The following is a 288,358-nucleotide window of genomic DNA, read 5'->3' on the forward strand; positions in this document are numbered from 1 at the left end:
GACATTCGACGTAAGAGGGGGAAGTCTCATGAAAGAAAATGAAGGCTGACATAAGTCAGGAAGAGCACAGTAGCGTTTAATGGAGTGGCTCAGGTAGGACAGCATTGCTCACCTGGCTTCTGAACACTGAGCAACATTGGTGGTTCCTGAGAGGGAGGGGAAGGCACGGAGAGTTTGGTGTGCAGCAGAAAAAGCAGAATGGACCTATGGCTTCACCACAGTGAGCTCCATGTGTCTCACCTCCAAACTGTTAGTTACCAGAAGAACTGAGCGACGCTCAGTGTCCAGAAGGCACCTCCTTGAGGAACATTCTGGAAAAGCAAAGGAACCATCTACTGCTTCTGAATAGGGAAATGGCTCCATAAATCCCACAGTATTAATCGTACCTTGGAAGTTGAACAGCTCAGTTCCCGAAAGTTTTGGCTCCCAAACGTCACAAACCCAGAAGTGCATGTTCCGGTTTGTGAACTATAATTGGAAGCCAAACATCCGGTGGGGCTTCCATTGCTTCCGATTGGCTGCTGGAGCTTCCTGCAGCCAATCAGAAGCCACGCTTTGGTTTTCAAACATTTTGTAAGTCGAACAGACTTCCGGAACAGATTCCGTTCGACGTCCAAAGTATGACTGTATTCTATATTTCTTTTTAACTAAGCTTTCTACTTCTCTTCAACAGCAGGCACTAAACAACTAGTCGTAGGAGAGCAACATGGGGAAATTCATATGCCATACCAAACAATAAATCCCCATTTATTACATATATATGACAGCCATAGCTTCTGCTGCCCTGGGCTGATTTGGAGGAAGGGATGGCATACAAATTCAGTGAAATTGTTTAAATAATAATAATTGCATTAATGTTTTTTTTTATTATTCTATACAGCAATTCTTACATTGCACGAAGGAGATGTACCATGCTGAGTTGCAAAAAGTGGACTTTGAGAAAAAACCAGAGGAATCTAGAAATGAGATTAACACTTGGGTTGAAAAGCAAACAAATGGTAAAGGAACAGAAGTTATGTCTCACTTATTTGGAAATGGATCAGCTAAGGAAAGGGATATGGGAGAAATCTGTTCACTTTACATTTTAATGTGAACTTACCTAATTCACACTTCGGATATAAACATGTGGACCAGAAATGCATCTAGCACTTGAAATCCACACATCTACAATTTTTTGACTGTAGTTTTCCATTCCAAAAAATGCATACGAAAAAGCATATATATCGAGGAAAGGTGGGCAAAAAAAAATGCAGGTTAGTGAAAATGACATACAAGAATGTGTTCTATTGAAGAACATTGCTTGCAAAAAAGGGTATGAGGCAAAATTCCATGCAAAAAATGCATACAAATGTTCATGCAGTCTTTTTTAAATAAATAAATAAATAAATCACAAGCTAAATGCTAAAATGGGGGGAAAGTAATTGAAGATTGAGAAACTGAATGACATTGAAAGATTTGTTTCCCAGAAGAACTGAGCAGCCCACAGAATTCTAAAATATACAAAAGTAATGAACCCTTTAATGGTGGATAAGCTTCATGTTTTAGATGTTACACACTAACACGGTTGAAATTTCATTGTCATTTTGACTATTAAATATTTTGCCTTGAATCTGTCTTTTAAAAAGGTAAAATCAAGGACCTGATGGCCAGTGGATCTATTGACGAAACAACTATCTTGGTCTTAGTGAGTGCTATATATTTTAAAGGAAACTGGAAGTCCCAATTTGATAAGAAACTCACCAAGGAAGCACCTTTCTGGATTAATGAGGTACAATATGTCGAAAAGCTGGTGGAGATGGGAACACCATTTATTATGGCCAGCTATCTGTCCAAAGCTGGGGTTGCGGCGCTCATCTTGCTTCATTGGCCGTGGAAGCCGGCCTACAGCTTCCGGGTCATGTGGCAAGCATGACTAAGCCGCTTCTGGCGAACCAGAGCAGCGCATGGAAATGCCGTTTACCTTCCCGCCAGAGCGGTACTTATTTATCTACTTGCACTTTGACGTGCTTTCGAACTGCTAGGTTGGCAGGTGCAGGGACCGAGCAACGGGAGCTCACCCCATCGCGGGGATTCGAACCACCGACCTCCTGATTGGAAAGTCCTAGGCTCTGTGGTTTAACCCACAGCACCACCCGCGTCCCCTATACACCTTTAGGAGCCAGGAAAAACATTCCTTTTTAACCAGGCCTTTGGTTGATCTGATTGACATCCCATGCCCTTTTAAAATGTGGCTCTTTTTGGGGGGGAGTATTATTGCTTCTATTTTTATTTTATATACTGTGATCTTTTTATGCGAACTGCCCTGAGACCTCTGGGCATAGGGCAGTATAAAATTCAATAAATAATAATAATAATCCTGCCTCATTGGTGGGCCAGCTCTGACTATTGCATTGTACGTTGGGGATACAGAATACATTTGTGTTTTATACCAGAGTGGTCCGATGTTCGAAGGTGCTAAACAAAAAAGGTACAACACTGGAAATTATTGCAACTATCCTACTATACTCAGTACTTCATATGGCTTATAGCCACCTCTTTTACACACACGAAAAATGACATTTTATGCTTAACTACTTGCTTTATTCACTACAGAACCAGAGCAAAAATGTGCCAACGATGAATATGGAAGGTGAATTCAATGTGGCCTATATACAAAATCCATCACTGCAAATACTTGAACTTCCCTATGATAAGAATGAAATGAGTATGTTCATTCTACTGCCAGACAAGAAAGGAGGTACACACCAGGTAATTTGCTTTGATTTCTGAAAAGGATCAAGGAATTGAAGTCAACTTTCAAAACTTTGTAGCGGGCATACATACATACATACATTGCTTTCAAAAAAACCTGATCAATGAGAATAAATTGTTCAACTGATTAGTCAACTGAAGTAATCTTGGAGAAATATAGAGATATATGAACTGTAGCTTTTGTCCTGTCAGTTGCCAATTCTGTTTTATTTTGTAATTTTAACAGACATAGAGCAGGGCAATCCAGTAGGCCTGCATTGTCAATGTCTGTTAATACTAGTGTATCTTTGGATGTGCCCAGGGACACAGGTGGTGCTGTGGTCTAAACCACTAAGCCTCCTGGGCTTGCAGATTATTAGGTCAGATGTCCTGTATACCTGAAGGAGCGTCTCCACCCCCATGAGATCCAGCGCCGAGGGCCTTCTGGCGGTTCCCTCATTGCGAGAAGTGAGGTTACAGGGAACTAGACAGAGGGCCTTCTCAGTAGTGGCACCCACCCTGTGGAACACCCTCTCTTCAGATGTGAAGGAAATAAGCAGCTATCCTATCTTTAAAAGACATCTGAAGGTTGCCCTGTTTAGGGAAGTTTTTAATATTTAATGCTGTATTGTTTTGAACACTTGACTGGGCGCCGCCCAGAGTGGCTGGGGAGACCCAGCCAGATGGGCAGAGTATAAATAATAAATTATTATTAGATTCGAATCCACATGGCGGGGTGAGCTCCCATTGCTTTGTCTCAGCTCCTGCCAACCTAGGAGTTTGAAAGCATACCAGTGCTGCAGTGGGAAGGTAAACAGTGTTTCTGTGCACTCTGGTTTCCATCACAGTGTCTCGTTGCGCCAGAAGCGCTTTAGTCCTGCTGGCCACATGACCTGGAAAGCTGTCTGGAGACAAACACCGGCTCCCTCGGCCTGAAAGCAGATACAAGCACTACACCCCATAGTCGAATTCAACTGGACTTAACAGTCCAGAAGTCCTTTACCCCTTTACCTTTACCATCTTTGTATGGGGCTGCAACAAGGGGGCTTATTAACAACCATATTCTTGATTACTCTGCAACTTCTGTCTGATAGGTGGGACAGAGGGACACCACACCCTTGGCACGAAGGAGGTTTGGACTGTTATGTTTATAGTGCAATTTCATAGAATCCCATTGTTCTCCTTGGGCCTTTATGCCCTGGGAAATGTGTATAGGATTAGTACACTTTTCAATGACCCAGAATGTGCCCATTGTGTCTTTTAAAACAGAAGTTAAATCAAGGACTCTAAAGCAGAGACAATGCATGCTGCTGAACTTAAGGATTCTCCTCATTTGTGAAAACATTTCCACCAATATTTTTTTAAAGAAACCACCATTTTCACAGACAAATTTAATGGTTTTCCAAAACATTTTTTGGGGGGAGGGTGTAAACAATATTGGAGCTTTTAGACATATTCTTTGCCTACGCTTTAATAAATAAACATTTGTCTTTCTCTTTTTCCCACGTCTTTTTCTGGGGGCAGATATTTAATTGGCATTGATTATTATTTTTACTTGACAGGTTGAAAAGGAACTCACCTATGCAAAATTTCAAGAATGGACCAGTTCGAAAAACATGAAAAAGCAAAAGATAGACATTTATGTGCCGAAGTTCAAGCTGGAAGAAACTTATGAGCTCAACAAACTTTTGGTAGCTTTAGGAATGACAGATGTGTTCACACGAGGAAAGGCTGATTTGTCCGGCATGTCAGGAAGCAAAAACCTGTTTGTGTCCAGGGCCATTCATAAATCTTATGTCGTGGTCAATGAAGAAGGCACAGAGGCAGCAGCTGCCACTGGGGTGGGCGTTTCTACCACAAGCATGCCAATGCAATTCATAGCTGATCACCCCTTCCTTTTCCTTATAAGAAACAACAAAACCCAGAGCATCCTATTTTTGGGCAGGTATTATTCACCTTAACAGGTGCTTAAATGATCACATGCATGCCCTTTGCATTTGTTGCAAGCCCAAGGTGTTAGAAGTGCCGAAACAAAAATCATATATTCTACTTTCTGTTTAGCTGATATTTCCGGGTTTTCATCTCCTAAAAAAAGTACAAATACCTAAGATGGACCTCTTTCAGCTTATGTAGGCAGACTCACTTTAATGTACAACATGGGGCGAGGGAGATAAGGAGGGAGCAGCCCTGCTTCAAAAAATAAAAATAAAACACATATCTAAAAACCAAAAGAGAAGAATCTCAAAGTGTCGAAGAAGGAAAAATGAAACCCAAAGCAACAATCTAAATAAAGTGAGCTATTCAAAATATTTGGTTTTGTTGTGGGATTCCGGGTCCTTAATGAGTAGTGAGGTGTACAGAAATCCAATGCTACCTACAGATTATTTTCAGTGCTGATTCTTTAATGGTTGCAGAAATGGTTTTCAATGGAAGCATACACCAAAAATATGCCAATTCCCTCTCAATGTTCCTCACTTTAAGATCTGGAGGGAAAGGGAAGGGGGATCACCTAGAACTTGGTGAGGAAATAAAGCCTGCTTAGTGTATATACTGGAGTTGGTGCTGGAGGAGACCCTTGAGAGTCCCATGAACTGCAAGAAGACCAAACCTATCCATTCTGAAGGAAATCAGCCCTGAGTGCTCACTGGGAGGACAGATCCTGAAGCTGAGACTCCAATACTTTGGCCACCTCATGAGAAGAGAAGACTCCCTGGAAAAGACCCTGATGTTGGGAAAGATTGAGGGCACAAGGAGAAGGGGACGGCAGAGGACGAGATGGTTGGACAGTGTTCTCGAAGCTACCAGCATGAGTTTGACCAAACTGCGGAGGCAGTGGAAGACAGGAGTGCCTGGCGTGCTCCGGTCCATGGGGTCACGAAGAGTTAGACACGACCAAACAACTAAACAACAACAACAAAAGTGTATATACAGTACTCTCTCCAGAAAGAGGACTGTTTGGCACATGTTGCCTGCCAATTCATTGATAAACAAGATGAAGGAGAACCAAGCCACTTCAAACTTGTTAGGCTTGGCCAGTCCAAAGCCCCAATTGCACTACACATTTTAAAGCAGTACCACTTTAAACAATCATGGCTTCCCCCAAAGGCTCCTGGGAACATTCTGAGACCCCTATTTGCCTCACAGAGCTACAAATCTCAAAGTTCCCTGGGAATTCTGCAAGCTTTGGAGAAGAGAAGGGGCAAATTCCTTGCCCAAAAATTAGTGTAACCTTTGTAGGGCAGGTGAATGTAGCAAAACGTCTGATGATAGCTTAAAGATAAGGCTGCAAAAAGGTCTTCTTTCTCCAAATAAAATAAAAATCTTGCTGTCGCCTCAGACAGTGGCTTGGCAGCTCACAGCATGCCTGGTAAGCAATGGGAGGGATAATAATCAGATTATTGGAGGGCAAACCTATGTCAAGATCTGCTGGGATGAGCAGTTTAGGATGCAGAGAATTTGCAGCTCAACTGCCTGGTTCCTGGCTGAGCTGGCATTAACTTCCTGACATGCCGCTGTAACTTGCTTATTCTGGCTGAACCAGAATTTAGATAGCTCAGCTGAAGCTGCCTGAACTAAGGCTGTGCAAGTCCCATAAAGGGGCATATTATTATTATTATTATTATTATTATTATTATTATTATTATTATTATTATTATTATTATTATTATTATTATTGTGGTACCTCGGGTTAAGTACTTAATTCATTCCGGAGGTCCGTTCTTAACCTGAAATTGTTCTTAACCTGAAGTACCACTTTAGCTAATGGGGCCTCCCGCTGCCACTGGGCTGCTGGAACACGATTTCTGTTCTCATCCTGAAGCAAAGTTCTTAACCTGAAGCACTATTTCTGGGTTAGCGGAGTCTGTAACCTGAAGCATATGTAACCTGAAGCGTATGTAACCTGAGGTACCACTGTATTATTATTATTAAATAGGGTGCCCCTGTTTTCAGTGGAGAAATATCGGATGGTATGGAACAGTAGTCCTGCTTTCAAATGGAGTTTGGATCTGGTGTAACTTTATGATGGCTTGATTTACAAACAACTTGCTTTATTGATTCTTGTGCATACTATTTCCCCCTTCACTGACTTCAGTGCCTTTTTGAGGTTTTGGAGAAGAGACTTTCCCAGTTCCACATAAAGGCAGCAGAGATGAAGCGTGTGACATTTTGCCCACAAAACATGTACTATATATACCGCTACAGTTGTACCTTGGGTCCCGAATGCCCTGCAACTCAGACGTTTTGGCTCCCGGACATCGCAAACCCGGAAGCTAGTGTTTACGAAACGTTCTTTTGGAGCCCAAAGGTCTGACAGGGCTTCCACGGCTTCTGATTGGCTGCAGGAGCTTCCTGCAGCCAATCAGAAGACACAATTTGGTTTTGGAACGTTTTGGAACGGAGTCCGTTCAACTTCCAAGGTATGACTGTACTTTCAACATGCTCACAAAAGGCACTCATTCCTTCCATCCAATCTGCAGGGTCATAAATAAAAGAATTAGCCAACTCCACCCCCCACCCCCCAGACACATCACATGGGAAACTCTTGCTCCAAATCTGACACGGATGTCGCAAACGTATTCCGCAACTGTCCTTGGACAGGCCCTGCCAGAAATAGTTGCATTGTTCCTTCCAGTTGGGAGTCAGTTACACCCAATCTTCTGCGAAGACCATCCCATAGGCTGGGTGGAATTTGTATTATTATTATTTAATAATATATCAAAATAAAGACAGGGGTTCCTTCCTCAGGGTTACAAGAACAGGAACAAAAGGGAAGGGCAGTGGAAAGGAAAAGTAGAAGAGGAATCCTCTGAATATTATGAGAGATAGACTAGTTGGAGCCAGATTGCTTTGAAGGGGAGATGGCCTTTCTGAAGCCACTAGTTCTCTGGCCAGTGATTGGGGCTGCGGCGTCCTTCCCCTCCCCTCAGCAGCCCCAGGACCAGTGAGAAACTGAACCAGATTTGTCTCTACAATGGAGAGAAAAGAATATGGTGGTCCTTAGGCTCTGTTCTGTATTTCTCTGTGTCCATATAGACTAGGAGCAGTCAGTTCCATGAAAAGTGCTTGGCAGAGACTGGATGGCCAGTCCTTTCAATGCAAATCATCATCATCATCATCATCCCACCCAGTACTGCTATGCAACAGTGCCTATGCAACTGAAGCCATGTTACCATTTTGTGGGGAAATATATTTGAAGGAAGAGTGTTCAATCAATTCTTCACATGAGAGTGCAGACATCATTTCCACAAATGCATTTGCGGCAAAATACTCAGATGTAAAACTCAAGTGAAACAGGCACAAGAACATAAAAAATATTTGCATCTTCCTCTGCAGTATGGGTGCAATCTTGGGCAGTATTTAACTAAATAATTGCAGAAGTGAAATGACCTTTGCTTGTGCACTGGGTTTACCACCCAGGACTGGGACTTCCGGGTTAGCGCGATCGGTCAATGGCGGATTCCCTCCGAGCTCCGGAGGGAATCGGCTCTACTGAGGACGGGTCCTGCCGCGGCGGCGACGCGGGGACCCTCAGAAACCACAGGCGCAGAAGCCTGTGGACTTGGTGACTCGGCGGGCACCATTTGCGCCCCCCCCGACCCACAAAGAAGCCTTTTTAAAGGCTTTGGAGAGGGTGCGGAGAGTGGCGCGGTGCTGTGAGTAGACCGCTACTTCAGTGGAGTGTAGCCGCGAGCCATAGCCGGAGAGTGCTGACTTTTTTTTTTTATAATAATTTTTATTGCATTTTTCCAGTTTCAGATAATACAGAAAGAAGAAAAAACAGAAAAGATAAAAAGAAAAAGAAAAAAATCAAACCATTCCGACAACTTATTTCATCTTCTATCGGACTTCCCCACATCTCCCGCATAATGCATTCTTATCAATAAATTTAATCAGCAAGTTGTAACCTTGTTTCGCGTGTTTCTTTGTACTTTCAATTAGAATTTGAGTTTAAATCCCTTATTTTCCAATTACTCTAAAAACATAACATATTATCACTTTTAACTATTTAAACATTGGTTCTTTCAAAGATGTTATCCAATTTCATATAAAATCCACTTTCATTACTGGGGCTAACCTTCTAAATCATGCGGCATATTATAGTTCATATAACTTATAATGTTTTTGTAGATAGTCTTTAAATTTTTCCCAGTCCTCCTCCATCGTCTCTTCTCCCAAGTCTCGGATCCTGGCAGTCATCTCGGCTAATTCCATGTAGTTCATCAGTTGCGTCTGCCAATCTTCCAGTGTGGGCAAATCTTGAGTCTTCCAATACTTAGCGATAAGAATTCTTGCTGCTGTAGTAGCATACATAAAAAACGTTCTGTCCTTCTTTGACACCTTTTGGCCGACAATGCCCAAGAGGAAGGCCTCCGGTTTCTTAGGAAAGGTGTACTTAAACACCTTTTTTAACTCATTGTAAATCATTTCCCAGAAGGCCTTCACTTTTGGACAAGTCCACCACAGGTGAAAGAATGTCCCTTCAGCCTCCTTGCATTTCCAACATTTATTATCAGACAAATGGTATATCTTAGCAAGCTTGACTGGGGTCATGTACCACCTGTATACCATTTTCATAATGTTTTCTTTCAGAGCATTACATGCAGTAAACTTCATACCGGTGGTCCATAACCTTTCCCAGTCCTCCGACATGATATTGTAACCAATGTCCTGAGCCCATTTTATCATGGCTGATTTGACTATCTCATCCTGAGTATGCCATTTAAGCAGCAAGTTATACATTCTCGATAATAACTTGGTCTTTGGTTCTAACAACTCTGTCTCAAGTTTCGATTTTTCCACCTGGAATCCTATTTTTTTGTCTAGCTTAAACACCTCGTTAATTTGGGCATAATGAAACCAATCTTGCACCTTACCCTTTAATTTTTCAAAGCTCTGCAACCTCCAATTACCTCCAATGTTTTCTAATATTTCCCAATATTTCGGCCAGCCGGCCTCCATATTAGGTTTTTTCCGAGCCTTGGCCTCTATTGGTGAGACCCACCTCGGAGTTTTACTTTCCAGTAAGTCTTTGTATTTTTTCCAGACCATAAATATTGCTTTTCTGACAATATGGTTTTTGAACATTCCATATGTTTTAGCCTTGTCATACCACAGGTACGCATGCCAACCTAACGAATTGTTAAAGCCTTCCAGATCTAGGACATCAGTGTTTTCTAGCAGAATCCAATCTTTCATCCAGCAGAAGGCAGCAGCTTCATAGTATAACCTTAAGTCTGGCAGGGCAAAACCCCCTCTCTCCTTTGCGTCAGTTAGTATTTTAAACTTTATTCGGGGCTTTTTGCCCTGCCAAACAAATTTCGATATATCCTTCTGCCACTTTCCAAAACATTCCACTCTGTCCACAACCTGCAAGGCTTGAAACAAAAACAACATTTTTGGCAAAACGTTCATTTTTATAGCTGCGATTCGGCCTAACAAGGATAGTTTCAGTCTTGACCAGATTTCTAGATCTTTTTTGACTTCTGTCCAACATTTCTCATAATTATCTTTAAATAAGTTCAAGTTCTTAGAGGACAGATTGACCCCCAGGTATTTCACTTTTTTAACAATGTTTAGTTCTGTTTCCTTCTGAAACTCCTCTGTTTCAGTAGCTGTCAAATTTTTCCCTAAAACCTTAGTTTTTTGTTTATTCAGCTTAAAACCCGCCACCCGACCAAATTTCTGAATCAATTCTAAAACTCTTTTTGTACTAGCTTCTGGCTCCTGTAATGTCAAAACCAAGTCATCTGCAAATGCTTTCAATTTATATTGTTTCGCTCCGACCCGTATTCCTTGTACCTGCCGATCTTTCCTAATCATATTCAGCAACACCTCCAGGACTGAAATAAATAATAAAGGGGAAAGGGGGCACCCCTGTCTTGTTCCTTTTTCAATGTAAAATTCTTCTGTCACCACATTGTTCACTATCAACTTAGCCTTTTGTTCTGAATAAATTGCATCTATTCCATTCTCAAACCCCCGTCCCACTCCCATCCCTTCCAAATTTTTCTTCATAAACTTCCAAGAAATATTATCAAAGGCCTTCTCTGCATCAATAAATATAAGCACTGCTTTGGTGTTAATATTTGTTTGCAACAGTTCCAAAATGTCAATAATATTCCTGGTATTGTCAAACAAATGCCTGCCTGGGAGAAAGCCTGCTTGGTCCTTATGAATCACTTCATTAAGTACTTTTTTAAATCTATTTGCCAAAATGTCTGCAAATATTTTATAATCCACATTTAGGAGTGAGATGGGACGGTAGTTCTTAAGTTGAGTCTTTTCAGTTTCCACTTTAGGTATCAATGTGATGAATGCTTCTTTCCACGTTTCTGGTGCCCTCCCTCCCCCCATGATCTGATTGCAAACCTCCATTAAAGGTTGTATCAGGTAGTCTTTTAACGTCCTATAATACTTGGAGGTAAGTCCATCAGGGCCTGGAGATTTGCCTAGCTGCATGTTCTGAATGGCATCCTCAATTTCCTGTTGTGTTATTTTGGAATTTAAGATTACTCTCTTCTCCTGAGATAGTTCTGGTAGGCCATTGTCTTTCAGAAATTGTTCTATCTCAATCGCTTCCTCAGACCCTTGGGTATATAGTTTTTTAAAGTATTTCTGGAAACACTTTCTAATTTCTCCCGGTTTCTGAATGTTTTTCCCTTCAACTTCTAAGTTGGTAACGTAGTTTAATTTTTGTCTCTTTTTCAACTGCCAAGCCAACAGTTTCCCACATTTATTCGCTGATTCAAAAGATCTTTGTTTCATTTGTTTAATTTTCCATTCCACTTCTTGGTTAATCAATTTCGTATATTGTGACTGGTGGAATTTAATTTCTCTTAAAATCTCCTTTGATTTTGGATTCAGTCTTAATTTTTCTCTCCATCTCTTATCCTCTCTAATATCTTATCTTTTTTCCCATTCCAAAATTTTTTCTTAATCGTATTCTGTTGTATCAGAAACCCTCTCATAACAGCTTTGCTGGCGTCCCAGACTATTCTTTTTTCCACCGAGGTGTTCAAGTTGATTTCAAAATAGTCCTTTAAAGCTTTTTGGGCCTTCTTTACAATCTCTTGATCTCTTAACAGGTTGTCATTCATTTTCCATCTAAAGGAATCGGCAGTAGTAAATCTCATTTCCATTTTCAAGGCGTTGTGGTCGGAGCAGGTCTTTGGGCAGATTTCCACTCTTATAGTCTTAGGTGCCAGCCCTCTGGTTGTCCAAATTTGGTCGATTCTTGTCCAGGACAGGTGAGCCTCAGAAAAGAAAGTTCCTTCTTTACCTAAGGGGTTTCTCGTCCTCCATAACTCAATCAAGTCCATATTGTCAGTTAGTTCGAAAAAAGTTTTTGGTAGTCTTCCGTCCTTGGTCAGATTCTGATTCTGTGACTTATCCATATAAGTAGAGACCACCCCATTCATGTCTCCCATCATAATGATGTTAGAATAGTCCAGATAGTCCAGCAAAGTCTCATGTAGCTTCTTGTAAAATTCTGATTTCCCCTCATTAGGTGCGTAGATTCCTAATATCAAAACTCTTTCCCCTTGGGTTTGTATTTCGATTGCCAGGATTCTTCCTTGTTCATCTTTAAACAAAAATTTTGGTAGTAAGTTCTCTTTTGCATAGATCACCACGCCTCTCTTTTTGACTCTGTCTGATGAGATAAATTCTTGGCCTAGTCTTTTGTTTATTAACACTTTCCTGTGAAGCCTAGTCACGTGAGTTTCTTGCAAACAGATTATATCCAAATGTTCTTTTTTCAGAATATGAAAAATCCTTTTGCGTTTTTCCGGGGAATTTGCGCCATTAATGTTCCAACTGTACAGCTGCAGAGACATCCTGTATCAATCTGTTGTTGCTCTTTATGGGGTGTCTTCTTTTTTATCCGAACCCGGAGGTGCTGGTTCTTTCCCAGATTCTGGTGGGGGCCAAGGAACTGCTGTACCCTTCTGCAGGTCTTCTCCGTGGTCGTGTAGGAACTTCTGGCTGTCCTCTTTCGTTCTAATTTTGACCTTCTTTTCTTTGTAGTTGAATGATAAACCTTGCGGGAACTCCCACCTATAAGGTATCCCGTTACTTCTCAAAAGTCCAGCTAGATCAGTGTAGTTAGCTCTGAGATCTAACAATTGTTTAGGAATATCCTTGTAGATTTGCGCTCTTCTGTCCTGGATCTCGAGTGCTTTGTTAAAGTGAAGGTCAAGTAGTTTGTCTCTCTCTTGTTTGGTCCTTAGGATGATCAAGCAGTCTCTGGGTCTGTCCTTCCTGGTAACTCTTCCCAGTCTAAATGCAGTTGTAATTTTGAAGTCTGTGTCTTCCTTTATACCCCAAAATTTAGAGAATTCTGTTGTCAAAAAGCCAGTCAGATCTTCTTTCTCAATCTCAGGGATAGAGCGTAATCTTAAATTATTTTCCCGATTTTTCAGTTCCACCATAGACAGATAGGCCTGTTGGTCACTAATATGTTTATGTAGTGGCCTTACCTCTCCTTTCAATTCGTCCACTTTCTGAACAGCTTGATCAGCTTTTTCGTTTGCAGCCTCGGCCAATTTCCGAATCTCAGATGTGGCGTCCTTTAAATTCCCAATTTCTTGTGAATGCTGAGCCACTTGTTCCGATAGTTTGGTAATTGAGGATGTGGCTAAGTCAATTTTAGCTGTTTGGTCATCAACCTTCTTATTTAAAATTGCAAATTGTTGTAGCATCCTCCAGCACCAAACTTCTAATGCCAATCGTAAAATTAATAACTTTTGTCTCACAAAGAGATAAATAGTCTCTCCACCTTAGTTATCCAATTCTTGCTTTAAATGTCTGTAGAAAGAGGGAGCGGACTTCCTTTTGGCACTCCCCCGATCGTGCCAAATTCACGAAAAAAGAGATTTTTAAATCCAAATTCCTTACTACTCACGGGTTGTTTCTTTTTTTTTTTAAATCCAAATTCCTTACTACTCACGGGTTGTTTCTTTTTTAGTCCAGATGTTCAAGGAAAAAAGTCAGCAAGGAGTTTGACAGCTGTCAAAGGAGCTGTCAAACGAGCTTTTAAAGTTAGAAAAATTTGTTATTTACTATCTCTGAGACTGGATGAGTTACATTTGATTTTAAGTTGTTGGAAACAAAGAAGAAATAAATAATTAAAGTTACTGACTGTTGGAGAAGGAATACTAAGTAACCAGAGTCCCTCTAGGGGGGATTCTGAGACATTACAATGGCTGCAGATAGAAAAATACAAGCAGAGTTAGAAAAAATGTTCTTTCTCGTGGGAATGCTACAAGACCAAAACACAGTTAAGGCTACAAAACTTATGACCTTGAATGCAAAAGTAAACAACCCTGCTGACTGTGTTAAGGACTTGACAAAAAACAACTCTGCAGCTGAACCAGAAGAGATACTTTCAGGACTAGAGGAGAGAGAAGAAGGAGCGGAAATATTGTTGGTGGAAAGTGCCAACCAAAAGCCTGCAATTGTGGAATATAAAGAAAATAAGCAAATTGTGGATTACAAAAAAACTGAAATTGAGTATGAAGTAGGGAGTGATCCCTTTATGGGGGGATCGGAAGAACCACGGATGGCAAATTTGTTCATGATGAAAGGGGAAGCCTTTGGGACATTTGGAACATTGGGACTTAAAAGAAGCAAGAATTATGATTGGGGCTCCCTTTTGGAATATGGAGGACTGGTTGGAAGAAATCTGGATCCTATTGGGGAAGAGCTCCTTCGAGACCCGATGACCAACACAAAGGACTACCAACAAAATCGACGGAGAGGGACTGATGGGGATTTGAAGGCCTCGGATGTGAGAAATCCAGGCTAAGAACTGATATTGTGGACATCTTTTGGGGATCGAAACCGGGAAAGAGGGAGGGTGAGAGCTTTTGAATCCAAAAGGAGGAGAATTTTTATGATATTTAATTTTAGTGTGTTTAGTAACTGATACTTAAAATTGGGAAATTTGTGAAAGGGAACTTGGGTCGACCTTAGAAAAGGAAGTTAAGATTATAATTGATGTATAAGTTAAAACTGGTTAATTATGAAGAACTAAGTAAAAAAAAGACTATAATAATATTTTGAAGATGAAAGTAAGAACTTGCTGGGCCAACTACTGGAATTAGGATGTATGAAGGGGTGGCGCAGGGAAGTCAGAGAATGTGGTTAAGAAAGTAAGGATTTGAAATTATGCATGTTTGTCTTTGTCTTTGTGTGTTTGTGATGTCAATGTAAAATGTGAAAACCCAATAAAAATTTTATTAAAAAAAGGGGGATTACCACCCAGGACTATCCCAAATATGCCACCCCCAAATCTGCTCCAGAGGGTTAAAGCAGGGGCCAGAACAGATTTGGTAGGCCCAGGTGAAAAGAGGGAGGAAAGTCCCACTGTGCAAGTGGAAGTTATTCCGCTCATACAAGGAGATAATTAGCAATAAGTTGAATGCAGCACTTGGTTTATGGGACGTTTTGAAAGGTTCATGTGTTTTTATGCCAATCAAGATTTTTTAAAAAAATCTTTTTTATTGATTTTCCAATAAAAAAACATCCAATTAATATATCCAATCACAATACTCCAATTAAAATAAAAAACTAAAATAAAAAGGACCAAATAATAGTCCAAATTATAATTATTAATTTTTCGGAGCTCCTCACGGTCTGGATCTCTGAAGCATCTCTTCACATCTCAGTCCTGCCTCTCCTCGTTGTTTCCACATTTTCCACATCTCGATTTTGACGCTTTATAATTCTCTGTCCCTGAGTCCACGATTCTCAATCTTCTGCCAATGAAGATTTCTTATTCCTTTCCTCTAACTCAGCAATGTCCAATAGGTCGACCGCGATCGACAGGTAGATCACCTGCATGATCCTTGTCAATCACGGTTGATCGCGGGCAAGTAACGTCCCCGCCCCCGTCCCATATAAACCTCAGAAACTCTGTCTACCCCCCCAAAAAAACTCTACAACTGTCCACTCCCCTCCCAAAAGAAGCTCAACAACTCTGGCCAACCCCCCCAAATGCCCACTCCTCCCCACTCCAATGATAATGGGTAGATCACGGCCAGTTAATTTATACTGGGAGTAGATCACAGTTTCTTAGGAGTTGGATGCGCCTGCCCTAACTGAACTGGAATTGAAGAACCTATTGACGGAGATGTTTCATTGCAGGCACAGAATAAAGATGCTAGCTGTCCCAATCCAAAAACCCATCCTAAACCATCACATTTAAAACCTTGTGACAACAGATGAGTCATTTGCCACACACCTCCTGGCTCTGAGCCTCAGCCACCTTGCCATAATGCCTAAGTTGTGAAACACTTGAGAAGTTTGATCTAGATCAATGTTACAGATATAGCGACTGACCCGAGGTCATCCAGTGAATTTCACTGCTGGGCAGGGATTTTAAATCTGGATTTGTGTATTTCCTTCCAACTTTTCACTGGATCTTATAGTAATACATTGCGTGAAATCATCTGAAAATCTTGCACGTTAGGAGCTGATGTAACTGAGCGCTTTGCCAATAAAGAATTAAAAATTCGGTCGCTTGGCCTTGTTGGTTTGCACATATTCGGGACACAGAGAAGTTAATAATGAGATTTTCAGCCAAGAGTCATGAGAATTAACCTCCTTCTTTTTGAATCCTTAGGATGTTCCCTGCTATGAGTGTGAGGAGCCTGAAGGAATCCACACGGCATTCAGCAAAATCCTTGCGACTCTTAATGAGCCCAGCAGCAACTATACCCTGAGCTTTGCCAACAAGCTCTATGGAAACAAGGACATTGCCTTCATCCAGGTAACTCTAATTTTGGCCCCTGTGGGTGCTCCACTGCACTGTGAGAACCAAGTGCACATTGCAACCTGCAACTGACTGTATTCTACATAAATGGGTTCTTCATCTACTGCCAACCTGTGATGCTATACCTCCTTCCCGGGCCACTAGAGGGAACTATTACAGTAATGATTACCTGTTGCATGAAGTACCGGTACTCCACAACTAAAATCCAGTGTTCGGAAACTAGGGAAGAACACCCAAATCCAAGGTAGTTAAGAAGTAGCAGTGGTTAAGAAGGAAGCCTATCAATAAAAATCTCTGCTGGCTTCCAGAAGGCTATCAGTAATAACATTTCTATTATGCAAAACCTTTGAGGTCATGAAGCTGTACTTCTAATACAGTGGTACCTCAGGTTATATATGCTTCAGGTTACATACGCTTCAGGTTACAGACTCCACTAACCAAGAAATAGTGCTTCAGGTTAAGAACTTTGCTTCAGGATGAGAACAGAAATCATGCTCCGGCAGCATGGCGGCAGCAGGAGGCCCCATTAGCTAAAGTGATGCTTCAGGTTAAGAACAGTTTCAGGTTAAGTACAGACCTCCGGAACAAATTAAGTACTTCACCTGAGGTACCACTGTAATCTCAAATCAGAGACGAACCTGGATGTTATAACCGATTTGTTATTCTTTTAAATTTACTGATACATGGATTCAGTTTTTCTAATTCTGTCTAGAAATTCATATTCTGTGCTCTGAAACTGTACCTGACTGAAGTGGATGGAGTTGATTTGCACAATGCCCCCGAGGAAGTGAGGAGACTCATCAACCTTTGGGTTGAAATCCGTACACATGGTAAGACCACACAATGTACTAACAAATTCTTCCTGACAACTTTTGTGAAAGGAAAGCTTCTACTTGTTGTTCCTCATTTGAGTGATCTAAAAATCAGCATCTAAATCTATTTTACTCTCCAAGAATAACCTAAGAAACCATTGTCGCCTCTGCTGTCCTCCAAACATTGTAAAAGGAAAACTGGTGCTCATGATATTTTATTTGCTTCTTAAAGCACCCCAAAGGACCACTCAGGGTATAATTAAGTACTTAATCTAATTAATCTACTCAAGCTGCTCCAGTTACCCTCCATAAATAGCTAGCATACATGTTGTACACTCCTTTTTATTTGAAGTGATACTATGGAATATAATATTTCAAAAACCTGGATATTTTTCTTAACCCTATTATATCCATTTCTTTGCTAGGTAAAATCAAGGATCTTCTCCCCAATGAAAGCTTTGATTGCTTTGCTCAGCTCCTGTTGGTGAATGCTCTCTACTTCAAAGGACAATGGGAAGTGAAATTTGACAAAGAGCTCACAGAAGAAGCCTCGTTTTACCCACATCATGCAGATGAGGTGAGTTGTAAATATATGTCTAGCTTCCTTGCTTCTGTTGTGCAGAGACAATGAGAGCAAGTCGGTGGGTAGCCTTGCAACTTCCAAACTGCCTGATTTTCATGGGAGTTCAGTTGCCCCAATAGCGTCTTGATGGAAGTCACTTGAAATACTTGATGCAAGGGAGCTTCCGGTTAGCACCAGCGACTAATGGCAGATTCCCTCCGAGCTCCGGAGGGAATCGGCTCTGCAGGATTGGGTCTTGCCGCTGCGGCGAAGCGGGGACCCTAAAAAATCACAGGTGGAGAAGCCTGTGAACGTGGTGACTCGGCGGGCACCATTTGCGCCCCCCGATCTGCGAAGGGGCCTTTTTAAAGGCTCCGGAACGGGGTCGGGGTGCGGCGCGGTGCTGAGAGTACTTCCTCTTCTTATGTGGAGTGAAGCCGCAAGCCATTGTTGGAGAGCGCTGACTTCTTCTTTTGAATAATCGGATTTCAAAGTAACAACCTGTGAGTAATCATGAAAATTTGGGCTCTAAAGGAAGAATTTCTTTGAATTAGGAACGGGGAAGGGTTAAACAGGAAGTCCCCCCCCTCTTTGTAAACATCATAAAGCAAAGGACCTGCTACCTAAGGTCGTAAGAATTTCTCTCTTCTTTCTTGTAAAAAGATTTTAATTTCACGGTCTGATATTACAAAATTTTCACTGGAGGATTAAGAACTGATTTTGAGAGCTGAAGTTCCATCCCCCCCGGACCCGGGATCGCCCCGAGAGAGAGCCTGATGATGAAGTATTGAAGAGCTTGACAGCTGTCAAGTCGGCTGTCAAGACGGAAAAAGGGAACTTTGTTACTGTTGTTTCTGCCGGTTACATTGGTTATAATTTGTTACAATTTGTTGACAATAAGGAAGGGCTGTTACAAAATAACTGGATTTCTGGACTCAAGCTGAAAAGAATATTAAGGAACTAAAATCCCCCTAGAGGGACTTGGCGATATTACAGAAATGGCTGGAGGAGGGAAAATCCAGGATGAATTGGATAGAGCATTTGTTCTCTTGGGAAAGTTACAAGGTCAATTTGATGTTATGGCTACAAATGTTTCAACTCTGGACTTAAATGTTTCAATTTTGGATTTAACAGTAAATAACATTCTTGGATTGGATAAGGATTGGAAACAAGGAGCCTATTTAACTGGACAAATAGAGAAATCCAAGAGTTTTGAGAATATGGATAAGGAGACATATGTTGTCCCTGAAGAAAAGGAAGGAGGAGCTGGTGTGCAGATGTTAAAAGAGAGTGTTACTTTGAGACCTGACATGATGACAATGGAGGAAAATAAAAATCTGATGTGGGAAGCTCGGCCTGAACTGGAGATTGAGAAATGGAGAGATCTTCTTATGTGGAGATCAGAAGACCAAAGGATTACAAATGTGATTAAGGTGGAGGTTAGAGCTTTGGGGACTTTTGGACTGGAAAGGAGCAAGAAACAAGAAATGGAACACCCCATAGGCTCTACCTTTAAGTATGGAGGCCTAGCTGGAAAAAGCATGGATCCTGTTGGGCCGGAGCTTCTCCAAGATTTGGTGTTTAATATCAAGGTCTATCAAAAAGACCGGCAGAGAGGAACTGAGAGACAATCAAGCGCCTCGGACGTGAGATCTCCAGGCTGATAGTAGATTAAGACTGATGGACATTTTTGGGGACTGAAACCGGGAAAGGGGGGGTGGAGTTTGGGATTCCAAAGGGTTCATAATTGCAATTTATTCTGATGCTTTTATTTTTTTTCTTATCATTGTTATGTAAATTGGGAAATCCATGGAAGGGAACCTTGGTCGACCTTAGAAAAATGGTTTAAGAATAAGAACTGATGTATAAGTTTGATGATTAAGTTTGGATAAGGTAAAACTGGATTTTTTTAAATGAACTAAACTAAATGAAAATAAGGTTATCAAAAATAAACTGAAGAAAGGGATGAGAAACACTGCAAAATTAATGAATTAGAATGATGACGGCTTAGAAGCTAGGTGGTTTATAGCAGTAATGTTTAAGTTAAAAGAAAGGTTAAAACTAAATGAAATTAAGGGAGAGGACTTGCTGAATAAATATTTTGAAATTGGAATACAGAAAGGGGAGGTAGGAGGAGGTCAGCGAAGCAAGGCATAAGAAAATAAGGGATTGAAATTATACTTGTTCTTTTTTTGTCTGTGTTTTGTTTGTTTTTCTTTTGTATATAATTTCTGAAACTTCAATAAATATCTATTAAAAAAAATATGTAATACTTGATGCAAGGAAGGCTCTGCAGCGCTGAACTGAACCCTTTTTAGATGATGGCTCTCACACAACTAGGCTTAGATGTCTTAAAGCCCCATGAGTAACAACAGAGTTTCACTTGGCCACTAACCACCAGTCTCATTATTTCAATTAAGGAAGAGGATAAGATATTTTAGCAGGATTGCTGCTGAAATCTTGGAAGAGAAAAATCTTCTCTCTTCATTCTGGGAGTTTGATGGAATCATGTAGCCTTGCAAAGAACTAGAAGGCTCACTACTTCTTGCATTTTAGAGGGGCGATCCTTACCATTATATTTCTTCCAGATTTATTCATTCAGGATAAACAGAATATATTGGGCCTCTCCCCTCAATCTTGCATATCTTCTTCTTCTTCTTCTTCTTTCTTTTTTTTTAAATATTTTATTAAATTTTCAAATACAAAGTTAGAAATATACACAGAAAAAAGGAGGTATATAAAAAAGAAAAAAAGAAAGAAAAAAAAGAAGAGAAAACCCAACCGTTCAAAACATTTTTTATATAACTAACTGGACTTCCTCACATCTCCCTAACCCTGCATTCTTTATAATAAAAATATCAGCAAATTATTACCTTATTTCATACCTTATTTTGTACTTTTTCAGATGTTGTACTTCTGGATTTAAAGTACTTTTTTATCAAATACTTATACCTTAAATTAAACATAATATTACTTTAAATTTCGACCTTTTCTTACTTATAGCTTGATTTCCTGTTTCACAAAATCTAATTGCTGGAGCTAAAGTTTCCGAATCGTGCAAATTCTTAACATTCATACAACTTATATTGTTTTTGTAAATAGTCCTTAAATTTTTCCCAGTCCTCTTCCATTGTTTCTTCTCCCAGATCTCGGATTCTGCCAGTCATTTCAGCCAGTTCCATATAGTCCATCAATTGCGTCTGCCACTCTTCCAGTTTGGGCAAATCCTGTGTCTTCCAGTATTTTGCGATGAGTATTCTTGCTGCTGTAGTCGCATACATAAAGAAGGTTCTGTCCCTCTTTAACACTTTCTGGCCGACAATGCCCAAGAGGAAGGCCTCTGGTTTCTTAACAAAGGTATATTTAAATACCTTTTTTAACTCGTTATAAATCATTTCCCAGAAGGCCTTCACTCTTGGACATGTCCACCAGAGGTGAAAGAATGTCCCTTCAGCCTCCTTACATTTCCAACATTTATTATCAGACAGGTGATATATTTTTGCCAGCTTGACTGGGGTCATGTGCCACCTATATATCATTTTCATAATATTTTCCTTCAGGGCATTACATGCCGTGAATTTCATTCCGGTGGTCCATAACCTTTCCCAGTCCTCAAACATGATGTTATACCCAATATCCTGAGCCCATTTTATCATGGCTGATTTGACTGTCTCATCCTGGGTGTTCCATTTAAGCAGCAAGTTATACATTCTCGAAAGTACCTTAGTTTTTGGTTCAAGCAGTTCTGTTCTGTCTCTAGTTTCGATTTTTCCACCTGGAATCCTATTTTTTTTATCCAGTTTAAAGACCTCTTGGATTTGAGCGTAATGCAACCAATCTCGCACCTTATTCTTTAATTTTTCTAAGCTCTGCAACCTCCAATTATCTCCAGTTTTTTTCTATTATCTCCCAATATTTCGGCCAGCCAGCCTCCATATTGAGTCCTTTTCGGGCCTTAGCCTCCATTGGTGATAACCATCTCAGGGTCTTGTTTTCTAATAAGTCTTTGTATTTTGTCCAGACAATAAATATTGCTTTTCTGACAATGTGGTTTTTGAACATTTTGTGAACCTTTACCTTGTCGTACCACAGATATGCATGCCATCCAAAAGCATTATTAAACCCTTCCAGATCTAGGACATCAGTGTTCTCTAGGAGTAGCCAATCCTTCATCCAGCAGAAAGCTGCAGCTTCATAATATAACCTTAAGTCCGGCAGGGCAAATCCCCCTCTTTCCTTTGCATCAGTTAGAATTTTAAATTTTATTCTGGGCTTTTTGCCCTGCCAGACAAACTTAGAGATATCTTTCTGCCACTTTCCAAAATATTCCACTCTGTCCACAATCTGTAGGGTTTGAAACAAAAACAACATCTTTGGCAATACATTCATTTTTATAACTGCAATTCGACCCAACAAGGAAAGTTTCAATCTTGACCAAGTTTCTAGATCCTTTTTGATTTCTAACCAACATTTTTCATAATTATCTTTAAATAAGTTCAAATTTTTAGCAGACAAATTAACCCCTAGGTATTTCACTTTTTAAACCACATTTAACTCTGTCTCTTTCTGAAACCCTTCTGCTTCTAAAGGTGTCAAATTTTTTCCCAAAACTTTAGTTTTTTGCTTGTTCAACTTAAATCCCGCCACCCGACCAAACTCATAAATCAATTCTAAAACTCTTTTCGTACTAGATTCTGGCTCCTGTAATGTTAAAACCAAGTCATCTGCAAAGGCTTTCAGTTTATATTGTTTCACTCCGACCTGTATTCCTTGCACCAACCGGTCCTCCCTAATCATGTTCAAAAGCACCTCCAGGACCGAAATAAATAAAAGGGGGGATAGGGGGCACCCTTGTCGTGTTCCTTTTTCAATTTTGAACTCTTCTGTCACCACATTGTTAACTATAAATTTAGCTTTTTGCTCTGAATAAATTGCCTCAATACCATTTTCAAACCCCGGTCCCACTCCCATCCCTTCCAAATTTTTCTTCGTAAACTTCCAAGAGATGTTGTCAAAGGCCTTCTCCGCATCTATAAAGATTAACACTGCTTTTGTATTAATATTAGTTTGCAAGAGTTCCAAAATGTCAATAATATTCCTAGTGTTATCAAACAAATGTCTACCTGGGAGAAAGCCTGTCTGGTCTTTATGAATTACTTCCTTTGGCACTTTTTAAAGTCTACTTGCCAAAATATCTGCAAAAATTTTGTAATCCACATTTAGGAGTGAGATGGGACGGTAGTTCTTAAATTGAGTCTTTTCAGATTCCAATTTGGGTATCAATGTGATGAAAGCTTCTTTCCACGATTCCAGCGCCTTCTTCCCCTCCATAATCTGATTGCAAACCTCCAATAATGGTTGTATCAAAAATTCTTTCAATGTCTTATAATACTTGGAGGTAAGTCCATCTGGTCCTGGAGATTTGCCTAGTTGCATGTTCTAGATGGCACCCTCAATTTCTTGTTGTGTTATTTTATAATTCAAGAATGTTCTCTTTTCCTGGGATAGTTTTGGTAATCCATTAATTTTTAAGAATTGATCTATCTCGGTCTCTTCCTGCGGCCCTTGCGTATAGAGTTTTTTGAAATATCTCTGGAAACACTTTCTAATTTCCTCGGGTTTCTGAATATTTCTCCCTTCAATTTCTAGGTTAGTAACCGTATTCAATTTTTGTCTCTTTTTCAACTGCCATGCTAGCAGTTTCCCACACTTGTTCGCTGATTCAAATGATCTTTGTTTCATCTGTTTAATTTTCCACTCAACTTCTTGATTTATCAATTTAGCATATTGTGCTTGGTAAAATTTAATTTCTCTCAGAACCTCCTGTGATTTTGGTTTTGATCTCAGTTTTTTCTCACCATCTCTTATCTTCTCTAGGATCTTATCCTTTTTTCCATTCCAAAGTCTTTTCTTTATCATGTTCTGTTGTATCAAAAACCCTCTCATGACTGCTTTACTTGCGTCCCAGATTGTTCTTTTTTCCACCGTAGTGTTCAAATTTATTTCAAAATAATCTTTTAAAGTTTTTTGGGCCTTCTTCACAATCTCCTGATCTCTTAGTAGGGTGTCATTCATTTTCCATCTGAAGGAGCCGATTGAAGTAAGTCTCATTTCCACTTTCATAGCGTTATGGTCGGAGCAAGTTTTTGGGCAGATTTCCACTTTTCTAGTCTTAGGTGCCAGCCCTCTAGTTATCCATATTTGGTTGATTCTTGTCCATGACAGATGGGCTTCAGAAAAGAAAGTTCCTTCTTTACCTAAGGGGTTCTTTGTCCTCCATATATCAATCAAGTCCATATTGTCAGTTAGTTCAAAAAAAGTTTTAGGTAGTCTGCCGTCTTTTGTTAAATTTTGATTTTGTGACTTGTCCATATTTGTAGAGACCACCCCATTCATATCTCCCATCATGATGATGTTAGTATAGTCCAGGTAATCCAGCATTGTCTCATGCAGCTTCCTATAAAATTCTGATTTCCCCTCATTCGGTGCATAGATTCCTAATATTAAAAACTTTTCTCCTTGAGCCTGTATTTCAATTGCCAAAATTCTTCCTTGCTCATCTTTAAATAAAAATTTTGGTGACAGGCTCTCCTTTGCATAAATCACCACTCCTCTTTTCTTGACTTTGTCCGATGAGATAAATTCTTGGCCTAATCTTTTATTAATTAACACTTTCCTATGGAGCCTAGTCACATGTGTTTCCTGCAAGCAAATAATGTCCAATTGTTCTTTTTTCAATATATGAAAAATTCTTCTTTTTTCCGGGGAATTCCCGCCATTAATGTTCCAGCTAAGAAGCTGCAGAGACATCCTGGATCAATCTGTTAGTCTTGTGGTGGCATCTCTTTCTTTTGATCCTCTGGTCCCGAGGGTACAGGTGTCGGTACAGGCGGAGGTGGTGGCCAAGATCCTACTGCTCCTTTCTGAAGGTCCTCTCCGTGGTCGTTCAAAAATTTTTGTTGATCTTCTGCTGTTTTAATTTTAACTTTCTTTCCTTTGAAGTTGAAGGATAGTCCTTGAGGAAACTCCCACCTAAAAGGGATTGAGTTGCCTCTCAGTAATCTTGATAATTCTGTATACGTAGCTCTAAGGTCCAAGAGTTGTTTCGGAATGTCCCTGTAAATTTCTACTTTGTTGCCTTGGATAACAATTGATTTTCCAAAATGAAGGCCCAATATGTTATCTCTCTCTTGCTTGGATCTCAAGATGATCAAACAGTCTCTGGATCTGTCCTTCCTCACCACTCTTCCCAATCTAAAAGCACTTACAATTTTAAAGTCCTTATCTTCTTCTATACCCCAGAACTTTGAAAATTCTGATGTCAAAAATCCAATCAAATCTCCCTGTTCAAGTTCTGGGATAGCTCTCAATCTAAGGTTATTTCCCCTATTTCTCAGTTCAACCATAGACAGGTAGGCCTGCTGTTCACTAATCTGTTTGTACAAAGGCTTTACCTCCACCTTTATTGCCTCGGCCTTCTGATTGGCTTCCAATGCTTTTTGATTAGCTTCCTCAGCCAGTTTACGATTTTCTACAGTTGCTTCCTGAAGATTCCCAATTGCTTGTGTATGTTGAGCAACTTGATCAGTCAGTTTACTAATAGTGGCTGTGGCTTGGTCAATTTTGGATGAATGCTCATCCGCCTTTTTGTTTAAAATTGCCAGTTGTTCCAAAATTTGGTTTAAAACTGTTTCAGAACCTCCTGCAGCCATATCCTCTGGTAATGTCTGCTCAGCTTCCCCTTCTTGTGTCCCTAGAACAGCTGGGACAGATGATCTACGTGGCTGCGAAGTCAAAGTTGTTTGTACCAATTGTTTAGCTTTAGTTTTAGCCAATCTTGCTTTGCCTGTGCCACTCATTCCAATCCTGACTACGTGCCAAGGTCAGACTATGTGCAGTCCCATGGGAAAGACAATTCCAGAGAGTAAACAGCAAGGCAACAAAGAGTCAAAACAAAATACAGTTCCCAGACAATTGTAAATCCAAAGTCCTCTAGGGGGAGTGCAACTGTACTTCAGAAGAAGGAAAGAGTTGTTCCACCATTAAAGTCCCAGCAGTTAAAAACAAATTCAAAGAGATCCTTCAAGTTCCTTTTGGCATGTAGAGCTTTTCCCCAAGTTAAAACAAAATCTCAAAAGAGGTGCAAGAAACAGTTTCCCTGTTTGTATCCAAACTGTAACGCTCGCATGTAGCACTTTCAATGTCAGATACAATTTCAGCAATTTGACAGTTCTTTTTTAGCCTAGCAGTCCGAGGCTTTGGGTTTCTTAATCATTTATAAATCCACAAGGGAGAGGGAAAGTTCGATCAAAATCCAATAAGGATAAAACAGAATTGTCTCTTTTAGTTTCTTAGAAACAAGTTCAGTTGTTACACGATAATCCAAACTTTTTACAGTCCTTTTTAAAGCGCTTCCCGCTTGTCAAAATCTTTGCTTTGATCTTAAGCATGATCGGGAGACGGACTTCCTGGTTACGTCTCCCGTTTTCAGCCGAATTTAATCACTTTAGTCCCAAAAATTTTAGAATCCCTACTCACGGGTTTGTAGTTTAGAGTCTCATGTTCCAAGAAGAAAGGTCAGCGCTCATCAGCAGCAGCTGCGCGGCTTCGCTTCCGCAGAAAGAGCAATGAACTCACAGCACCGCTCCCCCTTCCACGTTCCGGAGCCCCTTACGGGGTTCCTTCTTCGTTTCTGGGGGGGGGGCTTCTGGCGCCCGCCGAGTCCCACGGCCACAGGCTCACTCTGCCTGTGGTTTTTCTTGATGGGTCTCCGCTTTGCCGCAGCGGACGACCCTTTCCTGCGGAGCTCCTCTTCACAGCGTGAAGAGGACCGCCATTGCTGTTTCGCGCCGCCTCCGGAAGTCCTTGCATATCTTCTTCTTCCAAGGGGGCTTCTAAAAAAAAGATGTGCTTGACAGATGGTGCCCATTTTATCCATCTCTCCCTTTTTCAGCAAACCAGAGGCAGTCTCTTGGGGTGGAAATCTCACCTTTATAACTTGGATATTCAGAATCAGGGGAAGGAAGGAACCTCCTAAAGCAAAATAAGTTCCTTTGCTCTTTTTAAATATTTACTCCTTTTCTTTTCTTTACAGAAGGATTGTCATACCGTGTAGCTGATGCACAGGAAAGGTGTCTACAATGCAGGGACAATTGACCTATGCAATGTTCAAGTCCGGGTTCTTGAGATTCCGTACAAAAACAATGAAATGAGCTTGTTTGTATTGCTCCCAGTAGACTGCAGTGTGGAAGCTCTTCAGCAGGTAAATCATATTCCTGCTCCTATGCTGACAACAACAACAATTTATTATTTATACCCCGCTCATCTGGCTGGGTTTCCCCAGCCATTCTGGGTGGCTCCCAACAGAACATTAAAAACACGATAAAACACCAAACATTAAAAACTTCTCTAAACAGGGCTGCCTTCAGATGTCTTCTAAAAGTCAGATGGTTGCTTATTTCCTCAACATCTGATGGGAGGGCATTCTACAGGGTGGTGCCACTACCGAGAAGGCCCTCTGCCTGGTTCTCTGTAACCTCACTTCTCGCAGCGAGAGAACCACCAGAAGGCCCTCAGTGCTGGACCTCAGTGTTCGGGCGGAACTATGGGGGTGGAGACGCTCCTTCAGGTATACTGGGCTGAGGCCATTTAGGGCTTTAAAGGTCAGCACCAACACTTTGAATTGTGCTTGGAAGTGTACTGGGAGCCAATGTAGGTCTTTCAGGACCGGTGTTATATGGTCTCGGTGGCCACTAATATCCATGATGCTCTTCTCCATAACACTTATATGGATTTAATAATATTGTTGTGAAAGGACGTACTATTACCTACTTATCTATTGTGGTCACCATTGCTTTGATTCAACTTGGGACTGAAATGATATCACTGCCATTTCTGTGTTTGTTCCTCTAGCTGGAAGGTGGACTAAGCCATGAGCATCTTCTTGACTTATCCTGTGATCTGAAGCCCATAGAGGTGGAAGTGGCTCTTCCCAAGTTCAGCTCAGAGAAGAGAACTGAAATCGACCTGGTTGATCGAAAAAAGGGAGATTTCTCTGGAGCAACTACAACAGAGAACGTGGTTCTGACTCAGTTTATCCACAATGCTCTATTTGAGGTTGATGAGGAGGGTGGTGAAGAAGCAGAGGCAGTCCATTGCCCCAAGGATAGGCGTCCACGTCGGGAACCTGTGGAGATTCTGGCTAACCACCCTTTCCTCTTTTATGTCCTTCACAAACGCACCCAAAGCATACTTGTTTTTGGCAGATTTGCAAAACCACAATAAAGGAAGATTTCTGATTCGTGGAACAAAGTCAATGGAAAACAGATATAGGAAATGCTTTATAGGACTCTTTGCCTCATATTCTTTGGTCAGAGAAAACTTTTTTTGTGTGGTGGTGGGCCTATTTTCATGGTATGTTAATGGTTTTTTAAAGGATTGCTACCCTGCCTCTTTGCAATACCTTCTTCAGTCATTTTACATCTTTTTGAAGAATATCTTTCCACCTAGGACTCAGCAAGACTGCTAAAGAAAAAGTGATAAAAATGTCTTGTATGTGCGATATAGCATTGTGCCACCAGATGGAGTCCTGTGTTTCTCTACCTGTTTTCCCTTTTTTAAATTTACAACGCTTTAAACTGAAAGCCTTCTTCGGTGTTTCTAGATCCAGCCCTGACCTCTGAATATTGCCCTAGCTTTTGAGCAGATAACCAAGACTTCAGAGCAACCACCTAAACAGAAATGTCTATGTTCTGAAAGGAATTTTTTAAACAATGTGTTTGAATTTTTGCACAAAATACTCTAAGAGCTTATAATAATATAAAACATAAAAAATGTAAAAAGGAGAGAATATATATTCTTTCCTCCTTTCTCATATATATATATATATATATATATATATATATATATATATATATATGAATGAGAGAACCAGAATAAGTCCACTTGGTTGATAGTTGGTCTCCTGTGTAATCTGCAGTTTTAGTTCTGTTCAGTCTCCCCCATCCATCCAATAAAGCACTGTGATGAAAGAAACTGCACTTATTTGTACCTCAGTTCTTCTTTTTTGAATAGTGTGCAGAGATGGCACCTGGAGGCAGGAAAATGTCACCTTCATAATACATTTCAGCTTGAGCAACTGAAATAGATTTGTGTGGCTATCACTGAATTGGAAAGGCCAAAGTTGGCATGAGGCTTCTGTCCTCGGCTCACTTGCCTGGAAGTAAGATCTTTTGAACTCAATGGGACTTACTTCTGAGTAGACAATGTATAAAGGTAACTCTGGGACAACTCTGGGGTTGTGACGCTCATCTCGCTTTATTGGCCGAGGGAGCCGGCATACAGCTTCCGGGTCATGTGGCCAGCATGACTAAGCCGCTTCTGGCGAACCAGAGCAGCGCACGGAAACGCAGTTTACCTTCCCACCGGAGTGGTACCTATTTATCTACTTGCACTTTGAAGTGCTTTTGAAATGCTAGGTTGGCAGGAGCAGGGACCGAGCAATGGGAGCTCACCCCATCACGGGGATTCGAACTGCCGACCTTCTGATCGGCAAGCCCTAGGCTCTATGATTTAACCCACAGCGCCACCCGCGTCCCCTAGACAATGTATAGGATCACACAAATCGACATGGAACTGTAGCCTGGCTGCTTCACATGAAAACCTTTTCATATAGCTTTTGAGACATTCTCCAGCCATGTTTCAATAAACAAAGCGTTTAATAAAATTGTTCTGCAGTGTTCATTTGCAAGGGAGTTCATTGTAGAGTATGATTTCTTAAGTACCCCTAGCTCAGGGAACTTAAATGAGCTAAGTGCTCTAATGGTACTGAAGTAGACCAAGACGATTAAAGTGAGCTAAGTTGGCTAAGAGGACTGAAGTGGGCCAAGTGTTCTAAGGGGCAAAGGGGAGTTAAATGGGCTAAGGGGAATTAAGGGGACTGGAGTGGGCTAAGGAGACTTAGGGGGCTAACTGGGCTAAAGTGACTGAAGTGGCCTACTTCAGTCCCCTTAGCCAACTTAACCCAGTTATGTCCCCAGTTAGCCCACTTTTGACCACTTTAGCCAACTGAAACTTAGCCACTCACTTTTAGCATTAACTTTTTTTCAGATATTTTGCTTCCAATGGAGAGAGCCACCAAGGTGTTTTCTGTTCCAATAAGTTTTTATATTTTCCCCACACTGAGTAAATTGATTTTCTCACCAAGTGGTTTAAGAAACCTTTATGCACTTTTGTTTTTTCATACCATAGATATGCATGCCAAACAAATCTATTATCATGATCTTCCAAGTCTAAGATATCCACATGCTTTAAGACAATTCACTCCCAGAACCAGCAAAGACAGGACACCTCATAATATAATCTCAAATCTGGCACAGAGAAGCCACCTCTTTCCTTAGTCTCCGTTAACAATTTATATTTTATCCTCGGTTTCTTCCCCTGCATGATTTAATTTTGAATAAGGCATACCAAATTCCCCCTCCTTAATCCCGTGATACTGAGTCAATTTACAGAGTAACCTGCCCCTCTGACCTTATCAAACATTTTTTTGCCAGCATTGAAAATTCTGCAAGGGGATACTGTTGAGAAGGGCCTGGAACAGAGAGGAAAAAATCTAGGCAGGATCATTATTTTAAGAGTGGCAATTCAACCCAACCTGGAAAACTCAAAACATTTCCATTTCTTTCAGTCCTCCTTCATAGTCCTCAAAAGAGGAACAAAATTCCTCTTACAAAATGGGGTGCTTTCTTTAGTGCTGAAAGCTCCAAAGAATTGACAACTTCCACGTTTAAGTGTCACTCCTGGCAATTGTTTCAAGCTCTTTTAAGTTGCTTTTTCAAAGGAGGTGCCTCTCACCAGCTGTCACAAGAACAGGTTTCCCTTAGAGCCTCAAACCATGATTCATCGTAAACATGCAGAGTGCTTTGCAGTGCATCGCACCCTTCCCTGAGCTAAAAGCTGATGTGCAGCATGAACCCACAGCAAAAACATAAGCCAGCTCAAATTCTCCCTCATCCCTGCACTATTCAAAAGGATTAAATGTGAAGCAAACTGTTGGAAGCATCTGAAATCTTTCCAAATCTGGAATCTTGTTTAAAATCATTTTTATTGGTTTTAGACAAGAGGAATATCAAACAAGAAAGAGACCAATGAAAAAGCCATAAACAATATTAGGTTTTGTGTAAAATTACTGAGTGAGTAAACACACCGGAGGGAAAGGGAAGGGTGGTCACCTAGAACTTGGCGAGTAAATGAAGCCTCTTTAGTGTGTACATTCTCTCCAGAAAGAGGACTGTTTGGAACGTGTTGCCTGCCAGTTCATGGATAAACAAGATGAAGGAGAACCAAACCAAACTTGTTAGGCTTGGCCAGTCCATGGATCCATCTAAGGTTAAAACAGTACCATACAACTTTAAGCAGACTTGGTGTCCCCCAAAGACATCTGGGAATGTTACCCAGTGGGCATCACCAATGAGCAGTGATATTCTTCAGCTTGGGGAGAGGCAGTTGTTTGCTTAGATGGCTCCTATGTTTCCTCATGAAGTAATTCTGGCTTCTCTGACCTCAGTCTGTAAACATCCTGGCCCAACTAATTGAGCTTATTGTTCATTAACACTTCTGATATTGTGTCAGAGAGTAAATAAAGTGCTGGCACCATATTTCACCAGACAGTAGCCGTCTTGGAGCTGGTGCATTCCAGGTACTTTTTGGACTACACCTACACAGCCCCAGTCAGCAAAGCCATGCTTCTAGAGACTTCTGGTATTCACCACACGTTTGCCATGCTTTAGTGTGCGTCTCTGTGGTACACTTACTTGAGAGAAATTAGATTTAGGATGGGAGTGCTAAGGGGGCCAGGCCTTCACGGAGCCAAGATGGCGGCCTAGTTCCCAGTCTCATGGCCCTACAGCCAAAAACCCTCTTGTCCACTCATTCAACATTATACACAAATAAAATTATACAGACATCTGATCTGAGATCAGCAAACCCCTTCCCCGCCACCTCCCAGTTTGAATGATTGAATGGGGTTGGAGATTTTTTAAAAAATCATTTAAAAATTGTTATATGTACATTTTTTCATTACTTTTGTATAAGTTAAGTTTGTTTTTAAGGGGAGAGGGTCAAGGCTTCCTCAGGAGTGGACCCTAGCCAATATAATGGCTGGGACAGGCACCACTGGGGCAGAGACAATGGAACACTCAATCTCAGTGATCATGGGCAGGAGGAAGAGTTACACTAGGATCAGATTATGTTTTTACTCAGGAGTCAGGTTTAGTCACTATCTGAAGACTACCCTTGCCTCTGTGTCAGGTCTTGGCCAGGCAGATACAGGTATCAACAAGGGTGTCCCACATGACCTTAAGGTAGTGCTGTGCAAAGCCAGGTCAATGACTAGTAAGACCAACATCGTCCATGATTTGATAATGGATGAGGGAATTGACCTGGCAGAATGCCTTCTCAGTCTTATTTTCCAAACCTTCCTATTTTCATGAACCTTCTGGTCTGTTTCAACTTCTTCTGCAATTGATGTGCCAAGTAAGCTGAAATCTAAACCCAAGTTGCAACACGAGTAGATTATTAACTGCGGAAGGGTTTTCTGTTTTGTTTTGGAAATGCTTCTCAGATGGCCTTTTCGTGACAAGCTACACCTTCTGAAATTCTATTGAAGGTGCAGGAGGTCCTGCCCCACCTCTATTCCCAAATTGCAACACCAGTAGATCCAGGATTCCTCCGTCTGCTGCTCTAGACAATCTGGCTTGCTATTGCAGGTTCATTTGCAATTTCTGGCACCACGAACTCATTCTCCAGGAAGTTCCCAAACTGCACCTGTCCCAAATTGCACCTGTGCAATCAATTCTTTGATTGATTTCCAGCTTTAAATAGTGGTGCCTCGTAAGAAGGTGCATCAGCTCCATTGGAATCACTCCCACAGAGGAAAAGGTAAGCTTGGTACAGACTTCTCTCTCTTCTGTTAACTGAGGAAAGGTTTTCAATCTTAGGACATCCATATTTGCCTCTAAGGGACACAGGCTTGGGGTGGTGGTGGTACAATGCTAGATTTCCATGGAGAGGAACCAGATTCAAGAAATGTATTTTAAGAGCACTTATTCTGGTTACCTCTCCATACATACTTTATAAGTCAATTTTAAAAATTATCAACACATCACCCCAAAAAAGGTAGACATTGCTTTAGCACAGATATTTTATACATAGGCTCAGCTATTTGCTTATTTGTATGGGGGAAGGGGGCAACATATGAAGCTCCCAAACAAGCTAACTACCCATTGCTCCTTAAAAAGGATCTCTCTTTTGGCAAACAGGCATTTCAGAGCAATCCTATGCATTTCTGTTCAGAACAAATTCTTACTGAGTTCCCAGGTAAGTCTAATTAGGGTTGATTGCAGCCTTAGAGCTTAGACTTAGTTGGGGGAGTCGTTGAATTCAGTGGAGATATGTATAGGATTGCATCAGGGTTGAGGGTAGAACGGCAGCAGTGTCTTCTTTGTGGTGGTGACACTGTGTTCCCCGGGATGGGAATGAGGTGGGGTAATATGGCAGTGAGGTCAGGGGATCTCATTCACTTGCCCCTAAGCTCCAGGAAACCTATCTGAACTCTGTTTTCGCGGTGAAAAATAGAGCCTGCCGACCTGTTGTGATGAGATTTAAGGGGTTGTGATTAGAGGTTGTGATTAGTCCTTTCTAACCTCAGATTGTCAGTTAGCTGCCTCAACAGAATCTGATTCCTAGGCTGGATAGCAAACAGGCACTGAATACAATGGAGTGTAGGAGCCGGTCTGCCCCTTAGCCCAGGCATTCCCAAACATGGACCTCCATATATTTTGGGACTACAACTCCCATTATCCCTAGCTAACAGGACCAGTGGTCAGGGATGATGGGAATTGTAGTCCCAAAACATCTGGAGGGCTGAGTTTTGGGATGCCTGCCTTAGCCTATGCTATATGTATGCTTTTGTTGTTGTTTAGTCGTTTAGTCGTGTCCGACTCTTCATGACCCCATGGACCAGAGCGTGCCAGGCACTCCCGTCTTCCACTGCCTCCTGCAGTGGTCAAACTCATGTTTGTAGCTTCAAGAACACTGTCCAACCATCTCGTCCTCTGCCGTCCCCTTCTCCTTGTGCCCTCAATCTTTCCCAACATCAGGGTCTTTTCCAGGGAGTCTTCTCTTCTCATGAGGTGGCCAAAGTATTGGAGCCTCAGCTTCAGGATCTGTCCTTCCAGTGAGCACTCAGGGCTGATTTCCTTAAAAATGGATACGTTTGATCTTCTTGCAGTCCATGGGAATCTCAAGAGTCTCCTCCAGCACCATAATTCAAAAGGATCAATTATTCGGCGATCAGCCTTCTTTATGGTCCAGCTCTCACTTCCATACATCACTACTGGGAAAATCATAGCTTTAACTATACAGACCTTTGTTGGCAAAGAAATGTCTCTGCTTCTTAAGATGCTGTCTAGGTTTGTCATCGCTTTTCTCCCAAGTAGTGGGAGTCTTTTAATTTCGTGACTGCTGTCACCATCTGCAGTGTTCATGGAACCCAAGAAAGTAAAATCTCTTACCGCCTCCATTTCTTCCCCTTCTATTTGCCAGGAGGTGATGGCACCAGTGGCCATGGTCTTAGGTTTTTTTTTATCTTGAGCTTCAGACCATATTTTGCGCTCTCTTCTTTCACCCTCATTAAAAGGTTCTTTAATTCCTCCTCACTTTCTGCCATCAAGGTTGTGTCATCTGCATATCTGAGGCTGTTGATATTTCTTCCGGCAATCTTAATTCCAGTTTGGGATTCATCCAGCCCAGCCTTTCGCATGATGAATTCTGCATATAAGTTAAATAAACAGGGAGGCAATATACAGCCTTGCCGTACTCCTTTCCCAATTTTGAACCAATCAGTTGTTCCATTTCCAGTTCTAACTGAAGCTTCTTGTCCCACATAGAGATTTCATAATTTAAAACTGATAGCCCTAATCATCAGGTGTGGTCACAAAGCAATTACGGTAGTCATACCAACTGTTTCACAACTCACTGTTGGAGCTGCTGGGTGAAGATGGAGCCAGGCAGAAGGCAAACAATTGCTTTTGCTTCGTTATCAGTCTTAATAACCAACAGAGTTGGTTAAAAAGTCTTAATAACCAACAGAGAATCCACTGGATGGGGGGAGGACTTAAATAAATGTTCAATACATGGTAAAAACTTTAGCTAGAACTTTTGTTTGAAGGCTTTTACTTGTTAGTGATTTCAGTGGAACTTGGTTGATTTTCTTTTTTTTTTAACCTGTTATGTTTCCGTTTTCTAGTTTTTGCAGCTCTGTTTTAAGTAATGATGTCAGGGCTGCCTCAGGTCTCAGCTCACAAAAGACCAACGCCAGGTTCTTCTTATATACAAGGATGTTTATTGCAGTTCATTATTGGTTCCACAACCGAGGCGTGCAGCCCCGCGTCTCTTAGCCTAGACGTTTTAAGTCCCCTCTGAATCGGTCCCGCCCCTACACCAGCTTAAGAGGCTTGTGCTAGTCCACCTCTTCCTGTCTTTCCTTTTCCGCAGGGTCTTTCTGCCCCCCTGGGTCCCTTCCCTCCTGCTCTCTCCTGAAGCGGATTCCTCAGATGCCTGTCCCCCCCTCCTTCGTGCTTTGGGGCCAGGCTCCTCCTCCGGGCTCTCTCCATTTCCGCGCGCCTCCACATTTGAACTTGGCGCGCGTTCGCTACCCCTGACCTTCCTCTTGACACTTACACTACTCCCTGTACTACTCTCCGCCTCTTCCGGCAGGACGTTCTGCCCCGATCTCCTTCCCCTGTCTCCTTCCTGCTCTGCTCCGTGTGTCACACTGGGAACTCCACTCTCTTCACTTCGTTCCTGCTGGGAAGCCGGCCCCGATCTCCCACTCCCACTCGGGGTTTCCCTGCTGCTTCCCTGCCCCTGGCATGTCCCCCTTGTGAACCCCCTTGGCCTGACTAGGGGCGCCCCCTTCTGGGAATCCTCCGATTCACTTGAGAGACTCATGGAAGACCTCAAGTCATTGTCCTCCTCTTCCTCACAGTCCTGGGATTCTTCCCCATCGCTCTCCGTCTCCCCCCTCACCTGTGCCTCTGTCCCTGAACCCCTGACAAATGAGATGCTTTAGTACCTTGATTGTATTCTCTATCTTGTCAGTGCAGTTTGCCAGTCATTTGGGGTTCCTCCTCCAGTCAGCAGTGCCACCCAGAAAATCTTCTAGATCCTTCTTCACTGTTTAGCTCTTCTCTAAACACCTCACCCATTTGGGTCCTTCTTAGAGTATTTGTTGTCAGGTTAACACTACAGCTTATCTAACTTATGTAACTACTGGTCTAATAAAGTAAAATAAAACTATATACAGAGAATCATTCTATCTCGCCCTGCTCTTCAGCCATCTTGGCCAGAGCAACAGCCTGTACACCACACACAAACCTCCCCTCCAGAACCTGCCTTATAAAGAAGCCTGCTGTTAAGGGCAAAACTTTTTCAAGGAACATTTCAAGTCAGTGTTTAGAACCTACACTGACATCAAGATTGTATTCTCTATCTTGAGCTTTTTAGAAAGGTGGGGTGTAGGTGTTTTAAATAAAATTGAAGTAACGTGGTATTGAAGGCACAGTGGATACCTTTCCATGGAGATATTCATCCTTTACACAAAAATAAGCCCAATAAAAAGGGATTATAAACAAAGGAGTCCACCAGAAGAATTAACCTGATGATATTTGTCCCAGATATTACCATCAGCACCATGACTACCCTTGTGGATGCAATCAACAAATTTGCCTTTGATTTACACAAGAAGATTGACGGCTCTTCGGGGAACATCTTCTTCTCTCCCATGAGCATTGCAGCCGCTTTGGGCATGGTCTCTCTTGGAGCCAGAGGAGACACTGCTAAGCAGATGGAGAAGGTAGGAAACCGCCGCCCGCCCCCGCCCCCCGCTGTGTGTATGCCAAGTGTCATATTCACGGGTGGCGCTGTTAATAATCTAATCGTGTTGCAACTTGGGTTTAGATTTCAGCTTACTTGGCACATCAACTGCAGAAGAAGTTGAAACAGACCAGAAGGTTCATGAAAATAGGAAGGTTTGGAAAATAAGACTGAGAAGGCATTCTGCCAGGTCAATTCCCTCATCCATTATCAAATCATGGATGGTATTGGTCTTACTAGTCATTGACCTGGCTTTGCACAGCACTACCTTAAGGTCATGTGGGACACCCTTGTTGATAGCTGTATCCGCCTGGCCAAGACCTGACACAGAGGCAGGGGTAGTCTTCAGATAGTGACTAAACCTGACTCCTCAGTAAAAACATAATCTGATCCTAGTGTAACGTCCTCCTGCCCATGATCACTGAGAATGAGTGTTCCATTGTCTCTGCCCCAGTGGTGCCAGTCCCAGCCATTATATTGGCTAGGGTGCACTCCCGAGGAAGCCCTGACCCTCTCCCCTTAAAAACAAACTTAACTTATACAAAAGTAATGAAAAAATGTACATACAACAATTTTTAAATGATATTTTAAAAAATCTCCAACCCCATCAAATCATTCAAACTGGGAGGTGGCGGGGAAGGGGTTTGCTGATCAGGTTTGCTGATCTCAGATCAGATGTCTGTATCATTTTATTTGTGTATAATGTTGAATGAAGGGACACGGGTGGCGCTGTGGGTTAAACCACAGAGCCTAGCACTTGCCAATCAGAAGGTCGGCGGTTCAAATCCCCACGACGGGGTGAGCTCCCGTTGCTCGGTCCCTGCTCCTGCCAACCTAGCAGTTTGAAGGCACGTCAAAGTGCAAGTAGATAAATAGGTACCACTCAGGCGGGAAGGTAAATGGCATTTCCGTGTGCTGCTCTGGTTTGCCAGCAGCGGCTTAGTCATGCTAGCCACATGACCTGGAAGCTGTACGCCGGCTCCCTTGGCCAATAAAGCGAGATAAGCGCTGCAACCCCAGAGTCGGCCACGACTGGACCTAATGGTCAGGGGTCCCTTTACCTTTACTGTTTCAAAAGGCAGATAATACAATGGGTGGTAGCTGACTGAGTCCCGGTCAGAGGAGACCCATTTAAAGAAGTTAGGGGAAAGATGGCCACCCGATTCTCCTGAACCATGTGGAATCTTCCCCTGCTAGCCACTCTTCCTCCTTGATGGCTTCCATTAGATTCCTTTGTGATAAAAAGGAAATGTGTTAGTTTTGACTCTGAGAAAGAGTCTCCCCCCCCCCCAAAAAAAATATATATCTGAGGTGGGGTGAAGGACCAAATATTAGTTATATGATACCCATTGGCAGTTGTGGGAAGTGGTTTTCAGACCAAGTGCAGCATTCCCTTGTGGGAAACTTTCTGAGGGGTTGCATGCCAGTGCTGGGTGTGGCCAGAGACAAAAGTGGGCGGGGTCAGAGGGAAAAGGAGGCAGGGTGATAGATACGACTCTCTCCTCTGTGTTAGGATATTTCCGTTCCACCTTAAAAGAGGCATGATTGTTGTGTGTCACATGCCTGTTTACTCCCAGCACTGTTCTCACTGGGAACTTCCGTTTTGTATATAGCTTTTGTTCCGGCTGTTTTCCTGCACATGGAGGCAAGCAGTCATGTTTTTCCTTTGTTCTGATCTACGTTGGATAAAGCTGTAAATACGCTCTCCTGTCTGCATCCTTTTGTTGTGGAGACTGCTGAAAGGGTGTGCACGGGCCTTGGAATGTCTCTGAGGCTCGTGTTGCTAATTGACTGATGCTGTTCCACGGGAGACCGGTGATGGTCTGGAGATGACTTGAAGGCCTGCCTGATGCCTGGCAGCATCCCAGCACTCTTACCGTAGGCAATATTCCAGTCCCACAAAAGCCAGAGATTTCTACACAAGCACACACATTTCTCCATGATGCTAAGCAAGAGGTGGTATCACAGCTCAGGGACACGTGGTTCCCAACCCCTGTCCTAAACTCCAATAAGCCCCCTGCTCAAATGAAGTGTTTTCATTGTGCTGGAGGAGGATGAAAAGAAGATGGCAAAGTGACTTGGAGTAGATCTGTGGTTTCTCATTCCACATTTTGTGTTGCAGGTCCTTCACTTCAATGAGGTCACTGGATCTGGAAGCTCTCCAGGCTCGGCTGAAAAAGTACTGGCATATCATTTCTGTTTCACTAAGGGTTCTTTTTTTTTGGGGGGGGATAATATGGATCTAGGGACACGGGTGGAGCTGTGGGTTAAACCACAGAGCCTAGGACTTGCCGATCAGAAGGTCGGCGGTTCGAATCCCCGCGACGGGGGGAGCTCCCGTTGCTCGGTCCCTGCTCCTGCCAACCTAGCAGTTCGAAAGCACGTCAAAGTGCAAGTAGATAAATAGGTACTGCTCCGGTGGGAAGGTAAACAGTGTTTCCATTATGTGGGCTGGGACTTACCTTTCTCCCACCCCCAATATTTTATTCAAGTTGGCACCCCTGGGTACAGCTGTGAGGCTCAGCTTTCTTGGAAGTCAACCTGGTGTAATGTAGTGACTAAGAATTCAAGCTGCAAAGGCCTGGTCAAAATCTCACCTTAGCCAAGAACCATGGTTTAGCTCTTAGGTATGGTTCTTCCCAACTCCAGGCCCCATCCTCATCTGCAATGCAGAGATTATAACGCAGTTGAAAAGGCTTCAATTTGGATAACCAAAGTCATATATGAAAAGCAGTTGTGGTCAGCTACATGCTGTTCCTGTTCAACAGATAGCTACTATATACCGAGAGTTAGAGGGGGGAAGGGAAGGAAGCGAGGAGGTGGGTGCTGTGCACCCAATAGTCTCCCCTCCCCCTCCTACCTTCTGGTCAGCAGGCAGCGATTCAGGAGACATCTGAAGGCAGCCCTCTTTAGGGAAGCTTTTAATGTTTAATAGACTATTGTATTTTAATATTCTGTTGGAAGCCGCCCAGAGTGGCTGGGGAAACCCAGCCAGATGGGCGGGGTATAAATAAATTATTATTATTATTATTATTATTATTATTATTATTATTATTATTGTTGTTGTTGTTGTTGTTGTTGTTGTTGTTGTTGTTGTTGTTGTTGTTATTATTATTATTATTATTATTATTATTATTATTATTATTATTATTACTGGAACTCAGGGGTATACTGCCCTGCCCTGCTGACCCCTACTGAAGGAAAGCACTTTGAACATTATTCCCCAACAGAAATACACACACTTTCAAAGACTGCTCCAAGGCAGTCCTGGAGTTTCGGGAGCAATTCAGTTTGGTTCAGGATGCCTTGGAGGGGGGCACCTGCTTCCAATCAGAAGAGCCCCCAATTTCTCCATTATCTGCTCACTTTGACTCCGGATTTGGGATTGGTCCACATAATGGTTTGGAGGGCGTTGGGAGCCATATTTATGAGAACGACGATGTACTGTTAAACAGCCTTTGCTATTTAAAGGATACACAGTGTGACAGACCGGGAGGACCACACATCCAATTCAAAGCGCTTTTAGCAGCTATCAACCATCATGACAAAAATTTTGAACTGAGCATTGCCAATAGGCTTTATGGAGAAGAGAAATACACATTTCTACAGGTAAGGAAGAACACTTTCTATGCTCCTCCCTGTGTAGACACATTGCTGTTGGATGAGCAGCACAGACCACATGAAATTGATAGCAATGAGTCCATTTCCTTTTACTGATGCCTATTTAGTGTCTCTTTTCTTGACAGTGGAGGGTGTTTTAAATGGTACATGGGAGCAGCTGTAGGGCCTTTGAAGTTTGGTCTTTAGTCAGTCAGTCAGTTTTATTGCACATAGCCAATGTACACAGAATCATTCAACAATTAAAAGAAAATATACTGAATTGATACAAAAAACTTAACATTTATATTATCAGGACATTATCTACTCTAAACAGAGCTATAAAAGTACCTTAATATACAAATTAAGACATTAAACAATAAAATTTATAAGCTAAAATTATTATCACATGGCCACTAATATATTAAAAATGTTAATTAATACAATGTGCAATTATATTCAGAGTTTGATGATAAAGATAGAATATAGCTTGATGTAGATAGGGTCAAATAAATTCATCTCCTTTACAGTTGGCTACCTTGGCTATATAATTTGCCCTCATTTTCCTAGTGGCAGTTGCAAAGAGTGCTACACGCCAGCTCACATACTTATCTGTGTCTGCGAGGAGATATACAATCGTGTCAGAGGGGTTCTGGCCAGGGGACCTTGAAGTTTGGTCTTTAATGTTTTACGTTTTATTTTGTTTTTAATATTCTGTTGGGAGCCACTCAGAGTGGCTTGGACTACCCAGTCCGATGGACAGCATTTAAATAATAAAAATATTTGTTATTATTGATCTATAATAGGCTGTGCATTGTATCCAACAAAGCCAGTGCATGTGTAGAATGATTCACACTTGTGCAACAGAAGTATCTCTCCTCCCTTCTGCACCTCGGATCTCCTCTGGGGGTTAACCCAAGTTTCTGAAGTAGATCTGAAGCACTGTGGGGGAAACACAGCGGGGTGAGGAGACACAGGGGAAGTTATACAGTGGTACCTCGGGTTAAGTACTTAATTCGTTCCGGAGGTCCGTTCTTAACCTGAAACTGTTCTTAACCTGAAGCACCACTTTAGCTAATGGGGCCTCCTGCTGCTGCCACGCCGCCGGAGCCCGATTTCTGTTCTCATCCTGAAGCAAAGTTCTTAACCTGAAGCACTATTTCTGGGTTAGCGGAGTCTGTAACCTGAAGTGTATGTAACCTGAAGCATATGTAACACGAGGTACCACTGTATTGTACAAATGAAACTTGTTGAGCCCATGCTCAGCAAGTTTCTCCCCTTGGGAGAAAGGTGGGGTACAAATATATTAAATCAGCAAATGAGCTCAACTCCATCTTTGTCTGACATTTGACGTAAGAGGGGGAAGTCTCATGAAAGAAAATGAAGGCTGACATAAGTCAGGAAGAGCACAGTAGCGTTTAATGGAGTGGCTCAGGTAGGACAGCATTGCTCACCTGGCTTCTGAACACTGAGCAACATTGGTGGTTCCTGAGAGGGAGGGGAAGGCACAGATAGTTTGGTGTGCAGCAGAAAAAGCAGAATGGACCTATGGCTTCACCACAGTGAGCTCCATGTGTCTCACCTCCAAACTGTTAGTTACCAGAAGAACTGAGCGACGCTCAGTGTCCAGAAGGCACCTCCTTGAGGAACATTCTGGAAAAGCAAAGGAACCATCTACTGCTTCTGAATAGGGAAATGGCTCCATAAATCCCACAGTATTAATCGTACCTTGGAAGTTGAACAGCTCAGTTTCCAAAAGTTTTGGCTCCCAAACGTCACAAACCCAGAAGTGTGTGTTCCGGTTTGTGAACTATAATTGGAAGCCAAACATCCGGCGGGGCTTCCATTGCTTCCGATTGGCTGCAGGAGCTTCCTGCAGCCAATCAGAAGCCGCGCTTTGGTTTTCAAACATTTTGTAAGTCGAACAGACTTCCGGAACAGATTCCGTTCAACGTCCAAAGTATGACTGTATTCTATACAGTGGTGCCCCGCAAGACGAACGCCTCGCAAGACGGAAAACCCGCTAGACGAAAGGGTTTTCCGTTTTGGAGGCGCTTCGCAAAACGAATTGCCCTATGGGGTTGCTTCGCAAGACGAAAAAATCTTGCGCGTCCCCGCGGGTTTTTTTCGCTCCCCCCCTTTTCCTAAGCCGCCTATCAGCTGTTCCGCTGAAAAACCCGCTTAACAGCTGATCACGGAAAGCCGCTAGACCGCTGTAGCGCTAATCAATGGGCTTGCTTCGCAAGACGAAAAAATCGCTAGACGACGAGAATCGCGGAACGGATTCTTTTCGTCTTGCGAGGCACCACTGTATTTCTTTTTAACTAAGCTTTCTACTTCTCTTCAACAGCAGGCACTAAACAACTAGTAGTAGGAGAGCAACATGGGGAAATTCATATGCCATACCAAACAATAAATTCCCGTTTATTACATATATATGACAGCCATAGCTTCTGCTGCCCTGGGCTGATTCGGAGGAAGGGATGGTATACAAATTCAATGAAATTGTTTAAATAATAATAATTGCATTAATGTTTTTTTATTATTATTCTATACAGCAATTCTTACATTGCACGAAGGAGATGTACCATGCTGAGTTGCAAAAAGTGGACTTTGAGAAAAAACCAGAGGAATCTAGAAATGAGATTAACACTTGGGTTGAAAAGCAAACAAATGGTAAAGGAACAGAAGTTATGTCTCACTTATTTGGAAATGGATCAGCTAAGGAAAGGGATATGGGAGAAATCTGTTCACTTTACATTTTAATGTGAACTTACCTAATTCACACTTCGGATACAAACATGTGGACCAGAAATGTATCTAGCACTTGAAATCCACACATCTACAGTTTTTTGATTGTAGTTTTCCGTTCCAAAAAATGCATACGAAAAAGCATATATATCGAGGAAAGGTTGGCAAAAAAAAATGCAGGTTAGTGAAAATGACATACAAGAATGTGTTCTATTGTAGAAAATTGCTTGCAAAAAAAGGGTATGAGGCAAAATTCCATGCAAAAAATGCATACAAATGTTCATGCAGTCTTTTTTAAAAAAATAAATAAATCACAAGCTAAATGCTAAAATGGGGGGAAAGCAATTGAAGATGGAGAAACTGAATGACATTGAAAGATTTGTTTCCCAGAAGAACTGAGCAGCCCACAGAATTCTAAAATATACAAAAGTAATGAACCCTTTAATGGTGGATAAGCTTCATGTTTTAGATGTTACACACTAACACGGTTGAAAATTTCATTGTCATTTTGACTATTAAATATTTTGCCTTGAATCTGTCTTTTAAAAAGGTAAAATCAAGGACCTGATGGCCAGTGGATCTATTGACGAAACAACTATCTTGGTCTTAGCGAGTGCTATATATTTTAAAGGAAACTGGAAGTCCCAATTTGATAAGAAACTCACCAAGGAAGCACCTTTCTGGATTAATGAGGTACAATATGCCGAAAAGCTGGTGGAGATGGGAACACCATTTATTATGGCCAGCTATCTGTCCAAAGCTGGGGTTGCGGTGCTCATCTTGCTTCATTGGCCGTGGAAGCCGGCCTACAGCTTCCGGGTCATGTGGCAAGCATGACTAAGCCGCTTCTGGCGAACCAGAGCAGCGCATGGAAATGCCGTTTACCTTCCCGCCAGAGCGGTACTTATTTATCTACTTGCACTTTGAAGTGCTTTTTAACTGCTAGGTTGGCAGGTGCAGGGACCGAGCAACGGGAGCTCACCCCATCGTGGGGATTTGAACCGCCGACCTTCTGATCGGCAAGTCCTAGGCTCTGTGGTTTAACCCACAGCGCCACCCGCGTCCCCTATACACCTTTAGGCACCAGGAAAAACATTCCTTTTTAACCAGGCCTTTGGTTGATCTGATTGACATCCCATGCCCTTTTAAAATGTGGCTCTTTTTGGGGGGGAGTATTATTGCTTCTATTTTTATTTTATATACTGTGATCTTTTTATGCGAACTGCCCTGAGACCTCTGGGCATAGGGCAGTATAAAATTCAAAAAATAATAATAATAATAATCCTGCCTCATTGGTGGGCCAGCTCTGACTATTGCATTATATGTTGGGGATACAGAATACATTTGTGTTTTATACCAGGGTGGTCCGATGTTCGAAGGTGCTAAACCAAAAAGGTACAACACTGGAAATCATTGCAACTATCCTACTATACTCAGTACTTCATATGGCTTATAGCCACCTCTTTTACACACACGAAAAATGACATTTTATGCTTAACTACTTGCTTTATTCACTACAGAATCAGAGCAAAAATGTGCCAATGATGAATAAGGAAGGTGAATTCAATGTGGCCTATATACAAAATCCATCACTGCAAATACTTGAGCTTCCCTATGATAAGGATGAAATGAGTATGTTCATTCTACTGCCAGACAAGAAAGGAGGTATACACCAGGTAATTTGCTTTGATTTCTGAAAAGGATCAAGGAATTGAAGTCAACTTTCAAAACTTTGTAGCGGGCATACATACATACATACATTGCTTTAAAAAAAACCTGATCAATGAGAATAAATTGTTCAACTGATTAGTCAACTGAAGAAATCTTGGAGAAATATAGAGATATATGAACTGTAGCTTTTGTCCTGTCAGTTGCCAATTCTGCTTTATTTTGTAATTTTAACAGACATAGAGCAGGGCAATCCAGTAGGCCTGCATTGTCAATGTCTGTTAATACTAGTGTATCTTTGGATGTGCCCAGGGACACAGGTGGTGCTGTGGTCTAAACCACTAAGCCTCCTGGGCTTGCAGATTATCAGGTCAGATGTCCTGTATACCTGAAGGAGCGTCTCCACCCCCATGAGATCCAGCGCCGAGGGCCTTCTGGCGGTTCCCTCATTGCGAGAAGTGAGGTTACAGGGAACTAGACAGAGGGCCTTCTCAGTAGTGGCACCCACCCTGTGGAACACCCTCTCTTCAGATGTGAAGGAAATAAGCAGCTATCCTATCTTTAAAAGACATCTGAAGGCTGCCCTGTTTAGGGAAGTTTTTAATATTTAATGCTGTATTGTTTTGAACACTTGATTGGGGGCTGCCCAGAGTGGCTGGGGAGACCCAGCCAGATGGGCAGAGTATAAATAATAAATTATTATTAGATTCAAATCCACATGGCGGGGTGAGCTCCCGTTGCTTTGTCTCAGCTCCTGCCAACCTAGGAGTTTGAAAGCATACCAGTGCTGCAGCGGGAAGGTAAACAGTATTTCTGTGCACTCTGGTTTCCATCACAGTGTCTCGTTGCGCCAGAAGCGCTTTAGTCCTGCTGGCCACATGACCCGGAAAGCTGTCTGGAGACAAACACCGGCTCCCTCGGCCTGAAAGCAGATACGAGCACTACACCCCATAGTCGAATTCAACTGGACTTAACAGTCCAGAAGTCCTTTACCCCTTTACCTTTACCATCTTTGTATGGGGCTGCAACAAGGGGACTTATTAACAACCATATTCTTGATTACTCTGCAACTTCTGTCTGATAGGTGGGACAGAGGGACACCACACCCTTGGCACAAAGGAGGTTTGGACTGTTATGTTTATAGTGCAATTTCATAGAATCTCATTGTTCTCCTTGGGGCTGGGAAATATGCCCTGGGAAATGTGTATAGGATTAGTACACTTTTCAATGACCCAGAATGTGCCCATTGTGTCTTTTAAAACAGAAGTTAAATCAAGGACTCTAAAGCAGAGACAATGCATGCTGCTGAACTAAGGATTCTCCTCTCCTCATTTGTGAAAACATTTCCACCAGTATTTTTTTTAAAGAAACCACCATTTTCACAGACAAATTTAATGGTTTTCCAAAACATTTTTTGGGGGGAGGGTGTAAACAATATTGGAGCTTTTAGACATATTCTTTGCCTACGCTTTAATAAATAAACATTTGTCTTTCTCTTTTTCCCACGTCTTTTTCTGGGGGCAGATATTTAATTGGCATTGATTATTATTTTTACTTGACAGGTTGAAAAGGAACTCACCTATGCAAAATTTCAAGAATGGACCAGTTCGAAAAACATGAAAAAGCAAAAGATAGACATTTATGTGCCGAAGTTCAAGCTGGAAGAAACTTATGAGCTCAACAAACTTTTGGTAGCTTTAGGAATGACAGATGTGTTCACACGAGGAAAGGCTGATTTGTCCGGCATGTCAGGAAGCAAAAACCTGTTTGTGTGCAAGGCCATTCATAAATCTTATGTCATGGTCAATGAAGAAGGCACAGAGGCAGCAGCTGCCACTGGGGTGGGCGTTTTTACCACAAGCATGCCAATGCAATTCAGAGCTGATCACCCCTTCATTTTCTTTGTAAGAGACAAGAAAACTCAGAGCATCCTAATTTTGGGCGGGTATTATTCAGCTTAACAGGTGCTTAAATGATCACATGCATGCCCTTTGCATTTGTTGCAAGCCCAGGGTGTTAGAAGTGCCGAAACAAAAATCATATATTCTACTTTCTGTTTAGCTAATATTTCCGGGTTTTCATTTCCTAAAAAAAGTACAAATACCTAAGATGGACCTCTTTCAGCTTATGTAGGCAGACTCACTTTAATGTACAACATGGGGCTTTAAACAGAGGAAATGGGGAGAGGGAGATAAGGAGGGAGCAGCCCTGCTTCTAAAAATAAAACACATATCTAAAAACCAAAAGAGAAGAATCTCAAAGTGTCGAACAAGGAAAAACGAAACCCAAAGCAACAATCTAAATAAAGTGAGCTATTCAAAATATTTGGTTTTGCTGTGTGATTCCAGGTCCTTAATGAGTAGTGAGGTGTACAGAAATCCAATGCTACCTGCAGATTATTTTCAGTGCTGATTCTTTAATGTTTGCAGAAATGGTTTTCAGTGGAAGCATACACCAAAAATATGCCAATTCCCTCTCAATGTTCCTCACTTTAAGATCTGTCTCCCAGAGCCAATGCTTTCACACATCTATTTTCACACGACTTTTCAAATATAGTGAGGGACTGTAGCACACACTGAACCATAAGCCACTGTGAGGAAAAAGAAGTCATCTTGATCTTCTGAAGCCATGTAGGTTTTGATTCCTTTACTTGGATTATTGTTGCATGGTCAGGATTTTTCTTCTGTTAAATACGGAGGTCCTGGACCCTGCAGAGACCATTTGCTTCTCAGTCCTCATATTGCTGGTGTTTAAATGAATGCAGAAACCACAGGTGATCTCAAAAGGGAACCAAGAGGGAAGAGTGAGCTGTTTAGACTACTGTGCCCAGATTTCAAGTTCAGAAATGGATATTTTCTTGAGATTCTGTAGTGGAAAATATCCCTGAACTGAGTCCCAGTTCAACTGATGGGGTGGATTAATTGCTTGAGTTGGAATGCCTCATGAGTTGGTTTTTAAAGAGGCATGCCAAATTCCCCCTCCTTAATCCCGTGATACAAAGTCAATTTACAGTGTGACCTGCCCCACTGACAGTATCAAATATTTTTTGCCAGCATTGAAAATTATGCAAGGGGATACTCTTGAGAAGAGTCTGGAACAGAGAAGGGGAAATCTATGGATCTTTCAGTCCTCCTTCATAGTCCTCAAAAGAGGACCAAAATTCCTCTTACAAAGTTGGGAGGTTTCTTTAGGGCTGAAAGCTCCAAAGAATTTACAACTTCCAGGTTTAAGTGTCACTCCTGGCAATTGTTTCAAGCTCTTTTAAGTTGCTTTTTCAAAGGAGGTGCCTCTCACCAGCTGTCACAAGAACAGGTTTCCCTTAGAGCCTCAAACCATGATTCATCGTAAACATGCAAAGTGCTTTGCAGCACATTTCACCCTTCCCTGAGCTAAAAGCTGATGCAGCCCAAAAAAGTTTGGCTTGCGGGGCACTGTGCCGAGTGCTCCCTGAAATCTGAGGTCAACCCTGCTGTGCAGCATGACCCACAGTAAAGCATAAAGGTAAAGGTAAAGGGGCCCCTGACCATTAGGTCCAGTCGTGGCTGACTCTAGGGTTGCGGCGCTCATCTCGCTTTATTGGCCGAGGGAGCCGGCGTACAGCTTCCGGGTCATGTGGCCAGCATGACTAAGCTGCTTCTGGCGAACCAGAGCAGCGCATGAGCAGTACCTATTTATCTACTTGCACTTTGACGTGCTTTCGAACTTCTAGGTTGGCAGGAGCAGGGACTGAACAATGGGAGCTCACTCCATCGCGGGGATTCGAACCGCCGACCTTCTGATCACCAAGCCCTAGGCTCTGTGGTTTAACTCACAGTGCCACCCGTGTCCCTACAGTAAAGCATAAGCCAGCTCAAATTCTCCCCCATCCCTGGACAATTTGAAAGGATAAAATCTGAAACAAACAAAAGCATCTGAAATCTTTCCAAATGTGGAATCTTGTTTAAAATCGTTTTTATTGGTTTTAGACAAGAGGAATATCAAACAAGAAAGAGACCAATGAAAAAGCCATAAATAAATGATATCAGGTTTTGTGTAAAATTACTGAATGAGTGAACACACTGGAGGGAAAGGGAAGGGGGATCACCTAGAACTTGGTGAGGAAATAAAGCCTGCTTAGTGTATATACGGGAGTTGGTGCTGGAGGAGACTCTTGAGAGTCCCATGAACTGCAAGAAGACCAAACCTATCCATTCTGAAGGAAATCAGCCCTGAGTGCTCACTGGGAGGACAGATGCTGAAGCTGGTGCTCCAATACTTTGGCCAACTCATGAGAAGAGAAGACTCCCTGGAAAAGACCCTGATGTTGGGAAAGATTGAGGGCACAAGGAGAAGGGGACGGCAGAGGACGAGATGGTTGGACAGTGTTCTCGAAGCTACCAGCATGAGTTTGACTAAACTGTGGGAGGCAGTGGAAGACAGGAGTGCCTGGCGTGCTCTGGTCCATGGGGTCACGAAGAGTCAGACACGACCAAACGACTAAACAACAACAACAAAAGTGTATATACAGTACTCTCTCCAGAAAGAGGACTGTTTGGCACATGTTGCCTGCCAATTCATTGATAAACAAGATGAAGGAGAACCAAGCCACTTCAAGCTTGTTAGGCTTGGCCAGTCCAAAGCCCCAATTGCACTACACATTTTAAAGCAGTACCACTTTAAACAATCATGGCTTCCCCCAAAGGCTCCTGGGAACATTCTGAGACCCCTATTTGCCTCACAGAGCTACAAATCTCAAAGTTCCCTGGGAATTCTGCAAGCTTTGGAGAAGAGAAGGGGCAAATTCCTTGCCCCAAAATTAGTGTAACCTTTGTAGGGCAGGTGAATGTAGCAAAACGTCTGATGATAGCTTAAAGATAAGGCTGCAAAAAGGTCTTCTTTCCCCAAATAAAATAAAAATCTTGCTGTCGCCTCAGACAGTGGCTTGGCAGCTCACAGCATGCCTGGTAAGCAATGGGAGGGATAATAATCAGATTATGGGATAGCTCTGCAGCACCCTCTGGTGTCACATTTTATTTTTTATTTTTTTCAATTTTTAAAATTAATTTTCCACATTTATAACAAATATAACATATAAATGACACAAAACAAAACACATTACAACACTAAAAGAAAAAAGGAAGAAAAATAAAAACACTTGTTACTTCTAAAATCCAAATTAACTTTCATTGTTATCTGACTTCCTCAAATCTCCTCTAACTGAATTTCATTGTGACACCTTTGTAGCTGTTCTCCAAGATCATCTTTCTAATACAAGTAACTCCTTCAATTAACTGTCTTCATCTCTTTTCTTATTGGCTTAACTCCATACAGTGGTACCTCGGGTTATATACGTTTCAGGTTACAGACTCCGCTAACCCAGAAATATTACCTTGGGTTAAGAACTTTGCTTCAGGATGAGAACAGAAATCGTGATCTGGCGGCGCAGCGGCAGCGGGAGGCCCCATTAGCTGAAGTGGTGCTTCAGGTTAAGAACAGTTTCAGGCTAAGAACGGACCTCTGGAACGAATTAAGTACCGTATTTTTCGCCTTATAGGACGCACATTTTCCCCTCCAAAAATGAAGGGGAAATCTGTGTGCGTCCTGTGGGGCGAATACAGGCTTTCGCTGAAGCTTGGAGAGCGAGAGGGGTCGGTGCGCACTGACCCATCTCGCTCTCCAGGCTTCAGGAAGCTATCAGCAAGCCTGGGGAGCCCGTGAGAGTTCCCACAGGGCTCCCCACGCTGCGGATAGCAGCCTGCCGCCCTGAAGCAGAGCGCCCCTCGCGCCGGGCAGACATCCGCAGCGGCTCCATCAGCAAAGGCTTGGCTTTGCCTTCCCTCAGGTGGGATACCTGGAGGTCTCCGCCTACCCCAGTCAGCTGTCCAATCCCACCTGGGGGAAGCGTTGCCAAGGAGACCAGACCAGGTAGGGGAGGGATTACCTGCCCACACAATAGAGGGAGGATCTTACCTGGGAATCCTCACTTGGCTCCAGAGCTTCTCCCACCCTACCCACCCTCAGTTAATGTCTTATTTTGCAGGTTAACTTTTCTTCACAGGTTTTGCAGGTTAACTTTTCTTTACAGGTATGCGGGCACTGCTAGGTTAAGGTCACTGTTAAAGGGCCAGAAAGGAATTTCCCTGCATTGGCAGGTTTCACCTTTCCCGTAGCAAAACGTCACAACTTTGGCGGTATCAGGCCTTGGGCGGAATCCTTTAGTCCATCTTCCTCTTTGCGGCGGCGATACCAGGGTTCCCCGTTAAAGGGGTTTCTGAAGGGAGGCTTTGACCGTACGCCGAAAGGTCGTCATTGCTCTCCCCTGCGGTGGGGGCGTAACGGAGGCGGCTATCTCTGCTTGAACATATGTTCCCCAGAGCCGGCCCATCCCCCCCACACACACTGGATAACCCTGATGCTCCCTAGGTCCCCGGCTGGGGACTGGGGAGGGAGAACGCCCAATGCCTGAGCCAAGGTCTACCCACATTCGAAATTTAATAAAGTTGTGGCCAATTTAATCCCATAGCACGTTGTCATGAGTCGTTATTCCACATGACGGGGGGGGGGCGCTCAGGATCTGGGGACTCCACCTGTCCACGCAAGGGAAACTAGTATGCTTCCTCATGAGAGAGAGGCTGCTTATTTGACTGGTCACCTGGACTGAAGGAGGATTCCTGAACGGCAGCCAGGGAGTGACCATTGGAATGTTTCACCTTTTGAGTGCACTGGGAGGCTGGCACAGCACCTGGGAGGCGGGCGACGTTCCAACAATTTAAGTTATAATTAGAAAAATCTTAATACAGTGGTACCTCAGGTTACATACGCTTCAGGTTACATACGCTTCAGGTTACAGACTCCGCTAACCCAGAAATAGTGCTTCAGGTTAAGGACTTTGCTTCAGGATGAGAACAGAAATCATGCTCCAGCGGCACAGTGGCAGCAGGAGGTCCCATTAGCTAAAGTGATGCTTCAGGTTAAGAACAGTTTCAGGTTAAGAACGGACCTCCGGAACGAATTAAGTACTTAACCTGAGGTACCACTGTAATTATTCATAAAGGAAACAGTTTATAAGAAGTAAATAAGGAGGCCAGATACAGGATAAAGGAAGTTTTTTATTTCATTGTTTGTCTTGTTGTATGTTATGCTCACTGTATGTTATGTTCACGTTTAATGAGGGTGGATTGTGTATTGGGGTAGGTGGTGGGTTTATGTTATGTTGTAAATAAAATTCCAATAAAAATTATTTTAAAAAGAGAGAGAGAGAAAGAGGAACTTGCAGCCTCCATGAACCACATGGAACTTGAAGGAGTTTAAAAGGTTGTAGTTAGGTTTTCTTCACTTTCCTGTTGATTTGGCCCATCATCAGATTGAGAAACAGTGAAGAGTTCAAAAGTAGCAGGGGCAGCAAAAAGAGAAAAGGTTTGAGGCATATCAGCTGAGTTCTTGGTGGGTGATTGCTTCCTGCTGAAGTAGCGTCTCTTTGCATCCTATGTGATCTGCTGATGTATTTGTAAATAAAGCAATTTCACAAATTTCCACTGTTGCAACATCTATAAAAGCAGAACTCCCCCCCCCACTTATTTATTTTATTTATAAATTTATATACTGCCCTTCATTCAAGGGCCACTTGGTGGTTTACAGTTTAAAAACACAAAAAAATCATAACTTAATAATAAACAAAACAATAACCCACCCCCCTCACAGCACACAGTTTAAAAGGTTATAGATTGTTTAAATAGCCAAAGGCCTGGCAGAAGAGGAATGTTTTTGCCTGGTGCCTAAAGATATGTAATGAAGGTGCCAGGTGACTCTCACCTGGGAAAATGAGGAGCATTTGCAAATAATGATGATGATGATGATGACAGCAAACTAGGTCCATAGTGAAAACTGCATATTGACTGGTTCTCTCCATGCAAGCTCCCGACAGTTTTAAAAAAGAACGGATCAGTCACACACTCAGTGAATCAACTCTGAGAAATCAAAATTAAATCTTATTCACACAACATGTAGGTTTCTGAAGCAGCATAGGGGCAGCTCCCACGAAGCCACACCTACAGAAATATTTGCTCAGGATTAGGAATGAGGTTTTGGTACGTAAATCCTGCCTTTCTGTGTATGTATGAATCACAGAAAGCCGCTCAGAAAGGATATTAACAACATAGCGTGTGCATACTTTTAGTGCTGAGGTGTTCAAAGTGAAAGTCAACCGGGCTCTGTCATGTTTCTTAGAGATGAAAGGTGTGATATATATGGAATGGAATGTGTCTTTGATGCCTGCTTGTTACCTAGCAACAAGGGAACAAACACTCTTCACATGAAAATCTGATTCTAAGAACCATTGAAGCACATGTCAAATTACAGTATCATACCCAGATTTGAAACTCATAAAGATCGGGTTTGACTGATTGGCAGGTGTGTCAACTCTAGGTGGTTGAAGGTGCCTTGGGTCCCTCAGTATTTGATTTAAGGGGGCTGGACCCCCTCAATCTTTTTTTTAAAATAAATTTTTATTAGATTTTCCACAGTGATAACACAAACCACAAAGCAAAATGATACACAAAAACAGAAAAAGAAAAAGAAGAAAGAAGAAAGAAAAAAGGGGGGAAACAATAAACAGATAAACAATAACAACAAACTTAATTCTTCACAAATCCAACCTTTTAAACATCTTGGTTGACTTCCTCAAATCCCTCCCTTCGGAGTTTCCTTGTAATTAAAAGTAACAGCTTTCCAATATCATTATTAAACTAAAACAATTTCCAATTATAATCCATCTTATTCACTTTTCTTAACATTCTAAATCCCATTTATTTAATTATAACTTAATTTAATCCTCGGCCTATTTGTTTCTTTCAAGTAATTTCTAATTTTTTATATTACATACAATATTTATTCAAATAGTCCTTGAATTTCCTCCAGTCCTCTTGAAACTCCTCTTCTTTCTGGTCGCGGATTCTTCCAGTCAGGTCAGCTAGCTCCGAAAAGTCCATCATCTTCATCTGCCAATCTTCCACTGTTGGTAGTTCTTGTGTTTTCCAATTTTTAGCAAGTAATATTCGGGCGGCCGTTGTGGCATACAAAAATAATTTAACATCTTTCTGGACCCCCTCAATCTTGAGGCAGCCCAGAGTGAATCATGTACACGACGCCATGGGTGCTATGCATAACACACATCACAGGTCCTCCAGAGAGCTCCGCCTCCTCCATCCCATGCGCACCATGTGTGTGATATGCGATGGGCCCCCTCCATCTTGGGGGCAACTTGGCATCTCTGTTGAATGGATATTTGGGGGGCTTACCTCTGCAGGATTTATATCAGAAGTCAGGTAGGGTAGAGCTGCTAAGCTAGCTTCTCAGCAGGAGGTGATTTCTGTTTCCTGGGAGAGGGGAAGCAGGAAAGGGAGGTGGCAGGTGGCGAGGAGGCCAGCACAGAACAAACACACTGACAGAGACAGCCCAATGCTACAGCTGTACCAGCTTTGCCCCTCCCCTTCCCATGAAGATGCAGAGACTCACCTGTTGGGAGGTCAGGTGAGCGCCGCCATCCCATCAAACTGCCTGCTACTGACTAGCCTTCAAAACATGTCCCACTCAGTCCATGGATTTCTCTCTTTAGTATGTCTGATTTATTTTCAGTTTTCTTTTTTATGTGAGCATAAGATCATAAAGAAGGCTGATTGCCGAAGAATTGATGCTTTTGAATTACAGTGGTACCTCGGGTTAAGAACTTAATTCGTTCTGCAGGTCTGTTCTTAACCTGAAATGCTTCTTAACCTGAAGCACCACATTAGCTAATGGAGCCTCCTGTTGCCGCTGTGCTGCCGCTGCACAATTTCTATTCTCATCCTGAAGCAAAGTTCTTAACCCGAGGTACTATTTCTGGGTTAGCGGAGTCTGTAACCTGAAGCGTATGGAACCTGAAGTGTATGTAACCCGAGGTACCACTGTATGGTGCTAGAGGAGACTCTTGAGAGTCTCATGGACTGCAAGAAGATCAAGCCTATCCATTCTGAAGGAAATCAGCTCTGAGTGCTCACTGGAAGGACAGATCCTGAAGCTGAGGCTCCAATACTTTGGCCACCTCATGAGAAGAGAAGACTCCCTGGAAAAGACCCTGATGTTGGGAAAGGGGAGAAGGGGACGATAGAGGACGAGATGGTTGGACAGTGTTCTCTAAGCTACGAACATGAGTTTGACTAAACTGCGGGAGGCAGTGGAAGACAGGAGTGCCTGGCGTGCTCTGGTCCATGGGGTCACGAAGAGTCGGACATGACTGAATGACTAAACAACAATGACCTGTGAGAAATGTTCATATTTGTTGCATGTATCGACATATCCATGTGTATTTGAGGACTGCCATCTCAATATTTAATAGGTGACAAATTCAAGAGATTTTCCACATTTTACAGAGGGGAAAAACTGCTTTGAAACTCTTGCTCAAAGACCCGGTGATACATTGTGTATCAGCCCCACAGCATAGCAGCAGGAAAACACTGATATTGCTATGACAGTGATGTCATGCTTGCATTCTTTTTTTTTTTTAAGGTCACCGACTCTTGCCTAAGATGCTTCAATCATTCCATAGGATCACAGCCTTAGGGCAAATATATATTGCATCACACCTACTGAGGAAAGTTTCACTGGGAGTGGTGAGAAATCCTATATAATCAGCCTGACCTGCCCTTAGAGTTACACTTGGGTGAAGAGAGTGCCTGCTTTAACAGCTGGATTAAAACAAGGTATGTAAAACTACAATTCTCATCTTCTCTCTGTTTTTGCTGAGGTTTATGCATGTCTTAAGATCAATCTGTGTCAGAGACAGAGTTTACAATCGAATCTGGTGCATATTTATCCGGAAGTAAACCCCACAGAGTTCAAAGGGACTTACTCCCAAGTAAATATGCTTAAGATTGTGGCAGTTCAACAGGGAACTATCATAAAAACCACATCAAAATGTGCTCTATTAGAGATGAATATGACTTAGAACTCAGGACTAGATCTAATGAGATTACATTACAGCAGGGGAGAGTTAAGTGGTGTTAATATTAGGAGAAAGTTCTTGGTGGTAAGCGTGATTTGACAAGGGAACCAATGGCACAGAGGGAGGGTGAGCTTTCCCTCCATGAGCCTTTTTAATATTTGGTGGAAGCCGCCCAGAGTGGCTGGGGAAAGCCAGCCAGATGGGTGGAGTATAAATAAATTATTATTATTATTATTATTATTATTATTATTATTATTATTATTATTATTATTATTATTATTATTTAGAGGGTGTATGGTCCAGTTTCAGTCAGAAAAAGGCAGCAAGCCAAAGGTAACCTGCCTTTAGAAAGAAGAAGAAGAAGAAGAGTTTGGATTTGATATCCCGCCTTTCACTCCCCTTCAGGAGTCTCAAAGCGGCTAACATTCTCCTTTCCCTTCCTCCCCCACAACAAACACTCTGTGAGGTGAGTGGGGCTGAGAGACTTCAAAGAAGTGTGACTGGCCCAAGGTCACCCAGCAGCTGCATGTGGAGGAGCGGAGACGCGAACCCGGTTTCCCAGATTACGTGACTACCGCTCTTAACCACTACACCAAACTGGCTCTTCTCAAAGAGAAGAGAGAAAATATATTATACAATTGGGACCTTCAGCACAATGTACTCACTGGCTTCTCCAATCATGCCTTCCTCCATACTTTTCCTCCTTCTGCCTCTCACCTGGTTCTCCTCCCAGATAGTGAATATTCCATGCCCACTGAGCAATCTCAGTCCCCGTTGGGATGTTTTGGGATTCCTACACCTTTAGGGATTTCCACTAAATAAGCTTTGCACTTCTGCAAGCTGGGGTTTTCTGCCAAGCCTGCTAGTACTTATCTCTTGTGTGTGGGTGGTGTTTCATTTTGTTCTGGATAAGGTTTCATAGATACCTCAGAACTTTGGGATTATGAAGCCTCTGAGCCCAGAGTCCTGAAGAAATGAACACACAGAGAGATCTAGGTGCAAAGGCTTCCCCCACTCAGAGGTCCACACATGGATCATGGAATCATAAGAGTTGGAAGGCACCTAAGCATCATCTAATCCAACCCCCTGGATGTTGGGGTTCAAGGTGAGGGGGTCACATAGGAAAGTGTGGGAGTCAGTATTGCCAGTTTTGCCTACGCAAACTGGCAGCATCTCTCAAGGGTTTCAGGGCAGAAATCATATAATTGCAGAATTGGAAGGGGCCAGGAGACCATCTAGTCCAATCCCCTTCAATGCAGGAATATTTTGCCTACGTGGGACTCAAACCCACGACTCTGAGATTAAGAGTCTCATGCTTGACTGATGGAGCTATCAGAAGCTCTTCCCAGCCCTGCCTGGAGACTGTGGGGATTGAACCTGTGTCCTTCTCCATTCAAAGCAGATGCTGTACCACTGAGCCACACCCTAAACCTCATATAACCTCAGAAGCAGGGCCAACTGCACGTGGGCCTCCTTCATGCCATTAGCCTATAACATGGGCTATTCCCACAACCATCTTACAAGACGTAACCTGTGAAAGGTTGGGCAGAGTGCAATACAGTACATAGCTAGCTTAGTTGGGTGGAACTGAACTGTGAATGGCAAGACCTGTGGTTAGAAAACTAGAAGGAGCGTGAGAGGCAAGACCTGACAGGACAAGAACAAGATGCTTCAAATGGATAGATAAGCCATGAAACAAAGGAATCTGCCAAGCACTACGGATGGCAACACTTCTTCCAAAGCGGCCCAGCCCAAAGTTCTCCAGGGCAAATTCTGCTGAGAGCTTGGGACAACCTCTCTGGTGTGCCTGAGCTAAGCAGTGGCATAGCGTGGGTTGTCAGCACCCGGGGCAAGGCAAGTAATTTGCGCCCCCTAACCCGTGGATTTGCGCCCCCTAACCCTAACCCCCAGATGTTGCGCCCGGTGCGGCCGGCCCCTCCTGCACCCCCCACGCTACGCCACTGGAGCTAAGTGTTTGTCAATGAAAGAACAGTGGCAAGCTGCCTGGTGTTTACAAAAGTGCTAGGTTCATGAAGACATGTGTCCCAAGATGATTAAACCTAGGAAATGCTATCTTACATTAACAGGAAGTATGTGGTAAGCAATTCTTTGCTTGACATATTCATACAAAGAACAGGATACAGTTTCCTGTGGGCTGTGGTCAGAGGCGGATTTAGGGTAGCACGACTGGTTCGGTCAGACTGGGTGCAGTCTCAAGGGCACTGCAGCAGGTGCCACAATTATGATGCATAACGGAAGGCGAGAGGCAGGCAGGTGCTGGATTTTGGCATTGTACAGGGTGGCGCTGAAATTTGAGACCCCAAGGTCTGCCACTGCTGTGATTTCCTAACCCTGTGGCACAATTGCATACCCTGCCTCACAATCAGAGAAACACACATGGCGAGTAACCCCATCATTCTAGTCGTGATGGCCTTCTTTTGACCCCGCTGTCTAAGGCAGTCTGCATCTGTACACTAGTTGTGGGAATTGGAGGAGTGCTGTTGCACTCAGGTGCTGTCAGGAACGTAGCCCCACTAGAGCACAGCGGAAGAGTCAGCCTCAGAAATTGAGCTAAGCGAGCAAGGGGCAGAGGAGAGCTGTGTGTAAGAGTTTAGAGAGGACAGCCCAGCCCTCCTCATTCCCAGCGAAAAAGCTATTAGCTACCAAGGAGAGGAAGAGTTAGAAGTCGGCCCGAGTGTTGCCAAGCAACTAGCAGATAAGCCAGAGTCTGAGGCTGCGTCTTCTGGGAGTGAGGAGGAGACGGACCAGACATTCAGTCCCTGTACTAGGAGGCGGAAGAAGCTCAGTGAACGACGTAAGGGAAGAAGAAGAAAGGAGATATTTTGGCGTTCTTCCTGTGAGCCAGTGTGGTGTAGTGGTTAAGAGTGGTAGTTTCGTAATCTGATGAACCAGGTTCGCTTCCCTGCTCCTCCACATGCAGCTGCTGGGTGACCTTGGGCTAGTCACACTTCTTTGAATTCTCTCAGCCCCACTCACCTCACAGAGTGTTTGTTGTGGGGGAGGAAGGAAAAGGAGAATATTAGCAGCTTTGAGACTCCTTTGGGTAGTGATAAAGCGGGATGTCAAATCTAAACTCTTGTTGTTGTTGTTATTGGGAGAGAGATGGTGAGTCAGACTGAGCAACTACTGTTAATGAGAGCATCAAGGAGGCCGTGCTCTGAATGTCTGTTTTTCTTGTAAATAAACTTGCATAAAACTGATGGAGAGTCATTACTGCTTCTCAAGTTGCTTGCATGCCAGAAATCATTACAGGTGCTGCTTGTGGGCTTCCCATAGGCACCTGGCTGCCTACTGTGAGAAAAGGATGTGGGACTAAGCTGGCAGGCCCAGAGGAACTCTAGAAATATCACCACTGTCTGGAAAGCATGGTCCTACCCTGAAACCTGACTTGAATGAGGAAAGGGAAGGGCCATCATTGAAAGGAGAATGTGTACCCAGTTGTTCAGGTAGACAACTGAGAATAATAATGGCATGAGCTTCCATTTATTATGCAGGAAAAGAACTGTGCCCTGGGGTTTTAAAAGTTTTTGAAACACTGGTCCATCTCTTCTTGCAGAGAGAATATGAACTTTCTAGCCAATGTATATTTTTCTCACCAAGATGGAATATTGGTAGGGTCATGATAGGGTTGCCATATTTCAATCAGTGAAAATCCAGACAGATAAATTGTTGAGCTTTTTTTTTGGGGGGGGGAGTTGTTGAGCTTAATTTGTTTGCGTTTTTGAGCAAAGTTGTTGAGCTATTTTGGAGACTTTGCAAAAGAAGGCGTTTTAGACCTTTTTTTAAGGAAAAGTGGCAAAAACGACATTGCCGACATGGGTTGCCATACGTTAGGATTTTCCAGGACATTTCTGTGATTTCTGCCCGGACACTGCTTCCAAATGCAGTATTCCAGATATGTCTGGGAAATATCTGCATATCCAGGTAGGGTTAAAATTCTGGAGAGCCACTGCCAGCATAGAGTACATAATACTGTGCTAAAGGGGTTCTATATTCTTAGCACTTGCTTGTGTAAACAGTCCGTCACCAAGTCATGTGGCAACAGCCCTTGACAAAATGTGCAGAAATATCTGGCATGCATTGTTCAAGTTGCATCCACATATATGATGTAATTAAGAACTGAACAGACAAATGAACTATTTGCGACTCTCCTAAACCGAAAGCATGGTCTTTTTAATTTCTTAAGTCAGGATCAATGTGCCATAATGAAAGACTTTTGGCAGAAGAAAGACTTCAAACCACATTACTAGTATCTACTGCTACAAAACTAACGCAAGACAGGCAGGAAGACAGTTTCTGTGGTCCAAATGACTGATGGCTTTTTCCGGACTGCTTATCTTTCAGGCCAGTTGCCTGATCATCAAAAGCTTCCAGAATTTCTTCAGTAGGAAAGAGGCATGCACAACTGTCCCTGGTGAACATGCAAACAGTTTTAAAGCTTATTCTCTCTCTCTCTAACTAGGTTTAAATAGCAATGGAGGAACTGAGTACAGCCAATGGTGGTTTTGCCATTGATTTTTTCAAACACGTGTGCAAGGCTCAAAGCAACAAAAACATCCTATTCTCACCATGGAGCATCTCGTCTGTTATGGCCACACTGTACCTTGGGGCTAAAGGCCATACTGCAGAGCAGATAGCAGAGGTAAGCTTTGTGCTATTAATAACTTAAATCGGGGTTAGGGAACTGGGTGTGGCCAACGAGCTAGAGTCTTATCTCTGTAGATAAGTTTGGGTCAAGTTTGACAGTGGGTGAGATTATCTCCACCTGTCGTCCACTTGATCTCACAATGACATCAGGTGACCCATTGTGCAATGAATGGATAAGAACCAAGTCCTACCCACCCCTCTAAAAAAGATGAGCACCTCCATTAAGCAAAGGCCTGGGTAAACAGAAAAATCTTAGCCCAGTGCCTAAAAACTGACAGAAATGGCGCCAGGTAGATCTCCCATTTCATAGATGGGGGGCCACCACTGAAAAGACCTGTTCTCATGTGGTCACCTTCCGCACTTTTCTCATGCGGAGTGCACATATTAAGACTGTGGGAAATGGGCATGTTCATATGGGGTGAAGTGGTATATATGAATTACACACAAGAGAAAGAGCTGCTCAACCTTGCTCCTGGTCCCCGGGGTGTAATGTCATTTTCTCTATGCACTCTTAAGAGCAGAGGCCTAACTCATTCTACTTGCATAGTTTCTGGAGCATGTAAATCCTACCAGCAGTGTTGGATCCCGCTGTGCCTGGAATTGCATTGTCCTGCTTTGCACAGATTGCTAAGCCGTAGTTAACATTTGAGGCTGGGGAGAAATTAGATTCAGTTTGCTTGTATAGGCCAATGTATCCATTTCAACTTTCCAGAGCAATGCGAGAGCCAATATGAGAACACAATGATCCTTTGAAATTTGCACTCATCTGAATTTTGTGGTCAACTAATTAAACTATAGGGTTTACAGAAATGCACATTCTAGCTTAAGGTCTGCTTTAAAATGCATATATTAGTGAAAACAATACAGAAAAATACTTTATATTAAGAAAATTGCTTTACAAAAATGTGTATATTCGGCAAAATTGCATACAAGAATGGGTATAATGGAAGAAATTCACACAAAATTCTGGGAAATTTTCAGGCGAACCCTTTGTTTAAAAATGCAAACCAATACTGTGGTACCTCGGGTTAAGTACTTAATTCATTCTGGAGGTCCGTTCTTAACCTGAAACTGTTCTTAACCTGAAGCACCACTTTAGCTAATGGAGCCTCCTGCTGCCGCCGCGCCGCCAGAGCATGATTTCTGTTCTCACCCTGAAGCAAAGTTCTTAACCTGAAGCACTATTTCTGGGTTAGCGGAGTCTGTAACCTGAAGCATATGTAACCTGAAGCGTATGTAACCCAAGGTAGCACTGTACAGAAATGTGAACAGCTTAATTTGGAAAAAGGAGACAATTGGAGATAGATAAAGCTGAGATATCTTTAGCTTTTGGGAGGGTTCACTATGGTGAACATCAACTAACGTTTATAAATCAACTTACATACCACGGTTAATGAGTGAAATTGTAAGTGCATGACTTTATACGCCTCACGTAACAACTTCTTATTGCTTATGTTTTTCTTTGGGTTTGTTTTGAATTGCAGGTGCTTCACTTTAACAAATCTGGGAGAAGTGAGGCTGCCCATGCTATGAGACGCCCACGCGTGTACTCCAAAATGGAGGAGCTGTTGAATAACCCCTGCATCGCTATTCGGAAGGTAATTTTTGGAAAAACCAAAGTTCATCTCAGACGAATGTATGCAGGCCAGGTTTTTTGTTTTTTGTTTTAAACAGACTTTGGTGTTAACTTCTTTTCCAGCCTACTTTGTCCTTGGCGATTTGGAAAGAATGTCCGAGTAGATACAGTTTTAGCTTTCAAAAAACCCCAACACTTTAAACCATCAAGTATGTGGACAAGCACAGAGAGAATAGTTATCACTGTTACGTGACAGAGCAACCATGACACGTCTCCCCTCCCTTTAAAAATACCATGCAATGTACATTCATTGGCAATTGAGTAACATGCAGCTTGAATATATGGATGCTTACTGGCAAGCAAGATTGTAAGAAATTACTCCCAGCTAAGTGTGCATAGGGAAGCAGCCATAGTCTCTTTTAACAACACTGCTTTGTTACTTGACAGAAATCTGGATGTCTTAGAGTCAACAGAAATATAAGCTGCAATAAAAGAACAGTGGAACTTAAGCATATATTCCCATTTACATCCATTGCAATGAATATGACTTGGGCATTCTTAAGTCTCTCCGGATGTATCTTGTCATGGAGAAACCTAGATATGGGTATCTGGGTATGTTTTTCTGGGATATATTCCAAGGGAAATAACTGGCGCAGACCACACCCCAGTTCCACGTGGAAACTTAAAAGGGTATTAACCTCCCCAGACAAACTTTGGAGCACTGTTTGCTTCATCTTGTAGCTAACAAGGAAAAGTTTAAGAGCCTTCACACAAGTGGAGCTGTTTGCATGTTAACACCCTATTCCAGCAGTGGTTCCTTATTGCATCTGTTGTGGAGACAGGAGAATCTATCAATTTTGGTTTCTAATTTTTTCCAATTTTTGATAAAGTTCTCCACATTTCTGCATCTGCTTGGGATTTTCATGAGTCCGCCTCATCGGCATCCTCCTAACATACATCTTTTTAGATGCAGTTTTGCCTCTCACATACTTTTTTTGCAGGCAATTTCCCCTCACTCAATGCATCTGATATTATTTTTTACTAATATCTGCATTTTAGGCAAATTTACCGCTGCTGTGAACACTTCTTTGGTTGGAGAAGTGAATCACAAAATCCAGAGAATTGTGAATTTCAAATTCTGACCACGGGAAAAGAAGGGGAAAGGGGAAAGGAGACAAGATGTGTTGACAATGCGGGTTAACATAAATGTGTGGCCTAAGGGGGATAAATGAGAGGTAATGCGGGGACACACAAACTGCAGTAAGAGTTAATGGCTGAATGTGGGATTAATCAATGTTGCAATTCTCTGTTTAAGCCCTCTCCTAAAACATCAAGCAACATACATTCAAGATTCCTGGAACTTAGTCAAGAAATCAACAAACCTACAAAGCATTTTCTGCTTCGAAGCGTCAACCAGCTATATGCAGACAAATTGGTGCCTTTCCAAAGAGTGAGTGGAGCCTGTAGATGTGACTCTGGGATCAGAGTTGAGAATTTAATAAAAACGTGGAATAACTGCCTATTGCAACAATAGGAGTGTATTCAAAATTTTAATTTGCTTCTGTGTGTGTAGGATGATCTTAGTATCCTGTAAACTTTGGTTTCACCCTCGTTGGCATGACTGCAATGCCTTAAGAGTATTTTTTTACCTTTAAGGAATTCATATTGTCAATGAAGAAATACTATAATGCAGAGCCACAAACAGTAAACTTTCAAGAAGCTGCGGAAGAAGCCAGAAAAGAGATCAATTCTTGGGTTGAACACCAGACAGAAGGTGAGCTCAAAATGGCTTCTCCTCGAAATTGGGAACTGCTAAATATGTGTTATGATGAAATTCAGATTGGAAGGTGTCGAGGAAGTCTTCTAGCGATGTAAATATACCAGGGAATAAGAAGGGGGGGAATCTTATTTTATCTTTTGCATTTTTATTGTTGTTAAGTTTTTATGTTGTGTTAAATGTAATGTTCTTTTCTGTGTTTATGTTTGTGTATTATAAGAGAAAACCAATAATTTTTTGGGGAAAAACAAAAACAAAATGGTTGCTCTGCTATAGGCCTGGGCGATATATTGATATATCACCCAGGACCGGTATGTGGGTGCAGACTGTGATGACAACTTCACTCAGCAGTATATTGTTGGTGAAACCATAACTGCTCTTGAGTCCCTCTGTCTCCAGTGCCCAGTGTGCTGAGGGACAAAGAAACTAGCTGGGAGCTGGAGGGACTCAAGAGCAGTGCCGGTTTCACCAGCAATATACCGCTGGTAAAACAGCCATTGCACTCTGCCCCAGCAGAGGGAGGATCAAGCTGAATCGGTGATGTGCCAGTACAGCTTCTTTCTTCCTCTGCTTCTTTAAGCTGCTTGGCTGAGGAGCGTGCAGCTGCCCTTGCCTCAGCCGAGCAGTTTTACAGAGCACTATTTCTGGGTTAGCGGAGTCTGTAACCTGAAGCGTATGTAACCCGAGGTACCACTGTAAAAAGGTAAAGGGACCCCTGGCCATTAGGTCCAGTCGTGACCGACTCTGGGGTTGCGGCGCTCATCTTGCTTTATTGGCCGAGGGAGCTGGTGTACAGCTTCCAGGTCATGTGGCCAGCATGACTAAGCTGCTTCTAGCGAACCAGAGCAGCACACGGAAACGCCGTTTACCTTCCCACTGGAGCGGTACCTATTTATCTACTTGCACTTTGACGTGCTTTCAAACTGCTAGGTTGGCAAAAACACACATATTAGTGAAATAGAAAATGCATTCTTGTAATGGGAAATGTTGTGCAAAAATGTGTATATTTAGCAAAACATTAGAAAGATAGGTTGGGGCAAGTCCACAGAAAGTTTTAAGGTAAAGTCACATTTCTTGTTATCTAAAGAAAACCCTACACTTTTTCAGATGTGTGCAGCTGACAAAACATATGATGACTTCTTTCTCTCTCCTATTTCTTCTCCCAAACAAGGTAAAATACAGAATCTGTTGAATGAGGGGTCTATCGATTCACTTACCCAGCTGATCTTGGTAAATGCACTGTACTTCAGAGGAAACTGGGCAAAGCCATTTAAGAAACAAGACACAACACAGCAGCCCTTCAGACTTAACAAGGTAAATAATTTCATACTGCTGAATAAAAAAAGGCAATAAGGCACTTCAAGCTACTATAGTCCATTGCCATGCCTATGATGGTATCATGTACCTTGTTCTGCACTGTGAAGTAATGTAAGGGAGAGAGATCTCTTCTCCAAATAGCATATATAAAATGCATTTCCCCCCAGTTCCCCCATGAAGTTTAAGGCTCATGGACATGAAAGCATATTTGTCATATTGCAGCAAACAAGTAAGCCGGTGAAGATGATGTTCCAGCACGGTAACTTCAATTGGAACTACATAAAAGAAGTGAAGACTCAGATTCTTGAGCTCCAATATGTCAACAATGACCTCAGCATGTTTATACTCCTCCCTGATGACATCACTGATGACACCACTGGCCTGGAAATGGTAAAGAAAAGTAGTACTATTTAGAATTTTTTTATTTTTTTTAATTCCAGTTATTCACTGTGTGTGTAGACAGTGCTTCTTTTGGCATATTTTGTAGGGAAATGACTGAATTGCTTAGGATATAGAAAGATATGGATTTGGAACTTTGTCTTGATTGAAAATGACCCTTGATGTATTGAAAATGGGTTCATTCATCATGCCATGTGGGGAATCACACAAAACTCAGAAGAGAAAATTCATTTCTAGTTATCCAAAACCCAAGAACATTGAGAGAAAAAGCTTGTCTTTCCGAAGGTTTTGCAAATGAGTGTGCTTTCATAACATTCAAAGAACATTTCTACACATCTAAAGGTGATGGATGTATATGGATGTTGCACGCTGATTTCTCAACAGACGTTCGTGTGTTTGGGCCAAGAATACAGATTTGGTGTAATCATTTCGGCAGCCAGTGTTGCGTGGAGAAAGTTGAAAGGGAAACCTCCACCCATATTACTTGGACCTGGGGGATCCAATGAATCAGAATGCTGGAAGATTTGGGAGAGACATCAGGAACACATGAAAAACTTCCCTAAACAGGGCTGCCTTCAGATGTCTTCTAAAAGTCAGATAGTTGTTTATTTCCTTGACATCTGATGGGAGGGTGTTCCACAGGGCGGGCGCCACTACAGAGAAGGCCCTCTGCCTGGTTCCCTGTAGTTTCACTTCTTGCAATGAGGGAACCGCCAGAAGGTTCTCGGAGCTGGATCTCAGTGTCCGGGCTGAACGATGGGGGTGGAGATGCTCCTTCAGGTATACTGGGCCGAGGCCATTTAGGGCTTTAAAGGTCAGCACCGACACTTTGAATTGTGCTTGGAAATGTACTGGGAGCCAATGTAGATTTCAGGACTAGTGTTATATGGTCTCAGCTTTAAAAGATGTTTGAATTAATTTATTGGAGATAAGGCAACCAGTAACTACTAACCATGCTAGTTATGCACCACCACCACATTTGGAGGCACTATTTCCATTAAAAACAAGTTGTTGGGAATTACAGGTGGGCTCATTTCCTACTTTCAGGTTCCCCATAGACATTTGATTAGCCACTGTGAGAACAGGATTCTAGACTTGATGAGCTCTGCTTAGGTTCTTGTGGTGAAGTGGATACAGTACCTGTCTTGAACTTAGGAGTTCAAGTTCAAATCCCTAATCAGAGAGCTACGATCCCCAGAGTCTTTTAACAATCAATGCCTCTACCTAGGGGAGTGTGTGAAGTTTTTGAAGATTATCCCATTGTACTGCATGCAGCTCTCCAGCCAACCTCTTTCTCCTTCTTAATGCAAAAGCTCTTTGCTTCTTCAAATTATCTTGAGCAACTATAGTAAAATGCCACTCCTTGGCATTATGACTTATACAGTGGTACCTCGGTTTTTTAACGTCTCCGTTGATGAATGCTTTGGTTTCTGAACTCCGTAAACCTGGAAGTAAATGCTTTGGTTTTCAGACACTTTTCGGAAGTCAAACATGCCCCGCGGCTTCTGTTTTGAGTTTTCCCTATTGAGTTTTCTGTTTTGAGGCTTCTGTGTTGAGTTTTCGGTTTTCGAACATTTCGGAACCCGAATGGTCTTCCAGAACGGATTACGATTGAAAACTGAGGTACCACTGTATTCAGTTGGGCTTGTTCAAGTGTTAGCTTCTCATCTGAATTAGTCATATCCTGCTTTAATAACACCATAGATATTTGTTGATGAAAATCCTGTTCCATTTCACTTCTTCTTTTTGCAGACATGTATTTTTCATCTTGTGATATACTGTGTTGACTGTTGAAAACCTTTGACATTGCACTCAGTGCTAGAAGAATGCATTGCATCATAGCTGAAAGGCTCTGTAAACTAGCCTGGACTTCAAGAAATAATAATACTTGCAGTGTTTTGCTGTTCATCAGTCAGTTTAGTGTATATTCCCCAAAACGACATTCAAACACAGCTGTACATTTAATTTAGCAAACCTGGATAACTTTTCCAACTTACTGATCGTTTGATTTTCTTTGTGTCTGCAGCTAGAAGATAAATTGACTTATGAAGCCTTATCCAAGTGGACCAGCCCAGAAGAAATGGAAGAAATTGAAGCAAATGTGTATCTTCCTAGGACCCAGTTAGAAGATCACTATGAGTTAAAGACAGCTTTGACCAGCATGGGGATAACAGACGCCTTCACTGTAGGCCAAGCCAATTTCACTGCAATGTCTGAAAAAAGGAACCTGATTTTGTCCCAAGTTTTCCACAAGTGCTTTGTTGACATTAACGAAGAGGGCACAGAGGCTGCTTCTTCGACAGGTGCTACTATAGATGGGCGAAGTACTGGGGGTGCGACTTTGTTTGCAGCTGACCACCCTTTCCTCTTTTTCATCCGGCATAACGAAACCAAAAGCACCCTCTTCTGGGGCAGATTCTGTTGCCCTTAAAGTATTTCAGCTTTCGACATGACTGGAAGAATCCGCAACCAGAAAGAGGAGGAAACACAAGAAGACTGGAAGAAATTTAAAGAAGATTTAGTAATTCTACTGTAATACAGTGGTGCCCCGCAAGACGAATGCCTCGCAAGACGGAAAACTCGCTAGACGAAAAAGTTTTCCGTTTTGGAGGTGCTTCGCAAAACGAATTTCCTATGGGCTTGCTTCGCAAGACGACAATGTCTTGCGAGTTCCTGCTAGTTCCCCCCCTTTTCTAAGCCGCTAAGCCGCTTATCAGCTGATCCGATCAGCAGATAAGCCGCTAAAAGCCGCTAAAAGCGCTAATAGCGCTAATAGCGCTAATCCGCTAATCTGTCAATGGGCTTGCTTCGCAAGACGAAAAAACCGCTAGACGAAGAGAATCACAGAACGGATTCTTTTCATCTTGCGAGGCACCACTGTAATTAGGAAATCCCTAGAAGTAACAGATTAAGCTAAGGGATAGAAAAAGATTAATAATAAAGATTGTTATGGATGACAATCAGAAGTAAGGTTAAGAAGTTTGTAATGAAAGAAGATGCTGATGTTATAAATATGAAATTGGGAACTGCTAAATATGTAATATGATGAAATCCAGATTGGAGGGTGTTGAGGAAGTCTTTTAGCAATGTAAATACACCAGGGAATAAGAAGAAAAAATTCTTATGTTATTTTATGGGTTTTTATTATTGTTAAGTTTTTATGTTGTGTCAAATGTAATGTTTTTCTTTTGTGTTTTTGTCTATGTGTTATAAGACAAAACTAATAATTTTTTTTGGGGGGGGGAATTTAAAGTATTTCAGCTTTCTCTTAGCAAACAGGAAGGATCTTGCAGCAGCAGGAATGTGGCACAATAGAGGCACTGTTTTTCAAAGTTACGTCTAAATATGGTGTTCTTGCCTGTCTTTCCTTTATGCTTGCAGGGGGAGTGCATATGGCCACAGCTGACATGTGCTCAGCAACAAGTCAACTCACTCTCAAACCATGCATAAAATAGTCTCTAGGGTTCTTGGGTTTTTTGCTATTTCTCTTTCTAAATTGCATTGTTTGGTATACACAGGGCCTTGATGCAATCCTTTTCAACAATAGACTTGCTGACGGGAGAAAAACAAAAACTAGCCCATGGCTGTCAGTGGACCTGCACCCTAGTAATTATATATTTTTCAAATTTATTTTATTAAATTTGTATACCACTTTTCATATGAAGATCTCGGGACGGTTCGTAGCATAAAAATACAAGATAAAAGAACACAAAGCATAGGAGCCAACTCATTGGGGCCGAGGGCTCTTCAGCCCCCCAATAAAATATTTGAGGTGCTGCCCCCCCAAGTTAAAGAGCATTGCCATTAAAATGGTGTGCATGTGCTACATCATGTGATTATGTGGGGCAGGGCTTACCTGCCCCCCAATATTTTATTCAAGTTGGCACCCATGACACAAGGTACATAATAAAAACAAAAAAACCCTTTCCTAAAAACATATTTAACTTGGGACTCGGCTACATTAGTAAAGAAACAACTATTTGAATGCTCTATAAACATGCAACACCAGGTGATGCCAGAAAGCAGGACATTTTTATACATGATTTCCCGTAGTTCCCCCCCCCCCCATTTGTTACAACTATCTAATTTCTGACTTATTTATAGCATCCCCCCCGCCCCCGTGTAGATCCACCCGTGTTATGGGATATTAATCAGCTAAACACCTGGTTGAAGAGGAACGATTTCACCTTGCGCCTAAAGGTTACAAAGAAGAAGAAGATTTATTGCATTGCATTCATGTATAAATGTTGCATTAAATACCATAAATGTAGGGTTGTAATTTATATTGTGCGTGGCGATCACTTGTCATTTCCCCCCATGTTGAAATGTATTTGTGTACATATATAAACAGAATGTGTAATATAGCAAATAAAATTAATTTTACTACACCATCAGGAATGCAGAATGTTTCATGTCTGGTAGACGCGGGAACTGAAACAAAATGGTGGATCCAAATGGCAGGTGTGTACTGGAGACAAGCCTTGCCACTTTTCAGCTAAGTCATGCCTGAAAGGAGGATGGTGTAGAAGAGGGAGATGAAACCACAACACGCCAATGAAACCTGCATCCATCCTCTTCCCCTCTTTTCAGTTCGGCTCTTAGGAAACCTTGCTGGTTGCTTAGTTTTGCAGCTTGAACCCTTGCCTAACTCCATACGTGTTTACAAACCAAACTAAGTTGAGCCTGGTTCTCCTTTTCATGAAAGATTCAGAAATGCCAGACCGATTTGTGATACAAACCACTACAGTACATAGAGGTGCCAACTTGCACCAAAGATCGAGGGGGATGGGTGATGTCACCCACATGGCATGCAATGCGCAATGTCACATGACATTTCAGGAGGAGCCAGGGGAGGGAGCTGAATGCAGAGGCCAAGGGCTCTTCCTGTCTCACGCTATGCAGTTTTCCATGGCAGAACGTGGAGCCAGTCACTAAAGCCACGTTCAACTCAGCTTCCTCTGCCCCGACAGTAGGGAACACTGGGGGGCAGCCCCCCAAAATTATTGGGGGGGATGCACCAGCAAGCAAATAGCACACAAGGTTTGAATAGCAGGGAGCCATTTTCCATGCAGTAAGTAGGAGTTCTATGAGCTTCCAAAGCTTGCTATCCAATTCCCATATTTCATGCAGTAAAGACGAGTTCTATGAGATTCCAGTGCAGGTGGCACTGTGGGTTAAACCACAGAGCTTAGGACTTGCCGATCAGAAGGTCGGCGGTTCGAATCCCCATGACGGGGTGAGCTCCCATTGCTCGGTCCCTGCTCCTGCCAACCTAGCAGTTCAAAAGCACGTCAAAGTGCAAGTAGATAAATAGGTATCGCTCCAGCGGGAAGGTAAATGGCGTTTCCGTGCGCTGCTCTGGTTCGCCAGAAGCGGCTTAGTCTTGCTGGCCACATGACCCGGAAGCTATACGCCGGCTCCCTCGGCCAATAAAGTGAGATGAGCGCCGCAACCCCAGAGTCGGCCACAACTGGACCTAATGGTCAGGGGTCCCTTTACCTTTACCTATGAGATTCCAAAGCTTGCTATCCTATTCCTACATTTGATCCAACTAAGTGAACAATCCTATCCACAAGACACTGGTGTAAAGCAAGTCAGTATAAGTTAAGCTGATGTAAATTTACAGTGGATCCAAACTGTTCAGTAGTGGGAGTACTGCTGGCTGAGCAGGCCTAAGGCTGGCAGAGGGAAAACCAGTCCTTAAAATAGTGTTTGAGTTATACCACCTTTTTCGCCAGCTTAATTTACACTGGATTTCCAGGTCTGACCTGAATGGGCTTACGATCAAGCCTAACCACACCCTCTCTGGTCCAACCCCAGAATGCCCCTTTCCCAAGCCTTATGCCAGTTTACGATTTGCTTTGTCCCATCTGAGCTTGGATAGAGGAGATATGTTGACATATCTCTCTGACTGTGCCAAAGATGAGGGATCTAATCTGGTTTAGTCTGACTGTGCCAGGAACCTCCCAGGTCAACTGGATATTCACTAGATTCCAACCCTCTCATTCCAGCAGATCTTGCTATAGGTTTGATCTCTAAATGTGTTATTTGAAGAACTTTTTCCTCTTTCAGACTAATGCAGAACTGCTCTTATAACAAACAAATAAAATAGTTTAGTAATAGCTCTGATAATACAACGTAGCTGACAGTCTTTCAGCTTCGCAGCAGACAATGCTGTCAGTTGATAGAGGCAGAGAGGATGGGCAAGGTGTTGAAATGGAGGATATAAAAGAGGAGAAGTGAAGGTTGCTCTGTATTTATTGCTACAGAACTGTGTCTTCACAAACACCACAACCTGTCAGAGGAATCGCCAACAGCGTAGCAGCTGCAGGTACTGTGACATTTTAAGCTTGTATAACTTGTTTTGCCACGAAACCTTAAACTTGGGTGAAAAGGGCAAAAGATTGCTATCTATAAATGTGAAAAAGCAATGTTGCAAGTGTCAGATATTCCTTGTGCTTATAACAGAAGAGCAGGATTTAATTTGCTTATTAAAAGTGCATAAACAATTGGCAACAGTGCTTTCATTTGTCAAGTAGATAATGCTAGGCAAGGATATAGGGTGACCAGGATGCCCTTGGGCATTATAAGTAGAAAGGTGAAACTTCAAATGAACAAAGATAGATAGATAGATAGATAGATAGATAGATAGATAGATAGATAGATAGATAGACAGACAGATAGAGTGCTTTTTCTGGGGGGATGCAGGGGGATTCTAGGTAAGGGCTGACGGTCCCCACTGCAGCTCCCTGGATAAACATATGTGCCAAATAGGACCAAACAGCTATTTATGATCTGCAACATACTGCTTTTCAAACTCCCACTAGCCTCTCAACACAATTTCTCAAATGACTTGAGAGGCTGTTGCTGTTCAGTAGATTGCAAAATACAAGGACCTTGAGCTCACTGGACCAACTGCAAGGCTCTGTGTACCCTACTTCTCCACGCTGCACCCATGAGGCAAGGTGAGGCACGGTGCCTCAGGCGGCAGGATCCGCAGGGCAGCAGAACCCAACGTAGATCTTTATTTCCCCTTTGTTCCTGATGTAGATCTTCACTCACCCCTTCTTCCCTGGCGGGGGGTGGGGGTGCCATTTTGTGGTTTGCATCAGGTGCAAAAATGTCTCGGGCTGCCCCTGGCTGCAACTGCAAAGGAGAAAGTGTCTAACTTACCATATGGATCATCCACACCGTGTAGGTTCTCTGTGCTACCACCAGAGGTTGCTGGTGATTGCTAATAAATAACATGGAAGTCTTGCCATACGGCTCAGGTCAACTACATTCTTCATGCACACAGCAGGCAGAAACTACCAAGACAGTTATTTTCAGGCGGTTTTCAAAGGATGTGGTAACACATATGGTTGCACATTGCATCAAACAAACAAAAGAAAGATTTTTAACTGCTTCAGAACCTCCTTGATGAACTTAATGCGCTGTAATTCTATGTATTACAGACCAGGTATGTTCCTTCACCTCTCTTAAGGTATACTGCATTGAACTTGCAATTTTTTTGTTTTATTTGTTTTATTTATGCTTTTCAGAATTATAAATTTTACTAATTTTACAATCATTTTCACATTTCAAAACTTGACTTCCTTCCCCTTCTTTCTGTGGTTCCTTAAATTTATTTTTAATATCTTCTGCATATCCAAATTAACTCAATTTGCTTTTTTATTCATCTTCTTTAAATATACAGTAGTACCTGTTTACAAACTTAATCCGTTCTGGAAGTCCGTTCTTAAAGCGAAACCATTCTTAAACCGAGGAGCGCTTTCTCTAATGAGGCCTCCTGCTGCCGGTACCCTTCCACCGTTCGGATTCCATTCTTAGACCAAGGTAAAGTTCTCAAACCAAGACACTATTTCCAGTTTTGCGGAGTTTGTAAACCAAATCGTTCTTAAACTGGACTGTTCTTAAACCGAGGTACCACTATATACTCATAAAACTGCAGGTTATTGCAATAACCCTGCCAATGTTCTTATCTGTTTACAATTTATCTGTAAATCCCCAATAAACCATTTCCATTCTTTTATAAAAAGTTTGTTGTCTTGATTTCTTATTCTTCCAGTAAGTTTCTGTATATTCCATACGTCCTTGTATCCATTCTTCCTTTGATGGAAATGTACTTGCAATTTATTAAGAACATACAAATTGCAGGCACAGCACATAATATTTCATTGGGGCTGCAAACTTAAAAAATTGTTTGGGAGAAAATCCCACTGAACACAGCTAGCCTTTCTTCCTTGTTAACATACAGAGAATTGGGCCCTAAGGCACCAATATTGCCAAGTTATGTGTGGTAACAAATCTAGAGTTCAGTGAGGTTTACAGAACATTAGGATTAGGTGTCATATACAGAGTGCATGGATTGATTGGGAATGTATGGGGTGGGGTTATTTTTTATCCAGTTGCATGAATGCTTTAGCATCTAACATTGGGACGAACTAATGAAAGTGCTATTTTTGTGGGAAAGAAAGAAACGCTTGTTTTGTCAGAGCAATGATTTGTCCTGTCTATTGCATTTTTCACAGGTTGCAGTAATGGACTCCCTCTCAGTAGCCAACGGCAGCTTTCTTCTAGATCTTTACAAAAAGCTGATCCAGTCATCTGAAGGCAATATTTTCTTTTCTCCTTGGAGCATCACATCTGTTCTAGCCATGGTCCACATGGGAGCAAGAGGTAGAACTGCCAGCCAGATGGCTGAGGTAGGCTCTTGAATTTGTCTGCGACCATCACACATTTCAATCTTGCACATAGTTTGGAGATACAGTGGTACCTTGGTTCTCAAACTTAATCCATTCTGAGAGTCCGTTCGACTCCCGAAACCATTCAGAAACCAAGGCGTGGCTTCCAATTGGCTGCTGGAACGTCTTGCACTCAAGCGGAAGCTGTGGAAGCTGCGTAGAACATTTGGCTTCCAAAAATCATTCACAAACCAGAACACTCACTTCCAGGTTTGCAGCATTAAGGAGCTGATTTGTTCAACAACTAAGCCATTCGGGAACCAAGGTACCACTGTACAATAAATGCTGTTCTAACATACGGCATCTGTTAAAGTGCTTTATTTCAATGTGGTGTCCCAGATGTTATTGGACTACAACTACCTTCTTCCTTAACCATTGATTAAGTTTTTGGGGGGTTGATGGGTTTTGTAGGCCAGCAGAATCTGGGGACCCAAGATTGAAGAACACTGATGTGAAGAACATTGTTGTGTACACGAACAGGAGGAAGATAGGAAACCAGATAACCAACTGATACTAATAATGTCAACATGCACGTGCAAACAAATCCACAGATTAGCCATAGAAGAAAATGAAACTATAATTTGAAATTGTCAGAATTAAAACTACGATTTGAGAAAAACATTTCAGTGTTGAAAACAAGCTGGTCGTAATCTTGAATGCCATGTAAATATTTTATCAGTCTAGGTTCAATTGCTGAATTACTAAGAAATTATTGTATGTATCTGTTTTATGTAATTATCTTAAAAATAAATCTTTACAACGCTGCTTACAGGTGCTTCGTTTCAATGCATCATCAGAAGAGTCTGAAAGGCCTTCACAGGTAATATCATTCTATAACAGGTTTGGCAATCCTAAACACTCTGGAAGTAAGTTATGTTGCCTTCCATGGGATTTACTGGTAAGGCAGCAGTCCTATGAAATTTACAACCCCTCCAACATCTGTGTTTTTGTACACTTTGAAGAGCTGCATTGCAAAATTTGGAGATGTGGACATTTTGAAGGATAGCTGTGTTCAGGTTAGCATATTGGTTGGACAAGTGGGAGTTAGGTAGCTTCTCATTCAAATGCAAATAAAATTAAATTTCTCCATCTTCTTCTTTGGCAATCACTTGTAACTGAGTAAGATTGTCTCCCATGAACGCAGTCTCAGCATAAGGTTACCAGGTATTTTTCCAATGACTCTGGGGACACTTTTCAACTTCAGTCAAATTCAGTGGATTTTGTCAGGCGACTGATCTGTAAATCTGGGGACTGTTCCCGGGAAATGGGGATGTCTGGTAACCTTATCTTAGCAGTGATTCCGTAAGTGACTGTGGAGGCCAATTCTGGATCCACATGTCCTTCCACAGTAGGGACATAGGTTTCTGGGCGGGAGCTGATCATGGTGAGGGTTTGCCAAATGTGCCTTCTTCTTAGCATGTTTCTCCCTTGCATCCTGAGTTGGAGTGTCTTCAAAGCCCATGACACCTTTGGTAAAGGCTGTTCTCCAATTGGAGCACTTGCAGGCCAGTGTTTCCCAATTATCGGTGTTTATATTACATTTTAACAAAGATTTGCCTTGAGTGAGTCTTTAAACCTCTTGTTGACCACCAGCAACAAATGCACTTTCCATTTTTAAGTTTGGAATGAAATAGTTCTTCTGGAAGATGATAATCAGGCATCCGTACAACATAACCAGTTCAAGCAGAACATAATATATAACATAACATATAACATAACATAACATAACATAACATAACATAACATAACATAACATAACATAACATAACAACATAACATAAAACATAACATATGTTAATTAGAACATAGTATAAATTATTGCATTGAGCATACTAAAGTTTAGTCATTTTCCAAAGGAGGATGGAAGAGAAAAGCTAAACTCTGGGCAGCAACTAGTTTTGCATGATTGTCATTCTGAACAAGGTGAGGCAGACCTTCACACTATTTACCCTAAAATGATGTCAAGCAAGGCTGGATTTGGCCCTGGAGCCTCCAGTTGCTGATTCTTAGACTAAATTAATCACAAATGGCAATCATTCAATTTTCCGCTGGCAAATCCCCACCCCCAACTAAACTGCTACAGTCATACCTTGGATCTTAAACACCTGAACAAATCAGTTCCTGAACGATCAAAACCCGAAAGTGAGTGTTCCGGTTTTCAAATGTTCTTTTGGAAGAGGAGCACCCAACGGGGCTTCTGCGGCTTCCGATTGGCTGCAGGAGTCTCCTGCAGCCAATCAGAAGCCGTGCTTTGGTTTCCAAACATTTTGGAAGCCAAACGGACTTCCAGAATGGATTCCGTTCGACTTTCAAGGTATGATTATTTGGAATTGTTATCTACCTATGCAGTACCATCGACTCTAATGCAAATGAGATTTTTATATGCAATCGTGTCTCCCTGTAAAGGAACCAGGACTCAGCAAAGATGAAACCATCAACAGTCAATTCCAGGAACTGATTTCTAAAATCAACCAACCCAATAACACCTACCTGCTGAAAACTGCTAATAGAGTATATGGAGAAAAGACTTTCGATTTTAACAGCGTGAGTATTTTATACTAAGCCACCATGTTTCACTTGAAAATAGTTACATATATAAAAATATAGTTCTAATCACAAAGATTACTTCCACACAGTATAATTAGATAATATGGTGCTAAGAAAAACTGAAAGTGTTGTATGCGGTATATGATGCAATAATACTGAGCTAGAGGGTCATCATTATTGAATTTAATATACATTTTTTTGTGGTGCTTATTTATAGATCTGTTTTTCCACAGTAATAATTTCACAATGCCAATTTAAACATTTGCTTTTATTCAACATGTTTGTATCCTGCTTTTCTTACAAGGATCTCAGAATGATATATATGGATTTATTCATTTTTTGTGTTTACAACCATTCTGTAAAGTAGGTTGGGCTTTCCAAAGACAATGAGTAGCAGCCACAAATGAGTCCGGATTCTAACCTGAGTTTCCACTGCAGTCTGATATCCTGCTCTGTGGTGAATCCATATGTGGATTGCACACCACCCCAATCTCTGAGCGGTGTGAGATTCTGGAGATTCCAGGGGTTGTGTTACCTTTGGAAATGAGGCACTGCACAGACTGTGGCGTCTTTATGCTATATGGTTTATTTACGCATATTGCAACCTTAGCCTAAAATGGAGGGGTTCACAGCATCAACACCCCATGGGCATAGCTGTCAACGTTTCCCTTTTTTTAAGGGAAATTCCCTTATTCCGAATAGGATTCCTCCCAAGAAAAGGGAAAAGTTGACAGCTACACCTATGGGTCATGTTTTTCTCATAGCCGCAACCTTAGACATTTTGGTTTCTCTTCAGATTGTATAAAACTTCTGCCTTAAATTCAAACCAAAATCAAACATTGGTCTTGTCTCTCCGCATTCTCTCAGCTTGCTGGTTTATATCTGGCCCACATCACTGCAGACTCTCAGCTCTCATCTTTGTCTTTTTCTACCAGCCAGTTGAGGGACAGGGGTGGGCACCCATTTGCTGCCTCACCCAAATCCACTTCCTTTGTTCCCCCAATGACCCATCACCCAGGCTATCACCTTAATAGAAAGCTGTCTTCTATTTTGACACTTTCTGCATCCAGGGGTTAGAAGGGTCTCTGCATGCAACCTACCTCCCCCTTCCCCCTTCCCCAAAAAGAGAGAAACTCATAACAATTTATATTTTTGCCCCAATAATTTTCAGGAGTACCTTCAGCTCACTAAGAAGTACTATCATGCAGAACTACAACCGGTTGATTTTTTGAATGCTGCAGAACAAGTCAGAGACCAGATCAACGTTTGGGTTCAAAAACAAACTGACAGTAAGCTTATTTATTCAGCCACTGCAGACTGTAATTCCAAGTATTACTCCACTGAATGCTCAGTTCCAGACCTGTCCTTGAGTCTTAATGTCCTTAGAACCACTTAGGCAGTCAAGGGAATAAACCCTAAGCTACAAGAAAAGCAGAGAAAACAGTTTTAAAGTTAATTAAAGATTTACAAAATCCACCGTATCTCCAGGCTTGAAAACTGGATTCTGATTTCTATAGAGGGATAGAATGGCCCAGTTCTGGTCCCCTGAAAATGCTTCATCACCTCTAGACAGCATGTCCAGTGGTCAGGGATGACATGTGTTTTAATCTTAAACATCTGGAGGATACCCTTGATGAGCGTTATGAGAAAGGGCTACAGCAAATCTTGGGTTTCTCCCAGGGCTGTCTTAAGCATATGCGGCACCAGGGTGCAAAGATCCGCCCGATGCCCCCCCCCCAGGTTGCCCAGTCCCAGGCGCACAGGAGGGCGGAGCCAGCCAGCCGCCTCAGCATCTTGTTGGTCCGGTTGCCCCCGAACTTGCAGCGCAGAGCCGTGCGCAGCAGAAGAGCCCGCCGCGGTGCTCCAACTGAAGGGCGGGTTCTTCCCCGGACTCAACTCTTGGGCCCCGGACTCTTGGCCTGGCGCCCCTGAGAGCCCAGCGTCCGGGTGCCCCACACCCCTAGCGCCTATGGGTAAGGCGGCCCTGGTTTGTCCACCCCCATCTTCTCTGATGCACCTGTGAGATCAGAAGCTTGCACTTCCAATTGGGATTAACCGTGGATTAGTGTGTTAGCCAAACCCTGAACCATGGTTAATCTTAACTATAGTCAGCTGAAACAAGTCAGCTTCAAAAAGTGTAGTTTATGTTTCAACTAAAGATCTCTGCTTGTCTGAGTTTAGTTGATACAGCAAGTTGCAGTAATCTAAATAAAAACTTCTTAACTCCTCCTTGGAGGTACACCGGGGGCAAGGGAAGCGCATGAAACTGAGGTTTGCTAAAGCTAGTTCTACATCCAAATCGTCCCATTTGTACAGGAAACCATGTGCAATTCCAATGTAAATGTATTTGAGAAACCGACACATTTTTCTGAGTTTTTTTTAAAAAAAGAACTGACTTTCTGGGCATAATGTGCAATCCCTAGCTGCTTAAATATTGAAATCCATTTGTTCTATTTAGTTTCTCCCTGTAATGGCTTAATAATTGGTTCCCATCATGCTAGCTGCTTCCCCTTTACAGCTCCAAGTAATATTCATGCAGGTGAATCAGCCAGCTAGAGCCTGGGTCTGGGAAAAGCAAGGTGCTTTAATGACAGAAATTCACTTTTCCATTTCACCTGAAGCACCCCACAAGTCATGGGGGAAGCAGTCGTGAGATTTATAGAAGAACTGGGAAAGAGTTCAGATGAGCGACTCCTAGGCTTGGCTCAGAACACCATTCCTTTTAGAGCCATATCCTATTTGTATAGCAACACTGGGATGCCAATACATTAACAACACCCTTCTGTTTTCCAAAAGACAAAATCAAGAATCTTCTGCCTAAAGATTCGGTTGGTGCTCAAACAGCACTGGTCATAGTAAATGCCATTTACTTCAAAGGAAAGTGGGAAAAAAGATTTGAGAAAGCAAACACTACTGAGAAGCCTTTCAGACTGAATAAGGTACGCATGTGTTAATAAAATAAAAGGTGTGTTTTTCCATGAATATGACACATTCTGCTGGTATCAATTCTCTGTAAAATTATTCAGAGCTCTGTGCACAAGGAAAACCACTAAATGTTTATATTAAGAAAGAGAATTGTGGGTTTATTCTTGGTTTGAAAGTGTTGTCGTTAATTGAGTGTATCTCTTGAAAAGCTACAGTGCAATTCTAAACATGTCTATCCAGACGTAAGTCCTACTGATTTCAATGAGGGCTTGCTCCCAGGTAAAGCGTGTTTTAGATTGTGGCTTTATTCTTATTAAACTTACAAAGTTGCTACTGTAACGAATTCTGCTTAAATCTGGCATTGTGACTTATGCCTACCTTAATTGCTACTAATATGATGGTGAAACTTGGTTGGGGGGAAATAAACATGTGATGATATAACACTCTGAATTAAAGTGGCCAGGAGCAAAACAAAATATAGTGAAACAAGTAGGATTCAAACACAGAAGGACTGTGCACCAGCAGCTGCTCTCATTGCTATCCAAAGAATTACCAGCGCAGCAGAAAACCCTGATGTCACCCACTCAACCACACTCCCTCTGCACCTTTTGGACTAATCTAAAGCCACCTCAGATTGCCCAGGGCTAGATCTACATCGCCCTGTTTAATGTAATTAGAATGATACCAGGTACATCATTCTAAAACAGGGCATACTTGTAAATCAAAGTGTTTCTTACCTTTGTCCCCCCCCCCATCAAAACACTGTCTCCCTACTGCTGGTTGTTCTGTAGTGCCACCTGGTGTCCCATTTTTAATAAAACATTATGAACATAAAAAAGTAGAGTGTCATGTGTCCAAATACGTTAGGAAAACCAGGTTTAGATACGAGTGCTTGTTTTTAGCTTTTCAGTGCTGTCCCCTGGTGGAAACAACACTATTCCATTGTTCCCATTCTCATAACAACCCCCCCCAAAGAAAAGTAATGAGGGGTGGGGTGGGAAGTTGCCCGTGTTTGAGAGAGAAAGGCCCTTTATTTAGTTTTAATGCTTCAAGCTTCTTGGTCTCTGACACATCTGAATGGCAGTTCATTTCAGTTGGGAAAAGGATCGCATGTGTTTTTTATTACAGACCCAGTCAAAGCCTGTGCAAATGATGTTTCTAAAAGGTACATTGCCAACCTTCTACATTGATATCCTGAGGGTTCGTATTCTTGAGCTCCCATACGAGAACAATGATGTCAGCATGTTCATCATGCTTCCAGACGACATCGAAGATGAGTCGACTGGTCTGGAAATGGTAAAACACTTGCTTTCATGTCTCCAGAGACTGTTAGACATTTCATTTCATCCCTAAATAAATCAGGGGTGGGGAAATCTGTGAGCCTCCAAAATGTTCCTGGACAACATTTGGACAGAGATGATGGGGTGGGGGGTTGTAGTTCACTAGCACATAGAGGACCACAATTTCCTCAGCCCTGATTTATATAAACAGAGATAGATGCACAAAACATTGTCTGATTTTTCCCGCATTGTCACATCCACCTCCATACATTTAAAGCACATGATTTTGAGGCATTCTCAAAGTAAAGGAAGGATTGAACTCTGATTAATAAGAGTACACACAGAGGCTTGAACTAGCAAGACTCTGGGAAGGGTGCGTATAATAATATCTGTCTCCACCCTTCAGCCCAGGTCGTTTTATTCACAAAAGAACTTTTTACAGAGTGTTCGTAAGAACCAATCAGATTTCTTCTGAGCATTTCAACAAACCCCACGTGGGGACAAAGTCAGATCAAAAGAAATTCTTTTGACTACAAAGACTACTCTGAGCATGCATACATAATCTGAGAGTAAATAAAAGAGGACTAGAGAAACTCCGGAGATCACAAACAGGAGTAAACAGGAGAGGATAGAAGGATGGCAAGGAGATAGGCATCTTTATCACCTTCCTGTGAAACTATTTCCAGGCCCTAAGATCAACATCCTGAGATTAACATATTGGAAAGGCTACTTCAAAGAAGCTGTCCACTATCTTTCACAGCCCAGGATGCATGATGCAGCAACTGGCACCTGGCTGTGTACGTGACTTGTCAAGCCAGAGAAATGGAACAGGGATGCAGAGGTGTGGATTGATCAAAAAACGTATCAAAATAGTTTAAACCCAGTCAACGCAATGCTTTCATTGCTGACACAGATGGCTTACTCTATTGTTATAATTCCTCATAACAATCCCACCTGATCACTACATGACTTCCCCCAAAGGATCCTGGGAACTGCAGGTTATTCCCAAAGAGCAACAGTTCCCTGCACTCTTAATGAACTACAGTTCCCAGGTTTCTTTGGGGGGGGGGGAGCCATGTGCTTTAAATGTAAGGTGTGAATGTGATGGAGCCTTATAAACCACAGGCTAGCCCAAGTCCACGAAAGTACAATTTTTTGCTTGTTTACTCAGAAGTAACTCCCATTGTGATCAGTGGGGCTTAATCTCAAGTGCATACAGTCGTACCTTGGATCCCAAACGCCCTGGAACTCGGATCTTTTGGCTCCCAAATGTCGCAAACCCAGAAGTGATTGTTCTGGTTTGCGAATGTTCTTTTGGAAGCCGAATGTCCGACGGGGCTTCTGTGGCTTCTGATTGGCTGCAGGAGCTTTCCGCAGCCAATCAGAAGCCGTGCTTTGGTTTGCGAATGTTTTGGAAGTCGAACGGACTTCTGGAATGGATTCCATTCGACTTCCAAGGTACAACTGTATATGAGTCAGCATAGAAGGGCTTGTTGCATTGTGAGCATAATCACCTAATTTTAAAAGAAAAACGAAAGAAAATAACATGCAGTAACCGTATGTATTTAGCAGCGACAAGAGTGGGTTGCAGATACAGTGGCCAGATTTGGGGGTAGATTAGGGTGGTGAAAGCACTATGGGCTCTTCAAGCTTGGAAATGCCTTTTATTTTCTTTTTTCAAAAATTTTATTGATTTTCCAAAATTTATAAACAAACAAACAAACAAACAAACATAAATCCTAACTGTAATTATTCCACTCTTAATAACATTGTTACATGACTTCCTCGAATCCCCCTGGTTGAGTTTAAAAATATATCATTGTAACAGTTTTCCAAAACAAATTTCTCATGCAATTTACTTAATCAATTAATGTCTTTCTTTCTTTTCATATTAAATTTAAACATGTTATTCTATAACATCACATATTTAAATCCTAAGCCTATCTGGTGTTTGCAGATATTCCTATTTAAATTATCTTAGCATATTTAACTAAATAGTCTTTGAATTTCCTCCATTCCTCCTGGTGCTCCTCCTCCTTCTGGTCGCGGACTCTTCCGATGAGGTCGGCTAGCTCCGCAAAGTCCATCATCTTCATCTGCCATTCCTCCAGTATTGGCACTTCTTGTGTTTTCCAATTCTTGGCTAACAAAATTCTAGCTGCAGTTGTGGCATACAAAAACAATCTAACATCTTTCTTGGGCAATTCCAAACCTGTTGTTCCAAGAAGAAAGGCCTCTGGTTTCTTAATAAATGTATATTTCAACATTTTTTTCAATTCATTATAAATCTTCTCCCAGAAGTCTTTCACCTTGGGGCAGGTCCACCACATATGATAAAAGGTACCTTCTTTTTCTTTACATTTCCAACATAGATTATCACTATTGTGATATATCTTTGCTAATTTTACAGGGGTTAAATACCATCTATACATCATTTTCATAATATTTTCCTTTAACACTGTACATGTTGGGAAAGAAACATTCTGCACAGAAACAGTAAAGATGTTTGTACCTTTAAGAACAGTTTTTGTGAGCTCTGGGCTCATTGGTTGCAGCTGACCATGGCTACAAAAAGAGAAAAGCTGCAGTTTGAACTCTGCCTGCAGGAAAAACACCCACAAGCTTTGCTGTTTGTTGTTTTGAAATAAAGTCCTTATTTGATTTGGTTTTACACCGGTCTCGTGGTGTCACGGTCTTCTGTCATCTGCCACCAGTGGAAAATCCCCCTCTAACAGTACATGCAGTGAACTTGACCCCTTTCCTCCACAACCTTTCCCAGTCTTCACACATTATTTTATGTCCCACATCACTTGCCTTTTCTCCTTGCATCACATTCCCTAGCAAAGTAAACAGCAGGCTGTTTTGAAAGCCCTCATAACTTTGTGGTGAGAAGAGTTACTGGTTGTAGGGTTGTTGTTTTTAAGAGTCACTTTTGTTTTAATTTTGCTGTCTAACTTGCTTTATTATACAACCACAGCTGGAAAAAGAACTAACATATGAGAGATTGTCGATATGGACGAGTTCGGATATGATGCAGAAAAGGAAGGTGGAGCTTCACTTACCAAGGATCAAACTGGAAGAGAGTTTCGACCTCAAGTCCACCCTAAGCAGTATGGGGATGAAGGATGCTTTCATTCCAGGCCAAGCTAACTTCTTGGGAATGTCAAAAAAAGGCGACTTGGCTTTGTCAGAGGTGTATCACAAGTCCTTTGTGGAGATCAATGAAGAGGGCACTGAGGCAGCAGCTGCCTCAGCAGCCACCATTGTAATAAGGTCATCTCAGAAGCCCATAAAATTCGAAGCAAACCATCCTTTTATCTTCTTTATCAAGCACAAGGCAACAAAAAACACCCTCTTCTTGGGCAGATTCTCTTCTCCATAGAATGTGGTTGCCAATGTAATGAACCTACCAGTACATCCCATGGTAAACACACCCTCAAAAATAAAAAATGCATAAGAGAACTTCTTGCCCTTCCTCCCAAGTTAATGTTGACACTGGATTTGCCTCTCTTTCTCTCCTCTGCCAACAGCCATTTTGTGTCATGCCACACGCCCCATGGCAGCCATTTTGTGATTGGCACCATAGCAGTTTCTCAAAATTCCAAATGTCCTCATTGGTCCAAAAAGGTTGGACCAATCTGAATATAAATGCTTAAGAGCAGGCTGAAATGCCATAGACCTCACATTTAGGCCTCATGCTGTTTTAGGCATAACCTATATAAGCTTTTCTGCCTTCCTTCTGTTGCCCAAATCTGTCTCTGTACATGACAAGAGTGTGCAGCATAACATTCTTAATTCTTCTCTAAATGCCAGTCATCATTGTCTGTAAAACATGGATTTTAAATCAATAAATTTATTTTAGAAAATTACTGTACTTTTCCGTGTATTGGATGAGCTTTTCTACAGATAAAAGAATCTCTCAAATTGGGGGTCGTCTTATACATGGGTAGTGCTGAGTGGGGACATGGGATTGGTCGCTGGCACGGAGCATTTCAGCGGCCATTTTGGCTGATGATTGGTTGCAGCATCAAGGGTTGCTCTAAATTTGGTGCTGCCTCGTCAACTGGGCAGGCGATTTGCTGTTGCTTTCGGCATGCGGGCAGAAGATTTTCTTCTGCAGTGTGAGTGGTTGTTTTCGTTGTTCCGGTGGATGAGTGTTTATCGTTAAACCCCCTCTCCCGAAACAACTTAAAAACTGTGGGCAATGGGCAATCGCCCTCCAAAAAAGCTCAATAGCTTTGGCATTCCTCCAATCCTCCCCCCAAAAAGCTCAACAATTCTGGGCAATCTCCCCCAATTTTCTAAATTTTGAGTCCACCAAAATAGGGGCGTCTTATACATGGGGGCGTGTTATACACGGAAAAATGTGGTACGTTTCCACTATGCAAAACAATAGTATTTTAAAAGCTCTTATCCTCTCTCCCTGTGCTACATGACACGGACTGCAGCCCACTTCAATTAAAATAATTGACAACACTCCTATTTATTTTATATATTCATCATCTCACCAGCTGATTAGTAGAAAGCTAGAGCAATTAGATGGAACATGTTCCAAACTGGAGGATATATTACAGACCAGTTGAGACACTATGCTGCACTTGAGAATGCATGCAAAATCCAGAAGCTTGTGGGAGAAAGTCCTTTGGCAAGTTGTAATTGACTCGAGTCTCAAGAAATTTGTATTTTCTTCAAGTGTCGTGATCTGAGTTCTCCTTCTGCATCACTGATAGGCACATTCTGGTACTTCTGATTCCTCACGGCTTGCTTGCATTTCAGGCATTAGAGGTTTGCCCTCTGCATTTATGCACCAACTGTCCATTATGCTTAACCTTACTCAGTTGCAACACAGCATCACCAGGGTCAGAATCCTAACTGGTACCCGTCCTCGTTTCCCAATAGCAATGGTCTTAGAAACTATAGCAGGATCTCCTTCTCAGGCCTCAACATGGTTCTAACAGGGCATCATAATCTCACCCAGGTAGTCTGACCTTTGTTTTAAGCATCGTAGTTGTGTGTATTGGGCAACAAATTGAAGGCATGAATACGTTTATTACCCAGGTTCCCCACATGGTTATAATAATAATAATAATAATTTATTATTTATACCCCGCCCATCTGGCTGGGTTTCCCCAGCCACTCTGGGCGGCTTCCAAAAGAATATTAAAATACTATGATACATCAAACATTAAAAGCTTCCCTAAACAGGGCTGCCTTCAGATGTCTTCTAAAAGTCTGGTAGTTGTTGTTCTCTGGTCGCTTTCAGTAGATCAAATGGTGTCCCGCCGTGCTTTCATTTGAAGAGATGGGACTCCTTCAACACTCCTCATAAACACACTCTTATGGGCAGGACACCCAAATCCCAACACTTCTCCAGAATAGTCCACAGATTAATCACCACATACCCAGAGATTCCTCTGAACTGTACAAGCTTACCCAATCTTTCCGGAGAATACTGCAGTCATCAAAAAATCAGACTGGGTGTTCACATCCTTCACCCAGCATGTCCGGGAAAAAGATATTTCAACACTCAATATGGCCAAAAGAATTCAAGCCTGCATATCTAGAATATACACCTCAAAGGAGCTGATTTCACCCAAAGGTCATAGTGGTTCCTTGGTTTACAGAAGTACGTGCGTCGCCTCTTTTTTCAGGTTGTATTTTCTAGGGATCAATTCCATTTGTTGGGAGACATTCGTGTTCGTAGAATAACCCTAGCTCCCCGCACACACAACCTCTCTCACCACCAAGGAAATACAATAAATCAGTGTTATGTATTGGGCTTAACACATTTTATGTTTCAAAGCGCGTTCTAACCAATCATAGAAGTGTTGGTAGACTAACATTCTAATGGCAAGTACAGTCATACCTCGGGTTGAAGTACCTTCGGGATAAGTATTTTCGGGTTGCGAGCTGCGGTGACCTGGAAGTAACAAGCATGTTACTTCCGGGTTTCGCCGCTCACGCATGCGCAGATGGTCAAAATGACGTCACACGCATGCGCGGAAGCGGCGAATCGGGTTCGCTTCTGGATGCGAACGGGGCTCCGGAACGGATCCCGTTCGCATCCAGAGGTACCACAGTAAGCGCATGCTCTTTGAACTGTCAACTGTCAACGATGCTGGGGATTATTATCGTGTTGTCCAGTCAGTTTGGTTCTTGTGTTCCTATGAGTGAGCTGTTGTCACTGACAAATGCTGAATAAACTTACACTGCCTTGGGCTTCTGACTTTTTCCGAACATTTAACGATCAGCGAATAGAAAGATCATCTACCCAAGCCACGCTGACACTAAGTAAAAGAATATGAGCTTTACCCTATAAACTGCATTGTCTGTATTAATGTCAGGCTCCCCGGGTTTGCGCAGCCAGGCGCCCTTACTCGGGAATAAGCCTGCGGGGATTACTTCTGCAGCGCCAACAACCAGCGCGAGCAGGGCGCAATTGCGCTTTCGCAGCGCCACCTTCCTGCTCCGAGGGGCTTCTCCGTTTCTGAAAAAGCAGGCGGCGATGGGGAAAAAGGCGTGCCGCTCTCAAAGGCAACGGGCAGCGGCTTCGTTTCCTCCTCCTGGACCTGTGCGAGCCGATCTGCACATGCTCAGTGGCAATGGAAGCCGGCCGCAAACTTGGGGGCTCGAAGCTGCGGCTCCTTCCCCTCCCCACCCTATTAGGTTCCTGGATAGCGGCTGAGTCAGGGGCTGAGTCACAGGAAGGAGCGCCTCCCCTGACAGGACGGGATGGTTTCGTTTCCCCTTCTCTGGTTTCCCGTCGCCACTCGGTGCCTCTCTTTGCTCGCAGCCGGAGCCCTTCCTGCGACCCGTGCGTAACAGCCGCGCCCATTCCTCCCGGTACAGTCCTCTTCTCTTTGGGGTGCCAATTGCACCGTTGCGTGTCCTTTAAAAGAAGGGGGGGTTCCTGATGTTGTGTGTGTGTGTGGTTAAAAGCTGCCTCGTCTTGGACTGCTTTTGGTAAGCCGAGGAAGAAAATCAATATCTGATTCTAACTTCCAGAAAGGTAGGCGTATTACGAGTGGCTTGCGCGCAACGAATGTTCTAGGAGCGCCTTAAAGGCTGCCAGCATCATTTTGCACAAAAAACGTCCAGGGTCTTAAAAGAGTCCATTGCATCATATACGCCTGCAAAAAAGTTTGTGCCATAACTGATGAAGCGGTTTCTTTTTTTCTGAAGTTCATGATGCGGTAAAAAAAAAAAACATGTCAGTGGTAACTACCAACTTAAGTCGTTGCTTACTGGTTTGCAGAGAGTAAGTCAGGTGGATTGCTTGGCATCAGCGTCTGGGACTTCCTTTGTTGAGGAAGTAAGTAATCTGGGAGGGTCTCAGGGTGTTGTCACCTGTGGGACCTGCACTTCGGTGTACACTTCTGTCCTTTGAACAGCTGCATGACACAGGCAGAAATTTAATAGCTGCGCCTTTCCATACTGTGTTTCTCTACTGGGAAAGTCTTCACCTGCAGGATTTCTGCCTGCTGCACTCAGCTGTTAGCGCACAGGAGCTTTGCAAGGGGGGGGGGAGAGATAAAACTGACACTGGTTCCTGTTCTTTATTGGTGTTTGTTGGGTTTGCACTGAAAAATCTAATCATCTGCATAGCATGGAAGCAGTGGGTTTTTATGTTCCAGCTTGGTTGATATGCAGGTTGATATGCCCTTAGGACACACGTGTGGGATCTGAAAACAAATGCTTAGGTTTGGGTTTTTTTCTGTAAAAGTGACCTCCGAGCGGACAAACTGGATGACTGTCTTCTCTGTGCTTGTTTCGTAGGTTATAAGACATGGACCGCCTCACTGCAGCAAACAGTGCCTTTGCCCTCAATCTGTTCAAGAAGCTAAGTCAAAATGATAATACAGCGAACATGTTTTTTTCTCCTTTGAGCATTTCTGCTGCTTTGACGATGCTCTCTCTGGGGGCGGCAGGGAACACTGCAGCCCAAATGGCAAAGGTATATCCAGATAAATACTATTAAGGGGATGGGGGAGCTTGACTTTTGACTCTTAAATGAGGCATGCATGGTGCATCCTTTTCTTTGCAGCAGGTCAGGCTGAAATATGCATTTATTAGCGGGCCCTTAAGGCTACTAGTGAACTCCCGTTGCGCGGTCCCTGCTCCTGCCCACCTAGCTGTTCCAAAGCACGTCAAAATGCAAGTAAATAAATAGGTACCACTCCGGCAGGAAGGTAAACAGCGTTTCCGTGCGCTCTGCTGGTTTCACCAGAAGTGGCTTAGTCATGCTGGCCACATGACCTGGAAAAACTATCTGCGGACAAACAACTCTGGGGTTGCGGTGCTCATCTTGCTTTACTGGCTGAGGGAGCCAACGTACAGCTTCCGGCTCATGTGGCCAGCGTGACTAAGCCGCTTCTGGCGAACCAGAGCAGCACATGGAAATGCCGTTTACCTTCCCGCCGGAGCGGTACCTATTTATCTACTTGCACTTTGACGTGCTTTTGAACTGCTAGGTTGGCAGGAGCAGGGACCGAGCAACAGGAGCTCACCCAGTCACAGGGATTCGAACTGCTGACCTTTCACTCTCTTGTTTGCCAAAAGACGTGGATTTTCAACTGATAACATGTTTTTTAGGATTACGTGGAGGCGGTTGGAGGATGGATGGCGGCTAACAGATTGAGGTTGAATCCTGACAAGACAGAAGTACTGTTTTTGGGGGACAGGAGGCGGGCAGGTGTAGAGGATTCCCTGGTCCTGAATGGGGTAACTGTGCCCCTGAAGGACCAGGTGCGCAGCCTGGGAGTCATTTTGGACTCACAGCTGTCCATGGAGGCACAGGTCAAATCTGCGTCCAGGGCAGCTGTTTACCAGCTCCATCTGGTACGTAGGCTGAGACCCTATCTGCCTGCGGACTGTCTCGCCAGAGTGGTGCATGCTCTGGTTATCTCCCGCTTGGACTACTGCAATGCACTCTACGTGGGGCTACCTTTGAAGATGACCCGGAAACTGCAATTAATCCAGAATGCAGCAGCTAGACCGGTGACTGGGAGTGGCCGCCGAGACCATATAACACCGGTCTTGAAAGACCTGCATTGGCTCCCAGTACGTTTCCGAGCACAATTCAAAGTGTTGGTGCTGACCTTTAAAGCCCTAAACGGCCTCGGTCCAGTATATCTGAAGGAGCGTCTCCACCCCCATCATTCTGCCCGGACGCTGAGGTCCAGCGCCGAGGGCCTTCTGGCGGTTCCCTCATTGCGAGAAGCAAAGCTACAGGGAACCAGGCAGAGGGCCTTCTCGGTAGTGGCGCCCGCCCTGTGGAACGCCCTTCCAGCAGATGTCAAAGCGATAAACAACCACCTGACATTCAGGAGACATCTTAAGGCAGCCCTGTTCAGGGAAGTTTTTAACGTGTGATATTTTATTGTATTTTTGGTTTTTATGGAAGCCGCCCAGAGTGGCTGGGGAGGCCCAGCCAGATGGGCGGGGTATAAATAATATATTATTATTATTATTATTATTATTATTATTATTATTATTATTATTATTAATGTCTGTATTTAAATTACTTAACATTATCTGTTAACCATTTATCATCTTACAGGTGCTGTCTGTGACCAACGACGTCGAGTTTCACCAGGGATACGAGAAACTTATTTCTGAAATCAACAAGCCAGACACCAAGTACTTGCTTAGGCTAGCCAACAGGCTCTTTGGAGAAACATCCTATGAGTTTATTTCAGTAAGTTACATGGTTTACAAATATGCTAGAGAACAGGAAGTGGTCTCTGTTCAGATAGTGAACCGTGTTCTGTCGCAGATCAGAAACGCAGCTAAGCACACACTATCCCTTCTGTACTTTCCAGTAAAACCTTCCATCAAACTGAAAGGGACATTTGAATTCGCAGCAGTGATCAGCTTGAGTCCAGGTGGCAGGTTGTACCAGCCAATCTACTTGGTGGATAGATTCATTTCTTTCTCTTTCCCCCTGTCCTTACTTGGCACCACTCGCACTGGATGCTTTTTGTAAGCTGCTCTTGTAAAGCTCCAAAACTGCAGGGTAGCTAATGCTGGATCATAACATTCTTTGTTTGGGAAAAGAGACTGCTTATGGGATGTTGGATCCCAAAGCACCCTTTTGTTTCTAGCATGTTGGCTCATGAATTTGGTCTAGCCTGCCCAGCCTTTTACAGAGGTCTGCCAACCCCCAAAACCATTGTTGACAGAAGCTTCAGAGGCAGTGAGCAGCAGATCAGAGTGCTCTCCATTTTGGTGACTTGCTTCCCCAGCAAGAAGCAGAATGAAGTACTCAGGAAATGGGAGGGAATGCGACTACATTTTCTGAGCTCTTGACTATCTGCAGCCTGTGCTTCTCTCCTTCTCTCATTCGCATTTTTTTTTATATTGTGTAAATGATGGCATTGCACTGGAAGGCAATTTCCCTTAGCATTTGCACGGGAGTTCACAGACCAGCACTACTGCATTTCCCACTGTGTGTTACATTTATGACATGCTTGTGAACTTCCAGGGACAGAACGGTAGACTAAGTGGAGCTTTTGCTAGATCAAGCCAAGAGGATAATTACATTTAAAAAACAACTGTAATACAACAGGTAGATGCGGTGGCGCAGCGGCAGCAGGAGGCCCCATTAACTAAAGTGATGCTTCAGGTTAAGAACAGTTTCAGGTTAAGAACGGACCTCCGGAATGAATTAAGTACATAACCCGAGGTACCACTGTACATTTTTAAAAGAACAACTGTAATATAGCAGGTAGTCGGCACTTTCCAAAGACTTACCAAATTTGGGGACGAATAAGTATTGCTTAAATAACAGTTTTACTCCATAGAGAAACAGAAAGAGAAAATACCACATTGGAATTCATTATCCGCCTGCATTGAGCAGGATTGATACGGGGCAAATATTGGTAAGCATTTAGCATCCTGCATACAGACCTTTCATGTAGGACTCTCATATACAGTGGTACCTCGGGTTAAGTACTTAATTCGTTCCGGAGGTCCATTCTTAACCTGAAACTGTTCTTAACATGAGGTACTACTTTAGCTAGTGGGGACTCTTACTGCTGCCGTGCTGCCGGAGCACGATTTCTGTTCTCAACCTGAAGCAAAGTTCTTAACCTGAAGCACTATTTCTGGGTTAGCAGAGTGTGTAACCTGAAGCGTATGTAACCTGAAGCGTATGTAACCCGAGGTACCACTGTATAAGAATAAGACAATGATTGCTATGTGTATTCTTGAGCAAAAGAAGTTTGTTTGGGTCCGGTTCAGTCCATCTGTTTTGGCTGATAGGAATCTATTGCACATGCCATGACCTTTTTCTTATCAACTGAAGTTAAATTAAGCATCTGCATACGTGTTTCACATCTTTCGGTATCTGAAAATGGAAGAAACATCCTTCTCTCCCTCTCTTTTCTGTGGGACAAAACCTGAATGAAATCAAAGTTTGTTTGTATATGATATATACAGATCCATATATAGCTTTTAATTCTGAAACATATTTGTTTAAGTCATTCATAGACTCCAGCCAGAAATTCTATCGAGCAGGTCTAGAGAAACTAGACTTCATTAAAGCATCAGAGGATTCCAGAAAATACATTAATAATTGGGTGGAAGAACAGACAGCAAGTGAGTAGCAAATTCTTGGGCTTCCATATTGTCTGAGGTTTAGTTCTTAAAATATGAGTTTGTGTCTAAAAAATATGTACTTATTAAAACAGCTCTTTAATCCCTCTTCAAGGTAAAATCCAAAATCTGCTCACCCCAGGACTAATTGACTCCAGTACAAGGCTGGTCTTGGTGAATGCTATCTATTTCAAGGGAAACTGGGCAAATCAGTTCCTCAAAGATGACACTGAGGAAAGGCCGTTCAAAGTTAGCAAGGTATGAGGTGGGAAATAATGTGAAGAACATCACTGAGCACAGTCTTTATCATTTTGATTACATACACACATTCTGATATTTGGAGTGTTCCCTCCTTCTGTTTTTTTCTTTCATCAGTTGACCAGTTGGGATTTCCCTTCCCACCATGTCCTAAGGACATTCTTTTGCAGAGATAACAGAGGATGAACAGTACACAAGGTGCAGAGCAGCTCAAGCAATGCAATAGAAAAGATTACATGCTTAAAACGAAATTCTTCTCCGTTTGCAGAATGAAAGCAAACCGGTGCAGATGATGTTCAAGGAAGCTAAATTCAACATGACATACATATCGGAACTTCGCACCCAAATTCTTGAGATTCCTTATGTTGATAACGAGCTCAGCATGATCATCCTGCTTCCTGATGAGATTGCAGATAATTCTACAGGCCTGGAAAAGGTGAGGCATTTTTGATAAGAATAAAACCATCTAAATTCTTGCCCGTAAAAATTGCCCTTGTATGACGAGAGCATTCTAGCTTCCAACTTCTAAGTGATTCTTCCAAGTGCCCAGTGTAACTTATTATATTGTTGGCATCTGTCTGTCTTGAGAGACAATGGAGTGTGCCTTCAGAGGTGAAGTCAAACCACCATGCTAGCAGCGCCGAAATGACCTCCTTGGGGTCAGTGCCGAATTTACGTATAAGCTAAACAAGCTGTAGCTTAGGGTCCCACTATTTTGGGGGCCCCCCCCCCCAAATATGTAAGGGGAAAAAAACCTAGATGTACTTTTCCAAAATATAAGATAAAAAACAAATAAAATAAAACCTACACATAGCAACAGTGTTTTGTGTTGTATAGGCTCCTATAATGTAAGTAATGCGTCCCGCCTGCCAGCCTGCTCCCTAAAATATCACTGGTTTGCTCATTTCTATGTATGTGGTGCCTGCATTCTGCATGTGCAAATAGCTTTAGATACCTTTTAGGTCCATAAATTACTATACTGGAGAATTTCCTTCATTCTTTCAGCTAAAATATAGGTATACAATTTATAAACATTGTTCAACATGCTGACAGCTTCTAGGAGACACAGGTGAGAGCCGAGTACAGGGTGGGGGAACCAAAGGTGGATAAATTACCCCAGAAGGAGCAATATAGCTGTTTATATTTCTATAAGCATAGTTAAGTCTGCCAGTGTTCTGTCTTATTCAGAAAGATGGAAGGCATAAAAGCAAGTTGAGCAGAAAGGAATTCTACCCGGACAGACAGGGCAATTGTAAAACAAGTTTACCGTATTTTTCGCCCTATAGGACGCACCGGCCCATAGGATGCACCTAGATTTTTTGGGGGGGGAATAAAGGGAAAAAAATTATTTCCCCCCCCCCAGGCGCAGGGCTGGGGCGGGAGAAGCCCGAGCTTCCCCCGACCCCAGCCCCCAGAATGGGAGCCAGAGCGATGCCAAAGGTGAGCGCACCGGCATCGCTCTGGGACCTTGCGCGGCTGGGGGCGGGGGGAGCTGGAGCTTCCCCCGACCCCAGCCCCCCGAACGGGTTGGAGAGCGATGGCGAAGGTGCTCGCACCTTCGGCATCACTCTGGGACCTTGCGCGGCTGGGGGCGGGGGGAGCCGGAGCTTCCCCAGTCCCCAGAGCAGGTCCGAGAGTGCTGGCGAAGGTGAGCGCACCTTCGCCATCACTCCCAGAGCTTGCGGGGCTGGGGGTGGGGGAAGCCCAAGCTGGGGGTGGGGGAGGTTGAGCCGCGCAAAGTCCCAGAGCGATGGCGAAGGTGCGCGCACCTTCGGCATCGCTCTCCGACCCGTTCGCCGGGCTGGGGACGGGGAAAACTCCGGCTCCCCCCGCCCCCAGCCGCGCAAGCTCCGAGAGCGATGGCGAACGTGCGCGCACCATCGCCATCGCTCTCTGACCTGTTCTGGGGGCTGCGGTCGGGGGAAGCTCCGGCTTCCCCCGCCCCCAGCCGCGCAAGCTCCGAGAGCGATGGCGAACGTGCGCGCACCTTCGGCATCGCTCTCCGACCCGTTCGCGGGGCTGGGGACGGAGGAAACTCCGGCTTCCCCCACCCCCAGCCCCGCAAGCTCTGGGAGTGATGGCGAAGGTGCGCTCACCTTTGCCATTGCTCCCGGAGCTTGCAGGGGCTGGGGGTGGTGGAAGCCCGAGCTTCCCCCGCCCCCAGTCCCCAGAGCAGGTCGGAGAGCACTGGCGAAGGTGCGCGCACGTTCGCCATCGCTCTCGGAGCTTGCGCGGCTGGGGGCGGGGGAAGCCGGAGCTTCCCCCGACCGCAGCCCCCAGAACAGGTCAGAGAGCGATGGCGATGGTGCGCGCACGTTCGCCATCGCTCTCGGAGCTTGCGCGGCTGGGGGCGGGGGGAGCCGGAGTTTTCCCCGTCCCCAGCACGGCGAACGGGTCGGAGAGCGATGGCGATGGTGCGCGCACCTTCGCCATCGCTCTGGGACTTTGCGCGGCTCGACCTCCCCCACCCCCAGCTTGGGCTTCCCCCAGTCCCCAGAGCAGGTCCGAGAGTGCTGGCGAAGGTGAGCGCACCTTCGCCATCACTCCCAGAGCTTGCGGGGCTGGGGGTGGGGGAAGCCCAAGCTGGGGGTGGGGGAGGTCGAGCCGCGCAAAGTCCCAGAGCGATGGCGAAGGTGCGCGCACCTTCGGCATCGCTCTCCGACCCGTTCGCCGGGCTGGGGACGGGGAAAACTCCGGCTCCCCCCGCCCCCAGCCGCGCAAGCTCCGAGAGCAATGGCGAACGTGCGCGCACCTTCGGCATCGCTCTCCGACCCGTTCGCGGGGCTGGGGACGGAGGAAACTCCGGCTTCCCCCACCCCCAGCCCCGCAAGCTCTGGGAGTGATGGCGAAGGTGCGCTCACCTTTGCCATTGCTCCCGGAGCTTGCAGGGGCTGGGGGTGGTGGAAGCCCGAGCTTCCCCCGCCCCCAGTCCCCAGAGCAGGTCGGAGAGCGCTGGCGAAGGTGAGCGCACCTTCGCCATCACTCCCAGAGCTTGCGGGGCTGGGGGTGGGGGAAGCCGGAGTTTCCCCAGCCCCCAGAACAGGTCAGAGAGCGATGGCGATGGTGCACGCACCTTCGGCATCGCTCTGGGACCTTGCGCGGCTGGGGGGATAGCTTCCTGAAGCCTGGAGAGCTGGGGGGGGGGAGTGCGTCCTATAGGGCGAAAAATACGGTAAGTGATGTACATGGAGTCATTTGAGTCACTGTGGATCCAGTGAAAATGGTTTTATGTAAGAAATGTGAGGATTTATATATGCAGCCAGGATTTCCTTTTTTCCTTGAATGCCTTGTATTTGTCTTATTTTAGCTGGAGAAAGAAATGACCTATGAGAAACTCAAGGATTGGATTAACCCTGAGAAGATGGACCTAACTGAAGTTCAGCTGTCTCTACCCAAATTTAAACTGGAGGAAAAATACGACCTGAAGCCTGTTCTGAGCAGCATGGGAATGGCTGAGGCGTTTGACCCAAGCAAGGCGGATTTCTCCAAGATGTCTCCCAACAATGACTTGGTTTTGTCAGAGGTTGTTCACAAATCCTTTGTAGAGGTAAACGAAGAGGGAACTGAGGCTGCTGCTGCTACTGCTCCTGTTATGAATTTCCTGTGTTATAATTTTGTGCTGAGTTTCACAGCCGACCATCCCTTTCTCTTCCTCATTCGGCACAACAAAACACAAAGCCTTCTCTTCTATGGTAGGTTTTGCTCTCCCTGAAGCAAGCTAACTTCTCAGGAATGTCAAAGAAAAGTGACTTGGCTTTGTCAGAGGTGTATCACAAGTCCTTTGTGGAGATCAATGAAGAGGGCATTGAGGCAGCAGCTGCCTCAGCAGCCACCGTTGTAATAAGGTCATCTCAGCATCCCATAAAATTAGAAGCAAACCACCCTTTCATCTTCAAGCACCCTCTTCTTTGGCAGATTCTCTTTGCCATAGAATGGGGTTGCTGATGCAATGAACCCACTGGTACCTCCCATGGTAAACACACTCTCAAAAATAAAAAATGCATAAGACAACTTCCTGCCCTTCCTGCTAATTTAATGTTGACACTGGCTTTGCCTTTCTTTCTCTCCTCTGCCAACAGCCATTTTGTGTCAGACCACACGCCCCATGGCAGCCATTTTGTGACTGGCGCCCATAGCAGTTTCTCAAAATTCCACATTTCCTCATTGGTCCAAAAAGTTTGGCAATCTGAGTATAAATGCTTAGGAGCAGGCTGATATACCACAGGCATCACATTGAGGCCTAATGCTGTTTTAGACATAACCTATATAAGCTTTTCTGCCTTCCTTCTGTTACCCAAATCTGTCTCTGTACATGACAAGTGTGCAGCATCACATTCTTAATTCTTCTCTAAATGCCGGTCATTATTGTCTGTAAAACATGCATTTTAAAGCAAGAAATGTAGTTTTGAAACTTATGTTTCCACTGTGAAAACAGTGCAGCCCACTTGCATTAAAATAATTGACAACACTCCTGTTTGTTTGTTTGTTTATTTATTTTATATATTCATCATCTCACCAACTGGTTAGTACAAAGAAAGAGCAATTAGACGGAACCTGTTCCAAACTGGAGGATATATTCCGGACCAGTTGGGATAGAATGGGAAATGCATGCAAAATCCAGAGGCTTCTGGGAGAACGTCATTTGACAAGTTCTAATTGAGTCAAGTCTCTGCTCTTCAGAAATGGTTAATGTTCCTATACGTATTTTCTTCAAGTGTCGTGATCTGAGTTCTCCTTTTGCATCACTGATAGGCACATTCTGGTACCTCTGTTTCCTCACGGCTTGCTTGCATTTCAGGCATTAGAAGTTTGCTCTCTGCATTTATGCACCAGCTGTCCGTTATGCTTAACCTTACTCAGTTGCAACACAGCATCACCAGGGTCAGAATCCTAACTGGTACCCGTCCTCGTTTCCCAATAGCAATGGTCTTAGAAACTATAGCAGGATCTCCTTCTCAGGCCTCAACATGGTTCTAACAGGGCATCATAATCTCACCCAGGTAGTCTGACCTTTGTTTTAAGCATCGTAGTTGTGTGTATTGGGCAACAAATTGAAGGCATGAATACGTTTATAACCCAGGTTCCCCACATGGTTATAATAATTTATTATTTATACCCCGCCCATCTGGCTGGGTTTCCCCAGCCACTCTGGGCGGCTTCCAAAAGAATATTAAAATACTATGATACATCAAACATTAAAAGCTTCCCTAAACAGGGCTGCCTTCAGATGTCTTCTAAAAGTCTGGTAGTTGTTGTTCTCTGGTCGCTTTCAGTAGATCAAATGGTGTCCCGCCGTGCTTTCATTTGAAGAGATGGGACTCCCTCAACACTCCTCATAAACACACTCTTATGGGCAGGACACCCAAATCCCAACACTTCTCCGGAATAGTCCACAGATTAATCACCACATACCCAGAGATTCCTCTGAACTGTACAAGCTTACCCAATCTTTCCGGAGAATATTGCAGTCATCAAAAAATCAGACTGGATGTTCACATCCTTCCCCCAGCATGTCCGGGAAAAAACAACAACACTCAGTATGGCCAGAAATATTCAAGCCTGCATATCTAGAATATACACCTCAAAGGAGCTGATTTCACCCAAAGGTCATAGTGGTTCCTTGGTTTACAGAAGTACGTGCGTCGTCTCTTTTTTCAGGTTGTATTTTCTAGGGATCAATTCCATTTGTTGCGAGACATTCATGTTCGTAAAATAACCCAAGGCTCCCCGCACGCACAACCTCTCTCACTACCAAGGAAATGCAATAAATCAGTGTTATGTATTGAGTTTAACACATTTTATGTTACAAGGCGCATTCTAACCAATCACAGAAGCGTTGGTAGATGAACACTTAGCTGTCAACCTTCCCTTTTTTTGCGGGAAATTCCCTTATTCCAACGCCGTTTCCCGCTGCTATCCCGGATTGTTAGATATCCCATAGACTGTCCCCTGGACTGGTGAGGCTGCTGATCCCTTATTTTCTAATCTGACAGCTATGGACCTGCGTTCTAATGGCAAGTAAGCACATGCTCTTTCAACTGTCAAACTGTCAACGGTCAGTTTATCCTCGGCATTATTATCGTGTTGTCCAGTCAGTTTGGTTCTTGTGTTCCTATGAGTGAGCTGTTGTCACTGACAAATGCTGAATAAACTTACACTGCCTTGGGCTTCTGACTTCTTCCGAACATTTAACAATCAGCGAATAGAAAGAGGATCTATCCAAACGACGCCGACACTAAGTAAAAGAATATGAGCTTTACCCTATAAACTGCATTGTCTGTATTAATGTCAGGCTCCCCGGGTTTGCGCAGCCAGGCGCCTTTACTCGGGAGTAAGCCTGCGGGGATTACTTCTGCAGCGCCAACAACCAGCGCGAGCAGGGCGCAATTGCGCTTTCGCAGCGCCACCTTCCTGCTCCGAGAGGCTTCTCCGTTTCTGAAAAAGCAGGCGGCGATGGGGAAAAAGAAGACGGGCAGCGGCTTCGTTTCCTCCTGCTGGGCATGTGCGAGCCGTTCTGCACATGCTCAGTGGCAATGGAAGCCGGCCGCAAACTTGGGGGCTCGAAGCTGCGGCTCCTTCCCCTCCCCACCCTATTAGGTTCCTGGATAGCGGCTGAGTCAGGGGCTGAGTCACAGGAAGGAGCGCCTCCCCTGGCAGGACGGGATGGTTTCGTACCTCCTACTCGGGTTTCCCGTCGCCACTCGGTGCCTCTCTTTGCTCGCAGCCGGAGCCCTTCCTGCGATCCGTGCGTAACAGCCGCGCGCATTTCTCACGGTACAGTCCTCTTCTCTTTGGGTTGCCATTTGTACCTGTTGCGTGTCTTTTAAAGGAAATGCGGTGGGTCCTGATGTTGTCTGGGACTTCCTTTGGTGAGGAAGTAATTAATCTGGGAGGGTCTCAGGGTGTTGTCACCTGTGGGACCTGCACTTCTGTGCACACTTCTGTCCTTTGAACAGCTGCACGACACAGGCAGAAATTTAATAGCTGCGGCTTTCCATACTGTGTTTCTCTACCAAAGTTGTTGAGCTTTCTTTTTAGGATTGAAGTTGCTGAGCATTTTTTTTTTTTTTTTGGATTTTACCCCAGGACAGAAGGGGCTGAATTAAACCCCCGAACCAGACTTTGGACATGCCTGCCCTAATATTGGTAGAAGGAGTTTTGAAAGATTTGTACATCTTAGTGCCAGTAGTCACAATATAGTTATAAAAGCATCAAACAGGACTTCATGCAAGCTTGATCCCGTTCAGGACACGGTTTATCAAACATAGACTTAATTGCGAAAGTCAGGCTATTATAGCTGTTGGCTTGCTAACTTAATTCTGCGGCCTGAGGCTTTAATAGTCCTGTTTTTGAGGCTAGAATTATGCAGTGGGGAGGGACAACAGGCTCTCAAATGATGCTTTACAGTGGTATCTCGGGTTACATACACTTCAGGTTACATACGCTACAGGTTACAGACTCCGCTAACCCAGAAATAGTACCTCGGGTTAAGAACTTTGCTTCAGGATGAGAACAGAAATAGTGCAGCGGCGGCGGCACGGCAGCAGCAGGAGGCTCCATTAGCTAAAGTGGTGCTTCAGGTTAAGAACAGTTTCAGGTTAAGAACGGATCTCCGGGATGAATTAAGTACTTAACCCGAAGTACCACTGTATGTCCCAAAGGGGGTAATGTGGCATATAAGATGCAATAGACTTTTAATTTAAAGCTGATCTTCTTAGAAATCAAGTGAGGGCAAATTACTGTCTGCTGGGCATTTTTGCAAATTACTGTCTGCTGGCCATTGCTTTCATCTAAAGAAATGTAGCATGTGATTGACGGATCCTCTGTGGGCTGCAGCCTCCCCCACACCAGAAAACGGTGGGTGGGTGGCATTTTGGAGAGCATGAAAATGTTCCAGCATGGGAATTACAGGTTGATATGCATTTGGATACGTGTGGGATCTGAAAACAAATGCTTAGGTTTGGGTTTTTTCTTGTAAAAGTGACCTCCGAGCGGATAAACTGGATGACTGTCTTCTCTGTGCTTGTTTCGTAGGTTATAAGACATGGACCGCCTCACTGCAGCAAACAGTGCCTTTGCCCTCAATCTGTTCAAGAAGCTAAGTCAAAATGATAATACAGCGAACGTGTTTTTTTCTCCTTTGAGCATTTCTTCTGCTTTGACGATGGTCTCTCTGGGTGCGGCAGGGAGCACTGCAGCCCAAATGGCAAAGGTATATCCAGATAAATACTATTAAGGGGAGGGGGGAGCTTGACTTTTGCCTCCATGCATGGTGCTTCCTTTTCTTTGTAGCAGGTCAGGCTGAAATATGCATTTACAGTATTTCACTCTCTTGTTTGCTGAAAGGCATGGATTTTTCAACTAATACAGTTTTTAAGGAGTACGTAGATAAATGTATTTAAATTACTGCACTTAACATTATCTGTTAACCATTTATTGTCTTACAGGTGCTGTCTGTGACCAACGACGTCGAGTTTCACCAGGGATACGAGAAACTTATTTCTGAAATCAACAAGCCAGACACCAAGTACTTGCTTAGGCTAGCCAACAGGCTCTTTGGAGAAACATCCTATGAGTTTATTTCAGTAAGTTACATGGTTTACAAATATGCTAGAGAAGAGGAAGTGGTCTCTGTTCAGATAGTGAACCGTGTTCTGTCACAGATCAGAAACGCAGCTAAGCACTCACTATCCCTTCTGTACTTTCCAGTAAAACCTTCCATCAAACTGAAAGGGACATTTGAATTCGCAGCAGTGATCAGCTTGAGTCCAGGTGGCAGGTTGTACCAGCCAATCTACTTGGTGGATAGATTCATTTCTTTCTCTTTTCCCCTGTCCTTACTTGGCACCAGGACATTAGCTGGGATAATAATAATATTTATTATTTATACCCTGCCCATATGGCTGGGTTTCCCCAGGCACTCTATGCAGCTCCCAGCAGAACATTAAAACAGAAGAAAACTACAAACATTAAAAACTTCCCTAAACAGGTCTGCCTTCAGATGTTTCTAAATTCTAAAAGTCATATAGTTGCTTATTTCCTTGACATCTGATGGAAGGGCATTCCAAAGGGCGGACTCCACTACCAAGAAGGCCCTCTGCCTGGTTCCCTGTAGCTTAGCTTCTCGCAGGGAGGGAACCACCGGAAGGCCCTTAGCGTCCGGGCTGAATAATGGGGGTGGAGACGCTCCTTCAACTATACAGAGCCGAGGCTTTTTAGGGCTTTAAAGGTCAGCTCCAACACTTTTGACTTGTGCATGGAAATATACTGGGAACCAATGTAGGTCTTTCAGGACGGGTGTTATACTGTCTCGTCGGCCACTCTGAAGATGCACCTCTTTACCCTATGGCCTATGTGTTTTCAGGACCCAGGCCATTGCTGTGACTTTTTAATATATGTAATACGTACAGAATTTTAAATTGTTGTAATCTGTCATGGGACCTGGAAGGCAAAGTCCCCCAGCGTTTGCACAAAGAGTTCACAGACCAGCACTGCTGCATTTCCCCATCTGTTTATGGGCCTTTGAATCCAGGCCATTATAGAGAAATGTGTGTTAATTTTATGACATGCTTGTGAGCTTCCAGGGACAGAATGTTAGACTAAGAGGAGCTTTTCCTAGATCAAGCCAAGAGGATAATTACATTAAAAAAACAACTGTAATACAACAGGTAGTTGGCACTTTCCAAAGAGTAACCAAATTTGGAGACAAATAAGTATTGCTTACGTAACGTTTTTTCCTCCATAGAGGAATGGAAAGAAAAAACACCACATTGGAATTCATTATCCGCCTGCATTGAGCAGGATTGATACAGGGGCAAATCTTGGTAAGCATTTAGCATCCTGCAAATGGACCTTTCATGTAGGACTCTCATATATAAGAATAAGACAAGGATTGCTATGTATATTCTTGAGCAAAAGAAGTTTGTTTGGGTCAGGTTCAGTTTATCTGTTTTGGCTGATAGGAATCTATTGCACATGCCATGAGCTTTTTCTTATCAACTGAAGTTAAATTAAGCATCTGCATACGTGTTTCACATCTTTCGGTATCTGAAAATGGAAGAAACATCCTTCTCTCCCTCTCTTTTCTGTGGGACAAAACCTGAATGAAATCAAAGTTTGTGTGTATATGATATATACAGATCCATATATAGCTTTTAATTCTGAAACTTATTTGTTTAAGTCATTCATAGACTCCAGCCAGAAATTCTATCGAGCAGGTCTAGAGAAACTAGACTTCATAAAAGCATCAGAGGATTCCAGGAAATACATTAATAATTGGGTGGAAGAACAGACAGCAAGTGAGTAGCAAATTCTTGGGCTTCCATATTGTCTGAGTTTTACTTCTTAAAATATGAGTTTGTGTCTGAAAAATATGTTCTTTAATCCCTCTTCAAGGTAAAATCCAAAATCTGCTCGCCCCAGGAATAATTGACTCCAGTACAAGGCTGGTCTTGGTGAATGCTATCTATTTCAAGGGAAACTGGGCAAATCAGTTCCGCAAAGATCTCACTGAGGAAACGCCGTTCAAAATTAGCAAGGTATGAGGTGGGAAATAATGTGAAGCACATCACTGAGCAAAGAGTCTTTATCGTTTTGATTAAATTACATACATTGTGATATTTGGAGTGTTCCCTCCTTCTGTTTTTTTTCTTTCATCAGTTGACCAAGTAGGATTTACCTTCCCACCATGTCCTAAGGACATTCTTTTGCAGAGACAACAGAGGATGAACAGTAAACAAGGTGCAGAGCAGCTCAAGCAATGCAATAGAAAAGATTATATGCTTAAAACAAAATTCTTCTCCATTTGCAGAATGAAAGCAAACCAGTGCAGATGATGTTCAAGAAAGCTAAATTCAACATGACATGGATATCGGAACTTCGCACCAAAATTCTTGAGATTCCTTATGTTGAAAACGAGCTCAGCATGATCATCCTGCTTCCTGATGAGATTGCAGATAATTCTACAGGCCTGGAAAAGGTGAGGCATTGTTGCTGAGAATAAAACCATCTAAATTCTTGCCCATAAAAATTGCCCTTGTTGGTACATGACCAGAGCATTCTAGCTTCCAACTTCTACGTGATTCTTCCAAGTGCCCAGTGTAACTTATTATATTGTTGGCATCTGTCTCAAGAGACAATGGAGTGTGCCTTCAGAGGTGAAGTCAAACCACCATGCTAGCAGCGCCGAAATGACCTCCTTGGGGTCAGTGCCGAATTTACGTATAAGCTAAACAAGCTATAGCTTAGGGTCCCACTATTTTGGCCCCCCCCAAAAAAAAAATGTAAGGGGAAAAAACCCTAGATGTACATTTCCAAAATATAAGATAAAAAACAAATAAAATAAAACCTACACATAGCAACAGTGTTTTGTGTTGTATAGGCTCCTGTAATGTAAATAATGGGTCCTGCCTGCCAGCCTGCTCCCTAAAATATCACTGGTTTGCTCATTTCTATATATATGGTGCCTGCATTCTGCATGTGCAAATGGCTTTAGATACCTTTTAGGTCCATTACTATACTGTATAATAGTTTGGAGAATTTTCTTAATTCTTTCAGCTAAAATATAGGTATACAATTTATAAACATTGTTCAACATGCTGACAGCTTCTAGGAGCCACAGGTGAGAGCTGAGTACAGGGTGGGGGGAACCAAAGGTGGATAAATTACCCCAGAAGGAGCAATATATGTTTAATATAGTGGTTATATTTCTATAAGCATAGTTAAGTCTGCCAGTGTTCTGTCCTATTCAGAAAGATGGAAGGCATAAAAGCAAGTTGAGCAGAAAGGAATTCTACCCGGACAGACAGTGCAATTGTGAAACAAGTTTGTTTAAGTGATGTACATGGAGTCATTTGAGTCACTGTGGATCCAGTGAAAATGGTTTTATGTAAGAAATGTGAGGATTTATATATGCAGCCAGGATTTCCTTTTTCCTTGAATGCCTTGTGTTTGTCTTATTTTAGCTGGAGAGAGAAATGACCTATGAGAAACTGAAGGATTGGATTAACCCTGAGAAGATGGACCTAACTGAAGTTCAGCTGTCTCTACCCAAATTTAAACTGGAGGAAAAATACGACCTGAAGCCTGTTCTGAGCAGCATGGGAATGGCTGAGGCGTTTGACCCAAGCAAGGCAGATTTCTCCAGCATGTCTCCCAACAATGACTTGGTTTTGTCTGAGGTTGTTCACAAATCCTTTGTAGAGGTAAATGAAGAGGGAACTGAGGCTGCTGCTGCTACTGCTGCTGTAATGACTAAGCGGCGTGCTAGGATTGTGCCCTGTGTCACAGCCGACCATCCCTTTCTCTTCTTCATTCGGCACAACAAAACACAAAGCCTTCTCTTCTATGGTAGGTTTTGCTCTCCCTGAAGCAAGCTAACTTCTCAGGAATGTCTAAGAAAAGTGACTTGGCTTTGTCAGAGGTGTATCACAAGTCCTTTGTGGAGATCAATGAAGAGGGCATTGAGGCAGCAACTGCCTCAGCAGCCACCGTTGTAATAAGGTCATCTCAGCATCCCATAAAATTAGAAGCAAACCACCCTTTCATCTTCAAGGCAACAAAAAGCACCCTCTTCGTTGGCAGATTCTCTTTGTCATAGAATGGGGTTGCCAGTGCAGTGAACATACTGGTACCTCCCATGGTAAACACACTCTCAAAAATAAAAAATGCATAAGAGAACTTCCTGCCAAGTTACTGTTGACACCAGCTTTGCTTCTCTTTCTCTCCTCTGCCAACAGCCATTTTGTGTCATGCCACACGCCCCATGGCAGCCATTTTGTGACTGGCGCCCATAGCAGTTTCTCAAAATTCCAAATTTCCTCATTGTTCCAAAAAGGTTGGCAATCTGAATATAAATGCTTAGGAGCAGGCTGAAATACCACAGGCATCACATTGAGGCCTAATGCTGTTTTAGACATTATCTCTATAAGCTTTTCTGCCTTCCTTCTGTTGCCCAAATCTGTCTCTGTACAAAAGTGTGCAGCATCACATTCTTAATTCTTCTCTAAATGCTAGTCATCATTGTCTGTAAAACATGCATTTTAAAGCAAGAAATGTAGTTTTGAAAATTATGTTTCCACTGTGCAAAACAGTAGTTTTTTAAAGCTCTTATCTTCTCTCCCTGTGCCACATGACACGGAGTGCAGCCCACTTGCATTAAAATAATTGACAGCACTCTATTTATTTATTTTATATATTCATCATCTCACCAGCTGGTTAGTACAAAGAAAGAGCAATTAGACAGAACCTGTTCCAAACTGGAGGATATATTCCGGACCAGTTGGGATAGTATGGAAAATGCATGCAAAATCCAGAGGCTTCTTGGAGAACGTCCTTTGACAAGTTCTAATTGAGTCAAGTCTCTGCTCTGCAGAAATGGTTAATGTTCCTATACGTATTTTCTTCAAGTGTCGTGTTCTGAGTTCTCCTTCTGCATCACTGATAGGCACATTCTGGTACCTCTGTTTCCTCACGGCTCGCTTGCATTTCAGGCATTAGAAGTTCACCCTCTGCATTTATGCACCAACTGTCCATTATGCTTAACCTTACTCAGTTGCAACACAGCATCACCAGGGTCAGAATCCTAACTGGTACCCGTCCTCGTTTCCCAATAGCAATGGTCTTAGAAACTATAGCAGGATCTCCTTCTCAGGCCTCAACATGGTTTTAACAGGGCATCATAATCTCACCCAGGTAGTCTGACCTTTGTTTTAAGCATCGTAGTTGTGTGTATTGGGCAACAAATTGAAGGCATGGATATCATTTATTACCCAGGTTCCCCACATGGTTAACAACAATCTGGTCACTTTCAGTAGATCAAATGGTGTCCCGCCGTGCTTTCATTTGAAGAGATGGGACTCCTTCAACACTCCTCATAAACACACTCTTATGGGCAGGACACCCAAATCCCAACACTTCTCCGGAATAGTCCACAGATTAATCACCACATACCCAGAGATTCCTCTGAACTGTACAAGCTTACCCAATCTTTCTGGAGAATATTGCAGTCATCAAAAAATCAGACTGGATGTTCACATCCTTCCCCCAGCATGTCCGGGAAAAAAAACACAACAACACTCACTATGCCCAGAAAGATTCAAGCCTGCATATCTATATCATACACCTCAAAGTGATCTCACCCTAAGATCATAGTGGTTCCTTGGTTTACAGAAGTACGTGCGTCGTCTCTTTTTTCTGGTTGAATTTGTTGCTGGACATTTGTGCTGTTGGGATAACCTTAGGCTCCCCGCACACACAACCTCTCTCACTACCAAGGAAATGCAATAAATCAATGTTATGTATTGGGTTTAACACATTTTATGTTACAAGGCACGTTCTAACCAATCATATAGTGTTTGTAGATGAACACTTAGCTGTCAACCTTCCCTTTTTTGCGGGAAATTCCCTTATTCCAGCACCATTTCCCGCTGCTATCCCGAATTGTTAGATATGCCGTAGACTGTCCCCGGGACAGGTGAAGCTGCTGATCTCTTATTTTCGAGGCTGCTGATCCCTTATTTTCAAATCTGAAAGTTGACAGCTATGGGCGAACGTTCTAATGGCAAGTAAGCGCATGCTCTTTCAACTGTCAAACTGTCAACAGTCAGTTCATCCTCGGCATTATTATCGTGTTGTCCAGTCAGTTTGGTTCTTGTGTTCCTATGAGTGAGCTGTTGTCACTGACAAATGCTGAATAAACTTACACAGCCTTGGGCTTCTGACTTTTTCCGAACATTTAACGATCAGCGAATAGAAAGAGGATCTATCCAAGCGACGCCGACACTAAGTAAAAGAATATGAGCTTTACTCTATAAACTGCATTGTCTGTATTAATGTCAGGCTCCCCGGGATTGCGCGGCCAGGCGCCCTTACTCGGGAGTAAGCCTGCGGGGATTACTTCTGCAGCGCCAACAACCAGCGCGAGCAGGGCGCAATTGCGTTTTCGCAGCGCCACCTTCCTGCTCCGAGAGGCTTCTCCGTTTCTGGAAAAAGCAGGCGGCGATGGGGAAAAAGGCGTACCGCCCGGCAAAGGCAACGCACAGCGGCTTCGTTTCCTCCTCCTGGGCATGTGCGAGCCGTTCTGCACATGCTCAGTGGCAATGAAAGCCGGCAGCAAACTTGGGGGGCTCGAGCCTGCGGCTCCTTCCCCCCCCCCCGCCTCGCCACCCTATTAGGTTCCTGGAGAGCGGCTGAGTCAGGGGCTGAGTCACAGGAAGGAGCGCCTCCCCTGGCAGGACGGGATGGTTTCGTTTCCCCTTCTCTGGTTTCCCGTCGCCACTCGGTGCCTCTCTTTGCTCGCAGCCGGAGCCCTTCCTGCGACCCGTGCGTAACAGCCGCGCCCATTCCTCCCGGTACAGTCCTCTTCTCTTTGGGTTGCCATTTGTACCTGTTGCGTGTCCTTTAAAAGAAAGGGGGGGGTTCCTGATGTTGTGTGTGTGTGTGTGGTTAAAAGCTGCCTCGTCTTGGACTGCTGTTATTTTGGTAAGCTGAGGAAGAAAATCAATATCTGATCCTAACTTCCAGAAAGGTAGGCGTGTTGTGAGTGGCTTGCGCGCAACGAAATTTCATGGAGCGCCTTAAAGGCTGCCAGCTTTATTGCGCGCAAAAAACTTCCAGGAACTTAATAGTCCAATACATCAAATATGCTTGCAAAAAACGTTGTACCATAACTAATAAAAGCAGGTTCTTGCCTTCAGAAGTTGATGCTGCGGTATCTATCTATCTATCTATCTATCTATGTCAGTGGTAACTACTAACTGAAGTCGTTGCTTACTGGATTGCAAAGGGCAAGCCTGGTGGATTGCTTGGCAGCAGCGTCTGGGACTTCCTTTCTTGAAGTCGAGCGCTGAAAGTAATCTGGGAGGGTCCAGGGTGTTGTCCAAGACTGGCACCTGTAGGACTGGCGCTTTTGTGCTTTGAACAGCTGCATGACAGAGGCAGAAATTCAATAGTTGCAGCTTTCCATTCTGTGTTTCTCTAATGGGAAAGGCTTCAGCTGCTGGATTTCTGCCTTCTGTGCACAGCTGTTAGCGCACAGGAGCTTTGCGGGGGGGGGGGGAGGGAGAGATAAAACCCACCTTGGTGCCTGTTCTTGATTGGCGTTTGTTGGGTTTGTTTGTCTTTATATTTGCACTGAAAAATTTAATCACCTGCAGAGCATGGAAGAAGTGGATTTTAATGAGTTTTCCTTGTGCATGTGCAGCAACCAATTCCTAAAACTCTTTTATTGGCTTGCTTATTAGGATGCAGCAGACTGCCTACCTGTTCCTTGGAAATAAATTAAAGGGGGAAGTTCCTGGCGTTCCTGCCCACACCTTAGGCTGGGTTCTAAAGTGTCGGTTAAGCAGGGAGCCTCCCAGCAGCTAGGAAAGAGTGGGGTGCCTGGCAGAGATTGGCATGCCATGCTGTCAATTACGACACCCAACTGAGGAGTGTAGCAACTGCATTGCCAACACACAGGAGTGAAGCAAATAGAGGAACCGACTTTGTGCCACAGGAAGGATGTGCAGCTTATGTGCCAACACAGAGCCATAGTTTTCCATTGTACGTATTCACCAGCCTTGTGAGGGTGGCTCCTCTTCTGTCCCTATCCTTCCCTGAGAGGCTGGGAAACTTCTCATTGTGTATCCTGGTATCATTAAATACTACTATGACAAAACAGCTGATCTTCAGACACTGGTGCATTTTCAAGGCAGGAGGGAGTAGTAACCGGTTGTTTTCTGTTTCTTTTTGCTCCGAAATCTCTAAATAGCAGTGGAATGTGGAAGGAATACTTCTGTTTTTAAATACATTCAATTTGTCAGAGTAAACAAGAGATGGAAATCCCTTTATGGTACAGATACTATTTTAACCAGGCAGTTTTGAACTGGCAAGCATTGGATGGATAGTAATTAAGAGTTCTTTTTTTAAAAAAACAACAACCCACCAACCATAAGACTTTCTAATTATTTGTCTTTTATACTTTGCCGTCTCTAGGAATAGGCAGAAGGCAGCTTAAGATCTATTGGTAAAATCTCTAGGTTATTTGCAGTAGGTTTTGTGTTTTAACCATTGCAACAGCAAATGACTGCAGCTGAAATGAAGATTGCCTCGTGGGCATCCCTTGAGCACAACTGAGCAAGGATTCTCCCTGTAGCGTTTGGTAATAATGCAAAGCCTGCCTCCGCTGTTGTGCCCTTCAAACTGAAGCAGAACTTGGCCACATTCTCTCCACCATCTGTAAGAGCATCCAGATTCTGTCCAGAAGAGCACTCAGAGTACTTCAACAATCAATCCCTCTTCCCTGAGGAATTCTGGCCTTGTAGCTCTGCAGGGAGCGGGGAATGGGGTCTCTTAGCAACCTTAACAAAGTACAGTTTCTTTGATTCTTTGGAGATGGAAGCTATGGCTGTAATAATGATGATGATGATTTATTTATACCCTGCCCATCTGGCTGAGTTTCCCCAGCCACTTTGGGTGGTTCCCAACAGAATATTAAAAACACGATAAAAGATGAAACATTAAAAACTTCCCTAAACAGGGCTGCCTTCAGATATCTTCTAAAACTCAGATAGTTGTTTATTTCCTTGACATCTGATGGTAGGGCGTTCCACAGGGTGGGCCCTCTGTCTGGTTCCCTGTAACCTCACTTCTCGTAGCGAGAGAACCGCCAGAAGGCCCTCGGAGGAGGACCTCAGTGTCCGGGCTGAATGATGGGGCTGGAGACTCCTTTAAAGTGTTATGATACTGCTTTAAGCACACACTGCAGATGGGGCCATTCACCTTGCTTCTTTTTTATCCATTTGATTGCTTTGTGGAGGGTTTTCTCTTTTTTTGCAATGCCTCTTTGTAGCTGTGTGGCTGAACTGGATGTAGATCTTGATTGCTAAAACCAACCAACCAATCAAGTAAGGTAATTTGTTGAGGGTGGGAGGAATAACTTTAGGGATGTGTTTGGAGTGCTTGAGCTCTCGGTGGGTCTATTGTGGTAAAATAACACCAGAGGTGTGGAGCCCTATAATGTGGCCCCCCAACCATCTCTATATCTCGGCCCTCCCTCCATCAGTAGGCCAAGACCCTCACTGGTCCCACTCTGGACCTCTTCTTGAGTTCTTCTGCCTGGTTGGAATAGTCCTTGGACTGTGATGATTGATGCCTCTTGCTTGCCTGGACAAATGCATCATGGGTGTAGAAATCCCTGTCACTTTGTGTGGCTGGAATGTAACCTGCAGTACAAAGGTAAAAGTCACACCTGTTGCCGCACCTACGTTTGCCTCTGGCTGCACCCAGCGCTGGCATTCCCTGGAAGGATCTGCGTTCTGGGGAATGAAGAAGGTGACCCACCCTCCTTCAATAATGGAACAAACAAATTTGGATAGTACAATTCCATGCCTGAAGCTAGAGTGCTTTCCAAGCAGAACTAGCACCCCAGACCAATTCAGAGAACTGCTTGGTTGTGTATACACTAATACAAAGAGAGAGCACCCGTTCTTTCTCTGTCCCAGGCGGCCTCTGTGTAATCGGAGATCTTTCGTAGAAGGCCTGGCTCAAGGCCGAGAAGACTGTCTCTGTTACAACGCAAAGCAAACAGAAGACAGGGCTTAATGCCATGTCTTCAACCAGAAGCATATTTTTCATGTTCTTTTTTAAACGGTCCTCAATACAAATGTATAAAACATTGTGTCTCGTAATGAACAAAAGAGACATATTATAACTGGAAACGTACCAAAAGAATTAGGAAAGACTGCTTTCAAAGGCATTGGACAAGAAGCTGGATAACATAGCAAAGGATTTCACTTTAAAAAAATAAAATACAGCATAAGTATGTATTCTGTAACTCAAAAGCTCAAATCACACTGTGAATCTTCATGGTTCCCTTATTTACGGTATTATAACCACTCAGAATTCACAAGGTGGTGCCAAAGTTAATTATTCCACACGTGTGTGTGTGTGTGTGTGTGTGTGTGTGTGTGTGTATTCTTTAGAATGTTAGAATTATTTTTTAAAGGAATCAGGATAAACAAAGGCCGGCTGACACCAACTCTGCAGGATCAGTGCTCTTTTCAAGTCAGTGGCATCAAGCACCACATTGTGGATTGTGTCGCAGTATGTTTACAGGCTGGCTTCTTGACGTGAAGCAGAGAGTTTTCCACAACTGTACTTTTCTGTGGGAAATATTCCGTGCCCAAAAATGCGTTGTTTCATACAGTGAATTAGCATTCTAAATAATGAATACAAGAGATAGCTTTTCCTCTTTGTCTAGAATAAAGAGATGACCTGCGGTGACTTGAAATTGGCAGTGTGGTAACTAAACAAACCTCCTGAGTAATCCTGATATTAGGTTGCTAAGTTTATACCCTTATGTATTTTAATTACACTGAATCCTCAGCCATGTCGTATGGTAAAAAATATTATATATAACAGATGTGTTGTATAGCTTTTCTTACCTGCTTAACCCTGTCTGTATGAGAGTTGTGTATTTCCCTGACTGCTAATGTTTTGCAGAGAGATCAGAGCCATTTGGGATCGCTTCCCTAAGGATTTTTTTCTGTGCCTTTAAATAGGTTCACAGCTTGGAGCAGTTCTGAAGGCTTCGCTTTCCTTTCCTTTCCCCTGTGATGGAAGAAAAAGCACATGCCAAAATTCTGGTTTTAAATAACAAGGAAATGTGTGCTAGCTTGGCAAGAGTGCTGTGTGTTTTGTTTTGTTTTGTTTTGTTTTGTTTTGTTTCAAAAACAAGAAAACCTGGGCTTGGCAGCTCTGCCAGCCAGAAAAAAAATGGCAGAGTTCCTGTGTCTCTGAACCTCCAAGACAGATAAATCCAGCAGGCGAAGCTTGTCCCATTGGATCTTCATGCCAGGAAAATGTTCAGATGTGAATTTCATGGGGCTGGGTTGATTTAGTGTGCCCAGTATCAAACAGGACTTAATGCAAACTTGATCCCGTTCAGGACTCAGTTTATCAAACATAGACTTAATTGCGAAAGTCAGGCTATTATAGCTGTTGGCTTGCTAACTTAATTCTGCGACCTGAGGCTTTAATAGTCCTGTTTTTGAGGCTAGAATTATGCAGTGGGGAGGGACAACAGGCTCTCAAATGATGCTTTCCCTCCCTCTATGTCTTTTTATGTCCCAAAGCGGGTAATGTTGCATGTAAGATGCAATAGACTTTTAATTTAAAGCTGATCTTCTTAGAAATCAAGTGAAGGCGAATGTTATTCTCATCCTGGGCATCTAAAGAAATGTAGCATGTGATTGACGGTTCCTCTGAGGGCTGCAGGCCCCCCCCCCCACACACACCAGAAAACGGTGGGTGGGTGGCCTTTGGGAGAGCATTAAAATGTTCCAGCTTGGGACTTGCAGGTTGATATGCCCTTAGGACACATGTGTGGGATCTGAAAACAAATGTTTATTTTTGTTTTGTTTTTCTTGTAAAAGTGACCTCCGAGCGGACAAACTGGATGACTGTCTTCTCTGTGCTTGTTTCGTAGGTTATAAGACATGGACCGCCTCACTGCAGCAAACAGTGCCTTTGCCCTCAATCTGTTCAAGAAGCTAAGTCAAAATGATAATACAGCGAACGTGTTTTTTTCTCCGTTGAGCATTTCTTCTGCTTTGACGATGGTCTCTCTGGGTGCGGCAGGGAACACTGCAGCCCAAATGGCAAAGGTATATCCAGATAAATACTATTAAGGGGAGAGGGGAGCTTGAGTTTTGACTCTTAAATGGGGCATGCATGGTGCATCTTTTTCTCTGTAGCAGGTCAGGCTTAAATATGCATTTATTAGCGGGCCCCTAAGGCTACTAAGGGACGCGGGTGGCGCTGTGGGTTAAACCACAGAGCCTAGCACTTGCCGATCAGAAGGTCGGTGGTTCGAATCCCCGCGACGGGGTGAGCTCCCATTGCTCGGTCCCAGCTCTTGCCAACCTAGCAGTTCGAAAGCACGTCAGAGTGCAAGTAGATAAATAGGTACCGCTCTGGCAGGAAGGTAAACGGCGTTTCCGTGCACTGCTCTGTTTCGCCAGAAGCGGCTTAGTCATGCTGGCCACATGACCTGGAAAAACTGTCTGCAGACAAATGCCAGGTTCCTCGGCTGGTAAAGCGAGATGATCCCCACAACCCCAGCACTATATACTCTTAAAAAGCCAATGCCAACTTGGTGTGCGAATGCCACCAAGTTTAGTTTGGCCCTAAGGGAGGACAGCTCATTGTGCTGAATCTAGAGAAAGCTAGTTTAGGATTGAGTGATTTAGACATACAGAAGGGGTTGGGAGGTAACACATACTGTGATCTGAAAATGATTCACTTTCAGCCTGTAATCATAGAGTCAAAACAGGCCTAGCATAGAGATGCATGCTCTGAGCCTTCTGCAGTGCATGGTGTATTGATGTGGGCATGTGTGTGTTGTGTCTTTTAAATACAATGAATGTAGAAAAGGTTACATGCTGTTCCCTAATAGAAAATTCTGCGGAACGTAACACTGAGAAAGGGGACTTCTTACAGCTTTTGCTTGCTGTTTATCACGCCACTGGAATGTTTATAACATAGGGAGTTTGTATTATCCTACACCACAAGTTGTAATTAACAAGTTTCTCCACAAGTTGCAATTAACTCCGTACGGCAGTAGCCCGGTTCACAAATTACTCACATGTCAGGCACTTGCATGGTAAATGGGGAGCAGGGCCACATTTTTAGCTACTTGACTGACATCATTTTGCTTCCTGCAATCACCCTGCATTGCATGTGTTTGTCTGAAGCCTTGACGCACAAGCTTCTGGTTTTATGTGGATGTCCTAGTCTCGTGGAACTCCTACATCCCAGCAAGAGTTTATGCACCGAGTTGATCTGGGAAGTGTCTGCAAATTGGAGTTGGAGCTAATAGCACGGCCCCATTCCCCAGTCACAATTGCCTTATGTGCAAGTAACACATGAACTGGACTTAGGTCATGGTTCCATAGGGAAGAATTCCTATTCACACAAAACAGAGTAAAAACCGCCATGCTTTGAATTCTTGAATTTAGTTTGTGGCCGCCTATTCGGCGAGGCCTGCACAGCCCACCTAAGGAAATTAAGGCCACCACTCACGTATTTACAGTCTCTTTGATACTTTCAAGTGGGGCAGTCCTGCTAAATCAACAAAAACAGTACCAAAGAAGGACAATGGAACATGTGGGCTTTCTCTTTCTTGTCTAGCAGGTATTACCAGTATAACGGGAGGGGGGGGGAGCAAATTTAGATTCCATGTTTTTCTTCGCCAAAGGACACTTAGTTTTGTGTGCCCAGTTTGTCGTCTTGAATAAAGTTGACTTACATTAAAAGTATTTCTTGTTACACCCAGAATACCTTCCCGCTGCAGGGAGGTTCTTCTCCGTAATTGCAGTGGTTCTTTGGCCCTGTTGGTTTTTCTTAGGCTACTGGCAGCTGCGTGCATCTGTTTCTGCTGTGCCTGTCCCAAATGTTTCCTGAGCTCCTGATAAGCAGGTTGATCCTTAGCTATGGTTGGTTAGCACTGCCCAGAGTTCAGTTCTCAGTGCATCATCAAATTTTAGTTACTCCATCCTTGCACAGAAGAACATGGCCAATGCTGAAACATGACTGCCCAGTTTTATTTAGAAAGTTAAGTTAAATTGTTAGGGGGAAGATAAAAACCCAGCAATTTAGTATGTGGTTTTTGTTATTGTTTTTTGAAAAGAATATGGGGAAACTAATAGTCACTCTCTTTTGCCTGCTTCCGTTCTAACTGCTTCAGATATTTGTCTTGTGAAATCTTGAACAGGAACGGAACAATCTGCTTTCTGCTTCTTCATTTTTATTACTATCAAATCTCATTGTGAATTTGTTTTGTTTTTCCTCCTCAAACGGTAAGGCCCCCCAACAAATCATTGTTACAATGGTTGTTTGTTTTATATATTTTACTCTCTTGTTTGCTAAAAGACATGGATTTTCAACTGATTACGGTTTTTTAGGAGTACATGGATAAATTTCTGTATTTTAATTTCTTAACATTATCCGTTAACCATTTATCATCTTACAGGTGCTGTCTGTGACCAACGACGTCGAGTTTCACCAGGGATACGCGAAACTTATTTCTGAAATCAACAAGCCAGACACCAAGTACTTGCTTAGGCTAGCCAACAGGCTCTTTGGAGAAACATCCTATGAGTTTATTTCAGTAAGTTACTTGGTTTACAAATATGCTAGAGAACAGGAAGTGGTCTCTGTTCAGATAGTGAACCGTGTTCTGTCGCAGATCAAAAACGCACCTAAGCACTCACTATCCCGCCTGCATTGAGCAGGATTGATACAGGGGCAAATCTTGGTAAGAATTTAGCATCCTGCATAAGGACCTTTCATGTAGGACTCTCATATATAATAACAAGAGAAGGATTGCTATGTGTATTCTTCAGCAAAAAAAGTTTGTTTGGATCTGGTTCAGTTTATCTGTTTTGGCTGATAGGAATCTATTGCACATGCCATGAGCTTTTTCTTATCAACTGAAGTTAAATTAAGCATCTGCATATGTGTTTCACATCTTTCGGTATCTGAAAATGGAAGAAACATCCTTCTCTCCCTCTCTTTTCTGTGGAACAAAACCTGAATGAAATCAAAGTTTGTGTGTATATGATATATATAGATTATATATAGCTTTTAATTCTGAAACATATTTGTTTAAGTCATTTGTAGACTCCAGCCAGAAATTCTATCGAGCAGGTCTAGAGAAACTAGACTTCATTAAAGCATCAGAGGATTCCAGGAAATACATTAATAATTGGGTGGAAGAACAGACAGCAAGTGAGTAGCAAATTCTTGGGCTTCCATATTGTCTGAGTTTTACTTCTTAAAATATGAGTTTGTGTCTAAAAAATATGTTCTTATTAAAAAAGCTCTTTAATCCCTCTTCAAGGTAAAATCCAAAATCTGCTCGCCCCAGGACTAATTGACTCCAGTACAAGGCTGGTCTTGGTGAATGCTATCTATTTCAAGGGAAACTGGGCAAATCAGTTCCGCAAAGATCACACACAGGAAAGGCCGTTCAAAATTAGCAAGGTATGAGGTGGGAAATAATGTGAAGCACATCACTGAGCAAACAGTCTTTATCGTTTTGATTAAATACACACATTCTGATATTTGGAGTGTTCCCTCCTTCTGTTTTTTTCTTTCATCAGTTGACCAGCTAGGATTTCCCTTCCCACCATGTCCTAAGGACATTCTTTTGCAGAGACAACAGAGGATGAACAGTAAACAAGGTGCAGAGCAGCTCAAGCAATAGAAAAGATTATATGCTTAAAACGAAATTCTTCTCCATTTGCAGAATGAAAGCAAACCGGTGCAGATGATGTTCAAGAAAGCTAAATTCAACATGACATGGATATCGGAACTTCGCACCAAAATTCTTGAGATTCCTTATGTTGATAACGAGCTCAGCATGATCATCCTGCTTCCTGATGAGATTGCAGATAATTCTACAGGCCTGGAAAAGGTGAGGCATTTTTGATAAGAATAAAACCATCTAAATTCTTGCCCGTAAAAATTGCCCTTGTTGGTCGCTGTACACGACAAGAGAAAGATTATTCCAGCTTCTACGTGATTCTTCCAAGTGCCCAGTGTAACATGTTACATTGTTGGCATTTGTCTGTCTTGAGAGAGAATGGAGTGTGCCTCCAGGGGTGAAGTCAAACCACCATGCCAGCAGCGCCAAAGTGACCTCCCTGGGGTGTTAACCTGGGCAGTGTGTATAGACATCTTGGGCTGCCCAGACATGTTTGGCACCAGTTTGGCTGCAGGAGTTGCTGGAAAGAGGCGTGCAAGGCACCATCCAAGCATCTTGGGGACTCCATTCTGGATTTGTATAGAGTCTACTCCTTAGCCTTTCTTCTCCTGAAGTTATCCTGCAAGACAGTGGAGGTTTAGGATCAGAATTTCCCTTCTCCTAGATGGGCTACTTTCCCAGGTGATTAGCTGCATTTGCCCTTCATTTCCCTCTACAGCACTAACTGCCTTCTCGACCATTGCACCCACTATGGTCTTCTCCACTCAATCTGCCAGAGCCTATATTTGCATGCAGGGCAAGTCCCTAACACACTGAGGGTTTGAGACCCATTGGCTACCCTCGCCTGATTTAGCCGGCCAGTCAAAGACATTTCCCAGATTGTGGCTTCTAGGAGCCACAGGTGAGAGCTGCGTGCAGGGTAGGAACCAAAGGTGGTTAAACTACCCCAGAAGGAGCAATATATGTGTAATATAGCTGTTTATATTTCTATAAGCATAGTTAAGTCTGCCAGCATTCTGTCTTGTTCAGAAAGATGGAAGGCATAAAAGCAAGTTGAGCAGAAAGGAATTCTACCCGGACAGACAGGGTAATTGTGAAACAAGTTTAATTGATGTACATGGAGTCATTTGACTCACCGAGAATCCAGTGAAAATGGTTTTATGTAAGAATTTTGAGGATTTTTATATGCAGCCAGGATTTCCTTTTTTCCTTGAATGCCTTGTGTTTGTCGTCTTTTAGCTGGAGAGAGAAATGACCTATGAGAAACTCAAGGATTGGATTAACCCTGAGATGATGGACCTAACTGAAGTTCAGCTGTTTCTACCCAAATTTAAACTGGAGGAAAAATACGACCTGAAGCCTGTTCTGAGCAGCATGGGAATGGCTGAGGCGTTTGACCCAAGCAAGGCAGATTTCTCCAGCATGTCTCCCAACAATGACTTGGTTTTGTCTGAGGTTGTTCACAAATCCTTTGTAGAGGTAAATGAAGAGGGAACTGAGGCTGCTGCTGCTACTGCTGCTGTTATGATGCTGCGGTGTGCTAGGATTGTGCCCTGTGTCACAGCCGACCATCCCTTTCTCTTCTTCATTCGGCACAACAAAACACAAAGCCTTCTCTTCTATGGTAGGTTTTGCTCTCCCTGAACAATGGGTGTCCTGTATGTGCAGCACAAACATTCCCCGCCGCAGCTTGCTGGCAGCATATCAAGTTTTCGATTTCTCATCCTGTTATTTCGAAGTTATATTGTCTAAGCCCAAGTCTTCACTGCTATGCCTCTGCTTGCGGCAGCTTTTCCCAACTCCATTCATATTTGATTAACAGTTGTGCATAAGGGGATCACATCTTAAAATGGGCCAACTGAGAACTGTGGCCTTCCTTAAACCCTACGCCTAATGCACATTGATGCATTGTGTGTGCCTTATTTAGTATAGGAGGCACTTGTATCACAGACCATTAGCAATATTGGTGAAGATGAAGCAGGTCTTATTAACTGCACACCTCTTCATCTTTTGCATGCTCTTAATAAAAATGTAGAGGGCTCTTTTTTTATTATCAGGCAGCTTTGCTTCAAGTGCGAATATTTGTGAGGTCCATTTTGTTCTGGACCTTTATTTTCATAGGATACTTCGGGGTGGGCGTGAGGAGGTGGTTTTGTTCTTAAAGAGGTATTAGCAACCACCAAAACCAGCTTCTATCAAAGGAGATCCTACCGTATAACCTCATGTGCATTTGATAAACAAACACAGTTGTAGTACCAGTTTCTGGCATTCACACCAGCATATAAATTTAAGATACTGGTAACCAAAGTGAAAATGAAGAGCCTTATTTAGTTATTGCAGCGCAGAAAAAGTGCAGTGATTTCTACAACACACAGAAAAATTTGGCCTTGCAAAGAATGCAGTGCACAAGCAGAAGTATGAATGATGTTCGGTCTACAGTGTATTATTCTTTGACATTACATGCAAAAAAAAGTAGTCACAGAATTTTGACTTGGCAACCTGTAAGTGACATTTATGTATGAATGGATATCGATTCATGTATTATTGGATTTAAAATAAAAATGAAATTGTTTTGTGTTCTGATTGTACTGCTACTGAATTAATTAAACAGCAGCTCAGGGCGAGATTTATTCTGACCCCGTAGCTCCAACGTCACCAGTCTCTTCCCCGCTTAAGACACTGGTTGCCAACAACATGTGTAAACAGTCAGTCAACTAATTTCCGCATGAGTACAGGTGAAGTCCTCTCTCTGGGTGTGGCATTTGCCAATCCATTCAGTTTAAGCTGACTGTGCTACGACTGCCAACAATACTTTGCTTATGCTGCCTCTTCCCTAGCACGTAAGCAATTTCATATGACCTTTGAGATGCACCCACTTGCGGAAAAATGAGACAAGTGAAGCACTGCAGAAACATTTCAGCAGTCTGCTTATCAGGGACAATCTCTGTACCTGGTACTTGTCGCTGGCAAATTGTTCTTCAATGTGACTCTGTTTTCGTCTCCTGGGAAAGTTTAGTGGGGTGCCTCCCCCACAAAAAATGTGCTAGCACGAATTGGATCTGTGTAAAAGCACACAAACAACGTCGGTGCATTCTTCCAAAACAAGTGCAGCTGAATGGGTTTTGAGTTGAGGCTATGCCTCTACCGTACCCATTTCTGTCGTAGAATATACTAATCAATCTTTGTCTTAAGGGTGCTTTTTTATTTTTCTAAGTTAGTAACGTTGCCCTGCTTTGGAAGCTGTGCTGAAAGAGCTGTGTAACACACTGGAAGAAAGAATTTCATTGCACTGTTCAATTCAGTATTGTGAGCACGCTTTATTTCACCCAATACATTTAGGCGCATTATCGCAGCTTTCGTATTGTGACTACAGCTTGAAACTAAAAAGGAACAATGGTCCAATGAGGCCATTAATTGTTTTCCTTTTATTTTTTTTTGCAAGTGAGTGGGGAAGAGATGTTGCTCAAAGTGAAAAAGGAGTTCTAAAAAAGTCCACAGTAATTGAGAGTGAACGATGTAACATAATGAGCCTCACTTATGTTACTTCTACGAAGCCTCATTTTCAATTATCATCAGGCTGACAGATGACCAGGCTGATCAGTGTGTTTGTTCCATTGGTGATGCCTTGCCAGTCAAAGGCTTACTACTACCTGAAAACTAGATGACCAGCCCTTCCTCCTTGCTGAAGGTGTCAAGTTAGGCAACAGCCCACTTTAACCTACCTGTAATTCTATTCCCTGTTGTGGCTGTGAGTGGGAAAATGCCCTGTATACTGCATAGTAAGTGGAGGAATTTGGAGTCAGTGCATTCCACCAGTAATCAGCAAAACCTGAGTTGTACTTTTCCCCTTCTGTGTCTGGATTTCTGTTCCTGAAAAACACTGGCTGTATTTACCTGGTAAACCCTTGGCACTGACCTGTGCAGGGCCGGATTTAGGTTTGATGAGGCCCTAAGCTACTGAAGGTAAGGGGGCCGTTTATATGTCCAGCTGTCATTTTGTCGTCAACAAATTGTCGCTGTTTTTATGTGTTGAATATATGCTATATGGTAATTTATGGACCCATTACTTACATCATAGGAGCCTACACAACACAACACTTGCTGTATGTACCGGTAGGTTTTATTTTATTTGTTTTTTATATTTTGGAAATGTACATCCAGATTTGGGGGGGGGGGCAAGAGAGTGGGGCCCTAAACTATAACTTGCTTAGTTTATAGGTTAATCTGGCACTGGACCTGTGTCACAGTGTTTTACACAATTGTCATAGTTAATGGCGGAAATTGATTCTGAACGTGATTGTGCAAACTATGGTATGTCTTGATTTAAGGTTACCAGATTTTTTTCAATGAATCTGGGGACCCTTTTCAACTTAAATGGATTTTGTCAGCGGACTGATTTGTAAATCTGGCGACTGTCCCCGGGAAACGGGGATGTCTGGTAACCTTATCTTAATTTACCATGTTGTCAGACAATCCTAACAATCTCTGACAAAAAGTTTAAAAATGACGCGCTGTTTCTCACAAGGTGTGCCCACCGATTATATTCTTCAAAAGTCTTCCTCGTACAGGGTGGCATGGCTTCTGTTCCAAATAATCTCCTGGTATCAAAAGCAAAATGTAAAGTAACACCAACTTTTAAGCCTTGCAATAGTACACATACAAACCCCTGCACCCGCAATTAACACATCTCTTCAGTTCCAGCACTTTTCTCCTAATTCCTGCAGGCAATTTAGAGTGTCTGATGAGTAGGGCTGCCATATTTCAAAAAGTAAAAACCAGGACATCCCAAAGGTTTTTGAGCTTTTTTGGACATGCCCCAAAGTTACTGAACTTTTTTATGTTTACAAAAACACCAAAAAACACACGATCTTGACTTGCCTAAGATCCAAGACAAAACACCATTCAGAAATCCACCCCCGCAATCAATTCTGCCTTTGGTGAAGCTTTTGGGAAACAAAATAATTTTAATTTTGCCTTCTGGAAATGTCCGGTATTGATATAGAAGAATAACTTATCATACTAATAATATGTAATATAACTGCAAGGATTTGGCCATCATTTGTAATGGTTTCCATGCCATTTTACACATATTTTCCTTACCGAGCAAAACTAAATTCATAGAATCGTAGTTTGAAGGGATCCCCACAAGGCTCATCAAGCGCAACCCTCTGCAATACAGGAATAAATCACATTAATTTAACCAAAAAGGGTCTTCCGAATTCCCAAGGCACAGTCGCAGCCTTTGACCGCCCCTCATTTTGGGGACCTGGAAGTTGGAAAAAAAATCGGCACGCCCATGCGACCAGGTAAATCTTTATTTGCGTCAGCCATCGGTCGTAGCAATAAAACAACAATACGATATACAAAGACTAGAAATAAAAAGTCAATTATATAAAATAATTTTTTTGGGTTTTGAAACCATAGTCAAATAGTGGATCTTATTCTGATTGCCCCAGCTAAAAACCTTGCAACCTTTGCTGTCACCTGCTCATCTTGGATCAAGAGAAAGGTTCTTTCTGGTCTCCCGCACCGTCGCACCTGTCAAACGCCCTCCGGGTTCCCTCCGTCGAAGGGCGGCGCCTAAGGCGTTGCTCCGCTTTCAGTCTCCCCTGGCAGCTTTAGACCCGCCCGGGGCGCTTCCCTCCGCCCTGCCTTCCAGCCTCTTTCAGTAGAGCGGGGTTCCCTCGACGGTGACTGAGGCTCCCGGGAAACTTGGCTCTTGGTCTTGCCGCCCACCAGGTAAGAAAAAGCACAATTTCTGGCCCAGTCGTGGCAGGAGGAGAAGGGAGCGCAGCGTCTTTGCCTCGAGGGGCGCGGCGCGCTCCGAAGGGCGCACAGCCTGGACGGCTGCCACATTTCGCCCCCTCTCGGCGCTGCAAGACGGGAAAGCTGCACTTCGAAATCTCTTGCAGAAGAAAAGCAGGGATGCATTGGGCGGAGCTGCTGACATCCGATCCTTGGGGGCTTGGGATTTCTCAAGAAAGGGATGGAGGGAGGAGGAACAGAAACGACACGCTCGTCGGCAGGGTGAAGTTGCGCTTTGGGGCAGAGGGATGTTTCGTCGAATGGTGGAATTGGAAGGGGATTCCCCTAGGGCAGGAATGTCCAGTAGGCCAATCGCGATCTACTGGTCGCGATAGATCGTGGGCTCCTTTTCCTAGCGCTTGCAAAAGAGCATCCTGCCGTGCGCGCCCCCCCCCCCCGTCGTCCATTCGCGCATGATTCGCGCATGAACCTTATTGATCTTCCGCCGAGCGACCTTTTCCATTTCCTGCCTAAAATCAGGTCAACAAAAACGGGGCTTTCCTCCCTAAAAGCGCAACAATTTTGATCTGAACCCGCCAAAAGGGGGTAAATCACTGACAGTTTTTAATTCTGTGAGTAGATCGCAGTCTCTTGAGAGTTGGACGCCTCTGCCCTGGGGTCATCCAACCCCAGGAACATGGGCGACTGCGTTATCCTGAGTCATCAAACTCAGTACTGCAGCCCTTGGGCGTAGCCAGGATTTATTTATTAGTGGGGGGAGAGAGAGACACGTAGCCAGGATTTATGTTTGGAGGAGGGTTAGGACACCCACCAGCGATCACCCTCAGTCTGGCTCTGTCTAGCAGGTTCGGAATGAAATGTCTCAACAACAGTTGTTTATGTTTATTATTATTATTATTATTATTATTATTATTATTATTATTATTATTATTATTATTATTATTATTATTATTATTATTATTATTATTATTAATACCCTGCCCATCTGGCTGGGTTTCCCCAGTCACTCAAATTACCTTCTTTTGACCCCAAGTGCTGGGGTGGGCGTGGAATCTGTCAAAATCTTTCCATGCTTTCTACTTTTAGTTAAGTATTTTTATTTATTTACTTGATTTAGGGGATGGGGCAAATGCTCCCCCTGGCTATGCCCATTCTGCAGGCTACACTACCTGGTAGTGGATCTGAACTGGAGGCTTTCATACGGCCTGAATATACTAGTGATTAAACCTGCAGGCAGAGATGTATTATTATTAATAATAATTTTATTATTTCTACCCTGCCCATCTGGCTTTCCCCAGCCACTCTGGCGGTTTATAGCACATAGTAAATCATCAAATATTAAAAATGTTTTTAAGATCCTGCATGCCGCAGATTTTATGGAGAAGAGCTCCTGCTGTTGATATCTTTTCCCCATCATACAGCTGTTTAAAAACTGTCAGGGAAAGAGCTGGGAAGCTCAGGTTTCTGTGTTTGGCAGAGGGAGGAGTCCAGAGTTTAACCACTTTAACAGAAAACCAGCAGGTGGAGTTTTTCCTCTGGGCATGAATGAGACAAACAGAACTTCCTTCTTCTCTGGCTGCCAGGCTGATAATAAAATCCTAGAACCATAGAGTTGGAAGGGAGCCTGCAAGGCAGCTTCCTCTCCTAAATTGCTGCTCACCTGTGATGTCCGTGTGCCTGGAAGGTGCATTTAGAGGCGACTCAAGACAGGTTGCTGAGCTTCCCAAAGCTCAGTCATGTGGATCTAGCACTTGGTGGTTGCAGGGAGATTTTAGAAAGTTTATTAACTTGAAGAGAATTTGGGGAAAGAGCCCTTTTTGCACATACCAGGCTGCTGCCCCACGGCACTATCACAAAAAGGATGTGGACAGAGGCAGAGAGAGAGACCATAACTATATTTGTTATTTTGTGACACGTCTGCCGAAGTCAGCTTCCTGTTTTCCTGACTGCGTATAGATTGTGTGTGTGTGTGTTGGTCAAAAGTAATAAGTGACATGGGTTTTTCTTTCCTTTTCATGCTTTTCAGATTCCACCATGGAGAAGCTGGCTAACGCAAACACACATTTTGCCCTTGATCTCTTCCAAAAGTTCAGTGAAGCCAACAAAACAGGCAACATCTTTTTTTCGCCGCTTAGCGTATCTGCTGCAATCGCCATGGTTTCCTTGGGGGCTAAAGGGAACACAGCCGCACAACTCTCAAAGGTCAGCAAAAATCTTTTCAGTTTCATCTTGATTTCTGGTTATTTTTCTAAGGTGGTTCAACTTTCACCATTCAAAGAACTTTACATTTAATATCCCACAAAGTAGGAGCAGTTTTGTTGCGATTTAATTATGCATCAGAATATATTCTGAATGTTTCTGTTTATAGTCCCATGATTTCATTGCAGTGGTGTTTCCCCCCCATCATGACAGTAACACAGCAGGGAAATAAAGCTAATTATTTTCCTTCCATTTCCTAAAACCTTTTACAGTAATTTATTAAAAATATTAAAATACTGTAATACATCAAACATTAAAAGCATCTGCCTTCAGATGTCTTCTAAAAGTCTGGTAGTTGTTGTTCTCTTTGACATCTGGTGGGAGGGTGTTCCACAGGGAGATTTATTTGATTGGTCCTAGTGATAAGGACTTCTCTTTTCCCTTGTGCAGACATTTCACTTTGATGTCGTGGAAGACCTTCACTCAAGGTTCCAGGCACTGAATACCGACATTAACAAGAGCGGAGCACCCTACACTTTGAAGCTTGCTAATAGGCTGTTTGGAGAAAAGACCTATGCTTTTTTGCAAGTAAGTTAATTGCTGGGATATAAATGAAACTCTGCAAAATTAGCTGGCCGGGAGATTTTCTTTTTATTTCCCTAGATGTGGAACTGGGCGAGGCAGGGTTGTAATTCTTCATTTGGGAGAATTGGTATGCTATGAAACTGCTGCATCAGAACATTAAAAGCCACAAATGTCAAGCTCACAAATGAAGCGCTGCCTCATGTAGGTTGTGGGCATTTTCTTTTTGCCAGCTTTATTGTGTTTGACATTCCTGGATAAAGCTAAACATTCAAATTCGTTTACAACATCACATTCATTCGTGTTGAAACAACTTTTATAGAACGCTTTCGGATTGTATCTTCTGTGTTAAGCAGAGTAGGTAGAACTTTTCCACAGGAACGTCCGCACAGAATGAGGAAAAACCCAAACTACTACTACTGCTCAGCGCCTGAGGGCCCCAGTCCTGCCACTCACCACCTGGCCCAGGGCAGGCATGACGGGCTCTATAAAGGACTACTGCTGCCACTGCTGCTGCTGGGCAGAAAGGGCTCCATTTTGTTTTTGTTTTTTTGTTTAAATTGCTGTTATTTTTTACTTATGTCATTTTAAACTGATATTAATGCTGTATTCTTAGTTTCAGATTTTGATGGTAATTGTTTCCCATTTGGTTGTGTATTTTCTTGATGCGGTTTATTTATTGTTTGTGACTTTTGTAATTATGTACATCTTGTCATGCTGTAAGCCGCCTTGAACATTGTTTTTTTAACTGTGGAAAGGCGGCATACAAATAAAAAAATGATGATTATGATGATTTATACTCCACCCATCTGGCTGGGTAAACCATCAAATGTTTAAAACTTCCCTAAACTGGGAATTGAGTGTTTTTACTAATTGGTGCATTATGAGATAACTGGCATTCTTTCAATAGATTGACGAACGATGCCAACAAAAGTAACTGTCACCCCCAGCCAGGAATGGGAAGACCAATTTATAGTCCGCAGATGGGTGATACCCCCCTCCCCCTTGTACATTGATATCTGTCTTCTGTGATTTCTCCAGGATTTCTTGGCTAGCACCCAGAAGATGTATGGAGCTGAGTTAGCCACAGTGGATTTTCTCAATGCTTCAGATGATGCACGAAAGCAAATTAACCAGTGGGTTGAGAATCATACAGAAGGTGAATGGTGCCTGGAAAACTCTCAACTTAGAGAATCATAGAATCATCAAGTTGAAAGGAACAACAGGGACCTGTAGATCACAACCCTGATCTAAGTGTCTCATGCTTTACTGACTGAACTACCTCAGTTTCTTTAAAAAATGATTAGGAAGGACTACCAGGGTTTCTTTCTTTCCTTCCTTCCTTCCTTCCTTCCTTCCTTCCTTCCTTCCTTCCTTCCTTTGTTTTGGCCCTACCTTGTCTCCAGTCAGATCTTGACTTAATAAGCCCAGGATATGCATGAGTTTCAGGCATATTCACACGCTTGCTTAACAAAAGCAGCAAAACAAGCCACTGAGCCACAGTTATCCACAGCCTCCTGTCATGTCTGAACCAATGTCTTGATTCTTACAGAGCTAATTTGTTCTGTAACTTCAATTTCCAGGTAAAATACGTGACTTGTTATCCGAAGGCTCACTGAATGAACTGACCAAACTTGTTTTGGTAAATGCCATCTACTTCAAAGGCAGCTGGGCCGAGAAATTTCAAGAGGAGGACACTGAGGAACTCCCTTTTAGACTCAGTAAGGTAAGAAAAGGCCTATATTCCATACATTCCACTGTCCTGTTATTAAAAAGGTAAAGGGACCCCTGACCATTAGGTCCAGTCATGACCGACTCTGGGGTTGTGGCGCTCATCTCGCTTTATTGGCCGAGGGAGCCGGCGTACAGCTTCCGGGTCATGTGGCCAGCATGACTAAGCCGCTTCTGGCAAACCAGAGCAGCACACGGAAACGCCGTTTACCTTCCCGTCACAGCAGTACCTATTTATCTACTTGCACTTTGACGTACTTTCGAACTGCTGGGTTGGCAGGAGCAGGGACTGAGCAACGGGAGCTCACCCTGTCACGGGATTTGAACTACCGACCTTCCGATAGGCAAGCCCTGGGTTCAGTGGTTTAACCCACAGTGCCACCCGCGACCGTCTTATAAAGAGTTGTATCCAAAGTAGCGCTGAGTAGCACTTCCCATCAGTGCAAGGATTTCTGTTTTGTGCAGCAGGACTTCCCCACTTGTCCTCCCCTCCCATGTACCCCATAAATTTGTTCTAGGGGTTTTGGAGCACATCTGGGGAGGGTATGGGGTGTGTGAGGAGAGGAGGGAAATCCTTACACTGAGAGAATGCTTTAGTCGGATGCTACCCAAAATTTAGGTTTAAGGGTGATAGTCAGCTTGCTAATACTTTTCTTTTAGCAGCTCTAAAACACGTAAAAGTTATTTGTACATGACTGGGAGTAAAAAACACCAAACATGGTAGGACACCTGTGGATTCAACCCAGTGTGTTCTCTGAATGGAAACTATTAAATTTGAACCAATATTTTCATTTTAAAATATTTTACTGAGCTTTTATTGGACTTCAGTTTCCATTGGCCAGCTTCAGTGCTTGAAGGGGAACAGCTGAAAAGAACAAATTTGGTTTTAGTAATTCGCTGGCTTGATTAACTTTGCCTTTAGATGACAAAATGCAATATTGAGTGTGCCATGAACTGATTACAGCGGTGTCCACATTTTTTTCAAAGAGGGCCAGATTAGATGAAGTGAAGGGCCGTGGGGGCCAACCAAAGTTGTTGACATTTTTTAGGATTGAAGTTGTTGAGGTTTTTTTAGGATTTTACCCCAGGAAATAAACTGCCACAGGGGCCGGATTAAACCGACCAGATTAGGCCCCCGAAACGGACTTTGGACATGCCTGGATTACAGTGTGAATGGTTGCATCCTTTGCACACTTAGCCCTAGGAGTAAGTCCCAATTGACCCAAATCTAGCTTTCTTCTGAGTAGGACCCTCAGCACAACTGTTAACATAGTTTTGGAAAGAACCTTTTTCTTTGCACGAACTCTTAGGTGTCTAAACATACTCTTTTACCTGCAATATGTTTTTGCATGCTCATAGTTGTGCCTTTTTAAAAAACTACCCAGAAGGAAAAGAAGACGGTGAAGATGATGTTTCTGAAAAAGAAGCTTCCTTTCGGATATATCCCTGAGTGCAAATGCCGTGTGCTGGAACTTCCTTACAAGGGGGACAAACTTAGCATGATAATCCTGTTGCCTGATGACATTGAGGATAACTCTACTGGCCTGGAACAGGTAATTCTGATTTCTCCCTTTCTTTCTCTATAATAATTTTTTCAAATGGCACATTACCAATAATTTTTTTTTTTTTAAAAACGACAACCTGTAGTAGCAGTGCTCATGGTATATGCATGTGAAATTGAGATCAGAATTTTTGAACTATATTATTACTATTATTGATTATTACAGCTGAGTCTTCATAGAACTGTAGAGTTGGAGGGGACCCTGGGGTCATCTAGTCCAACCCCCTTGAAATGCAGGAACATGCAGATGTCCCAAACCTGCAACCTTGGCGTTATCAGCATGGCACTCTAACCAGCTGAGCTATCCAGTTGATTGTCGAAGGAGTATTCTTGGATAAGACATGAAGCAGCCTTGCAGCAATCCTCTCTTTTGTAGGAACATTTTACTTTTCAGGATCAAAGGCTGTGTTTCTGAGAGGATGGAGAAGTATCGGAGTCTCTCCTCCCAGCCCCAGAGAAAAGCAAAGCAGAGCGCCTGGCTTCTTCAGCACGTGCTCTGAATTATCTGCAGATCGATTCATTTGCAGACTTGAAATCAAATAGGGACAAGTTGGACTTTGCTTCAAAATAAATGCCTTCAATATGTTGCTTTGACACAATTTTCCTACCGTTCCACAGTTTCTAAAGACTGAGTACACAGGAGTGGCTAAATGCTTTTGGGAGTATTTCCGTGTGGAATTTTATAAAACTCTCTGTGTGTCTTACACTTGCTAATGTCATTTTTTTCATACACGAATCCCCATTAAAGCAGGAGCTGTTCTACAGACAAGGTTTCCTTTTATCGGACCAATGCAGCATTGAGTATCATATTATCAGATAGTGAGTCTCCAAGGTCTTGGGTAGCAAACCGTCTCTTTCAAGTCCTGGTACCATTCTGAGGTGGAGATAAACGAAGTTAAAGTTGGGATACCCTTCTTCAATATTTATTTCTCTGTTCTCCACAGACACTCCCTAGCTTTCCATTCTGACTTTCTATATAAGCACTGCTATTGTTGTTGTTGTTACTGTACATGAAGTAGATATATTTGAGCTGCGATTAGAAGACATCTGAAGGCAGCCCTGTTTAGGGAAGCTTTTAATGTTTGATGCATTACTGTATTTTAATATTTTGTTGGAAGCTGGGGAGGCCCGGCCAGATGAGCCGGGTATAAATAAATTATTATTATTATTATTATTATTATTGTTGTTGTTGTTGTTGTTGTTGTTGTTGTTGTTGTTGTTGTTGTTGTTGTCAGGGGTTCAGGAGCAGAGGCAAGGGCAAGGGAGGAAACAGAGAGCGAGGGGGAGGAGGCAGAAGAAAAGATGAGTGATGACGACTACCCGAGATCTCCGAGTCTTTCCAGTGAATCAGAAGATTCACAGAAAGGAGCACCAGTGGCCAGGGCAAGGGGGGAGCCTAGGGGGACACCCCAGGAAGATAGAGCCAGAGGGGACTCAGAGGGGAGCAGTTGGAAATCGGGACCAGCGTCACCGCCAGAGAGTAGGGAAGAGGAAGGGCGCCAGGGATCAAGCGCTGGCAGCTCACAACAGGAGGGAGGGCACGAGTCAGGAGTGGCCACACCTCCATCGGGGAGCGAAGAAACGGTCAGACGGAAAGTGGAAGGTTGGGCGCGCGCGCCAAGTTCAAATGCACAGGAAAGTGACGCAGTAGGCAGCCCGGAGAGGGAGCCAGGTCCTAAAGCCCGGCGCAAGGAGACAGGAGGGTCCGGGGGGTCGGCGTCAGAGGAATCCTGGAGGGAAGAGACCCCGGGGGGCAGAGGGACCCAGAGGAGAACAGTCAGGCGGAAAAGGTGGAGCAGGGCTAGGATATTAAGTTGGTGCACAAGGGGCGGAGACTCAGACGGAGCTTCGCCGATCTAACCACAAGATGTAGAGTTGCACGCAGCAGCTTGAGAATGGAAACTGTAACTCAATAAAGACTTTTACTTAATGATCGCTGGCTAGCGTGATCCTCTGTGAGCTAGGATCGGGGAGCAGCTCTGACAATTATTATTATTATTATTATTATTATTATTATTATTATTATTATTATTATTAAATTCATCCTCTCTCTCTCTCTCTCTAAATTCTAGCTAGAGAAGCAGCTCACCTTAGGAAAGCTCCAAGAGTGGACACACCCAGGAAAAATGTACAGCGACTCTGAAGTTAGGGTGCATCTGCCGAAATTTAAGCTGGAGGAGACCTATGATCTTAAAACTCCCTTGGCAGGATTGGGAGTGCTGGATGTCTTTGACAGCGGAAAGGCAGATTTGTCTGGAATGTCAGGAGCCCGGGACCTCCATGTGTCCAAAATTGTTCACAAGTCATTTGTAGAAGTGAATGAAGAAGGAACAGAAGCAGCAGCAGCAACTGCTGGTATGATAATGCTATGTAGTTTGCCTATGGAAGAGGATTTCAACGCTGACCACCCCTTCCTATTTTTTATCCGCCACAACCCAACAAAAAGTATACTTTTCTTGGGCAGGTTTGCTTCTCCATGAAAAGTAAAATAAATGAATGAACCAAATGCCCTTAGATCTGCTCCTCAAAAAACACTCTTTGTTCCTTTGCTTTTTTGAGAGGGAGAGAAAGAAGAATCATTACTGGGCACCAGGTTTTTCAGAAACTGATTTATAAGAGAAGTTGCTTTTCTTGTATCCGTTTGCTGCGTGTCATTAGCAAGCTTTTGGTTTATTACATTGTGACACGCTACTTAAAATGAAGCCATTGTAGTAAAACTATGCAATATATATCTGATTTAATAGAGGTGTGGTTTTTTTTAAAAAAGGGATGTTGCTCCAAAGCTGGATATGAATTAATTTGGGTAATCTGTTCAATCTTTGTGTATCATGGTGTCCCTTGTCTTCCCCTGCAGCCTATCTTGCTCTTTGAATTTGTTTGTTATACTCAAACAAATTGAGTCTCATTTCACAAAGACACTGCTTTTACAGACATACTAATCCATGGGTAGGCAAACTAAGGCCCGGAGGCCGGATCCGCCCCAATCACCTTCTCAATCTGGCCCACAGACGGTCCAGGAATCAGCGTGTTTTTACATGAGTAGAATGTGTCCTTTGATTTAAAATGCATCTCTGGGTTATTTGTGGGGCATAGGAATTCGTTCAATTCCCCCCCCTCCAAAATATAGTCCGGCCCCCCACAAGGCCTGAGGGACAGTGGACCAGACCCTTGCTGAAAAAGTTTGCTGACCCCTGTTTGACATCCACAACATCCTGGGATCCAGCAACACAGTTCTAAAAGCATACACTTCGTTGGTCTATGAGGGGTAGATGAGACGAGGCTGCTTTACAATTTGCATCCCACTCGCCATCCAGATCCTGGATTTCAGCTTCCTACATAGCAACCCAGTACAGTGCTTTGGACTGTACAACATTTATCCACATCATTGGTGCTAAGATTCCCACTGTTGATTCCCTCTTCCTCTCCCCCAACTATCTGCCAGATTATTTTCTGATAGGTAATAGTTGCTGAAAGAGCCTGTCAAGAGCAAAAAATATAAAGTATTCTTGTATTCAGATCCATTTACAGTGGTACCTCGGGTTAAGTACTTAATTCGTTCTGGAGGTCCGTTCTTAACCTGAAACTGTTCTTAACCTGAGGTACCACTTTAGCTAATAGGGCCTCCCATTGCCGCCGCGCCGCCGGAGCACGATTTCTGTTCTCATCCTGAAGCAAAGTTCTTAACCCGAGGTACTATTTCTGGGTTAGCAGAGTCTGTAACCTGAAGCATATGTAACCTGAAGCGTATGTAACCCAATGTACCGCTGTATGCTATTGAAAAACGTTTGCACCCAACCCCCCGTCAGGAAGAAATTCCTAATAAGCACATTCCCTTATCCATCACAGGCATGTGCATCTTGTCTCTGAGGTTGGTGAATAATGCCAGGAACAGGTAGGTAGCCGTGTTGGTCTGATGCAGTCGAAATAAAAATTAAAAAAATAAAATAAATTGTCCAGTAGCACCTTATAGACCAACTAAGTTTGTTCCTGTATAAGCTATTGTGTGCCTGAAGAAGTGTGCATGCACACGAAAGCTTATACCCAAACAAACTTAGTTGGTCTATAAGGTGCCGCTGGACAATTTTTTAAATTTTTATTTTGAATGCTAGGCACAGACTGCATTAGCGGTATGCTACCTCCAGAATCAGAAACAGCAAGTCTCTGAATACCAGTGACTGGGAAACAACAGTCGGTAAGAGCTGCATTCCCATAACACACCCAATTATCTGTTTTCTTAATTATTGAACCACCCGCTGCATGGATCCCTCCACCCCTCCCTCCCAGAGAAGTATCCTCAACACAACAGGATATCTGTTCATTCTCCAAGGAATTGGTCCCTTGTAAAGGAATGTTTCCATCTCCTTCCCTGAGACTCATGCTTCCTCACAGCAGGTGAATTATCACCTTAGGATAAAGCTGATGCTATTCTAGGCTGCATCAGCAGAACTATAGATTCCAGGTCAAGGGAAGTCACAGTCCCACTCAATTCTGCTTTGGTCAGACCACAGCTGGAATACTGTGTCCGGTTCTGGGCACCACAATTTAAAAAGGATATTGACAAGTTGGAACATGGGCAGAGGATTGTGACCGAGGGTCTGGAAACTAAGCCTTATGAGAAACAGTTGAGTATATTTAGCCTGCAAAAGAGGAGACTGATACACTAGCCATCTAAAAATATCCATGGAAGATGTGTTTTCTCCTGCTCTGGAGGGTAAGACCTAAACCAGTAGCTTCAGGTTACAAGGAAGGCGATTCCAACTCAAGTCCAGGAAGACCTTTCTGACAGTCAGTAAGAGCTGTTTGACAGTGGAACCTTGGGAGGTTGTGGACTCCTTCATCGGATGTTTTTTTTTAGCAGAGGTTGGATGGCCATCTGTCATGGATGCTTTAGTTGTGATTTCTGCTTTTCAGGGGGTTCCAGCTCTACAGTTCTATGATTCTAGGAGCAGGGCACATCTATAAGGCCCCTAAAGGCCTCATCCACCAACGTCTCTGCCTCTCTTAGTTTTTTTCCAGGTCAGCCTTCAACACAAGGGAACAAACATGTTCACAGCAGCGCATTGCACCCCAGAGGCAGCCACACCTTCTGCCCAACAAGGGAGATAGTTATACAAGTGATGAAGAGTTCAAAACACTGGAAATCCTTCACACCCCTGCTGACATTCTACCTGCAAAATTGTTTTTGTAGTTTTAAGTTACTTTACTAAGAGCTTGGGTTTTCTTTAGGTCAAGGAAAGGAGGGGTAGAGACCTCCACATAAGGTCTGCTTAATACACCTTGACACTTGGTCAGCTGGGGCCAAGATGCTTCATCAGCTGGGGCTCCTTGAAGCTCATGGAATCGGCCTATACAGTATGTTGTTACCCAAAGTATCCTCCCCCTAGGAGCAGGTGGCGCTGTGGTGTAAACAACTGAGCCTCTTGGGCTTGCTGATCAGAAGGTTGACAGTTCGAATGTGAGATGGTGGGGAGCTCTGTCCCAGCTCCTGCCAACCTAGCAATCTGAAATCACACCAGTGCAAGTAGATAAATACGTAGGTACCGCTGCAGCAGGAAGGTAAATGGTGTTTCCATGCGCTCTGGCTTCTGTCACGGTGTTACATTGCGCCAGAAGTGGTTTAGTCATGCTGGCCACATGACCTGGAAAGCTGTCTGTGGACAAACGCCGGCTCCCTTGGCATGAAAACGAGATGAGCGCCACAACCCCATTTGACTTTAGCTTTTACCTCTCCCCCTAGAGAACCTCATACTTGACCCATTCATAATATGTTAGACTAAGGGTGTGTGGATTGAGACTATGTTATGATTCTGTATGTTCCAACTCACTGTTCCAAAATAAGGAGCATGGGACCAGTGGCGGAGCTAGTCGCTTGAGCATGCCATGCACCCAGGAGTGGGGTGACCCTCCCACACAGCAGCGTGATCCACCCTGGGGGAATTTTGTTACCCACCTCTGGGATGACACCCTGGGAAGACCCCCACCGCACCCCCCCTTCCTACGCCCCTGCACATGACCCTTAATTCCAGCTTTCAGTTTTATGTGGGCTTAATGGGTGAGGACAGTTTAGTCCACAAAAACTGTCTTGGCTATCCTTAAGCACACATGCTGAAGACAAACATAAAGGGTGGAATTAGCAGGGGAGGGGAAAGGTATTGTTTAAATAGTAACTTACCTATAAATGTGTTTGCTCTGACTCCAGTAAACATCTGCCAACAGGGAGCACACAGCTATCCTGTGCAGCTTTTAAACAATTGCTGAAACCTTTTCTTCTAACAGGTGTATGTAGTCTATTAAGAAAACATCCTTCCCGAACAACTCAGATTTGCAGAACGGAGAACTTAGAAGTCACATTACAAGCTAAGGCGACTAAACTACAACAGCAAGATGCATGACTGCTAGATGCCTTGCAGGCACAGTGATAACTAACCAATACAAATTTGGTTCTGGGAAATAGCTAGATTAAAAAGACCAGGCATAGGCAAACTCGGCCCTCCAGATGTTTTGGGACTACAATTCCCATCATCCCTGACCACTAGTCATGTTAGCTAGGGATCATGGGAGTTGTAGTCCCAAAACATCTGGAGGGCCGAGTTTGCCTATGCCCGAAAAAGACTGACAGATGATGTCCAGAGGACAAAGTAGGAAAGACAAATTTACTTCTGGCTGGCTTGATTTCATAATGAAAGCTAGTGTCTTGAAACATGAACAAGTCCTTCCTATGTACTGTCTGGTTAATTAGCTGTAATTATCGATGTAACAGTATCTCCACTTGTCTCATGTATTGTATCCTTCTTATGCGTAAGACAGTAAGAAAAGCAATTGTCATCTTAAGCCCAATACCATTATTCATGATAGGAAAAACCACTACCACTTACCTGTTCTGGGAAAGCTTAGAGGAGTGAGGCTACCATATCACACCCCTTCATGGATTCGCATTGTCGTGGCGAAGCAGCTTGAATAACTCCAAGAAGCTCTGAGCTATGCCGTGCAGGGCCACCCAAGACAGACAGGTCATAGCTGAGAGTTTAGACTAACTGTGATCCACATGGAGAAGGAACTGGCAATTCACTCCAGTATTTTGCCAAAAAACTCCATGGACATAAGGAGAAGCTTTGAGAAGAAAGTGAGAGTTTCCAAGGCATGCTCTGGTTCATGGGGTCACAGAGAGTCGAACACAACTAAGACGATTAAACAACAACCATATCACAGCTGCAGGGATGCTTTGGGTTTTTAAAATCTTTCACGTTTTGTATTTGATCAAAAGCTTTGTATCCAAAGGTCAATACTTTGGATAATGTGTTACTCACATGCTCCCTGTTGGGTTATATATGCAAGATAACTGACTGTTTATTTTGTTTATGGTGATTTTTTTTTAAAAAAAGAAAAGAATACATCCTTCCACAAGGGTTAACTGAGGCCTTATGTTAAGCTTTGAATGGTTTTTACTGTGTAGTTTTGTGTTTTTATTGCTGCAAGCCACGTTGATATATTTTTAATTACACAGCAGTGTACATACACATACAAAAGGTGGCCCTGAAAGAGCAATTAAACATACCTAGGCAATTTCTGAAGCTGTTTCCTCCTTCCCTTTCTAGTATTGCATTTCCTCTATCCCAAATTCCTGCTGCCACACCTGCCAGGGTGAAGCCACCCCATTCCCTCAGTGGCCTTTGCCAGCCCTCCAACACCTGAGATACAGCTCAGCCTTCCCAGGTCTCTGGAGAGAGCGACGCTTGCTCCCCAGACCAACCCCAACCACTTAACAGTTTGCCGACCCACAGCTGCTTTCTCCCACAGGGCTGCTTAAGCAGTGACCGGCTACGAGGACTTTTATTCCTGTTGGCCAGCCAGGTAAGTGCCGTAAACAGAGACGCTGTGCGATTCTTCTGCGCCACACGAGTCCAGTGCAGGAACCCTGTGGAGGCCCCAGGGCAGTCAAAATCTCAGGGACTCCCTCACAAATTATCTCCTAATACTTGATTGCAATTTTCTTTTGAGATCAAATCAATAATGCTTTATCTTTTGTCGTGCTGCCCCGAAAAGGCGTGGGGTCTGGGCACCTGCTCTGCCTGTTTGGTAATCCAGCACTGCACCAGTCCACGCTGCCATCATAGGGAGCAAAACTGCAGCGAGGCACTCACCTGTCAGAAGGGTTGGCGCGACACTGATGCCGAAATCCAGCACCGCCTGAGCTCTGTGAATGCGGCTTTCTCCCGATTGAAGTGCAGAGTGTTTGAGGACCAGGACATTTGCAGGGAAACAAAATGCTTGTTTATAAAGCTATGGTACTACCAACCTTACTGTATGCTTGTGAAACATGGACCACTTATAAACGCCATCTCCAACTCCTTAAAAGATTCCATCAACAGTGTCTCCAAAAAACTTTACACATCACTTGGGAAGACAGGCAAACTAATACCAGTATACTGGAAGAAGCAAAGATCACCAGTGTTGAAGCAATGATTCTTCAACATCAACTTTGTTAGACTGGTCATATTGTGCGGATGCCTGATTATTGTCTTCCAAAGCAACTACTCTATTCCGAACTTAAAAATAGAAAGCGTAATGCTGGTGGTCAACAAAAGAGGTTTAAAGACTGTTTCAAGGCAATTTTTAAAAAAAATGTAGTATAAGCACCAACAATTGGGAAGCACTTGCCTGCGAGTTCTCCAATTGAAGAACAGCCTTTACCAAAGGTGTCATGGGCTTTGAAGACGCACAAACTCAGGACACAAGGGAGAAACGTGCTAAGAGGAAGGCACGCTTGACAAATCCACACCATGATCAACTTCCACCCGAAAAGCAATGTCCCCAATGTGGAAGGACGTGCGGATTCAGAATTGGCCTTCACAGTCACTTACAGACTCACTGTTAAGACCGCGTTCATGGAAGACAATGTTACTCAGCTACGAGTGATCGCCAAAGAAGAAAAAGAAGCTTGATTGTTCCTGTGCGACTAACCTGAGGAAATATTTCGTATTCTTCTTTGGCGGCCCAATCGCCTTCTAAATACGGCCCACGGACGGTCCGGGAATCAGCATGTTTTTACATGAGTAGAATGTGTGCTTTTATTTAAAATGCATCTCTGGGTTATTTGTGGGGCCGGCCTGGTGTTTTTACATAAGGAGAATGTGTGCTTTTATTTAAAATGCATCTCTGGGTTGTTTGTGGGGCATAGGAATTCGTTCATATTTCCCCCCAAAAATATAGTCCATTTCCCCATCGCCATTGGTCGGAGGGACGGTGGACCGGCCCATGGCTGAAAAAGGTTGCTGACCCCTGTCCTAAGTGGTCACAGTAGAATTTTGGGAATTTATTAACTTTTAACAGAATTTGGAGTGGGGCCCCTTCCTAGGAATAGGAAGCAGCACAAACACCGAGTTGCTTCCCTGTGGTGTTACTGCACACAGCTGTGGTATGTGAATGTCTCAAATGCATGTGCAAAGCTCTTAATTGCATTGGTGAGGAAAGGCTTTGCTCATCAAATGGTGGTGCTTAGACACGGACATCACAGTTGCACAGGATCGCCCCATAGCCCAGCGACTCCGCGTGAGAGATTATTATACATGAACCTCTGGACTGCCAGTATTTTTCAGGAGGGATACAAGAGCAGACTGAGAAAATTAGGTCTGGACAGCTAAATTAGTTCAAAGCACTCTGTCTACCCTAGTGCAACAGAGCCACTTTTAAAAATAATTTGTGTGCAATGGGGAAATGACATTGAAAAGTGGAGCATGAACAAAGGATTAATGGAATCCCCGTAAACTGACCAAGATGAATGGAACAGAATAATTGCTCAACAAAGACCAGATTTAGTATGAAAATGCTGCCTGCATTAAGATAAATTCAACGGAGCAAATAATTGTTGATGGATGTTAATAGTGGACAACTGATTGGAATAGTTATTGTAAAATATGCAGGGATGTAAGATATGCAAAATGAACCATGGAAAGAGAAGAAGGGAAGTCATTGGATATGTTAAAGTATGTAAAATGATTGCTGGAAATTGTAAAACAGAAAATTTAATAAAAATTATATATATATATATATATATAAGATTTAGTGTAACCACCACATAAGCTAAATGCGCCCTTTGTGTTTTTGTCAATAGTCATATGCAATAACAACATAACAGAAGTTTTCATTTGATTTCAATCTTTCAGAATTTCACCATGGATGAACTGGCTAATGCAAACACACATTTTGCCCTTGATCTCTTCCAGAAGTTCAACGAATCCAACCCAACAGGCAACATCTTCTTTTCACCCTTTAGCATATCTATAGCCCTAGCTATGGTTTTCCTGGGGACCAAAGGCAACACAGCAGCACAACTCTCAAAGGTCAGCAAAGCTTTTATTTCTATTTTTTTGTGTGACAGCAGTTATACGGATTTCTGGCTATTTTGTTAAGAAGGTTTGATTAGAAATCATTTAAAACCCTTTACATTTACAATATCCCACATAGAAGGAGAAGGTTTTATTTGGACTCAGATGCGTATCAGAAGATATCAAAAATATTAATAATAAATAATAATACATTTTTTATCTATACCCCGCCCTTCCCGGTTCAGAAAACTGGGCTTAGGGTGGCTAACAACAAATTTAAAACACTTAATTGTAATACAACATAGAAGCAGCGTAAAATACAGTATAAAAACATGAATAACAATAAAATTAAAGTTCAAAAATCAATTTGGGGAAAATTCATCCAATAAGCATTAGATAGTCACCAGGGCTAGCTGGCTGAATTAGTCCTACTTGGGCCAGCGAGGAGGCCAGGGGAGAATTAACTGTGGGGTCTCAGAGCGGGTAATCTTCATAAAAGTAGAGGGGGGGGGATAAAAGATCAGGCTGAATTCAAATTAAAGGCCAGGCAGAATAGCTCTGACTTACAGGCCTGACGGAAGGAGGTTAAATCCTGTAGGGCCTTAGTCTCATGGGACAGAGCATTCCACCAGGTCGGAGCCATCACTGAAAAGATCCTGGCTCTGGTGCAGGATAGTCTGACTTCCTTAGGACCCGGGAGCTCTAAACTATGGTTATTCATGGACCTTAAGGTCCTCTGCGGGACATGCCAGGAGAGGCGGTCCTGTAGGTACGAGGGCCCTAAGCCACAAAAGGCTTTAAAGGTCAAAACCAGCACCTTGAACCTGACCCCACCGGGAGCCAGTGCAACTGGTAAAGCACTGGGTGAGTATGCTCCCATGGCAGTGAGGAGCCTCGCTGCAGCATTCTGCACCCACTGGAGTTTGTGGGACAGTTTCAAGGGCAGCCCCGTGTAGAGCGAATTATGGTAGTGAAGCCTGGAGGTGACTGTTGCATGGATCACTGTGGCCAGGTCGGGGCGGGAAAGGTAAGGGACCAACTGCTTAATGCGGCAAAGATGGAAAAATGCTGCCTTAGCTGTTGCTGTAACCTGCGCCTCCATGGAAAGGGAGGCGTCAAGGATTACACCCAAACTCTTAACGGAAGGCACTGGCACTAATTGGGCCCCCACAAGAGAAGGGAGTTGGTCCCTCATCCCCATGCCATCCCGACCCAGGCAGAGGAGCTCTGTCTTTGAAGGATTTAGTTTTAATTGGCTCCCACGAAACCATCCAGCCACAGCCTCCAAGCATCTGGTCAGTGTGTCCAGGGCTGAGTCGGTGTGGCCATCCATCAGCAGATAGAGCTGAGTGTCATCAGCATATGGGTGATAACCCAGCCCAAAGCTCTGGACAATCTGAGCAAGGGGGCGCATAAAGATGTTATGAAGCATCGGGGAGAGGATTGTGCCCTGTGGCACTCCATACACCAAGGAATGGCACGACGACATCTCCCTCCCTAGTGAAACCCTCTGTCCCCGACCAGAGATAAAAGGGCACAGCCATTGTCGGGCTGTGCCCTGTATCCCCACATCGGTGAGGCAGTGGTCCAGAAGATCATGATCAACCATATCAAAGGCTGCTGACAGATCTAAGAGAATCAGCAGTCCCGACCCACCTTGATCCAGTTGTCTATGGAGATCATATGTTAGGGCGACCAGAGCCATCTCAGTCCTGAAACCAGGACAGAAACCGGACTGAAATGGATCTAAAGCCATTGTTTTTTCCAGAAACCTGCCAAGCTCTTCAGCAACCGCTCTCTCAATTACCTTACCCAGATATGGAAGATTCAAAACTGGGTGGTAATTGGATAGATCTAAAGGATCTAGTGAAGTTTTCTTTAAGAGCGTTGGCTTGCAGGCCATCGTTCCGCCCTCTCCCCAGGTAGCCAATCAGCTGATGGCTGGGGGGGGGCGGAGCGAGGGCCAGGTAGGGCAGGCTCCAGCCGACCATCATTACCAAAATCTTATAAATAGGTCCAATAAATAACAATTCTGTTGTAGGATAAGCGAGGAAAACGACAGTAACTAAAATTAATATTAATGAATTAATTAAACCCCACTGCAGCCATGGCCTCCCCCAGTTCCTCTCACTACCAAGGAAATGTAACAAGCGAATTGAAAGAGAACCCACCCACTTGACGCTGACACAAAACCCCACATGTACACTATAAAAAAAGAATATGTTTCGCCACCACCCTTTCTCTCCCTCCACATCTTCCCCAACCTTATGCTGTGCTCCACACTAATGTCTCATGACAAATGTAACTGATCTGCAAAAAAAGACTTTACTTTTGTAAACCAAGAAAAACTTTAATAAAAATTATTTCAAATAAATAAATAAATAAATAAATAAATAAATAAATAAATAAACAAATAAATAAATAAATAATTCTGGCTTAACCAAACACTTACGTAAAAACAAAACAACGCATTCAAATAGATAAAACAGCAACAGTTTTCATTTATTTCAGAATATTTGCCCCATTTATTTGTAACTATAGTTAACACCTCCCCTCTATCCACTACCTGTCAGGGAAACAATATGTGATTTTTAATTTTTTCTCTTCCTAGCCCCCAAAAGCCGCTTTGAATAAGACCATGCCTTATAACACTTAAAAGCTTTTGGAGAGTTCCCAGTTTTTCCTCCTGTATCTCTATTAGTAAAAGTTCTATACAGCCCCCTCCCCTTTTAAAAGAACTCTAAATGCAGTAATCCTTTCTCTGACAATGGTTCTGCCACATGACAACTGTACTGTACTCTGTGTGTGTGTCATTAGGAGACCAGAAAGTTTGTTGTGCAGTCTGCTTCTTAATCGGCATCAGTTTAAATGGCTGTCGTGCTGAAGACTTACAACTTCTTCCATGCAGACATTTCACTTTGATGATGTTGAAGACCTTCATTCAAGATTCCAGGCACTCAGTACTGAGATTAATAGGAGTAGTGCACCCTATATATTGAAGCTGGCTAATAGGCTGTACGGAGAAAAGACATACACCTTTTTGCAGGTAAATTGCTTGCTGGACTGTAAAGGAACTTTGAGAACTTGCTTGGCCACCAGAATTGCTTTCTATTACCCTAGATTAGCTTTGCCCAATCTGGTACCCTCCAGAATGTATCAGACAGGTACAGGGGTGTACCTGGTACAGGGATGATGGGATTTGTAGTCCAAAATATCTGGGTGTCAGCAGGGTGGAGAAAGGGGTTCTAGACTCTGTTATTTAATGAACTCATCAATACAATTATTCTTTGTTGTTGAATCTTCAATAAATTCAAATAAAGTGACGTTGTGTGTTGCAGTCCAGTGAGCTGATAGGTCCACTCTAAAACATCTGTTGTTTGAATGCTTTTTTTTTAAATGCACACACAAATGTTGCTGTTCCAGTAAGGATAGGGCAGTGGACGCTGGTCCATTGAGATGAATGAGGCAGTCCGTGCTCCACCAACCTGTCTGCCCTCATCCAGCCCCCACCTGCCTGCCTTCTAACAAGGGAGTGGAACTTCCAATCAGCCTCCTCCTCCTCAGACTCAGTGTTGTGCCTTGTAGGGAAGGGAGAAAAAGTAGTCTTATTTGGCTCTGCCGCCACTGGGATATAGATACCAATTTTATTGTGGTTGGCATTTTTGGATGCATCTAAAAATTCATCATGTTTATAATCCTTATTATTGACATTATCTTGATTTCATGTAATAGACTTCCCCTAATGAACATTCTGTCCAAGGTTTCAGTTCAGCCATAACTAAATATAATGCAGACCAGTCTTGGAAGGTGCGCATTCACAATCCGTTCACTATTACTGAAGGAACGTCCTTGTGTGTAGGCCTTTTTCTACAGGGCTGTATTGTCCCAGAATATACTTATTTTTTGTGGTGGTAGGGAGGTTATTGCTGGTTTCTCAGTGTTCTTTATCTGTTCCTTAGATTATAAGAGAACCAACATTTAGACAGTCCCATTAACTTCAGTGGGTCTTCTCAGAGTAAGATTAACTACAGTTCCTTTCATAATCTCCATAAAATAATTACTCTTTCCATTCCAGAATGGGAGGATTAATTGCATCTTCCAATCTAATTGGGTGACTAAAAGGTTTTATTGCCCACTGACAGCTATCCTCTATGGTTTCTCCAGGATTTTTTGGCTGGCACTCAGAAGTTCTACAGAGCTGAGTTAGCCACAGTGGATTTCCAATATAATTCAGACAATGCACGAAAACAAATCAACCAGTGGGTTAAGGACCAAACTGAAGGTGAGTGGCTTTTGAAATATTCTTATCTCAGCTTTCCAAATCTTTTACTAAGAAGAACAGCCAACACCACTTTTCTCTCTCTTGCAATTTGCAGTATATTCCATTGCTTGTCAACCTCATTTGCCATGATTTCAGCATCCGTGGCAAAAAACAAAAAAACAAAACAAAAAGTAAATTAAAACCCATACACACACACACACACACACACACACACACACACACACACACACACACACCCCGTTACATGATTTAAGAGACTGTGTGGCAGAAGCCTTCACTGTCGGGAACAGCAGCTTAACCAAGGTTGCAATTCTGTGCACATTTACCTGGAATAATCTATTGTGAACACCATGGGATTAAATTTTGAGATGAACGGGACTGGTCTGGAAATAAAATGCCACTGAAGTAGCAGGCTGGCTGCTGCTGGAAACCGAAATCTCAACTAAATATAATCCAGTAAGACCATTCTTCACACTTTATTTAACCTTACCCAGGCAAAGTAGAAAACCTTTAGGACTGCTTTGTACTGAGAGAAATCTGGCAAGGAGTCATCTCCATAGCATGTTTGGGGAACATTTGGCCTTCCAGATTTTGCATGCCCACAACTCCCAGCTGCCCAAGAAGCATGACTAGGGATAATGGGATCTGTAGATCAGCAGCTTTTGGAGAGCCAAAGGTTTCCCACACTGCACCTGCTTTCTTGTGTGAATGGGGACACATGTGATACTTGACTTCCAAATGGAAGTCCTCCATTTTGATGGCATCCAGTTTGAGTTCGGTGTTCCTGATTCAACAGAAACCTGAGCCAAAACCCAAAAACCCAGGTGATTGTCAACAGCCAGGGAGCAAAACCAGCCCTGTTAGGTAGAACAAGTGCCACCACTCCTCTTTCGTTTCCTGTTTCGTTTAGTCGTTCATTTATTGCTTTATTAAGATGAAAAATTATTTCAAAGTGCAAAACTACTTGAGATCGGGGGAGGTTTCTTGAGGACATACAATTCTCCTGTGCACAGCATCAATTTGCTATTTCAAATGAATAATTTTATTTTAAAGAGGTCATCCATGAAAAAGAAAGGGTAGATTTGGGGGCTGAACAAAATAAGGGTGACTCCAGCACAACCCTACTCCTCTAATAATAATATCATGTGTGTATTGGCTCTTAATAGCTAGATAATTTGTTATGTAACTTTTCCTTCAAGGTAAAATCTGTGACTTGTTACCTGAGCATTCAATTGATAAATGCACGAAATTGGTTCTGGTGAATGCCATCTACTTCAGAGCCGACTGGGCAGAGAAGTTTCAAGACAAATTCACTATGGAGATGCCTTTTAGACTGAATATGGTAATTGAACGTTTAGTCTATAAAGATTTTTTCTTGTACCTCCAACTTGTACAATGTACAAGGTATATATAGGGCTAAATATGTAATGGTTGAATTATCAGGGGTGGAAGGCTTCGTACCACTGAATCATATGAGCTCAATTGAGCTGTTGGGTTGTATCGAAGTTAGTCAGGCTAAGGATAGATCTATTAACATTAATGGACATTACTAAATTAATACTCTTAGGTGGAATCTAGACACATAAAAAATAACGTTGTGAAAATGCCTTTTAAAAAAGGTTCTGAAAAAGATATTTAATTTGTCATAGCTCACCATCGCCATCTTTTGTCACATTTGTATAATGCACTTTACAACACATTTAAAATGTTTTATTTGCAGCTGTATAGCTAGCTGAGTCTTAGAAGAGCTTAGTTGGATACACCTCACAATCAAACATATAAAAGGTTGCTTGTTCATGACTAGATGTAGCAGATTGCGAATGGCACACTTCTGGATCCAACCCGGTGTATTTATATGATTGCAAACATTTTCCCCCATCAAATTTTAACCAAGAGCAAGCATTTTATTGAACTTCCTGGATCAGTTTTCCATTGGTCAACTTGAAAGCAAAGCACTGGAAATGACTAACAGGCTTTGTTTTAGCATTTCCCTGTCATTATTTTATTGGCCTTGCCAAAGAACAATCAGCTGTGCTGTAAATTGATTATGCTGTTAATGGCTGCAATCCTGTGCACACCTAGCCCTGGGAGTAAGTTCCAATGAATTCAGTTTGACTTTCTTCCAAGTAGGATTCCTCTGCCATGGTATAAAGCACAGCTTCACTCTTAATATGTTTTGTTTTGTTTTTTTACAAGATCCTCCTTCTCTGTATGAACTCTTGCAAAGAAATAAAATAAAATAAAATAAAATAAATGATGGAAGTCTTTGCTTACATTCTCTTTTTCTATGATCATTGTGTATTTTTTATATATTAAAAAAAACTACCCAGAAGGAAAAGAAGATGGTGAATATGATGTTTCTGAAAAAGAAGCTTCCTTTGGGGCACATTCCTGAGTGTAGGTGTCGGGTACTAGAACTTCCTTACGAGGGAAAAGAATTTAGCATGATGATCCTGCTGCCTGATGATATTGAGGATAGCTCCACTGGCCTGGAACAGGTAATTCTGACTTTCTGGTTTCCCCCCTTTCTTCCTCTAAAATAACCTTTCCAAATGGTACATTGCCAAAACGCTGTAGTTGCAGTGCAAGCGGCACAGCAACAATATGTTCAATTCATTCTCTCTCTCTCTCTCTTTAAATTGCAGCTGGAGAAGCACCTCACCTTAGGAAAGCTCCTAGAGTGGACACACCCGGCAAAGATGGAAAACACTGTAGTTTATGTGCATCTGCCTAAATTTAAACTGGAGGAGAACTATAATCTAAAAAATGACTTGGCAGCGTTGGGACTGCTGGATATCTTCAACAGCAGAAAGGCAGATTTGTCTGGAATGTCAGAAGCCCGGAATCTCTATGTGTCCCATATTGTTCACAAGTCATTTATAGAAGTGAATGAAGAGGGAGCAGAAGCGGCGGCAGCAACTGCTGTTGTTATTACAACGACATGTACCTCTACACATATTATGGAAGAGGATTTCAACGCTGACCACCCCTTCCTGTTTTTTATCTGCTACAACCCAGCAAGAAGTGTACTTTTCTTTGGCAGGTTTGCTTCTCCATGAAAAGTAGAATAAGCTGTTGAACCGGATAAATTGATGGACAACATACTGCTCGTTATTTCCTTGTTTTAATTTTTTTCCAGATACTTAGAATTATGGAATTGTGGAGTTGGAAGGGACATTCCAACTGCTTGCAATGCAGGAATTCTGCCCATGGCCTTCCTTGGTTCTTACGGGCTTTTAGAAGGAATGTGGTCCATTCTGGATATGGATTAATTTGGGGAAATTATTCAATATTTATTTATCACAGCATGCTGCTGATTCAGCTCCAGTAATTTGTTTGTTATACTCAAACCTGATAAGGTCCCCCCCCCCCAGTTAGCTTCTTCTTATAGAGACTAATTTGTTTGACATCTGCTTCAAGAAGTGTTCAATGAGGGCCTACAGTAAAAGATAAAAAATGCTTAGGAATATGCTTCTATTAGAGAGAGAGCCTTCTGAGGGTAAGCTTTAATCCCAGTCTGCATTTGATATTCTATGTCCAGTCTGGAGATCTTTTTCCTAGTCTGTATTTGTACTGTATTTGAAATGGTTTTTTAAAATAAATAAATATGGAATTGTTTTAATTCTTTGTACTCTGGAATCAGTTTGAGATATTTCATGGAAAGCTATTCATAAACATAATCATCATCACCATCATCATCATCTTCTTCTCGGGGATGCGAGTGGAGCTGTGATCGGAAGGTCGGCGGTTCGAATCCCCGCGAAGGGGTGAACTCCCGTTGCTCAGTCCCAGCTCCTGCCAACTACAGTGTGCTCTAGTTGTATTTTGCATCGTCCCTCTACACAGTGCTACAGTTCAAAAGCACGTCAAAGTGCAAGTAGATAAATAGGTACCGCTCCAACAGGAAGGTAAACAGCGTTTCCGTGCGCTGCTCTGGTTCGCCAGAAGCAGCTTAGTCATGCTGGCCACTTGACTCGGAAGCTGTACGTCAGCTCCCTCGGCCAATAAAGCGAGATGAGCGCCGCAACCCCAGAGTTGGCCATGACTGGACCTAATGGTTAGGGGTCCCATTACCTTTTTAAATGGGTAATTGGTCCCCATCTATCTTCTGCACACATGCAAACACAGACAGCATCCTGAGCACAGCCTGCTACCAGGGCATACCATGAGACAGACAGACAGACAGACAGAAAGATGATGGATAGATAGATGATAGACACACACACAGAGAGAGAGAGAGAGAGAGAGAGAGATCCCAAGGACCACGGAAGCCAGTGCTGCTTGTCCAAGGCAGAGAATTCCACAAATTTATTATTGCTATATTTTTACTATCCATTTGCTTCATTTTCATGATACCCCAAACCAGCTGCCTGAGGCGGCTGCCTCATTCTACCAAGTGACAGAGTATCACCAAGACGTATCACCAATCCTGTGGTGTGAAAGAAGCTTGTTTTCGCACACCCCACTTCTTGCAGGTTAAGGGATTCGGCTACCTTTCTCAGGGGCCACCAAAGTGTTTCAGCTCAGCTGAAAGTCTGAAAAGAAGCAGCAGCCCACAATTAACCTGCACTGGGGCTCCACCTACTGCCTGTTGCTCGCAATAAAATTCAAACATGCTCACTATTGCAAGCACTGAAGTCTTACTGACAGCTTGCTCCACGGCTGTGTGAGAGAGTTTTCGGAGCATTGTAGCGTTTAGTTGCACAGGTTAAAACACACACACATATTTTAGTTACTAGCCTCATTCATCATACTTAATTGTGGTTGATGCAGCATTAAACTCTTATTTCTTGCATTTTTAGCTCCCTTTCCCTACAACGAATCCCAAGCAGGTCACATGGTTATCTTGTCACAACAGTCCTGTGAAGTAGGATGCATTGAGAAACAGTGATAAAGTTTGGGTTATCCAGCGTGATTTATATCTAACTGGGGATTTCAACTCTGTTTTCCTGAGTCCTAGCCCAACCCTCAATTGCAGGTAAAACTTGTGACTCTCTACTTGTTGTTGTTGCTATTTAGTCATTTAGTCGTGTCCGACTCTTTGTGACCCCATGGACCAGAGCACGCCAGGCACTCCTGTCTTCCACTGCCTCCCGCAGTTTGGTCAAACTCATGCTGGTAGCTTCGAGAACACTATCCAACCATCTCATCCTCTGTCGTCCCCTTCTCCTTCTGCCCTCCATCTTTCCCAACATCAGGGTCTTTTCCAGGGAGTCTTCTCTTCTCATGAGGTGGCCAAAATATTGGAGCCTCAGCTTCAGGATCTGTCCTTCCAGTAAGCACTCAGGGCTGATTTCCTTCAGAATGGAGAGGTTTGATCTTCTTGCAGTCCATGGGACTCTCAAGAGTCTCCTCCAGCACCATAATTCAAAAGCATCAATTCTTCGGCGATCAGCCTTCTTTATGGTCCAGCTCTCACTTCCATACATCACTACTGGGAAAACCATAGCTTTAACTATACGGACCTTTGTTGGCAAGGTGATGGACTTTCTACTAGTTGGATTCAATTCCCCTGGCAATTGGGCCCTAGTCACTGTGCTAGCTTTTTGTTCATCCGAGTTCCAATTTCCATGGCTCATACAGCTTCTGTCAAAGAAGCACTATCACGTTTCTGCAAACATATCTGCCTTGTTACACATTTGAGTCTGGCACCTTGCAAATCCGGCTTAGCTTAATGCGTTGTGCCAAGAAATTCTGTGGAACGCGTGATTGGGACATGCGACAGGTCACCTAGATGACATTCGGAGATTGCCTAGGTTCAATACATGTTTTGTTTTATTGCAAGGGGGGGGACGTAAGGGGAAAAGCTTCAGGGGCTGAAGAAAAGTTTAACACAAAACGATGCATTTTGGAGTAATCCTTTAGTGACAGTTCTCACCCAATGCATGAGCTGCTCTAGTAGATCACTTGCAATGGTCAGAATCTGTGGCAGGGCCATGTACGCATTACTGACTTAAAACACAGGCGATTGCTTTTCTCAGTTTGGATTGAAGCTGCTTTGGGAGGGAGGAATGCATCAAAATACAGTTCTACATAGGAAAAGACCGGGTAAGTATGAATTATGACCACTGCCGTGTGTACTCTGCTTCCTAGGTAAGGTAGGTTAAAGGTAAATGACCCCTGGATGGTTAGGTCCAGTCAAAGGCGACTATGGGTTGCGGCAGTCAGGCCAAGGGAGCCGGTGTTTGTTCACAGACAGCTTTCTGGGTTATGTGACCAGCATGACTAAACTGCTTCTTGTGCAACGGGAGACCGTGACGGAAACCAGAGCACACGGAAACGCCGTTTACCTTCCCGCCACATTGGTACCTATTAATCTACTTCAACTGATGTGCTTCCGAACTGCTTGGTTGGCAGGAGCTGGGACAGAGCAGCGGGAGCTCAACCCATTGCAGGGATTCGAACTGGCAACCTTCTGAAAAGCAAGCCACCTGTGTCCCTAAATCAGCGCTGGGAGTGTACTGGATGCAGGGTAAATGCAGGACTGTGTACATAGCCCAAGATGACACCTGGTGATTGCCTGGGATAATATCAAACAACATTTCCACAATACTTGTTGGAGGAGAGAGGCAAAGCTGGGGTAAAAGCCCAAGGAATGGCATGAACACTCCTTCTGTGTCCATTTTAAGACCTTCGTGGCATAGGTTGTTAAGTCCCTGTTAGGCTTGCTAAATTGTCAGAAAAATGCAGCCGTTTTTGTGCCATTAAGAGCAGATCGATGTGCGGAAAGCCACAGGTGAAACTTTTCACATGCATAGCTAAAAGATGAACATGTGCAACTGACCGAAGACAAACGACTTGGCTGGAAAAACGATCATGGCTGGTTGAAGAGTTGTGAAACTGCAGAGGCTGGCTGAACTGATGCAGAATTTTCAAGAGCTGGGATCATGTGATTCAAAATAGAAGGCCAAAATTAGGGTTTAAAGAAGCAGAGGGGTTACGTGCTGCTGTGAAAGCAACATTGGTTGGGATCTGGGTTAGTATATAGTTAGCAAGCTATATGAGTTGGTATCTGGGTTAGTAATCCATATTTAAACCAAATGATTTTTCTATGTTTGAATCACATTTAAAGAGTATTTAAAGCTTTTATATGCTTATACAAACATGGGTGGTTTTATTGTGTTCTAGCTTGGTTAGTAAATTAAAAGTGAAGGACACTATTGTCCTTCAGCACAATAGCTCATAGGATCACAGATTAAGCAAAGCAGTCTTTTGGTTTGAAAGGAAATTAACAAACCTTGACTGAGCCTTTTGCTGATTCTACAATTTCTTAGTTATCCAAACTTATCTGCCTGTTTCCCCTTAAACATACTGGAGGCATCCGATTGCATCTGTCCCCATGCAGAACAGACTTTTCCTCATGGAATGGGGCTTCCTGTTCCTCTTCTCCCAGCTGCAACCACCCCCCATGCATCCTCCAAATCTCTTCCTGAAAGTTGGGCGACCCTCTGGAGCTGGGGCTGGGGTGTGTGTGTGTGTGTGTGTGTGTGTGTGTGTGTGTGAGAGAGAGAGAGAGAGAGAGAGAGAGAGAGAGATATTGCTCTCCTATTGTACAACGCTGGATATCACACAATGGAAAGACAAGAGTCTAGTACAATGCCTGTGTATGCTTAAGGTGACCTTTCAAATCCGGAATGGAAGTTGGTTAATATTCCTTTTACTACCATGGTCCCCTCCAGATGTTTCAGGCTTTCCCCAGGCTGAAGATGGCTGAGCTAACATAACCACCACCTTTTGGGAGTAAAACAGCAGAACCCTGAACATTAACAGTTCACTTACTGCGAGTTCCTAGCGGCAAAGATGAAACCAGCTGCCATTGCTCCGTCACTTTTTGACAGTGCATACCATTTTTTAAAAAAAATTTTTTGATGAGGCAAGTTATGAGGAGGACATTTGGCCTTTTGACGCAAAGTTTGCTGAAATCGGATATGATACGGGCACGCTCTGTAACCTCCCATTTTTATTCGTGCTGGAAGAAAACAACATGACCGGCCAAAGTTCAAGTGTGTCCTCAGAGGAATTAAAAAGGGCTAAAAATGAGGCGGCGAGAGGTCAAGTTACTAGCAGCAGAATGCTACATACCTGGGTTAAGCCGTGGCGCATGCTCAGTGAGAGGGCGTTGTTTTCCAGATGCTTAATAGTGCAAGCAGGCAAAATTGAGTATCCATGAAATTTAGATGGCTTGGCTCCTTATACACCACACTGACTTCTGGGTGCTTACCAGAAAGTTGACGTCTCCTTCCTGAATCTAAGTTTGGCTTAAAGGGAAACAACTGAAGTTTATATGATGTCACACGTTACATTTCTGTTTTGTAAGTGGTTGTAGGCCTGGGACCACAGTGTGGACAGAAGGAGCTCTAGTAATGTTAAGAAATTATAAAATATCAGCTTAAACCCTCAGAAAGGAAAAAGGTTCGCTGCGGATGTCATTTGTCTGCAGTGCAGAATTTTGGCGCAGATATATTTCGGTTCCTCGGTGGCAGCTTCGGGGCTGCAGAACTGATTAAGCACACAATGAAGGCTATGCAAACAATTTGTACATTATCTCCCCCTTTTGTGTAATTTTAACTTTCTTCAACATAATCTGGAGGCAATTTTTAACACAAACCATCACCATGGAAGCACATAGTGATGAGCAGACTACCATGATTTCTGTAGTAAGTATGCTGGATTGGGTGATGCATTTAGCATACAGAGCCCAGTTTAAGAAGTGACAAAAAACAGGCATGCCAGTCCACACAAATCTGTGATCTCTTCCACTTCTTGCAATTGAATGACGTGGCTTCAAGATTCGACCCACAGAGAACACCTTTCGGTTTGCCAATAGATCTGGTTAGAGGAACCAGCCCAACAACAAATGTGGGAAGAAATGATGCAGTTGACCGCAGAAGATGCTACAGGATTCCAGTCTGTCAGCTCTTGGTAGGGGTCCATCCACTGTGGCTTATATCTCAAGTCATCTTCCCTTCCTCAGATGCCAATCTCTCCAGCACACGGTTATCCCATCTCCTGTTCCTGCTTGAAGTAAGAGTACAACGAACTAGCTTGCTAAAGCAGCCTTTGCCAGACCTCCAGATGTTCAGGACTACAACTGGGCTCCTTTGAGAGGACGGGCAGTGTATAAATTTAACAACAGCCATCAGCACAGCAAGCCTCTTGAGGGTTCCCTGTTTCGCAAAGGCTACCCTAAATCATTTTCAAAAAAACAGAAAATAGTAGGTGTTTTCCAAAACTAAAAAGGCATTTTCGGGAGATCTCTGAAATCCAGCTACAGTGGTACCTCAGGTTACATACGCTTCAGGTTACATACATTTCAGGTTACATACTCCGCTAACCCAGAAATAGTGCTTCAGGTTAAGAACAGAAATCGTGCTCTGGCGGCACGGCAGCAGCAGGAGGCCCCATTAGCTAAAGTGGTGCTTCAGGTTAAGAACAGTTTCAGGTTAAGTACGGACCTCCGGAAAGAAGTACTTAACCCGAGGTACCACTGTACTGTGCATTCACCCCCCCAAAGCCCCTTTATTAAAATATTTATACCCCATTTTATGCCGCTAAGGGAAACATGGAGGCAGCTAATAAGTGTTTCAAGCCATCTACCAATAAAAGGACGTAGGAATTATTTAAAGAAGAAAAATAGTAACGTTAAACAAATCTGTATTAAATCAGCTAAAATGAAACACACACAGGAACCCAGAGGGGGCACTCTGAGTGGACAAAGTAAGGAAAAATATCCTGCCTTTTCACTGAAAATAGATGTTTTAACTTACTCTTGGACTGTGCCCTTTGTTTTTTGAGTAAGATTTTAGTGGCCATTGGCTACGATGAAAATCTGACTGACTGACTGACATACTGCTTTGTTGGGACTCCTTGTTCATTATTCTGAACATGCATTATAAATGGAAGGAAGTAAATGCAGACCAGTAATTCTTACAGAGACAGAATGAGCAGCCCCCATTCCAGGACATGATTATTCTGCTGCATCAAAAATATACTCTCCAATGCAAAGACACAGCAAGAGTTTTCCCTAACCTTTCCCTCCTCCCCCCCCCCAAGCAGGTGCTGACTGAAAAGAAGCCAAGACAGAGCAGTAAATCATGCAGAGAGAGAATGGGCAGCCTCCTCCACCTTCCACATGAATGCTTTGGGCTTCACTATCGAGTTTGGGAATTACTGATGTATAGCACAGAACAGGGCCACAGCAATCCAACGCAACAGGTGTACGAGACTGAAATCTGCCAAGCATCCATAAGGCTATGGAAAATGAATTCTCCCCAACCTCATGTGGAGTTTCGGCTGGCAACAGAATGGCACTCGCTCAGAGGCAAGAGGCGTAAGTGGGAAGCAGAATAGCTAAAATAGTGAACCACACCACCATAAACTGATTTTGACTTTCAACAAAACAGACACCAAGAAAGTTTTAAATCAACCTTTATTTACAAAATTTCACAGTATCAAAAATAATCTGACAAGTGGGTTAAATTCCCGTCATATTACTTTTTCTATATCAAGGTGGAAATGCAGAATTTTTATTCTTTTAACCTAGTCCTTTTTCAGTTTCGAGCAAGCCCACAGCATGAAGCAGGCCCTTTTAAAGTGATTTAAGTGATTTAATTGGGAGCATTCAGTATAGAACAAGTGCCTAACCTAGGCTAGACTGTGTCCCAAATGTTTTCTTTTAAAAAATAATGACCATTGCCTGACCTAGATATGTTTTCTTTTGTCCAATGATTTCAGTTGATCTTAAAACATGTACAACAGTAGACCAGATTGTGGACATCCATTTTCTACACAAAGTCCATAACTTCTGATATATTTTACCTCACAAAACCATAATTCTGTGCCTGGATAACATGGCGGAGTTAAAACAGAAATTATTGCAAAATTAAGCTTAAGTGTGCATGTGTGTGTGTGGCAGGAGAAAGCTGGCCACCACATTGCACGTAGGGTCATCACATTCTTTGTTGTGTAAAAAAATCGACCCCTTTCAGTTCTTTAGGCAGGTAATCCTGCTCCACAGGTTCCTTATACATTGGGTTATATTTATAACCTTTGCCATAGCCTATGTCTTTCATGAGTCTGGTTGGTGCGTTCCTCAAGTGCAAAGGAACAGGTGGAAGAGGTCCCTGGTGGTTTCTCAGACATGCCTTGACGTTGTTGTAAGCGCCATACACTTCTATAGACTTTGGTGCTCTGGCAAAATAGACCACGCATTGCGCCAGTAAGACCTGTACAACGAAAGAGAAAATAGAAAAACAGACTGAAATAATACGAAGCGCTTTCAGAACGCTTGCTACTGAGGCCGCCAGGTATCTTTTCTAATAAAGAGAAGAACATAATATATAAGAAGACTCCTGTTGAATTGGCCTCTGCTAGTCTGACACCCTGTTTCCCAGAGTGAAGTTCAGCAAGGCCCATGTTTTCCCACATCCAGTTTTATAGTGTCACTCACAGTGTGCAGCTGACAATGGGTCATGTGAACACAGTGATACTGAAATGATAATGAATTGAAAACTCATTTTATTTTTATTCACTCATTTCTAAACCACACACTCATACAAATGTACACTAGTGATCAAAATTGTGGAAACCTTTTGGAAAAAGTGTATTTCTGAGGTTTGATGGTTCATAATACCTGACTGAATCTCTAAACAGTCATGCTCACTGGCTACATTCAAATGAAGGAAACCTACTGCATCTCAACCTAAGCAAGTTGTGCTTCCTTTTTCTGGTTATCTGGCTATAACTTTTGATAGATAACTTGACAGATAATTGAACAAACTTTGTTGCATTACATTCTTCATTAAATTATCTTTCCATTGATACATAATTTTATGGTATTACTCCAAAAAAGTGGTGTTATGAGTCATCAAACCTCAGAAATACACTTTCCCCAAAAGGTTTCCACAATTCTGGCCATTAGTGTATGTGCCTGTACAAAAATCTCAAATTAAACCCAGAACAACAAAAACAAAGATCAAAATGCACTGAAGAAACTGGAGTACAAAATGGGTCATGTGACAAGAGAAACTAAAAAACGGCGAAGCGTTTTTGTAAGGCTTTCTGAGATAAACAGATTTAAAACTCGTTACAGATGGTGCCAAATTGATTTCATTAGCTAGAGAGTTGCCTAAGCCCACTACACAAAATGCACAATTTATTGTAGAGGACAATCTGACACTGGGACCTTGCTTCTGTGGTGGATCGCAGACTGAGCAGTGATATAAGGAATAAGGTGATCTTTTTAAGTCCGCTGCTTCCAGGTTGTTTTGGGTTTTTATATATTCAGAGACTAGGAAAACCTTAAATTTGGCCCATAGCCCTGCAGCTCCCTCAACAGAGGTTTTATTAACTAGTCGGTAGCCAATGCCTAATTACAACCAGACTGATAAAACAGAAGAAACTGAAAGTGGCAGGTGAGAGTAACATATACACAACTTTTATCTGTATGCCTCCTTTTCAGTTCAAACCATGCTAAAGGTGGCTTGCAACATGAAAAAACCACGTAACTGCAACATGACAAAAGTACTAATAAACAACCAAACCGAACAATTTTCATACAAATCACAAGAAGATCTAAAATAAAGACACAAAAGATTAAAATCAAGAGCAACAGCCTCCACTAAGAAATACACCAGCCCAAGAGTCTGTCCAGCGATCTCAGCTTTTGTAGCTGGAGTCAGTCTGCATCCCTCCCTCCCAGACCAGGTGGGAAAAGGCCTGCAAAGCAGGGAGCATGTCTTCCAGGATTCATAGGCAACATTCAGTGGTTGAGATGCTGACAATTATAGAAGTAAATTTATACCAACTTTACCTCACACTCTGGCATTCCAATGAAGTGGCAGCCTTGATAAGCAGCCACCGCTTGGGTTAACGCCAAGGGATCAGCCAATCCTACAACCAAAAATTACATTTTAGAAAGCACATCATGGTCAGCAATGTAATACTCCATACAGTGCCCATCTTATTCCTTAAGCCAACTGTCATATCAGGGTTGTTGTCAGGGGGCTGGCGCTGTCAGGAGAGGGCCCATTACAAACTCTTGGAACCCACTGGACCCTCTCTGCTGCTATCTGTTCACTTGTGCCCTCCAAGCAAGTGAGTATGGACAGCTAGGCAAGAAGAAGCAAAATTCTCCGTGCCCTCTTTGCCTAGATAGCTACACAGTTTGGGGCCAAGAGAGCGAGCAAGTAGTGACAGCAGTGAGGAAGAGGTGAATGCACTCAATTAGGGGTCCACTCTTCATAAAGGTAAAGGGACCCCTGACCGTTAGGTCCAGTCGCGGACGACTCTGGGGTTGCGGCGCTCATCTCACTTTATTGGCCGAGGGAGCCGGCGTACAGCTTCCGGGTCATGTGGCCAGCATGACTAAGCTGCTTCTGATGAGCCAGAGCAGCGCACGGAAACGCCATTTACCTTCCCGCCGGAGCGGTACCTATTTATCTACTTGCACTTTGACGTGCTTTAGAACTGCTAGGTGGGCAGGAGCAGGGACTGAGAAACGGGAGCTCACCCCGTCACGGGGATTCGAACCGCCGACCTTCTGATCGGCAATCCCTAGGTTCTGTGTTTTAGACCACAGCGCCACCCATGTCCACTCTACATAGGACCTCCCAAATCTTGCTTACAAGCCAGTCAGCAGAGGCTTGCCCAGCCACGGCTAGAAGGACCTTCCAATGTCAAGTAAGCGAGAGTTGACTCTGTTCCTTGCCACCCTCTCCCAAGGGCATATTAAAATGAACTCTTTTACAGCAGGGCTGGGGAACCAGTGGACCACAATTCCCATCGTCTCTGAAAACACAGCTCCACACAGCAGTATCTAAAAAGCAAATAAGACAATAAAACTAGTCTGCTTTAAGTAACTCACCTATGTCTTCACTTGCAAACCTTACCAACCTTCTTGCTACGTAGAGCGGATCCTCACCGCCTTCCAGCATTCGGGCAAGCCAGTAAAGAGAGGCATTCTCATCAGAGCCTCGCATAGATTTATGGAGGGCAGAGATGCAGTTGTAATGCTCTTCTCCTATTCAGAAAAATAATTAAATAGATAAAAATCACACCCTCCACAACAAACTTGGTCATTCAGTGCAATTGACTGGCAGTACATGATTTTGAGCTCCTTGGAAGAAAAAGGTAGGATATAAACAAAGAAAGAAAGAAACAATTTATCTGGTTTTTATCCTTTTTTTTAACTGAGTACTTGTACACCACTTAGAAAATATTGTAATGAAGCAGTATATAAATTACCAGAAAAAAACATTCAAGACAGTCGGAAGGGAATACAGACGATAGGGTCCAGTTAATGCTTTGAATAAATTGCTATAAGCAGCATTGATGACCACTAGTTTAGATGTCTTTTGAAACGGTTATTTAAATTCACAGCATACAGATCTATCAATGGCCATTAGCTTTGACACCTACATGCAGCCTCCAAGTCCAAAATCAGGAAGTTTCCAATTACCAAATGCCCGGAGCAAGCCCTGTTTGTAAGAGGGGATAAGACTACAGAGCAAGACAGACCCTTGGTCTGATCGAGGTCTGATTTGTTCATTCTGTAAGTCTTTGTAGGTTTCACACGCAATTGTAATCATTTCAGTTACAAGCAGAATGTTTCAAAATTTCCTGTTCATTCAGATGTACAGTGGTACCTCGGGTTAAGTACTTAATTCATTCCGGAGGTCCGTACTTAACCTGAAACTGTTCTTAACCTGAAGCACCACTTTAGCTAATGAGGCCTCCTGCTGCCGCTGCACGATTTCTGTTCTCATCCTGAAGCAAAGTTCTTAACCTGAAGCACTATTTCTGGGTTAGCAGAGTCTGTAACCTGAAGCGTATGTAACCTGAAGCGTATGTAACCTGAGGTACCACTGTACATCTTTATCACAAAGCACTGGATGTGTCTTTAAACATAAATATAAGTAAGTAAGTAATTATTCAATACAACGGTGTGAAGTTGTACCGCTATGCACTTTCCACACAGCCCCAAACTGCTGCCCGATGCATGGAATGATTATCAGGTGTTTTGTTATATAGACTAGAAGCAACACATAACAGTATCTGGGTTCTGTACCCTCCTGCCTTAGAATTTAAAGGCGGAACCACTTGTATCTTCATTAGCAAAGGCGTAAGCCTGAATCCCTCTGAAGTGGGATTTCCCTATCCGCTTGTCTCCAGGGTGGTCTCTTTCTACGACACACAAGGCCAGCAGACAGCTATTTTTAATAGCACTCCGCACAAAAAGCCCACTGGTATGCCATCCTTATCAGGCCAATATAAACAGCGTGTCTGTGCTCTGTCACAGCATTCAGGCTTTCAACTCGAGCAGGCGGCAATAAACCAAGCAGCTGGGAGTCTCATCGCAGTCCTGGGAATGGCGTCGCCTGGTCTCTTAAAACCAAGATGGCCTTTAAATGTTGAGAAAGGCAGTGTGACCTGTCCCCCCCCCCGCCCTTCTTCTCCCCCAGCTGGCATTCTTTCATGCGGTGTTTCTAAGCCACTTGAAATATTCATTGAGCATGCTCAGTACTCATTGAGCTATTTGTTGGAAGGGCGGGGCTTCCTTTACATTTTAGCAGAGGTGGGTGGAGAAGACAGACCGGCAAGCCCAGCTATATTAAAATATTGGATCTCTCCTTTGATTCTATGGGCAGCAATCTGGGGACATTTAAAATAGCTTCTCCATGAACCAGGAAATTAGAATCATTGTACAACACCGAGCTTCTATTTGCATTCCATGTTTCCAGTTCCTTGAGTGTTCACTGCACACTGCATTTGTTGTATTTTATTTTATTTCATAATCTGGGAGCCTGGTATTATGAGGAGGAAGGTACCAAGCTCAAACAGCCGCACGTAGTCACTTCTGACCTAAAAGGAAGTCATATCAAAAGCTAAGTTGCCTGACGTTACAGTGATGAACATGTGTGACCCATATTGTGATGGGGATAATATTTACTACAGTGGTACCTCTGCTTCCGCGCACGCGTGTGAAGTCATTTTGAGCGTCTGCGTGAGCAGTGAAACCCGGAAGTAACGTGCTCCATTACTTCCAGGTCGCCACGGAGCGCAACCCAAAAAGGGCAACCCAAACCTGAAGCAACTTCAACCCGAGGTATGACTGTATTGAAGAAAATGTACCTGGGACTCCAAAACGATTTTGATAAAACTCCCTCACCAAATAAACTTAGCTGTCGTGGGACAAAAGGATGGGCCACTTCATGGCCTCGTAAACGTTTAAAAATCAGGAAGCAGAAAGGAGAAGAGTAGCAGAAAGCAGTCACAATGAATGGATGTAAAAAGTGAGTTCTCCAAGGATAGGGATTAGGTTGCGTTGTGCCAATATGTTCAGGTAAGTGCGGTACTTCACTTCACTTGTGAAGTCTTCTGTACTTATCTTAAACTCCTAAAAGTACACATATGAACCCATGCTAATATGAGGAGTGACTGTATCTTCATGCCAGCAAGGACTATACCCAAGTATAACTTGGAAACGAGACCAAACACCACATAATCTAATGTCTGCTCTCAGCCACTGTAAGACAGTCCACTGGCCAAATCCTATAAGATTGTACATCACTGTTTATGATGGGCAGAAGCTGGAATCATAATTATCATGGTTAGCAACTAGGGAGAGAAAGATGGCAGCTTTCCTTGAACTTTTCTTGCCATCCTCCCGGCAATCACTGTCACAGTCATATTTTATATAAAGTTTAGAAAAGAACCTTCTCTCATCAAAATATTTTAGAAATAGTTTGCGTTGTATCACTAAGCAAACATATTTTACTGGTCAGGAAATGGATAAAAATGCCACTTCCGGCAACAGAACGAAGCTCAGAGTTGAGAATACATGAACAGCATTCATTCAAAGACTATTTAAATACTAGCACGTAACTAGTTAAATACAAGGAGACAAGCCTAATCCTCAAAGCGCAATCTCCAATTCCGATCTCCGCCGCAAAGACAGACAGAAATGGCCAGCGTTTGTGACACGTCATGGTGCCAAGTCACGAATTTAGCAAGGGCTGGTATCAAATTAGGGATCCTCGCATGCGGTTATATGCAGGTGCTCTGACATAAGCAAATTGCAAAATTCATTTCCTTAAAAAGGAGTGCCAAAAATAAATCAAATAATTGAAAATTTCAACTAAGTATTGGAGTGAATGTCAATACTGAGGAGCGGCAGGGATTGCATTTAAATGACACTATGTTTTTTCGAAGAAAAAGCCATGAAAACTCTAACACATCCTGCCAACAGCAAAGTATTAAGTATATAAATGAGAGATTTTAAGTAAATGTAAAGCACCAGTCCACAAATCACGGTGGTCTAATGCCCATGTTGGGGGTTAACGATTTCCCTAGGTCTCCTTCAGTTCTGAAGGCCAGAGTTTAAAGAACACTGCTGTGGCTCTTTAAAGAGTTTACATCATACGATAAAACCAATTTCGATATAAATATCCATATATTGTGTCAGGTTTATTCCTGCTTTAACAATAATGATGGCATGTAACTGAAGCCTAGAGTGGTAAAGGTAAAGGTACCCCTGCCCGTACGGGCCAGTCGTGTCCGACTCTGGGATTGCGCGCCCATCTCGCTTAAGAGGCCGGGAGCCAGCGCTGTCCGCAGACACTTCCGGGTCACGTGGCCAGCGTGACAAGCTGCATCTGGCGAGCCAGCGCAGCACACGGAACGCCGTTTACCTTCCCGCTAGTAAGCAGTCCCTATTTATCTACTTGTACCCGGGGGTGCTTTCGAACTGCTAGGTTGGCAGGCGCTGGGACCGAGCAGCGGGAGCGCACCCCGCCGCGGGGATTCGAACCGCCGACCTGACAATCGGCACGTCCTAGGCACTGAGGTTTTACCCACAGTGCCACCCGCGTGGTAAACACTGCTGATTTAGAGTCCTGTGTCTGTCCTTCATCCCTTTTGCTGAAGATGGTATCAAGATTACGTAATGAGGCCCAGAGTCTGCAAACCAACAGAATCAGAATGACATCAGCTGCAGCTGTGACCTTGCTACATATCTGAATGTACCCCAGTGCCAAAAATTCTCTGCACAAAGCAAACTAGCAGAAGGCCAGTTGATCCCTTCTCCCACACATTATCAATTTCAATGCATTGACATCTCACTCAGATGGGAAGCATTCAGACATGCAACACCCCAACCCACTCGGCTTGACATGGCCCCATCCAGGAAAATCCTTATCAATCGAGTCTGCTGGTTGTACAAACCGCAATTGACGCAAGGTAATATCACCAAGGCAGCTATCTGTAAACAAACAATAAACATCCATAAAAATGGCACAAGTAGTTTCTTTCCCAAATAGGTTTTATCTTAAACAATAGCAAACGCAGTAAATAAAGAGTTCACTTGTAATGTTATCAGTAGTTCAGTGCTCATTTCTTCTCTTTCCAAAATAGATTTTTTTTCTTGAACAATTGCAAACGCAGTACTAAAGGGGCACTTGTGATATACCAGCGGTTGAGTGCTGGAACGTCGTTATGGTAATCTGAAATTTCATTGCTAAAGCGCTTACGTCAACGAGCTTTGTAGTAAATAATGTAATGTCCCCATCTGCACATTTCCATAGGGAGGAACAAAGAAAGAGGACGATGACCTTGAGCAAACTATCTTGTGTTGATTGCAGTAGTCATTATACCACCACCCTGTTCATTGTTTTATAGTTGTACAAACTGGCATTTAGAGGTTTCCCAGTAAAATAAAATAAAAATGTTTACAATCATACCTTGGGATAATTACGCTTCAAGATAAGTATTTTCGGGTTGCGCTCTGCGGCGACCTGGAAGTAACAGAGCGCGTTACTTCCGGGTTTCGCCGCTTGCGTATATGGTCAAAATGACATCACGCGCATGTGCGGAAGAGGCGAAACGCAATCCGTGCATGCACAGTTGCGTCTTACGTTCTGTTCAGGATGTGAATGGGGCTCCAGAACGGATCCCGTTCGCATCCTGAGGTACCACTGTATTTCTTTTGCAGGGAGAATCCCAATACCATGGAAGGGGAAGTGTGTACACACACAGCCAAAATCTTCGCATTACCATATTCTTCCGTGTATAACATGCCCCTGTGTACAAGATGTCCCCTATTTTGGGGACTCCAAATTAAGAAAATGGGGGGGAGCTTACCAAGAGTTGTTAAGCTGTTTGGGGGGGAAATGCCCACAGTTGTTCAGCTTTTTTGGGGGGGCTGCTGAATATCGCTCACCCGCATGATCACACGCATTGCCAAAGGCACCAATCGTATGCCCCCTCACCGCCACCAGACGCAATTCACCCGTCCAATTGCCACAGTGGCAGCCAATAAACAGCAGCCATTGCCGCAGCCACCACTCAAACGCCCAATCAACGCTGACAATCTCCTGACTGTGGCTGCAACCAATTGCCTGTTGCCTGTCCCCCCAATGCACTACCCATGTATAAGACAAGCCTCATTTTAAAAGTTATTTTTAAAAGAAAAAACCCTTGTCTTATACACCGAAAAGTACAGTATATGATTTCTTAAAATATAGATCTGTACATTACTGAAAATGCTCGTGAGGCAACACATGAAGCGCCACAAGCTATTCTTAGCCACAGACAAAGCGGTTCTTACTCCACCGCCACACAGTCCCCAGGGAGACCCGGTATGCATTATCCGACCCCTTTCAATGTTCTTCCCTTTGAGATAATAGCACGAAGTTCACAGTATGTTCCGAGCCAAACCCCTCTCATGAGTTTCATCTTCCCAGCAGCAGGGCCTCCTCAAATTCTCCACACCTATTGTTGGAACAGGTGCAGAGGATATGAAGAGGAGCGTGTGGAGATGAGTGGGCCTGTGAGAATGGTCTCTGGAAGGCAACAGCTATCTTATTAGCCAAGACCTTCTTGCTCAGGCAGTCTCTCGAGTCCCTGGAGGAGGAAATGAGGCTGGGCTCTTTTGTATTTTTAAATTTTTATGTATTTGGCTTTCTGTTTAATTGGTTTCGCTGGCACTGCTGCTGTTGCTGCCGTTGCACTGTTGCATTCCTTTCGCTAACCTGTCGCAACCTGCTTTAAGAGCAAAGGTAGGTATAAATTCTAAAAGTAAATAAATGAACGGGTTTCAGCTAAACCACAGTGGCTGCATTTGAACGTCACAGTAAATTATGGCTTGTTGTGATGGAATTAAGCCTAGCCTCCTCCCAGGCTCATGTGCTCCCCCCTTCTTCTCTTCTAGTGTGGCTGCGAGGAGGAAATCAGAAGATTTTGCTTCCGATACCAATTAACCACAGCTTAACATTACACCTGAACTCTAAACTGTGGTTAATCTCATCTATGGTTTGACGAAACAAGTCAGCTTTGTAAGCAATGGTTTAAATTGCCATGCTTCAAACAAACCATAACTGAGATTATCCACAGTTTGTTCAGACAGCACAGCAAGCTGTGGTTAATCAAACATGAACTCTTCCTCTCATCTGTGGTGGGAGAGAGGAGAGTATGCAAACCTAGAAGCTAGGCTCATTTCCAAGACAATAACTATGGTTTTTTTTGTGACTGCTCAAAGCCTCCATAGTGATTAGAATTACGGCATACATAGGCCCAGTTCTGACATAATGCTAAGTGGTAGTTTAGTATTATGCGAACATGTCTGACTTATGTGCTCTTCCCTCACCTCTGTGAGATTTGTTTTACTTGAAAAAAAATCTGTGTTTAGCATTGTCTGGAAAAGGACAAACTGTGCTTCATTTAAGCTATGGTATAAACCAAGACCAAGCTTTACGTTTACGATCTTTACTTGCTTTAACAAACCATCGTTTACATGAAACAATGCTCACTGTTCAGCCACAATAAGATCCAATATGGGTAAACCGTGAACAAGACACTCCATATGCCCTTGTTCTGGCTGTGGGGACTGTCCCTCCTTCATGTGACATTAAAATACAGATTAGCATCATTTATATTTTATTTATCGAGTTTAGATCCCACCCTTCCTTCCGAAGGAGCCCAGGCCCACAGGCATTTCACCCCTTCAATTGACGAAAGAAACCTGTCTTAAAACAAAGCCTTGTTGGCGTGTTGGCCAACACTTTGTATTACTGAGTTGCGCATCATCTCTGCCAAGGGAACCTTAACATGACAGAAGGGGAGCTGTTTCAGTTGCAAGCAAAGATGCTACCTGTCCGCGGACTGTCTCGCCAGGGTGGTGCATGCTCTAGTTATCTCCCGCTTGGACTATTGCAATGCGCTCTACATGGGGCTACCTTTGAAGGTGACCCGGAAACTACAACTAATCCAGAATGTGGCAGCTAGACTGGTGACTGGGAGTGGCTGCTGGGACCACATAACACTGGTCCTGAGAGATCTGCATTGGCTCCCAGTATGTTTCCGAGCACAATTCAAAGTGTTGGTGTTGACCTTTAAAGCCCTAAACGGCATCGGTCCAGTATATCTGAAGGAGCGTCTCCACCCCCCCCCCCATCGTTCAGCCCGGACACTGAGATCCAGCGCCGAGGGCCTTCTGGTGGTTCCCTCACTGCGAGAAGTGAGGTTACAGGGAACCAGGCAGAGGGCCTTCTCGGTAGTGGCGCCCACCCTGTGGAACACCCTCCCTTCAGATGTGAAGGAAATAAGCAGTTATCCTATCTTTAAAAGACATCTGAAGGCAGCCCTGTTTAGGGAAGTTTTTAATATTTAATGCTGTACTGTTTTTAACATTTGATTGGGAGCCGCCCAGAGTGGCTGGGGAGGCTCAGCCAGATGGGCGGGGTATTAATAATAAATTATTATTATTATTATTATTATTATTATTATTATTATTATTATTATTATTATTATTATTATTATTATTATTATTCATTGCTGAGCTGGGTACCAAGCTTCATTCATAGCACTAAATCACATGGGGCGTTCTTTATTAGCTACTCACCGGCTCGATCATACAGAATGTGGGATCGCTGCAGTCCCTCCTTAACATGATCTTCTGTGATGACCATTTCGTTAACAGACCAGCCATGTGTGTTACTCTGCTGCTGGAGCTTAGTTAACCTGGCCTGAACAGCCATCTGGAGTCCATTCAACCCAGTTCTCGCATCACCATCACAAAGATACGCAAGGGTGTTTACAGCTTTTCTCTCGATGCACACGCAGCATCTGAAATGAAAGACATGATATCTGAGTGCATCTCCTATTGTCCACAAGGCCACATTTCTTTGCCCTGACCACTGAGAGCCAAATGGATATGAGCTTTATTCCTAACTAAATGCACAGTAGTTAAATATTAAGGTAAAAAGGTAAAAAGTAAAGGACCCCTGGACGGTTCAGTCCTGTCAAAGGCGACCATGGGGTGCGGCACTCATCTCGTTTTTTTGGCTGATGGAGCCGGCATTTGTCTGCAGACAGGTTTCCATGTCATGTGGCCAGCATGACTAACAAGCTACTGGTGCACAGAGAACTGTGACGAATGCCAGAGCGCATGGAAACGCCGTTTACCTTCCCCGCTGAGGTACTTATTTATCTACTTGCACTAGTATGCTTTCGAACTGCTAGGTTGGCAGGAGCAGGGACAAAGCAACCGGAGCTCACCCCGTCACGGGGATTTGAACCGCTGACCTTACATTCGCAAGCCTAAAGAGGCTAAGTGGTTTAGACCACAGCACCACCCGCCTCCCTTAAAAATTACAAGGGCTTTAAACAGAGTGTGCAATCCACAAAGTATGCCTTAAGCATTACAGCATGTTAGAATCACCATAAAAAATTCCTTCCAGTAGCACCTTAGAGACCAACTACCATATATTCTCAAGTATAAGCCGACTTTTCAGCACATTTTTAATGCTGAAAAAGCCCCCCTTGGCTTATACTCAAGTGAGGCGGGCGGTGGAGGGACGAGTGGCCCGAAAGGAGCCCTTTCTCGCAGCTGGTCCCACCACGAAAGCTCATACCAATAACAAACATAGTTGGTCTCTAAGGTGCTACTGGAAGAATTTTTTAATTTTGTTTTGACTACCGCAGACCAACACAGCTACCTACCTGTAACTAGAATCACCATGGATGTTTTAACCATTGTACGAAACCTGTCTGTACTTGCAGCCAGACAATGGGCAAGAGAGACAAACTTTGTAACGCCTTTATCTACATAAGATTAACTTTAGATTTGATCAGGGAGTCATACTGAATGGGGACTAAGAAAGCAACTTCCTGCTTTATTTTTATTTTTCTGGAATCGAAATAGAACCTAACCCATTGTTTGCGTTGCATTGAACTGGAACTAAAAAACGACCTTAAGGCTTGCATTCAAGAAGTGTCCTGTCAATGAGAAGATTCCCTCTTGCCCAATGCAACTTCCCCATGCGTGCACCATGTGCCCTCCTCAAATCTGCTCTGGAGGGAAATCACAAAACAGATTTCAGGGGTTTGTGGTGAAAGGAGGTTTCCATCGTGCAAGCATGAATTCTTGGTGCTGCACTGGATGGAAGCCAAAGCAAGACTACAATGGGTTCAAAATCAGGGTTTGGCCATTCCGCCCCCCCATCTCGTGTGAAACTCAGTAGCACAAACATGAGCAACTATGTGAATGCTTTTTTAAAAAGGGAGAATAAAGCTCAATACCAGGAAGCACCAGGCAGGTTAAAGGACAAAATTTACTTTAACCAAACAGTAGAAAATTGTAGAGCAACTCGCAACATGATGATGTCATGTCCTGCTTTCCTCAAGGGCAGACAGAGACCTGCTGCCTTCGACAGCTGCCTTGAGTTCTCCATAACATCTTACCCTACTTAAATAACAAAATAAACCAAAGATCAGTGTTGAAAGATGCCTGCAGGCCCCACAACCCTTTGCCTCAAGCTGACCATAAAGATAGCAGAATTTACAGAATTTTGAAAAGAGATGTTAGCATTGCTGTGAAAAGTCAGATTAAAAGGAGGGAGGAGAGAATAGGCCTTCAATTTACAGAATCTAACAGCACTGGAGATACCACTGCCAGTGATTTAGAAATGCCCCCAAGGAAAAAAAACCACACACTTCAAAAAAATTTTGTAGAAGGGGCCATTTGCAATTATCACATTTGTTTCTTTCAGTCATCCATTTTATGACCAACCTTCTTCCAAGTTGCTCCAGTTGGGCTACATGATTACCTCCATTTTATCATCACAGCAGTCATGTAAGGTAATAATAATAGAAGAGTTTGGATTTGGATTTGATATCCCGCTTTATCACTACCCAAAGGAGTCTCAAAGCGGCTAACGTTCTCCTTTCCCTTCCTCCCCTACAACAAACACTCTGTGAGGTGAGTGGGGCTTGTTGAATGGTTTCTTTAAATGTAAAGGTTCATCATTGTTCCACTCCATGTGTATGTCTTTAAGGGGCCGGAGCAAGGGCCAGAGCAAAACTAACGAGACCCAGCTTTACAGCTGTGAAACGTAGCAGGTGCTGCTGAGTTGTATTTGATTAAGGTGTGCCAGCATCTGGGTAGAGTATATAAGGAGCAGCACCTAGCTCTCCCATTACCCTGGGGGATGGGTTGGTGGTTGGGTCATGTTTGTTTGTTAATATATTTAGTGTTAATGGAGTTTTTGTTTTTCTTATTAAAACCTTCTTTAAGTTATTTTTGAGTCCTTTCTTTTTAATGCATGATCTCCCCAGCAAGCTCTCTGCAGCGTCACTATACTGCAAGAAGCCAACATCTTTGGTTATGGGCCCAGATGCTGAGTGGATGACTGCATATTTTTGGACTCTGAGAAAGGTTTGAAAACTCCTTCTCCTGTTAGCGTAGTTTTTGTGGGTCTGGAAGAGTTCCAGAATGGTTGACCGGGTTCCTGAAGCTGAGAAGGCTCTGGTCTTCCCACAGCTAACAGATGAGAACTATAGTTTATGGTCTTTTCGGGTGGAGGCGCTTTTGACCTCTAGAGAAGTATGGACCTATGTAACTGATGACCCTCCTGACCCTTTAACTAATGCTTGGTCGAAAGGAGATGCAAAAGCCAGGGCAATAATTAATTTGGCAGTCAGCGACCAGCAAGTAGTCTATATAAGAAATAAGAAAACTGCCAAAGAAATGTGGGACAGTCTTGCAGCAGTGCATGTTAGAAAAGAGTCAGCGTCTGCATTGACGTTTTTCAAGCAGTTGTACCAGACGAAGTTGCAGCCTGGTGGTGATTTGGCAGCACACTTGAGACGTCTGGAGGCAATACGCGGCGAGTTAATTCAAAGGGCCATGGAGATACCTGATATTCAGTATGTTTTTATCATCCTTTGTTCCCTTAATGAGGACTTTGATGGTATAGCTAGCCAGATATCTGCCGTTCCACCAGCACAATTAACTGTGGAAGGGGTAACGGCAAGATTAATGGGCGAGTTGGATAGAAGGGAGGCTTGTGCCATAAGCACTCCTATTTCCAGAAGTAATGAGGAACGCCATATGCAAACCTGTGGTGATACAACTGCATTTAAAGCTGCAAAGCGTTGTTGGTTCTGCAATAAGCAAGGACATTTTGCAAAGGACTGCAGAGCCAAAAGAAAGCAAAGTACTCCCAAGCCTGTTTCTGTTCGTCAATCACGGTCATCAGCCCAGCAGCCGACATCGTGCCGTAGAGACAGAAACGAGCCGCGAGCTTTTCATGCTCGGACTACAGATCGTAAAAGAATTAAAGATGCCAAGTGGAAGTCTTTTGTTATCGACTCAGGAGCGTCCCAGCACGTTTGCAACGATCGAAGCTTGTTTATTTCTTTCGAAGAGGAAATTGGTAATGTACATTTAGCCAATTCACAAGTCTTGCAGTCGCTTGGCAGGGGTACCGTTAAACTTGACTCTTTAAACATTACAATAGTGAACTGCATTTACTGCCCGTCAATAGACAATTTATTATCAGTAAGGTGTTTTGCCCGTCAAGGGATAACTGTGCGTTTCTTAAAGTCAATGTGTGAGTTTTTCGAGGGGAACAAACGTCTATTGTATGCCCGGGAATCTGATGGTTTATATAGACTGTATTTTCGAACCTACTCCCAATCGCCTATAAATTGCAGAGCAGCACAGTCAAGCCAGGGGTTGAGGAATGTAAGGCCACATTCTGGGTGTGTCCACGAGGCGCACAGAATTCTGGGACACCTGAATTTTGCTGATGTAATTAAGACACAGAATATTGTCAATGGCCTCAACTTAAAACCATGTAAATTCTTTATGCAGTGTCTATCCTGTTGCAAGAATAAGATTAAGGTTGCACGCAAGGGTAGGTGCTCAGATAGGAAAGTAACTGAGCCATTTGAGCGTGTACATTGTGATTTAGTTGGGCCACTCCCACCATCATTAGGAGGTTCAAAGTACTGGCTTACCCTCATAGACCAGTATAGTAGATATTGTTGGACTTATGCAATAGCTGAGAAGTCCCAAGCATTTGAGAAGTACAAGGTTTTTTGCAACTGGGTAAAAACACACTTTAACAAACCAATTAAGAACCTGTTTTCTGATCGGGGTGGGGAATTTGTTTCTGAAGATTTTGAGAAATTCCTGGAAGCGCAGGGGACTACTCATGAGTTATCTTGCCCCCGAAGTCCCTGGCAAAATGGGCTTGTTGAAGTTGTGCAGCGTGACCTGCAGGCAGGGGTTAAAACTTATCTGCACGATGCTAATCTGCCCAAAGACTTTTGGGCTGAAGCGCTCCATGCCTTTTGTTATGTTAGAAATCGCAGTTATCATTCTGGTTTAGATGTCACCCCCTACGAGAAGCTGTTTAAAAAACGCCCTAATCTGAAATACCTACGCATTTGGGGTTCAGATGTAATTATGCATTATCCTGCTAAGCAGAAATTGGGTGAACGTAGTGTTCAGGGAAAATTAATGGGCTACCAGCAGGGGGCATACAGAATTTACATACCAGCAACTGGCAAATTTCATATTACCAGAAGCATGATACAAACTGTAAATTGGAATGGAGTTGCTGTTTTCCAAGATACTGATGGTATAAATGATACTGAGGAAGAAGAGGGAGAAGCAGCAGCAGCAGGAGAAAATGATGCTTCTGAATTAATAGAAAAAGACAAAAAGCCTGTTGAATCTGATAATTTGTTTGATTTAAAGTCACAGGCACCTGAGGGGAGGTTAGATTCTCTTGAGTTTTCTGACCGTGAGCTTAGCCTACAGGCACCTCTTCAGTCTGACAGTGATGATTTACAACCTGAAACTAGTAGTTCACTTAGTCCCATTAAGTCTGAGGAGTCTGACTCTCCTTCCGGACTGAGACGTTCAGATAGAAAGAGACAGAAACCACAACGATTTGCAGATGAACATTTTAATACTGTGTATGCCAATAAGGTGGTTTTTGAGCCAAAAAGCTACAATGATGTTCAGAATTTACCTAAGCACCAAGCTGTAAATTGGTATAAAGCTATGAACTCCGAGATAGCTTCTTTAAAAGAGCATAACACTTGGTCTCTCGTACCACAAACCCCAGATATGAGACTTATTGATTCAAAATGGGTTTATAGAGTTAAAATGAATGACAAAAATGAAGTTGTAAGGTACAAGGCAAGACTAGTTGCTAGAGGTTTTCAACAAATTCCAGGAGATTATGATTTGTGTTATTCACCAAGTGTAAAATATGAAGCAGTTAAGCTTTTGTTAAAAGATGCATCACAATGTGGAAAAGCCCACTATGCAATGTTTCTCTGCTCTTAAGAGAGTGGTAATGTACCTTAAACATACCAAACATTATAGGTTGCAGTTTACAAGAAGCACTTCCAAAGGTTACACATGAAAAACATGTACAAAGTATGCTTTATGTTTTTGTTCCACAATGATGAACCGCAGGGGAAATGTTGAATGGTTTCTTTAAATGTAAAGGTTCATCATTGTTCCACTCCATGTGTATGTCTTTAAGGGGCCGGAGCAAGGGCCAGAGCAAAACTAACGAGACCCAGCTTTACAGCTGTGAAACGTAGCAGGTGCTGCTGAGTTGTATTTGATTAAGGTGTGCCAGCATCTGGGTAGAGTATATAAGGAGCAGCACCTAGCTCTCCCATTACCCTGGGGGATGGGTTGGTGGTTGGGTCATGTTTGTTTGTTAATATATTTAGTGTTAATGGAGTTTTTGTTTTTCTTATTAAAACCTTCTTTAAGTTATTTTTGAGTCCTTTCTTTTTAATGCATGATCTCCCCAGCAAGCTCTCTGCAGCGTCACTATACTGCAAGAAGCCAACAGGGCTAAGAGACTTCAAAGAAGTGTGACTGGCCCAAGGTCACCCAGCAGCTGCATGTGGAGGAGCGGAGACGCGAACCCAGTTCACCAGATTACGAGTCTACCGCTCTTAACCACTAACACCACACTGGCTCTCAGTGGTACCTCGGTTTAAGAACAGTCCTGTTTAAGAATGATTCAGTTTACAAACTCTGCAAAACCGGAAATAGTATCCCAGTTTGAGAACTTTACCTCAGTCTAACAACGGAATCCGGATGGTGGAAGGGCACCATCAGCGGGAGGCCTCATTAACTGAGGAAAGCGCGCCTCGGTTTCGGTTTAAGAATGGACTTCTGGAACGTATTAAGTTCGTAAACCGAGTTACCACTGTAATAATTTATTATTTATATGCCACAAATCTGACTGGGTTGCCCCAGCTACTTTGGGCAGCTCCCAATAAAAATAGTAAAAACACAATACAACATCAAAAATTAAAAACTTCCCTAGGTGGGCTGAAGATTACCCATTGAGCTTCATGGGTAAATGAAGATTTAAACCAACACTCTAGCCCAGGGGTCAGCAACCTAAGGCCCATGGGCTGGAAGAACCCCACGAAGGTTGTTTGACTGGCCCACAAGCTGCCCCTGAACTGAGTTGCGCGCTGCGCTAAACCGGTGCAGTGTGAGGTGGGGACTCACTTCCACGCTGCTGAAAATTGCGTCTGCACAGATACAGACGCCGGAAATCACATCTGCGCATGCGCAGACGCCGGAAATCACAGGCGCACATGCTCACACAATCTGGCCCACAGAGGGATCTTCATGGGACCAATCCAGCCCAGGCAAGATAAACCTTGCTGACCCCTGCTCTAACCACTACACCAAATGGTGGCTCCATCTCCTTAACGTTTTCGCGAATACAGAAACACAGCCAACCTATTTTTCAAGGGCAGGAGTTGCCACGCTTCAGAATCCGGCACGTACAGCACTTCAACCTGTGCTGTTTCCAGCTCATTGACTCATTGCCCTTTTTATCCAACGGGGATTAGTGCGGGGAGACTGGAACAGACAGCAATTCCTTATGGAGTATGTTGGCACTGCACATAAACCCAGGATTGCCGGAGGTTCTGCACTTCATTCACTGAAGGATTTACGGTCGTTTTCTTTAAATGGTTATCAAGCTGCTAGAGAAGTCAAGGGATTCGTTTTGAATTGATCTAATTATACCCTTCAATAACCAAATCAGTCATTTAGAGAAGTGCGTTTATCCACAAAATATCAACATGGGTGCTTAGGAATGTGAAGCGTTGTGGTGGAATTTACAGCAGGGATGTGGAACAATGGGCCCAGGAGCCAAATCTTCCAGGGGCCTTGGGACTCCTCCTAGGCCACAACCCTTTCCCCAGCCACTTTGAGTGGTTTCCCCCCAGTTGGAATGTGTCCTTGAACACTGAGAATGTTTCTTGCTTGCCTGGGTGGAGGATAAAGAAGAATGTGTGAGTGTGGTTAGAAAGTAGGCTATTGCGCAAAGCTAAAATTTACATTTGTTACTTTGGCGACTTCGGCCCCCAGGTGGTTTTCCCAGAAGAGAATGCGGCCCTCGGGGCTGAAGAAGGTTCCCTATAGATTTAACCCAAAAAGGAAAAGGAAACGCTAGTAGCCATCGTCAGAAGAAAGGATGTGTGTGTGAACATCAACCTGACTCTAGGAGTCAATGAACAGCCTTTTTTTCAAAAATTCCAGGAGTGGATAAAGTACACACATCTCACAGGCTGGGTGGCTGGGTCCGAAAAACCACAAGATTTCACCACCTCAGATACAGTGTACACAGGCTCCCAGCTAAACACATCATAGGTAATGTATAGGCGGCGTTCGAAATTAGCCAGGCACCAGGTGCGTTTTTTAACTGGCACAGGTTCCAACTGTAACCACATGGATATCTCTGGATGCCAGATTTGCGACTGACATCTCCATCTTGCTGTCCCCTCCTGCATTCTCAAGCAGAAAAATTTATTAATTGCATTTATATCCCACATTTTTCTCCAAGGAGCACATGGTTCACCCCCATCCATAATAATAATAATAATATCTCATCACAAAAATAGCACCTAGACATTTCGTTGTCGCGACGATAACCTTGGCTTATTGGCAATTAGCCTATACAGTGGTACCTTGGGTTACATACGCTTCAGGTTACAGACGCCGCTAACCCAGAAATATTACCTCGGGGTAAGAACTTTGCTTCAGGATGAGAACAAAAATCGTGCAGCGGTGGCGCAGCGGCAGCAGGAGGCCCCATTAGCTAAAGTGGTGCTTCAGGTTAAGAACAGTTTCAGGTTAAGAACAGACCTCCAGAATGAATTAAGTACATAACCAGAGGTACCACTGTATATCTGAGTTTCTAACACTGTCTATAGCTCACCTTCCTGTAAAATGTACTTAGAGAAATGTGCTGGGAGATTTTCTTGTGAGAGACCATTTAAACAATGGATCTTTATATGATCTGGTCCTGCACAGAACTGTTCGGCACATCTCGCAGATTGTTCAGAACTCTCTAACATTGTTTTATACGTACGTTTCATGCCTACACATGTTCTTGGCCTAAGGGCTACTATCTTTCCATGTAACTGGATATAGAGGCGCATTGTGAAGAACAATCGCTACCGTGATATACAAGAATACAGTCATAATAGGATTACCTGGCACAGGCCAACAGAATTCCTCCTGGGATTCCTATCAGGGTGTCTCCCAGAGGAAGCTGCCAAGCTGCAAATAACTGAAGGCGGGACTACGCACCCTTTTCTCCCTGCTGCCAACAGCGTGCTGCAAGCAGAATAACTCTAGGTGACTCAAGCAAGCCACTGCACAAAGGGAGAGGGGACTTCAGTTTACTTGTATCCTTTATACCTGGCCCACTAACCCAAGTTCTCAAGGTGGATTCCAATGCATTAAAACTATAAAATATGTTTTCCAACATACAATAAAACAGACAAGAGGAGGTCCACACAAAATAACATGAAAAGGAGTACAATGGATGCTCGGGTTGCGAACGTGATCCGTGTGCGATGCATGTTCGCAACCCGCAGCATTCACAACCTGCGCCTGCACACACGCAGGTTGCAATTCGGCACTTCTGTGCATGCGCAAAGCGTGATTTAGCGCTTCTGTGTATGCGCAAAGCGTGATTTAGCGCTTCTGTGACCGCCAAAACCCCGAAGTAACCCATTCTGGTATTTCCAGGTTTCGGCTGTCCGTAACCTGAAAAAACGCAACCTGAAGCGTCTGTAACCTGACGTATGACTGTATTTTAAGTTTTCCCCAGGCGAGAAACGGCTGCCAAAGCAGCCAGGTGTTTTTGTTTTAAAATGTCAGTACCCACAGCACACTATTTGCAAGTGGATTTGAAAACCAGCAGCAAGCATGTTCTTTGAAGCAGGGACCAGCACATAGGTAGGTTTGTCCTTAGTACAACTGGTATTGGCTCCGGGCAATTTTGCCTTTGGTATACAGTGGTACCTCGGGTTACATATGCTTCAGGTTACATACGCTTCAGGTTACAGACTCCGCTAACCCAGAAATAGTGCTTCAGGTTAAGATCTTTGCTTCAGGATGAGTACAGAAATAGTGCTCCGGCGGCGCAGCAGCAGCAGGAGGCCCCATTAGCTAAAGTGGTGCTTCAGGTTAAGAACAGTTTCAGGTTAAGTACGGACCTCTGGAACGAATTAAGTACTTAACCCAAGGTACCCCTGTAATGTCTAAACTGGACATATACACCACACAGGGAGACAAAGAAAGAAAGAATACTCATTGCTACCTGCTCTGACCTTATATAAATCAGATGCTCAGCCACTGAGTAATAGTCTCTCCCTTTGGGTGCCATTTCCAAGGAACCCCTGATGCCTGTGTACTGGGATAGCTCAGTCAGTAGAGCATGAGGCTCTTTATCTCAGGGTCGTGGGTTTGAGCCCTATATTGGGCAAAAGATCCCTGTATTGCAGGGGACTCGTTGCCTCTTTCAACTCTACAATTAAATTTATGATTCTACTGCCTGCAAGGAATCCATGTGTTCCTGGCAACAATGTTTGAAAACTACCAATATACACCATAATGCTAAATGATCATATTCTATTACTGTTTTAACTAAAAAAATACCAGCATTATAGTACCCGTTTGATTGGGAAGATAGAGGAGCAAAACAAACTATGAACTTACTTGCCTGAGATCAAACAGGTGCCAGGAGAATTCACCAAAAACCGAGAATGCAATTCCCCAGAATTTTTTAAAAAAATGATTAATTGCTTTAGCACAATACTATTTTACAGAGCTCAGTGCTTTAAGCAATACATCCCTCCCTCCCCTGATAACCTGTGTTGAAAGGGATCCTAGAATCCTCATATTTCTGGGAGAATACCTATTAATCATTTGCATATGGTAATTAAAAAACGTGTGCCTTTGAAAACCACCTGTTCCTCAGCATGGAATCCAAGTTAAAAACAAATTGTTAATAACAACTTTGTGGTGGGCAGAAGCATCAAAATCTAAAAACAAATTATTCTTTCTTTACTGGTTTGAGGAATTTCTTAGTAATTACAAAGTATCTGATTATTTCAGCCTTATATTAAAACATACCTAAGTTTCCTCTTCTACTTCCATATTCTACGGCTGCCCATTTATCCTACATGAGGTAACAATTGCAAGTCAGGAAACTAACCTACTTTCCAACCTCTGAATATATCCCCCCCATACTCTCATCTTACACTTGCACTATTTCGTATTTTTGCCAGTCTCCCAAATTAACACAGGACATAATTGGACACCAAGCCTTGATGTTTGTACCTTGTAACCAGTGATACCTAGAGACAAAAATATAAACAGGCAGGCAGGAAAAACAGCCTAGGACCTAGCACCAGCTGACCTCAGGGTGGCATGTTACCTAAAAGGTAAAGGAAAACTACAACTAAGTGTACAAGAGGAAACCTCCACTGGGATATTGCTAGTCTCCTTCACGCAATGCAGAGTTAAACTGTGGAATCAACTCTGACAAGACGTAGAAATGGCTGCCAAGAGATTTGGGAGCCAGTGTGGTGTTAGTGGTTAAGAGCGGTAGTCTCGTAATCTGGGGAACCGGGTTCGTGCCTCTGCTCCTCCACATGCAGCTGCTGGGTGACCTTGGGCCAGTCACACTTCTCTGAAGTCTCTCAGCCCCACTCACCTCACAGGGTGTTTGTTGTGGGGGAGGAAGGGAAAGGAGAATGTTAGCCGCTTTGAGACTCCTTCGGGTAGTGATAATGCAGGATATCAAATCCAAACTTCTCCTTCTCCTTCTCCTTGACAAGTTCATGGAGGAGAACGCTCTCAATGGCTACAAGCCATAATGGCTATGCTCTACCTCTGAATACTGGCTGCTGGGAACCAGGGAGAGAGGGCTGTTGTACTTGCTTGCTGGATTCCCATGGGCATCTAGTTGGTCATTGTGAGAACACGATGGACTAGAGGGAGCAGAGCTTTTCTTATGTTCTTATGGAGAATGCAAAGGCATGCCATTAGCCCACCATGCAGGCAGCTTTTTTCTTTGCTCCCGTGTTCATATACGAATCCACATGAAGGTTCCACCACAGAGGCACCAGAGTTTTAAATTCTGAAACAACTCAGGACCGTATGACCTCAAAGACCGCCTCTCCCCATAGAAACCTTGCATTCGTCATTGGAGGCCCTTCATTGTGTGGCTCCTCCACATGAGGTTCAGAGGGTAGCAACACACGAACGGGCCTTCTCTGTAGTAGCTCCCCATTTGTAGAACGCTCTCCCCAGGGAGGTCCACCTGGGACCTTCATTATATATATATTTTAGGCAGAAAACATTCCGCTCCAACCAGGCCTTTGGCTGATTAACATCCTGCAGTGTCTGTGGGGAGGGTGTATGTGTGCGCACAATTGGATTGCTGTTTTGTTTTAATTATTTACTTGTTTTTTATCTGTATTTTATTTTGTGACCTGCCCTGAGATCTTACGATTAAGGGCAGTATATAAATCTAATAAATCAATAAAACAAAAATAAAAATTTCTGCAGCAGAATTGTGGGATGAAGCGGAGTCAAGGCTGGGGTGCATCATTTGCTGGAGAAAACCAGAGAACAATTCGCTATGAGAATAGGATGCTGGACTAGATAGGCTTTTGGCCAGATCCACCAGAGCTTTTCTCACATCCACTGATTCTAACATATAAAGGGCACCTAAGAAGTCTTGCCATTTCTTGGCTCTGGCTTTTGCTTATTATGTGACCTTGACCAGCCCTGCTAACCTTTTGGCGCTTCTGTTTATACATGTTTACCCAACTGGCAGAACCGACGAGGATAATATATAAATATATTTTCACTTCCTCCGGCTAGCAGTATTATGCAAGTGCTGTACACATCAACTTTAACTCGCTCCTTATGAGAAACGAGTTTTTGTGTTTTGAAAAAAGTATTTTACACCTGGCTCCAGTTGGTGAGCCAGCAGGTTCTAATAAATAAATAAAAAACAGCACCAAGCTGATCCCTAAAATCTGGTCTCCACTGACAGAACAAATATTTACTCAATGCATGCCTAGGGTCTAGTGAAATATAATGCCTTGGAAGGAGGAGGCGGGATTGTTCATTCTACCTACATTCCACCCAGAAATGAAAGCCTCCCAAACCCATCCAATGAGTCACCGTACGCACAGCTGTGACATTATATGAAGCCTAAGAAGCAGTGCTGCTCTGACCCACACTTTGCACTCACAGCTCATGCCCTGTTGCAACTAAAAGAATATGCAGCCGTACAAACCCAGGATCCTAAATAAGGAAACAGAATTCCTTCATTTCCCTAACTTATACAATCTAGTTAGGAACTTGCATGTACTGGAGCAAAAAAGGTCACATTAAAACTGAAGAAAAGGGAGGTCTTTATGCCCCCCTAGCTTTCTTTCTTAAAAGTGAACTGCAAGTGTTTTCTTCCAAGAGAAAGTTAGTTACAGTGGTACCTCTGGTTACGTACTTAATTTGTTCCGGAGGTCCGTTCTTAACCTGAAACTGTTCTTAACCTGAGGTACCATTTTAGCTAATGGCGCCTCCCACTGCTGCTGCACCACTGCCGCGCAATTTCTGTTCTCATCCTGAAGCAAAGTTCTTAACCCGAGGTAATATTTCTGGGTTAGCGGAGTCTGTAACCTGATGCCTATGTAACCTGAAGCGTATGTAACCCGAGGTACCACTGTACACTTAAGTTCTACTGAAATCCATGTTACAGGTCACTTACAAATCACTTAAGTCCTATTGATATGATTCGTGGGACTTAAGCATCCATTTTTTCCCAATGGATTGGAGGTAATATCTAAATCTGTCAAGAGAGATTTACCAGCGTGTGGTCTCTTCCTTCCCCCTTATCGCCATGCAAGGCAGACACATAATACAGTGGTACCTCGGGTTACAGATGCTTCAGGTTACAGACACTTCAGGTTACAGACTCCACTAACCCAGAAATAGTACCTCAGGTTAAGAACTTTGCTTCAGGATGAGAACAGAAATCGCGTGGTGGCAGCGCGGCAGGCCCCATTAGCTAAAGTGGTACCTCAGGTTAAGAACAGTTTCAGGTTAAGAACAGACCTCCAGAACGAATTAAGTTCTTAACCCGAGGTGCCACTGTACTGAATTCTGCCTGGTATGCGAGGAGGAACATGACTAACGACCCCTTAGATTATGGCCATATGCTTCAAAGACCGTATGCCCAACCTGAAGTAGCTGTTCCCTCTTACATCTAGACTTCAAAACTTTTAGACTGAGTTTAGAGACAGAGAAGAAAGCATAACAGAAGGGTTTGAATATCTTTAGCAGAACTTCTCTTATTTCCCCGGATTGTTTGGAATTTTTGAATGGGTAATTTGTGTTGTTGTTGTTTTTAAAAAGACATAAAGCACTGGTTACACCCCGCTGTCCCCGCTTGATTTGCCGTCGAACAAGCACTCAATTACATTTTGGATCGAGAGATTCAAGTTAAGGAGAGAAGGGATATTTCGGCTAACACTTGGCTGTTATATGATGCATTTGTAGCCAGCAACAAGAACGACGGCGTACAAATGAGACAGGAATCCAAATCAAATCCCCAGCTGTAGCGCACTTTTAATATATCCTGCAGGCAAATCAGAAATTGCAACAGCTAGCATAATGCTCTCTGTTGTAATCTGGAAAGCGTGGGGTTTTTTGAAAGAAAGAAAGAAAGAAAGAAAGAAAGAAAGAAAGAAAGAAAGAAAGAAAGACAACAGCTTTGCATTGGTTTTTTTATGCCATTTACAGTGAGCATACATGCATCTTTTTCCCCTATGAAAAGGAGTTTTAAAAGTATTCCCACCCCCTCCTAACCACTCCATAACCTCTTTCTCACTCCTGCTCTGGCAGGCTGTCAATGGATTCCTTGGGTGGTGTGGGTTAACACGCTGCGCTCCGCAAAGCATACTTACTCAGAGTCCTTGCTGTCGCTGCCATTCACAGAGCCAGCGGGTTGCTCGCCTTGGCTTAGAATCTGGATCCCTAAGGACTTGAGAGCTCGCATCAGAATAGCTTCCATCGCCTCGACCGAGAGCTTCTCCAGGACAATAACGCGGCAGCGACTCAGAAGAGCCGAATTGACCTGGAAAGAAGGGTTTTCGGTGGTTGCCCCGATCAGCGTCACGGTCCCGCACTCAACGTGAGGAAGGAAGGTATCCTGGAAATGGGAGGGAAGCAGAAGAAACTGGTCCCCATCAACGACAACTTGAGGCATTCCCCGTGAGTACAATTAATTCACAATCGCAATTGCGATTTTCCGTTCGCTCAGAGACTGAAGCAGTTCCGTTCTGGACGTTTCGCTGGCAGCTCGTCCAAAAACCAAACTAGATGCTTTTGTTTTTCCCCCATACATAATTAAGGTGTGTGTGGTTTTCACTGAGATGGCAGTGCATCTCTCCTTTCCTCTACCTTAAACAGAACCAGGATCTCTCTTCCCCAGGAGTGACCACGACCCTTAAAGAAAAGTCTCCTAGCTGTGTGGTGGTGGCGGTGGTGGGGGGCAACCTCTGTTCCACTTCTGGTGGGGAGTAAAGAGATTTGCCTCCCCAAAGGCACCACATTCCCAATACCAATCACACAGGCACCTTTCAAGGAAAAACAAAGTGCATAGTCGCATGCCATATATTAAGCAAATTCTTAATTTGGTCTGTAATAGCAGCTTTATTCATTCCATTTACAGTGTATGTTGAGGGGCTGTGTTGTGTAAAAAAGAAAAAAGTTTCTGCAATTTTTGCTTTACTGTTCGAGATACAGAGGCAAAGTGTTCACATATTCATCATTACTGCAATGCTAAACTGACAAAAGTGAGCCCGTTGTGCCTCTTTCTCCCCAAAAGGATTATTCAGAGAGGTCATAAAGAATCATGTAACTCTGATCATTTTGGTGGAAAACAATTCGAATGCGACTTTAGGAATTCATGGAACATTGTACGCAGATCTCCCCATCGCAGCAATCCATCATTCAAAACATCTTTTAGAACTTTCAACACCTCTTTGTGCCCAGAGTTCTCATATTCCATTTCGACTGCAGAACTGAAAACTCTAAGATGCAAGTGTAAGAAATTATGAAAAAGTCCAGTCAGTATTGCCTTTGCTTTCCTGCCTCTTTCCCCTCACCCCACCCCCAGACTTAAGGATGATGCATTCGCATGTTTGTTCACAGGGTGGGAGTGTATTTTGAAATGCTGGACTGCCTGCCAACTTCCTAATCCCAAAGCTTGTGGTTTAAACTAGACTGTGGTCTTCCTAAGGCTGCAAATGAACTCTCAATTCAGTCAGCAAAGAGATGCCAGACGTGTAGTTTCAATATAGGTTAAAAGAAGTTTAGGTTCTAGTTTTGAAAGCCAAATGCACGTCAACAAACTCAGGGACAGATTCCTGCTTGCTGGGTGACCTTAGGGCACTCATTCTCTTTCATTTCTAATCTATCTTGTAAGGTAGAGATAATAAAAAATGGGTAACCCCACCGTGTAGGTCACACAGAGCCCCTGAGACATTATATTTTATTTTTTTATTTCATCCTCACTGCAACCCTGTGAGGTGGGTTAGGCTAAGAGATAGTGACGGGCCCAAGGACACATAATAATAATAATAATAATAATAATAATAATAATAATAATAATAATAATAATTTACTATTTCTACCCTGCCCATCTGGCTGAGTTTCCCCAGCTATTCTGGGCGGCTTCCAACAAAAGATTAAAAATACAATAAAATTAAAATACACCCAGAGAGCTTCATAGCTGAGAGGAGATTTGAACCCTCGCCTCCCAGAGTTCTAGTCTGACACTTTAACCACTATGCCACACAGACTCTCAGTTGAGATGCTAGAAACCTATCAATTTAAGTATTGCTCAACCACATCGTGTAGAAGCCATTCATTTCCAAAGGGAGGCCTTCCGACTACTGAGACGGTAGCAATCAATACCTGCTGAGACTTATTGAAACGGTGTATCTCGTCGATAAAGAGGATCGTTTTCCTCTTGCAGAGCCTCTTTTCATTTTGCGCTTGAGCAATGACCTCTCGGACATCGTTGGTTTTGGCACTCGTGGCCGACAGGGTCACGAACCGTGTGCCGTTCTTCTTGCTGCTGTTCGCGATGATGTGAGCCAAGGTGGTCTGAAAGGAAGAAAAGCGCAAGGGTGTTGATTTTCCTCCAATAACTGAAAAGACATGGCTAAAAGGCATTGTGAAGAGTGGGAGGGGGAAACAGTGTTGGGCTGTGAAGAAGCGAAGGAGTGTTTTGGGATAGAAAACGTCCGTTTTCTTTTTCTGACTGGAAAATCTATTTGGCATTAGTTGAAAAGGACACATTATTCTGACAGGAAGAGAGCGCGAAAATTACCATCCCCTGAAGGGGAATCTAAAGACCTATTTTAGCCAGTAGGAGAGGAGGTTTGTCTTTGGACAGCAGACTCTCAGGCCATTTATCACCAGCTGGCTTCAGAAAGCTCTCCATTTTCAAAAACAGATTGCCATGTGGCTTGACAAGGTGCTGTTTCCAAAACACAAGCCCAAATCCTCATTGGCCTCTAGTTCTTTGGATCCCAGGCTTCCATGGCACAAGAAACAGCTTAATACACCAAGCTTGGGAGTGCTCCCATTTGTTACTTCCATTATTATTACGGATATCGGCTGGCAGATTTGTGTGAGCAGAAAGCTGCATGCCATTCACACAAGGCAGCCATCTTGGATTTCTGCAGATTGCTTGCCTCCCGGATTTCTGCAGAATTCTTGCCTCTTGCAGCCCTCTACATAGCATTAAATGCAGCACTGAAGGATCCCAGACTTTCAGGAATAGCTTTTTTAGGGAGTACTGCAGCAGGAAGGAGGTGGGAAACCCAAATTCCACATGTGGAGGCTTTGCCTGAGAGAGATCACAATGCAGCACTATTCAGTGGCTGATGCTTGAGGTTTGGCAGGAGTCATCTGTCTCTGCCTGGCAGCCAACTGCATGTGATTACAGGGGCAGAAAGACAGGTGACGCTGAACACTTTTGTCTCTGGCCTTTTGGTATGTAACCCTTCCCAACAGATCACTACCTTAGGAACTGCCTTTGATAGGAAAAAGAGCCTCCTCCCCATGCATTAAAAACCAACAATAATAGGGGGAAATAGATTGTATTTGATTTGGTCAACAACATATCGGCATCTTTTCACCAAAGCCAGATTAAATGTATTCCCATCAGAATCGTTAAATGGCAGACTGAGAGGTATTCCTTATCAAAATAGGATCTGTGTATGCTCTCAGGACGTCGACTGCATGAGGCATATTTTATTGCATTGCGGACAATATGATCAAGCTAGGGAACTATTGATTAAACCACTATAGGCAAATCAGCCGGGTCAGTCTGAAGCCTACTATATCAAATATCTTTTGGACGGCAAGTCCAATGATATCACAGTGGCTGTGGCAAAGTTTCTTTCAGTAGTCATACAAATCAAAGATCAACATACCCATGACTAAACATATCAGGTCTCCCTTCCCTGCGGGGATTGTCAGTATGAATCTGTATTTTATTCTGAATCCATGTTATGGGTTGTTGGACCGCAATAAAGATGATTATTATTATTAATTTGGTCAAGAAAGCGGCAAAGATAGCCAAACTTTACCACACTGTTCTAAAGACTGTAGAAATAACGTGTGCAAAGTCATTTGAACACCAGATACTGAGTTCAGATTATTTCAATAAATTAATCCAAAGGTTTTGTGTGTTGCATCTGACTATTTCGTTGCTGACTAAAGCTTTGGCCCACACAAATGAGTGTCCTTCTTGGCTGTCAGATTGATTTATCTTAAAAGGCGGCTATTTCGCCTTTCTCTCTCCCCCCCCCCCCCGACAGAACTCTGCAATTATTTATGGACACTCTTTGGTACTCCTTACACCAGGCCTTCTCAATTTGTGACCTGCCAAAGCAAACACAGCTACCAGCGTGGTATTGTGACCTGCCTTGACAATTGCCACCACTTCTGTGGTCTAAGGCAAGACACACATCAGGTGGGGACAGCTTTAGTGACCCCTGGTGGGGCACCATACATGGAGTTTGATGAGGGGGGGTCACAGTCAGGCATGCCTTCGGCACCGCGTTTCTATGAAAATATTTTTAGGTACAAATTTGGATGTTTCGGTACATTTGTCGCAAAATTCACCTTGGGAAACCCCAGCAGAGCAGAAATAGCTCAGTTTACCTAAGCTATCTTTTATAAACACCCCAGGAGAAGAAAAAGGGAAATAAAGAAGGAGGGAAACCCAACTCATAACAAGAGAAGAAATAATACGTGACTGGAATAGAGGAAACTGCCCTATACTGAGGAAGGCTGTATATACTCTATACCTTTAAAGAGCATTCAATGCATCCCCCCCAAGGAATTTTGGGCACTATGGTTTGTTAAGAGCTGATGGGAACTGTAATGCTGTGGGTGCCCAGAATCTTTGATGGGTGGAAATATGCTTCAAAGGTATCATGTCTACCTGGCCTTAGGCTCACATAATATAAGACAGGCATCCCCAACCTGTTGCCCTCCAGATGCTTTTGCCTACAACTCCCATGATCCCTAGCTAACAGGACCAGTGGTCAGGGAAGATGGGAATTGTAGTCCAAAACATCTGGAGGGCCGAAGGTTGGGGATGGCTGATATAAGATGATCTCAGTAAACCAACCCGGGGTGGGAAATGAGAAAACAAACTGGGGAAACCTAGGGATGCAACTATTCAGGACAAATATTATCTGGATATCCTGGAAGTGAGGAAAAGATGGTCACTGTGGAGAAAAAGAACCTAGAGTGGAGGCACCTGCAAACTCATGTTCTCTTTCCATCGGCCAAACATTTCCTCGTCTATTCAAGGAACCAAAGCAAGATAAGCTCGAGTAAGACTATGAGGGGACATTCCTGAAAAGAGCAGGAAGGATTTGCAGAGGGACAGGTGTGGCGAACCAACCGTCTGGATAGCAAACACTTTAGATGTTTTCAGGGAAGCAGCAAGAGAGTCTTTAGGAATGCGAGTAGGAGGCAGGCTTTCTCGATTTCAGAGTTTCAGCTCAGCTTAGTTCCTCCCCCCCATCCTGCCGCAATCAGATACCGCTGTCAGGATTCAGTATCCACAGAAAGTCGAAGGATAGAAAGACTATATAACCTGACCTGATCAATATGGGCTCGTCTGGTTAATACAGACTCATATCCCAGCTGAGTCACGGACAAACCGAGTAGTTTAGCTGTGAAGTTATTCTCTCTCAGACTGAGGGTTGTAGCAACCAAGTGTTGCTCAGAGTAGACCCACTGAACTTAATGGCCTAAGTTGTTGTTGTTTAGTCGTGACCGACTCTTCGTGACCCCATGGACCAGAGCACACCAGGCACTTCTGTCTTCCACTGCCTCCCGCAGTTTAGTCAAACTCATGCTGGTAGCTTTGAGAACACTGTCCAACCATCTTGTCCTCTGTCGTCCCTTCTCCTTGTGCCTTCCATCTTTCCCAACATCAGGATCTTTTCTTCTCATGAGGTGGCCAAAGTATTGGAGCCTCAGCTTCACGATCTGTCCTTCCAGTGAGCACTCAGGGCTGATTTCCTTCAGAATGGAGAGGTTTGATCTTCTTGCAGTCCATGGGACTCTCAAGAGTCTCCTCCAGCACCATAATTCAAAAGCAATTCAAAAGCAATGGCCTAAGTTAGTCATGTTCATTAATTTCAGTGGGTCTGCTCTGGAGTAGGACCTGCACTGGATTCCACCCTTAGTTCCCACTATGTTAAAGTGCTCCTCTTCAACCAGGCCTTTGTGGGGAGGGTTATTGTTTTGCTGCTTTGCTTTACTTATTTACTTGTTTTTATCCTGTATTTTATTCTGTGAACCGGCCTGAGATCTTATGATGAAAGGTGGTCTATAAATCTAATAAATAAGCAAAACAAAGAACAAAAAAAAATGGCTGCAAGCTTCCATCAATTCAATTGGTGCACTAATCAAGAAATAACAGCAATTGATCAGTGCAGCCGAGATGTAAGAGTTCAGCACGATGCAAATCACCCAAAGGCAACTGACAAATGCATGAGTTTGAATTCATTAACTAAAGGATTAGTATATCTGTGTCCGATTAAAACTATTGTTTTGATAGTGGAGAGAATGCTTCCTTCAGTTTTAGAAGTTGCATGTGCCATCAGGGATAGTGAACCTGTGGCTCTTTTACCTATTGCTGAACGATGGCTAAATTCATGCCACACATTTAAAGAACAATGCTACCACTTCAAACACTCATGGCTCCCAAGAATTATGGGACCTGCTACAATTCCCAGGGCTCCCTGTGAATAGAGATTGACCGTTAACCACTCTGAGAAGAGTACATTCTGTGAGCGGGCATGAGATTGCTTTGAAGCCTGGGATGAATGTGGCCTGCAACACCTACCATCTCCAAGTATTGGCCATGCTAACTGGGACTCCTGGGAACTGGAGTCCCAACAACTTTGGGGGGGCACATCCCCATCCCTGAATTTAGCAGGCGCCATCTTACAAGAGACATCCCCCCCCCTGCATGAAGGGGGGACTTGAAGGGGACTTGCGTCTAAGACAGCGCCTGAGAACTCCAAGATACTGAGCCACAGCTGCTTAGCTTCAGCAAGGTGATGGCCTCAGGGACCTTCAAATCCCACCCTGGGAGGGCTTTAAACGTACTGTATTGCCCCCAGTATAAGCCACAATTCCGCCCCCCAAAAATTCCAACCGCGAAAAGTTAAAGTGCAATTTGTGACCTTACAAAAATTGGCTTTTACGGTATTGTTGCCGAAACAGACATATGGTAAAACGAAACGGGGGAAAAGTTTTATTGCCGATTTGTGAGCTTCAGACTGTTGTGCAATTTATTCTAATGTCATTCATCGCTTTCCTTGTATTTTACAGTGCAGTGGTGATTTTTTTATTTGCATTTACGGTGCTACGAACTGGTGTTTAACCCACCTGCGGGTCCTCTCTAGTACCTGTAGGATTTTCTTCTACATTTGCCATTTACGGGTGTGAGTGCCTGTGGAATTTTAACGGAGTAGTTTATATTCGGGTATTGTCTTTTTATCTTTCCCCACCTTGCATTTTAAAGGTGCGGCTTATTTTTGGGTGCAGCTTATATGCGGGCTAATACGGTACATTCGCACTTATGTTACAAATAACCAACTTTTTCTCAGAGAAAGGGGTTGCCTGCTTTATCAGGGAAGCCACGTTAGACAATTAAGAAAAGGTTTTCAATAGACTCATCTAAGCAATCAGCTCATTCAGGAGTTCCAAAAGATATATGTATGGATAAGGCTTTTCAAACCTGAACTTTTCTTGGCTGGATGTTAATTCTATTCAGATCGCTGTACATACTTTAAAAAACAGCAACAACTGGGCAGCAGCCCCCTCTGCCCCCACTTTCTTCTCCAATAGCTGCTCTGGGCCAAAAGATCCTCTGCAGCTGGTGAGGGCAGGTGGTGACAAGCCTAAATGCTGCCCGAAAAGATATCCCAAAGATCAGAACTACTTCAGCAGGTGCTCCGAACCTGATCCTCTATTGGAGAGCGCTTCAGAGCCAGAGCTTTATGTCCTGGGGACTAACAGTGAGAGTAGGGCAATTCTGTTTGTTCCATCAATGGCAGCACATACACCCCCAACCTCTCTCTCACTCTCTCTCCTGTTTCTCAGTCTCCTTAACCTTTTAGGCAGCCAAAGGTAGAAAGATTGTCGTTGGATATAAGCCAGTACAAGCTGAGTCCAAGTATGTATGGGGAGCCTGTAGTCCTCTGGGTGTTGATAGGTTACACTGGGACGTGGGTGGTGCTGTGGTCTAAACCACTGAGCCTCTTGAGCTTGCTGATCAGAAGGTCGGCGGTTTGAATCTGTGTGACGAGGCGAGCTCCCGTTGCTCTGCCCTAGCTCCTGCCAACCTAGCAGTTCAAAAGCACGCCAGTGCAAATAGATAAAAAGGTATCGCTGTGGCGGGGAGGTAAATGGTGTTTCCGTGCGCTCTGGTTTCCGTCACGGTGTTCTGTTGCGCCAGAAGCGGTTTAGTCATGCTGGCCACATGACCCGAAAAACTGTCTGTGGACAAATGCTTGGCCTGAAAGCAAGATGAGCGTTGCAACCCCATAGTCACCTTTGACTGGACTTAACCGCCCAGGGGTCCTTTACTTCTTTTACCTTTAGGTTACACTACAATTCCCTGCTGAATCCTGGCCATAATAGCTGGGGCCGATGGTGGTCCAACCACTTTTAGACTTTTCTAGGCTATCCTCTTCCATTTTCAGAAACTGGAGATTACCAAGCTGTTGCTGATTCAGGAAAGCATATGTTTTGAATGCTATCTGAAAAAGTTCAGTTCCTTTTTTATTTATTGCGGGGCAGAATATTCTGCATCAATCTATCCCCAAACTGTATATGATCTTAGTGCATATTTGCTCATATGCATATTGCACTGCATTCATTAGAGCATACTCTTAAGATATCTGTGTATACAGTTGCAGCCTTAATTACAAGCAACAGGTGTTAAGACATAAGAATACTGGATACTATAAAAAAAAACCAGGATACATAAATAGAACATAAATGGAAAGGATTTTTTTTTACAGTATGATATACAACAGCTAACATTCTCACTTCTAACACAGTCCCTCCTAGAAAATAAAGAAGGTTGTTTCTTCTTTTTCCCTTTTTGTCAAACTTACACACAGCTATGCACACATTTTTCTGTGGGATCCATTCTTTCCTACTCTTTCCTTTCAAGAGATAAAAGTCAAAATAATCCAAGTCAAAGAGGAGTTATGCATTAAATCTGAACGTTTGTAATGTTTGCAACTACGTTATACGTTGCTTAATTTTCATTAAAAATTATTAACCCACCTTTCCTGTAAAGGTTTGAGACTGTGCAAGGAGAAAGCAAGCAAAAGCTTACTTCTGAGTAATCAATGTGTGATTTAAAATCTGCACATGACTTTACTTAAATCTGATTGTACCCTGATGCCATGACGCTTGCTAACACAATCTCCTGAAACAAAACATAATGACTGAGTATGTTTCATTTGAAAATATAAAATACAGTAGTAAGTCCCCCACACCTCTCTTGTACTCTTTGGAATTAGAGGGTTCTCTGGAAGCCCCAGAGCAGAAATTTAATCCTTTATTTTCATATAATATATATCCAATATTAATTAGTCCTAAAACACATGATTGCACTGCGCACTAGATAGCAGGTCCCAAAAGACTTACCAAGATCAGCGTCAAAATTGCCCTTCCCCATTTAAATGTGTGCATCACCTGGTCCTCAACATTTATTGCTGGTAACTTGACCGCCCACCCAGAAGGCAATCAATGACCCTCCATTGGGTATTCATGGAATCCATATCCCCCTCCCTATGTAATTGCAATGGTGGTGTGGCCAACAGCTGCTTCATGCTGTGAGCTCTCCCTGGCAAAGACCCTCAGGGCTTAGGATGGGGGAACTACATTTATTACAGAAGTCTGCTGCCAGCTGGGAAGAAGGCAGGGGTCTGAACAGCCAAGGAAACCACGCTGCATTTATTTCACAGCCCCATTGCCAACATTCCCAGGAGACCAGCTGTGAAAGGCAGTTCTGTAGGGTGGAGACCACAAACCCATGGACCACCATGTCAAACTAAGAGCACCGGGCATTACACGTGAAACTTTCCATCTCTTCCCAGCTCTGTTTGTGGAACGCTCTCCCCAGGGAGGTTTGGCTGGCGCCTTCATTATACACCTTTAGGTGCCAGGAAAAACGTTTCTCTTTAACCAGGCCTTTGGTTGACTGACATCCAATGCCCTTTTAAAATGTGTTGGGGAGAGGGGGGTTATTGGGCTGTTCTTATTTTTTATTTTTATTGTGTATTTAATGTTTATATGTTGTGATTTTATCATGTGAACTGCCCTGAGACCTGTGGATACAGGGCAGTATACAAATTTAATAAATAATAAATAATAAATATGTAAGGAGGAGGTCCTCATCAAGGCCAGTGGCAACAAAGAAAATTAGGAGAGCTGTTGTGACAATATATACTTCCATTTCCTAACTTCTCAAGCAGCATCAGATATTTGCCATGTTCCTACCCCACCATTTCCCCAAGGAGCTCAAGGTTTGCTAAACATAATTATTTCCCCTGACCTTCCATTTTATCCTCGCAATAATCCCGTGAGACAGGCTAGGCTGAGAGATTGTGACTTAGCCAAGGTCACACGGCAAGCTTTGTGTCTGAACGGCATTTGAATCTGGGTCTCCATAGTCCTAATCTAGCATGCTAAACCACACTGACCTACAACGTTATCACAGTAAATTGTGGGTTGTTGTTTTTTGAGGGGAAGCAGATGTAGTTGGTTGTTGTTGTTTTTTGATGTAGAACTCATACTCTCAACGGAAAATGGTGTATACAGGTCAAGTATGCAAAATGAGATTTAACATATACACAGCAAAAGGGAGCTACCTACAGAAATTCAGGGCATCTTTGTGTTTGGCCTCATCACCTACAGCACACTGCGTGCAGTGATGGGCCCAACGTTTGAAAATTTGGAAACCTGAAGGGTGCAAAAAGAAATCCCTGATTTGGCAGATATTTTACCAGGGGACTTCCCGGTTCATAACAAACAGCCGAGATAGCTTTGCTAGAGTAATCCATTAAACGGTAACCAACCCCTGTCAGGTCAGTCAGATTCGATTACCCTCAAGTCTTCTTGCCTCAATAAACAAGGTAGAGATAACAGGTGCAGGGTGGAGTTTCATAATTTACTGACAATTTCACACAACATCCGTCCTAGTCTTGTTAATGCAGGGACCGAGCCGCTCAAGTCTAAATCTACTTCCACCCAAAAAAAGTCTTGTGCGACAACGAATCTCAGCCACATGTGAAATCCCTTAAGCAACTGGTATGGATGAACAGGCACTTAGACCAGAGACAGCCAATCCCCCATTTCCCCAAACGGCCTTGCTGCCAAGCCCTTTTGACAAAAATGATGCTCGGCCACATCTATCTTTATCTTCTGCGACTGGCAACTACAGATCACGCCTCTCTGTGAGGGAAAGGAGGGTTGGCCTAGAGGTTTGCAATTGCTACTCCTGATGGCTGGCTTTTATGCTTTTCATTTGCATTGTCCTGGGTCATGTACTACTCTCAGCAGTTGTCACCTAAACATACAACTGAGGATTAATACAAAACTTGAACCCCCATTCTCCAAAGAGAGGTGGCATTTGTTCCTCAGTGACACAATGATTCTCACTTGTTGAAACAACCTCCCCTCCAGTGGCCATAGGTTCACAAAAACCATTGGTTTCTTTTGGCCACTGAAAGCTTATTGTCCCTTCTCAGTTCCTATTCCAAGACTTTTGAACTCCCTGCCTAGAGAAATTAGACTGCTTCCCTGGCAGTTAAATATCTATTTGCTCCAACAGGCTTTTGGGAACTGACTGATTTTAATGAAAGGGCTGGTGCCGTGCTGTTTTCGTTGCAATTATCTGTATGTTTTTAATAGATTACAGATAGATTTAACTCTATCAATGTTTAATTGGTTCCTCCCCCCCCCCCATGTTTTTAGCTGTTCTTATCTGTAAGCTACCTTGAGTCCTTGTCAGGGAAAAAGTGAGCATAACTAAACTAAGAATAAGAATAAGAATGTCCCCGGTATAAAAGGAAACTTCTTGGCAGAATTAGACTGAATCTTGCATTGTATAAATATAAGTTTGTAGGGAAGTTAACAGAAACTATATACGAAATATGTAACTGTGCGTTATAAGATAATCAACAGATAAAGTACAGCGAGACTAATTGGAAGTCATTTTTAATTTCTTGTTTTGTAAGTTTTACAATCATTCACATCACTGGGAGTACAAATGATGTTAGTTATAAGAATTGTGTTGTTTCATATATTGCTATTGTCTGTTTGTCAATTTATAGTTTGTTTATTTGATTGTATGTCTGTTTGTTGGTTTGTTTGCTTTCCTGGCGTAAATGTATCTGTCAGGGGTTCAGGGGCAGAGGCGAGGGCAAGGGAGGAAACAGAGAGCGAGGGGGAGGAGGCCGAAGAAAAGATGAGTGATGACGACGACCCGAGATCTCCGAGTCTTTCCAGTGAATCAGAAGATTCACAGAAAGGAGCGCCAGTGGCCAGAGCAAGGGGGGAGCCTAGGGGGACACCCCAGGAAGAAGGGTCCAGAGGGGGCTCAGAGGGCAGCAGTTGGAAATCGGGGCCAGCGTCACCAACAGAGCGCAGTGGAGAGGAAGGGCGCCGGGTATCGAGCTCTGGCAGCTCGCAGCAGGGGGGAGGGCATGAGTCAGGAGTGGCCACACCTCCATCGGGGAGCGAAGAAACGGTTAAGCGGAAAGTGGAAGGTTGGGCGCGCGCCAAGTTCAAATGCACAGGAAGGTGGCGCAGTAAGCAGCCCGGAAAGGGAGCCAGGTCCTAAAGCCCGACGCAAGGAGACAGAAGGGTCCGGGGGGTCAGCGTCAGAAGAGTCCAGGAAGGAAGAGACCGCGGGGGGCAGAGGGACCCAGAGGAGAACGGTCAGGCGGAAAAGGTGGAGTAAGGCTAGGGTATTAAGCTGGTGTACAGGGGGCGGAGACTCAGACGGAGCTTCGCCGGTCTAACCCATAAGACGTAGAGCTGCACGCAGCAGCTTGAGAATGGAAACTGTAACTCAATAAAGACTTTTATAAAGTGAACGCTGGCTAGCGTGATCCTCTGTGAGCTAGGATCTGGAAGCAGCTCTGACAGTATCTATTTTAAAACAATAAAGATACATCACACACAAAAAAAGAAGAATAAGAATGTCCCCAAAATACTTCTTTAAGTTTGGAGTGGGTTTGAACTATGACCTGCCACCGAAGTGTGACAGGAAATCACATGTCCATGCATTTTAATGCAGGCATGCCTTTAGGGTGTTATTCAGTCCTAATTTTAAAACAATAGTATTCCTGGAAATTATACACAGGGAATCATTTGATTAGTGTTGTTTTCAGACTTTCCTTTCTGAATTGTAACGTGGCCATCTTACGTAACCTTTGTAAGAGTTGCTAAGAAATACGCACCTTTTCCCCACCCATGCTATCAAGACAAGGTGGATCATAACCAATTATACTGTTTTGGTATTCCAGAATTTATCCCTACTGTGAATTTTCCCACAATCTGTGAAAATTGTCAGTGACTATAGTCAGTTAATATACACTGGCAAGCTGTGTCGCTGAAGAAGCAAAGTATCTCCTTTATGGTCACACAGATAAGAAGACTTAGATAGGCTGACTTTCCACTGTTATACAGTGGTACCTCGGTTTATGAACTTAATTTGTTCCGGAGGTCCGTTCTTAAACCAAAGCCGTTCTTAAACCAAGGTGTGGTTTCCCTAACGAGGCCTCCCGCCGCCGGTGCCCTTCCATCGTTTGGCTTCTGTTCGTAGACTGAGGTAAAGTTCGCGAACCAGAACACTACTTCCGGTTTTGCAGAGTTCTTATACCAAATAGTTTGTAAACAGGGCCATAGCTGTCAACATTTCCCTTTTTAAAAGGAAAATTCCCTTATTCCGAACAGGATTCCTCACAAGAAAAGGGAAAAGGTGACAGCTATGAACAGGGCTGTTCTTAAACCGAGGTACCACGGTATTGAAAAAGGCAAAGATGGTCATAGTGGATGGAGACAGGAGCCTCACTTTGTTTATACTGACAGCCCTGTATGCCTGGCACCAGCAATTGTAGTGGAAACCAATTCAATTTAATACAAGGAATGCCAATAAGACTCGTGTGTCTGTGGTAGAAAGCCACAACCTGGGAAGGAAGAAAAAGAGGCTGATAAACAGCATGGAGAAGAAATGACTCAGAAATCAATCAAGCTGTCAGAGAAGTGAACACTTCAATACAGTATGTTCAAAACTAAAATACCCCATTTGTACCCCTGGCCTAAACTACAAATACTTTTGCCCTGTCACGATGAAGTTTGAACTAAAAGCTAAAAGACAAAAATAAGCCCTGTGAAACTTAATACAGATTGCCAAGACAGCATGTTGCTTTGAAGTTAACACATTCCCATCGTCTATTAACTCCATTAACGTAGTATAAGATTGCACATGGAAGACTGAGAACAGCTGGTTTGTAGCCTTCAGAGTCAATTTATTAAGTAATAACATGTCAGACATCCCCTTACATAACCCTTTTGCACGGGTGTTAAAACATAAACAAAAAAAGTATAAAAACAAGGCTATACCAAACCTTTGGTTTGGACAGTTCTGAGGTTCATTTGCAACAGCAAAGCTATTCTGTGATTGGGTTACAGCCGTGGATGTTTCCCTGCTGTATCCCTAGACTAAAATTGGGTGCTTCATGGCAGACATGCAAAAATCTGAATCTTGCACATTAGAGGGTCATAAATCATAGCACAGCTTACTCAGGTTGCAAGCTTGTGTTTAAGCAGCTGGACCAGCCAAGACAAAACAGGGAAAACTTTTTAAAAGTTAATTTGTAGCCCGACAGAACAAATTGATGCTCCTGGTTCATGCTATTAGTCTGTGGGCATATGCAGGATGCTAATATTAAAGGTTCGGGGGTAATTTATCAGCATTTCCAATATCCACAGATATGATGGTCACTTCAAGCGTATTGTTCCCTTTTGACCTGCACGGCTGACACTTAGCCTGAGCTTTTTAGTCTCTTCCTAGAGCAACTTGGAGAATCTTGGAAGACATATGTCCCATGTGCTGTAGCATCAAGGTGGTACCTTGGTTTAAGAACAGCTTAGTTTATGAACAACTTGGATTAAGATCGCTGCAAACCCAGAAGTAGGTGTTTGGGTTTGTGAACTTTGCCTTGGAAACAGAACAGGTTCTGCTTCCTGTGTTCCATTTGTAAATTGAGTCCCCCACTGCTATGGGAAAGCATGCCTTGGTTTGAGAACGCTTTGGTTTAAGAACAGACTTCCGGAACAGATTAAGTTAGTAAACTGAGGTACCACTGTACAGTGGTGCCCCGCAAGACAAATGCCTCGCAAGACAAAAAACCCGCTAGACGAAAGGGTTTTTCGGTTTTGTGTTGCTTCGCTAGACGAATTTCCCTATGGGCTTGCTTCGCAAGACGAAAACGTCTTGCGCTTTTTTTTAAAAGCCGCTTGAAGAGGCGCAGTTGCGACGGACCGTGCTTCACAAGACGAAAAACGTCGCAAGACGAAAAGACTCACGGAACGAATTCTTTTCGTCTTGCGAGGCACCACTGTATATAACTTTTCCTCACTTAAATGCTTTATTCCTGATTTGTTCTGTTATAGGGTTGCCATATTTCACGAAGTACAAATCCAGACACAGTTGCTCCAATAAGTTGCTAAGCTTTTCTTTTCTTTTCCCTTTTCTTTTTTTGGACAATAGTCCAAATTTGTGATCGACAACAGTGGACAGCGGGGTGGCGAGAGGCCTTCCAAAATCACCGTCTAGGAGGCAACAAGGAAGCGGCCACTGAACAGCGCAGACATTTACTATTAAACTGAAATTTTCCCTAAGGCGCCAATTTAGCCCCACCCCCTGACATTACCGTAATTTTCCGGTATATATGGCAACCCTGCCTGTTATCGTTGAGAGCAAATTACGAAAGCTTTCCTTGCGCTTGGTACTATTGAAATAACAGATGAATTCAAGCAGAGTCAGGGGAGGGAATCAAAGGAACGGGTACAAGTGAGTATAGGATGGAGAAAAGGAAACCAAATTTCTAACCTACATTTATGTAAGTTGCTGCCCACCGCGCCCCCACAGAGCAGAGGTGGGGGGAGGGGCGGAGGAAGAGGTAACAACATGCTTAAAACACAGCAGCATTATGACATATTCATAGGCGCCGACTCCATGGGGCCTGAGGGGGCCCGAGCCCCCTCAAAAATTCGTTTGGGGGGCTCCGCCCCCCCAATAATCTCGGGCGTGCCTCCAGCGGAGCGCCGCCGCCGACCCCACCCCATCAATCCCCACGCCTGCGCCACCAGCCCCCGACGGGCGCCCCCTCCCCGGCTTGCCAGCTCTGCGCGCGCTCTGCCTCGCCTGCCAGCTCGGCTCCCTCCTTCCCTCGTGCAGCTTGTTTTGAAATTCCCCTTCGAGCTCCGCCGCGGCTCGCCCGCTCCCTCCGCCCTCGCCGCCGCCTCCTCCTCCTCCAGTCCCCTCCCCTCGGCTATCCCCGGCACAGGCTGCCTCACGTACGCGGCTGCAGGCAGCCCCCTGGAATGGAGTCCCCGCGCGCGGAAGGGAGTGGCGGGCGCGCAAAAGGAGAGAAAGCCGCCGGCGCGCGGAAGGGGCCGGTGGATGGATGGACCGGCGGGGGCGGAGTCACCTGGCTGGAGGGAGGTGGCGCGCAGCGGAGCTTCCAGGAGCGGTGGCAAGTTACCTGCGCGTTGCCAAGGGCGCACCTGCCTGGCCGCCAGCTGGAGGCTGAGGGCTGCGCTATCTAGACTTTTGGCTTTTGGTCTGCAGAAAATGCACCCACACCCAACAGGGGGTGAGAAAGGCCTAAATAGCTTTTTATTATCACTATATGTATATCCCACCGCCTCCTCCCCACCTGCTCCCTCGCCAGCCAGCCAGCCGCGCGCCCTAGCCGGAGAGCCCCAGCCGTCCCCGTCGCGCAATCGGCTGGATCTCCCTTCAGCAGGCCGTGCTCACAACTCGGCCCAGGGACCCCCCAGCAGCGGATATCCGGCCCAGCTGAAGAAGCTGAAGAATCCGGCAACAAGCCCCCTCCTCCCCAATCGCTCCGCCGAAATACGCTCCAAAACCCCCCAGATAGGCCGCCGGCCGCCAAGTCTCATGGCGCCCTGAGCGAGGGTCTCTCCCCAACACCGCCACCTCGAACTGCGTTCTCCCGGCTACCCGAGCGAACCAGCGGCAGGACCCCGGTATGGCCCCCCCCAATATTTTTTATAAGTCGGCGCCCCTGGACATATTAAACCACACTCATCATTCAACCCAAGATCTCACAAGGTGTCTGTGGAAAAGGGCCCGTCTTGATCAAGTTTTCATGGGCTTTTAAACAGAAAGCAAAGCTGAGGAGCTGGAGAAAAATATTGAGGGAACCCGGGGTGGGGGCGGGCAGGTATCAAGCAACTCAGAGTGCAACCTATCAGAAAAATGTTGGATTTTTTTAGTTTTCGGTATCCCATCCTGTAATTCTTTGTCTGCAGTGTGCATACACATGTCTGTCTACCTTTGACCATTTTCTAAAAAGTATAATTACTGCCCTACAAACTTCAATTATTAACCTTTTTTCCAAAAAAGAGAGAGGGGGGGGGGAAATGTTTCAGTTCAAAGAAGACCGAGAAAGAATAATTCAAACACTTATTTTATTTCAATATTTCCAGGATGCTTCTCAGATTTACCCAAATGACTGGAGCAGGGGTGGGAAAATTGGATGCAACTTTAGGACTTGGCAAATATGGCAGACTTTCTCAGTGAAGAGATGCTACTTTTAAACTCATGAGCACACGCTGTATCTCTTTGGTTTTAGGTTCACCAGTTACACAAGAAGGGGGAATGGTATGTGCTGCAGAAGGGGAATGGTATGTGCTTCCTTTTGTTTCAGGGACGGAAGGCAGTGAGGCCTAGTCACAACAGTGCTGAATCCTAGATTTCATTTTTTAAAAAAGGCATAGTCCTCAATTCTGTCCTTAAAGAGACCACAAAAATGTGAAACAGAGATGAGCTACTCTCAATGTTATCGCTCCCTCAGTATGCCACAGGCCCTTTTTTTGCGATGAGATCTATTACAGTGGTTCCTTGGTTTACATGCTTCAGGTTACAGACGCTTCAGGTTACATACTCCGCTAACCCAGAAATATTACCTCGGGTTAAGAACTTTGCTTCAGGATGAGAACAGAAATCGTGCTCCAGCGGCGTGGCGGCAGTGGGAGGCCCCATTAGCTAAAGTGGTGCTTCAGGTTAAGAACAGTTTCAGGTTAAGTACGGACCTCCGGAACGAATTAAGTACTTAACCTGAGGTACCACTGTATTAATATGCAGGCTGGGAGTGTGTGTGTGAACCACGTACTCCTTGGAGGAAAAGGTGGGCTATAAATGCAAAAAATAAGCTCTACTACTTAAGGAAGCTGGAGGGGCAAGACAGATGGAGATGTCACGCCAGTCGCAAAAACGCACCTGGCGCCTGGCTAATTTCGAACACTGGACTGTGTCTTGTGGAGTATGTCAGAGGGGAGGGGGATAGAAAGTAAGAAGGAGTCCCCCCCCCGCTGCACAACACATCTGGCTGTAAAACCTATAAAGCCTTGGATGGCTCAGGACCGCAATACCTCAAGGGCCGCCTCTTTCTATATGAATCTACCCGGACCCTGAGACCATCTTCTTAGGCCTTCCTTCATGTGCCTCCTCCTTGCGAGGTCCAGAGTGTGGCTCCCATCTGTGGAATGCTTTCCCCAGGGAAGGTCGCCTGGCGCCTTCATTATACACCTTTAGGCGCCAGGCAAAAATGTTCTTTTTTAACCAGGCCATTGGTTGATCTGATTAACATCCTATGCCCTTTTAAAATGTGTGGTGTTTTTTGTTGTTGTTGGAGGGTGGCTACTAGTTTGTTGTTGTTTATTTTTATTATGTATTTTGTGGTTTTATATCATGATTTTATTCTGTGAACTGCCCTGAGACCCCAGGGGGAATAGGGCGGTATATAAATTAAATAAATAAGCTGGTGGTTCGATCCCCACCCAGGAAGGGCTGGATTCCTGCACTGCAGGGAGCTGGACGAAATGACTAGACGACCCCTGGGGATCCCTTGCAACCACTCACCTTGCCACAACCCGGCGGCCCCCAGAGGATGAACGAGGGGATTTCGTGCACTTCCAGCAGGGAGCGCAGGAGCGTCCGTTCGCCCAGCGCCTGATCCTGCCCCACGTAGTCTTCCAGGAGGCTGGGTCGCAGCTTGTCCGCCAGGGGCTTCCCTTCCAGCTTTCGGGCCAGGCTTTCCCAGCCCAGCTCGGAGCCACGCGCCCCTGAGCCCCGATGATCCTCCCCGTCCGGCTGTTTCTCTCCCGTTTGCGCCCGGGATGGAGATGGAGACGGGGCGGCAGCAGCAGCAGAGGCGCCCCGAGGTGTCCCGGAGCTCCTGGCCTTGTGGAAAAGGGAGAACAGCGGGGCTGAATCGGGTCTACCCATCCCCGCGCGCTCCTCCCCGCTGCTCCTCTCCGGGGAGTTGGAGAGGCGCATTTTCTTCCGGCAAGACGTGCCCATTCGCGCGTCCTTTGGGCCGCTGCTGCTGCTGCCGTCGATGCCGCTTCGCTCCGCATCTTCTGGGACTTCGCCGCCTCCCGCTTCGCTTTGCTGCTGCAAACATCTGTCCAGATGTGAGTTGATGCAGCTGGCGGGGAGCTCCCGCAGGCAAACGGGGCAGCTCACGAAAAGCTCTTCCTCCGCGCCCGCTCCTTCCATTTCCAGGGCCAAGGAAAGAGAGGGGAACCCCACGGAATTAAGGCTGAGCCCCTTGGCTTCTCCACCTTCCCTCTTGGGAAGGTACCCGCTTTAGGGATCCTCTCCAAGGAGACAGAGATCCAAAACAGCCAAAACGAAACCAGAAGTTGAGCTATAGGAATTTGCCCGGGCAGGAAGAGGAGAAAAGTCAACACCTCCTTTCACGACAAACCCAGCGGGCTGTCGGGAATCGTAGTTCTTTATGCGGGAGGAGCGTAAAGGTCCTGCCATAGCTGTCAACTTTTCCCTTTTTTAAAGGGGAATTCCCTTATTCGGAATAGGATTCCTCGCAAGAAAAGGGAAAAGTTGACAGCTATGGGTCCTGCCGGGCTCGACTGAAGTTGGATCCGAGCTTGAGAGGCGGACGGAAAATGCCATAATCGCTAACATTTGTTGTGCATAATGTGCACAGCCTTTTATACAAATTAGACATACCTTTTACACATTACAGTAGTACCTCGGGTCACATACGTTTCAGGTTACATACGCTTCAGGTTACAGACTCCGCTAACCCAGAAATAGTGCTTCAGGTTAAGAACTTTGCTTCAGGATGAGAACAGAAATCGCACAGTGGCGGCGCTGCAGCAGCGGGAGGCCCCATTAGCTAAAGTGGTGCTTCAGGTTAAGAACAGTTTCAGGTTAAGAACAGACCTCCAGAACGTACTTGACCCGAGGTACCACTGTACTCGCCTCAGTACAGGGGCACTCAGTGGGCAGGTTTTTCAGTCCTGTCCCATGGATACCTGCTTCCAAGAAGGTTGCCTCAACAAGATAGACCTGCACACTAACACCCCCACCCCCACCCCCGGAATTTGGGGAGTCATCATGTTCAGGGATTTGGCGGTTGTGAAAGCTTTTGTACACTAAGCATCATCATCGTGATTATTAGGGATCAGGCCCTAAGGAATCTCCGTGGTCAAAGGCTATAAATTAAAGTTCAGTTGTGCATGCTTTTGAAACACTGTGTTTTGTGGCAATCGATTGAAGATTTGCTCAATAGACACATGCAGGTCTGGCTGCTATGTTGTTCTGAATACATGGCTTTGCTGGATGCTAAGTTTGCCGCCATGTAAACACATTCTGTTTGTTTCCTTTTACTGCAGACAACAGACAGGAGATATCGGGAGCCACTCCTATTCGGTACTTTATGGAACAATGATGGAGAAACACGTAGTAGCTTACCATTCGAAATTCTATAAGATCAACCGGATGGATGAAATGAACACGCGGTATTACAACAGCCGGGAGGACACTATGGCGTTCTTCCAAAAATTGGAGGCAGTCAAAAGTGAAGAAGAGGTATGTGAAGAATACAAATGTGTGTGTGCGCGCGCGCACACAGAGAGAATCATCCATTCACACACACTTGTGTGTGTATAAAATGTTACAAACTATTGGTCTGCTTTCTGTGGCATCAGATGGTTGTTGAACAGAGAAGCATGTTTGTAAACGTATTCTCTTCTTGAAAATATAAAATTATTCCAAGCAGGTCCTGGCCAATACATTTTGGTGCCTGAGGCGAACCACAAAATGATGCCCCCCTCACCAGCAGGGAAGAAGGGGGTGAGTGAAGATGTACGCCAGGAACATCTGCTGCCAGTGTGGCTCCTGCCGCCTGAGGCGGTTGCCTCATCTTGCCTCGTGGCGAGTCTCAATTCAAAGGCTGATTTACTAAGGATAGTCAAAAAGTTGGTCCACTTGATGATTCCTAGGGTAGAAGATGTCATGTTGCACGTGGGTGTAGGATTGGGGTAAGGCTGTGGTGGTTTGAAAGTGGTGTATAAACAATTTCAGTAAATGAATACAGTTGAAAGCAGTTGGATTAGTTGAGGGAGGCGACAGGACTGAGAGCTTATGGTTTCCATATTGCCTGTGTGAAAGTTTTCAAAGGATTGAAATAAAAGGTGCTATGAGGTTTCAAGGTGTCTTACAGTGTAAGACCACATGATTATGACCATATGTGATTATGTCTGTTTTGAAACCAGCAGGAATGTTTCAGACCATGTGGCCTTGTGTTTGTGTTAGAAAGCTGTACACTGGTACCTTGGTTCCCGAACCACTTAGCTGACAAACAAATTGGCTCCCAAACACCGCAAACCTGGAAGTAAGTGTTCCGGTTTGTGAATGTTTTTTGGAAGTCAAATGTAAGGTTTTAAACATCTAGGCAGTACCCCCATGTTTTATTGCTGCGAGTGACCGGACAAATCCTTGTGCGTAAATTTGGTGCAAAAAGATTGTGCAATCTAAGATTATAATTTTTAAGGTTGCTGATAGGAGGTTTATTTTGTACATGCTCAGTTGTTTCAAAGGGCAAAGGAAGTAATTTTAAAAGATCTTTGCACTTGGCTAATTGTGAAGGGTATCTGAAATTAATCTCATACAAAGAGCAATTGCACAACTTTCCTCTAGGTGGAAGTCTCCTCCACGTTGAGCACTCCACAAAATATCGTCCTCCTTCTCCTGTCCACTTTTTGCTATATTAAAGGGAATCATGCAGGAGCAGTGATGGCAAATTTCACCTGTGGTTTTAATTAGTTAAAAATAGGTTTCATTAAGAAAAGAAAAAGCCCTGCATGGTTACTTCCAAGTACATGTATTGTGTTTGGATCGTGGTATTGACTGCTAGGTTTCAAACTGTATTTCGTATATATTTCCCTTCTACATACAGCCGCATTTGGGTCAGAACTTTCATATTGCTTAAATTGAGGTTGGGGCGACAGGACAGATGTGTGGGCAAGAAGGGAAAACACAGAGAACCCAGGCATAGCTGTCAACTTCCCCCTTTTTAAAGGGAAATTCCCTTATTCCGAATAGGATTTCTCGCAAGAAAAGGGAAAAGTTGACAGCTATGAACCCAGGTAAGCGCTGCACTCCTGAAGCTTCTCACCACTTAGAGAAATTGGAAACAGTACTTTTATGCACACAGCCTGAAAAGCATCCTGATAAGCTTGAACACTGACCGCTTGGCAGATTGGCTTTCCAAACCATGCAGTTACAAACTTTAGCCAGTGCTATCGCTAATTTGCACCCCGACTGCAGGCCCTCCAAATCTCCCTTTTTTCTAGGGACAGTCCTGGATTTACAGAAGCTGTCCCAGTTTCCAATTTGATCCCAGAATGTCCCGCTTTCCCATAGGATGTCCCTATTTTTGTCAGAGAAACGTTGAAGAGTATGGTTGTTGTTGTTTAGTCATTTAGTCGTGTCCGACGCTTCGTGACCCCATGGACCAGAGCACGCCAGGCACTTCTGTCTTCCACTGCCTCCCGCAGTTTGGTCAGACTCATGTTTGTAGCTTCGAGGACACTGTCCAACCATCTCGTCCTCTGTCGTCCCCTTCTTCTTGTGCCCTCGATCTTTCCCAACATCAGGGTCTTTTCCAGGGAGTCTTCTCTTCTCATGAGGTGGCCAAAGTATTGGAGCCTCAGCTTCACGATCTGTCCTTCCAGTGAACACTCAGGACTGATTTCCTTCAGAATGGATAAGTTTGATCTTCTTGCAGTCCACGGGACTCTCAAGAGTCTCCTCCAGCACCATAATTCAAAAGCATCAATTCTTCAGTGATCAGCCTTCTTTATGGTCCAACTCTGGGAAAACCATAGCTTTAACTATACGGACCCCTCAGCCAATAAAGCAAGATGAGTGCCGCAACCCCAGAGTCGGCCACAACTGGACCTAATGGTCAGGGGTCCCTTTACCTTTTTATATTGGCCATTGCCCAACTTTAACATTTAACATATGTAACAGATTTCCACCCCTTGTTTTGATGTCTCTGCCCTCCGCCCACACCCAAGTCCCTTGCATCTCCTTGCATCTTTCCCCCCTCTCCTCCCTTTTCAGATCTGAGAGGGATAGAAAACGACAGAGCAGATGGCTTGCAGCAGAAGTTAGGAACTGCTGAGGTTGATGCTCGCAGCCCTGGCCCATTTGAGAATGTCAGATGAATTATCTTCCAAGCGAGGCTCTGCCCATGTTCTCTGCACCTGTTTTGTGCTTGTCACAGGGCCATCACGTTGCTTCCCTTATAGGTCCGATCGAGTTTGCCGGTGGATTCCTTCCAGCCGGCAGCATATCCATGCCTTCCATAGCTAGGTAGTTCTGGCTGGGCTGAGCAAGGCCACTGAATGAGCCCGGCAAAATTTCCCTAGCAATGCCCCCAACCTGCCCCCAATGCTAAAACATCCCCACCCCACCCACCCCAAAATGGGTCTCCTTTCGAAAGGAAAAGCTGTCTGGATCGCTGGTTGCTTCTGCTTCTTAGCCTCATTCCTTTGGCACGTGCTGTGGACTCTCTTACTAAACCATGGAAGCAAGAGAAAGACCGAAGTATCTGCAGACACACAGGTAGCCGAAATGCTTTTGAGGAGGGGGGATGCATTTCAATAGCAGGCTTGCCGTTTGATACAGAGTCAACTGTTGATAGTTTGCAAAAACAGGTTATGGTGTCCAGGCAACATTCTCTTTATATGCTTTAAACGTTTCCCTAAGTGTATATTTTCTTTTGGGCTTGTTGTATTTGAAAAACTGATAAAAATGCAGTTTTAGAAACTGGAAGAAGGGGACGAAATAGAAGTGCAAGATGATGTATTCTAGAGTTATATATCATAATAAGTTGGTGTATAATTCTATGCCAGTGGCATATTTTGTCTTCACATTTTGAAACATTGCATCCTTCCACCTTCATGGCCATCCTAAATTCTCATTGATCCATGAAACATCCTCTAGTGACCTCTGCTGGGAGAGACAATGTTTGTAGTTAGCTAAACTGTTACTTGTACCATTCATTATCAAGTCAACCCACTATTTGAACCCTCCATCCGTTGGTCTGCATGTTTTGGTCTCCTGCGTTCTCTCCCCTGACTTCTCCTCGGACTTCTCCATTCCAACAGGCAAATTTCCATTATTTTACCCATTATTCGGTAGAGAGGTCACCATGTCTTCTCTTTTCCCTCCTCATTTCCACAAGCAGGAACAGATTTCCCATAGGATCGATTCGTATTTGATGATTGCAAAACAATGGTTTTATAGATGAATGCATATATTTATTTTTATTCCTCAGTTAAGGACTCAAAGCTGGTCTTGGCATGTGTAAGATTATTCAGTTAGGAAAAAAATGGTAAGCATGGTTTCACTCAGTGGTGATGGAGCGGAGCAAATATAGGTGGAATAACCCTCCTCTTTTGTGATCAAGTACATAGCTTGGAGATGCTCTTTTGCCCAGTGTTGTCATTGGAGACACAGCTGGCCTTCCAACTCTGGCTGGTTCACCAGTCATGGTTGTTCTTGGACCAAGATAGTCTGGAATCAGTAACCCATGCTCTGAGGACCTTGCACTTGGATTATTTTTTTATATGCCCTACATAACGCTGACCCTAAATGCTGTTTGGAAGTGGTGAAGAAAGTGGCTGCCTGGTTACTCATTGGAACAGCCGGACTGGAAGGTGTAATACCTATCCTAAATAAGGTAAAGGTAAAGGGACCCCTGACCATTAGGTCCAGTCGTAGCCGACTCTGGGGTTGTGGCACTCATCTCGCTTTATTGGTCGAGGGAGCCAGCGTACAGCTTTCGGGTCATGTGGCCAGCATGACTAAGCTGCTTCTGGCGAACCAGAGCAGCGCACGGAAACGGCGTTTACCTTCCCGCCGGAGCGGTACCTATTTATCTACTTGCACTTTGACGTGCTTTCAAACTGCTAGGTTGGCAGGAGCAGGGACTGAGCAACGGGAGCTCACCCCGTTGCAGGGATTCGAACCGCTGACCTTATGATCGGCAAGTCCTAGGCTCTGTGGTTTAACCCACAGCGCCACCCATGTCCAGCATCCTAAATATTATCCTATATAATAATAATAATCATTTGTTACCTCTGGCCTGGCCTCCCCAGCCACTCTGGGCGGCTCCCAAACAGAATATTAAAAACATGATAAAAAAATCAAACATTAAAAACTTCCCTAAAGGGCTGCCTTCAGGTGTCTTCTAAAAGTCAGATAGCTGTTTATTTCCTTGACATGTGGTGGGAGGGCATTCCACAGGGCGGGCGTCACCACCGAGAAGGCCCTCTGCCTGGTTCCCTGTAACCTAAATGCACTGGATTGGCTGTCTCTGGGCTACCAGACCCGGTTCAAGGTGCTGGCAAGGCCCTAAATGTTCCAGGTATTTATAGGAGCACCTTTTTCAGTGCCAGTCAATTCAGTCCTTAAGATAAGCATCGGGGCACTCCAAGATTGCACAGTATGGGGATGGATGAAAAAGTCTTCACTGTGGTAGAATTCAAATTTTGGACTAGGTGGAGAGGTATGGGTTTCTTTTGTTTTGACTGACAGATCCAGTTTTTAATCGAGAGCCAGTGTGGTGTAGTGGTTAAGAGCGGTAGTCTCATAATCTGGGGAACCAGGTTCGCGTCTCCGCTCCTCCACATGCAGCTGCTGGGTGACCTTGGGCTAGTCACACTTCTCTGAAGTCTCTCAGCCCCACTCACCTCACAGAGTGTTTGTTGTGGGGGAGGAAGGGAAAGGAGAATGTTAGCCGCTTTGAGACTCCTTAAAGGGAGTGAAAGGCGGGATATCAAATCCAAACTCTTCTTCTTCTTCTAATCACAGTGAAATATTATTCCAGGGCACCTCCTATAATCCTTAGGGAGCAGGACTAGTAGTCAGGATGGTGAGTGTTGTGGCCCAAGAACATCTGGTGACCCAGTTTGAGAAACATTGAATTTCAAGCAATAGCCCATTTAGCTCGTTATTGCCTGTATCAGTTGCAGGTCTTCTTGTGATGTGGGGAGTGACAGATGCCAATGAAAATGGTTTCTGTGAACCCCTCATGGTTGCAAAGAGGTTTATCCTTCAGGGTTGGAAGGATAAACTCCCAGCACCCACCACTCAGCTGGTCTGAAGACCTTCCTGTCCTTTGCACATTTGAACATGTCTAATATATGTATTCTAGAAAGTTGTTTGTCGGTTTGTTATGCGTTTGGACACCCCTTAAAATATAACCAAATTCTGCATGATGGTTTCTGAGACCAAGGAGAGGCTTCTGTAAATATATGGTAGTTGGACGCCACTTGGAATCAAGATGGCAGAATGAGCCGTTCAAAACTGCACTCCTTTTTGTGTGTGTGTCTTAGAATTCCCAGGCAATGCTGCCTATGAAGCTGCTGCTATCTCATCAATCTCATTTGGCTATCTATCTGGGCACATGGACTACTAATAGTAATATATATGTCTAAGTTAGGATTGAGGGAATACTTTTATTGCTAATGTGATCTGGCAATATTTCTTCCCTTGTTCTTTTGTTGTATTTGCAAAATATAAAATTATTATTATTATTAAGTAAGGGGCTGAAAAATAAAAGAGTCACACTTGCTTTATACAGTGGTACCTCGGGTTACAGACGTTTCAGGTTATAGACTCTTCAGGTTACAGACGCCGCTAACCCAGAAATAGTACTTCGGGTTAAGAACTTTGCTTCAGGATGAGAACAGAAATTGGGTGGCGGCAGCACAGTGGCAGCGGGAGGCCCCATTAGCTAAAGTGGTACCTCAGGTTAAGAACAGTTTCAGGTTAAGAATGGACCTTCAGAACGAATTAAGTTCTTAACTTGAGGTACCACTGTATTTTCTTTCTAATTCTGCTGTGTTATGGCTTCCAAGTTAGGCTGGAACTGTCCTGTGGCTGCTATTACATGCAAACCTTCCACCCATTGTGATATTTATTGCACCTTCTTGTGCCCATCCAAATTTCTTGGAGAATTCTGCCATTTCCATATTGATTCTCTGGCATGGCTTATATGCTGGGCCATATAAGAAGGGGCATTACGAGATCATTAACTATGGCTGTATCCTAACTCCAACAGCATTTTAATTTTTGATGGCTTCTCTGCAACAGTGAAGTAAAAACATACTCTCCACGTGTCCCGGTTTTCCAGGGACAGTCCTGGAATTACAGAAGCCACCCTGGTTTCTGATTTGATCTTGGAATGTCTCTTTTCCCCCTTTTTCCTCCCCTCCACGTCTAGGATCAGTGGCGTAGTGTGGGTTGTCAGCACCCGGGGCAAGGCAAGTAATTTGCACCCCCTAACCCGTGGATTTGCGCCCCCTAACCCGTGGATTTGCGCCCCCTAACCCTAACCCCCAGGTGTTGCGCCCGGTGCCGCCGGCACCCCCTGCACCCCCCATGCTACGCCACTGTCTAGGATAACAATTTAAAATGGTGTGTGTAGTTACAAAAACAGAATCCTATATATACGGAAAATAAAATCCCTGCACCAAATGAATGAAGTTGCCATATGAATCCCTTCCTATAATTTTGAAGGAAAAGGTCATCAATCCACTTTAAATTCTTTAATTGTGATGCTTCTGCAGCTAGCCATTTATTAGGAAATGCAGGGAGCGTTGATTCATTTATTGTAAATGGAGCCCTATCATCATCATCATCATCATCATCATCATCATTATCATTATTACATCCTGCCTTTTTCCCTGAAGGCAGCTTACTGCTAAAATGTTGTTTCATTTCATTTATCTGTGGAAGGTGTTGCATGTGATATTTCCTCTCACACATTTTTCTTTACAACAATTCTGCAAGGTAGGTTGGGCGCGGAGGTTGTAATCGGCTCAAGGTGACCAATGTAGATGTGTATATGATGTCTTTGTGTGCGGTGAGATCAAATGTGGGAGAAACTTCCTGATGAAGAATAGGATGTCCCCTATATTCATCAGAGCAATGTTGGGTGGGTAAATAAAAAATAAATGCTGTAAACCAACCATTTAAACCACGGGTAGGCAAACTAAGGCCCGGGGGCTGGATCTGGCCCACCTTCTAAATCTGGCCCGCAGATGGCCCGGGAATCAGCGTGTTTTTACATGCGTAGAATATGTCCTTTTATTTAAAATGCATCTCTGGGTTATTTGTGGGGCATAGGAATTCGTTCATGTTTTTTTCTTCAAAATATAGTCCGGTCCCCCACAAGGTGTGAGGGACAGTGGACCAGCCCCCTGCTGAAAAAGTTTGCTGACCCCTGATTTAAACCACCCAACTGTAAGCCACCCAACGTGGCCAACAAGACTCAAAGAAATGAAATCTGTCTCAAAGGCCCACATCGTGAAAAAGAGAGAATGTGTACATTTTGATTCAGTTAAGTACAGCTTGCTAGAAAGGCGGATTGTGACACAGGTCCCAGCATATGCGCTTGTCAATCAAAAGAAAGACGTGTTTCTCACATTGCTTGAGGCTTGGCATCTGTTTCCTCTTACATGTCGCACTTGCTATGTGTTAGCCACTTGTCTGCTGAATAAAAATAAGATCTAAGAATTTGTTAATTAGTCCCACCAGATCTGGATGTCTGTATACGAGCACTTCATTACTCTCTCTTTTTATATTACTCTTTATTCTTATCTGGTTACAGTCAACGACCTTGAAGGAAACCTGACCCCATAGCTACATTCCAAAGTCACAAAGGGTAGCACAACATTCAGCAAATGCCATTAATTCCTTAATTAATGTGTGTGTGTGTTCCACGAGCCATGATATTTTCAAACACTGTTTCTGACTCGTGCCAATCATAGAAATGTTCCTTCTGGAATTGCATCTTGTAATATTAACTTGTTTGTGTTGGATATTTATGATAGACAGAAAGGGCAATGAACAGTGACCACCATTGACCAAACTGTATTTAGTGATGCCACAGAAATGTGTAGTTCAGGCATAGGCAAACTCGGCCCTCCAGATGTTTTGGGACTACAACTCCCATCATCCCTAGCCAACAGGACCAGTGGTCAGGGATGATGGGAGCTGTAGTCCCAAAACATCTGGGGCCCCGAGTTTGCCTATGTCTGTTATAGTTAATCAGTTTGGAGGTCAAAAATGACCAGTTCAAAATGACCAGTCTTTTTGTACAAATTTTTTATGTTGGGAGAATTGCATCACAACGTTTGGAGAAATGCAGATGTTAAAAACTAGCATTGATGTATTTGATACTTTACAGAATTACTTAGTCAAAAATAGACAGACCCTGTCCACAAGGAGCTTACAATCTAGAGTAGACAAAGTTGAACTCAACACACGGAGGAGAGGAAGATACAGCGGTACCTCAGGTTACATACGCGTCAGGTTACAGACTCTGCTAACCCAGAAATAGTGCTTCAGGTTAAGAACTTTGCTTCAGAATGAGAACAGAAATCGTGCTCCGGCGGCGCAGCGGCAGCAGGAGGCCCCATTACCTAAAGTGGTGCTTCAGGTTAAGAACAGTTTCAGGTTAAGAATGGACCTCCCAAACAAATTAAGTACTTAACCCGAGGTAACACTGTATTAGTTTAGGACGAAGATGGATATGGACCAACCTCTTTAAAAACAGATTACAGTGGTACCTCGGGTTAAGTACTTAATTTGTTTGGGAGGTCCGTTCTTAACCTGAAACTGTTCTTAACCTGAAGCACCACTTTAGCTAATGGGGCCTCCTGCTGCCGCTGCGCCGCCGGAGCACTATTTCTGTACTCATCCTGAAGCAAAGTTTTTAACCTGAAGCACTATTTCTGGGTTAGCGGAGTCTGTAACCTGACGCGTATGTAACCTGAGGTACCACTGTACATTTCCATGTGAGGATTGAAATGATACGCATGGCACAACCACGTACATTGTAGTGGCAGTGGGAAACTCCCCATATTCACTTTTACGAGAGTCAAGGGACCCCTATGTTTTCCTGCACAAGATCGCTTTGTTTATTTAAAGAAACTGCAAATATATCCACACCGCTAAAGGCCTGACTCTCATTTGCATTGCAGTACTTCTGGCAGCCAAAAGAGACCTTAAAATGAATTTAGCTCTCGTTTACACCCACTTTAAATCCCTTTTACGTTGCCAGAAAATGAAGAGGCTTTTATATACAGCATCTGAGAATGTGTCTGGCCCCTCATTGAATGGGTTAGTCTCATTTCATTCATCATTTGTATTTTGGTAGAGTGATTCTTCATGTCATGTGACTGGTTTATGTGCCCATGTGGAAGAGCTAGGTCAGTTTTCATCTGTTAATGATAATATGGGTTGGATGTTAGCAGTTGGTGTGCGTCTCTTCTCCCAAATTATGTGTAGCTTAAGTGTCAAAACTCTAAAAGCCTTTGAGCAGCAAGGCTTCATGTCATTGTAATTTCTATTTCTTAATGCACCTGAGTCTTCCATTCATGTTTTAAAATAATTGGGTGGGGTTTAAAAATTCTTTATCCTCAGACATATTATTTTTTTTTACAAATTTCCATCAACGCAGCATATTGTGATGTTGAGTAAATTCAGGGAAATAGTATTAATTGCTATGGATTTCGTGTTTTTGAGTGTTAGCTGCAATATTCAGCGCATTCCTGGCAGCTTAGTGTATAGCTAAATTTCAAAAATGCAAAATGTTGTGCTTGTTTTCTACAGAGAAAACTATACTATCCCTTTAATTCACTTGAATTGATTTTGTGTACTATGGAGAGTTTCGAATGCTTAGGATATGACCACAAACCCTCCAACATTTCTGATTAAAATAGGGACGTTCCCATTCCATAATGATTATTTTACTATTTATACTCACACATCTTATTGGGTTACCCCAGCTTCTTAGAGGAAAAGGTAGGATATAAATGAAATAAACGAATGAGTTAACATACCCTCCAACATTTCTCGGATGAAAACAGGGATGTCCTATTTCACAACAACAACAACCAACATTTCATTATTTACACTCCACCCATCTGAATGGCACTCTGGGCAGCTTCCAACATATGTAAAAACATAATTAAACATTTAAAAGCTACCATACAGGGCTGCCTTCAGATGCCATCTAAAGTTACTTATCTCCTTGGCTCGGGCGTGTTGCTTCCCACCTGCCCATGTTTTAATTAAATCTTATGTCAAGATTTGATTGCCAGTCTGGTTAACTTTTGTACATGGAATGGGGGAGACATCCTTTCCTTTGTGCCAGGCAGCGAATTGTCTAGGGTGGGGACCCACATGTCGTGGGGAAGGAGGGGAGAAATTGACTTTGCCATGGCTACTGGTACATGAACAATGAAGTCTGTTAGCAAACAGAGGAAGGTAAACTGCTCTGAGTTAGGCTTCATGAATGCCAGCATCAAATAGAGAAGCAGTCTGTCAGGAACTTGGGAAGGAAACATTAAGGTTGCAGTGACCTCCAGTGGTGAAAAAATATCCTAAGGATTCGTTGACATCTGAAGCCATGCAAGGAACAGGAGCGAACTTTTCAGCTGTGTTGGGGATTTTCTGACCCGAGGGTAACAGTGGAGCTTACTTTCAAGTAAATGTGTATAGGATTGTACTGCTGTTGTGTTTTCGTGTGATTGCTGGTTTCACTTTTTCTTTGAGTCTTGTTTTGTGCAGTGATCCTGGGATATATGATTTTAAAAAGTATAAACTTACATCAAAAAACAGTTCCAAATCCAAAGATTGAGATTGCTCTGAATCTCCTGACTTCCCTCCATCCCTTCCATGGGTCCTAACGATATTATTTACAACTGCATATCAATACTCATCCAAATTTTAAATCTTTCTAAATTATCCATGCTTTCCATTACTTTGCAAGTGTGGTTAAAATCCTGCTAATGTTTTAACCTGCTTACAGTGGTCTCGTAAATAAATTATAAACTTTTCCCATTCCTTGTGAAAGTTCTTGTCTTCTTGGTTATTTTGGTTTTTCATTGTGTTTTGTAAACTTGTATTCTTTTATTTGATTTTGTAATCCATTTTGAAAGGTACGTGTAAAAGCATTAGTATGAATTAATCAGTAATAAACAGAACACCAAAGACTGACATCAGCACCCAAAATTCAAGTGCTTCGGAAATATCCACTAATGACACCAGCCCTGCCCCCCTCCCAATACCAGGCAGCTGTCTGAAAGCTGACTGCCATTTAAATTACCCACAATGCCCGCAGGATGCTGTCACTTCACAGCACTGCTGAAAATATACCGTGCCTTCTGTGGTCGCTTAATGTGAGGATGTTTCTTGGTCTGACCTTTTCTGCAGTTAAAGAAAATGTTTATATTATTCCAGCATACACCTGTATATAGGGAGTAAGAAACAGCAGAAAAAGGTTTAACTTCATGAGAAAACAAATATTATTTTTCTTAATATAAGGTCATGTGGGTATTTTGCATTGGTTGGAAAGCTAATGGAAGGAGATGTCTGCCTGTTTAAAAGCTTTTCGTTCCGTCTTCCAGTCAGTGTAGAAATTCAGGGCAGTGCACAATTAGATAGATCGGATATGAAATGCAGAAATAAAATAACAGGAGGCAAATCTTAAAACGCTCACTAAGTTATAACAATGTATCTGTGAGGCAAGTTTCTATGAGGAGAGCTTTTTAGAGACAGGTTGCCACTACCAAAAAGGTCCTTCCCTTTGTTGCCACCAGTGCCGGATTTACGTATAAGCTATACAAGCTATAGCTTAGGGCCCCACTCTCTTGGGGGCCCCCAAAAAAATGTAAAGAAAAAAATACAATTACTTTGATAAAATACATATTTTGTTATGTGCAAATGGCTTTAGATACCTATTAGGTCCATGAATTACCATATAGCATATATTCAACACAAAAAACAGTGACAGTTTGTTGTTGACAAGGGACAGCTGGACATATAAAGGGCCCCATTACCTTCAGTAGCTTAGGGCCTCATCAAACCTAAATCCAGCCCTGGTTGCCACTTAGCATAATTCTGCTAAAAGTGCCTGAGGAAGGGTCTAGATCTGGGTAGGATGATGTGGGAAGAACCTGGCCTTCCGTTATTTGGCTTCCCTGTGAACAGAAAGAGGAGAAACTGGAACTTCCAGCCCACAGTAAATTGCAGCAGTGATGCAGGTGAAATTCAGAGCCAAAACAGAGAAGTTACCAGCTAACATGGACTGTGTTGCCCTGCCTTGCCATTTAGGTAAAAAGCATCTCTGTGCCGTGCAAAGTTGTGTGAAGGGTTTCATTGCAGTTTGTGTGCTAAGGATAAAGATAACTTGACACACAGTCAGGAACAAAACTAGGTGCAGCTTTAATTGCAGGGTTGTGTGGGTGGGTGGGTGGGTGGGTGGGTGGGTGGGTGATGTAAACAGCAGTCATAGGAGAGTCCAAGTGGTTGTGGGATCACAGGGCATGAGGGGGGAGAGTTCAGTCCATCCTCTCCTTGCTATGGTTCTGGCTAGCAACAAGCTGCTTTTTGCATCCCATGGGGGGTGCATTTTTGACTGGGACCACCCTCCCCACTTCCAGGTTACTGCCACATCCTGTTTGGCCCTGAGGGAACGATCTGTACATTCATGCAAATCACCACTTACCTGCTGCCAAAGGCAAGTGAACATTGCTGATGGACAGGGACGAGTTGCTGTCCTTAATCTCCCTGTCCTTTTGCTTGCATACTTTCATTTATACATCTGTTCCCTCCTCTGAGTAAGAACAGCCTGCCTGCTCCACCTCCCAGGTCTTTGCAATGTATGTCTTTCCAAAAAGAACATCTCCTGCAATTTAGTCAATTGATTTAAGTTGGGTAGTGCCATTGCAGGAACAAGGAAGAACAATGTGTGATATATAATATGCAGGGGAAACTTTAATGCTTTTGTTTGGTAGATAACTTGATCAGGTATAATAAACTAGATTTTCACTGAGCTGGAAAAATAATAATCCATCTATGGCTTAGCAGGAGAAAGGATTGCATGACTCCTGTTTCCATACGTAGTGAGAAATCTTGCTTTCCACTTTTGTCTTGCACTGTGGATGGCAAGAATATTTTGATCCAAATTGGTGTTTTAACCTCATAAGTTCTGGTGAGGAGACTTGAACCCTTCCACTTAACTTCCCCGTGACCTGTCAAACTGGGCACTTTGCTTTCATCCCGATTCCAATACCAGAAGTAAACTAGACAAGAGGAGGAAAATAAATTCCCTTAAGCAATGGAAAGAGAGCGGAAAGACTGCACTCCTCTCAGCCATGCCTCCTCTCAGCCATGGGAGCCAGCATGGTGTAGTGGTTAAGAGTGGTGGACTCGTAATCTGGTGAACTGGGTTCGCTTCCCCACTCCTCCACATGCAGCTGCTGGGTGACCTTGGGCTAGTCACACTTCCTTGAAGTCTCTCAGCCTCACTCACCTCACAGAGTGTTTGTTGTGGGGGAGGAAGGGAAAGGAGATTGTTAGCCGCTTTGAGACTCCTTAGGGTAGTGATAAAGCGGGATATCAAATCCAAACTACTACTACTACTACTACTACTACTACTATTCTTCTTCTTCTTCTTCTTCTTCCCAACCTGATGTTGCTGAAAGTAGACTCTCTACCTGTAAACTCTACCTGTCCAAGGAGAAGAATCATTTCAAATATATGTGGCTACCACAATCACATCTCATTTTGCCATAACACCACCATGGGCAGGCTTGTAGTGTGCATGCCGGCTGTTTTCACCTTCTTTTCAAGGTTAATCGGTTAAAAATAGAGGTTTGCAGAATCCAGCTCTAGAAACTGTCATGCAGAGCTTCTAGTATCTTCTCGGCTAGGCACACCACACCTGCTTACTGTCTGAGCAACCTGTCTTCAGGGACTCCCTGGAGACCATGGTCACGTACAGATTAAGGATGTGGCTTTGAGGTCCAATTAAATGCTTCTCGTGGGCATCTAGAAATAGCCTGCCTACTTGTTGGAAATTGGAAAGCAGGGGGAAACGTGACTTGCGCAGATGCCAGGAGGAAAAGGTGGCAAATAGAGAGCCCCTTGGATGAGCTAGACATGTGCTTCCTTCCATGTAGGGTTTGCACAGTCGTAACACGGACATCAGGTTTCATGTCCATGTGAGAGATAATGGACCTTTGAAGAGATGTTGACAGCGTTTGTGCATCATGGAAATTTGGAAACCTGTAGCTGTCAACAGAGCAGCAGGTGCTGGTGCAGCAGAAACTCCAGCTTCTGATTCGGAAAGTGGTGGTGTAAGCTTGTCGTTGAGTCCTGTGTGTTCCGGCGAAAGTACCCTCCATGCATTTGCCTATTTTGGGCCGTTACTGTTTCCATGATGACTTTTCTCTGCGTGTTGTGTTTTCGAAACCATGAAAAACACCTGAAACCATGAAAAACCCAGCAAGTAAAGTTTTAAAGGGAGGAAAGATATTTATCCCCAAATGCTTTCTCTCAGCATATTCGTGTTTGTGTGTATGTGCATGTGTGTGAGAGAGACTTTTATTAGCCATTTTCCTGCTTAAATCTTGCCAGCAGAAGGGCGAAGTGGAAATCAGCTAAACGCTTCCTGCTTCAGAATTGCAATAACTTTGCTATAATTTGAGATGTGTGGTGTTGTTGTTGTGTGTATGGCAGAGGGCCTTCTCAGTGGTGGTGCCTGCCCTGTGGAACACCCTCCCATCAGATTTCAAGGAAATAAACAACTATCTGACTTTTAGAAAACATCTGAAGGCAGCCCTGTTTAGGGAAGTGTTTAATGTTTAAATGTTTTATCATGTTTTTAATATTCTAGTGGGAGCCGCCCAGAGTGGCTGGGGAAACCCAGCCAGATGGGCGGGGTATAAATAAAAAATTATTATTATTATTATTATTATTATTATTATTATTATTATTATTATTATCATCATCATCATCAACTATTGTTAAGAACGTTCCATGCCATCTCCTCTCATGTCCTTTCATTCTCTCTGTTTATTTCCTTGACATGTAGTGGGAGGGTGTTCCACAGGCAGGCGCCACCACCAAGAAGGCCCTCTGCCAGGTTCCCTGTAACTTCACTTCTCACACTGAGGGAACCACCGGAAGGCCCTTGGAGCTGGACCTCAGGGAATGGGCAGAACAATGGGGGTGGAGATGCTCCTTTAGGTATACTGGGCCGAGGCCGTTTAGGAACAGCTGGGTTATGAGGGAAAGAGAGCAAGGAAAGGAGAACTGGGAACACCGAAATGGAAGGATTGGTTGGTGGGGTGGGAAGGAAAATGTAAACAATGTTTTGCAGCAAAGAGCTACTTGCTTGAAATCTACAACCCGACCTGATCTCCCCTCCTCCTGCCTAGAATTAGAACAGAATCGTATTTAAAAACAGATGTCACTCAGGTCCTTAGGAAGAGTGTAATAGTAGCCACAGGAGTAAATAGATACCGAGTCCCACCGAGTGACACAAATATAACCTTTTGTAGGATTCTCCCCTCTCCCAGAGGTCAGTGGATCAAAATAGCAGCTCTGCCCCTGCTCCCTCGTGCCACACTTGCACGTGAGTGCCCTGTAGACAATACGGAGGCACCAAAGACCCCATAGTTCCCAGTTTGTATGGTAACCAGGCAAAAAGATGGAGAATGGTGGCTTTGGCACTTAGAATAATAGAACTGTAGAGTTGGAAAGGACCCCAAGGGCCATCTAGTCCAGCCCCCTACAATGCAGGAATCTTTTGCACAACACGGGCCTTGAACCCACGAACATCAGATTAAGAGTCTCAGGCTCTACTGACTGAACTGAACTGAACATGCGAGCTGAAAATTAAACAGCAGGGTGCCAAAGGACCCACAACGTGTAGGCTATGGGAAAGAAAACAAAAGTGCTCCAAGAATATAGTAATCCCAAAACGCTACATAAGAAAAGAAAGAATCACCACACCGCTGACTTTTTAAGACAGGAAGGCCTGTACTCAGACTTTACTACTCAAGCAGAAGCTAAACAGACTATCACTCGGAGCCAAGTCAGAACATGGTTACTGGATTTTACTGGACTGCAGTCAAAGAACAGCAGGTGCTTGCTTTTGTAGGAGAAAGGAAAGGGTTTTTCTCACACGGCCAGGCACTTTTCTTGCTCAAGCTCTGGCTTTTGGCAGAGGCCAAACCAAATAGTGTTGGAGTTGCTGAAGCAGATGAGCTGCAGCAGTAGCTTCTAGGATAACATAGGTAGGTTCCAGCTTTGAAGCTTTGAACCCCTGAGCTACAGCTTGGGTAAGGGTCTAGGATTGCCGTTTTTGAGCTATTTTTATGGGGAAACAGCAAAAGCGGCACTGCCGACATGGGCTGCTGTATGTCTGGATTTTCCAGGACATTTTCCCAATTTCCACCTGGACGCTGCTGCTGACTGAAGTATTCTGGATATCTCTGGGAAAATCTAGACGTATGATATCCCTAGTGTGGTCGTCAGTCGGATCCCTATATGCATGATGTTAAATATTCATCGTTTCGAATCTCTGAACCGAAGTATGGCTCGATTTACTTCTCGTCAGCAAGAAGAGAAAACCTGGTCTAAGTTAGAAATGGGGTTTCATTCAAGCTTATCATAAAGAAAGCTTAAAAAAAAAATCCCTCTAAGTCCACTGTCCCTCAGACCTTATGGGGGGCCGGACTATATTTTGAAAAAAATAAATAAATGAACAAATTCCTATGCCCCACAAATAACCCAGAGATGCATTTTAAATAAAAGGACACCTTCTACTCATGTAAAAACATGCTGATTCCTGGACCGTTCACGGGCCGAATTTAGAAGGCGATCGGCCGGATCTGGCCCCCGGGCCTTAGTTTGCCTACCCATGCTATAAGTGGTCTATTTATAACTTGCCTGTGTAATTCTGCATTAATTTGTAATGTTATGTGTTAGTGGTTTTTATAATAATTTAAAATGTGCAAAAAATGTTGCAAAACTATGGTTCTTAATGTAGAAGAAAAAAAGTTTGGATTTGATATCCCGCCTTTCATTCCCTTTAAGGAGTCTCAAAGCGGCTAACATTCTCCTTTCCCTTCCTCCCCCACAACAAACACTCTGTGAGGTGAGTGGGGCTGAGAGACTTCAAAGAAGCGTGACTGGCCCAAGCAGCTGCATGTGGAGGAGCGGAGACGCGAACCCGGTTCCCCAGATTATGAGACTACCGCTCTTAACCACTACACCACACTGGCTCTGTATGTCATAGATGCCAATTCCCTCGAGCCCTGGGTGCCTGAACACCCATCAAATTCCCCAAGAAGGGGCCAGGCACCCACAAATTTCGGTGCCAGAGCCATGGCACCCATGGTCGCAGGGCCAAGTTGGCACTCCTAATGCATGTGTCTTATGCTACAATCCCGAATAAACTGGTTTTTAGTACCACAGGGTAGTACTACAGAGCTGGTATGTTAGGATTAATGGGTTTCAAGTTGTGGGAGAACATATCAGACAACATAGTGATTCTTCAAACAGCTCTTGTTTATTCAGAGGCCAGAACAGAACTGAACTGAAGGGCTCAGTCAGCCTGCTTATGTAGAGCTCCAGTACAACGTTACTGTAGCAACTTTCTAAAACTATCCAATCACTGAACGTCACTTTCAATCCTTCATTTGCATAACTATCTACAGTATCCCCCTGCTGGCCCAGGGTGAGAACTTCAGTACATAACAAAGATGGTGACCAAATTAGATCTTACTGGTAGAATGTATGATGTGGGACAAAGAAAGCAACTGAAAAGTTTAATGTAGATTCTTAACCGTCTTATTGGAGCATGCTCCCAAACACAATAAAACTCCACTAACTATTTCTCTATTAAACACAATAAAACTCCACTAACTACTTCTCTATTCTCTCAGGGCATTCTGAGTGTGCGACTAAAGAACCAGTCTATTTATTTTCTTTACTGTATAGGAAGTTGGGTAGGGAAAAACCCCCACAGAGCTGTGTTTATATACTCCAAATAAATAGTACAAGTGAATCCTTGATAATTTAGAAGAAGGGAGAAGTAGAGCGGGTTGACAATAGGATAGCAATCCCTTAGGAATTTGAAGGCCCTACGGGATAGCGGAGATAATCCACCAGAGCTTTCTTTGTCACATATCGCACAAGGCCATGGCATTCCCCCAGTGATTTCTGCATCCACAGCTTGTGGCAAAGGAGTTTTGAGTAGCATCCTTTTAGTTCTACAAATAGAACGGGGAGGTGGGGGGGGGAGAGATAGAGCTGATGGGGCCAAATTAGGGGACAGGAGAAGAGGGCCTCTGAGGTAAATGGAGAGTCTGTTTCATAAGAAGATGCTGCTCTTCTCAAGTTTCTCCATCCCAGGAGTGGAACCACTTGACACAGCAGTAATTTACAGCCAATCTTTCTCCAAGAAAAAGAAAGGCTCCCCCCCCCCCCTGCAAAAAAAACATCAGTCATTTGGATTATTTCTTGTCACCATTAATTAAAAGCCGATCTGTCCTTTCCATTTACAGTGGGGGTGGAGGAATCTTACGTGCGTTTCCCCTTCCTCCTGCCATATTAGATTTCTGGGTTACATAATCTACAGCCTATTCCTTAAATTTTGGTGGATTTTGTAACTTGAGAAAATTACGCTCCAGTTGCACATGCATAATTTTGTGGTGATGATTGTTTGGTTCAACAATATAGAGGGCCAGGATCAACTACACAGTTGCAGTAGTTGGAGACAGCACAACAAGTCCCTCTAGGACAATGAAGCTCATCTCCCTCTTCCCCTCATGGGCCCCCATCCCCCAATCAGTTTTGGGGGTTTAGGTATACCCCCAGAACGGTGCATGGAGGAGGAAAGGGGAGATTGTTCCATTGGCAAGCAGAAACTTGCAATCTCCTTAGTGCCACTTCAAATACCATCCCATAAACCTTAATGTGTCCAGCTATGCTTTTACAATAGAGACCAGAGACAGGGAGCCTGTGATCTCCAGATGGTAGACCACAACTCCCATAATCCTTGACCACTGGCCATGCTGGTATAGGCAGTTGTAAAGATGGGAGTTTGAGTCCATCCTCATCGAAAGGGTGATGGGCCCCCCAACCTCAATATAGTCGATTGATGCAGATCTGACAGCACAGAAAAATCAGAACCATTAGCTTTAATGGAACATAGTTGCAGATAAGTGTGTCTAAAGCCTAAAGGTATGTGCAAGTGTGTCTGCATGTGTGCATCTCTGTGTGCACACATGTGCCCAAGGAGAGCCATAAAGGCTGTAGTTAAGTGGTAGAACCTCAGTCCTGCATGCAGAAGGTTTCAGGTTCAATTCTTGGCAACTCCAAATAGGGCTATAAAAGACCCACACCTGAAACACTGTAAAGCTACTGGCCAATCAGCATAGACAATCATGAGCTAGATGGACCAATGGGCGGATTTGGTATTACAAAGCTGCCTGTGTTCCTATAAAGAAAAGGTTGGAAAGTCTGAAACAACCAGGATTGAAAGCTCCACACCTAAAGGGAAAAGAGTCTGGGACAGCACTGAGATGGAGGTCCACATTTTTCTCCAGTGTTGAGAAACCCAAAGGCTCACATCCCCATTTCCCCATGAAGCTCATTGGATGAGCTTGGGAATGCCTCTCAGTCTAGCCAGACTCACAGTCTGGTTGTGGTGATAAAATGGGGATGAGGAGAGGTCATGTACATCATGTTGAGCTCCTTGGAGGAAAAGGTGGTCTATGAATGCAATAAATAAACCTGCAAATTTGTAAATTAAGTGATCACAAGGACATTTTTAAATTCTGGTGCTATCTCTTTGAAAGGAATTGTACCTCAGGAAGATGGCCTAGAACATTGCAATATTTGGGTAAGGAGGGGGTATGAAATTGCCTGTGAGGATTCGTCTGCAGCAGAACGATGTCAAAAGTGTTGCCGATTAAAAAATTATTGGGCAAAATGTTGGGAATGTTTGAAAAGTCTGAGGTAACTTTTGTGTTGCAAGGACTTACAAATTAAAAGTAATGGTTGTGATCAACAGTTTTACTCAGAGTGGAGCCCCGGAAATGAATGAGCCTCAGTTAGTCATGTTCATTAAGTTCTATGGGTCTTCTCTGAGCATAACATTGTTGAATACAAGATCCCCCCCCCCCGTTATACCTTGCTTAACCCTCTTTTCTTACTGGATTCCTTTAGCCATTAAGTACTGCTTGCCAGAAGTGCATTAACCACGAAAATGTTCAGATCTCTTGGTGAGATAGTGTCTTCCCTTTCATCCATACAAATTTCACAAGTTGCTGAGTTCCTTTCCCATGTCTTTCCGTTCTCCATTCCATGCTCACTTAATGCTTGCGACCTATGAATGGCATTTGCATTAAGCCCTAAGATGTTGGGGTGGTGGTTGTTGAGCGTTTTTTTTTTTTTTTTTGCAATGTTTTGGAAGTATTACTTTGACACAGAACATTAAGGAGGTTATGAGATTGCCAAGGTGTAGCGATTTTGGGCAGGCGGGAGGCTACGTCCTGTTCTATTAGTCCGTGAAAGAAGCCAGCTGTGTTTGCTGGACTGGCACCAGATCCAGCCAAGCCTAACTTGAAAAACAAACAAACAAAACAAGCATATTGCTTATATTAAGACACTCAAGCCTATCAGAGGGCAAAAGTATGCCTAAGAAAATGAGCATAGTAGCAGGTGTGAGAAACGGGATGAAGCAGGTGAATAGCTCTCTCTCTGTGTGTTTGTGTCATTCTCTCTTTGTGTGTGTGGACGCGGGTGGCACTGTGGTCTAAACCACCGAGCCTCTTGGGCTTGCCGATCAGAATGTCAGCAGTTCAAATCTCCGCGATGGGGTGAGTTCCCATTGCTCTGTCCCAGCTCCTGCCAACCTAGCAGTTCGAAAGCACGCCAGTGCAAGCAGATAAATAGGTACCGCTGTGGCGGGAATGTAAACGGCGTTTCCGAGCACTCTGGTTTCCATCACGGTGTCCTGTTGCACCAGAAGTGGTTTAGTCATGCTGGCCACAAGACCCGGAAAGCTGACCGTGGACAAATGCTGGCTCCCTCAGCCTGAAAGCGAGATGAGCGCTGCAACCCCATAGTCGCTTTTGACTGGACTTAACTGTCCAGGGATCCTGTGTGTGTGTAGATAGTTATAGTGAATCCAGAGTAAGGCTCTGCATTTCTGTACAAACTTACCTTGGCAGTAAATTCCATTGAACATGTACAGGGCTGAATCTCTAGGCATCTATTCTAGGAATGACTGAGGCAGGATCCAACTGTTTTAGAACATGTTGCTGATAATGCCAAGGTTGTAGATTAAATCCCTGTATGGGACTGCAGGGGATTGGTTTCTAGATGATCCTCAGAGTCCCTTCCACCTCTACAATTCTATGATTCTGTGGTTGTAATTTTATTTTTGTTTTTTTTCCTATTGGAAGAAAATGCGGGCTATAACAATGAAAAGAAATGAAAGTGCCACAGAGATAGGAAACTGTAATAAGGAAGCTTGGCTCTGGAAACATTCAGTCTAAAAGTCAGGCTTAAATGTTCAGCAGAAGCAGGTGGTTAAGGTTTCCCTAGACCAGCTGTTCTCAAGCTGTGGGTCCCCAGATGTTGTTGGACTACAACTCCCATCATCCCTGAGCTCTGGCCTTGCTAGCTAGGGGTGATGGGAGTTGTAGTCCAACAACATCTGGGGACCCACAGCTTGAGAACTGCTGCCCTAGACTGTCCCTGTTTGGGGTGCAAGTGTCAGGGGTGTAGGAAGGGGAGGTGCAGGCATGCGGGCTGACCCGGGTGTCGTCCCTGAGGGGGGTGACAAAATGGTACACCGCGGGAGGCGGCACTTACTGCGGGGCCTGGCCTGCAGCACACCGAGCCATGCGTCTCTCCTGGGAGTGGTTCGGGGCCCCGTGCTGCCCCAAATGGCAGTGTGGGGCTTGCGTCTGCCAGGCAGACTCCATGGGCAGCTTGCTGCGGTGCCCCTCTGAATGGATCGCTGTGGTGCTGCCATGGGCCGCTTGCCCTGCCCCTGCTGCTCTGGGTGCCGGAGCTGCTAGCTACACCCCTGGCAGGTGTGAATGTTGTTGTTGTTGTTGTTTAGTCGTTTAGTCGTGTCCGACTCTTCGTGACCCCAAGGACCAGAGCACGCCAGGCACTCCAGTCTTCCACTGCCTCCCGCAGTTTGGTCAAACTCATGCTGGTAGCTTCAAGAACACTGTCCAACCACCTCGTCCTCTGTCGTCCCCTTCTCCTTTCCCAACATCAGGGTCTTTTCCAGGGAGTCTTCTCTTCTCATGAGGTGGCCAAAGTATTGGAGCCTCAGCTTCAGGATCTGTCCTTCCAGTGAGCACTCAGGGCTGATTTCCTTCAGAATGGAGAGGTTTGATCTTCTTGCAGTCCATGGGACTCTCAAGAGTCTCCTCCAGCACCATAATTCAAAAGCATCCATTCTTCGGCGATCAGCCTTCTTTATGGTCCAGCTCTCACTTCCATACATCACTACTGGGAAAACCATAGCTTTACCTATACGGACCTTTGTTGGCAAGGTGATGTATCTGCTTTTTAAGATGCTGTCTAGGTTTGTCATTGCTTTGGGTGCTTGAATGCTCCCTTGCAAATAGCGGCCATGCATTTAGAAAAACATTATGTGGGAGAGAAGAAAAGCAGTTATACAAAAGCAGTTATATTGTTTTTATATGTGCAAAAAGGGTTGTTTTTGTTTTTGTTTAGATTTGCAATAATTCAGCATGCAATACCCCATTGGTATCCTAGAGTAGTATATTCCAATGTCAAGGCTTCATTCTGCCGAATGTATATTCAAGCCCGACGTATAAAACGCTAATATGAAATCCAAACCGCGGAAAGAAGCTGGCAGGGAGACAGCCACAGTGTTACTAGGTGGAATGTCAAGGACGAGGAGCTATTGCATAAGAACGACCAAGAAGACAGTGAAAGTTAGAAATGGAACAATCAGATTAAAAGAATGAACTTTGCGGTGGCAGAGATTACATTTCTGCAAACTGAAGCCAGGTATGGATGAAAGACTTCGGCTGAATGCAATTCAACAATTAATCAAATTGTGTCGTAATTGAATGAAAAGCAGACTGGCTGTGTGTGTGCAACTATACCAAGCCCTAAAAGAGCTGTAAAGAAAAATAAATCTTTGGAGAAACATGCTATACAGCATTCCCAGACGGAACAGAACGTGGATCCGGGCGATAATTTTTAAAAGAAGTGCTTGCAAAAACTGCAGATGCTAAGCACAGTTTTAAGAGGCATTCTGTCCCCATTTCCACACTCGAGAGGAATGCCATTTCTAAAACAATGTCTGCTGAAATATAAGTCTATGTCATTAAAAATAATGCATTTTCATTTTACCCAGATGTAAATGTATGCTATTTTAATTTATGGTTTAATGGGTTAATAAACTAAAACTTGCATGATCAATAAATTTCTTTAACTGAGTTGCAGCACTAGTTATGTTTATGTTTATTATTATTATTATTATTATTATTATTATTATTATTATTATTATTATTATTATTATTATTATTCCCCTCCCATCTGGCCCGGTTTCCCCAGCCACTCTGGGGGGCTTACAGAATATATAAAGCATAATAAAGCATCAAACATTAAAAACATTAAAATGAATATCCCCAAACAATCTCATGAAATTTTCAGTATTGAAAATGCATCCAAGTTTCACTCTATAAAAGCCACTGTAGCCTATTTATTTATTTCATTTATTTCATAAAATTTATGCATCACTTGATTGTAAACAACAACACCCTCAAAACAGTTTTCAAAAATATAAACAATAAAATCAATAAAAATTTTACAACCCTACATTAAAACACTTGAAGTGGTTCACATGTTGGACTAGGATTCGGGACACAAGACTTCAAATCCCGAGACAATCTAATCCCCATGAAAATCACTGCGTGACCTTGGGCTAGTCACTGTATTTTAGCCTAACCTAAATGGGAACGGGCTGAATCGTATACAGCACCTTGAGCTTCTTAGAAGGAATCTAAGTATCAATGTAGAACTTATACGTGCAAAAGCTTGCTTTGCACCTTGAAATGAATTATAGAGACAATATTTCTTCAGTCAGATAGTAAAACCTTGGGATAGGCTGCTGTCAAGCCTGCTTGTTCATAAAGTGCCATTTACATAGATGATGCCACATTAGTAACAACAACAACAACAACAAATAATATGATGACAAAGAAGAAATTCTTACTCTTCAGATTGGAGCAATTTGCGCTCACCTTGTAATCATCAAGAAGTTTGCTTGTATATTTTGCAACTTCTTTATATGATTTTCCAGAAACAATTGTTTGCTTGCAGAGATTCCTAAACCATGGAAGGAAGGACGTGTTTTCTATGTTGTGTGTTTGTGTGTGTGTACACACTTCTGTTTTTTCTTCTGTTGTTTCCTTATTGATTTACAAAGAAGTTGTAGTTCTCAAAACATTCCCAACACTGTCAAAGAGCAACAAATTGCCACATAAGGATATGAAAGCAAATTCCTACAGTGATAATTTCTCCCCCTCACCCCCGGTTGTTGCATACAGGTGATGTGGCATGGTGCAGAAGTTTGGGAACATGATATTTACTCCAACAGGAAAACGATGCAAAAATTACTTTTCATTCAAATGAAATCTTTTTTAAGACATCTTCAGTTATTGGGGTTATTAAGTCAGAGGTGACGGAAGAGAAGCAATGTTTATTTAAAGGGCAAAGTTGGCTGCAGAATTTATGTTAACTTACTTTCACAATGTTTAATCTCAAATAGCTTAAATCTATTAAAAACACACAGAGACACACATGTCTAGGATAGCGTTAGCAGCAACAAGAAGAGATCCTTCTCCAAGGGTGCATTAGCTAAAAACCATTAACTTGAGCTCTTGAGCAAATGCATAACAAGAACACAGCTGTATAAACAAAGCTCTCTCCTTTATCAGTCCGTGATGCCTAACGAATGGCCTTGTCCATTCCAAAGTGGAGCAGGGATGGCATGTCTGGGTCTTATCTTACATCCTGACCACAAAGACATACAGACTTTGTCAGGTCTGACAAGAGACCCAGGAACGGAGCCAGGAGGGCTCTTAGAGTTGGTGACCTCTTGCTCTAAGATAAGAGTATAGGAACAGGAACAGGAACACCCTTTTATGGTCAAGAGTACAGGAACAGGAAAACCCTTTTATGGTTAAGAGTACCGGAGCAGGAACATCTGCGATGTCAACTTGCGTGTATAAGCTGACGTGGTTGGATTCATGGGGAAGGGGGAGAGGGTGTCTGGAGGATATAGATACTGCATGAAATTTCTGATTTCTTTGGACTTGCTGTGGACTGACCACGCAAGTGCCTTCTACTATCCGGAAAGCAGAATAAATTCTTTCTCTGAATCAACCTTGGTGTCATTTGACTTCATTCCTCCCGTCCAGGAGCAACACAGACCCCACCAGTCGGTAAAGTCTAAGAAGGCTACATCCCCAGATTCCACCTCCAAGTGTCTTACAAAATGCTGGTCATTCACTAAAATGATGCTCTAACTGCAGATCTAAAGAAGGTGATTTGGACAGTACCCCAGTTTTAATGAACAAAGGAAACAGTAAGAATATCCACCAGTGTGGTGCAATTTTAATACTTTATTAAGGAGTTAAGATCCCAACTGAAGTAACAATCTGAAAGCTCCGACCTGACCATCCTTACACAAAATTTTGATCAGGATAACTTTCCTTCCCATGGAAATCGCATTTGCTATATTTTTAGTTGATTCCTACAGAGTGAGAAGCCATTACTCGCATCCAATTTTCCACATAACTGCTCCTGACTGCTGTCCCTTTTAAAGTCTTTTCAGGCTATCCATCCAGAATTAACTTTCTTTTAAGAAAAGGCCTTTTGTGGTTTATAAATTTTTAAATGCAGGATGGGAGCTGCCAGAACAGCTTTGGAGAGCAACCAAAGATTTGAAGCAGTCTCCGTAACATGAAATGAGGTACAGCTCCGACTGCACCTGGAGACAGTACCTCTTTCATTCGCCGTCTTCGGAGTTATGACACCTCTGGCTTTCGCCTCAGAACATCAGGAATGTTCCTTCAAACTGGCTTCTTGGAACGAGGCTTGTGCACTATTAGGGGATAATTTATCACATCATATTTCTCTGACTTAAGAAATCCAGCTTTTTCTTCTTCTTTTCAACAGAGTGGTATTAAAAAAGGAAAGAGAAAGAGAAACACGACAGCAAGGGCTGCTAAACTCATGCAGGAATCTTCAGATGGGGCCAGAGATAATGGACAATGGGGACTACAAGAGAGCTAACAGGCAGCAGGGGGATAGTAGTCACCATCAATTATAACTGTACATAAAACTTCTCATTAAATTCCTGTTCCTCCATTCTTCGCCTGTAATTCACAAAGAGTTTCATTGATATCTGTTAGGCTAGTTTCGCGAGAGACCTCTCGTCGGCCAGAGTGAATTCTTCTCAGTAGTATAACACTGCTTTCCATCCTTGGTGGTTCAAGCATCTTTGCACTTAATGTGCAAGGATTTATTTATTTTTATATGCAAATTGCATCAGAGGAGGAGGAAGGGCTGATAATTGAAGGAATCAGAACTGGCACTGGAGGGGATTTAACTATTTTCTCCTCCTCTGCAATGCTCAGAAGGTTCCCCTTTCCAAAGCTACTGTTTGCCTTGGGGGGGGGCGAGTAGGGGAATCCCTCATTGTAAAATTATTGCAACTCCCCCTCCCCCCCCAAAAGCTGAAACAACATGCATTTTTTTGGTAAAAAATAAAATGCTGATCCAAAGATGTATATGTGTCATCTTGGCTCTGAGTAATTGTTGGGAATATTTAGGGTGGTGGCTCTGAGAAAAAAGAGGACAGGATTATAAATAGTCCTTTTGTACAACTCAAACATTTGGGCTCCCTGTTACCTTTCACCCAATATCTGTAAGTGAGGCATGTTTTAACTAATTTAGTATGAAGATGTGGCTCACTTAGAGATTATACAAACCTTGAGTTATGATTGCTGCCATAAATCAATCCATAGTAATTTAGGTTGAATATATAAAGTAATTGCTGAGATAGATACAGTGGTACCTCAGGTTACAAATGCTTCAGGTCACAGATGCTTCAAGTTACAGACTCCACTAACCCAGAAATAGTATCTCAGGTTAAGAACTTTGCTTCAGGATGAGAACAGAATCACACGGCGGCGGCGCGGCAGCAGCGGGAGGCCCCATTAGCTAAAGTGGTGCTTCAGGTTAAGAACAGTTTCAGGTTAAGAACAGACCTCCAGAACGAATTACCGGTAAGTTCTTAACCCGAGGTACCACTGTAGATAGATAGATAGATAGATAGATAGATAGATAGACAGACAGACAGACAGACAGACACACACACACACACACACACACACACGAAGGACCAAATAGTACCTAACTCCCACTTGATTGAACAAAATGTATCCAACGATTAGTGATCAATGCTGAGGGTGTAAAGAACCCAATGGAAATTTGGTAATACAGACCTATTGAGAATCCGCTTTTACAGAAATAAAATATATCATTGGCTACAGTCTTCCAGGCTAAATCACAGAAAACATAGAGCTGCAAGGGATTAGAGGGGTCATTGAGGCCATCAACCCCCAACAGTGTAAGACAAGTCCCTGTCAACACTAGAGGGAAGACACAGAAATCAAGGAGGGAAGGCAAGGGAAGGAAATGATAATAACACAAGGGAGAAAAGCAGGCAAATGTGTACTTAAGCTGTGCTTCATTTGGACCAGGAAATTGATGTGCTTCTACCCTTAATCCTAACATTTATGAATCAAGCTTTTTCAATACAGTGGAACCTGTTTGGGAAGAAATAATATTTTTCAAACAAGCACCGAGAAAGGCGAAAGAAGTGCCTTCGGGAAGAGAAGTTGTCTTTGCACGTCTTTTAACACGCAGCAATTGCATTTGGCTTTTTGAGGAAAAAATTAGTCAATAGACGTCTCATGAATCCTGGGGAAGGACATACTAATTTTAATGAGCCACAACTATAGGCAAAGTGGTCCCTGTTTTCTGCTATGGCACGGCAGGGAGAATTTTAACAAAAGGCTGCAGCCGACATGTGATGGTAATTGAACATTAGGTGCCTTGTAATGATTTATCACCAAGGGGATTTGCAGAACACTCGTGGCCAGTTAGCTTTTGGTAAGGGAGGTCAGGATTCATAATTGATTAACAGGTGGTAGAGTCATTGTGCCCGGAGACCATATTGATGCTATAAATTCCCTATCTCTGCCTCATTGAGCATTGGGCCAGAAGTGTCTCTCTGTGTGTGCTCTAAACATTGCCAATTCCTTTGGGGAGACCAGAAGGGGGTCTGAATGGAGTTCCAGACAACCTTTTGGGATGGCCCTATGCACACCGCATCCATATATCATTAGAAGACACAGCATGTCACTTACTTTTTGAGTATTATGTGATTGGTTTAACTCTTGTAACGAGAGATCCCCAAACGCAGTTGAAACCCACAGGTTCAGATTCATTTTTTAAAATATATATATATATATATACAGATCTGAGCGAAGGTTTCAGTACAGTTGGATCCTGAGAGTTAGGACTCAGCTACATTAGTCAAAACGCAGTGTTATAAATGCGTTACAACACCGTGACACCAGAGGGCGCTGCAGATCTGAAACCGCAACTCAATTATTTTTTCCAGTTGTGAGTTTTACAATGGTTTTTTTGCAGAGCGTATTCAGAGCGGTTTTTTAATAGCTGTGTAGATCTAGCCTTATAGTGAGTTTCTATGTTTATCATTCCTGATCTGTATTCACCTCTGAACTTCACTCTGTTTTTAGATAAGGTAGTTCTTTTACTATTGTGGTCTTTCAAAATGTTTCAAGGAACTCTGGGCTTTCTCAGGAATTGGTCAGGATTTCATCAGTGCCTGAAAGAAAGCTTATCCACTGCTACCGATCTCCTCTTGCAGAGCCCTTTGCTAGGGAGTGCTGGGTATGTCCTGGCTGGTTTCTGGTGTGTAGTCAGGTGCAGAATCAGCACGCAGCATAGCTGGGCAACTGTTAAGTTTGGTTAAAATGGTTATATACGCATCACCCCTAAAGAGGAAGCGCATCACCAAAAAGTAACAAAATAGGACACATATTTTCATAAAAAATATATATACTAATTTATATGTAGAGATGCAAATGTCACCATTTTGTAGATACAAAATGGCCTAGCTATATCTAGGAAAATGGCTTACTCTATGGTTTTAACCCCTGCATGCTTTCACTAGAGCTAGGCATGCTGGTTATATATGGGGCTGATTTATCCCACAGTGTACTCACGCAAGGCAGGTGCTGGCATTTTTACAAGGGATACCTTTTTAACCAGGAATCAAGGAAGTAAGAAAAAGAATAAACCATCTAAAGTAACAGGGGAAAGTGAGAAGATTAAGCTTGGGAGAACGGTGATATACAACGACTTCTGATTTATTGGTGATAAAATGGAGTAGTGATAGTCGCTTGTGAATGATTGTATATCCCTATAAGTGGCGCAAAGCCAGAAAAAGCCAGGACTGGACTCGGCCGCTGCTACAATATTTCTGTTCGAGTACCTGTCATGTTCAATGCCAGCAGCTGCCATAAATTATAAGATGCTCAGTCTGAGCCTTCAACAAATAAGCACTCTGGTGAGAGATGCTAGGTCAACGCAGGAGTGCAATACATAACCAAGACTCTTTGGGAAAAGGAACTCCAGTTTTCTCTTTCTCATAATACAAACTCAAGACAGCATTCAATCAATGGCATTTGTAGGGATTTGCAACAAGCAAGAAGTTTGTTTGATGAAAGAGATAAACCTGGGAATGCATTACAAGAGTTTGGATTTGATATACGCTTTATCACTACCCGAAGGAGTCTCAAAGCGGGTAACATTCTCTTTTCCCTTCCTCCCCCACAACAAACACTCTATGAGGTGAGTGAGGCTGAGAGACTTCAGAGAAGTGTGACTGGCCCAAGGTCACCCAGCAGCTGCATGTGGAGGAGCAGAGACGCGAACCCAGTTCTCCAGATTACGAGACTACCGCTATTAACTACTACACCACACAATGAGATCATGTGAAGCTTTGTCACTGTTGTGGCCTTTCCCCCATAGATGCTGTGGTATATTACCGCAGTGCATTGATGTGGGGCTGGCTTTGAAGAATGCAGATATTTCAGTGAGTTCAGAGGTAAAGGTAAAGGACCCCTGACAGTTAAGTCCTGTCACGAACAACTTTGGGGTTGCGGCACTCATCTCGCTTTACTGGCCGAGGGAGCCAACGTTTCTCTGCAGACAGTTTTTCCGGGTCATGTGGCCAGCGTGACTAAGCCGCTTCTGGCGAAACCAGAGCAGCACACGGAAACGCCGTTTACCTTCCTGCCGGAGCGGTACCTATTTATCTACTTGCACTGGTGTGCTTTCGAACTGCTACGTTGGCAAGAGCTGGGACTGAGCAACGGGAGCTCACCCCGTCACGGGGATTCGATCCGCAGACCTTCTGATTGGCAAGCCCTAGGCTCAGTGGTTTAGACTACAGCGCCACCCACGTCTCCAGTGAGAACATGGATAATAATAATAATAATAATAATAATAATAATAATAATAATAATAATAATAATAATTTATTATTTATTATTTATACCCCGTCCATCTGGCTGGGTTTCCCCAGCCACTCTGGGCTGCTTCCAACACAATATTAAAATACAGTAATGCAAAATAAAATGCTTTCACTTTCTTGGTTTTCTATCATGTTCCCGTTGAAATCTGCCTTTCGGAAGGACCAAACTGTAGAGTCTACCTCAGTAGCTGCCTTTCCATATGACCATTGACATACGACCAACCTTTGGCCTCCGTTGTTTAACTTGGGATGGGGGTGGCTGGAAGGGAGATTGTGTTAGAATTATGTGCAACCCTTTTTCACTGGTAATCCTTTGTGAGCTCCTCAAATGCCTCAGAGAGGAATGTTTCTGTAGAATTGTGTTGTTTTACAGATGGTGCAAACACCTCTCCTGGTGCTTTGCGGATAACAGGGAGGTGGTGGGTTTTTGTGTGTGTGTGTTGTTGTTGTTTTTTGCAGATGTCCAAGTGTCAAGAGGGTTTAGCTATTCTTTTAGCAGACGCAGTTTGGAAATCCCCGAGTGTTTTAAAACATAACTCTTCCTCGCTGGAGCTTCCCTGCTTCTGGCTCCTGTGGCATTTTCAGGGATGCCTTTTGTATTATTCTTTCCATGAAATTGAGATCCCTAACCTCTGGATTCCACCCCTCCCTCCTTTTCAGTTTCCTGCTTTTAAATCAAAGCCGTTTAAATCAGTGTCGGGGAAGCATTCCCAGCTACGTTTGGTGCGTTAAATCTTGCAGATGTCTATTCTGTACAAAAGGGATCTTAATCCTGGTCTGTGTGAGGGCAGAACTTGTTATGTGGTAGTAATGGAGATGTATCTCAAAAAGACTGATGCCTCCATCCCTGGCATTTTATTGTCGGTCATTGGCGCCATCAGCAGAACACAAGGAAGGTTTTCGCTTTTTAGTAATTTGGTAACCCTTGAAAAACAGAAAGAAGTATATTCTTCAGCAGGGCTCTGGGGAATCCCACCCTTTCCCACCTATTGTGATAATATAGGCTAAAACACTGTAAACATTTAGGTGCCAGCAGTTTTGCTTTGATGATGATGATTGCTGATAAATACAATCTCTGTTTGGCTTTGGGGGTATAGTGAGTTTTGGGATTTTTATTTTATTTTTTGCATTTACACAGCTGCTGATTTTAGGTTTCATTTTATATTTGTTTAGAATTTGTTTTCAGACAAATAGGGCCAGTTTGGGAGTTTTGCCTTCCACATAGCAACTGTTACAACTTTGACTCAAAAAAGGCACTGGGGTGAGAGGGATACGTAAAAATCTCAGGGCACGCTGGTAAAGGGGTCTGGTTTGAAGTTCTGTCCAAAGGTCCAGATGGGGGGTGAGGGGCTGATGGGCCAAAGGACTTTCATTCGGTGAGGGGGGGGTCACTGTAGTTGACCTGCCTGGGTTAAGACACCCTTAACCCAGAACCAACCGTTGTGAATAATCACCCAGTAGTCAGAATGGATTATACATACCCAGTGCCTAAGCCAAAGCCTACTGTCATCTGTAATCAATAAAGTTGTGGCCAATTTAGTTTCAAGATCTTGTTGTGTCATTTTTGTTGCTACTCCACTCCTGCCCCTTTCTGGTTCCTGGGTCACATTGCGCATGGGCTCACATCCAACTTCTCAAACTTGGCTTGTTCAATGCTCTCTGCGTGTGTTTGCGCATGCGCACATGTGCATACGCACACATGTAAGTTCCCATATACATGTTCAAAGTTTCTGTGCACATAATGACCTCCTCATTCATTTCAATATCAGGAGAATCTATTTGTAGTTAAGAGAAAGGCGACTCACCCAGGAGATTTATGTGCACCTCAGAGGATGCCCAGAGTTTTGGATCAGAGCCCAGGCAAGTCATCGCTTGAGTTTCTATATTTACCTTTTGGGTTATACAGGGCACGGAAATGATTTGTGTAGATGAACATGGTTATTTTATACTTGACAGATTTAAACTATGGTTGTGGGGAGAATGGCTGCTTTTTAAAAAGCCATACCCTCCCTTTCTCATCATGGCTAAAGCTATGAAAGAATGCCAGCTGCTTAAGTAGGAGGAACCAAAACTATTCCTGCAACTGCTGCCATTATACAGTAATTATGTTTGTTGCAAAAATAATAATAATGCACTTGCTCTGTGCAATTCTTACTTTGCTAGCAGCCGGGATAGAAAATAATAGCAAATAATGTTTTCCTACTATGTTAACTTGGTTGTTGTCAGTAGGGGGGAGGGGAAAACTAATGAACCTCTAGCAGAGTTATACATTTTCTAAACTATCTGTGCACAGCATGATTAAAAATAAATAAATCTGTGTACAAAGAATTTTTGCAAAGCAACTGGCACTCTAATCCAAACAATTAGCATTAAGCTGTAAAAATTTCAGGCACCCAAATTTAGCTTCCCCTTTAGCGCGGCTCTTATTTTGTTCAGCTCAGGGATCCAATTGGATACCAGATTCATATCTTTCACAAGCAGTCGCGTTGCTGCTGCCAAAGGGTCTTTGGCATCCCTGGACTTCTCAGATGTCTTGTAGCCTTTATGGTGTCCATTTCCACTTGGGTGCAAATAGTTCTTCTGCCCTCCCCAAAGACTGACGTCACTGACGGCAAGTGCATTTAGATGCTCAGCAAATGTCTGCCTGGAACTTCATTATTTTACTGCGCTTTCTAAAAAAAAGTCGAGAGTGGACTGCTCTTCTTCGGTACCTAACTTGCAGAACTCTAAATGGATTGAGCCTGATGTTTTGACAAACACCAGGCTTATGTCCCTCAGGAAACTGGCTGCAAAGCCCTCTGAATATGCTATTTTCATTGATATCATCTATACATCTGTGTAAATCGGCAGAATGACCGCCTCCAACAAAAAGTCAGTGGTAAACTCCTTGGCCAAAATATTTGACCCGAATGCTTTACAAAACCAGCGACCTTCTAGTGAAGAGGAAGACTCACCTGCTCCCCAAATTTCAAGCAAAGATGTCAGCCCCCCTGAACAAATGAGCGGGCTGGATATTGCTTCCTTGGATCAGAAAATAAGCAGGTTGTTGACTGGGCAAGACAATGTCCTTCAGAAGTTGGATTACTTTTCGCAGGAAATCTGCTGTATGGAAAAGAAAATGGCGCTCTTGAAGGAAAAAGGAAGGGACTCTGGACTGCGACCGTCCACCATAACGCCTGAGAAGCCAAATGGTTCTGATGTCACAACATTATGCCTAGAAATTGACAAGAAGCTTGCCGACATGAACAGGAACGCAGAACAACAAGCCAAAAGGTTAGATGGGCTTGAGCAATTGGTCCTTGGAGTCCAGCAACTCCTTGGCTGTTTGGTAGAAAAACTGAAGACGTCTGCCATCACAGACCTCATACGCAGAAATGAAGTCCCTCATAAGCTCCTTAGAGTCGGTGGCTACCTGCGGAAAGATAGATCGGGAAGCCTTTTCAGGATGCAGACGTTCTCGGACAAAAAGGATGCGCTGTTCAGCAAATGGAATGAAAAGGTGAGCCTAATGTGCTTTCCCCCCTTCCCTCCTTTGTGCTCAGTGGAAGTTGTTTTGGGCTAGGTCTTCTGATACAGGAAAGGTTCCTTCCATTTGTGACAGTGACTCAGATCCAGCTGAGGCTCCTCACGGGAGGAAGGGAGGGGAGGGGATAGCCAGAGATTTCCTTTCCACGCTGCAACTCCCAGCACCACCTCCAGCGTTCTGGAGGGTTCAAAGCCGTTTGGGAAGGCGCAGGGGCCTGCAGATAGAAGGGAGAAATTTTCCATCCAGGGCTCTATCTATATTTTTAGCGAAGTTCTGCTCCAGGCAGCCCTGGATCCAACCCTTGTTTACTGTAACAAGTCATTCAGGTTTGGATTTTGTTTTTATTTTTTAAAAGCTCCTAATTTTGAGCATTGTGAGCAATGCAAAATCACACCATAATATTGGCACATGCAGCTTTGTCTTAATGTTTGGGTAACAGTATGCCCATTCTAGAAACCACAAATAGGGGAGAAATCCCAATCTCGTTATTCCCAGTTATTATTTCAGCACAACCTGTTTCTAACAAAATGTCAGAATTTATTTCTGAGACTCTGGTCGTTTGGAAAAGTGCTTTATGAACATAAATTACTGTAATATAAAGTACCTCCCTGCAGATTCTGTGTGCCATGATATATTAAAAAACCCAAACAAAGTGGCACTTCTTAATATTTAATTAAAGGTATTTGGCACTTTTATTCAGTAGAACTTTACATTTTCAGTTCCCTGAATACCTTTGCTGCAGGTTACGTTTTTTTTTGTAAAATATAAAAGGAACGCTGCACATGTAACAAGCTATTTCAGGATAGGCATGGGTGTAGATATTGAACTACTTTAGATGTAACACTAAACCATAGTTTAGCATTGCAGGAGTGAACCTGAACACCCTAGTCCTTCAGAGCAATCACAAGGGCAGTTTGGGTGCTTTCACTTCCATTTTAGATTAACCGTAGCTTGCAGTTCCATCTAAACAAACTACGATTCATTCTAACTATGGTAGAAACAAACTAATATCAAACCCAAGTTTACGATGCTGGCTTGTTTTTGCAAACCACAGTGAAAATTTACCATTAGACCATAGTTAAGTGTTATAGGAGAACCTGGCTATTAACTAGTGGCAGGCAGGTGTTCTCTTCCATACAAACCATTCAAGTCTAAATCAGTTCCATTATTAGAAATGTACCCAACCCTTTCAGACCTTTTTTGGATCCACTTCATTGCCACAGAGAGTTTGAAATGTGATAGGAAAAAATGGAGTTTCACAAACTGGTCCCTAAGTCCATTGCTAATGAAATATACTCGGAGTCGAGAGTGGATTTCATGCTCTTTATTCAGCTCATGGTGGTGAGGAGGAATGGAAGTTCCCCCACAATATCTTCTTTATATACATTATTTACACAATGGGCTGCACGTGATTGGCTAATTCCGGGATTCTCCTGTAGGCCAATCAGGTTGTGGATTCACTTCCACCTGGAGCTGGATTGGGTGGCTCCTGCGGACCAATCATACTGCTGCATTGTTCTAGGACCAATCAGACTGCTGCATTTTGGATCCTATTCAACTCAGTACATAACAGCTAATATGATTGGAACGGAACTGCTTCAGTTCATAAGTAATAGTCATAATTTGTACAGAACATTCAGTGTTCAGTGTGCATTACCTCAGTGATCAATACAACATCCCTGTAAGTGAGGCCTGCAGCATTATCTCCATATTGACCATGGAGCTTAGACAATAGTGTCTTGCCTTTGTAGTCAGCCTCTAGCCGAGACAGGATTTGTACCAGGGACTTCATAGTGCACACAATCCTAGTCATTTCTCTATACTCATTAACTAGTTCATCTTACTTTGAGACTGTTCACTGCTGCATTCAGGGGCTTTGCAAAAGCATTATCCTTAAACAGCCCCACTTCCTTGTTGGATAACGCCTGGCTGGAGTAAACACATGTAATTCAATAAGGGCCAAGTGAGTCTGGGCAGCAGCAGGACAGCATCTTGTGAAATATTTCCTTTCAGTCTTTCAGGCCAAGGTTTCCCCATATAATCTAGATTACCTTGCAAGCACCGTTTTAAAATAGTGATAACCTAATGTAAAACCAATGTGTTGTGTAAGTGAATGAAACCATAGGAAGCATACGTATACAGGCTGTTTCGGGGTATCAAAATGAATCCATTGCAGGATGCAAATACATTTTAATCAACATTTAGGTTGTATATTGGTCAGATCTGCTATTATTTGAACAGCGTCAATTTGGGATAAAGTCCCACATATTTAAACAAGAGACGAAGAGATGCGTATGTGCAGTCAAAGAGCCATAAGAGCGCTAAGTTTTAACAGATTGCACCTAATGTTACTGTGAACCATGAATTCTATGTCTGATTTATTTTGGTAAATATTACATGACGAAAGGCTGTATCTGGAAAAGCCTGCTCAAGATTTCAGTCCTTCTGGGTAAACGATGCTGTCAGTTGCGCAGATGTGTGTCTAAAGAAGTCCAAATGGGCAAGATCGTGACACAGTGGAAAGCATAGGTAGTGTTTTAGTCTGAATGTGGCCATATTCCACCTCTGAATGGGGCCTCCTGCCGCCGCGTGATTTCTGTTCTTATCCTGAAGCAAAGTTCTTAACCCAAGGTACTATTTCTGGGTTAGCGGAGTTTGTAACCTGAAACGTCTGTAATCTGAAGCATCTGTAACCCAAGATACCACTGTACTGTATTGTATTGTGTTGTGTTATACATCAGAGTCATTCGAAGAACAAGATGAGTCAGAATAGACTGGAAGTGCCTATGTTAAAATTAGCCAAAATTCCTTTTTCTCAGCTTCTTTTGCATAAGGACATTCAGATTGTCTCTATGAATGAGGTCATCTTGCACAGTTGACTTTATGAGCTGCTGAAATCGACAAACACTCTCTGCACACCCATCCTATTTCAACTGGGGCTCTCTGAAAATAATCTGCGCATTTACCATCTTGTTTAGAAGCCTGTAGCATCCACTGAATTCATCACACACACACACACACAGAGAGAGAGAGAGAGAGAGAGAGAGAGAGAGAGAGAGAGAGAGAGAGAGAGAGACCTGTTTCTTGAAAGAATTCTATCTCCTGACACATTTGTTTTACCACTTTTGTTGTAAAATAAAGTCTTTCCCTCCTTTCTCCCGGTACCAGTTTTTTTTTTAAATAAAAAAAGGCCAGTAGTGAAAGGGGATATATCTGATCCCCAAAATTATAATGCCCATGCTTTCCCAAGGATGGTAATCAATACTTGTGTTGGAAAAAGTAATGGTTAAAATAACCCTAAGAATTCATATCTTATGATCCAGACCTTGAACATTTCATTCACGACAAAATGAACTTTTATCAGTAAATGTTTTGAGGGCAGCCTCCCAGCACCATATCTCTGGGCTCCCTTGACACCATGACTATCAACTTCCAAGGAGAAAATTAAAGCACTTTTATTCCTCAATATTTTTTCCATATTGTTAGATTTGCCATTTTAGATGTAATTGGAATTGTTTTAGCGTGCCATTGTAATATACTTTGTGCTTCCTTCTGAAATTAAATGGGGGTACAGACATGAAATTAAACTTGCCTAACCGGACTATTTTAAAGGAATCCAAGATCAGTCTAACTGTCCATGAAAATAATCATTGGCTCAAGCTCATAAACCACAGCTGGATTTGTTAAACATGCATATTAAGTAAAACCAGGCTATAATTCAGATTTTCTTGAACAAACATTGAAATGAACTCGCTGTAATTCATTACAGCTGGGTTTGTCTCTTTCTTTCACTGTGACTGCCTGTCATGTTAGGCCCAGTATTTACTGTTGTTCTGAGTGCAATTGTCAATTAGAATATCATCATTCACTCTACAGGGAGGGAAAACAGTGGTTTTTCTATAGAACTACTGAAAGCTCCGAGGCTTATTCCAAACTGGATTGCATTTAAGAGACATGTATCATCAAGGCACTATTTATTTATTTATTCTTGCTAGCCGTATAGTCAGTGGACTGTGTTGAGGTCTCTTCTTGCTTAGGCTGTGCATGTTTCTTTGTTTAAAAATTACGAATAGGTTTCAAATCTTGGGATGTGTCCCCCCCTCCCGGTTTTCTGATACATCCCTCGTGTTTGGGGAGGGTGTGTGCAGTTTAGACAATGGATGCAACAGTATTACCAGGCTGAACTTTGGAAATAAAGGGAATAGTTAACTTCCATCTTCCTCAGCTCTGTGATTTGGCTAGAAGCAGTTTCCCAGAACTGAAAAGAGTGCTCAAGCTATAGAGAAAGATCAAGTCTTCAGGAGGTATCAGGGTGCTGTCAGCGGCTCCCGGCTGGTTGCCCAGGAAGTTGCAAAGACAAGGAAAAGTTTCTTACAATCCTTTTTTATTTCAAACTTTACAGATAGAGGCTATAGAACCCAACCTCTTGGATAATGGTGTTGTCCTGAGTGAATCTCCACCCCCCCCATCTCTCCCATTTCCTCATTCTTCATCCTCATCACCTCCTCTATGGGTGCTGCTAAGTGCCCTCTGCCTTCAAGCTCTTTGCTCTCCTACTTTTAAGGCTTGCCAGGTTCTGGGAGATAGTAGGTCTGGAGTGCTTTCTAATGACAATGTGTCAGTCAGCTGCTGCTCCAGCTTTGCCTACTCCTCTCCCATAATTTCCCAACTTTCCCCCTCATCTGCCTCTGAGCTATGACCTCCCGCAAACCCCTGTTGTAAATCTATACTGTCTTCCTCTTTCTCTTCCCTGGAAGGGTCAGGATGGGGAGGCGGTCTCCACCATTCCTCCTCTGCCCAGTCCCTGACAGGTGGCCTCTTGCTCGGAAATGGCTCACTAAGGCTTGATTGATCCATTTGTGCATAATTCATAACTTGATAGGTTCAGCCCTCAACGACTCCTTTAACCAGTGCAGTGACTGTTTGCACTGAAAAGTGTTGTCTTTACAAAGTGAATATGGGAATGTAAGTGAGTTCAGGTAGATCAGACCCTGGCATCCTGCCTCCTACAGTGGCGACTCTGGGAAAGCCAGAAATAAGACATGAAGAAGTTTTTCCCTCCCTAGCAATTGATACTCAGTTATCTTGTCTCTGAACCTGCAGGTTTTATATAGCTATTAGGACTAATAGCCATGACTTGAGTAATGAAAGAAGTGATCAACACGCATGTGTAAAATGGCCCTTTGTAGTGTTTTTAATGTGATTTTAATTGCACCTTGCATTGTATTAGCAGTAAACATTCTGGTGTGGTTGTTAGAATGGTGCCTTCTGGAGATAAATAGAGGAATTCTGACTCAAATCATCATAGTCACCCGTTGATGGTTACTGCGGAACAGAAGCCATTGCAGCTCATGCACTATAGACAGAGTTTTCTTATTATCGGAAGTTACTTCAAACACAAATGGCCGGATTCAACTAAATTGTTGTGCTAATACAATATTGACTCCAAGAGAAGAGTGGAAATGGTTCCACCTGACGAGCAGAAATCCTTGAGCTGATAATAATAATAATAATAATTTATTATTTATACCACACCCATCTGGCTGGGTCTCCCTAGCCACCCTGGGCGGCTGCCAACAAAATATTAAAATACAGTAGTATGTTAAACATCAAAAGCTTCCCTAAACATGGCTGCCTTCAGATATCTTCTAAAAGTCTAGTAGTTGTTCTTCTCTTTGACATCTGGTGGGAGGGCGTTCCACAGAGCGGGTGCCGCTACCGTGAAGGCCCTCTACCTGGTGGAAGTGTTCTACCCAGAGGTTTCCAGATGCCTCACTTCACATAGTGACATATGAGTCACCAAGTTTAAAGTCATCAGCAGAGCTGGAATCAAGTGAGGTGGATCTGTGGTACCCAACCTTTTGTGCCATGGTTGTCATCCTGGAAGTTCTGTTGATCCTGAACACACACAACAAGGTGAAAAGACTGGTTCTCTGCTGAACGCAGAGTCATGACGCAGTATGTGTGGTGTGTCTTCCTTTTGTGATGCCTTGTGCTACTCTTTGTCTTGCTTTGTGCTATGGTGCTGCAGGGGAACAGCAGCTAAAGGAATTTCATAACATAAACGAGGGTTTTTAAGAACCCATATGGTACACACATAAGAGGCTGTCGGGAAATTTGAAATTGAAAAGTTTTTTAAACCCCTTAGAAACTCCACGAAGGTTATGTAGATCCCTGACAAGTTTATCTGGTATCCTTTGATTTTGTATCTTATCAGTATGTACATCGGAACAAATGTCACAAGAAATATGGGGAGGAATCTGAAAGAGGAATGTTGGCTTTCAGCAGCCCCAGGGCATTTACTCAGGTGATGTCTCATGCCCTAATGCTAAAAAAAGTCGATATGTTGAGGCATCGGTATAGTTGCACGTGGGTTGCTGTCAGGGAAAACATGTCTACTCTGTATTGGTGCTTATATATCAAGATTCATGACGTTAGTTTGGCTGGGAATGGCATGCTGAAGTACTTGTTATCATCACTCAGATCAAGTAACTGAACCACAACTATTAATGGGACTGACACAGAAGTGGGATATCTGATCCTAATAAATCTCCAAGAGATTTTTATTTTGTTTTTTTATTTCCAGAAGCTCCTGATATAAACACTCATGTACAGGCAATGTAGTATTTGCACATGCAAATTTCTATATATTATGACCTGTTAAGTGCAATTGAACTGAAGCCACAGAACAGTTCAGTTTTGGCACCCGATTTAACCTGATGGGATGATAAAGGCTGGGAGGTGGAGGCAACTTCATGAAATGTTCATTATAGTGCTTCTGGCAGTGGGAAGAAAATCAAAGGGTTTTATTAGGTGAATAAAGAAAGAAAAAAGAAGGCTGAGTATCAGAAACATTGCCAGGTTCATCCTGGTGGTGTATAAAGAAGGAATTCAGTGAAGTCAGGTGTTCATAAAAACTCCAAGTTAATTTTGGAATGAATTTCAAATTGCTACTAAAAGCACGATATTTATGCCTAATGACGCCTTCGTGTCTAATTCCTGCCTTTTTCAGCACATATTTCTTTCAAACAATCTCATCCAAGTACCAGGTCAGACTAAGGCATTATGGATAGGAAACGGTGTCAACAGAGTTAACTTGGCTGCTCAGAGAACACATTGCCCCAGCAAGAATTTAAGGCAAATATTATGTTCTGGAAGGAGCAGCCAGAGACCTTATAGAAAGGAGATACTGTTGAGCGTGGTACAACACCCGTTCACCTTGAAAGCAACCTGTTCCACGGTGCTGCCAAATAAAGTGCGACCTGGCTGATTGAGGGAAAGTGGTAATTGAAAGCAAATATTTTGCAGGGTTAGAGCAAGGAGCCAAACAGCAGCTGAGTTGGGGGACCTGTGTCTTTGGACTGAACCACTTCAGACCATGGAAGTGAATGTACCAATGTAAAAATAATCCTTCCACACGGTAAACAAAATGTCAGGAAATAGATTTCTAGTCTACTCGTTTCCCTGACATGCTATTTTTCTATGTACAATGTTCATGAATGTAAAAATAATCTCTTGCACATAGAAAGCAAACTGTCAGGAAGTAGGTTTCTAGCCCATTCTTTCCCCTGACATTCTATTTTTCTATGCATAAGGATGTTTTTGTTTTGTTGGGGGTTGATTCTGCCATGAGAGCCCCCACCTGAAGTCTGAAGTGGTATTCTCAGACATAGATTTGCCACCTCAACTGCAGTTGGGAAGAGATAGGCCTAAATTTCATGCTCAGACACAGAGGAAAAATGGAAAATTCCTCAAACCCTTTGAATCAAAGTGTGATTGCAGATTATCTTTCATAACCCTGTTGTAATATTATCTTATTTGAAACACCTCCATGCCTAGGAGCCATAAACTATGCTACCTCAAGGGGCTTCATGGAAAACAAAGGGAAGTTTTTCGGTTGATTGATAAAGGATTGTTGTTGTTGTTTAGTCGTTTAGTCATGTCCGACTCTTCGTGACCCCATGGACCAGAGCACGCCAGGCACTCCTGTCTTCCACTGCCTCCCGTAGGTTGGTCAGACTCATGCTGGTAGCTTCGAGAACACTGTCCAACCATCTGTTCCTCTGTCATCCCCTTCTCCTTGTGCCCTCAATCTTTCCCAACATCAGGGTCTTTTCCAGGGAGTCTTCTCTTCTCATGAGGTGGCCAAAGTATTGGAGCCTCAGCTTCACGATCTGTCCTTCCAGTGAGCACTCAGGGCTGGTTTCCTTAAGAATGGAGAGGTTTGATCTTCTTGCAGTCCATGGGACTCTCAAGAGGTGGCAATAATGTCTTGAGCAGGGGGAAAGGTGCGCAGACACAGTGGTACACTCTGTTGTGGATGGATCTCATTTCCCCCAGTGGCACAGGACCCACAGTGGCTGAGAGGTGGCTTTCATAGATACAGCCCATAATCATTTAATATTTGGCAGCCATAACAGTTGGTAGTGTATCTTGGGTAATCAGATGCTGGGGATAGGGTGGGTGGAAAGGCAACAGGGGCTATTTTACTCGGCAACATTTGGTTAACACTTCTGAAAACTGAATGCAGATCACAGTGGACTTGGGACTGATCCTGAGAGGCAGTTCTTATTTTCTAACATTCTGCTTTTTTCAGTGAACAGTATATTCGTAAAAGCTTCCTCTAGATGTCACTGTAGCATTGTAGACTACGGAGAAGTTGTACCAGGCAGGGTGTATCACATACTCAGAACTCCCGTGAATGTGCCAACATAATTTTGTGGTAGCAAATCATACCAGTTTGTTTCAGCACTGTTGTTTTCTAATGCATCGCAGTGATCAGCACATAACAGATTAAAATCAGATAGCAAAACTATGCTTGGCAAACTGAAGAAAGCTAATGATAATCTCTGAACTTCTTACCCGATGGCTATTTATTTCAGTGATATATATCTCACTTGTAAAATAAACCCTCAGAGTGGCTTAGCTAAGTGGTTGTAATATGCAGAATGTTCATGGTAGGGATGGAGGAGAAATTTAGTTAAGTTCACACTGAAAGGCAAATTATCAAATTCACACTTTCCCAAGAAATATGAGAACGGAAACACATTCGTCCTTCAAAATTCGCATTTAGCTTAATTTTTCGGTGCAGTTCTCCAACCAGATAAAGTTTACAACAAGGCATATATTAGGTTGAAGTGTGCATAAATATGACTACATTAACAAAAGTAACACAAGATGCATTACATTAGGACAAATTGTTTGCAAAAATGTGTGTATTAATCATAGCAGCATACAAAATGCTGAATAATTTTAAAGAGGATTTTTTAAAATCACAAATTGCTGCGGAAATTTGGAGAAATTAATATTAGGAAGTGAGAAGCAGAGAATCAAAATTGACATATCCATCCTTCCCTAGTTCATGGATATTCTAACTGTTGAGAAGCAAGGGGCAGTTATAGATTTTTTAAGTCAATGCTCCTGTTGTAAAGTATGAGGAAATTGTTAGTGGAAATGGAGAAGAGAAGCAAGGAGACTGTGAAGACATGGAGCAGGAGAGGCAGAGAATCAAAACTACAAGAAAGATGAATAAGGATGGAATAACAACAACAACAACAATTTATTATTTCTACCCTGCCCATCTGATTGGGTTTCCCCAGCCACTCTGGGCGACTTTCAGCAGAACATTAAAAACAGAATAAAACTTCAAACATTATAAACTTCCCTAAAGAGGGCTGCCTTCAGATGTCTTCTAAAAGTCAGGTAGTTGTTTATTTCTTTGACATCTGATGGAAGCCCTTCCACAGGGTGGGAGCCACTACCGAGAAGGCCCTCTGCCCGGTTCCCTGTAGTTTCACTTCTCGCAGTGAGGGAACCACCATACATTGTTTTGAAACGATAAGCTATCTAGTATTGACTCTCTGAGCAGTGAAGGCCGTTAATAATGGTGTTTTATGCAAACAGCCTACTTCAAAGTTTGCACAGAATTCAGTTCAACTCCATTTATAACAGTTGGTCATCACTGAATACTAAAAAGTACGAGTTTAAAATGTACAGCTAGCAATTGGGAGGGGAGAATCATTGGCCAGTCTGATAATAAAAACATAAGCAGATAACTGGCCCCAAAACAGCTTCTTCTTATTCTTCCTATTATTATTATTATTATTATTATTATTATTATTATTATTATTATTATTATTATTATTATTATTATTATTTATTTCTGATTTGTGTCTATGTGTGTACTTAGAGCAAAAATAGCAACATTATTTATCGCATAATTGCCCAATTTGGAAAGAAGGCACCAAATTCCAGAGGCTTTCCCATAGCAGACATTCCTTTGAGAATTTCAGACAAAAATCTTTGTCTGGGCAAAATCTATGGTAAGAACCTTGACCACACTTAAACCACAAATGGCCAGCTCATGGGAGCTTTTGCATACCTTCCCATCAAATAAGCCAATGTCATTGTTTGGAAGTGCAGGACCACGACTGCCTGTCTGTTCAAATAGGCATGTTCCAGTTGCAGGTAGCGGCCATGGGAAGTAATTACAGGTGTTGCCAGAGTTGGACTTGATTAGACGTTGTGGGAAAATATGTGGCTTACAGAAGAGAAGGTGCAGTTTTGCAAAGGAAGTGTATTACAAATTAAAGGTCTAATGTGTTTGCTTGCTCCTTTCTCCCTAGGAAAGATCATATCTAGCCGGAAAGGGAACAAAATTGATAAAGAAGAAGAAACCACCAGATTCCTCAGGTTAGTTTTTGTCTTCTAAACATAATGACAATACCTTTCTATACCTAGCATTGTGCCCTAGAGAAGAGGGATGACTTGTCAAAGGGAAAGGGGGCTTTAGCACTGCAGGGCATTCTGAGGTGAAATTTCTCAACCTTGGCCTCTTGCCCATGGGACCTGTGCCAAGTCTACACCTCTAGACTAGCTCGTTTTATTCTTATAAGCCTAAACTTATTCCTGTAAATACAGTGGTACCTCAAGTTACAAACGCTTCAGGTTACAAACTCCGCTAACTCGGAAGTAGTACCTCGGGTTGCAAACTTTGCCCCAGCATGAGAACGGAAATCGTGCGCTGGTGGCACGGCGGCAGCGGGAGGCCCTATTAGCGAAAGCACGCCTCAGGTTAAGAACAGTTTCAGGTTAAGAACGGACCTCCGGAATGAATTAAGTTCGTAACCCGAGGTACCACTATATGTCAGCCATGTTACTTACCACTTAGAACATGGGTAGGCAAACTAAGGCCCAGGGCCTGGATCCGGCCCAATTGCCTTCTAAATCTGGCCTGCGTACGGCCTGGGAATCAGCATGTTTTTACATGAGCAGAATGTGTCCTTTTATTTAAAATGCATCTCTGGGTTATTTGTGGGGCATAGGAATTCGTTCATTATTATTTTTCAAAATATAATCCGTCCGCCCCAAGGTCTGAGGCAAAGTGGACCGGCCCCCTGCTGAAAAAGTTTGCTGACCCCTGAATTAGAAGATTTCTCAAACAGAATTTTAATATTTCAGACCGAACTATACATACTGCAAACTATACTTGCAGAATTTTTTGAGATCATAGAATCATAGAATCATAGAGTTGGAAGAGACCACAAGGGCCATCGAGTCCAACCCCCTGTTCTTTTGTTCCAGTACATGGGAAATCTTGGGTTACCTTTTGTATCAGTGTAGAATAAATGGAGGAAAGAAGGAGAAACAAATGACTCCCCCCCCCAAAAAAAAAACACTGAAATGCTGCGGGCCATACATGTTCTTCTTTCATTCAAATGGCTGCTGTTTTCCGTTTGGTTCCAGAGGAATCTGATGGGAGCCCAGAATCGTATTCCCACACAGAAAAGGTCCATAAACTCAACAAGGAGAATACGGAGAAGGCAAGTGCTCTTTTTGTTCAGAGAAGTTCCCTTAAACCTCTTACTCATGAGTCAAAGGAGAAGGCAGAGGACAGCCATAGCAAAAATTGGAAAAGCTCGCTCCCAAAGACAACAGGGAAAAAACTGGCAGAAGCAAAGGCCGTTTGCAAAAAACCGAGTAGCGACGATACAAAGAGTGATGCTTTGGGAGTTGTAAAAAAGCATCAGAGGTCTGAAGAAAGCCCAGAGAAAGCAGAAAAGGATGTTGAAGGAACAGATACTAGCAGAGATGAAGAAACAGAAGTACCAGAAACTACATCCCCAGGTGAAGATACAGCAGAAGATCTCAGCAGTCCATCAAAAAGCCAGAATCAAGATGTCAGGTAGGTTTTATATGATAATTCCTCAAATATCATGCAGCTACCTATTAAAGATTGTTGCATGCATGAAGAGTGGGGCTTGTTGTGATTTATGCAAAGGTCACATACAACACTGAATTTGCATTTTAGAAATCTGTCATACTTGACAAAACAGACGAACACATTGGTTTGGAGATGGCAAAATGACAAAGCTCCACTAGCAACCAATAACGATTGAAGTGTTGGTTTGTTTTATTTATTGTTAGTATAACATACAAACATAGTACTATTACAAATAAAAGCATAGGAAAATACCATTTTAAAATGTTGACAATGTGAGTTTTTACAAATGGTAATGATAGTTACTGATTGTTCCAATACTCAATCTTCCCATTGAAAATTAATATTTGAATATTCTTCCCTTGCCTATCTAGTGATGTTTAGTATCTCTGTATCCAAAATATATAGAACTTAGTATGTGCGTTCTTTGTGATCTGCTCTGGTCTGGTCTGAAGTTTGCAGAGATCAATAAAGTATAAAATGGTGAAGACACCAGCTGCTTTTTGTGCAGTTATTTTATTGTATGCATTTTGTTTACCATATGCATTTTGTTTAGGCATGAAACGCAAACACTAAAAAAGTAACGAGATCCTTACATTGTTTTGTTTTAACCTATATTTTTGCTTCATTCCAACTCCACTCTCATGATGCCATTAGAATAATCTCTATCCCTCATCCTGTAGGCATAAGGACAGTGAAAAGGCCTCATTCCCTCCAAAAGATGAGCAGAATGGCAGCAGTAAGCGTCGTGTGAATGACTTTGGTCTTACCAAAGAGGAGAGCAAAAAGAGCAGGGTAGATGCAGCGAATGCTAAGGATGGACAGAAACCCAAAGGAGCGACGAAGCCAAAAGAGGCACAGCCTGCCTTGCCTGGGAAAACAATTGGATCTGATTCCACACCCAAGAAGACTGAAAATAAGCAAGAAGCTTCAATAGGAGACAGTATTACAATTGGTACAACCTGGCTTAAAAAAACAACATAGATATGCATGGTGATAATGCCAAGCAAAATGACGTGTACCTTGCATCTTTAATTAACTTGCATCTTTAATAGAACTTGCATGAAACTTCAGGGGTGTTATTTTGTTAATTCACACCAGCTGACAATCCGTTCTGAGAATGAGGAAATTCAAAAGCTTTCTGTGGAGTCCATTCTGAAGCCCCATGGCAACTTGTTCATTGGGGGTTATTGTTGTTTTGTACCAACTAACAGGGCTTGAGGCTTTTGCAAAATGTGAGTCTTCTTTGCTTTGTTTTGTTTTGTTTTGTTAAGGCACAGTCCTCAGGAAGTTCACAAGATTCTTTTTTTACAGGAAAATTTTGCCATGGCGTGAGAAACCGTTGCAATACTACCCTTTAGTTAATTCTTTTTAAAAGTGGTGATATAAGAATCCATGGAAAGCCACTGGAGAACTTGATAGCTGCCCAGCTTGCTCCAAGATGGTCCCATGACTTGGATTCCGGATTCCTGATAAATCCAGTTCTTAGGAGCCTCTTAAAGCAAACTGAAAAGATTATACTTTCTGGGGCAAATGGAAATGCTTTCATGTGTTGTTATTCACACAAATGGCTTTTAGTAAGTACCGTATTTCTCACTCTATAGGACGCACCGGACCATAGGACGCACCTTGTTTTTGAGGGGGAGAACAAGAAAAAAAAAATCTCCCCCTCTCTGCTCAGCGCCCCTTCAGCGAAGCGGCAGGAGAAACGAAGCCCCTTCCATTTCTCCTCCCGCTTGGCTGAAGGGGCGCTGCGCAGCTCTCCCTCTCTGCTGAAGCCAGGAGAGTCTTGCTCTCCTGGCTTCAGCGAAAGGAACCTGAAGCCTCCAGAGCGCAGCGGGAACTCGCGCTGAGCTCCGAAGGCTTCAGGCAGCTATCTCTGAAGCCTGGAGAGCGAGACGGGTCAGTGCACACCGACCCCTCTCGCTCTCCAAGCTTCAGTGAAAGCAACGCGAAGCCTCCAGAGCGCGGAGGGAGCGCTCCCTCTGTGCTTTGGAGGCTTCGTGTTGCTATCGCTGAAGCCAAGGAGCCTGCATTTGTTCCATAGGACGCACACACATTTCCCCTTAATTTTTGCAGGGGGGAAGTGCGTCCTATAGAGCGAAAAATACGGTACCTGACTTACAAAAACAGGCCCAGGACTTACCTCCCTAAACTCACAAGGTGGGTTGATGTGGTGGCTGTTTGTAGCTTTAACCAAATGAAGAGGTAGCCTCCAATTTCCACACCATAAGCCCTGTGTTTATATATCACCACCCCCTCATTCTTCCCTGGAATTCGAGTACAGAGGTGAGAATTTTGAAATTCAAAATATATTCTGGTGCATGTCCGGAGTGAAGTTCGGTGTTGAGTGTAGCCAACGAAACTCACCATCAGGCCTTGCTGTAGAAGGGGGAATTAATATTTTGTAAAACAAAGTGCATGTGTACTGAACATTGTAACACTGCTTGTTCCGTGGAAATGGTAGATAATGAGCATAAGTCCATTTCTTTATGTCATGTGAGGATTTCACATGCATTTCTTATCATTTGTAGAGTATATTTCACCACCGGCGGCTCCCTTTGATCATCGGATCGTCTCAGCTAAAAGAGCAGGGATCAATAGCTATTATCATGTTCACAAGGGCGAAGTTTTGGGAGGGTAAGTACAATTGAAGGTATTGTTAGCAGAATGAGGAATCTCTTCAAGTTGTTGAATATCACATTGCTATGGATGGTTTTATGGTAGATTAGGCAATAGGGGTAACTAAAGTAAAGCAACAACCATTTAAAGTGGTGTGGGAAATCAGTAACAAAGGCAATGTAACATATTGATAGTTTTAAATGTTAGGTTATATAACATATTATTTTTCCATTTGGCATAATTAGCCATGTTTTCAAGATATAGGTTAAAAAGCTGAGGTAATATCCAACTGAGTCATATTCAGAATGGCCCCACTGAAATGAATGCACGTACGTCCATTGATTTTAGTGTATCTACTCTGAGTATAACTAACATTGAATATCACTCTCTATATCAATTAGTGGGGACAGTGTCCACTTTCAAGGTACACAACCATTCTTACCTGAACTCCAATTCTGTCCATCATTCCTTACAGGAATCATTCTCAGGGTAACTCCCACATTATTTTCCTCCTTCAGACTTACATTGGCATGCCTTTCTTAAGTATATTTCCTCTTAATTTGAGGAGGTTTGACAGAAATAGCCAGGAGTCCAGCAGGATTGGTGGGGCAGGACCTCACAATAAGGGACAATTGCTAGACCAGGCTTCCTCAACCTCGGCCCTCCAGATGTTTTGAGACTACAATTCCCAGCATCCGTGACCACTGGTCCTGCTAGCTAGGGATCATGGGAGTTGTAGGCCAAAAACACCTGGAGGGCCAAGTTTGAGGGAGCCTGTGCTAGACACTGTTCTGCCTCAAATAATGAGATTCTAGTGAGGATAGCAAACTTGAATGCTCATATCTCAAAGGAATGGCGATGGGTCTTGGATTCAGCAACATTTCCCTCTTTTCCTTTCTTTAGTGGACGATTTGGCCAGGTGCATAGATGTGAAGAAAAATCAACGGGTCTCAAATTAGCCGCCAAAATTATAAAAGCAAGAGCTGCCAAGGAAAAGGTAAGGGCAACTGGAGTGCAGGCCTACAGCAGAGCCTTGCCCAAGGGGTTTTGTTATGCAGATTACTTTACCACTTCCAAGTGGCAGCTTCTGTTCTACTGATTCCCATATACCTTGGTTTATTACGCTCCTGTTTGTACAACTTGTGAACACAGCTGTGGAACAGTTATTTCTTCTTCCACTTGAATTGCCTTTTGAATCCCAGCTCACTCGTGTCCACAGCCCATAATGAGATCTCCCTGTAAATCCATGGTTATAAATAAGCCGTATTATTTAATTTCTTTAATTTCTTTTATTGTAGTTAATTTTTCTGCCACTGAGCCATAGTCTTGGCCACTCTTTCCATTACACCAAGTTCAGGAGGGATTTATCTGTCTAATAACAGACACCAGGATTTCCCCACCCCTCACACCATTACAATATCCTTACCATTTCTAGGCATGAGCTACTTTCTCCTGTCCCCCCCCCCCCACATTAGCTTAAAGCTATTGCCACTAGACAATATTTACAATATATGTTTGCTATTAATAGGGAGATACCCAGTCTGATTGTCCTACAAACCTAGGAACATTTTGAATGAAATGTCAACAGCAGGAAGGAGCGATAGCCAGTGTGGTGTAGTGGTTAAGAGCGGTAGTCTCGTAATCTGGTGAGCCGGGTTCGTGTCTCCGCTCCTCCACATGCAGCTGCTGAGTGACCTTGGGCTAGTCACACTCCTCTGAAGTCTCTCAGCCCCACTCACAGAGTGTTTGTTGTGGGGAAGGAAGGGAAAGGAGATTGTTAGCCGCTTTGAGACTCCTTAGGGTAGTGATAAAGCGGGATATCAAATCCAAACTCCTCTTCTTCTTCTCTTCTATATCAGCGAGGTCAAGCAATAAGTGTGTATCCAATTTCTGCCATATTTATCATCCTATTTAGCACCCTTCTTTCATTCTTCACAGGACGAAGTAAAGAATGAGATCAATGTGATGAACCAGTTGAACCACGTGAACCTCATTCAGCTGTATGATGCTTTTGAATCAAAAAACGACATTGTTCTCGTCATGGAATAGTATGTCAAATGTGTCTTCTGTTTCCTTTTCTTGGGCTTTCGGTTATGTCCACACGTGTGCATATACACACACAGAGTAAATGGGCCTTTTATTTCTTAGCCTTATTTTGACATGGGTTGCTTGTTTTTTATTTTATTTTATTTATCTCAGAATAAAACTTTATTTAGAATTCAACAATAACAAAGAAAAAACCCCCACAGATGGGTTGGTTGTTTTAACTGTAGTCGCTGTGAGAGGGAAGGGTTCGACCTCTCTCTATGCACTCCGCTCCCCATGCAGACAGTGGTACCTTGGTTCTCAAACTTAACCCGTTCCAGACTTTTAAAAACAACCCCTAAAACAGCAATTCAACATGAATTTTACTAACGAGACCATTGATCCATAAAATGAAAGCAATAATCAATGTACTGTACTATAAAATAAATAAGACAGTATTGTAGATGTTAATTAAAAAAAAAAATAATAATTCTTACCTGCACTGATGTTTGGAAGGGGGGCTTTTATCCATTTCTGCAGTAACACTATCAATCAATACCTGAACTGGGTTCCCACACAGTCAAAAAAACAAATTAACCAAAAAAGCCTCAAAAACAGAAACGCAAAATAAATAGCAAAAACAAAAGTGCCAAACTTAATCCGTTTCAGAAGTCCGCTTGACTTCTGAAATGTTCGAAAAGGCGCAGCTTCTGATTGGTGCAGGTGCCCCGGAAACAATAGTCGACAACCACATTGGACGTTCGGCTTCCGAAAAACGTTCGAAAACTGGAACACTTCCGGGTTTTCAGCATTTGAGGACCAAGGTACCAGTGTATCTCTCTCTCTCTCTCTCTCTCTCTCTCTCTCTCTCTCTCTCTCTCTCTCTCTCTCTCTCACACACACACACACACACACACACACACTGCATGTGTAGATGTATGTACATAGAGCTTCTCCATAGGAGGGGAATTCGGACTGGCATGGAGGAACTCTTTGCATGTATATCTGCAATGGGTACACATATCAGCGCCAGGGATAGCGCCACCCACCATGACCCCTTCATATGTTAGGTGAAAGCTTCTCCCAATGGCATTGTGTTCTCATGTTTTTGTGGGGGAAGAGAGGGGTGCAATCTAACTCATAGGAAAACCGAATCCTGAAATGCACATTTTGTAATGATTTTTTTCTTTTTTTAAAAAAAGTGTTTTTATTAAAGATTTTCTAGGGTCACCTATGGGATGCGGGTGGAGTTGTGGTCTAAACTACTGAGCCTAGGGCTTGCTGATCAGAAGGTCACCGGTTCGAATCCCCACGACGGGGTGAGCTCCCGTTGCTTGGTCCCTGCTCCTGCCCACCTAGCAGTTCAAAAGCACATCAAAGTACAAGTAGATAAATAGGTACCACTCTGGTGGGAAGGTAAACAGCATTTCCATGCACTGCTCTGGTTCGCCAGAAGCGGGTGAGTCATGCTGGCCACATGACCCGGAGGCTGTACGCCGGCTCCCTTGGCCAGTAAAGCAAGATGAGCGCCGCAACCCCAGAGTCGTCTGTGACTGGACCTAATGGTCTGGGGTCCCTTTACCTTTAGGGTCTCCAAGCCACATAAAGCGTCTCAGCTTTCCGTTCATAGAATCCTTTCTACAGATCAGTCATATTTGAAGTAAGACACTAATATTATAGACCATATAAAGTTGGGGGAGAAGAGGTGGGGAGAGAGAGAAGGAGTTAGTAGACATTCATTCTTTTACATAGTGTATGTGCAAGGTTTTTGTATCAGCATCATGCGGGTATGCTCTCTTTCTATTCATTTATTAGTTTTCATTGGTGGTTAGAGAGGTTTGGGGGGCCCAGGGTGTGGTTGGTTGCCTTCAGTTGGCTGCAGTGAGTTTCTTTAAATAAATAAAAAGTGTGTATGTGTGTGTAATGCACTCGCCCTTGATTATGGGTCTCTCCAGTAATGTGAATCTTGAATTCTCTCTTTTTTTCAGTGTGGAGGGAGGAGAACTGTTTGATCGAATTATTGACGAGAACTGCAACTTGTCAGAGATAGACACCATCTTGTTCATAAAGCAGATCTGTGAAGGGGTTCAGTACATGCACCAGATGTACATTCTCCATTTAGACCTGAAGGTACAGTGTATTGATTACACTACCCATGATATTAAAGGTGGCAATTTTCCTCCCTTGAGGCACACTTGCTTGGCTAAAAACTGTTGGATTTCAGTGTTATACCTGCAGTTGATTCTCTCAGACTTATTTTTGTGGTCACTTAACAAATGACTGCACTACATTCCGCTTTTCTCAAACATTTGCTTTTGTCCCTAAGAAGTCTGACCAACACCTCTGCTCTGCTGAATTTGATACCTAGGTTTAGGTTCTCATGTTAGGTTCTCATGTTTCAATACCGATAAGTAAATTTATAACTGGTCGACGTTCAAGAACTTTGTGAGTTTAATTCAGCAACAAGGATGAGATGTGTTATGTACTGAGTTGAATAGGATTCAGAATGCAGCAGTCTGATTGGCCCTAGAACAATAGGATTCAGAATGCAGCAGTCTGATTGGTCCACAGGAGCCAATCCAGCTCCAGGTGGAAGTGAATCCACAACCAGATTGGCCCACAGGTGAATCCCGGAATTAGCCAATCACATGGGGCCCATTGTGTAAATAATGTATATAAAGCAGACATTCTGGGGGAACTTCCATTCCTCCTCACCACAATGAGCTGAATAAAGGGCATGAAATGCACTCTCAACTCCAAGTATATTTCAAGATGTTACACAGAGATTTGTGTAGCAAAACCCTGTGTCCACCTTTGATATGCAAAAGTAGATTTGGAAGGAGGGTGAATAAGTAGGAGTGCACCTTTGGAACCCTGAAAGGAAAAGGAGCTCTGGGTAATGTGGCTAGCCTGTCACCAGCTCTGACAGCATAACAACCAGGCCATAGCAACCAGGGTCTCATGCCTGCTCTGCACCATACTCTCCTTCCCTGGTCCCATCTCCACCATATGGAACACCCTCCCATCAGATGTCAAGGAAATAAACAACTATCTGACTTTTAGGAGACATCTAAAGGCAGCCCTGTTTAGGGAAGTTTTTAATGTCTGGTGTTTTATTGTATTTTTTATATTTTGTTGGAAGCCTCCCAGAGTGGCTGGGGAAACCCAGCCAGATGGGTGGGGTATAAATAATAAGTTGTTGTTGTTGTTGTTGTTGTTGTTGTTGTTGTTGTTGTTGTTGTTGTTGTTGTTGTTGTTGTTACCATAGTTTTCTTTGTATAAGATGAGCTTTTTTTCTTTTAAAAAAAAAGTTTAACATTTGGACTCGTCTTATACATGGGTAGTGCAGAGTAGGGACTGGTGATTGGTTCCAGCCATGAGCAGGAGTTTCTCTGCGGGGGGAGATTGGTGACTGTGTCAAGGGGTGTCGCTGTACCACTTGGGTGCTCGATTGGCGGCTGCCATTGGCAATCATACACATGATTAGTTGCTTTGGCGAATGTCAGCTCAATAACTCTGGGCAATCCCACACCCCAATTTTCTTAGTTTTGAGTTCCCCCAAATAGGGGTGTCTTATACATGGGGGCATGTTATACATGAAAAAATACGTTAGTTAGTTAGTTAGTTAGTTAGTTAGTTAGTTAGTTAGTTAGTACTGTACCACTTTAAACAGTCATGGCTTCCCTCAAGGATCCTGGGAACTGTACAGTGGCACCTCGCGTTAAGTGCCGTATTTTTCGCACTATAAGACGCACCAGACCACAAGACGCACCTAGTTTTTGGAGGAGGAAAACAAGAAAAAAAATATTCTGAATCTCAGAAGCCAGAACAGCAAGAGGGATCACTGCGCAGTGAAAGCAGCAATCCCTCTTGCTGTTCTGCCTTCTGTGATAGCTGTGGAGCCTGCATTCGCTCTATAAGACGCACACAACATTTCCCCTTACTTTTTAGGAGGGAAAATGTGAGTCTTATAGAGCAAAAAAATACGGTACTTAATTCGTTCTGGAGGTCCATTCTTAACCTGAAGCTGTTCTTAACCTGAAGCACCACTTTAGCTAATGGGGCATCCTGCTGCTGCCGCACTGCTGGAGCACGATTTCTGTTCTCATCCTGAAGCAAAGTTCTTAACCCAAGGTACTATTTCTGGGTTAGCGGAGTCTGTAACCTGAAGCGTATGTAACCTGAAGTGTATGTAACCCGAGGTACCACTGTACTTTGTTAAGAGTGCTGAGAACTGTTAGGGGACCCCTATTGCCCTCACAGAGCTACAGTCCCCAGAGTTCCCAGAGAAGAGGTGCCAATGGTTAACCACTCTGGAGATGGTAGAGCACTCTTGAGATGAGCAAAGATGGCATCTCCTAGCGATTCTCAGCACCCTCAATAAACTACAGCCCCCTGGTTTCTTTGAGGGAAGCCACAACTGTTAAAGTGGTACGAGTTAAAGTGCTTTAAATGTATATTGTAGATACGGCCTGCCATATTATTATATTTGAAGCAGGACTTTTGTGTAAGGTGAGTCCTTGCTGAAGGGATGCAGTTTTCCCCTGGGTTGAAGTTAGGCACAGTGGCCTGGCATGAATTTTGAGGCCTTCGCTTGGTAGTGGTCCCCATGCTGGAGAATGGGTCCAGCAAACGCTCAACAAATGCTCTTGAACTTGTTTTTTCTCCAGGAATAGCCGCACTGGTTTTGTTATATTCATATGTGTGAACTGTTCTGACTTAAGCCAAAGTAATACTTTGAGGGGTCCGCTGAGTGAACCTGAAGAATCTGATCACTTTAGGTGGTAATTAATGTGTGTGATATTGCTGGGACATTATATCTGTTTTTAGCGCTGAAACATTAGAACTAGCAGGAACCACCTTGTTCACCTCTGACCAAGAGGAGAATTCGATTATTGGTCCTGCCAAGCTTTTGTCTGCAGAAACCATCACATCTGAACCAAAATGGGCTAGGTCATCTTTTTGTGCTTTTAACATTTAGTTTGCTTCAGTTCAGAACCTTGCATAACTTCAACATCGTCCTATCCATTGATGTTCCTTTACATGGATTTAAGACTATATTCATGCATAATTTTATAAACTAGTGCCATGTATCTTTTAAAAGCCTTCTCTAAACTAAAAAGTCCCAAATGCTGCAACCGTTCCTCATAGGGCAGTCGCTCCATCCCTTTGGTCATTTCAGTTCCCCTTTCCCAACTCTGCAATATCCTTTTGGAAGTGAGGCAACCAGAACTGCACAGAGTATTCCAAATGCAGTTGCACCATAGATTTGTATGATGGTATTATGATAGCAGAGGGACGCGGGTGGCGCTGTGGGTTAAAGTACAGAGCCCAGGACTTGCTGTTCAGAAAGTCAGCGGTTTGAATCCCTTCAATGGGGTGAGCTCCCATTGTTTGGTCCCTTCTCCTGCCAACCTAGCAGTTTGAAAGCACGTCAAAGTGCAAGTAGATAAATAGGTACTGCTCCAGCGGGAAGGTAAACAGCGTTTCCGTGCGCTGCTCTGGTTCGCCAGAAGCAGCTTAGTCATGCTGGCCACATGACCTGGAAACTGTACGCCAGCTCCCTCAGCCAATAAAGCGAGATGAGCGCCGCAACCCCAGAATCGGTCACGACTGGACCTAATGGTCAGGGGTCCCTTTACCTTTTTATTATGATAGCAGCAATTTGCCTTTTTTCAGGGCTCCTGCACATTGAGTCAACATCTCTATGATTTATCCTTCTTGAAAAACTGCAAATTTGTGAGACAAGTATGGATTCAAATATATAATCAGCAATGATGGTGGGTGCCTGAAGACTCAAATCACACATCTGACATAGCGATCCTTTGAGCAAATTCATTCCGATTTCAGCTGAGGTTGTGACATTTGAGAGCATCACCATATAAAAAAAGGATTAAAGCAATTTGTCTCCTGACAGCCCAGATGCATTTAACCTTTACGTCTTTCCTCTCGGTCAATATCTGTTGTTGTTGTTGTTGTTGTTGTTGTTGTTGTTGTTGTTGTTGTTGTCGTTGTCGTTGTCGTTGTCGTTGTTATATACAGCCCTTTATCTAAAGATCCCAGGGCGGTGAACAACATTAACAACATAATTCACATAGTATAATAATCAAATCACAGAAAAAATCATAATAACATTCCCCCCTCAACACACACACACATTTAAAAGGCCCACATTTAATATGTTAGATACTGGTTAGGGAGGGGAAAAACAGTGAACTAAGAAGCTAAAGCTGAAAGATAAATGTTGAGTAATGGTGAGTTTTAAAATAAGAGTGGAGGAGGAGGGGAGCTTAAAAAAAAATCCATGTCTCAGCCTGGATTCATAATGGGCTGCAAAATCACAACACAGACTTCCTGAAGTCCAGTTTGAGTCCTTTCTGAAAGCTCACTAATGAGTTTTTTATCTTGACTGGCCACATTATGTCAAACAGAAAAGCCACAGCAAGCAAAAACCTACACTGGCAGAGCATTCCCAGCCTCAAATACCACATGATTACAGTCTGAGATGTCCACAGAGTCTAACCTGCTTCGTGATGCAGGCACTGCAAAGCGTATTTTTGTGCTGTGTTGTATTTTAAATGTGCTGATTCCACTTCATGTAGCATTTCTCATAAATGTGTGCTCTCTTTCTTTTTTCTTTTTCCTCCTGGCAGCCTGAGAATATCCTGTGTGTGAATAGAGAGACAAATCAAATCAAGATTATTGATTTTGGGCTGGCAAGGAGGTACGTTGCTTTCAGTCAAGCTACCAGCATCTTTTAGTTCCTAAATCCAAAGTCCATTTTCAAGTGATCTAATATTGGGAGAAATGGTGCAATAATAAAGAAAAGACTCTCTAGGCTAGCAAATGATGGCCAGTCTAGAACACATTTCCTGATGAACCTGATAGTACACATCTTGGTCGAAGTTTCTGAACAGGCGATCTTCACAGAAGGGTGAAAATGCTGCTTTTGTTGCTGAAAATGCTGTCCTAGACCGGAAGAGGGATCCAATTTTGCTTCTTTCCAAATAATTCAGAGCAAGATGCTATCGTGATACAAGATCCTCTGCGACAGGCTGCATGCAGTCATCAAAATAAACACAGTCCTCTCAAATTCACATTCTGATCCTCAACGTGTTCAATGGATTGACTCTAGTAGGGCTTATTTCATGCCATATGTTAAGGATGGAGGTACTAAACCAAATGGCAAAATTACAAAACAATGGCCGTACAAGAAAAGGAAGTTTGGGGCAAGACAACAAGAGATGCTTTCTAGTCACCAGCATGTTTTATATCAGGCACAGGCAAACTCGGCCCTCCAGATCTTTTGAGACTACAACTCCCATCATCCCTGACCACTGGTCCTGTTAGCTAGGGATGATGGGAGTTGTAGTCCCAAAAAACATCTGGAGGGCTGAGTTTGCCTATGCCTGTTTTATATTCTCTGGCATCATCCTGACAGCTATCTGTTTGCCTGCCCCCACTAACTGCCTCCTCCCCAATTAAAGTCGGGCTCCCCTTTTTGTTCAGTGGGATATGTGTGAGTTCAACGTGGTCTGCCCACACAGTGGGACTCCCCCCCCTTCCTTCACTACTGTCACACGTCCCCTAAACCTAGTCTGTGTTTTTTCCCCAATCCTCCAGAGCACATTTAGGCAGTGTGGGGAAAGGAAAGAAAGAAAGTCCTGTGGACAAGTGGACCTTGTTCCTCTTCCTCATCAACTTAGTTGAATCCCAACCTTTGTGTTGAACTCTTAAGTATCTGTACATACTGTAGACGCCATCTTTGCTGTCATTGTTTCTCATGCATTTCGTTGTCGTTCATTAGATATAAACCAAGGGAGAAGCTTAAGGTCAACTTTGGCACTCCAGAATTCCTCGCTCCTGAAGTTGTAAACTATGACTTTGTATCGTTTCCTACTGACATGTGGAGTATAGGCGTCATTGCCTATATGTTGTAAGTAAGCTGCAGCCTACATTGTTAAGACTGTGTTTTTCTACTACAGTTGATGTCAACTTGATGAAAGCTACTCCTGGACTCTGACTGTTGCTTACAGTCCAGAAGGTTTACAATGTTCCGTGATCTACGTAATCAACAAAACGTTTTGCCTGTTTCCCTGTTTCCCGCAGGCTTAGTGGATTGTCTCCTTTCCTGGGAGATGATGATAATGAGACTCTGAACAACATCCTCGCTTGTCGGTGGAACTTTGAAGATCAAGAATTTGAAAAAGTGTCGGAGGAAGCTAAAGACTTCATCACTAAGCTTCTCATTAAGGAAAAGGGGTAACCAGATACCAGTAGCTTCAATGTACTGTCCAACTAGAAATTGTTTCCAAAAATGAAAAGTTCTTTTCATATGTACCGTATTTTTTGCTCTATAAGACTCACCTTTTCCCTCCTAAAAAGTAAGGGGAAATGTGTGTGCGTCTTTCCCAGAAGCCAGAACACTAAGAGGGATCGCTGTGCAGTGATCCCTCTTGCTGTTCTGGCTTCTGAGATTCAGAATAATTTTTTTCTTGTTTTCCTCCTCCAAAAACTAGGTACAGCTTATGGTCTGGTCCGTCTTATAGGGCAAAAAATACAGTATCTCTCAAGTGGTAGAGTGTTTCAATGATAAAATCCATCATAAACAATGAGACTTTTGACGTGTGCATCCAGTAAAATGAACAGGGATATACAATTCTATGAAGTTTAAGAACTTTTCTGTTTAATTCAACAGGAGTGAATTAAGCGTAGGTTAATAGTTAAATATCATTGTTCATTTATCTGTTTGATTTATAATTCATCCACCCACAATTCTAAGGGTAGATAACAATACGCTAAAATCCCAGTTTCACTGAGCAAACTTGTAATGAGTATGAGTTACTCGTGCGTAAGCTGCCGCCTTTCTAGGCTTAATTGCCTTGGTTAAACCGTTCTGACTGCACAGCCCATCTCTGCGTGGCTGCCTCAGTCGCTAGCAGAATGTGGGCGTTTCTTAAACCTTTTCCAGCATAGAAGCTGTCTGACTCCTAGTCGCCTCCTCCTCTCACTGCGCGGGAGTCTTCTGCGCAGGGAAGGCGTGGGCAGCGGAGGACCTGGGCTCTCCTCACTGATGTCCAGTGAAGAGTCCTGGAGCCCTCTCTCCAATTCCCCCGTCTGCCCCCCTTTATCCCTGGTGTTGCGCTGATTTCCTTCCTCCTCTACCAAGCTGCTTCTCCCCCTGCTGCTGGGTCCTTCGCCTGCAGAATCTGGGAGCCTCCCCTTCGCCTCTCGCTCTGATGTCAGTTCCCTGACAAAACTCTCACATCACCTCTGTCTGCTGGTGACCAGAAGCCCAAATTATACTGCATTTCCAGGAGAAATTTTCCAGGCCCAACTAGTGCTGTATCCTGTTCTCACAGTGGCCAACCCAATGTCTATAGGAAGCCTGCAAACAGGATCTGAGTGCACCCACTAGTATAAAGGCCCTATCGAGATCAGGATTGTATTCTGAATTGGGATCCTATGTGACTGCTTTTCTTCCAAAATAAAAGTGGCCAGCTTAAGCATGCTTTTAAAAAAGGTTAATAATGTAAAGTGTGGTTTGTTTCTCAGCCGTAAATTTAAAATTGCCTTTCAGTCAATCCTGTTTTGTTTTTTGGGGGGAGGCACATTTTAAACATGAATGCTACAATCGCTGTATAGCTATTAAATACTGACGCTCATTTTTACCCCCCCTTTAAGCTGGAGGATAAGTGCAACTGCGGCCTTAAAGCATCCTTGGCTATTTGACCAAACACTCCATTGTAAATTGCAATCTAAGGTTTGTATATCAGAATAGAATTGTTTTCTAAAATTGCTTAGCTCATTGTGCTAAATGTGATCTTCCAAAATTCGTACTTCCCAAACTGAAACGTGAACCAAAGCAAAGCTCTTCTTCAAAATTTGCACGGCTCTGAATTTTGTGGTGCAGTCCTCCGAGCCAAACGATGTATACAAAAATGTGTGTTTTTGTGAAAGTAGCATCCACAAAAATGCATTCTGTTATGTGGAAATTGCTTCCACATAATGCTTGTGCTGGGCAAAATTATGTGCAAAAAGTATTAGGAGAACTGTGCACAAATTTGCATACAGATTTTCATGTGGGCTGCATCTGCAGTGGGACAAACTGAAGACTGGGAGGGAAATGAGAAACTGAGAGTAACTGAATTTGACAAATTCACCCATCTCTATTCCTAAATCAGTTCTGCTATTGAACTTACCTGGCTAGATTTTTATTCCTGTGCTGATGTTGGTATTGTTGGTGCTTTAAAACTACCAACTACTAAAGATGAATGGGTAGTCAAATTGTGCGAGTACTTGGAGCTGGCGAAGCTGTCAGATGCAGTAAGAGATAAACCTTAAAAAATGGTGAAAGAAGAATGGGAATGTTTAAATAATTATCTAGGGGATAAGGGTTCATCAATAAAGACCTGGTTATGTTTAGAATGATACCACATAGGGAAATGTTCCCTGATACCAAGATGAGGGATTCTATGGAATGCAGATAGAGAGAATTGATAAGAATAATGATCTGTTGTGACCTTGACGGAAGCATACAATAGACGAGCCTCCTTGTGTTTTGGCTCATTTCACACACACACACACACACACACACACACACACACACACACACACACACACCTTTTTCCCCTTCCTTCTCCTTCTTCTTTCCTCTTTTTTCTTTCCCATAATGGCTTATGTTCTATGCCATGTACTTTGATATTTTTTGTAGTTTTTTAGCCTTTTCCATTATTATTATCGAGGATTTTTCTTTTGTAATTCTGGTTGTTTATATTTATCTGTATTTGTTTAAAGCAAAAACTAAAAAAAAACCCTTAAAAAAACCTACCAATGTATGTGTGGTGCCTATTGGTGTGAAGAAATTATGCTGGTTATTGTAGATGTGGATTTAAGAGTGTGAGGTGCCCCACCCCGGCATATGTACTCTGGCTTGTGCCAAGGGGGCTTAGCCCCCGCTGTTATAGATGCTCCCCACATGAATGCCTGATCACTCAAATACCCAATTTGCACAATCTCTCCCCTTTTGGAAGGGGGGGGGATTAGGAAGCACACCTATTTCTCTGCCACCATAAAGGCAGTCTGTGTCTTGCAACTAAGTCTTGCAATTCATTGCATGATTTGAGCCTTTTAGATGTGCTCCTGAGCCACCTAACTAGAAATAGCACATACAGTGGAGCCTCTACTTACCACCATAATCTGTTCTGGCGGCCCGTCCTTTAGGCAAAACGGGTCACTGGTAGAAGCGCCGTGCGCGCATGTGCAGACAGTGGCAGCGGCCTCTGTGCAAATGGCAGAAGCCGCTTCTGTGCATGCACAAATTGCGGCAAACCCGGTATTTACTTCCGGGTTTGCTGCAGTCGCGACTTGGATCGGGTCCAAGTAGAGGCGGTCGTAAGTAGAGGTTCTACTATAGTTGCTTGCTGTTTTAAATGTACCACAAGGCTGGGACTCTAGTCGAGCCAGTTCTGACATTCTCTTTTATCTCCCTGTAGAGAAAGGCTAAGGTTTCCGCTGGATCTCAGGCACCTGTGACTCCATAAGCTCTATGAGAAATGGAAGGTTGGTAACATTTCGGGTATCAGTGGAAAGTATTGACTACTGAGCCACTCTGTGAAGGCCACTGCTTTGCTATGAAGCGTCCTCACTACATGGATTCAAGGGGTTTCTTCCTACCACCATGTGGTCAAAAGAAATCACCAGATCTGTATAACAATATGAATGCATGCAACTATGTGCAATTATTTGGGGCAGTTTCCATAACAAGTGCACAGCTTCAAGTTAGTGCCGGTGGGTTGGCTTAACATTGACACCTGAAATAGTCTTTGATTAGTAGCACAAAAAAGAAGCTGCTCAGCCTATGGGGTGGAACTGCTCTGCTCGCTTTCTGGCAAGGGAGTCACTGTTGCTTACTGAGAGGCAGAGCGGCAAGGCAGTGAATTAGTTTATTTGTTCTTGCAACCACTGTGGTCATTTCAACCATCATTACAAAGAAATATACATCCTATCCTTGCTATACAGAATGCACATAGATACACCATTAAAAAGACAATGTTAGCCAATTTATACATACATACATACATACATACATACATGGGGGCCCCGGGTGGTGCTGTGGGTTAAACCACAGAGCCTAGGACTTGCCGATCAGAAGGTCGGTGGTTTGAATCCCCACAATGAGTGAGCTCCCGTTGCTCGGTCCCTGCTCCTGCCCACCTAGCAGTTCAAAAGCACGTCAAAGTGCAAGTAGATAAATAGGTACTGCTCAGGCAGGAAGGTAAACAGCATTTCCGTGCGCTGCTCTGGTTCGCCAGAAGCGGCTTAGTCATGCTGGCCACATGACCCGGAAGCTGTACACCAGCTCCCTTGGCTAATAATAATAATAATAGTAATAATAGTAATAATAGTAATAATAATAATAATAATAATAATAATAATAATAATAATAATAATTTATTATTTATACCCCGCCCATCTGGCTGAGTTTCCCCAGCCAGCGAGATGAGCGCCGCAACCCAAGAGTCAGCCACGACTGGACCTAATGGTCAGGGGTCCCTTTACCTTTACCTTTACATACATACATACATACATACATACAAACATACATACATACATATGTACATCTTAAAATGCAAACCAAAACACATACGTTTCTATATTTCATTGACAATCAGGTGGCTACAGTCCGCCATATTATCCTTGATGAACAGTCTTCTCAGTTTTGGGGCAGCAATCACAAATCTTGCCGTGTTGTTTGTCACAAACTTAACAAAGCCAGACAACAAATATGTGATCTCTACTTGTTCAAAATAAAAAAATTCCTTCCAGTAGCACCTTAAAGACCAACTAAGTTAGTTCTTGGTATGAGCTTTCGTGTGCATGCACACGAAAGCTCATACCAAGAACTAACTTAGTTGGTCTTTAAGGTGCTACTGGAAGGAATTTTTTTATTTTGACTATGGCAGACCAACACGGCTACCTATCTACTACTCTACTTGTTCGTCAGCTTCAGTCATCTGACACAACAATTCAAGGATAGCTCTTGGTTCAGAATACAGAGGGCAATGTAATACATAATGGTATAGATCTTTAACTGCTTGAGCGACACATATACAAAGCCGCTTTTCTGCTGGGATTTTCCTGTAGAGTCCCTCTAAATATTCTGAGGGCATTAGTCTGAAAAAGCAAAGCCAGAAATGAACAAATTGGTAAATCATACAGATAGTTCTCAAAGCCATGTGTTACTTTAATTAACTGTAGCTGTGGAGAGAACCTTGATTTCGGGATCGCCTGTAGATCTTGTGCAAAGCAGTGAGGAGGACAGCTTGGTGCAAATTCGCCAGTGCACCCGATCCGGCACTGCTGCCAGTGCTTTTGCACCACAACGACCTTGCCACTCCTCTTCTTGCTCCCAGTAAGCAACAATGACCCACCTGTCGGGAAGGTAGTGTAGCAGCTCTGCTGCACCTGGCAAGACACTTCTGATACTAAGACTGCAGCCCTAAGCACACTTTTTCATTAGCAATGGGTCCATTTGTAGCTCTCAGTCTAAGCCGTCACATCCCTGAAAGATGCAGAGCAATGCAGTCCCCTCCCCAAAGTATAATTTGGTCATCTAGCCAGAATTCAATGTCCTGTCAGAACCATATCACAAAACTGTTCTGACCATTCTTGCACGGTATGTTTCCAGATTACCAGAATGGTTTTAAAAAACACACACTATGGGAACAAGTTCAAGGGACTATGGAGAATATCTGGAGATGGCTCCTTCTTGATTTTGGAAATGCTGAAAGCTCCTGCTTGCATAACCACTTGTTATTTATTTTTTTAAACTTGCGAATATTAACTTAAGATATGAAATACGCCACTTTGCATTTTGAGTACTAATTCTGAGTGGTGTTTTGGTCCATTTGGCAAGAGACAGTCAGCGCGATGGGGTTACATTTATAACTGGATGGCTTGTAGCATTGTTTTGCGAAGACTGCTCTGCAGAGCTTCAAGGTTTCTGGTTTATAGTAGATTCCTGTAAGTTGCATTACATGTCTCCATGTCTAAGCCACCAAAACCACATTGTTCCCAGTCACTTCAATCATGCACTGAGTCAAATTTGTGGGAAGAGACTACTTGCCTCAACCAGACAGGGTGGAATAAGGCAACATTTCTTATTTTGTCCGGTCTCCAATTTATTCCACATCTGGTGTGAACTCAGGCTCCAATCCTAACCCCATGGACCTGGGTGTAAGCCCAATTGAATCCAGTAGGATATGCTTCAAGGTAGACATGGTACCAAGGGGTTGCTCGAGAGCAAGTAGGCAAATGCCTCCCTGCTTGGCTGCGAAGCCTTGCTTTTGATGCCAAAATAAACTTTCTCTGTGCAGAGCGCCACTCTCCCGTGGCTGGCTCATTCACTGGCAGAATCTGTGAGTGGGCGGTCCTTAAACCTTCCCCAGCATAGTTTCTTGATGCCCAATCTGCGCCTCCCCTCTCAGTGCAGAAGCCTGGGTATGGGTAACGGGGGGCCTCTCTCCTCCCTGCTTTGCCCAGGCAAGGTGTTCTGGCACCGCCTCGCCTCCTCCGAGCCCTGAAGCTCCTGTCCACTGGAGGTGTGGTTACTCTCCTCCGCTGAGAAAGTGCTGCTTCCTACGATCTTTGGGGGCTCTCTGTAATCCATCCGGCTTTTCCCCTCTCGCCCCTGAGTCGATGGCAGTTCCCTGACAACATGGTTAGGTGGTCTGCATGTATAGAAATAATAGCTACCTATGTGGGCCCACTAGAAGAAAAAAATAATAATTGCCACGATAGGGTACCTTTATTAAGACCAATTAAAACGTCACAAGTGAGCAAGCTTTTGAGTTGCCCAGAACCCCTGTTTAGGATGAATGTTAAGCAAAACAACAAGGAGCTGCATATGCATCAGATGCAATGTGGGACGAGAGGACCTCTGACGCAGGAACATAGTTGCTGCTGTAAGGAAAGTGGGAGCAAACAAAACTGCTTAAAGAAAGAAGGAAATTCGGTGTGGGGGAGGTAGACGGAAGATTTTAGAAAGTACTGTCTGGATGCTAAAAATAAATTAAAAATAAATAAATCCCTGCCTTATAAGTGACCTCAAAGTCATCAGAAGTTCTCCACCCATTGCCTTTTTGTCATTCCCTTTTCTGAATATGTGCCCAAATAATTATACTGAGAACTTTTGGAACAGCCCTGACTAGGAGATAGTCAAGAATCTGTGTGTTTGAATGGATTCCATAGAGCTGAAGGAAGGTGGCAGTCTTTTGTGAGGGGACAGTGGAGAGCTTAGGAGCTCTTTGTAGTTTGGAAGAGAGGGAGAGAGGTGGGGAGGGTTAAGAGTTCACTAAAGGCAGGACCTCTCTCTGGGGATCTGGCGTGAGGTGGCAGATTTAATGCTTTGTATATTTGTAAATAGAGTAAATATTAGAGAGAGAGAGCCTAAGTCTCCAGTGCTTTTTCACCCAAAGGCAACCAAACCTAGATATTAAGTGGGATGGCCTACTGCTCAGTGGAGTGGGGAGCATGCCACAGATTGAAAGGGAGCAATCTCTGAATGATCAAAGTGTGACTCAGGCAATGTTATTCATTTAATGGCATTCGTTAAGGGTCATTTTCCCCATTCATAAATGAAGTGTGATAAAACTCTACCAGTAAACAGCCCAGAATATCGCTGAAGGATCACGTGTACATAATTCTGCTGCTGATTTTAACGAGATTTTTATCTGTTTCTTTTGCAGAAAAAGCTGCTGTGTGGTTACTGCTGCTATGACGTTTGGAAATTTAAAAAACCCAGCAGTTCTGGTGCTTCAACTCCCCCCCTTTCTCCCCATGATGACTTGAGGCTTATTACTAAGTGGACCAATACCACTTTAGCTGCAGGATTGAGTCGCAGTAGTACTGAACTGCTTTCTTCCCCGGCTTCCTAGCTGTTTTCAGTAGCTGCTGAAGTTTCCAGGAAGGTGTTTCTGTTCAAAGGCGGCTGCTTGAATTTGTGCTTGAGGTTCTTATCACTGCTTGAATTTCAGCGTGATAGCTCTGGTTTTCCAGACTCAACTGTTGAAAGAAATGGTGGGGATTTCTTTTAGATTATCAGATCTCCTCGGCTCAGCAGGTTAGGGTTGAACTCAACTGGGAGAGAATTGCTTTCAAAGAAACTGTATTTTTTTTGGGGGGGGGGGAGAAGCAGGTAGCAAATGTGGAAGACTGTGTGTGAAGTTTAATTTTTAAGACAAGGTGTTCTCTTCTTACCATATAATAAATACAGTGATTCTATTACAGCAGTGTGTAAATGGCATGGAAGTATGTTTGCTCTCAGTGCACCATGAAATGCCTTTTCTGTGCCTGCTAACATATCACTCTGATACCATTTTTAATTCGGCCAGGTTATCTTAGGCAACTGCACAATTCGAATGCAGAGAAGCATGTGTTCCCCCACCTTGCCTCTCCCTCAAAAATTGGTAATCTTGTGCCTTCGAATATTTGTTCATATTCTTTAAGCATCATAATGAAAGGAATCCCAGTATATATTTATTTTTATGTTGAACAGAGCAGGTAAAAGAAAAGAAGAATGCGCTCTGAAACTGAGAATCCTAATATTCTCCTGGCTTGACAGCTGGCGCAGTGGGAAACATGAACTGAGTGAGGCTCCTAATTGAAATTTCACCTCAGCCGCTGTCTCCCGACCTCAGCCCCTCATCTCAGTATTAGGCTAACAAAACTGACCCACCTTACAAGTTGTTGTAAGGGTTACTGAGTCAATGCCTGTAAAACGTTTTGAACGCTCACAAAAATTCATATAAAATAGGAGAATTGCAGATATTGCTGCAACAGAATTAAGCCGTTGTAGTATTGTAGTAATGTTAAAATGCTGTCCTGCACATTTCATTATAGAAAATCTTCCATTTATCTAAATATGGCTGAATTTATCACTGCCAATGAAGGGTATTTAAGTTGTTATGTGGCCCCAATTCATTGGTCGACGTGGCAATATCTCTATTGCAAGACATCAAAAAATAAAGTCCCATGGAGGCTTTGCAAAGAGCAGAACTTCATTTTCCTGTAGAATGAGGCAGAATCTTCCCTTTTATCCAACCTCTCAAAGTTCCCATTCCTGTGGCATTTGGAAGGAGAGCTTGGGGAATACATGAATAGAAGACCTTGCCCAAGAAACTAAGATTTGGTTTAACTGGCATACAAAAACACAATTATTGCTAACACAGCAACATTTTGCCATGTATGTGTAATAGCTACCAGCTGCACCAGCAATGGGCGAGAGTGCTGTTCACATCACAAGTGTAAACCCCTCCTCTAGCGTAACAACTTTCCTAATTCTGACAAAATCTGCAGGCTGAATGTGGAAAGGGATTTCAATATACACTTTAGTGCCAGTATTAAGGGTTTTCTCTCTTCATAACACGCACAAGCTGCATGCGGTTTTCAGTCTTTGATAAATATACATATATGTCTTTGTGTGATCGTAGTATTCTAACTGCTGTCTTTGGTTGGGGGAAAAAGAAGGGGGGGAAGGACGACGCAGATCCTTGTAGAAAATTAGAATGATTTAGATTCAATCCTTCAAATTTCAATCTTTTGTAAGTTGTGGAACCAATTCAGGCACAATGTTTTGCATTCATTGGGGGGGCAACTCCCATCTCTTGCGGGGGCGCAATTAGTGCCAGCACCGTCCGTTAAGAGTTTGGGTGTAATCTTCGACACCTCCCTTTCCATGGAGGCGCAGATTGCAGCTATAACAAAGGCGGCATTTTTCCATCTCCGCCAAGCTAAGCAGTTGGCCCCTTATCTCTCTCGCCCTGACCTAGCCACTGTGATCCACGCGACGGTCACCTCCAGACTGGATTATTGTAACTCGCTCTACGTGGGGCTGCCCTTGAGACTGACCCAGAAACTCCAGCGGGTGCAGAATGCTGCAGCGAGACTCCTTACGGGGTCTTCGCTGCGGGATCACATTCATCCGGTGCTATACCAGCTGCACTGGCTCCCGGTGGAGTACAGGATCAGGTTTAAGGTGCTGGTTTTAACCTTTAAAGCCCTATATGGCCTAGGACCCTCGTACCTACGGGACCGCCTCTCCTGGTATGCCCCACAGAGGAACTTACGGTCTTCAAATAAAAACATCTTGAAGGTCCCAGGCCACAGATAGGTTAGGCTGGCCTCAACTAGAGCCAGGGCTTTTTCAGCTGTGGCTCCAACCTGGTGGAACGCTCTGTCACAAGAGACAAGGGCCCTGCAGGACTTGACATCTTTCTGCAGGGCCTGCAAGACAGAGCTGTTCCACCAGGCCTTTGGCCAGGGCACAGCCTGACTCCCTCCCTCGGCAATCTTCGCAGAGCTCTGGCCCAATGGTCGCCAGTGGCTTGAATTAATTAATTTTTATAATGAATGATTTTAGAATGTTGTTTATGTTGTACTTTTGTACTGTTTTATTGTTGTTAGCCGCCCTGAGCCCGGCTTCGGCTGGGGAGGGCGGGATATAAATAAAATTTATTATTATTATTATTATTATTATTATTATTATTATTATTCATAGGAAGGCTCATGGAATTAGTCCTCTGAGTGTGTGCACGTGTGCATAAATGCACACATACACATGGAGGAAAGGGTTGGTTTTTTTCTTTTTCTTTTTTGCAAATTCACACAGCTTGCTAGATAATCTCACAACTCATGATTGGGCTCCTGGATGTTTCCTGTTTATAAGATTGTTTAGATGTCTGGACAAACCATTGCCCTGCACACCAAAAATGAATGTGTAAGACAAGTTTTGGAATGGCGGGTCATAACTTTATTAAAATCAAGGACCTGCAAGGGAAGAACTAGAAAACAGTGCAGGCCAGCTATCTTGATGAAGTGGACAAGGAGAGCCTCTGAAGTCTGTTGGAGGTAGCCTCAATAGTCCCATCAGAGGCCACACACAAAATTCCTACTCAGTTCCTAAAATTCAACGGGCAAATCCTATATCACAAAAAAGGGAGAGCAGGGTGCCATGCTGGCCAGAGAAAGAGTCCAGAGAAGGAGGGGTTGGGTTACTAAGCCAGTCAGTTGTCATGGATTAATAGAATTGTAGAGTTGGGATGGACTCCGAGGGTGATGCAGTCCAACCCATGCAATGCAAGAATGTCCCCATGTGACATGATGATGTCACAGGACAGGAAACTCTTATGATGCCATTTCCAGTGGGATAGAGGCAAATGTAGCCCTGCAATAATGTGGAGGACTGAGGTGCTGGGCGGCGGCGGCGGGGGGTGTGTGTCCAAGAGCCAACACAGTGATACAAAACATTATGCTAGAATTGGACCACGTGTAAGAGTTCTATGGTCTTTGTGTGCTTTCTGTTGCTTCAGAAAGAGAATACTCCTACAGCAATAGTAAAAACCAGTACAATTTTTATTCTTGTTTTCAAATTTCCCATCGTGTTATCAGTGGAAACCCTGAGTTTCGTGGCGATCTATTGTGGATAAATTGGCATTGGTCAAAGCCTTAATCAGGGTTATTTTCAAATGTCAGATCCACCTCATGACAAAACAGTGGCATGCCACCCAGGGGTACCCCAGTAGTTTCCAGGCTATTCCTGCTGCTTGCTCAGACATCTTTGTTTTATCAGGTGGCAATATTTCTGTAGCTTTTCTTGGGTTTCTGGCATTAAAAGTGGTATCTGCAGTGCTAGCTTTTGCGAGCACAGGGGGCCTATGAAACATACTTACATGCTAACAGAGGCTACTACATGGCAGAAGGAAACACATGATTTGAAATGATAGTAGCATGTTGGTGATCTAGTCCAGAAACCTCATGCCCACACCACGAGTTAAATGTAAGTTGCGAAAACTTTTCAGTGGTTGGAGATTTGAAATGTGGGCTATGTTCAGAACTGAGTGATCAGAGGAGCAGAAGGCCATGGAAGAAGGTTTCAGTAAGTTGGGTTCAGGAAATCACTCAACATAGAGTGAGTTACAGGTAGAGGTGGAACAGGGAACAAGGTAAAATAGTACAGGCTTGCAGATCCTACTTGGAACCAACATAACTTCATTAATTCATGGACTTTCAGAAGGAAGACCATGCATAGCCAAGTAGGTCAGAGAAGAGAAGTTGGTGGCTCTTATGAGGGAGAGATTGCGGTCTGTCCGTCAGCCTCAATGACAGCATATGGAATAATAACCTACAGTGATGGCTATCCATCAGATTATTAGTTATCTAAGTTTACTCATGCCACTGGAACCTGTGCTAGAAAATTAATTTATGTTGCTGCATCTTATTGTGCAACAAAGCAGAAAGTTGGAGGAATGCAGCCTATTCAACACAATGTGATTCACTGATGCAAGGGCACACATATTCCACGAGGTTTTGAAAACCAAGCTCTGTACTTATCAATAACCGGGTAACATACACATTAAACATCAAGAAATCAATTCCATTGAATTAATACATATCTTCAGAAATATGTTCTGCCCTGTATTTCTGAATGTCTGAATATAAGCAACCTGGCCATTGGTCTTCTTGTGCTTGCAAACGCTATCACAGGAAACACACCGCTGTCCCGTTCACTTCAAAGGAAGGGAGCGACTGTGTGTGTATCCCTCTACAAATATATGAAGTTTCCTGCCTTGCTGCTGAATGGGGCAAAACATCAGAGCCCACATAGGGAGTTGAACCAAAGCTGAACTCTGTGGATTATTCACAGTGCTATATCCTCGGACTGCTCTGTTGTGAAAACCCTCCTGAACTGAAGGTACGAGGGTTGGGTTGCCATTTGGTATCCATTGCAAATGAACACCATGGGTTATATCCAGTTGTGCCTCTCCATTCATAGAAGGCTCTTTACGACAGCGGAAAGAGGTTAGGAACCAATGTTTGCAGACTCCCACTTTCTCCTGCAGATTTGAGGGCGCTGCAGAAGGAGGGGAGGAATCAATGTAAATTGCTTCCCTTTCCATACATTCACAAAAACCACCACTGGATCGAAGAGGTTTCTATCAATGGAGGCACACAAATGAGTACAACCAGTGCTTTTTTTCCTTTTTTTTTTTTAGGGGTATTCTCATTTTGACTCAAGAAAATCACCATTTTATAGTTCAGATTAGGGAAAATAAATACAGTAAATGGACAAAAGTACAAAGATTTGCAAAATGTTTAGGGGTATGTGTCCCGCCAGAAAAAAAGCAGCCCCATGTTTTTGCAAGCTAGGCACAACTTCTACAAGGAAAATAACTTTTATTTTGTAAGTTCTTGGGTAAGGAGCAAAAGAAAGCAAACTTGGCTTTTAGGATCCCACAGAACTGTGTGGTAATCATGACAGTGTTCAGTTTCTTTACACTAATCCCTAAGTGAGATTGACAGGTATTTCACAGTCATGTTTAACAGATGTAACTAAATGCTTGTTTGTCGCTATGTACAATGCACTGCATACAGTATGTTGAAAGAGATGAAAAATGCCACCTGTAAATAATGCTTTCAACAGTCGCAATTTCAAAACAGTTGTAATCATGGTATCATGTTCAAGGCACCTTTTCTTGACTTTAAAGATTATATTAAAGTAATACTTGATCAACTAGAAGATAACTACTTCTACAAGACTCATATAAATTATTATTCTATATTTATTGCACTTTGAACAGCATGCTTTTAACTCCACTTGGCTTTTTTATTTTATAAATGATATAACCACAGTTTGTTCTCTTCAGGTTTTTTGTGCGTGTGTGTGTTTCACAACACAGTTTTTCTGATTTTATACCAGGCTAATCAAAGAGAGTGAGTGTGTAACTGTATGTGTGTTTTTGCGTATCTGTATGGTATTTTGTTTTAAGAGTTTTAGAAACTGTGAATTGCCATGTTTGAGAGCAGGTTGCTTGAGGAGGGCACTTTACAAGCTGTAGTTATTGCATTCAGCTGTTCATTCACAGATGGGCAGAGGTGGCTACAGCTATTGCTTTCGCAACTAGGGAACAGAACAGACGTTTCTCCTAATAAACGTGTCAAGATTCAGAATCCAGTGGGGTGTGATTCCAAAACGATTGGATATTTAGTGTGGCACAAATACAGTCCACATAAACTGCAAACTGCCATGGATTGGGTGTACTTTTGGTGATAGTTGGGCCTTAATCACTTCGCAGTGGCTTCCTGCCTCTCATTTGTTCTCTCTCATTTGTGTCACTGCACTAATTGGTGCAATACACAGTCATTCCTATATTAAGGCTCTTCTGGGCTTAGCTCATTCTGAGAATTTATGAAATGGTATAAAAGGTTTGCACAGAGTGTCTCTTTCTCATTGCTAGGAATCACAGCCATTCTACACACACACAGCTGTGATTGGAGGAAAGGGCTTTCAGGTCAAAATATACTATTTCTGTGTAGACATATATGAGTTGTATTAGCTCAGCATCTCTCAACTAAGCACTCCACACATTCAGAAATGCCCATAACAGAAGGTATCAATTTTTTACAGCATACTACACTTGTGATTAACCTTGGATTACCAAGAATTAACATGGGATTTCAGTTGTTGCTGCTGCTGTTGTGAGGCCTGCAGATTCTGGATACGCCGAAATCGCAGTCAGCAGTCTACAAGGTCCATAAGAAAGCTCACATATTTCAGAGAATAATTCATGAGAACTTCAGGTTTTGCTTGTGGTTCAATGGTGACAAAAAGCTGAAATGACTTCTAGAGTCTTGTGGCATCTTAAAGACTAACAGATGTTTTATATTATAGTAATAATAATAATAATAATAATAATAATAATAATAATAATAATAATAATTTATTTATACCCCGCCCATCTGGCTGGGCCTCCCCAGCCACTCTGGGCGGCTTCCATAAAAACCAAAAATACAATAAAATATCACACGTTAAAAACTTCCCTGAACAGGGCTGCCTTAAGATGTCTCCTGAATGTCAGGTAGTTGTTTGTCGCTTTGACATCTGATGGAAGGGCGTTCCACAGGGCGGGTGCCACTACTGAGAAGGCCCTCTGCCTGGTTCCCTGTAGCTTTGCTTCTCGCAATGAGGGAACCGCCAGAAGGCCCTCGGCGCTGGACCTCAGTGTCCGGGCTGAATGATGGGGGTGGAGACGCTCCTTCAGGTATACTGGGCCGAGGCCGTTTAGGGCTTTAAAGGTCAGCACCAACACTTTGAATTGTGCTCGGAAACATACTGGGAGATGTTTTGTTCCATTTCATCAAACAGAGGGCAGGTGGGCAGGCAGGCAGGGGTTTAGTATTTGCACCCATTTCTGCAGCACCAAAGCAGCTCATGCCATGGAGTTTTAAGATCTCCTTCCTCTCTCCACCCAATCAATTCTACATCAATTTCATATTGCAGAAGAAAAGCTGACCCTAATATGGTTTTAAATATAAATAATATCAGGTGAACAAAATGCAAGGTTTCAGTTATGATTCAGAAGTTGACAGCGATGACTAGTCCACAGCAGTCTTGCAAAGACCTTTAAAAAATGTTTTGCTCTCAGAAAGAAAGGATGCTGTATCTTAATGCATTATTTTCTTTACTAGTATAATGCTACGTGATTATGCCCAGTGTAAGTGAGGCTTAATATTGCATGAATCCACAGTAGGAACATTAAGGTTTATGCACACTTAACTTTCGCCCCATGTCTTCCAGGAACAGTTGTGCACTTGAAAGCTCTGTGTCAGAGTGCTTTGTTTTGTTTTTTACCCCAGAGCTTTCCCCGTGAAAATTTGGGTCTTCTGCAGATTGCTGTTTGCTCTGATTCCGCAGCAAAGAGTGGATTTTCACAGGGAAAGACAAGGGGAAGAGAGAGCACTCAGACATCGTGCTTTAAAACCCAAGCTGTGTTTGGAAAGCATTGAGGAAAGGTAAGTGTGGATAAGCCCTTAAACCAGAGGCTCTCAAAGTGTGTGACAGGACACCATTTCCTCCAGTGTTTCATCCTACCTGGGTTAAATTAAAAACACACCCAAGGCAGTGACATACTTGGTTGCACAAACCTTTCTCAATGCCTGGGAGGACAACTAATCAAATAAAGAATGGGGATTGAGTCTACATGGATTTAACCATATACTGAGACCAGTGCCGGATTTACGTATAAGCTAAACAAGCTATAGCTTAGGGCCCCACTCTGTTGGGGCCCCCAAAAAAAATTAAAGGAAAAGAAACCTGGATGCACATTTCCAAAATATAAGATTAAAAACAAATAAAATAAAACCTACATACAGCAACAGTGGCAAATGGCTTTAGATACCTATTAGGTCCATGAATTACCATATAGCATATATTCAACACAAAAAAACAGCGACAATTTGTTGTTGACAAAGGACAGCTGGACATATAAAGGGCCCCATTACGTTCAGTAGCTTAGGGCCTCCTCAAACCTAAATCCGGCCCTGACTGAGACTTACACAGGTAGCAAAGTCCAAAGAAATTAAAATCCCAGCAACTAAATAATAATAAAAAAGAGTGTTACTTCATTGGCTCCACAGACTTGTCCATCAATTCAAATGGCGGGTGGAAACAAAGATCTAATACATAGAAAGGGGACGAGTTTCATTATCATTATCAACTATCAGACGTTTTAAATGAGAGCCAGCTCCCACTTTGAGAATCCTGGATTTAGGCTGACATATTCACCTTCCATGAAGGCTAATAGTTCAACAGTTAACTACCTATATATAATGTTAGATGAAATATGCATCAAGGTTAACAGTTTGTAAATATGCTGTTCAGGTCTATGTTTAAGATTCCGAAAGCCATTAGCCTTCCAAGTACGTATAACATGGTACTTAATACCTGTTCTGTGTTCTACGGTATCATATTCTCGACAGTAACAAATGGCTTGAATAGACTTTAAACTATAAAAATATGCAGAAGTTTATGTAATAAATGCATCTTTTTTAAAAGATGGTTTTTGTAGATTAACGCATCCTCTTGTATTATTAAAATGTAAGACATAGCAATTGTGCGCACAAGTCATTGTAGAATAAACAATTACTTTATTTACTTGGAAGTTTGGGGTGGATTGTGTCTTTGTGTCCTAATTTTGCCCTTCAAATTTCAAATACGGTGTCCAGTTTTTGAATGTGAATCTTACCTCAGCATTCAGTTGTTTTACCACACTTCTTTGCATCTCCTCATTATTTGGTAACTGTCAAAAAATAAAACTTCATAAGCTATCCCATGAAAATCATTACACGCTAGCGACCAAACATTTCCAAATATAAAAACTAAATGTCATTAAATGTCAATTATTGAAAGCAAATGTCATTGGATGATAACAAATAGCATTATAATATCTGATTATGTAGGCAGAATATCCAGTTAATATTCAGCATAAAAATTCACAGGGAGAATTACAAGAAAAAACGCTTGAAAGAAAATTCACCTTAGATCCAGTCTGAGGAACAGGATATCTTTGCAACAAAAGCACAAATCTGAGAGGAGCTTCCTGGCTCCCCTAAAGTAAAGGAGTATTTATTGTAAAATAGTTTTTGTGTGAAACACGCACTCCTCCCTATCCCTCATCCAGGCAAGCAAGTAGCATTATCAGAGCTCAAAGGTGAATTTCAGGCTGGCAAAGACACTCAAGGATTGTGAAAAGTAGGGCCTAAAAGATGTGTGTCTTGGGAAGCAGTGGTGTGGCTGAGAGGTTCCCGTAGTGTAGCACCCTGCTTGTGGTTAACGCTTAGCTGGAATGAAATATTCAACGCAGCAATAGAGAAATTAAAATAATAATTTATTTGTCAGACAAATAAATGAGAGGCACAGTGGTATATGGTTACCAAGCTCTGGCCTGGCCTCCTGCCATTATGGCCAGCACTTATATTCCCTTAATCCAGCCCCCTTTGCTCCTCCTGTGGCTGCCTCTGTCCAATCAGCCTGGTTGGATTTCCTATTGGCTGATTGCTATAACCAATCCTAAAAGATACACCCATATCCTCCTGTCCTTATATGGAACACAAAGAGCTATATATTGTTACATCTATAAATGACAAATAAGTAGTAATATATCTTACATGTGTCTCAACAAGGATCCTTAATTACCAGCTCACCTCTTGCCCTCCTTGTCCTATTGCCTTCTAAAACAAATGGTTAATCTTAAATTTTTATTTTAAACATATGTCAAGGATCTTGAGTTTCACATCAACATTGAAAGATCTCCTTCATTTGAAGGTTTCTAAACAAATGCCTGACAGCTATATATCAGGACTGCTTGGATGGCGTCTCCTTGTCTGGCAGGGGGGCTAGGCTGGTGGCTGACTTAATTTCAGGATAAATACAACTCTTACAACTATATGAAATAAGAATCTAGCATTTCTTAAATCCTTTGCATAGTTACATTTAAGCAAATATATTTAATACATAACATGGGTAGCCTTTTAAAAGGAATAAGGCCTTTGTAAAGTAAAAAAAGGAACTTAGTAGAAAACAGCTTTCAAAAGAAGCCTCTTCAGTTTACACACACCCCCTTCAGCCAGCTGCTTTTCCCAACATTTATTGCCCTCTAACTCTCTCAGTTTAAGAAAGAAACAGCTTTAAAAAAAAGACTTCCCAAAAATGCTCTCTCTCTGCCAGCTAGATGCTTCTCCATTTGGTCTTGGCCTTTTAACCTTAGAAAGAAGATCTGGCTCATTTTACTGGGAGGCACATTGGTATTATTTTACTATTTACTCATTCCTAATTATGTTTATCTCTGCCTTTTTTATCTTCTGTAACATGTAGGGTCAGTGTCCTAACTCTCAGTCTGTAATTCCAGCTTTTACGACTTTGAGAATTGTTTTCTGCTATAAATCAAGGGGCCCCTTGTCTAGGAGGAAAACATTGCCAGTGTTCTCTAAACAGCTGTCTTCTTGCCTGGCATGAAACATTTGAAAATCTAAGCCCATTTAATTTAGGAACCTGATCAAACATTAATAAAATGCAGGCTTATGCCTGATGCCTCATTCCCCCCTTTGAAGCTCAAGGACCTTCATCCCAAGTGTCCTTGATAGCTTGACCTTCATCATATTCCTGAGGTAAAGCTCTGTATAGGGCCATGATATGAGGTAGAGTTTCATTCGAAATCATCTTGCTAATTGTACTTCTAAAACATGAAATGATACATGGCATCATACATAAAACCATTACCACTACTGTCAAGAAAAACAAGCAAGACAATAGTATCCCTTTGAGTCCCGCAACATTAGGTAACCAGTTAGTGAGCCATCCCATATCCCATCCTTCCCATGTTTGTACTGGGACATGTGCTATATTCTCCATCTTTGTGGCCAACACACGGATTGCCTCACCATTATCTGAAATGTTAAAGCAACAGGCATTCCCTGTCAAGTTCAAGACTCCACATAGGCCTCCCTGCTTGGCAAGTACATAATCCATTCCCATTTTCAGCTGCAAAATGGCGGCTCTACTTTCATCCAACTGTTGTGCAATAAGTCTCAAACTCTGGGCCGTTGCATTGGTTACAAGTTCCACTACTGCTTGCAATCGAATTATTCTGTTTAGATTATAAATAGGATCCCGTGCCCCTTGTATGAGCTCACCAGGATTCCAGGAGGCAGGATCATAATAGGCTATAATGCGCTCTGGTGGCCAATCATCAGTATCGCTCCAACTTTGGGTACTTCCTCCTGCTATACGAGAAATATCAGCGTTTCTTCGTGTACGCTTGGCCAAATTAGTGGGCATAATCCACATTGGTGGTAATACCCATCCCAGGAAACAAGTCCCACTCCATTTGGAGGGGAGTTTCTTGTATGCCCATTCTCCACATATCCACCACAACCATCGGGTCTGAGGTTTTTGGTACGTGGAGTACAGAAGGCGAAATATCAAAAGAGGTAGAGAGTTCACAGTGCAGTATGTTAGATTGCCTTTTTCTGTCACAGTTATGTTCCATACCACTTTCCATGCATGAATAAAAGGAGGTGCACAGGGCAAGGTATTCCGAGTTCGATAGGTAGTACCGTGTGCCCAGGTATGACTATTCTTAATATAATCCCAAGTATAGTGACAATGAGAAGAGCCTATCATGGTAGAATCAGCTGCATCTGATGATTTATGTACACAGAATTCCCCTTGTACAGGTATAACTCGTAATGGTTTAGTTGAGTTCCATCCGGGGAAATTCTGTATTTCTGTTTGGTGTGGCATTTCGCTTACCATACCAATGGCATCTAATGGTATCGGTAATAAGGGCATACCTCCCTCTGAATCATCTGGCCCAAGAGAGCAAACAAGGCAATTGGTCCTATTTGCAACATTGGCTACCATTTCAGCTAAACCTACCCACATATTGTGGTCATGGCGGAATCCATATTTAGCAAATTTGGTCAGATTCAAGGACCCTTCCCCTTCCCAAGGGATCAGGATTAATAATAAAATCATGTTGATGTCTAGCATATGCATTCCTTCCACAAAAGATTACCTTATTGTGATAGCAAATAAATATTAGTCCCAATATAATTCCCCCAGTGACAGAAATGGGGAACCACCAAGACCAAAACATATATCCCGAGGATCCCCAATGAGTAATATCTCTGTTAATTGTTCCACAAGGGGGGGCAGTCAATTAATTGTATAAGAGAATCTTTCCTTTCACAATCGCTGGTTCAGATGCTCCTCAAGCTTCAGGCGTGCGCAGGTCAGCCAGCTTCCAGGTTGTGGCTGCAGCAGGCCGGTCGTCTAATGTTGCCCGTGACCTAGCCCGTTCCCGGTAGGGCTAGATACAGGGGTTTTTGGAGAGAGTCAGTTTAAGAGGATTAGAGGGGTCACCTTTGCACGTCCAACTGCCTTCGGACTTCTTCAAACGGGAGTGATGAATCCAGGGGGTCACCTCAGCTACCTTCACCGCTGTTGGAGTAGAGAGCAAGACGGTGTAAGGTCCACGCCACTTAGGTGCAAGTGGATCACGTTTCCACTCTTTCATCCATACGCTATCGCCAGCCTGGAACTGATGAATCGGCTCGGCAATGCTGCACGGCGTGCGCTCGAGGGCCCACCTGTTAAGAGAAACAAAAACACGGGAGAGAGATTGCACTTGTCCCTGTGTCACATGGTCTCCTATTTGTTTAAGATCAGCTGAAATATCCTGAACAAAGGAGGGCGGTCTCCCATACAGGAGCTCAAAAGGTGACAACTTAAGTCTTTTTGTGGGTGCACACCGAACACGAAACAGTGTTATGGGTAACACGTCTACCCTCCTGAGACTTTAGACATATTAGTGGGCTTCTGGCATGCCCTGCGGATACCTTGCACAAGCGTCTGGCGGTAAGTGGTAAGTCTGGCCAGGTGAATTGCATTGTTTGGATCCCAATTAGGATCTTCCAAGGGAAAGTTGTCTTGGAGATGACGGTCAATATTAAAAATATTTCCCACTCTGGCCTGCTCACGCAAATATATCTGTGCCTTTTCAATTATGTCTCTCCTTTCCTCAGTGGTGAACAGAGTATTCAGGAGCTGGCGGCAATCTGTCCAAGTAGGACTATGAGTATTTATTATTGAAGTCACCAAGTCCATCATAGCCTGAGGTTTTTCTGCAAAAGATGGGGTGTGTGTTTTCCAATTCATCAGATCTGTAGTCGTGAATGGAATGTACTGGAGGGTCGAAGTTCGAGGTGGCCGTGGTCCGAGTTGCCCGTTAACCAGCACAGGCTCCTCAAGTGCATCAAATACTCTTCTGAGAGGGGCTACTACGTGATCTTTCTCTTCGCTTTGCTCTAGGGGCCTCAAATCATAGGGGATGGTATTTGTCCCAAGGCGTTCTTTTAGCAGCCTTATACGCCTGGCTGTATTGCTTGCTGACCGATTAAGGTCTCCCTGTAACTTCTGTAATAATTCTCTAGGACTTGGATGTACAGGAGTTTGGGGTAGGCAATCAGTTGTTCCACTAAAAGAGACTGTAGATGGAGTTCTACTGGGACTCACAGGTGGAATAATCACTTCTGCTTGGGCTTTATTATAGGCCTCCAATGCCTCCTGAAGATATCTATCATAAGCTATCAAGGAATCAAGTTCTGTGACTCCAGCCCCATTATTCATTCCACTTTCTTGCCTTGGGGTTACAACTGGTGGAGTGTTTGGATTAGGCTCCCTTCGATGTGGAGCATAGGGTGGAGGTGGAAGCAGCTCTTCCTCTGGTCCCTCAAAAATGGGTTTGAGTTTATTTGGCAAGATTCCTTTCCTAGCTTCGGCTTTTACAGCCAATAATTTGCATCGTTGGACTTTGCATTCCCTTATCCATGGAGGATTTTTATTTAATGTGCTCAGCCAGGAATCTATATATGAAAATTGTTCTGGGCACCCTCCAGTTTCTTTGGCGATGTTAGACCAAAGTTTGCTTACTAAATTTATATCAAAGGTTCCCTGAGATGGCCATTCAGTATTTTGCTTCGGCCACTCTAATTCACATAACGTTCTCAGGCGCTCTGGCGTCATTTTGACTCCATACGCCCCTGAGAAGGCTTTCTTAAAATTATTTAACATACATTCAAGAGGTGTATTTTCCCCTTTTGAACCCCCAACTCCCATTGTATGGCCCTGTGAAGTATCCACTCAGTCACTCACACACACACTTCGTGGGTTTCCTTGCCTAGTGAAGTCGCCTTACTAGGAACCGAAGTACTGCCCACTCCACACTCAGGTCAGCTACAGATTGCTCTGTACTTTCTCACACATACAATGCGCTAGATACTTCACCACACTCTACCTCCCAACTTTCCTTTCCCTACACCAGATCACCATCTGATGTACCCAACCACCTAGCGTACTCAGTTCCCACTTACTGAGACGCAGAAGTTTGATCAAGACTTCTCTTCCTCCCAATTAATTGGAGGGCCAAAAATCCCTTTGTGCACTTACCCTTGGTTGGTTCCGTTTCCCCCCGGTCCGTCGCCGCCAGTGAGCAGGGTATCAGACAGACGAGACTTCTGCGTTCCCCCTGGAAAAATTTACCAGTGCGCGCTGGGTAAGCAGTTTAGAGATCCTCTCTCTTGTACCCTGCCCAATAGGGCGAAGGGGCTGCGTTCCAGCAGACCACTTATCCGAGTCACAGGAGCACCATAAAATGTAGCACCCTGCTTGTGGTTAACGCTTAGCTGGAATGAAATATTCAACGCAGCAATAGAGAAATTAAAATAATAATTTATTTGTCAGACAAATAAATGAGAGGCACAGTGGTATATGGTTACCAAGCTCTGGCCTGGCCTCCTGCCATTATGGCCAGCACTTATATTCCCTTAATCCAGCCCCCTTTGCTCCTCCTGTGGCTGCCTCTGTCCAATCAGCCTGGTTGGATTTCCTATTGGCTGATTGCTATAACCAATCCTAAAAGATACACCCATATCCTCCTGTCCTTATATGGAACACAAAGAGCTATATATTGTTACATCTATAAATGACAAATAAGTAGTAATATATCTTACATGTGTCTCAACAAGGATCCTTAATTACCAGCTCACCTCTTGCCCTCCTTGTCCTATTGCCTTCTAAAACAAATGGTTAATCTTAAATTTTTATTTTAAACATATGTCAAGGATCTTGAGTTTCACATCAACATTGAAAGATCTCCTTTATTTGAAGGTTTCTAAACAAATGCCTGACAGCTATATATCAGGACTGCTTGGATGGCGTCTCCTTGTCTGGCAGGGGGGCTAGGCTGGTGGCTGACTTAATTTCAGGATAAATACAACTCTTACAACTATATGAAATAAGAATCTAGCATTTCTTAAATCCTTTGCATAGTTACATTTAAGCAAATATATTTAATACATAACATAGGTAGCCTTTTAAAAGGAATAAGGCCTTTGTAAAGTAAAAAAAGGAACTTAGTAGAAAACAGCTTTCAAAAGAAGCCTCTTCAGTTTACACACCCCCCTTCAGCCAGCTGCTTTTCCCAACATTTATTGCCCTCTAACTCTCTCAGTTTAAGAAAGAAACAGCTTTAAAAAAAAGACTTCCCAAAAATGCTCTCTCTCTGCCAGCTAGATGCTTCTCCATTTGGTCTTGGCCTTTTAACCTTAGAAAGAAGATCTGGCTCATTTTACTGGGAGGCACATTGGTATTATTTTACTATTTACTCATTCCTAATTATGTTTATCTCTGCCTTTTTTATCTCCTGTAACATGTAGGGTCAGTGTCCTAACTCTCAGTCTGTAATTCCAGCTTTTACGACTTTGAGAATTGTTTTCTGCTATAAATCAAGGGGCCCCTTGTCTAGGAGGAAAACATTGCCAGTGTTCTCTAAACAGCTGTCTTCTTGCCTGGCATGAAACATTTGAAAATCTAAGCCCATTTAATTTAGGAACCTGATCAAACATTAATAAAATGCAGGCTTATGCCTGATGCCTCAGTAGTAGATAAAAGAGTGATCTTCTACAAAGACCTCTAAACCAAGGTTTGTTATGGTATCAAAATAGCCTCTGTAAGTGGTTCAGTCTCTCTACACATAATACATAGACACAGGTCCACTGCTAAACCATGAGGGTTTTAAAGCTGAACTTTTAACATTTGAACCTGGCAAATATGCACATCTACTTAGACGTAAGTCATATTGAATTCAGTGTGGGCTACTCCCAGGTAAGTGTGCATGGGATGGCAGCCTATCTGATATATGTCCAAAAAACAACCATATGAAACCATGCTTTGAAGCTGGCTTGTGACTCGCAGCTTATATTAACTCTTGTTTTGCTGTTACATCTGAACTCAGTAGAGAGAGAGGGAGTGCAAAAGATGACACGGATTTGTATAAATAGTGTGAATGCTAATATATATAGATATATGTGCAAATTTGAGAATAATTACTATAATACATGGGTAGACAAACTAAGGCCCAGGGGCTGGATCCGGCCCAATTGCCTTCTAAATCTGGCCCGCAGACGGTCCGGGAATCAGCGTGTTTTTTACATGAGTAGATTGTGTCCTTTTACTTAAAATGCATCTCTGAGTTATTTGTGGGGCATAGGAATTTGTTCATTTTTTTTTCTTTTCAAAATATAGTCCGGCCCCCCACAAGGTCTGAGTCACAGTGGACCGGCCCCCTGCTGAAAGTTTGCTGACCCCTGCTAATACATCTCACTCTAGTCAGAACGACGGTGACCATGTTACCTACTTAGTCTGCTGCTCATGTGCAACTTGAAGACTCCTACTCTCCCTTCTTGCATGCAACTTCAAGTATCTTGATTTCCCCGGGACATTCCCGGAATTGCAGAAGCCATCTTGGCTTCTGATTTGATACTGGAATGTCCCATTTCCCTCCTCCCTCCACTGCCACCATCACCGAGCTCAGCGGGGGGATGAGCTGCTGCTTGCAGTGGTGCCGTACTTTCACGCAAGCCAGCTAACTTGTGGGGCAGCGCAGCACCAAAAGACACACGTCCCAGTTTTCACCAGAGGAACATGGGAGGGTATGTTCTTGTGGTTCTTTATCTCTAAACCAGACTTGGCCTAGAAAATCTTTCAGAGATATGCCTGTCCTCCATAAACATGTGTACCCTAATGTGTAAGTGCTTTTTAAGTAGCTTTAACTAACTTCCACGTCACTTCTGTGATCATTAACTTCCCTTTCCTGTCCTTCTGTATCTTCTGCGTACCTTATCGTTTCCTTGTCTGCTTCCTAATTCTTCAAGCCTTTTCCGGGTTGCTCTAGCATTACCACTGCAAGTTATTTCCGTTTCTATTCCTGCCTCATATGTCTGGACTGACTTGGAGGTTCTCTCAACCACTTTTATCTTACCTTTGATTAGACACCAAGCCTTAGCCTTGCAATAAATCAAGATCTTTCTTCTCTGTCCTTGAGAGGTCCAGGCCATAGTTGGGGAACACTTTATGGCGCGACACAAATATACATCAATCGCAAACATGTCTGAATTAAAAAACATTTTGTTCGACACAGCCTTTGAAGAATATGCCACATATTTCAAATCTTTATTACTTTAGTGCATACAATTATAAATAGGTTGACCAGAACAGAAACAATTCTTGAAAGATCATATGTAGCATTAGTGAATTTCTCCCCTTCCCCCCCCCCACCTATCCCAATTATTTCAAACACCTGCTCCCTGTAAATTTTCTTTGCTGGCTCCTTTAATATTTTGAAGTGTTTGAAACACACATGGTGTGTCTTTCTTTTTAATTATTTTCAAGTTAATTTTAATTTTCTGAATTTCTTCAATCCTGCCCATTTCTTCAATAAAGTGAAACTTTAATTAATATTCTTCAGTTTAAAGTCTCCTAAAGTTTCCAGAGGGTACTTTACGGGCTGTTTTAATGACACTTTGGACTGGTCCTAGAGATTTCCCCCATTACTCAGTTAACGGCACCTTGTCCCATAAGCAAAGTATTTGAGAAATATTGTACTTTTGTCAAATAGTGACTCGCCAAAATATCCAGGTACGGCAATGAGAGGTACACCAGATTCTAGACAGTGCATAATGGGTGGGGTCAAGGTAAAAACTGGCAGATTATCCTTTCTTTCTCTTTTTGCTGCTCCCTTTCCCCCTTTCCTTTTCCATCCATGGCTGGTACCTTTTGATAGCTTACTTTATCCTCTAAGCACTTGTCCATTTCCCTTTTAAAGCCACACCACAATCTGTGATCGGTGAATTCCATAGTTTAATTATGTGTTGTGTGGAGAAGTACACCCCTTTGTCTTGTCCTGAACCCCCACAAGTAAGCTTCACTGGATGATCCTAGGTACTAGTGTTTTGGAGAGTATCTGCTTTGTTTGCTCCAAGTTGCATCACTTTACACCTGTTTACATTGAAATGCGCTTGGGAATGATTTGGGAAGGAATTCAGCTTAGTTGTAGAGCATCTGCTTTGGTGCCAGGAATGTTGAAGTAAGACTAGCGAAATCACAGCTAAGAAGCTCATATCTTATATATGACTTCTTTGGAAATTAAGCCAACGTCCAGACTTTAACATTCAAAAACTTTACTAGTGGAAACTTAGAGTTGTAAATGAATTAAAACATAATATTTACAGTCACATGCTTACTCAAGCATGGGCTTACAGTCTCTTCTGCTAACTTCCAGACAACTGTATCTTTCCTCTCTTTTCAGAGCTCAGCACTCACCCTTCTGTATTTCAGTTAAGCCATGCCTTGCAGCTCCTATGAGAGATTTCCACTTTCACCTTCTCCTGCAGCTTTGCTCTTTTTCGAGCAGAGAAGAAGCACTCCATCATTCGATTCAACTTAGCAGTGTTCACAGTGGATTCTAAAACACAGTCATCTTGCTTCACATAAAATGGAGTCTCTCCTTCACTAAATACCTCCCATGTGGCCAATATTAGCCAATCAAATGAGAACGACTAGAGAAATTATTATTATTATTATTATTATTATTATTATTATTATTATTATTATTATTATGCCACCCATCTGACTGGGTTGTCCCAGCCACTCTGGGCAGCTCCCAACAGAATATAATAATAATAATAATAATAATAATAATAATAATAATAATAATAATAATAATAATAATAATAAATTTTATTTATATCCCGCCCTCCCCAGCAGAAGCCAGGCTCAGGGCGGCTAACAACAATAAAACAGTACAAATGTACAGCACAAACTACACTCTAAAATCATTCATTATAAAATTAATTCAAATCAAGCCACTGGCAACCATTGGGCCAGAGCTCCGTGAAGATTGCCGAGGGAGGGAGTCAGACTGTCCCTTGGCCAAAGGCCTGGTGGAACAGCTCTGTCTTGCAGGCCCTGCGGAAAGATGTCAAGTCCCGCAGGGCCCTAGTCTCTTGTGACAGAGTGTTCCACCAGATCGGGGCCACAGCCGAAAAAGCCCTGGCTCTGGTTGAGGCCAGCCTAACTTCTCTGTGGCCTGGGACCTTCAAGATGTTTTTATTTGAAGACCGTAAGTTTCTCTGTGGGGCATACCAGGAGAGGCGGTCCCGTAGGTATGAGGGTCCTAGGCCGTATTGGGCTTTAAAGGTTAAAACCAGCACCTTAAACCTGATCCTGTACTCCACCGGG

At 43.2% G+C, this 288,358-nt stretch overlaps 8 protein-coding genes across 11 annotated transcripts in view; 7 read left to right on the forward strand and 1 right to left on the reverse strand.

Moving 5' to 3' along the window:
* The window catches only part of LOC308593803 (serpin B11-like), a 15,475-nt gene extending 10,436 nt beyond the window's left edge, over window positions 1-5,039 (forward strand). For both annotated transcript variants that reach the window (XM_081206508.1, XM_081206507.1), the window contains exons 5-8: window positions 881-998; window positions 1,626-1,768; window positions 2,593-2,748; window positions 4,293-5,039. In XM_081206508.1, the coding sequence (XP_081062634.1) occupies window positions 881-998; window positions 1,626-1,768; window positions 2,593-2,748; window positions 4,293-4,691 (816 nt within the window). In that variant the 3' untranslated portion in view covers window positions 4,692-5,039. The remainder of the gene's footprint in view (window positions 1-880; window positions 999-1,625; window positions 1,769-2,592; window positions 2,749-4,292) is intronic.
* Window positions 5,040-29,353: 24,314 nt separating this feature from the next.
* Window positions 29,354-199,856, reverse strand: WRNIP1 (WRN helicase interacting protein 1). 2 transcript variants are annotated; one of them, XM_081206415.1, is made up of 7 exons: window positions 199,024-199,855; window positions 182,193-182,384; window positions 180,179-180,423; window positions 165,462-165,685; window positions 157,431-157,586; window positions 156,378-156,457; window positions 153,978-154,791 (listed from the first exon to the last, which is right to left on the reverse strand). In XM_081206415.1, exons 1-7 carry the CDS (start codon window positions 199,660-199,662, stop codon window positions 154,516-154,518), a joined length of 1,812 nt encoding a protein of 603 aa, XP_081062541.1. In that variant the 5' UTR covers window positions 199,663-199,855; the 3' UTR covers window positions 153,978-154,515. The 2 variants fall into 2 exon arrangements, 1 of the variants encoding a protein (XP_081062541.1); XR_014011047.1 differs by lacking the exons at window positions 153,978-154,791; window positions 156,378-156,457 and adding an exon at window positions 29,354-29,410 and having other exon boundaries at window positions 157,097-157,586; window positions 199,024-199,856.
* Window positions 32,708-47,154, forward strand: LOC308593811 (serpin B11-like). Its single transcript, XM_081206544.1, has 8 exons — window positions 32,708-32,818; window positions 36,616-36,794; window positions 38,937-38,993; window positions 40,286-40,423; window positions 42,970-43,087; window positions 43,713-43,855; window positions 44,683-44,838; window positions 46,393-47,154. The coding sequence occupies exons 2-8, from the start codon at window positions 36,633-36,635 to the stop codon at window positions 46,789-46,791; spliced, it is 1,173 nt and encodes a 390-aa protein (XP_081062670.1). The 5' UTR covers window positions 32,708-32,818; window positions 36,616-36,632; the 3' UTR covers window positions 46,792-47,154.
* Window positions 60,197-97,341, forward strand: LOC308593582 (uncharacterized protein). The gene is made up of 22 exons (XM_081206044.1): window positions 60,197-60,450; window positions 61,940-62,053; window positions 62,479-62,721; window positions 63,347-63,481; window positions 63,688-63,805; window positions 64,980-65,122; window positions 65,348-65,515; window positions 67,551-67,944; window positions 72,979-72,983; window positions 74,056-74,229; window positions 75,041-75,088; window positions 76,675-76,812; window positions 77,987-78,104; window positions 79,612-79,754; window positions 80,869-81,036; window positions 83,998-84,400; window positions 88,805-88,974; window positions 90,580-90,717; window positions 92,501-92,618; window positions 92,731-92,873; window positions 93,142-93,309; window positions 96,181-97,341. Exons 1-22 carry the CDS (start codon window positions 60,283-60,285, stop codon window positions 96,583-96,585), a joined length of 3,822 nt encoding a protein of 1,273 aa, XP_081062170.1. The 5' UTR covers window positions 60,197-60,282; the 3' UTR covers window positions 96,586-97,341.
* On the forward strand, window positions 99,419-105,943 carry LOC308593816 (serpin B6-like). Of its 2 annotated transcripts, XR_014011048.1 has the most exons (8): window positions 99,419-99,647; window positions 100,908-101,085; window positions 101,321-101,458; window positions 103,054-103,171; window positions 103,269-103,411; window positions 103,684-103,851; window positions 104,837-105,464; window positions 105,849-105,943. XR_014011048.1 is itself a non-coding variant. In XM_081206551.1 (7 exons), the coding sequence occupies exons 2-7, from the start codon at window positions 100,918-100,920 to the stop codon at window positions 105,239-105,241; spliced, it is 1,140 nt and encodes a 379-aa protein (XP_081062677.1). In that variant the 5' UTR covers window positions 99,419-99,647; window positions 100,908-100,917; the 3' UTR covers window positions 105,242-105,943. The 2 variants fall into 2 exon arrangements, 1 of the variants encoding a protein (XP_081062677.1); XM_081206551.1 differs by having other exon boundaries at window positions 104,837-105,943.
* On the forward strand, window positions 107,773-131,700 carry LOC308593583 (uncharacterized protein). The gene is made up of 13 exons (XM_081206045.1): window positions 107,773-108,223; window positions 113,341-113,518; window positions 115,885-116,022; window positions 116,525-116,642; window positions 116,755-116,897; window positions 117,163-117,330; window positions 118,360-118,762; window positions 124,913-125,088; window positions 125,536-125,673; window positions 126,709-126,826; window positions 127,251-127,393; window positions 128,784-128,951; window positions 131,032-131,700. Exons 2-13 carry the CDS (start codon window positions 113,351-113,353, stop codon window positions 131,437-131,439), a joined length of 2,289 nt encoding a protein of 762 aa, XP_081062171.1. The 5' UTR covers window positions 107,773-108,223; window positions 113,341-113,350; the 3' UTR covers window positions 131,440-131,700.
* On the forward strand, window positions 139,034-147,059 carry LOC308593815 (leukocyte elastase inhibitor-like). Its single transcript, XM_081206550.1, has 6 exons — window positions 139,034-139,299; window positions 142,193-142,330; window positions 143,449-143,566; window positions 144,766-144,908; window positions 145,897-146,064; window positions 146,212-147,059. The coding sequence occupies exons 1-6, from the start codon at window positions 139,132-139,134 to the stop codon at window positions 146,623-146,625; spliced, it is 1,149 nt and encodes a 382-aa protein (XP_081062676.1). The 5' UTR covers window positions 139,034-139,131; the 3' UTR covers window positions 146,626-147,059.
* A 34,698-nt stretch (window positions 199,857-234,554) lies between the features above and the next one.
* Window positions 234,555-269,901, forward strand: MYLK4 (myosin light chain kinase family member 4). Its single transcript, XM_081206339.1, has 14 exons — window positions 234,555-235,490; window positions 246,143-246,209; window positions 247,263-247,701; window positions 248,421-248,692; window positions 250,272-250,377; window positions 251,263-251,356; window positions 252,298-252,407; window positions 254,373-254,514; window positions 259,038-259,108; window positions 260,192-260,320; window positions 260,494-260,646; window positions 262,069-262,147; window positions 263,880-263,946; window positions 268,134-269,901. The coding sequence occupies exons 1-13, from the start codon at window positions 234,843-234,845 to the stop codon at window positions 263,925-263,927; spliced, it is 2,358 nt and encodes a 785-aa protein (XP_081062465.1). The 5' UTR covers window positions 234,555-234,842; the 3' UTR covers window positions 263,928-263,946; window positions 268,134-269,901.
* The last annotated feature ends 18,457 nt before the right edge of the window (window positions 269,902-288,358 follow it).

The sequence above is a fragment of the Podarcis bocagei genome (genome assembly GCF_964188305.1).
Source record: "Podarcis bocagei genome assembly, chromosome: 8".
Lineage (NCBI taxonomy): Eukaryota > Metazoa > Chordata > Lepidosauria > Squamata > Lacertidae > Podarcis > Podarcis bocagei.

Excerpts from the sequence above, each read along its gene's own strand:
- WRNIP1 (XM_081206415.1), bottom strand. The coding sequence starts at position 199,662 with ATGGAAGGAGCGGGCGCGGAGGAAGAGCTTTTCGTGAGCTGCCCCGTT. Across the intron at positions 180,424-182,192 it reads GTTTCAATAAGTCTCAGCAG|GATACCTTCCTTCCTCACGT; the intron begins GTATTGATTGCT and ends TCCCATTTCCAG. Across the intron at positions 154,792-156,377 it reads TTGGAATGCCAGAGTGTGAG|GTCTTACTGGCGCAATGCGT; the intron begins GTAAAGTTGGTA and ends TTCGTTGTACAG.
- LOC308593583 (XM_081206045.1), top strand. The coding sequence starts at position 113,351 with ATGGACCGCCTCACTGCAGCAAACAGTGCCTTTGCCCTCAATCTGTTC. Across the intron at positions 117,331-118,359 it reads ATTCTACAGGCCTGGAAAAG|CTGGAGAGAGAAATGACCTA; the intron begins GTGAGGCATTTT and ends GTCGTCTTTTAG. Across the intron at positions 128,952-131,031 it reads ACTCTACTGGCCTGGAACAG|CTAGAGAAGCAGCTCACCTT; the intron begins GTAATTCTGATT and ends TCTAAATTCTAG.
- LOC308593816 (XM_081206551.1), top strand. The coding sequence starts at position 100,918 with ATGGACCGCCTCACTGCAGCAAACAGTGCCTTTGCCCTCAATCTGTTC. Across the intron at positions 101,086-101,320 it reads CTGCAGCCCAAATGGCAAAG|GTGCTGTCTGTGACCAACGA; the intron begins GTATATCCAGAT and ends ATTGTCTTACAG. Across the intron at positions 101,459-103,053 it reads CATCCTATGAGTTTATTTCA|TCATTCATAGACTCCAGCCA; the intron begins GTAAGTTACATG and ends TATTTGTTTAAG.
- MYLK4 (XM_081206339.1), top strand. The coding sequence starts at position 234,843 with ATGACCGCCTCCAACAAAAAGTCAGTGGTAAACTCCTTGGCCAAAATA. Across the intron at positions 246,210-247,262 it reads GAAACCACCAGATTCCTCAG|AGGAATCTGATGGGAGCCCA; the intron begins GTTAGTTTTTGT and ends GTTTGGTTCCAG. Across the intron at positions 252,408-254,372 it reads ATTGTTCTCGTCATGGAATA|TGTGGAGGGAGGAGAACTGT; the intron begins GTATGTCAAATG and ends TCTTTTTTTCAG.
- LOC308593811 (XM_081206544.1), top strand. The coding sequence starts at position 36,633 with ATGACTACCCTTGTGGATGCAATCAACAAATTTGCCTTTGATTTACAC. Across the intron at positions 43,088-43,712 it reads GGTTGAAAAGCAAACAAATG|GTAAAATCAAGGACCTGATG; the intron begins GTAAAGGAACAG and ends TCTTTTAAAAAG. Across the intron at positions 44,839-46,392 it reads AGAAAGGAGGTATACACCAG|GTTGAAAAGGAACTCACCTA; the intron begins GTAATTTGCTTT and ends TTTACTTGACAG.
- LOC308593582 (XM_081206044.1), top strand. The coding sequence starts at position 60,283 with ATGGAGGAACTGAGTACAGCCAATGGTGGTTTTGCCATTGATTTTTTC. Across the intron at positions 62,722-63,346 it reads CCACGTGGAAACTTAAAAGG|CCCTCTCCTAAAACATCAAG; the intron begins GTATTAACCTCC and ends TCTCTGTTTAAG. Across the intron at positions 74,230-75,040 it reads CTGCCAGCCAGATGGCTGAG|GTGCTTCGTTTCAATGCATC; the intron begins GTAGGCTCTTGA and ends CGCTGCTTACAG.
- LOC308593815 (XM_081206550.1), top strand. The coding sequence starts at position 139,132 with ATGGATGAACTGGCTAATGCAAACACACATTTTGCCCTTGATCTCTTC. Across the intron at positions 144,909-145,896 it reads TGCCTTTTAGACTGAATATG|AAGGAAAAGAAGATGGTGAA; the intron begins GTAATTGAACGT and ends AAAACTACCCAG. Across the intron at positions 146,065-146,211 it reads GCTCCACTGGCCTGGAACAG|CTGGAGAAGCACCTCACCTT; the intron begins GTAATTCTGACT and ends TTTAAATTGCAG.